This window comes from Bufo gargarizans, chromosome 5 (genome assembly GCF_014858855.1).
Source record: "Bufo gargarizans isolate SCDJY-AF-19 chromosome 5, ASM1485885v1, whole genome shotgun sequence".
Taxonomy (NCBI): domain Eukaryota; kingdom Metazoa; phylum Chordata; class Amphibia; order Anura; family Bufonidae; genus Bufo; species Bufo gargarizans.
Genome location: NC_058084.1, coordinates 21,695,545 through 21,983,902, shown reverse-complemented (window position 1 = coordinate 21,983,902; position 288,358 = coordinate 21,695,545). Strand labels below are relative to the sequence as shown.

Here is a 288,358-nt window from a genome sequence, read left to right as displayed (position 1 = left end):
GATAATCTTTCAGATTGCGACCCCTCCTATACATGACTGCAGGAGTAGGGCTGACCAAATGACCGACGTCAGAATCCATCTGTAAGAATATCCCAAATCACACTGTTAGCGCCGTCAAAATTACCAATAAGCCGAACCTGTCCCTGACCATTATCCCTTTATTGGGGGTTAAGAAGTGATTCACGGGTACAGGAAAGTGAATTCTGGTAAGCGGTGGAAAGGACCATTCAGGGGTAACCACGGTTGGTGAATCTATTGGTTAAATCATTGGCCTTAGTCTGAAAGTCAGAAAGAGGGATGAGCAGTTACAGTGTACCCAGAGAAATTGCCCCTTCGGTATTCCCTTTCTGAGGGGATACGGGTGGCAGCTGTCCCAATGCAGTAATGTATTCCTTGCCGTATTCTTACGATACAGACTCGTATGTATGCTGCCATCCTCAGCTTTAACAATGGTCAGGTCAAAGAACGGGATCTTAGTAGAGTTGATTTCAGAAGTGAAAAATAGTCCGTATTTGTTTACAGTCACGGCCTTCACAAAATCATTAAACTCTTATAGAATGTCTGTGAAGGTTCTCATTTATCCAGGTCATGGTCTATATCTGTAAAGAATAAATCAAGGCAACTGGACGTCCTGTAGATTTCTTGAAAACGTGTCACTCGTTCTTCCAACGAGCTTTCTCAATTCTGAGGGACTGTACAAGAATTCTGGGAATAAATGTGTAACCGAATCCACATCTGGTAATTATACCCAGCATGGGGTCAGAGGTGATTATACTTAGCATGGGGTCAGAGGTCATTATACCCAGCATGGGGTCAGAGGTGATTATACTTAGCATGGGGTCAGAGGTCATTATACCCAGCATGGGGTCAGAGGTGTTGATTCCATTATCCTAATTGGAGTCAGTGGGTGATAAAGACTTCCCAGAAAGAGGTGTCAAGACAGCATTGTATGTGGCAGACAATAGATGTCTAACACCCCTACCTATATTCCGAGTCTTGCCCAAGGGATTAGCGCCTCCTTTCACAGTGTATTATAGAGCAGGAGGAGCTGAGCAGATTATATATACAGAGAACCTGTCACCATGTAATCTGCAGGCAGCGTGTTATAGAGCAGGAGGAGCTGAACAGATTATATATACAGAGAACCTGTCACCATGTAATCTGCAGGCAGCGTGTTATAGAGCAGGAGGAGCTGAGCAGATTATATATACAGAGAACCTGTCACCGTGTAATCTGCAGGCAGTGTGTTATAGAGCAGGAGGAGCTGAGCAGATTATATATACAGAGAACCTGTCACCATGTAATCTGCAGGCAGTGTGTTATAGAGCAGGAGGAGCTGAGCAGATTATATATAAAGAGAACCTGTCACCATGTAATCTGCAGGCAGCCTGTTATAGAGCAGGAGGAGCTGAGCAGATTATATATACAGAGAACCTGTCACCATGTAATCTGCAGGCAGCGTGTTATAGAGCAGGAGGAGCTGAGCAGATTATATATAGAGGACCTGTCACCATGTAATCTGCAGGCAGCGTGTTATAGAGCAGGAGGAGCTGAGCAGATTATATATACAGAGAACCTGTCACCGTGTAATCTGCAGGCAGCGTGTTATAGAGCAGGAGGAGCTGAGCAGATTATATATACAGAGAACCTGTCACCGTGTAATCTGCAGGCAGCGTGTTATAGAGCAGGAGGAGCTGAGCAGATTATATATACAGAGAACCTGTCACCGTGTAATCTGCAGGCAGCGTGTTATAGAGCAGGAGGATCTGAGCAGATTATATATACAGAGAACCTGTCACCATGTAATCTGCAGGCAGCGTGTTATAGAGCAGGAGGAGCTGAGCAGAGTATATATACAGAGAACCTGTCACCATGTAATCTGCAGGCAGTGTGTTATAGAGCAGGAGGAGCTGAGCAGATTATATATACAGAGAACCTGTCACCGTGTAATCTGCAGGCAGTGTGTTATAGAGCAGGAGGAGCTGAGCAGATTATATATACAGAGAACCTGTCACCATGTAATCTGCAGGCAGTGTGTTATAGAGCAGGAGGAGCTGAGCAGATTATATATATACAGAGAACCTGTCACCATGTAATCTGCAGGCAGTGTGTTATAGAGCAGGAGGAGCTGAGCAGATTATATATACAGAGAACCTGTCACCGTGTAATCTGCAGGCAGCGTGTTATAGAGCAGGAGGAGCTGAGCAGATTATATATACAGAGAACCTGTCACCGTGTAATCTGCAGGCAGCGTGTTATAGAGCAGGAGGATCTGAGCAAATTATATATACAGAGAACCTGTCACCATGTAATCTGCAGGCAGCGTGTTATAGAGCAGGAGGAGCTGAGCAGATTATATATACAGAGAACCTGTCACCGTGTAATCTGCAGGCAGTGTGTTATAGAGCAGAAGGAGCTGAGCAGATTATATATACAGAGAACCTGTCTCCATGTAATCTGCAGGCAGCGTGTTATAGAGCAGGAGGAGCTGAGCAGATTATATATACAGAGAACCTGTCACTGTGTAATCTGCAGGCAGTGTGTTATAGAGCAGGAGGAGCTGAGCAGATTATATATAAAGAGAACCTGTCACCATGTAATCTGCAGGCAGCGTGTTATAGAGCAGGAGGAGCTGAGCAGATTATATATACAGAGAACCTGTCACTGTGTAATCTGCAGGCAGTGCGTTATAGAGCAGGAGGAGCTGAGCATATTATATATAAATAGAACCTGTCACCATGTAATCTGCAGGCAGCGTGTTATAGAGCAGGAGGAGCTGAGCAGATTATATATAAAGAGAACCTGTCACCATGTAATCTGCAGGCAGCGTGTTATAGAGCAGAAGGAGCTGAGCAGATTATATATACAGAGAACCTGTCTCCATGTAATCTGCAGGCAGCGTGTTATAGAGCAGGAGGAGCTGAGCAGATTATATATACAGAGAACCTGTCACATGTAATCTGCAGGCAGTGTGTTATAGAGCAGGAGGAGCTGATGCAGATTGTATATACAGAGAACCTGTCACCATGTAATCTGCAGGCAGCGTGTTATAGAGCAGGAGGAGCTGAGCAGATTATATATACAGAGAACCTGTCACCATGTAATCTGCAGGCAGCGTGTTATAGAGCAGGAGGAGCTGAGCAGATTATATATACAGAGAACCTGTCACCATGTAATCTGCAGGCAGCGTGTTATAGAGCAGGAGGAGCTGAGCAGATTATATATACAGAGAACCTGTCACCATGTAATCTGCAGGCAGCGTGTTATAGAGCAGGAGGAGCTGAGCAGATTATATATACAGAGAACCTGTCACCATGTAATCTGCAGGCAGCGTGTTATAGAGCAGGAGGAGCTGAGCAGATTATATATAAAGAGAACCTGTCACCATGTAATCTGCAGGCAGCGTGTTATAGAGCAGGAGGAGCTGAGCAGATTATATATACAGAGAACCTGTCACCATGTAATCTGCAGGCAGCGTGTTATAGAGCAGGAGGAGCTGAGCAGATTATATATACAGAGAACCCTTCACCGTGTAATCTGCAGGCAGCGTGTTATAGAGCAGGAGGAGCTGAGCAGATTATATATAAAGAGAACCTGTCACCGTGTAATCTGCAGGCAGCGTGTTATAGAGCAGGAGGAGCTGAGCAGATTATATATACAGAGAACCTGTCACCATGTAATCTGCAGGCAGCGTGTTATAGAGCAGGAGGAGCTGAGCAGATTATATATAAAGAGAACCTGTCACCATGTAATCTGCAGGCAGCGTGTTATAGAGCAGGAGGAGCTGAGCAGATTATATATAAAGAGAACCTGTCACCATGTAATCTGCAGGCAGTGTGTTATAGAGCAGGAGGAGCTGAGCCACATTTTTACCTGTTTTCGCATGCGTAGACCGGAGGGACGGATCCGGAAATTGTGGTATTTTAAATTCATTCAATGTAAATTAATGCCAGATCCGGCATTCTGGCAACTGATCCGGAATTTTGGACGGAGATAATACCGCAGCATGCTGCTGTATTTTCTCCGTCCAACACGCAGTTCAGTGACTGAAGACGTCCTGATGCATCCTGGACGGATTTCTCTCCATTCAGAATGCATGGGGATAAAACTGATCAGTTCTATTCCAGTATTGAGCCCCTAGGACGGAACTCAGTACCGGAAAAAAAACCCTAGCGTGAAAGTAGCCTAAAACTTGTAATAGGCCTCATGCACAGGGCCGCAGTTTTGGGCGGCTCGGATGCAGACCCATTCACTTCAATGGGACCGCAAAAGATGCGTACAGCATCCGTTGCTCCGTTCCGTGGTCCGAAAAAAAAATATAACCTGTCCTATTCTTGTCCACGTTTTGCAGACAAGAACAGGCAGTTATATTAATGGCTGTCCGTGCCATTCCGCAAATTTCGAAACGCACACGGATGCCATCCGTGTTTTGAGGATCCGCAGTTTGCGGACTGCAAAACACACAACGGTCGTGTGCATGAGGCCATATACACGTGTAAATCCCTGCTTATTTGGGGCTTTGAGGTCCAGGAGTCGGTCCTATCAGGGAGTTACTTTCTGCCCTCGATCTGCACACAGAAGTAGCCGTCATCGGACTCATTGAGGAACATTTGCTCAGGGATGTGTGACTTGTTTAGGCCTCATGCACACGGCCGTGGTGTGTTCTGTTGTCCGCAAAACACGGATAGCGTCCATGTGCGTTTTCGCAATTTGCGGAACGGCACGGACAGCCTTCAATATAAATGCCTATTCTTATCCACAAAGCGCGGACAAGAATAGGACAGGTTATATTTCTTTGCGGGGCCACGGAACAGAGCAACGGAGTGCTGTCCACATCTTTTGCGGGCCCATTGAAGTGAATGGGTCCACATCCGAGCCGCGAAAGCGGTGGCTCGGATGCGGACCCAAACAACAGCCGTGTGCTTGAGGCCTTAGTCGAATAAAAAGGTCGCAAGTCCCTTCGCACGGCCAATTTTCAACAGTTGGACGGGATTGGGCTGGAGCAGAGGCGTCAGGGGAAGTGCTTGGCCGGAATTTCGGGCTTACAAATTAACTAATTATACTTCTGGAAAGAGGTGTCAATGCTGGAGTCGTTTTTTGGCAGATGCATATACTTCCACCCGCCTCTTCATAAATGACCAGTCTACCATGGTCTTTATAAATGTGCCTCCTTCACTTCATAACCCAGAATGAGCAGGAATTTAAAGGGGTTGTCCGGGTTCAGAGCTGAACCCGGACATAACCTTATTTTCACCCAGATAGCCCCCCCTGAGCCTAGCATCGGAGTATCTCAGGCTCCGATGCGCTCCCTTGCCCTGCGCTATATCACGCAGGGCACGGGCTCTTTTGTTTTCAATAACACACTGCCGGCGGAAACATCCGCCCGGCAGTGTGTTCAGTGACGTCACCGGCTCTGAGGGGCGGGCTTTAGCTCTGCCCTAGCCGTTTTACTAAGTGACGGTGACGTCACTGGGCTTCCTGGCAGCCCCATGGAGAGCCCCGGCACGTTATCGGATCTCCAAAAAATGCCTTTTCCCTGCGCAATTTAGCGCAGGGCAAAGGAGAGCATCGGAGCATAAACTGCTCCGATGCTCATGTCAGGGGGGCTGCCGGGGTAAAAATGGAGGGATGTCCGGGTTCAGCTCTGTACCAGGACAACCTCTTTGAAGAGCTTTTCCAACATTTTTTAACTGATGACCTCAGGATAGGTCATCAGTATCTGATCAAGAACCCCGACGATCAGCTGTTCGAGAAGGCATCGGCGCTAACAGTAGGGCTTTGTCCTTTGCCTAGGCTGTGTGACGTCACATTCATCGGCCACGTGGCCTAGGAGCAGCTCAGCCCCATTGAAGTGAATGGGGCTGAGCTGCAATATCAAGTACAGCCACTATACAATGTAGGGCGCTGTTCTCGGTGAGCTCAAGAGGGGCCTGGATGTATTTCTGGAGCGTAATAATATTACAGGCTATAGCTACTAGAGAGGGGTCGCTGATCCAGGGAGTTATTCTGATGCCTGATTGGCGTCGGGAAGGAATTTTTTCCCCTAAAGTGAGGAAAATTGGCTTCTACCTCACAGCTTTTTTTTTTGCCTTCCTCTGGATCAACTTGCAGGATAACAAGCTGATCTTTATGGTCAGCCTTAGATACTATGTTACTAGCTGTGAGAAGGCTGCGACGCTCACGGGATCCCTGGTGCCTTCTCAAACTGCTGACCGAATACCGAGGAACTTTCCAGAGGATAGGTCATCAGTTAAAAATTCCCATAAAACCCCTTCAAATGTATTAAAGACACTTACTGAATCTTTTCCCATAAAACTATATTTTAACCTGCTCAGCTCCGCCAACTCTATAACTTGCTGCTTGTAGCGTGCAATGCATTTTCCTGACGGGGGCCCTTTAAGGGGTAAAACTTCAACATGTGAACCCCCTCAAGGTGGATAAACTCTTAGGCCTCCTTCACACGGATTTGGGCCGGATGCATCCCGGGTGCACTGTGGCAAACCCGCGTGAGTAGGTACGCAATTTCAGTCAGTTTTGACTGCGATTGCGTTCCGTTGTTCAGTTTTTATTGCGCATGCATGATAAAAAACTAAATGTGGTACCCAGCCCCGAAGTTCTTCACTGAAGTTTAGTTTTGGGTTCAAGGTTGTGTAGATTTTATTATTTTCCCTTATAACATGGTTATAAGGGAAAATAATAGCAATCTTAATACAGAATGCATAGTAAAATAGGGCTCATGTGATGGACCATGTGATGAGCGCAGTGATGTCACCACAGGTCCTTTTCCTTACAGATCAGCAAAGAAGAAGACAGAAGAGAAGCCGGGCTGCGCGAACAAGCGGATGAGGTGAGTTTAATTATTTTATTTTACTTTTTTTAACCCCTCCAGCCCTATTTTACTAAGCATTCTGTATTCAGAATGCTATTATTTTCCCTTATAACCATATTATAAGGGAAAATAATAATGATCAGGTCTCTATCCCGATCGTCTCCTAGCAACCGTGCGTGAAAATCACAAGTGATGCGTGAAAATCACCGCTCATGTGCACAGCCCCATAGAAATAAATGGATCCGGATTCAGTGCAGGTGCAATGCGTTCACCTCACACATTGCACCCGCGTAGAAATCTCGCCCGTCTGAAAGAGGCCTTAGGATTAGAGTTGAGCGAACACCTGGATGTTCGGGTTCGAGAAGTTCGGCCGAACATCCCGGAAATGTTCGGGTTCGGGATCCGAACCCGATCCGAACTTCGTCCCGAACCCGAACCCCATTGAAGTCAATGGGGACCCGAACTTTTCGGCACTAAAAAGGCTGTAAAACAGCCCAGGAAAGAGCTAGAGGGCTGCAAAAGGCAGCAACATGTAGGTAAATCCCCTGCAAACAAATGTGGATAGGGAAATTAATTAAAATAAAAATTAAATAAATAAAAATTAACCAAAATCAATTGGAGAGAGGTTCCATAGCAGAGAATCTGGCTTCCCGTCACCCACCACTGGAACAGTCCATTCTCAGATATTTAGGCCCCGGCACCCAGGCAGAGGAGAGAGGTCCCGTAACAGAGAATCTGTCTTCATGTCAGCAGAGAATCAGTCTGCATGTCATAGCAGAGAATGAGGCTTCACGTCAGCCACCACTGGAACAGTCCATTGGCATATATTTAGGCCCAGCACCCAGGCAGAGGAGGGAGGTCCCGTAACAGAGAATCTGTCTTCATGTCAGCAGAGAATTAGTCTGCATGTCATAGCAGAGAATGAGGCTTCACGTCAGCCACCACTGCAACAGTCCATTGGCATATATTTAGGCCCAGCACACACACAGGCAGAGGAGAGAGGTCCCGTAACAGAGAATCTGGCTTCATGTCAGCAGAGAATCAGTCTGCATGTCATAGCAGAGAATGAGGCTTCACGTCACCCACCACTGCAACAGTCCATTGGCATATATTTAGGCCTAGCACACAGGCAGAGGAGAGAGGTCCCGTAACAGACAATCTGGCTTCATGACAGCAGAGAATCAGTCTGCATGTCATAGCAGAGAATCAGGCTTCACGTCACCCACCACTGCAACAGTCCATTGGCATATATTTAGGCCTAGCACACAGGCAGAGCAGAGAGGTCCCGTAACAGACAATCTGGCTTCATGACAGCAGAGAATCAGTCTGCATGTCATAGCAGAGAATGAGGCTTCACGTCACCCACCACTGCAACAGTCCATTGGCATATATTTAGGCCTAGCACACAGGCAGAGCAGAGAGGTCCCGTAACAGACAATCTGGCTTCATGTCAGCAGAGAATCAGTCTGCATGTCATAGCAGAGAATGAGGCTTCACGTCACCCACCACTGCAACAGTCCATTGGCATATATTTAGGCCTAGCACACAGGCAGAGCAGAGAGGTCCCGTAACAGACGATCTGGCTTCATGTCAGCAGAGAATCAGTCTGCATGTCATAGCAGAGAATCAGGCTTCACGTCAGCCACCACTGCAACAGTCCATGGTCATAAATTTAGGCCCAGCACCCAGGCAGAGGAGAGAGGTCCCGTAACAGACAATCTGGCTTCATGTCAGCAGAGAATTAGTCTGCATGTCATAGCAGAGAATCAGGCTTCATGTCAGCCACCACTGCAACAGTCCATTGGCATATATTTAGGCCTAGCACACAGGCAGAGGAGAGGTTCATTCAACTTTGGGTAGCATCGCAATATAATGGTAAAATGAAAATAAAAATAGGATTGAATGAGGAAGTGCCCTGGAGTCCAATAATATATGGTTATGGGGAGGTAGTTAATGTCTAATCTGGACAAGGGACGGACAGGTCCTGTGGGATCCATGCCTGGTTCATTTTTATGAACGTCAGCTTGTCCACATTGGCTGTAGACAGGCGGCTGCGTTTGTCTGTAATGACGCCCCCTGCCGTGCTGAATACACGTTCAGACAAAACGCTGGCTGCCGGGCAGGCCAGCACCTCCAAGGCATAAAAGGCTAGCTCTGGCCACGTGGACAATTTAGAGACCCAGAAGTTGAATGGGGCCGAACCATCAGTCAGTACGTGGAGGGGTGTGCACACGTACTGTTCCACCATGTTAGTGAAATGTTGCCTCCTGCTAACACGTTGCGTATCAGGTGGTGGTGCAGTTAGCTGTGGCGTGTTGACAAAAGTTTTCCACATCTCTGCCATGCTAACCCTGCCCTCAGAGGAGCTGGCCGTGACACAGCTGCCTTGGCGACCTCTTGCTCCTCCTCTGCCTTGGCCTTGGGCTTCCACTTGTTCCCCTGTGACATTTGGGAATGCTCTCAGTAGCGCGTCTACCAACGTGCGCTTGTACTCGCGCATCTTCCTATCACGCTCCAGTGCAGGAAGTAAGGTGGGCACATTGTCTTTGTAGCGTGGATCCAGCAGGGTGGCAACCCAGTAGTCCGCACAGGTTAAAATGTGGGCAACTCTGCTGTCGTTGCGCAGGCACTGCAGCATGTAGTCGCTCATGTGTGCCAGGCTGCCCAGGGGTAAGGACAAGCTGTCCTCTGTGGGAGGCGTATCGTCATCGTCCTGCCTTTCCCCCCAGCCACGCACCAGTGATGGACCCGAGCTGCGTTGGGTGCCACCCCGCTGTGACCATGCTTCATCCTCATCCTCCTCCACCTCCTCCTCATCCTCGTCCTCCTCGTCCTCCAGTAGTGGGCCCTGGCTGGCCACATTTGTACCTGGCCTCTGCTGTTGCAAAAAACCTCCCTCTGAGTCACTTCGAAGAGACTGGCCTGAAAGTGCTAAAAATGACCCCTCTTCCTCATCCTCCTCCTCCTCCTCCTGGGCCACCTCCTGTTCCATCATCGCCCTAAGTGTTTTCTCAAGGAGACATAGAAGTGGTATTGTAACGCTGATAACGGTGTCATCGCCACTGGCCATGTTGGTGGAGTACTCGAAACAGCGCAACAGGGCACACAGGTCTCGCATGGAGGCCCAGTCATTGGTGGTGAAGTGGTGCTGTTCTGTAGTGCGACTGACCCGTGCGTGCTGCAGCTGAAACTCCACTATGGCCTGCTGCTGCTCGCACAGTCTGTCCAGCATGTGCAAGGTGGAGTTCCACCTGGTGGGCACGTCGCATATGAGGCGGTGAGCGGGAAGGCCGAAGTTACGCTGTAGCGCAGACAGGCGAGCAGCGGCAGGATGTGAACGCCGGAAGCGCGAACAGACGGCCCGCACTTTATGCAGCAGCTCTGACATGTCGGGGTAGTTGTGAATGAACTTCTGCACCACCAAATTCAGCACATGCGCCAAGCAAGGGATGTGCGTCAAATTGGCTAGTCCCAGAGCTGCAACGAGATTTCGCCCATTATCACACACCACCAGGCCGGGCTTGAGGCTCACCGGCAGCAACCACTCGTCGGTCTGTTGTTCAATACCCCGCCACAACTCCTGTGCGGTGTGGGGCCTGTCCCCCAAACATATGAGTTTCAGAATGGCCTGCTGACGTTTACCCCGGGCTGTGCTGAAGTTGGTGGTGAAGGTGTGTGGCTGACTGGATGAGCAGGTGGAAGAAGAGGAGGAGGAAGCCGAGAAGGAGGAGGTGGCAACAGGAGGCAAAGAATGTTGCCCTGCGATCCTTGGCGGCGGCAGGACGTGCGCCAAACAGCTCTCCGCCTGGGGCCCAGCTGCCACTACATTTACCCAGTGTGCAGTTAGGGAGATATAGCGTCCCTGGCCGTGCTTACTGGTCCACGTATCTGTGGTTAGGTGGACCTTGCTACAGATGGCGTTGCGCAGTGCACACTTGATTTTATCGGATACTTGGTTGTGCAGGGAAGGCACGGCTCTCTTGGAGAAGTAGTGCCGGCTGGGAACAACATACTGTGGGACAGCAAGCGACATGAGCTGTTTGAAGCTGTCTGTGTCCACCAGCCTAAATGACAGCATTTCATAGGCCAGTAGTTTAGAAATGCTGGCATTCAGGGCCAGGGATCGAGGGTGGCTAGGTGGGAATTTACGCTTTCTATCAAATGTTTGTGAGATGGAGAGCTGAACGCTGGCGTGTGACATGGTTGAGACGCTTGGTGACGGAGGTGGTGGTGGTGGTGTTGGTGGTACATCCCCTGTTTGCTGGGCGGCAGGTGCCAACGTTCCTCCAGAGGCGGAGGAAGAGGCCGAGGCGGCAGCAGCAGAATAGGCCGAGGCGGCAGCAGCAGAAGAGGTAGCAGGGGGAGCCTGAGTGACTTCCTTGGTTTTAAGGTGTTTACTCCACTGCAGTTCATGCTTTGCATGCAGGTGCCTGGTCATGCAGGTTGTGCTCAGGTTCAGAACGTTAATGCCTCGCTTCAGGCTCTGATGGCACAGCGTGCAAACCACTCGGGTCTTGTCGTCAGCACATTGTTTGAAGAAGTGCCATGCCAGGGAACTCCTTGAAGCTGCCTTTGGGGTGCTCGGTCCCAGATGGCGGCGGTCAGTAGCAGGCGGAGTCTCTTGGCGGCGGGTGTTCTGCTTTTGCCCACTGCTCCCTCTTTTGCTACGCTGTTGGCTCGGTCTCACCACTGCCTCTTCCTCCGAACTGTGAAAGTCAGTGGCACGACCTTCATTCCATGTGGGGTCTAGGACCTCATCGTCCCCTGCATCGTCTTCCACCCAGTCTTGATCCCTGACCTCCTGTTCAGTCTGCACACTGCAGAAAGACGCAGCAGTTGGCACCTGTGTTTCGTCATCATCAGAGACATGCTGAGGTGGTATTCCCATGTCCTCATCATCAGGAAACATAAGTGGTTGTGCGTCAGTGCATTCTATGTCTTTCACCGCTGGGGAAGGGCTAGGTGGATGCCCTTGGGAAACCCTGCCAGCGGAGTCTTCAAACAGCATAAGAGACTGCTGCATAACTTGAGGCTGAGACAGTTTCCCTGGTATGCATGGGGGTGATGTGACAGACTGATGGGGTTGGTTTTCAGGCGCCATCTGTGCGCTTTCTGCAGAAGACTGGGTGGGAGATAATGTGAACGTGCTGGATCCACTGTCGGCCACCCAATTGACTAATGCCTGTACCTGCTCAGGCCTTACCATCCTTAGAACGGCATTGGGCCCCACCATATATCGCTGTAAATTCTGGCGGCTACTGGGACCTGAGGTAGTTGGTACACTAGGACGTGTGGATGTGGCAGAACGGCCACGTCCTCTCCCAGCACCAGAGGGTCCACTAACACCACCACGACCATGTCCACGTCCGCGTCCCTTACTAGATGTTTTTCTCATTGTTATGGTTCACCACAACAACAAATATATTATTTGGCCCAATGTATTGTATTCAAAATCAGCGGGATATAAATTTGAGGCCTAGTATTTAGGCGCTGGGTCACCGGTATGGATTTAGTGACAGAATTAGACTTGGAAATGCACAGAAGCGTGTGTGTGTGAAGTTATTCTGAATGACCCTATGTGCACCTTCAATATTATATACCCTTTTAGGGATAGATTTCAAATAGCTCTGATATAGCAGAAACCACTAAATTATGAAATTGCTAAATTGGGAATTGTACTTCAACCCAGAACAAAAAATGTGCTTTGACGGACACTAAATATCTTGCCCAGCAACAACAGTACAGCGGTGGGTAACGAGAGATTTAGAGGGATTTAAATTTGAGGCCTAGTATTTAGGCGCTGGGTCACCGGTATGGATTTAGTGACAGAATTAGACTTGGAAATGCACAGAAGCGTGTGTGTGAAGTTATTCTGAATGACCCTATGTGCACCTTCAATATTATATACCCTTTTAGGGATAGATTTCAAATAGCTCTGATATAGCAGAAACCACTAAATTATGAAATTGCTAAATTGGGAATTGTACTTCAACCCAGAACAAAAAATGTGCTTTGACGGACACTAAATATCTTGCCCAGCAACAACAGTACACCGGTGGGTAACGAGAGATTTAGAGGGAATTAAATTTGAGGCCTAGTATTTAGGCGCTGGGTCACCGGTATGGATTTAGTGACAGAATTAGACTTGGAAATACACAGTAGCGGGTGTGTGTGAAGTTATTCTGAATGACCCTATGTGCACCTTCAATATTATATACCCTTTTAGGGATAGATTTCAAATAGCTCTGATATAGCAGAAACCACTAAATTATGAAATTGCTAAATTGGGAATTGTACTTCAACCCAGAACAAAAAATGTGCTTTGACGGACACTAAATATCTTGCCCAGCAACAACAGTACAGCGGTGGGTAACGAGAGATTTAGAGGGAATTAAATTTGAGGCCTAGTATTTAGGCGCTGGGTCACCGGTATGGATTTAGTGACAGAATTAGACTTGGAAATGCACAGAAGCGGGTGTGTGTGAAGTTACTCTGAATGACCCAATGTGCACCTTCAATATTATATACCCTTTTAGGGATAGATTTCAAATAGCTCTGATATAGCAGAAACCACTAAATTATGAAATTGCTAAATTGGGAATTGTACTTCAACCCAGAACAAAAAATGTGCTTTGACGGACACTAAATATCTTGCCCAGCAACAACAGTACACCGGTGGGTAACGAGAGATTTAGAGGGAATTAAATTTGAGGCCTAGTATTTAGGCGCTGGGTCACCGGTATGGATTTAGTGACAGAATTAGACTTGGAAATACACAGTAGCGGGTGTGTGTGAAGTTATTCTGAATGACCCTATGTGCACCTTCAATATTATATACCCTTTTAGGGATAGATTTCAAATAGCTCTGATATAGCAGAAACCACTAAATTATGAAATTGCTAAATTGGGAATTGTACTTCAACCCAGAACAAAAAATGTGCTTTGACGGACACTAAATATCTTGCCCAGCAACAACAGTACAGCGGTGGGTAACGAGAGATTTAGAGGGAATTAAATTTGAGGCCTAGTATTTAGGCGCTGGGTCACCGGTATGGATTTAGTGACAGAATTAGACTTGGAAATACACAGTAGCGGGTGTGTGTGAAGTTATTCTGAATGACCCTATGTGCACCTTCAATATTATATACCCTTTTAGGGATAGATTTCAAATAGCTCTGATATAGCAGAAACCACTAAATTATGAAATTGCTAAATTGGGAATTGTACTTCAACCCAGAACAAAAAATGTGCTTTGACGGACACTAAATATCTTGCCCAGCAACAACAGTACAGCGGTGGGTAACGAGAGATTTAGAGGGAATTAAATTTGAGGCCTAGTATTTAGGCGCTGGGTCACCGGTATGGATTTAGTGACAGAATTAGACTTGGAAATACACAGTAGCGGGTGTGTGTGAAGTTATTCTGAATGACCCTATGTGCACCTTCAATATTATATACCCTTTTTGGGATAGATTTCAAATAGCTCTGATATAGCAGGAACCACTAAATTATGAAATTGCTAAATTGGGAATTGTACTTCAACCCAGAACAAAAAATGTGCTTTGACGGGCACTAAATAACTTTCCCAGCTACAACAGGACAACGGTAACGAGAGATTTAGAGGGATTTAAATTTGAGGCCTAGTATTTAGGCGCTGGGTGACAGGTATGGGTTTAGTGACAGAATTAGACTTGGAAATACACAGTAGCGGGTGTGTGTGAAGTTATTCTGAATGACCCTATGTGCACCTTCAATATTATATACCCTTTTTGGGATAGATTTCAAATAGCTCTGATATAGCAGAAACCACTAAATTATGAAATTGCTAAATTGGGAATTGTACTTCAACCCAGAACAAAAAATGTGCTTTGACGGACACTAAATATCTTGCCCAGCAACAACAGTACAGCGGTGGGTAACGAGAGATTTAGAGGGAATTAAATTTGAGGCCTAGTATTTAGGCGCTGGGTCACCGGTATGGATTTAGTGACAGAATTAGACTTGGAAATACACAGTAGCGGGTGTGTGTGAAGTTACTCTGAATGACCCTATGTGCACCTTCAATATTATATACCCTTTTTGGGATAGATTTCAAAGAGCTCTGATATAGCAGGAACCACTAAATTATGAAATTGCTAAATTGAGAATTGTATTTCAACCCAGAACAAGAAATGTGCTTGAACGGACACTAAATAACTCGCCCAGCTACAGCACTAGGGACAGATTTAGCTGGATATAAATTTGAGGCCTAGTATTTAGGCGCTGGGTGACCGGTATGGATTTAGTGACAGAATTAGACTGGGATATGGCCAAAAAATGAACAGACTATTGCTGGTTAAATGCACTTGGTGTGACAGCTTCACCCTGATGTAGGCTTTAGCCAAATAACAACCACACCATTGAGGGTTAAATGCACTTGGTGACAGGCGCAGCTTGCCCCTGATTTTGTATATGGCCAAAAAATGAACAGACTATTGCTGGTTAAATGCACTTGGTGTGACAGCTTCACCCTGATGTAGGCTTTAGCCAAATAACAACCACACCATTGAGGGTTAAATGCACTTGGTGACAGGCGCAGCTTGCCCCTGATTTTGTATATGGCCAAAAAATGAACAGACTATTGCTGGTTAAATGCACTTGGTGTGACAGCTTCACCCTGATGTAGGCTTTAGCCAAATAACAACCACACCATTGAGGGTTAAATGCACTTGGTGACAGGCGCAGCTTGCCCCTGATTTTGTATATGGCCAAAAAATGAACAGACTATTGCTGGTTAAATGCACTTGGTGTGACAGCTTCACCCTGATGTAGGCTTTAGCCAAAAAACAACCACACCATTGAGGGTTAAATGCACTTGGTGACAGGCGCAGCTTGCCCCTGATTTTGTATATGGCCAAAAAATGAACAGACTATTGCTGGTTAAATGCACTTGGTGTGACAGCTTCACCCTGATGTAGGCTTTAGCCAAAAAACAACCACACCATTGAGGGTTAAATGCACTTGGTCGCAGCTTGTGCTGGCGCACCACAAGACACAAAATGGCCGCCGATCACCCCAGAAAAATGAGACTGACAAACGGTCTGTGCAGCCTAAAAACAGTGAGCAATTGAGGATCAGCAGCTCAATGATCCACAGCTGCAGATCGATCAGTTAATCAAGTCCTTTGGAGGAGTTAATCTGCCTAATCTCGCCCTACTGTCGCAGCCGCAACCTCTCCCTACGCTAATCAGAGCAGAGTGACGGGCGGCGCTATGTGACTCCAGCTTAAATAGAGGCTGGGTCACATGGTGCTCTGGCCAATCACAGCCATGCCAATAGTAGGCATGGCTGTGATGGCCTCTTGGGGCAAGTAGTATGACGCTTGTTGATTGGCTGCTTTGCAGCCTTTCAAAAAGCGCCAAGAAAGCGTCACAAAAGCGCCAAGAAAGCGACGAACACCGAACCCGAACCCGGACTTTTACGAAAATGTCCGGGTTCGGGTCCGTGTCACGGACACCCCAAAATTCGGTACGAACCCGAACTATACAGTTCGAGTTCGCTCATCCCTACTTAGGATCCATTCACACGTCCGCATGTGCTAAACACGGATACACGTCCTAAACACGGATACCAGCAATGTGCTTTCCGCATTTTGCGGACCGCACATAGTCGGCACTCTCATAGAAAATGCCTTCTCTTGTCTGCAATTGCGAACAAGAATAGGACATGTTCTATGTTTTTGCGGAACGAAAGTGCGGATATGGACAGCAAATTCCGGTCCCATTGAAAATTAATGGGTCCGCACCTGTTTTGCAAAATTGCGTAACAGATGTGGACCCATTTTGAGGACGTGTGAATGGACCCTTAAGGGATCTTTGTGCGTCAGTAGTCTGTGTACACACGGTACATGTGATGACTGGGTGATGTTTGCTTTTTGTGTTCTTTTCCACAGTTTATCTTGTTCCTCCACATGTGATGATCAGGAGAAGTTCTTCATATGTTGACTATCTGCTATAAGTAAGAGTTCCGCCCAGAAAATATATAACTCTCTTTCATCTTACAGACTTTTCATGTCGTGGACCAACACACAATAAGCTGAAGATTCTTATTATTGCGGAGCTGAAGGCCCCAGTTTGTCTTTGATATTTGGATCTAGATTCTGGTCCAGGGAGCTAGACGTGGACACAGATCAGGGTGAGCTGGTCATTCTTCTTTGTATACATGGGGTTATGTTGGAGAGGTCAGGTGCTGTCTGGTTATCACTGGAGACATCTCCGGTAGACTCAGGGGCTGATTGGCCATAGACCCTACAGAAATTTCCCAGTAGGCCGGAGGGCCACCCAAGTCCTCTTCACGGATGCCAGCCGGGCACATAATGATTCCTGAATTCAACAGTTTTGACGTCCACAGGACATTTTTACAGTTGAATGCTGTAACGCAGGTGGCAGTATATTGTGCTGCACGATGGTATTTGGTTCATCTGGGGCAGTATATTGCTCTGAACTATAGTATTGCTGTCCCTGCCTAATTATGATGCCCCTGCCCTCTGTCAATTTGGACCCATCTGCAACATGGGGACACTTTTACCATTTTTTCAAGGGCCACTCTTAGTTCCCAGTCCGCACTTTGCTTTTTTTTTTTACAATTCTAGATTAGTGTGTGTATATGCAGCAGACCGGACCGCAGGGGCAGTATGTGAGTGCATGGTGGGCTGATGGGAGTGGTAGTCATACTCACGGTTTTACAGCTACCTGGGGTACTCTCTATTGCAGGGAACACCAGCCAGATGGAAGTTGAGGTGCCCTTGATGGTAATGGATACGCTTAGGGTGCTTTGGTGGCTGGGTCCCTGTGTTCGTGATGCCAGCACCATTGGGTGCAATTAGAAGATGGAGTAGAAGGATGAGAGAGGCAGTAGTTGAACCAAACAGGAACTTTGCTTGTAAATTGTAATCTTGCAAATAGTGTTGATCACGAATATTCGAATTGCGAATTTTTATCGCGAATATCGGCACTTCGAGAATTCACGAATATTTTGAATATAGTGATATATATTCGTAATTTTGAATATTCAAGATTTTTTTTAAATCAGTTCACATGATCCCTCCCTGCTTCTCGCTTGAGCGCCAATTAGAAGGCTGCAATATCTTTGACATTAGGAGTAGTGTTGATTGCGAATTTTTATCGCAAATTTTTCGATTGTTGATTTCCGCAATCAAGAAAATAGTGACGGGAGATAACGAATTCGCACTAAGTGTCATCCCATAGCAGCACTTTGTCGTACATCAAGATGGTAGAAATGCAAATCCCAATCGCAGGCTCAGTGAGGTGGTGGAGGTAGGTTTCCAGCTCAACTGTCTAGGAGTGATGATCTTACTATACTTGGTTCCTGATCTTGCTCTGGTTACTCAGCCTTTCAATATAGTGTGGATCCTCTGTAACTAAATATTAAGCACCTAGCAATTCAGCAATAGTCAGTGCTTTATTGATTCAGCAAAAACAAGGGCGGTCTCCCTCATGGCAGGAAAACCCTTCGCTCCATTCTTTGAAAAGGTTGCACAAGATACAGCAATTATTCTCTTAATCCCTGGAAGGGATATTACAGTAAAGGATCAATGAATCCTAGTCTTGGACTACAAACGTTCCAGTAGTATGGTCCCCTGGGGTAGGCCCAGGAGAACAGAGCCAAGTCTGTCTCCTCTCCTCCTAACTCCTCACCACTGATCTCTCACTAACTTCCTGTGGATGACATATGTAAATGATGTTACAGAGACCTCTAGTGTTGGATGTATGTAATGCATTCACCAGCCTAAAATAGGAATTTAGCAGTTGTGACAAAGGAAATGCATAAAATGGCATGAAATGACATATAGCAATTTGGAGTGTTCCCATCCACCTGGAGTGGGACGCTAAATATACACAGTAATTACTTTTTTTTTATTAATCACAAGAAAACTAATAAAAAATATTAAATAATTAACCTTTTCAACACTGAGCAATTTCAGTTTTTGTGTTTCCATTTTTTTACTTTTATGCCTTCCCAAAATCATAACTTTTTTATTTGTTTTCTTCATAACTTTTCTTTTAAAGTTGTACTTCCTAATAGCGCCATTTAGGATATGGCTAAAAAGCGACAGGATAGCAGAGTAGCAGTGATCCCAAAGAAATGAATAGGATCACTGGATGAGTCTAAAATTTTTTGGATATTTTGATTTCTTTGATTTCTATGAGTTCACTGCTACTCTGCTACACTGGCCGCGACACATGTCCTGTGACCAATGTAGTAAATAGGTGTGTAGGGTGATATTCTACAGTGTTGAAAAGTCAATCACTTGTAGTATAGATCCCTAAGGCAAAAATAAAGGAAAAAGAGCGCCAGACCCCGTATCAGTTGGAAATAGGAGTAGAAAACACCACTAAACAGTGATGAATGCTATATCGCACAGAAATGTGTCGTGAAGCGATAGTGTGGAGACAAGATGGTGGGTGCTCCGAGTAGAAGACCCTGAGTATACACAGCTATGCAAAAAGGACCATCTAGAACCTAGTAGTCAAATGATGGTGTGGTTAACGAAGATAGAATTGATAAAATGATAAGAATAATATAATATAAATGGTAAGTAGTAAAAGTGTGAGATGCCCAACACAGGACAATATCACACGATTAAATAACACTCACTTCACTGGGGGGTAGTCATCAGGATAAGCATAAAACACCTGTGACTTGAACCCCCCCGGCCAGGATTGCATGTAGAGTCGTAGTGATGGAAGGCAGAAAAAAGTCCAGTGCTTCTGATCAATCACCTTTAATGTGTATATGTGGCTCGACGCGTTTCGGGGACAATAAATCCCCTTCTTCAGGAGCATTACATAACCAAATGACAGTAAAATCAAACAATTTATACCCTAATAGCCCTAAAAAGGCGCGTTTTTCAAAGAACCGGAAGTGGTATGACCGCACTTCCGGTATTTGGAACGCATATGCGTTCCACAATGTGATTGCAAACAAATAAATAGATAAATTAATTAAAAATATAAATATAAATATAACATCTTGAATAGTGATAGTATGACAATATGACATTAGGTAATACGGACTGGATGCATGCATACAGCAGGAGAGCCACATCGCACATATCAGACCGGAAGTGACCCCGACTTCCGCTCCGTGGAACGCAAATTAATGCGTCCCACCACGGGCGAGAGTCAGGGGGGGTCCGGTGAGTGGTATTGACTTCATAAAAACCTAACCGATCGTCTGCCAGGGTCCTTGAGGTGCTGCTGGTAATTGCACCATACCGCGACGTCCTGGGCCGGAAGTATGACTAACTTCCGCTCAGTGGAACGCACCTCATGCGTTCCAACAGAGACAAGAGCCGGGGTTTCCGGTCTACGGCATCGAGGCCCTGGTGGAACGCACAGTGCGGGTCAGCAGGAGCCCGTGATGATCTGCAAATAGTGCCCAAAGAGCATACTTGAAGACCAGTGTTGCGAACACAAAACTGGTTATTATAATATAATATGCTAAAAATGAACATAAAAATGTATATATATAAGGAAGGGTATGAGGACCTAATAAAAGCACAAATATATACATGTGTACACACACACATTAATGCACACATATATACATATATATGAATAAAATGCATACGTACAAAACGGAAGCAGTAGGAATACTGCTAATAATGATTAAATACATTATAATTCATATTCCTATCAAAAAATATTATTCATAATGGATGGATAATAAATAGTAAATAGTATATAATATATAATAATATAATATATAAAGCTACATATAAGAAGACTGCATATAAAAATTGACGAATGGCACTCTGCCTCGGGCATTTGTCCCCTACTGGAGGTAGTAAATCTAGGTAACGGACATAGTGCATTGATAGAGTATACTAGATGCATAATTCAAAGGAGTTATATTCCTGATTTTGATGTTGATATTTGGGTTTTGGATATTTATGGAGAATTAGGTTATCCGAATGGCACGAAATCTTGATGGTTGGACTTTAGTAATTGGAATGTTCTAGAGTTTCATTCAGCCCGAACGGGGTCAGGGTATTTAATTTGAAAATCCAAAACATCTCCTTACGGCAGAGGATTTGGTAGGAGTGCGGTACCCACTCCAAAGGCGTGACACGAAGTGAACTCGAGTCCCCGTCGTGATGGATTGAGAAATGCCGGGAAACTCTGTGGGTGACCACTTTGCGATGGATATTCGAACGATGTTCGTTCATCCGTTCGCGTAGAGATTGTGTGGTGCGACCTACGTAGTACATATGGCAAGAGCAATACAGTAAATATATAACAATTGATGTACCACAATTCATCTCTTGTCGCAAGGGAATCAACCTTCCAACTTGGTGAGGGATAGCACTTTGGTGTTATGAGAAATCATGGCGCAACATTTGCACCGGGCCTTCCCACATCTAAAAGACCCTACCCTGGTAGGGTGGGCTGTGTTTCCCAAGAATTTCTCCATGGTAGTTGGTTTTACTGTATCACCAATTTTAGGGCATGAGGGGGCCAGAATTTCTTTCAATGTTTTGGCTCTCCGAAATGTTAGTACAGGGGCCTGAGGGATACTTTGGCCAATGATCGGATCTTTCAACAAAATCGGCCAATGTTTAATAAAGGTGTTTTTGATGGCGAGATGTTGTGAATTATATTGAGTAATGAAGTTTAAAGGGAATTGTTTGGATTTCTTTCCACCATCTACATTTGTTATGGGGACGGGCTCTTTTTTAGTTTCAATGGTCCTTCTTTTGGAGTCTGCAATAAGGCCTTTAGGGTAGCTAGTGGCATCGCTAGAGGGGGGCGAGGGGGGGCAATTGCCCCCCCCGATGTTGTTCCTTGCCCCCCCGGGTGCCCCCCCGCTGATTCCCCCGAGTGAATACTAATGAGCGCTTCCATTATGGAAGCGCTCATTAGAACCGAAGAACCAGGAAGTGGTGAACGCTCTGTACTCACCACTTCCTGGTCCTCAGCTGTCGGCTGTGCAGGACTGCGCACAGCGTGAGGTCGCTCTGTGACCTCACGCTGTGCGCGCCAGTTTAGAGCACAGTCGACTGAGGAGGGAGAAAATGGCAGGCGGCGTCCGTCCAGGAGCAGGAGAGGTAAGTGTTTTTTTTATTTTATTTTATAAAAAATGTGGCTGCTGGGGGCACTATGGAGGCTAATAGGAGGCATATGGGGCTAATAGGAGGCATATGGGGGCTAATAGGAGGCATATGGGGGCATTTGGAGGCATATGGGGGCATTTGGAGGCATATGGGGGCATTTGGAGGCATATGGGGCTAATTGGAGGCATATTTGGGGGCTAATTGGAGGCATATTTGGGGGCTAATTGGAGGCATATTTGGGGGCTAATTGGAGGCATATTTGGGGGCTAATAGGAGGCATATGGGGCTAATAGGAGGCATATGGGGGCTAATAGGAGGCATATGGGGGCTAATAGGAGGCATATGGGGGCTAATAGGAGGCATATGGGGGCTAATTGGAGGCATATGGGGGCTAATTGGAGGCATATGGGGTCTATGGGGCTAATTGGAGGCATATGGGGGCTAATTGGGGGCTAATTGGAGGCATATGGGGGCTAATTGGAGGCATATGGGGGCTAATTGGAGGCATATGGAGCTAATTGGAGGCATATGGGGGCTAATAAGAGGCATAATGGGGGCTAATTAGAGGCATAATGTGGGCTAATGAGGCATAATGTGGGCTAATGAGGCATAATGGGGCTAATGGGGCTAATAAGATGAATAATGGGGGCTAATGAGGCATAAGGGCTGATATGGGGGCTAATGAGAGGCATAATGAGGGCTAATGAGAGGCATAATGTGTCATCCACAGATGCCCCCATAACAGTGTGTCTTCCACAGATCCACCATAACAGTGCGCCTGTGCACTGACGAGAGACAGAAAGAAGGGGAAAGAATCCGCGGAAGCAAGCAGAGGACGGCACAGCAGACGACTGAATAGCTTCTTTTGTAAGTAAATTGTTTTATTATAAATGTATCCCTGCATATCGCAACTCTCTCGTATTTTGTAATCTTATTTCTATATACTTATTTTGTTTTTGCCCCCCCATTTTTGACTGTGGTATTTTTGTGCCCCCCCCCCTATATATTGTTCCTAGAGTAGCCACTGAGGGTAGCCTTTTTCCAGAAATCTCTTTCCTATCGTCTCTAGTTGTCCCTGTAGTATTTTCTTGTCAGAGCAATTCCTCTCTAACCTATGCATTTGACCGTATGGGATATTGTTTTTCCAACGGTAGTTATGACAGCTCTTATAGTCAAGATAGCTGTTAGTATCCACCTGCTTAAAATGGGTTCTGGTAGTGATGCAATTATCCTTTATGCTTAGATGAAGATCCAAGAAGGTTATTTCTCTCTGGCTGTACTCAGACGAGAATGAGAGATTCCAACTATTTTTATTTAGTGTTTCCACAAAAGTGCATAGATCTCCTACATCGCCATCCCAGATGAAAATAATGTCATCTATGTATCGTTTGTATAATCGGATATTGGGATGTGAGAGTAGGCCCATCTTTTCTTCAAAATAACCCATAAAAAGGTTAGCATACGATGGGGCAAATTTCGTCCCCATCGCAGTACCCTTTTGCTGGAGATAAATTTTGTCTAGAAACGAGAAGTAATTGTGTTGCAAAATGACGTTGATAGATTTGAGTAAAAAATGACATTGTGATGATGGCATTTTGGGGTCGGAACTGAGAGATACACTGATGGCTTCAAGGCCTAAGGAATGTGTGATATTGCTGTATAAAGCGGCAACATCCAAGGTGACCCACTGATAGTTGTCTTCCCACTTCACCGACTCTAAGGTGTGTAGTAAATGGGATGTGTCCTTCAGATATGATGGTAGTTGGATAACATAATTTTGTAATATACCATCAATATATTCGGAAAGGTTGGTAGTTAGAGAGCCCATACCCGAGATGATAGGTCTACCCGGGGGGTTCACCAGGGACTTTTTTTTCTCTCTCTTTATCCCAATCACCCCTGTCGGTGCCCAAATTTTCATTCCTTTGGGATACATTGTGATCTCTACGGGTCTGAATTAACTTCCACTTTTTTTTTCTCTCTGTTCTGTGACCAATGTAGCCATACTCTTAAAGAGGTTATCTGTGACAAAAAAAAATTGCCCCCCATACAGGTTTGCCCGGGCCCCTCACACTGAATCCACTTACCTGGCTCCCCGCTCTTCCTCCGCCGCTCCTGGTCCCTGCACAGCCGCAGCTGCTTTTCCTCAAGCACTCATCTAGTGTTGTGGGGGAGCAGCCAATGGCAGGTGGCGACGGGAACACTATCACCGCCTGCCATTGGCTGCTCCCAGGGGCGAAGCTAAAGGCTCATGGGCCCTGGTGCAAGAGTTCAGCTTGGGCCCGCCTTACCTCAGTGCTCTGTGGCCAGGGGCAGGGAATCACATAGGCTTCGTGCTGCCTGAGGCAAAAATTTAAATGCCCCCCCCCCATGCCAAATTCTTGACCTAACCCCTTTCTTCCAGTCAGAGGTGTAACCTGACCAGCATGCACTTTCTATAATACTGGTGTCTTCTTATGTGGCACAAGTCTTTTTGGGCCCCCTCAGGCTCCTGGGCCCGGTAGCGACTGCTACCTCTGCACCCCCTATAGCTACGCCCCTGGCTGCTCCCTCCCGACACCGGATGTTTTCTTCCGTGCATGGGGAGAAGCAGCTGCGGCCATGCGGGGACCAGGAGGGGCGCAGAGAGTGGGGAGCCCGGTAAGTAGATTCAGTGTGAGAGGCCTGGGCATATGGGGGGTATTTTTTTAGTCGCGGATAACCCCTTTAATATTGCATACAATGTAGTGAGAAGCTGAAAAAAAAATTCCATACCAGTTGGAATTGGGAAAAAAACACACAATGCTGCCAGAGTTTTATACGTTTTGTTTTTACGGCATTCCCTATGTGATAAAACTGACCTGTTACTTTTATTCTCCAAATCAGTATGATTACAGTAATAACACATTTATATAGTTTCCTGTGTATTAATACTGGAAAAAAAAAATTGACATTTTTTTATTTTCACTGCCATATTCTGACCCCATACATTTTTTTATGTTTCCATCTACGGAGCTGTGTGAGTGCTCATTTTTTGCAAGGTGATCGGTAGTTTATATCTAATTTTTTTAATGATCTTTTTATTCAAATTTTTAGGAAGGTGAAGTGACAAAAAATTTGTGAAATCAGCTTTCACAAAATTACCTGTCCGGTCTCCAGTGCTGTGGTCTCTGGCCTCGGCGCAGCTGTGCCAGATGAGACGTGCTGCCGGGCCATGCCCTCCGTGATGCGGACACGTCTCTAGCAACAGAATGCGGATCTATTTCTCCCTGCAGTGTGTGTGTGTGCTGGGGTAGATGATTGTAACTGCAGTTATTTAAGCTGAATCATGTGCACTTTGTGTTTCTGACCTAAGGAGCGCTGAGATCATGGATCTATCAGGTTCTGATCCAGGGACTGCTCTATTTAAATTCCCATCTGGCATTACATTTTGCCAGTAATAGTCATTGACTCCCTAGCTGTGCTCCCGGTTCCGGTTCTGTGTGCATTTGGATTGCATTGTTTTTGACCTTGGCTTGCCTCTGAGCACTCTCTGACTCGTGTATTGGTACAGTGTTTCCCGTCTGGTTCTGACTTCGGATTGAATTTTTTACTAAAATCTGTATTGCGATTTTGTACTCTATTGTCCACCCGGTTCTGACCCATTCCCTTATGTCTCTGTGTTGTTTGGCCTCTGTGAGTGGCTGTCTCACACCTTAGCAGAGTGTCGACCAGCTGCGGACTTGCACTGCAAGTACAGTAGGCATGGATAGCGTGCTGGGTTCTAGTTGGGGCTCACTGTCTGAGTATTGCTGCCTATGTGCTTACATTAGCCATGTTTTTTTCTTTCCTCTGTTATGGCATTCACCATATGGTATTTATACAGTACATATATACTTTAACAGTTTCGGCATTAACATTTTTATTATGAGAAAAGGGGGTAATTTTGAATTTTTATATTTTTTATCTTTAAAAACATTTTTAACTTTTTTTACTTTAATTACTCTTTACAGGGCTTTATAAGAACTATTGATTTAAAAGCCCTGGTTCCTTTAGGGAGACCAGGGCTTTTACATACAACAAACGTCTCCCCCATCGCAACACAGAGGAGTAGGAATGAGCGAACCCGAACATTTTCGTAAAAGTCCGGGTTCGGGTTCGGTGTTCGTCGCTTTCTTGGCGCTTTTTGAAAGGCTGCAAAGCAGCCAATCAACAAGCGTCATACTACTTGTCCCAAGAGGCCGTCACAGCCATGCCTACTATTGGGAAGGCTGTGATTGGCCAGAGCACCATGTGACCCAGCCTCTATTTAAGCTGGAGTCACATAGCGCCGCCCGTCACTCTGCTCTGATTAGTGTAGGGAGAGGTTGCAGCTGCGACGTTAGGGCGAGATTAGGCAGATTAACTCCTCCAAAAGACTTCATTCAGAGATCGATCTACAGCTGTGGATCATTGAACTGCTGATATTCAATTGCTCACTGTTTTTAGGCTGCCCAGAGCGTTTTTCATTCACTTTTTTCTGGGGTGATCTGCGGCCATTTTGTGTCTTGTGGTGCGCCAGCGCAAGCTGCCACCAAGTGCATTTAACCGTCAATAGTGTGTGTTTTTTTTTTTTGCTATATCCTACATCAGGGGCTTGGCCGTGCTTGCTATTTTATTGAGGGGTGAAATACAATTGCCAAAATAGCAGTACCCTAAATCTGGTGTTTCAGCTGTGGCCAGCCAATTGTAATACTGTCTGCTGTCTGGCAAAGGATATATTTTTGTTCTGGGTTGAAATACAATTCCCAAATTAGCAATTCCCTAAATCAGTGGTTTCTGCTGTATCAGGCCAAGTTTAAATCGATCCGTAAAAGGGAATATTAGATTGAAGGTGCAGATAGGGTCATCCTCAATAACTTCACACACTACTGTGCATTTCCAAGTCTAATTCTGTGTGTAAACGTATACCTGTCATCCAGCGCCTAAATACTAGGCCTCAAATTTATATTCAGCTAAATCTGTGGTTACTGCCAGGGGCGTAACGATCGCGGTCGCAGAGAGTGCGACTGCGACCGGGCCCGGCGGGAGGGGGGCCCGCTGCAGGCCAGCAAGTGCTTGCGGCGGCAGGCGGGCCCTGCGAAACTAATCTGTGTCACTGCTTGATTCACCTGCGCTCACGCTGCCTGTGTGTACCGTCCACTCCTCCCTCACTCAGCTGGTGCTGCCGCTCCTCCGCCGGGCCCTCCCTCAAGCTACACACGCCCACAATACACCCACATGACCACGGCCGCGTGACCCGTCCCTCCGCTCACGCGAGATGAGAGTCTCTGAGACTCTGACGTCACGACTCAGGACAGGAGAGTAGACTCTAGGCGCACAGGCGCAGCAAAAGCCCGCCAGAGAGCAGATTTAAAAGAGGCAGAGCCCCGCCCCCCAGCAGTGTGTGCCTGTGCCAGCACAGATTAGAGGGCTCAGGGCACGATTCTCCGAGGAAGAAAGAAGAGGACGACCGACAGACAGACACCAAGGGCGAGCGCTGGGCATTGCAGCAGAAGTACTGCACTCCAGGACCATCTTCTCCTGCCTCACTGCCTGCTGGACTGGTCTATAGACTGGTAGGTAGTATTAGTAATGCAATGATTCATCCATGTTGTCCCCTGATCATCCATCCACATCCGCCACACCCCCTGAATTCAGACATTATTATCGTCTGAAATCAGGGCTGGAGTGGGGCCGATGGATGGATCATCAGTGGACGGTAATAAATTATTGCTGTTCACTCATCATGATCCATCCATGATCCGCCCCACCCGCATCCTGATTTTAGACATTATTACCACCCACTGATCATCCATCCATCCGCCCCACCCACGCCCTGATTTCAGACATCATTACCGTCCACTGATCATCCATCCATCCGCCCCACCCCCTGAATTCAGACATTATTATTGTCTGAAATCAGGGCCGGGGTGGAGCCGATGGATGGATCATCAGTGGATGGACGGTAGTAATGTCTGAAATCAGGGCCGGAGTGGGGCCGATGGATGGATCATCAGTGGGCGGTAATAAATTAGTGCTGTTCACTCATGATCCATCCATGATCCACCCCACCCGCATCCTGATTTCAGACATTATTATTACCGCCCAGGCGCCCACTGATCATCCATCTATCCATCCGTCCCACCCACACCCTGATTTCAGACATCATTACCGTCCACTGATCATCCATTCGCCCCATGGATGGATCATCAGTGGCCGGACGGTAGTAATGTCTGAAATCAGGGCCGGGGTGGGGCCGATGGATGGATCATCAGTGGATGGTAATAAATTATTGCTGTTCACTCATGATCCATCCATGATCCGCCCCACCCGCATCCTGATTTCAGACATTATTATTACCGCCCACAGATCATCCGTCCATCCGCCCCACCCCCTGAATTCAGACATTATTATTGTCTCAAATCAGGGCCGGAGTGGGGCCGATGGATGGATCATCAGTGGACGGACGGTAGTAATGTCTGAAATCAGGGCCGGGGTGGGGCCGATGGATGGATCATCAGTGGATGGTAATAAATTATTGCTGTTCACTCATGATCCATCCATGATCCGCCCCACCCACACCCTGATTTCAGACATCATTACCGTCCACTGATCATCCATCCATCCGCCCCACCCCCTGAATTCAGACATTATTATTGTCTCAAATCAGGGCCGGGGTGGGGCCGATGGATGGAACATCAGTGGACGGACGGTAGTAATGTCTGAAATCAGGGCCGGAGTGGGGCCGATGGATGGATCATCAGTGGGCGGTAATAAATTATTGCTGTTCACTCATGATCCATCCATGATCCGCCCCACCCGCATCCTGATTTTAGACATTATTACCACCCACTGATCATCCATCCATCCGCCCCACCCACACCCTGATTTCAGACATCATTACCGTCCACTGATCATCCATCCATCCGCCCCACCCCCTGAATTCAGACATTATTATTGTCTCAAATCAGGGCCGGGGTGGGGCCGATGGATGGAACATCAGTGGACGGACGGTAGTAATGTCTGAAATCAGGGCCGGAGTGGGGCCGATGGATGGATCATCAGTGGGCGGTAATAAATTATTGCTGTTCACTCATGATCCATCCATGATCCGCCCCACCCGCATCCTGATTTTAGACATTATTACCACCCACTGATCATCCATCCATCCGCCCCACCCACACCCTGATTTCAGACATCATTACCGTCCACTGATCATCCATCCATCCGCCCCACCCCCTGAATTCAGACATTATTATTGTCTCAAATCAGGGCCGGGGTGGGGCCGATGGATGGAACATCAGTGGACGGACGGTAGTAATGTCTGAAATCAGGGCCGGAGTGGGGCCGATGGATGGATCATCAGTGGGCGGTAATAAATTATTGCTGTTCACTCATGATCCATCCATGATCCGCCCCACCCGCATCCTGATTTTAGACATTATTACCACCCACTGATCATCCATCCATCCGCCCCACCCACACCCTGATTTCAGACATCATTACCGTCCACTGATCATCCATCCATCCGCCCCACCCCCTGAATTCAGACATTATTATTGTCTCAAATCAGGGCCGGGGTGGGGCCGATGGATGGAACATCAGTGGACGGACGGTAGTAATGTCTGAAATCAGGGCCGGAGTGGGGCCGATGGATGGATCATCAGTGGGCGGTAATAAATTATTGCTGTTCACTCATGATCCATCCATGATCCGCCCCACCCGCATCCTGATTTTAGACATTATTACCACCCACTGATCATCCATCCATCCGCCCCACCCACACCCTGATTTCAGACATCATTACCGTCCACTGATCATCCATCCATCCGCCCCACCCCCTGAATTCAGACATTATTATTGTCTCAAATCAGGGCCGGGGTGGGGCCGATGGATGGAACATCAGTGGACGGACGGTAGTAATGTCTGAAATCAGGGCCGGAGTGGGGCCGATGGATGGATCATCAGTGGGCGGTAATAAATTATTGCTGTTCACTCATGATCCATCCATGATCCGCCCCACCCGCATCCTGATTTTAGACATTATTACCACCCACTGATCATCCATCCATCCGCCCCACCCACACCCTGATTTCAGACATCATTACCGTCCACTGATCATCCATCCATCCGCCCCACCCCCTGAATTCAGACATTATTATTGTCTCAAATCAGGGCCGGGGTGGGGCCGATGGATGGAACATCAGTGGACGGACGGTAGTAATGTCTGAAATCAGGGCCGGAGTGGGGCCGATGGATGGATCATCAGTGGGCGGTAATAAATTATTGCTGTTCACTCATGATCCATCCATGATCCGCCCCACCCGCATCCTGATTTTAGACATTATTACCACCCACTGATCATCCATCCATCCGCCCCACCCACACCCTGATTTCAGACATCATTACCGTCCACTGATCATCCATCCATCCGCCCCACCCCCTGAATTCAGACATTATTATTGTCTCAAATCAGGGCCGGGGTGGGGCCGATGGATGGAACATCAGTGGACGGACGGTAGTAATGTCTGAAATCAGGGCCGGAGTGGGGCCGATGGATGGATCATCAGTGGGCGGTAATAAATTATTGCTGTTCACTCATGATCCATCCATGATCCGCCCCACCCGCATCCTGATTTTAGACATTATTACCACCCACTGATCATCCATCCATCCGCCCCACCCACACCCTGATTTCAGACATCATTACCGTCCACTGATCATCCATCCATCCGCCCCACCCCCTGAATTCAGACATTATTATTGCCATTGTCTGCAATCAGGGTGGGGGTGGGGCAGATGGATGGCTCATCAGTGGACGTTAATAATGTCTGGAAAAAAAAAATTGGCATCACTGGAGGTAGTCCATGGATACACAAAAAACCTGCAACTGATTTTTTTTTTTTTTTTTTTTTTTAAACTTAACTGAGCCGAACAGAGCCTACGGGTGTTAGGTTTCCCCTAAGGTTTTTTTAAGCTGAGACAAAAGTCCTTCATGTAGGAAACCTAACGGAATGCTTTATAGTTTATGGGGTCGTGACGGTCCTGTCACTGTGTGCTTCACTGTGATTGGGTTGCCACGTAGGCAGGCTGTTTGAGGCTGCGCACTGGATGCGGTATCCATTGTGAACAGCTTGTGTATGGTTTTTCTCTACCTGTTCATGTTTTCGGTTTGTTTCCGTGTTGGCTGCCATGGGCAACGTCCGGTGCTTTTGCTTTGTATCCTGGGGTTTGTTACTCCTGGCCTGATACGGTTAATCTCCCTTTTCTGTTCCTGGTTGTATCCATTCAGGTGCGCTTGTTAGGCACCTAAGGTATTATATCCTACATCCGGTCTTTTCTGAGGTCGGCCTGTCTTATGTCTTGCTGGGTGGTTCACCCTTCTGCTCTGTCAGTCCGCCTATGTTTTGCCTTGCTATGCATAGCCCCCTGCTGCTGACCCTAGGGGTCCTGCCATCTACACCTCGGTGTGGTGCCTCCTGGTTCTGTATATTTGTCCTGTTCCTGTCCTGTAGGGAGTCGCCTAGCAGTGCTCTAAACTAGGGTATTCCCACGATAACTTTATTAAGAAGTTCATAGCAATAATGATGTACAGTGGGTACGGAAGTATTCAGACCCCCTTAAATTTTTTACTTTTTGTTATATTGCAGCCATTTGCTAAAATCATTTAAGTTCATTTTTTTCCTCATTAATGTACACACAGCACCCCCCCCCCCCCATATTGACAGAAAAATACTAAATTGTTGACATATTTGCAGATTTATTAAAAAAGAAAAACTGAAATATCACATGGTCCTAAGTATTCAGACCCTTTGCTGTGACACTCATATATGTAACTCAGGTGCGGTCCCTTTCTTCAGATCATCCTTGAGATGGTTCTACGCCTTCATTTGAGTCCAGCTGTGTTTGATTATACTGTTTGGACTTGATTAGGAAAGCCACACACCTGTCTATATAAGACCCTACAGCTCACACTGCATGTCAGAGCAAATGAGAATCATGAGGTCAAAGGAACTGCCTGAAGAGCTCAGAGACAGAATTGTGGCAAGGCACAGATCTGGCCAAGGTTACAAAAAGATTTCTGCTGCACTTAAAGTTCTTAAGAGCACAGTGGCCTCCATAATCCTTAAATGGAAGACGTTTGGGACGACCAGAACCCTTCCTAGAACTGTCCGGCCAAACTGAGCTATCGGGGGAGAAGAGCCTTGGTGAGAGAGGTAAAGAAGAAGCCAAAGATCACTGTGGCTGAGCTCCAGAGATGCAGTCGGGAGATGGGAGAAAGTTGTAGAAAGTCAACCATCACTGCAGCCCTCCACCAGTTGGGGCTTTATGGCAGAGTGGCCAGACTGAAGCCTCTCCTCAGTGCAAGACACATGAAAGCCCGCATGGAGTTTGCTAAAAACACCTGAAGGACTCCAAGATGGTGAGAAATAAGATTCTCTGGTCTGATGAGACCAATAACTTTTTGGCCTTAATTCTAAGCGGTATGTGTGGAGAGAACCAGGCACTGCTCATCACCTGTCTAATACAGTCCCAACAGTGAAGCATGGTGGTGGCAGCATCATGCTGTGGGGGGGGGGGGGGGGGTTCAGCTGCAGGGACAGGACGACTGGTTGCAATCAAGGTAAAGATGAATGCAGTCAAGTACAGGGATATCCTGGAGGAAAACCTTCTCCAGAGTGCTCAGGACCTCAGACTGGGCCGAAGGTTTACCTTCCCACAAGACAATGACCCTAAGCACACAGCTAAAATAACGAAGGAGTGGCTTCACAACAACTCCATGACTGTTCTGGAATGGCCCGGCCAGAGCCCTGACTTAAACCCAATTGAGCATCTCTGGAGAGACCTAAAAATGGCTGTCCACCAACGTTTACCATCCAACCTGACAGAACTGGAGAGGATCTGCCAGGAGGAATGGCAGAGGATCCCAAAATCCAGGGGTGAAAAACTTGTTGCTTCTTTCCCAAAAAGACTCATGGCTGTATTAGATCAAAAGGTGCTTCTACTAAATACTGAGCAAAAGGTCTGAATACTTAGGACCATGTGATATTTCAGTTTTTCTTTTTTAATCAATCTGCAAAAATGTCAACAATTCTGTGTTTTTCTGTCAATATGGGGTGCTGTGTCTACAATATGGGGTGCTGTGTCTACAATATGGGGTGCTGTGTCTACAATATGGGGCGCTGTGTGTACAATATGGGGCGCTGTGTGTACATTAATGAGGAAAAAAAAATGAACTTAAATGATTTTAGCAAATGGCTGCAATATAACAGAGTGAAAATTTTAAGGGGTCTGAATATTATCCGTACCCACTGTATATCATGAAAAATACCCATTTAAAAGAAATGGGTATTTTGACACTTGAGGCCACAAGGAGACACGTTATACTGTATGAATGCTGCCACTGACTCGGGGACTGCTCTGGAGTGGCACCTGGCAACTACCTGCAGCCAAGCCTATCCTCACCATCAGAGGCTCTAGTGAAGACCAGGTAGTTGCTTAGTCACGCCCCTCCAGAGTATAGCCAGTCAGTGGCGCAGTGGGTCCACACCCGCTGATCTGTAACAGTAACTGAGGCACTCCTGTTATTGTCTTGTACGTCTGTTACCTTGTATTAAAATTCCCTGGCCCTTGATCCATTTCGCCTGTTTTCTTTATGCCTGATGTCACAAAGGTGCGCTTAGGTCTCCGGCATGTGACGGGTCTGTAGGCTCAGTTCGGCTCAGGTTTGTAACAAATCTGTCCTTTTCGTTCTTCTGTACCAATAATGGAGTAGTGTCTCCCCAACAATTGGGGTGTGCCTCACTAGTGAGTTCTGTATTTCAGTTGGAAAAGAACTGTTTTATGCCATTGTTGCCGTTTTTTCAATCTCAAAGTCTTTGAAACTCAGGCAATTTTCATATTTAATTTGCAGATTAAATACATTTGTGTCGCAGCAACTAACCTAATCCACCATAATGTCGTCTTACCATCATATGAGTGGCTCACAAAAACGCAAAAGAAAAAGGGAAGATGAGAAAAAAACTCAGAAACTCCCAAAAATAAGCAGCTATTTTTCACAGGCTGCTGGTGCTTCTGGTGGTTCTGCAACTACTGAGACCATAACTGGTCAGTGTGAGGACATAAGTGAGAGACCTTCTACTAGTACAGTTATTGAAAGCTCTCAATCGTTGATGGAGGAGGATAGTATCCACAGTGAAACATGTAGCTTCAGTCCTAGCATTGAAGAAGTGGAGCCGCATACAAGTGCCAGTATATCTGAAGTACAAGAAAGTTTAGAAAGTGAAGATGCTGGCACTGTCTGTATAGAACGTACTTTACTTGGAGAAAAGTATGTTACAGATAGGGGACATTTTCCCATTACAATAAAAGACCCCAACATAAAAAAATTTATTCTTTCTAATGGCCCCTGCAGACCTAACGGGCCATTTCCCAGAGATAACGATAACAGGTGTTTCTCTGAGAAGTACTATGACAGAATTACAAAAGCAGGCCATAAGATTCCTGTCATGTGGTTATGCTACTCTCCAAAGCTAAACGTTGCTTATTGCGAGCCATGCTGGTTATTTGGTGATCGTAAAAGATTAGGCTTTGAACCTGCATGGGCTAAAGGAATAAAAAAATGGCAAAGGCTCTCAGCAAAAATACAGATTCATGAAGCTTCCCAAGCTCACATGGACGCTTGTATTGTGTATGATCAATGGAGGAGAAAAAAAAACATAGATGCAGAGACTGAAAGACAAATTTTAAAAGAGAAAAACTTTTGGCGACAAGTCCTTCATCGAATAACCAATGTGACCTTAACCATGGCAATGTCTAATCTAGCTTTCCGTGGTCATGTCGAAAAAATAGGCGAGAGTAATAATGGCAACTTTCTCTCTATTGTAGAGCTGCTCGCAGAATATGACCATGTTTTGAAGGAGCTACTCCAGTTACCGCAGGGGACAGCTAAATACCTAAGCCCCAAAATACAAAATGAAATAATAGATATCCTTTCAAAAAAAGTAGAAGAAGGCATTGTGAGTGAAATTAAAGCCTCCAATTTTTATTCAATAATTATGGACACAACACAAGATGTTTCTAAAGTTGACCAATTAAGTCAAATATTCCGATATGTGACTGTAAGCAGAGACAAAACCCAAAGGGCAACTGCTATAGCTATACAAGAAGCATTTTTAGGTTTTCATGTCGTAGAAGACCCTAGTGCTGCAGGACTTGAAAATGACATTATAAAATGTATAGAAAGTAGAGGTTTACAGCTATCAAAATGTCGGGGGCAGGGTTATGATGGTGCTGCCACCATGAGTGGAGTATACTCGGGTGTTCAAACTCGCATTCAAAAGAAAGAAAGAAATGCCTTGTACATTCACTGTGCAGCCCACAACCTTAATTTAGTTCTACAAGATGCCGTGAGCCACGTACCTGAGGTGTCAAGATTTTTTGAGGTGATACAGAGTTTGTATGTTTTTTTTGGAGAAAGTATCACCCGATGGTCTGTTCTTCAGTCACTAACCACTGAATCCTCTGTGACCCTAAAAAGACTGTGCCCAACACGATGGTCATCCCGTTATGACTCGCTGCTTGCCCTACGCTTTCGGTTTGTTGATGTCCTTAAAGCACTGTCTAAATTAATATTGACTTCGACCAAAAGTAAAGAGAGGGAAGAGGCCAGGGTCCTTAGGAATAAAATTGAATCTTTTGAGTTTGTCTTCCTACTTGTTCTACAGAGTAAAGTTCTGGAGCATATAAATGCAATATCAAAGGTTCTGCAGTCAGAACATATGGATCTGTGCAATGCAGCCCATTTAATTCATAATGCCATTGAAGCTCTTAGCAGCTACAGGAAGCAATTTGAAGATGCTAAAACAACAGCTATCAAACTTGCTGAGAAGTGGGGAATTCCTGCAATGTTTGTAATTAAAAGAGTGCCCAAAGTAAAGCGCCATAGTGGGGAGCTATGTTTGGACGAAAGACTGCAAGACCCAGAGAAGAGATTTAAAACTACAATTTTTTATGCTACTTTAGATGTAATAACATCCCAGTTATCAAGCAGATTTGGTAGCATGAACACTGTAGTTGAAAGATTTCGGATCATTCAGCCACGTGTGCTGGCGACTGAATCAGAGGATAACTTGTTTCAAGCTGCACTGCAATTTCAGCATTATTACCAAGATGACATATCTTCCGATTTCGCAGGGCAATTGGTTAGTTTTCGGAGCGCACTGCAAAATGAGATCTCTGAGCTCCACACAGTTAAAGATTTGGCACACCTGCTTATAATTGACAATGCTGCTTTGTCATCTACCCTACCGGATGTATGTACAGCTTTAATACTTTTCCTCACATTACCAGTGACGGTGGCATCTGCAGAAAGATCATTTTCCAAATTATCTCTGATTAAAAATTACTTGAGAAACAGCATGTCACAACAACGGCTTTCTGGCCTTGCCCTTCTAAGCATTGAGAATGAAAGAGCAAGAAAACTGGACATTCCAGCTATTGTTGACAAATTTGCTGAGTCTAAAGCGAGACGGCGCAACTTCTAGTAATATGTATTTTGCGTAAGTGAGCAGTTTGTTGGGTACAGGGAGTTATATTATCAAAGTTCATACTAACCCAGTTCAATTTATTCAACTTTGGTTGTACTAAACAGTTAACTAGTTTGGTTCTATTTTAGCTGCCTTCTTTTTGGTAACAATGATGCAGATTAATAAACAATTCTGATGTTGTTACACTCTAAAACACAACGACCGCCTTTGAACTATTTGAATACAGCACTGGTTTCTGCACAACAAAAGCTTAATATCAAAAAGAAGGCAGATGTTACCAACATCAAAAATACTTAACATAATTACTAAATGCTACCATCTCCTTTCCTACAGTGAGAACAAATTGGTTCCTTTCTACTTGATGCCTCCTCGTTGGACCTGGCTGGTTAATTTTGATGTTTCATTTGGATTTCTGTTTTGGTTGAGAAGCACAACTCGTGCTTATTCACAATCAAATTTTGGTAAGTAAAAAATTTATATAATTTTATATTTAACATATCTAATTATGCAACTTAATAAATGCTACCATCTCCTTTCCTACAGTGAGAACAAATTGGTTCCTTTCTACTTGATGCCTCCTCGTTGGACCTGGCTGGTTAATTTTGATGTTTCATTTGGATTTCTGTTCTGGTTAAGAAGCATGACTCGTTCCTTTTCACATTCAAATTTTGGTAAGTAAAAAAATGTATATAATTTTATATTTAACATATCTAATTATGTCACTTAATAAATGCTACCATCTCCTTTCTTACAGTGAGAACAAATTGGTTCCTTTCTACTTGATGCCTCCTCGTTGGACCTGGCTGGTTAATTTTGATGTTTTATTTGGATTTCTGTTCTGGTTAAGAAGCATGACTCGTTCCTTTTCACATTCAAATTTTGGTAAGTAAAAAAATGTATATAATTTTATATTTAACATATCTAATTATGTCACTTAATAAATGCTACCATCTCCTTTCTTACAGTGAGAACAAATTGGTTCCTTTCTACTTGATGCCTCCTCGTTGGACCTGGCTGGTTAATTTTGATGTTTTATTTGGATTTCTGTTCTTGTTAAGAAGCACAACTCGTACTTATTCACAATCAAATTTCAGTAAGTAAAAAAAATGTATTATATTTGAAATTCTTATCTAATTAGGCACCAAACTGACAGCCAATATTCTGTGATTATTATATTTTTTAATTGTAGGTGATTTACCAAGATATGGGTCAAGAAGCTTTATGCCTTATGTGGAGAATCTTTGTTCTGGAACGCTTTTAACATTTTTTTCTATATTTTATATGGTAACATTAAAAAAAAAAAATTAAAACCCCTATCTCCTTCTATTTAATATTCAACTACAACACTTTCAAACCGGGAGGGGGTGGAGTCTTGGCGGGGGTGGAGTCTTGGCGGGGGTGGAGTCTTGGCGGGGGTGGAGTCTTGGCGGGGGTGGAGTCTTGGCGGGGGGGCCCCAATTTAAAGTTTGCCCTGGGGCCCATAGAACTCTAGTTACGCCACTGGTTACTGCTGTGCCTGTATTAGTGTAATACGGTACCTAAATAGATAGCCAGATAGTGTTAGGTGCCTGTAAAAAAAGGCCTGAATTTGAATACGATACATTGGGCCAAATATTTTTTTTCTTATTGTGGTGAACAGTAACAATGAGGAAAACATCTAGTAAGGGACGCGGACGTGGACATGGTCGTGATGGTGTTAGTGGACCCTCTGGTGCTGGGAGAGGACGTGGCCGTTCTGCCACAGCCACACGTCCTAGTGTACCAACTACCTCAGGTCCCAGTAGACGCCAGAATTTACAGCGATATTTGGTGGGGCCCAATGCCGTTCTAAGGATGGTAAGGCCTGAGCAGGTACAGGCATTAGTCAATTGGGTGGCCGACAGTGGATCCAGCACGTTCACATTATCTCCCACCCAGTCTTCTGTAGAAAGCGCACAGATGGCGCCTGAAAACCAAGCCCATCAGTCTGTCACATCACCCCCATGCATACCAGGGAAACTGTCTGAGCCTCAAGTTATGCAGCAGTCTCTTATGCTGTTTGAAGACTCCGCTGGCAGGGTTTCCCAAGGGCATCCACCTAGCCCTTCCCCAGCGGTGGAAGACATAGAATGCACTGACGCACAACCACTTATGTTTCCTGATGATGAGGACATGGGAATACCACCTCAGCACGTCTCTGATGATGATACACAGGTGCCAACTGCTGCGTCTTTCTGCAGTGTGCAGACTGAACAGGAGGTCAGGGATCAAGACTGGGTGGAAGACGATGCAGGGGACGATGAGGTCCTAGACCCCACATGGAATGAAGGTCGTGCCACTGACTTTCACAGTTCGGAGGAAGAGGCAGTGGTGAGACCGAGCCAACAGCGTAGCAAAAGAGGGAGCAGTGGGCAAAAGCAGAACACCTGCCACCAAGAGACTCCGCCTGCTACTGACCGCCGCCATCTGGGACCGAGCACCCTAAAGGCAGCTTCAAGGAGTTCCCTGGCATTGTCACTTCTTCAAACATTGTGCTGATGACAAGACCCGAGTGGTTAGCACGCTGTGCCATCAGAGCCTGAAGCGAGGCATTAACGTTCTGAACCTTAGCACAACCTGCATGACCAGGCACCTGCATGCAAAGCATGAACTGCAGTGGAATAAACACCTTAAAACCAAGGAAGTCACTCAGGCTCCTCCTCCTACCTCTTCTGCTGCTGCCGCCTCGGCCTCTTCCTCCGCCTCTGGAGGAACGTTGGCACCTGCCGCCCAGCAAACAGGGGATGTACCACCAACACCACCACCTCCGTCACCAAGCATCTCCACCATGTCACACGGCAGCGTTCAGCTCTCCATCTCACAAACATTTGAGAGAAAGCGTAAATTCCCACCTAGCCACCCTCGATCCCTGGCCCTGGATGCCAGCATTTCTAAACTACTGGCCTATGAAATGCTGTCATTTAGGCTGGTGGACACAGACAGCTTCAAACAGCTCATGTCGCTTGCTGTCCCACAGTACGTTGTTCCCAGCCGGCACTACTTCTCCAAGAGAGCCGTGCCTTCCCTGCACAACCAAGTATCGGATAAAATCAAGTGTGCACTGCGCAACGCCATCTGTGGCAAGGTCCACCTAACCACAGATACGTGGACCAGTAAGCACGGCCAGGGACGCTATATCTCCCTAACTGCACACTGGGTAAATGTAGTGGCAGCTGGGCCCCAGGCGGAGAGCTGTTTGGCGCACGTCCTTCCGCCGCCAAGGATGGCAGGGCAACATTCTTTGCCTCCTGTTGCCTCCTCCTCCTACTCGGCATCCTCCTCCTCTTCTTCTACCTGCTCATCCAGTCAGCCGCACACCTTCACCACCAACTTCAGCACAGCCCGGGGTAAACGTCAGCAGGCCATTCTGAAACTCATATGTTTTGGGGGACAGGTCCCACACCGCACAGGAGTTGTGGCGGGGTATTGAACAACAGACCGACGAGTGGTTGCTGCCGGTGAGCCTCAAGCCCGGCCTGGTGGTGTGCGATAATGGGCGAAATCTCGTTGCAGCTCTGGGACTAGCCGGTTTGACGCACATCCCTTGCCTGGCGCATGTGCTGAATTTGGTGGTGCCGAAGTTCATTCACAACTACCCTGACATGTCAGAGCTGCTGCATAATATGCGGGCCGTCTGTTCGCGCTTCCGGCGTTCACATCCTGCCGCTGCACGCCTGTCTGCGCTACAGAGTAACTTCGGCCTTCCCGCTCACCGCCTCATATGCGACGTGCCCACCAGGTGGAACTCCACCTTGCATATGCTGGACAGACTGTGCGAGCAGCAGCAGGCCATACTGGAGTTTCAGCTGCAGCACGCACACGGGTCAGTCGCACTACAGAACAGCACCACTTCACCACCAATGACTGGGCCTCCATGCGAGACCTGTGTGCCCTGTTGCGCTGTTTCGAGTACTCCACCAACATGGCCAGTGGCGATGACGCCGTTATCAGCGTTACAATACCACTTCTATGTCTCCTTGAGAAAACACTTAGGGAGATGATGGAAGAGGAGGTGGCCCAGGAGGAGGAGGAGGAGGAGGAGGAAGAGGGGTCATTTTTAGCACTTTCAGGCCAGTCTCTTCGAAGTGACTCAGAGGGAGGTTTTTTGCAACAGCAGAGGCCAGGTACAAATGTGGGGGAGGTTAGCAACCTCGAAACGCGTATAGCGGGAGTGGATGAGATCCTTAAAGTAATGAGACGTCTTATATTACTATAACCAGCAACAAACTTGTGCGGAAAAGCAACAAGAATATCGCCAGAAAGCTGTAAAAACGGAGGTTGGTACCGCCTCCGGAACTTGAACTAACCCAACCACATTGGATTCAGGTTATGTGACGTGTTGAAACTCCGATCACGTGACAAACGCTCTGAAGCTCCGATCACGTGACAAACCATCTACACGTGGGACGCTGAACAGAGACCAAGAGGAAACCTCGCGGACATCGCAATATTACCGCTAAATGGAAGCGCAGCCTATGCACAGCATATAAGAAGAGGGGTGAGTGATCTGACCAGTAGTGGGACGCCACGAAAGTCAGAAAAACCAACCAACATCAAGCAGTGAGTTAAACCTAATTACTATACTGCATATAACTAACCCCTGAATAGCCACCATTATAATCCTTCATAGAAGTGAGACCTACAGATTTGAACTTATAAGCAGATAGAACATTGCCAAAACTCAGGATATCTATTATATCAATCGCACAAAATATTGCGGAAGATTTTAAAGGGACTTTTATGAATGTGAATATTTATATATATATATCTATATCATTAACCTCTAGGAGCAATATATTGTTATACTATTTTTTATTTTTTATATTTTTAGGAATATCTTATGACTTTTTATAAATTGTACTGTCATACAATTGGGAACATTCTGCAAGTTTTATTTTATTTTATGTATGTAGTAGATTGATAATATTGTTTATCTAAATAAATCTGTTGTACCCAATATTTAGTGCCGGATATTGAGTGCCCACTATACTTCTATTTTTACAGGTACAAATGTGGCCAGCCAGGGCTCACTACTGGAGGACGAGGAGGACGAGGATGAGGAGGAGGTGGAGGAGGATGAGGATGAAGCATGGTCACAGCTGGGTGGCACCCAACGCAGCTCGGGCCCATCACTGGTGCGTGGCTGGGGGGAAACGCAGGACGATGACGATACGCCTCCCACAGAGGACAGCTTGTCCTTACCCCTGGGCAGCCTGGCACACATGAGCGACTACATGCTGCAGTGCCTGCGCAACGACAGCAGAGTTGCCCAAATTTTAACGTGTGCGGACTACTGGGTTGCCACCCTGCTGGATCCCCGGTACAAAGACAATGTGCCCACCTTACTTCCTGCACTGGAGCGTGATAGGAAGATGCGCGAGTACAAGCGCACATTGGTAGACGCGCTACTGAGAGCATTCCCAAATATCACAGGGGAACAAGTGGAAGCCCAAGGAGGAGGAGGAGCAAGAGGTCGCCAAGGCAGCTGTGTCACGGCCAGCTCCTCTGAGGGCAGGGTTAGCATGGCAGAGATGTGGAAAAGTTTTGTCAACACGCCACAGCTAACTGCACCACCACCTGATACGCAACGTGTTAGCAGGAGGCAACATTTCACTAACATGGTGGAACAGTACGTGTGCACACCCCTCCACGTACTGACTGATGGTTCGGCCCCATTCAACTTCTGGGTATCCAAATTGTCCACGTGGCCAGAGCTAGCCTTTTATGCCTTGGAGGTGCTGGCCTGCCCGGCGGCCAGCGTTTTGTCTGAACGTGTATTCAGCACGGCAGGAGGCGTCATTACAGACAAACGCAGCCGCCTGTCTACAGCTAATGTGGACAAGCTGACGTTCATAAAAATGAACCAGGCATGGATCCCACAGGACCTGTCCATCCCTTGTGCAGATTAGTTATTCATAACTACCTCCCCTTAACCATATATTATTGTACTCCAGGGCACTTCTTTATTCAATCCTCTTTTTTTTATCTTTACCATTATATTGCGGGGCAACCCAAAGTTGAATGAACCTCTCCTCTGTCTGGGTGCCTAAAAATATCTGACAGTGGCCTGTTCCAGTGCTGGGTGACATGAAGCCTGATTCTCTGCTATGACATGAAGCCTGATTCTCTGCTATGGGACCTCTCTCAAATTGATATTTGTTAATTTGTTTCTATTTTTTTTTAAATTCATTTCCCTATCCACATTTGTTTGCAGGGGATTTGCCAACATTTTGCTGCCTTTTTCAGCCCTCTAGCACTTTCCTGGGCTATTTTACAGCCTTTTTAGTGCCGAAAAGTTCGGGTCCCCATTGACTTCAATGGGGTTCGGGGCGAAGTTCGGGGCGAAGTTCGGATCCCGAACCCGAACATTTTCGGAAAGTTCGGCCGAACTTCTCGAACACAAACATCCAGTGTTCGCTTAACTCTATTAGAGTCCTATTTCAGTACAAAAAGGAAAAAAATATAAGCAATTCAATGTTGCATTTATTTGTGGTGTAAGAGTTTAGTGGCCTATTTCAGTACAAAAAGGAAAAATATATAAGCACTTCACTTCTGCAGTTATATGTGGTGAAAGCGTTCAGTGTCCTATTTCAGTACCAAAAGGGAAAAAAATAGCACTTCACTGTTGCATTAGTGGTGAAAGACTTTATAGTCCTACTGTATTTCAGTAAATCAGTGTTTCTCAACCAGTGTGCCTCCAGCTGTTGCAAAACTACATCTCCCAGCATACCCGCACAGCTAAAGGCTGTCCAGGCATGCTGGGAGTTGTAGTTTTGCAACAGCTGGAGGCACACTGGTTGGGAAACACTGCAGTAAATTACGAAAAAAATATACACATTTCACTTCTGCAGTTGTATGTGGTGAAAGCATTCAGTGTCCTATTTGAGTACAAAAAAATGAAGAAAATATAGGCACTACACCATTTATTTATGGTGAAAGAGTTTAGTGGCCTATTTCAGTACAAAAAGGAAAAATATATACTCATTTCCCTTCTTTAGTTATATGTGGTGAAAGCGTTCAGTGTCCTATTCCAGTTATATGTGGTAAAGCCTTTAGTTGCATATTTCAGTAGAAAACGAAAAATGTATTCTTATAAAAATGTATCCTTATTAAAGAGGGGTCCACTGGTTCACGGAAGCAGCGGCGGTAGCAGTCAGTCAGTGCATAGTGTTGTCAGTAAAATCACCTACTTTGCAGTGTGGCAGTTTTTTGTACAGCCTCCGGAGGACCATATGTAGAATCTGTGGGCAGAAGGTGAAGTGTGGCCAGTGTGCCAATGTTGGCATCACGGCCCTGCGTCAACATATGCAGCGTGACCATAAAATGGCCTGGGAGAACCGTGGCTCCGATGTGGTGGTCCAGCCTGCCGCAGCAACTACTGCATCTCCCAGTAGCACGCCGCAACTGATTTCAGGCAGTCAAGGCTCCACCACCTCAGGCAAAGGGAGCTGTTTATCATTCCCATCGTCTGCTTGTCCTAATGCTCCTGCTCCTTCTACTCTTCGTCAGTCATTCCGTCAGCAATCAATTACCGAAGCGATTGCCAAGAGACAACAGTAAGTGTGCACCCATCCAATGGTGCAGAAGCTAAATGTGCTCCTGTCCAAATTGCTGGTGCTTCAGTCCCTCCCTTTCCAAGTGGTGGACTCTGCACCTTTCAGAGAACTGATAGCTTGTGTCAAGCCGAGGTGGAGAGTCCCAAGCCTTTAGTGACAAATTTCGGTAGCAAAAAAAAAAGTATTCAGCGTCATTTCTTTGCCAAAAAGGCAGTACCAGCCCTGCACAAACATGTAGAACAGAAGGTGGGCCAGTCCTTGAGCCTGTCGGTGTGCTGCTGTTCAAGTTGATTGTGCTGCAGTCCCTCCCTTTCCAAGTGGTGGACTCTGCACCTTTCAGAGATCTGATAGCTTGTAGCGAGCCAAAGTGGAGAGTCCCTTTAGTGATGTTCAACACTGCAGTAATATGTGGCAAAACCTTTTGTGACCTATTTCGGTCAAAAAACTAAATGTATTCAGCGTTTAGCGCTGCATTTATATGTGGTAAAATCTTTATTGACGTATTTCGGTTGAAAAACAAAATTCATTCAGCCTTCACTGTTGCCGTTATATGTGATAAAATCAGCGGTTAGCGCTGTAGTTATATGTGGTAAAATCTCCATGATGTCTCCATGATAAATCTGCATCGTGTGGGTCCCTGTGTGGCTTCTACACACTTTTAAAAGAATCCTTAAGCGTGGCAAATAAAGGCCAGATGACCGAGACGCTCCATGATGTTCCCAGGAGATGCTGTCGGGAGCAGTGGTTTATTTCTGAGACGTCCGTATATTGCGGGGGAATCTGAAGACCCTCTCTATCTCTGTGCACCACAGGATGTCCTCCTTCCCATCCATGATGACTGGGAACTCGTGACCATCTCCCTGACGAAGAGACCAGGGGCTGGTAGGTATGGTTTCAATCTAGATGAACTTCCAGGCTTCAAGCTATCTTAAAGCTTTGTCTTCTAATTGTCTGTAGCTACTAGAGATGAGCAGCCGATACCACACTTGCATCAATCTTGACAGGATTTGTCTGCAGGTGGAGAGAAATAGTTTTTTGGAATGCTTTCTCCATCGCAACCACATTGTCAAATAAACAGAAGACTGGTGGATTCTCTACTGTCTTAGGCAACACTTAAATATTTAATAAATTTAACACAAAAAATTATTATTAAATTGAACCAAAACTAAATTAAAATTATAAGAAAGTAAACTTAAATTCGCCAAAGTTTTATCCAAATCTTCGAGTGAAATTCACAGACAATCAATTTGACAAGCCTTTTGTGCCAGAGAATGTGTATTATTAAATAGTCTTTTAAGCAGCACTTTAAAAAGTTGAGAAATTTTAATCTTCTGTTCTGTCCCATATTCACTATAAATGAATAGATGAAGCGGCCACTCTGTAGCCTCCTCATGCTTCTGACACCTCTGCAATCTCTCGTCGTCTTGCTACACTGTGGCCTCCGGATGCTGCCACCTCCACACTATGTCACCTTGCCACTCTGTGGCCTCCTGATGCTGCCACCACCTCCACACTCGGTCATTGTGCCACCCTGTGGCCTCCTTCTGATGCTGCTGCTGCCGCCACCTCCGGAATCTGTCATTGTTCAACTCGGTTGCCTTCTCCTCATGCTGCTACTGCTGCTGCCGCCACCTCCAGACTTGTACATTGTGCCACTCGGTGGCCTCCTCTTACTGCTGCCAGCTCCAGACTCGGTCATTGTGCTACTCTGTGGCCTTTTCCTGATGCTACCAACTCCATACTCTGTCACTGGGCCACTCGGTGGCCTTCTCCTGATGCTGGTGCTGCTGCCCGCCACCTCCAGACTAGGTCATTGTGCCACTCAGTGGTATCCTCATACTGCTGCCAACTCCAGACTCGGTCATTGTGCCACTCAGTGGCCTTCTCCTGATGCTGCGGCTGCCGCCTCCAGGCTCCATCATTGTGCCACTCGGTGGCCCCCTCATACTGCTGCTAACTCCAGACTAGGTCAATATGCCACTCGGTGGCCTTCTCCTGATGCTGCCAACTCCATACGCTGTCATTGTGCCCCTCGGTGTCCTTCTCTTGATGCTGCTGCCGCCACCTCCAGACTAGGTCATTGTGACACTCGGTGGTATCCTCATACTGCTGCCAACTCCAGACTCGGTCATGGTCTTCTCCTGATACTGCTGCCACCTCCAGACTCGGCACTACTCCTGATGCTGCCAACTCCAGACTCTGTTATTCTGCCACTCGGTGGCATCCTCATACTGCTGCCAAATTCAGACTCTGTCATTGAGCCACTCTGTTGTCTCCTCATTAGTGATGGACATCGGCCGGGATGATTCGCAAACGCGTTCAAATGTTCGGGAACCACAAGTTCGCGGTGGGCCCCATTCACTTTAATGCCAGGCGAACCTGAAAAACCTTCAGGTCATATTTGCAGCCACCAAATACTTACTAGAAGTGCACAAATCGTCCGACAACATGGACAGTGATATACCAGAGGGGGGTCAATGGCAAAAATTCCTACAAAAAACATGCGTCTTAAAGGGAAAAATTTGCCCTGTTGGAGCCTAGAAAATTTTTATTTTAGACCACGGGAGTAGAAGCCCCAAACATTAGACATTCACCGGACAGAAAACATCAAGTGATTATGTGGCTAGAGGTATATTAGACGTTCAATGGATATTAATTTTACTGCAGGCCAGTGGACTACAGGGCCCAAAAATTATTCATTCACCGTACAGAAAAGAACAATTGATAATGTGGATGGAGGTACATTAGGCGGTCACCATATAATAATTTTACTGTTGGCCAGTTAGATTACAGGCCCCAAAAATTATGCATTCACAGTACAGGAAAGATCAAATGATTATGTGGCTGGAGGTATATTAGACGGTCATTAAATATCAATTTTACTTTAGGCCATTGGAGTACAGGCCCCAAACATTAGGCATTCACCGGACAGAAAACATCAAGTGATTATGTGGCTGGAGGTATATTAGACGGTCATTGGATAACAATTTTACTTCAGGCCAGTACAAATACATGTCAAATACACATGTTTAAAAGAACTAAAAATATAAAATTGGATTAAAAACATGTCTAACGAAATCCCCCATCTTGAAAAAAAAACTAATGATAATAGTTGAAATTCGATAACACGTGGTAGTCACAGGTGTTGAATTCCTCCGTGGCCCCAAACATTAGGCATTCACCAGAGAGAAAATGCCTTTTATACATAAGACAGGGACCATTATTTGTTCTGGGTCATGGCGAATATGTGTGGGCTGGTATGAGGAAATTCAATTAAACGTGTTCATCACAGGTGTTGAATTCCTCTGAGATCCATGCCTAATTAATTTTTAGAAATGTGAGGTAGTCCACACTGTTGTGAGCTAGGCGAGTGCGCTTATTGGTCAAGATCCCCCCTGCTACGCTAAACGTCCTTTCGGACAGGACACTCGGCGAGGGGCAAGCCAAGAGTTCCATGGCAAATTGTACCAGCTCTGGCCACAAGTTATGCCTACACACCCTGTAGTCAGGGGGTTCCTCGCTTCTCAGAGCATCCACATCGGCCGTTAACTCGATATAGTCAGACACCTGTTGGTCTAGGCGTTCCCTGAGGCTGGATCTGGAGGGCGGCTGTCGATGGGTTGGCTGCGAGAATGATCTCATATCCAAAGTGATTAACACATCTTCAAACCGCCCTCTTCTTGCATGCGCTGTAGGAGTGTGTCATGGAACCATGAACCAGACGTGCAACAAGAGATAAGTGGAAATAAGAAGGCTTTATTGAAAATCAAGCTGTAAGCAAAAGTCCAAACGGATGGCTAAACCGAAGCAGGGTCTTGCGTAGACAGAGGTCAGGAACCAGAAGGGTAGTCAGACGAAGCCTGGATCAGGAACCAGCAGGGTATTCAGACGAAGCCTGGATCAGGAACCAGCAGGGTAGTCAGACGAAGCCAGGATCAGGAACCAACGGGGTAGTCAGACGAGTCCAGGATCAGGAGCCAGAAGCAGCAGCAGTCTTAGAAGCATGTGAACACAGGAGGACCAAGCAAGGAACTGAAGCCACAGACCTCCTATATATATGAGCTAGGCATCCAGCTCCTCCCAGTGGGAAGGAGAAGCCGCAGGGTGGGAGGCTACAAGAAACCCAGAAACCAAGATGGCCACCAGCACATGTCAAACAAAGGAGAACAGTAAGAAGGTAAGACCATGACAGTACCTCCCCCTCAAGGGCCCCTCCTCCGCGGAGTACGGAACGGTTTCTGAGGGAAGCGTGCGTGGAAGGCTCGGAGCAAAGCAGGAGCATGGACATCTGCGGAGGGAACCCAGGAATGCTCCTCTGGACCATAACCACGCCAATGGACCAAAAACTGCAACCGACCGCGGACCAGGCGTGAGTCCAGGATATTGCTCACCTCATATTCCTCACGATTGCCCACTTGGACCGGACGGGGCCGAGGAACCGAGGAAGTGAAACGATTACACACCAATGGCTTCAACAGGGAGACATGAAACACGTTGGAGATCCGCATGCCAGGAGGAAGCGCAAGGGCATAGGCTACCGGGTTTACCCTGCAAAGCACTCGGAAGGGACCAACAAAGCGAGGCGCCAGCTTGGGAGTGGGCACTCGAAGGTTGAGGTTGCGGGTGGACAACCATACACGGTCTCCGACCTGGTAGGAAGGAGCGGGCGCTCGTCTGCGATCAGCCTGGAGTCTCTGGCGCTGCGCAGAGACCTCAAGGGACCTCTGGATCTGTACCCAAGAAGCACGTAGGACGGAAAGGTGATCCTCCACAGCCGCAATATCCTGGGGAGAGAATACCTCCGGTAACACGGCAGGTTGGAACCCATAATTGGCCATGAAGGGAGACGTCCCAGAGGAAGAGTTCACCGCCGTGTTCCTGGCAAACTCAACCCAAGGCAGGAGGTCAACCCAATTGTCTTGGTGATCGGAGACATAGCAACGAAGGAATTGCTCCAAGGCCTGATTGGATCGTTCTGCGGCCCCATTGGACTGAGGGTGGTAGGCCGAGGAGAAAGAGAGATGAATCCCCAACTGGGAGCAAAAGGCGCGCCAGAACCTGGACACAAACTGACTCCCCCGATCCGACACAATCTCCTTGGGCAAACCGTGCAACCGGAAGACCTCCCTGGCGAAAATTGTGGCCAACTCTTGTGCAGAGGGTAACTTCTTGAGAGGAACACAGTGGCACATTTTGGAAAACCGATCCACAATCATGAGAATGACCGTATGGCCTCGGGATGCAGGGAGGTCCACAATGAAATCCATCCCCAGGTGTGACCATGGGCGCTCCCCGGTGGCTATGGGTTGCAAAAGGCCCAACGGAAGGTGCCGAGGGGACTTACTCTGGGCACAAATGGAGCATGCCGCTACATATGCGGCGATGTCGGAACGTAGAGAAGGCCACCAGAACAGACGTGAAACAGCCCAGGACAGCTGATTCTTTCCAGGATGCCCCGCGGCCTTGGAGTTATGGTAGGTTCGCAACAACCGAGTGCGCAACTCCTCAGGCACAAAACACCTGCCATTGGGTCTCCCAGAGGGAGCACCAGATTGAGCCGCCAAAATCTGCTCACCCAGGGGAGAGGTCAGGCTGGTGCGAATGGCGGCCAGGATCTGATTCGGAGGTATGACCGAAGTCGGAATCGACTCCTCCCCGGACAGCTCGGAGTACTGCCGTGATAAGGCATCCGCTCTGATGTTCTTGGAACCGGGTAGGTAGGAGACCACGTAATTAAAACGTGACAAGAACAGAGCCCATCTGGCCTGACGTGGTGTCAATCTCTTGGCCTCAGAAAGGTAGGTCAGATTCTTGTGGTCCGTCAGGATGAGAACCGGAACCACCGAACCCTCAAGCAAGTGCCTCCATTCTTTAAGGGCCTGCACGATGGCCAATAACTCCCTGTCACCAATCTGATAGTTGCACTCCGCGGAAGACAGTTTCCGGGAGTAAAGCCCACAAGGAAGCAGAGGACCCTCTGGTGTTCTACGCTGAGACAGAAGGGCGCCTACTCCCGTCTCAGACGCGTCCACCTCGAGGACAAAGGGCAACCCAGGGTTGGGATGCGACAGAATCGGAGCCGACACAAAGGCGGACTTTAGAGCCTCAAAAGCTCGGATGGCCTCGAGCAGCCAGACCTGGAAATTACTGCCCTTCCTGGTCAGATCCGTGAGAGGCTTGGCTAGCATGGAAAAGTCCCTGATGAACTTCCGATAATAATTGGCGAAGCCCAAAAAGCGCTGCAGGGCACGGAGACCACTGGGCTGGGGCCACTGTAAGACAGCCGAAACCTTCTCAGGATCCATGGAGAACCCCTCAGCGGAAATGATGTAACCTAAGAAGGTTACCTGGGATCGGTGAAATTCGCATTTCTCAAGCTTACCGAACAGCCTGTTCTCTCGTAACCGTTGCAACACTCGTCTGACATTCATAATGTGGGCCTCCATGGATTCAGAATATACCAAGATGTCATCCAAATAGACCACCACACACTGCTGCAACAGGTCACGGAAAACATCGTTGATGAATTCCTGGAAGACTGCGGGCGCATTGCACAACCCAAAGGGCATAACCAAGGATTCATAATGACCGGTCCTGGTGTTAAACGCGGTCTTCCACTCATCGCCCGCCTTGATCCTTACCAGGTTATATGCCGCCCTCAGGTCGAGTTTGGTAAAGACCGTGGCCCCTTTGAGGCGATCAAACAGCTCGGAAATCAAGGGTATCGGGTAAGCGTTCTTGATCGTGATGCGATTGAGACCCCTGTAATCGATGCAAGGCCTCAACTCACCGCCCCTCTTTTTCACAAAGAAAAATCCAGCCCCTGCCGGGGACGAGGATTTGCAAATGTGTCCCCGTGAAAGCGCCTCCATCACGTACTCCTCCATGGCCGCATTCTCGGCTACCAACAGTGGATAGACTTTGCCACGAGGAGGAACGGCACCAGATTGTAACTCTATGGCACAATCGTATGGGCGGTGCGGAGGTAGGGCAACCGCGCGCACCTTATCGAATACATCCCGGTACTCTTCGTATTCAGGAGGCAACAGAGAGTCCGAGGAAGTACACAGCAACTTGACAGGCCCATGGATGCAACTAGCCCCACACTGCGGTGACCACGAGAGGATCTCGGCCGATCTCCAATCGAAAGTCGGATTATGCTTCTGGAGCCAGGGGTACCCCAAGACCACCGAGTAGTGTGGAGACGAAATCATCTGGAGACAGACCGACTCTCTGTGAACGGCACCAATGGCTATCCCCACTGGAAGGGTCTCATGAGTCACGTGTGGCGGCAGAAGGGGTCTGCCGTCTATCCCTCAAGAGCCAGTGGGGAACCTCGAGGCTGCAGAGGAATGGAATTGGCGGCAGCGAACACACTATCAATGAACAAACCACCAGCACCAGAGTCCACCAACGCCTGGGTCGTCACCGAGCCCCCGACCCAGGAGAGGACAACAGTGATCAGTGGTTTGTCAACACGGGAAACCGGGGACGAGGAGACTCCACCCAAGATCTGCCCCCGACAGGATCTCAGGTGCGAGCGTTTCCCGGACGGTTCGGACATGCCAACCGAAAATGCCCACCGAGACCACAGTACATGCATCGGCCCTCGCGTCTCCGGAGTACCCTCTCCCCCTCGGACAGGCGAGCAAACCCGAGCTGCATGGGTTCACCCCCAGACAAGTCATCCCCAGGAGGCGTGGGAGGAGAGGGAGGCACGGGTGGGACAGCAAACGTAGGCGCCAATCTGTTAGAAGACCTCCGCAGACTCTCCTTAAAGGAAGGTCTCTCCCTGAGTCTGGTGTCAATCAAAATCAGGAAAGAAATAAGAGACTCGAGCTCCACTGGTAGGTCCTTAGCTGCAACCTCATCCTTCAAGGCATCCGAGAGACCATGAGAGAAAGCAGCGACCAGAGCCTCATTATTCCAGCCCACCTCTGCTGCCAGGGTACGAAACTCAATGGCGTATTCAGCTACGGATCGTGAACCCTGTCTGATGGACATAAGGAGCTCCGCAGCAGAGGCAGCACGAGCCGGCACATCGAATACCTTCCGAAGAGAAGCAACAAAACCGGGAAAACTCGGCAACCACCGGATTGTTGTTCTCCCATAAAGGGCTGGCCCAGGCCAAGGCCTTGTCCGAGAGCAGCGAGATCAAGAAGCCCACCTTTGATCTCTCAGTAGGAAAGGCATGTGGCAGCAACTCGAAATAAATGCCCACCTGGTTAAGGAAACCTCGGCACTGAGTTGGCTCTCCCCCAAAGCGCTGTGGAAGGGGGGCAGAACCGGTCATACCCCGAGACACTGCAGGCGCAGCAACAGGTGTCGGGGTAGACTCTGGCGCAACAACCGGAGCGGCAGTAGGAGCGGGCCCAGGAGCGACAACCGACCCATCGGCAACGGAAGCGAAATGAGCCGTGCGTTCAAGCAGGGTTTGCAACGCCACAGCGAACCGACCCAACAGGTGATCCTGCTGATCAAGTCTGGCAACCAGCGTAGTTAGCGAGGATTGCCCTGTACCGTCAGAATTCATGGCTTGGTCCTAATGTCATGGAACCATGAACCAGACGTACAACAAGAGATAAGTGGAAATAAGAAGGCTTTATTGAAAATCAAGCTGTAAGCAAAAGTCCAAACGGATGGCTAAACCGAAGCAGGGTCTTGCGTAGACAGAGGTCAGGAACCAGAAGGGTAGTCAGACGAAGCCTGGATCAGGAACCAGCAGGGTAGTCAGACGAAGCCTGGATCAGGAACCAGCAGGGTAGTCAGACGAAGCCAGGATCAGGAACCAACGGGGTAGTCAGACGAGGCCAGGATCAGGAACCAGAAGCAGCAGCAGTCTTAGAAGCATGTGAACACAGGAGGACCAAGCAAGGAACTGAAGCCACAGACCTCCTATATATATGAGCTAGGCATCCAGCTCCTCCCAGTGGGAAGGAGAAGCCGCAGGGTGGGAGGCTACAAGAAACCCAGAAACCAAGATGGCCGCCAGCACATGTCAAACAAAGGAGAACAGTAAGAAGGTAAGACCATGACAGAGTGGTACATGCAAATGTTTCTCTGTGGGTGTAAATTCCTCTGCCAGCGCCCGCAACAGCAGAATGCAGCATCTCTCGAAGCAAGGCCTGGAAATGCTGAATTCTGACACCCAATTGTGATGCTGGTAACATGTCCGCCATTTTGTGTTTGTACCGGGAGTCTAAGTACGTTGCCACCCAGTACTATGTTACTATGTTACTACTATGTTACTGACCCTTGCCATTTATGCTTTATATACAGGGGTCCCTCTTTATTTTTATTTTTTTTAAAGCATAATTTTTATTAGGCTCATTGAAGTAGCAAAATCAGTACAATTTTCGCAGATTTGGGTTTTGTCCAATCTTAAGAGTATCCTATCAGTTCAGGCATGATGAAGATGAATGTTTTCTTGAAGGTTAGCACTAGTCGTTTACATTTATTGGTTGTGGGTGGGGATGGTGATCTACCATATCCCATCACTTCAAAGAATAAAAAATATCTAATGGGATACAGTGATCAAGCATCTGCATCTAGGCAGAGAGTGAATGAAGAGGTGGCTGCCCAGCTGTTTTTGCAACTGTTCTAGAAGTGAATGGGGAGAGCCATGAACTAGGCATCCACATTGGAATATTCTGTGGATATGCCACAAATATCTATGATGAAAATACTCCATTAAGGTATTTGGCAAACAGTTTTGCATTTTGCATTAATATCACCTGGATCTGGCATTCATTATGTGATAGGGAACTGAAATAACCAGTTCTTTTTCTGTCACCATGTGACAATTTATCCTTCATTTAAAAGGCTAGTTCAAAATGGCCACCACAAGTGGACAGAAAATGTCCATGTCTCTGGGCTCTAACTTTTTTTTTTTTATTTAAACTTTTTATTAGTTTTCAATAAAGAACAAGGAGTAAAAGGGTTACAGGTACAGGTACACAGGCCATGTAAGTACATACAAAGATTCCAAATACAGTCAAGTACATGGCATTTTTAGGCATGGATATTGATGATAGCCAGATAAACCGGTATTTCGTGAGTAAGAGTAACGGCCTATGAGTTAAAGACAAATTAAGAAAGAGGGGGTGGTAGGTAAAGGTCCCACCTTAGGCTACAAGTTACTAATCACTGTATAGTGAACGAGTGGTGTGGGGGGGTGTTAAGTAAGAGGTCCAAAGTTGAGTTGAAGGGGGTGGCAAAAAGGTGGGGTAGTAGTCTCTGTGAGAGAGCCAGGACGAGTGTGGTTAATGGCCAGATGAGTCTTGCCCAAAAGTCAGGGATGTTGGACTTGAGGGGATGACCCTGTTGGGAGATCTATAGATCGACCATGGGAGCCACTTTTTGAGAAATATAGTATGTGTACGTGTTTCCCACGTCCCTCTTTAAATACTGGAGCATGAAGGCCCCTATTTGCACTAAATTGGAAGCGGTGGAGCAGCCTGGCTCCTGCTCATCGTCCAGGAGAATGTCGTCCTCTGTCTCCTACCCCCAGCCACGGACAACACCAGGGATCCCAGAAAAGTTTAAAGGCTGTTCTTCTTGCTCCTCCTCCCCCAGGCACCATCCTCCTCTGACTCCTCTTCAGACTCCTGGTGACTTGTCTCAGATGGAGTAGCCCCCCCCCTTGGAATTCATTCAGCATTGCGACTTCCTCATCTTCCTCCTCCTCGACTGCTTTATCAATGACACGACACAATGCACACTCCAGAAAGAAGGCGTAAGTTCCGATATCACTGATGGTGCCCTGGCTGCGACTGACCAGTTTGGTGATCTCATCAAATGGCCGCAGAATTCTGCATGCGTCGCTCATGAGCAGCCACTGGCACTGTGAAAAAAAAACAAGCTCCGGAGAACCTGTCCTGCCGCAGAGTTCATACAGGTAGTAGTTAACAGCAAGTTTCTGCTGGAGCAGCCTATCAAGCATATACAAGGTAGAGTTCCAGCGCATCAGGCAGTCACAAATCAGACTTCTGACGGGCAAGTGGTGTCGCCGCTGAATGTCAGCAAGGCGAGCCATGGGCATGTAAGATCTTCTAAAATGGGCAGAGATTTTCCTGGCCTGCCGCAAGACGTCCTGGACCCCGGGGTATTTGGCAACGAATTGCTTCACGACTAAGTTCAGGACGTGTGCCATGCATGGTACGTGTGTCATTTGGCACCGTTGTCGCACACCACTTTACCAACTGTCAAATTGAGAGGAGTTAGCCACTGATCGGCCTGTGACCGCAGAGCTGAAAGCAGTGCAGGACCGGTGTGTCTCTTGGCTTCCAGTCACAATAGCCGCAGCACAGCATGGCAACGTCTCACCTGGCACGTCGAATAAGTTCGGTGAAGCTGGGGGCCTGCAGCAGAAGAGGCAGTAGCATTGGAGTCAGCCGAAGAGGAGACGGACGATGGAATAGGAGGAAGAGAAGAAGAGTCAGGCCTGCATGCAATCCGTGGCGGTAACACCAAATCCACACGGTGCCACGGGTTGCATGCTTGACGGCCGTCAGAAGGTTCACCCAGTGGGCAGTAAAATGTATGCAATCCGTGTTTGCTAGACCACGTGTCTGTGATCAGATGTATGTTGGCACCGACACTGTGCCAGAGATACATTCACTTGCCGCTGAACATGGCCATATAGATCCGTGTTGCCCTTCTGGGAGAAATATTTCCTTCCGGGGACCTTTCATTGCAGTGTGCCAATGGCCACAAATTGTATAAAGGCCTCTGAGTCCACCAGTTTATATGGCAGTAGTTGGCGGGCTAGCAGTAACGACAATCAACTTTTTACGCTCGAACATTTGGGCCACGGAAGCCTGCCTTTTACCAGATGAATGCAACAATGGCATGGTAGAAGGTGGAGTGGAGGACAAATGGGAGGAGAGAGGAGAAGGAGAAGGAAAAGAGGCAGGACGTGGAGCTCCCGGAGTGTGGCTTTGTGGGTTCTGACCAGGGCTGTAGCTATAGGGGGTGCAGAGGTAGCAGTCGCTACCGTGCCCAGGAGCCTGAGGGGGCCCAAAGACCCTGGTGCCACATAAGAAGACACCAGTATTATAGAAAGTGCATGCTGGTCAAGTTACACCTCTGGCTGGAGGGAAGGGATTAGATCAAGAATTTGGCATGGGGAGGGTTGTTTCAATGTTTGCTTCAGGCAGCACCAAGTATGTGCTTCCCTGCCCCTGGCCACAAAGCACTGAGAGAAGGGGGGCCCAAGCTGAACTCTTGTACCAGGGCCCACAAGCCTTTAGTTACGCCCCTGCTTCTGACGGTGTTGCTCCCACTGGGCTCGGTGATGGGAGGCCAGGTGCCTTCTAAAGGCGGTCCTCCCTAGGTGAGTGTTGGGCTTACTGCGACTTATGCGTTGACAGCACAGGCTGCAGATGGCAACACTATTGTTAGCAGCTGACACATAAAAAAATGTCCACACTGCAGAGCCATGTGCCGGCGTCCTGGGAGCGCGAGATGTGACTGTGCATAGTGGATGGCTCTCTCCAGATACAGTTTGCTTTTTGCCTCCTGTGCACTGCGAGTTCTGCCTGCTTCTCCTCCTTCTCCCCCTATCTGCTGCTCCATCCCTTCCTCTGAACTCCCCTCCTCTTTCTTATGGGCACCCACGTGACGTCCATCGACACGTCATCATCGTCACCTTTATCAACACTGACATTAGAGATCTCGGAGTAGGCAGCAACAGCAGGGACCACATTCTTTGGGCTGATCTGGGTACTGTCATCAGACTTCTGGATGGCGGCCGTGGCTACCTCCTCTTGTTCATCCGATGCCAAGAATGGCTGTGCATCTGTAAGGTCTGGAAATGGATGGGAAAATAATTCCTCTGACTCGAGTTAAGGGTCTATGGTGGTGGTGGTGGTGGTGGTGGTGTCTTTGGGGGTGCACACAGCAGAGAGTGAGGAGGGTGCTGATGCAGAAAATGAGGAGGGTGCAGAAGCGGAAGGCTGAGTGAGCCACTCAACCAACTCTGGTACGTCCTTTGACGTGACGTAATCGCACGCACCTTCTCCAACTTCCCACTTAGGCTCCGGCCTGGTGCACTTGCCCTACCCATGTGTCATGGAACCATGAACCAGACGTACAACAGAGATGAGTGGAAATAAGAAGGCTTTATTGGAAATCAAGCCGTAGCAAAAGTCCAAACGGATGGCTAAACCGAAGCAGGGTCTTGCGTAGACAGAGGTCAGGAACCAGGAGGGTGGTCAGACGAAGCCAGGATCAGGAACCAACAGGGTAGTCAGACGAAGCCAGGATCAGGAACCAACGGGGTAGTCAGACGAAAGCCAGGATCAGGAACCAACGGGGTAGTCAGACGAGGCCAGGATCAGGAACCAGAAGCAGCAGCAGTCTTAGAAGCATGTGAACACAGGAGGACCAAGCAAGGAACTGAAGCCACAGACCTTCTATATATATGAGCTAGGCATCCAGCTCCTCCCAGTGGGAAGGAGAAGCCGCAGGGTGGGAGGCTACAAGAAACCCAGAAACCAAGATGGCCGCCAGCACATGTCAAACGAAGGTAAGACCATGACAGTACCTCCCCCTCAAGGGCCCCTCCTCCGCGGAGTAAGGAACGGTTTCTGAGGGAAGCGTGCGTGGAAGGCTCGGAGCAAAGCAGGAGCATGGACATCTGCGGAGGGAACCCAGGAACGCTCCTCTGGACCATAACCACGCCAATGGACCAAAAACTGCAACCGACCGCGGACCAGGCGTGAGTCCAGGATATTGCTCACCTCATATTCCTCATGATTGCCCACTTGGACCGGACGGGGCCGAGGAACCGAGGAAGTGAAACGATTACACACCAACGGCTTCAACAGGGAGACATGAAACACGTTGGAGATCCGCATGCCAGGAGGAAGCGCAAGGGCATAGGCTACCGGGTTTACCCTGCGAAGCCCTCGGAAGGGACCAACAAAGCGAGGCGCCAGCTTGGGAGTGGGCACTCGAAGGTTGAGGTTGCGGGTGGACAACCATACACGGTCTCCGACCTGGTAGGAAGGAGCGGGCGCTCGTCTGCGATCAGCCTGGAGTCTCTGGCGCTGCGCAGAGACCTCAAGGGACCTCTGGATCTGTACCCAAGAAGCACGTAGGACGGAAAGGTGATCCTCCACAGCCGGAGTATCCTGGGGAGAGAATACCTCCGGTAACACGGCAGGTTGGAACCCATAATTGGCCATGATGGGAGACGTCCCAGAGGAAGAGTTCACCGCCGTGTTCCTGGCAAACTCAGCCCAAGGCAGGAGGTCAACCCAATTGTCTTGGTGATCGGAGACATAGCAACGAAGGAATTGCTCCAAGGCCTGATTAGATCGTTCTGCGGCCCCATTGGACTGAGGGTGGTAGGCCGAGGAGAAAGAGAGATGAATCCCCAACTGGGAGCAAAAGGCTCCCCCGATCCGACACAATCTCCTTGGGCAAACCGTGCAACCGGAAGACCTCCCTGGCGAAAATCGTGGCCAACTCTTGTGCAGAGGGTAACTTCTTGAGAGGAACACAGTGGCACATTTTGGAAAACCGGTCCACAATCATGAGAATGACCGTATGGCCTCGGGATGCAGGGAGGTCCACAATGAAATCTATCCCCAGGTGTGACCATGGGCGCTCCCCGGTGGCTATGGGTTGCAAAAGGCCCAACGGAAGGTGCCGAGGGGACTTACTCTGGGCACAAACGGAGCATGCCGCTACATATGCGGCGATGTCGGAACGTAGAGAAGGCCACCAGAACAGACGTGAAACAGCCCAGGACAGCTGGTTCTTTCCAGGATGCCCCGCGGCCTTGGAGTTATGGTAGGTTCGCAACAACAGAGTGCGCAACTCCTCAGGCACAAAACACCTGCCGTTGGGTCTCCCAGAGGGAGCACCAGATTGAGCCGCCAAAATCTGCTCACCCAGGGGAGAGGTCAGGCTGGTGCGAATGGCGGCCAGGATCTGATTCGGAGGTATGACCGAAGTCGGAATCGACTCCTCCCCGGACAGCTCGGAGTACTGCCGTGATAAGGCATCCGCTCTGATGTTCTTGGAACCGGGTAGGTAGGAGACCACGTAATTAAAACGTGACAAGAACAGAGCCCATCTGGCCTGACGTGGTGTCAATCTCTTGGCCTCAGAAAGGTAGGTCAGATTCTTGTGGTCCGTCAGGATGAGAACCGGAACCACCGAGCCCTCGAGCAAGTGCCTCCATTCTTTAAGGGCCTGCACGATGGCCAATAACTCCCTGTCACCAATCAATAGATGCACTCCGCGGAAGACAGTTTCCGGGAGTAAAACCCACAGGGAAGCAGAGGACCCTCTGGTGTTCTACGCTGAGACAGAAGGGCGCCTACTCCCGTCTCAGACGCGTCCACCTCGAGGACAAAGGGCAACCCAGGGTTGGGATGCGACAGAATCGGAGCCGACACAAAGGCGGACTTTAGAGCCTCAAAAGCTCGGATGGCCTCGAGCGGCCAGACCTGGAAATTACTGCCCTTCCTGGTCAGATCCGTGAGAGGCTTGGCTAGCATGGAAAAGTCTGTGATGAACTTCCGATAATAATTGGCGAAGCCCAAAAAGTGCTGTAGGGCACGGAGACCACTGGGCTGGGGCCACTGTAAGACAGCCGAAACCTTCTCAGGATCCATGGAGAACCCCTCAGCGGAAATGATGTAACCTAAGAAGGTTACCTGGGATCGGTGAAATTCGCATTTCTCAAGCTTACCGAACAGCCTGTTCTCTCGTAACCGTTGCAACACTCGTCTGACATCCATAATGTGGGCCTCCATGGATTCAGAATATACCAAGATGTCATCCAAATAGACCACCACACACTGCTGCAACAGGTCACGGAAAACATCGTTGATGAATTCCTGGAAGACTGCGGGCGCATTGCACAACCCAAAGGGCATAACCAAGGATTCATAATGACCGGTCCTGGTGTTAAACGCGGTCTTCCACTCATCGCCCGCCTTGATCCTTACCAGGTTATATGCCGCCCTCAGGTCGAGTTTGGTAAAGACCGTGGCCCCTTTGAGGCGATCGAACAGCTCGGAAATCAAGGGTATCGGGTAAGCGTTCTTGATCGTGATGCGATTGAGACCCCTGTAATCGATGCAAGGCCTCAACTCACCGCCCTTCTTTTTCACAAAGAAAATTCCAGCCCCTGCCGGGGACGAGGATTTGCGAATGTGTCCACGTGAAAGCGCCTCCCTCACGTACTCCTCCATGGCCTCATTCTCCGCTACCGACAGTGGATAGACTTTGCCACGAGGAGGAACGGCACCGGATTGTAACTCTATGGCACAATCGTATGGGCGGTGCGGAGGTAGGGCAACCGCGCGCACCTTATCGAATACATCCCGGTACTCTTCGTATTCAGGAGGCAACAGAGAGTCCGAGGAAGTACACAGCAACTTGACAGGCCCATGGATGCAACTAACCCCACACTGCGGTGACCACGAGAGGATCTCGACCGATCTCCAATCGAAAGTCGGATTATGCTTCTGGAGCCAGGGGTACCCCAAGACCACCGAGTAGTGTGGAGACGAAATAACCTGGAGACAGACCGACTTTCTGTGAACGGCACCAATGGCTATCCCCACTGGAAGGGTCTCATGAGTCACGTGTGGCGGCAGAAGGGGTCTGCCGTCTATCGCCTCAAGAGCCAGTGGGGAACCTCGAGGCTGCAGAGGAATGGAATTGGCGGCAACGAACACTCTATCAATGAACAAACCACCAGCACCAGAGTCCACCAACGCCTGGGTCGTCACCGAGCCCCCGACCCAGGAGAGGACAACCGTGATCAGTGGTTTGTCAACACGGGAAACCGGGGACGAGGAGACTCCACCCAAGATCTGCCCCCGACAGGACCTCAGGTGCGAGCGTTCTCCCGGACGGTTCGGACATGCCAACCGAAAATGCCCACCGAGACCACAGTACATGCATCGGCCCTCGCGTCTCCGGAGTGCCCTCTCCCCCTCGGACAGGCGAGCAAACCCCCGCTGCATGGGTTCACCCCCAGACAAGTCATCCCCAGGAGGCGTGGAAGGAGAGGGAGGCACGGGTGGGACAGCAAACGTAGGCGCCAATCTGTTAGGAGACCTCCGCAGGCTCTCCTTAAAGGAAGGTCTCTCCCTGAGTCTGGTGTCAATCAAAATCAGGAAAGAAATAAGAGACTCGAGCTCCACTGGTAGGTCCTTAGCTGCAACCTCATCCTTCAAGGCATCCGAGAGACCATGAGAGAAAGCAGCGACCAGAGCCTCATTATTCCAGCCCACCTCTGCTGCCAGGGTACGAAACTCAATGGCGTATTCAGCTACGGATCGTGAACCCTGTCTTATGGACATAAGGAGCTTCGCAGCAGAGGCAGCACGAGCCGGCACATCGAATACCTTCCGAAGAGAAGCAACAAAACCGGAAAACTCGGCAACCACCGGATTGTTGTTCTCCCATAAAGGGCTGGCCCAGGCCAAGGCCTTGTCCGAGAGCAGCGAGATCAAGAAGCCCACCTTTGATCTCTCAGTAGAAAAGGCATGTGGCAGCAACTCGAAATAAATGCCCACCTGGTTAAGGAAACCTCGGCACTGAGTTGGCTCTCCCCCAAAGCGCTGTGGAAGGGGGGCAGAACCGGTCATACCCCGAGACACCGCAGGCGCAGCAACAGGTGTCGGGGTAGACTCTGGCGCAACAACCGGGGCGGCAGTAGGAGCGGCCCCAGGAGCGACAACCGACCCATCGGCAACGGAAGCGAAATGAGGCGTGCGTTCAAGCAGGGTTTGCAACGCCACAGCGAACCGACCCAACAGGTGATCCTGCTGATCAAGTCTGGCAACCAGCGTAGGTAGCGAGGATGGCCCTGTACCGTCAGAATTCATGGCTTGGTCCTAATGTCATGGAACCATGAACCAGACGTACAACAGAGATGAGTGGAAATAAGAAGGCTTTATTGGAAATCAAGCCGTAGCAAAAGTCCAAACGGATGGCTAAACCGAAGCAGGGTCTTGCGTAGACAGAGGTCAGGAACCAGGAGGGTGGTCAGACGAAGCCAGGATCAGGAACCAACAGGGTAGTCAGACGAAGCCAGGATCAGGAACCAACGGGGTAGTCAGACGAAGCCAGGATCAGGAACCAACGGGGTAGTCAGACGAGGCCAGGATCAGGAACCAGAAGCAGCAGCAGTCTTAGAAGCATGTGAACACAGGAGGACCAAGCAAGGAACTGAAGCCACAGACCTTCTATATATATATGAGCTAGGCATCCAGCTCCTCCCAGTGGGAAGGAGAAGCCGCAGGGTGGGAGGCTACAAGAAACCCAGAAACCAAGATGGCCGCCAGCACATGTCAAACGAAGGTAAGACCATGACACCATGCTACCCCTGGGTAATGGCCTGCCTCTTTTTCTGCCTTTATTTTCAAAATGACCCTGTGACAAAGTCCCTATAGAAGAGCAGTATTTGTGGAAGCAGGTATATTGCAGGCCTCAATCAATATTTTGTGGACGCCGGTATATCAAACCCCCACTATCAGTATTTGAGGAAACAGGTATATAGAACCCAATAATGAGTATTTGCTGGAAGCTGATAAATCAAACCCCTTAATCATTATTTGTGGTAAGCTGGTGTATCGCAGGCATCATTCAATATTTGGCGGAACCCGGTGTATCACAACTCATAATCAATATTTTGTGAAAGCTGGTGTATCACACCCCTCAATCAGTATTTTGTGGAATCAGGTATTTTGCACCCCTTAATCAGTTTTTTGGGGGGCAACTGGTATATCACACCAGTTTCTATTAGTTATTCCAATAGTGCTTGTCCCTCTGTATAGCTGCGGTATCTCAGCAGAACCACACACAACTGCTGCACAATACAAATGCACTATAATATACCATCTATGTTAGAAAGTATATTATAAGTATATTACACCCCTCAGTATGTCACACCTATCGATAGCATACCTATACCAGTCCTTAAAAGGACTTTTGTGGCCCTATTAGCTAGCGTTTGGTGTCCCTAACTGTCCCTGCTCCACACAGCAACCTCTCCCTACACCGGCAAAACACTGAATGTAAAATGGCGGCCAGATTGGGTTCTGTTATAGGGTAGGGGTTATGTCCATGTGCTGAAACGTCTCAATTGGCTGTCCTGTCCCACCTGATGGATGTGTCATGGGTCAAAGTTCTGCACAATGCAAAGAATATGGTGCCGGCGGACATCGCTATATGTTCGCCTGTTTGGCGAACAGCAAACGAGCAAAGTTTGCTGCAAAACGACCGCTGGGCAAACAGCAAGGCCATCTCTACTCCTCATGCTGCTTGAACCTCACCACTATTTCATAGGTCCACTCTATGGTCTTCTCATGCTGTTCCCACCCTCCCCACTTCATGACTGGTCCACTATTTTGGCTTTCGGCCTGGATGACATCATCATTTATTTGACCTTTTTTTATGATCTGTCAGAAGGAAGGAAAAATGAGACGCACAACGGATCCTGTCTGTGTAGCAGCTGTAAGGCCTGTATGGTCCCATAAGAATTGGCTTATGATTTGGTAGCCAAAAGCAGGAGTGGGTACAAAACACAGAATACATGCAAATATTCCATTCCCGTGTCATCTCTGTTTTAGATCCACTCCTGTTTTTTTTGGCATTAGCAATACTGATGGATTACTGACCAAATGCTGACCGAGTGAAGGCAGATGCTCCACAGACGGAGCAAAATTAATAAGTGACGTCAACACAAACTTACTGCTGACCCCCTCTTCACTCTGTCGGGGGCTCTACTTGCATCAACGTTTAATAGAACAGGTTCTGTAGACATCTATGTGGAATCAGCTGACGGCGGGGTAAAAGGAGTGCGCTTCTTCTTGGTGCCAACATCGACCTGTAAGGCTGAGTGGATAATTGAGTTATTTGGTCAGTTTTGGCCCCGTGACTGCCAAATAAGTGAAGTGTTCAGTGATTCTCAGAGCGACTCCTGTCACCTGCATGTCATACGGACTTACAGTATTATTTCACTACCACGGCAGACTCCCTATGCGTGTTACTGCAAGGCATAGTGTTCTACACCCCAATAAAGGCTCTCTGCAGCCCAGAAATAGCCATTTTTTAACATAATTCAGCGCAAATAAATTTGGATTTCTTTGAAAAATTAGGCGAACCGGCCAAATCAAATTTTTGAGAAATTCGCTCATCTCTAGATCATCAATTTTTTGGTTCCCTGGTGAACTATTTATTGGCATTCTCAAAGAATTGGTGATCAAGCATTGGATGCAACATCATTCATCTGAAGTATTTATAGTGACCTCTCCAGTCATCTGTCATTTCCACCTATGATCTACAGTATCGTGAGTAACCGCATAGCGGTAATCCTTTTCCTATTGCCTTAGTCCATTTAGTATGAAGTTCCAGTGGGTTATCTGTCCCAAAAATACACTTTTTATCATATATATATATATATATATATATATATATATATAAAGATGAAACACGGACAGCACTCCAGATAAAAGATAGTGGTGTTTATTCACCCATGTAGATGGCAACGTTTCGGCTCATGCACGAGCCTTTTTCAAGCTGCTACATCCCTGGACTTAGCACCCTTCCTGTTTTTTTCTGGTGCCGCCATCATTTTTACTTTTCTATATACAGGTCCTTCTCAAAAAATTAGCATATTGTGATAAAGTTCATTATTTTCTGTAATGTACTGATAAACATTAGACTTTCATATATTTTAGATTCATTACACACCGACTGAAGTAGTTCAAGCCTTTTATTGTTTTAATATTGATGATTTTGGCATACAGCTCATGAAAACACAAATTTCCTATCTCAAAAAATTAGCATATTTCATCCGACCAATAAAAGAAAAGTGTTTTTAATACAAAAAAAGTCAACCTTCAAATAATTATGTTCAGTTATGCACTCAATACTTGGTCGGGAATCCTTTTGCAGAAATGACTGCTTCAATACGGCGTGGCATGGAGGCAATCAGCCTGTGGCACTGCTGAGGTGTTATGGAGGCCCAGGATGCTTCGATAGCGGCCTTAAGCTCATCCAGAGTGTTGGGTCTTGCGTCTCTCAACTTTCTCTTCCCAATATCCCACAGATTCTCTATGGGGTTCAGGTTAGGAGAGTTGGCAGGCCAATTGAGCACAGTAATACCATGGTCAGTAAACCATTTACCAGTGGTTTTGGCACTGTGAGCAGGTGCCAGGTCATGTTGAAAAATGAAATCTTCATCTCCATAAAGCTTTTCAGCAGATGGAAGCATGAAGTGCTCCAAAATCTCCTGATAGCTAGCTGCATTGACCCTGCCCTTGATAAAACACAGTGGACCAACACCAGCAGCTAACATGGCACCCCAGACCATCACTGACTGTGGGTACTTGACACTGGACTTCAGGCATTTTGGCATTTCCCTCTCCCCAGACTTCCTCCAGACTCTGGCACCTTGATTTCCGAATGACATGCAACAGTCCAGTGCTGCTTCTCTGTAGCCCAGGTCAGGCGCTTCTGCCGCTGTTTCTGGTTCAAAAGTGGCTTGACCTGGGGAATGCGGCACCTGTAGCCCATTTCCTGCACACGCCTGTACACGGTGGCTCTGGATGTTTCTACTCCAGACTCAGTCCACTGCTTCCGCAGGTCCCCCAAGGTCTGGAATCGGTCCTTCTCCACAATCTTCCTCAGGGTCCGGTCACCTCTTCTCGTTGTGCAGCGTTTTCTGCCACACTTTTTTCTTCCCACAGACTTCCCACTGAGGTGCCTTGATACAGCACTCTGGGAACAGCCTATTCGTTCAGAAATTTCTTTCTGTGTCTTACCCTCTTGCTTGAGGGTGTCAATGATGGCCTTCTGGACAGCAGTCAGGTCGGCAGTCTTACCCATGATTGCGGTTTTGAGTAATGAACCAGGCTGGGAGTTTTTAAAAGCCTCAGGAATCTTTTGCAGGTGTTTAGAGTTAATTAGTTGATTCAGATGATTAGGTTAATAGCTTGTTTAGAGAACCTTTACATGATATGCTAATTTTTTGAGATAGGAATTTTGTGTTTTCATGAGCTGTATGCCAAAATCATCAATATTAAAACAATAAAAGGCTTGAACTACTTCAGTTGGTGTGTAATGAATCTAAAATATATGAAAGTCTAATGTTCATCAGTACATTACAGAAAATAATGAACTTTATCACAGTATGCTAATTTTTTGAGAAGGACCTGTATATATATATATATTTGTTTGATATATTTTTGTGGGTCTTATTTTAAATGTTATATTAAAAGTGACATTTTAAAGGGTACATTGACTAGCTTGAGTGATTAAAATTGCTAATGAGTGGATCCAAAATAGAGATGACACGTGATTGGAAAATTTTCATGTCTTCTGTGTTTTGTACCCGCTCCTGCTTTTGTCATGACCATGTCCTGATGAAAAATAGGGACTGTATGAACCAGGCCTTACAGCTCTAAAGAGAGGATCCGTTGTGTTTTTTTATTTTTACGTCCTTCTGACAGATCAGAAGAAGGGTAAAATAAATGGTGATGTCAACAAGGCCAAACAGGACACTAGTGGCCAAGTCACAGAGTGGTGAGTTGGCAACCACATGAGAAGTCAACATAGTGGTCAGTCACAGAGTGGTGAGTTGGCAACCACATGAAGAGTCAACACAGTGGTCAGTCACAGAGTAGTGAGGTGGCAAATGCATGATAAGTCAACATAGTGGTCAGTCACAGAGTGGTGAGGTGGCAAATGCACGAAAAAGGCAAAATAAAGGCCCAGTCACACAGTGGGGGTCAACAGCTGTGGCAGTAACAGCACAAAATGGTAGGTGGCAGTAGGAGAACATGGCAGACTATTGGGCAGACTAGATGGGCCAAAAAGTTCTTATCTGCCAACACATTCTATGTTTCTATGGCAGCAGATGTGTGGCAGCAGGCGGGTGGCAGCATCAGAATAGTGGCTGAAGCAGTTGACCAGAAGAAACGGTTCTCTTTTCACAAAGTTTGGGTGTGGCACCCAGAATAATCTAGTCTGATTAGTCAAGCACTGGCATGTGGAAATCCTGGCTGATCCATGCCTGATTCATCTTCACAAAGGTCATTCTCTCCACATTTTGGGGTAACTATGCCCCTCGCAACATTAAACACCCACTCTGATGCCACACTACTAGCTGGGCAGGAAAGCTTGTCCACTTGTAACTCGTCCAGTTGCGTGGTGGAGAGCCAGGTGGAGAGCCAGTAGTCATCCCTCTGCTGAATGTTGATAATACAGCTGTCATTAAGCAAGCAACTCAGCATGCATCTGGACATTTGAGCAAGGAACTCCCTGCCTCCATCTCCACTGCATACTGCCACGGTGCGTCTGGATCATTTGCCTGGTCTTCCTCATCACCCTCTAGCTCCTCCTGCTCCTCTCTTGTTACTTGTCCAGAAAAAACACCCATTTATTTATACATTGCTTGTGCGTGAATGTCCTCTTTCTCCTCCTCCAGTTCAGTCCCCACGGGTCTCAGGTGGACGGGCGATGTAGGCACCACATCTACTTTCCCATGGCCAGCCAGTTTTATCAGCATCTGCTCCAGGATGTTAAGAATGGAATGACGTCATTCATCCTGAAGTCCTGGCGACTGACAAATGAAGTGGCCTCCTCAAAGGGCTTGAGCTATTACAGTAAGACAGATGCAATGGTGCACTTGCAAGCCCCCAAAAATTCATTCATGTCACAGACTCAATTAACAGACTGCTTTACTCAATGGTGGACTTTGCACCCCAGTAAATGGCTTTATTTCACTGACACATTAAACAGACTAACTCTCCTATAACTGTAAGTCAGATGCAATGGTGGACTTTGTGTTGCAGAGTATGATTGCTGGGTGCAGCGGAATCAATTCAGATCAGACATTGTGGAGTGACCGGAACTGGGTTTATTGGAACATGCATGCAATACCAGAAGGTCACCTTACATGGTGACTGGCACAGACAGGATAAAAATAAAAAATCTTTGAGTTCACCTCAATGTACAGGAAATACAAATCATAGAAATGCATAGAGAGACTAAAGTGAGCATTAGTAACAGCGACATCTAGTGTTATAGCTATAAACTGCAGTCAATCCAGCAATAGACTAAGCTGAAGGTTGTTGTATCTCCTATTACTGTAAGATGGCTGCAACGTAGGACTTTGGAACCCCCAAAAATAGCTTCATGTCACCGACACAATTAACAGACTGATTAACTCTTTTAATTTAGTAAGATGGATGCAAAGTCAGACTTTGGAACACCGAAAAATTGCTTTATGTCACCGACACAATAAACAGACTAATCAATTCTCCTATTACTGTAAGTCGGATGCAACAATGGACTTTGAAACCCCCAAAAATGGCTTTATGTCACCAACACAATAAACAACTGATTAACTCTCCTATTACAGTAAGACAGATGCAACAGTGGTCTTTGGAACTAGTGTTGAGCGAGAATATTTGTCTTACGAATTTTTATCACGAATATCGGCAGTTCGAGAATTCGCGAACATTTCGAATATAGTGCTATATATTCATAATGACGAATATTCGTTTATTTTTTTCCTTAAGACAGTACACATCAGGTGATCATCCCTCCCTTCTTCTAGCTTGTGGGCCAATGAGAAGGCTTTGTCAAAGCTCAGCTACATCCCCAGCAACCAATAGGAAGGTTACCTACAAGTTTACTATATATAACAGGCATTTTGTGGAGTTTCATGTGAGAGAGCGAGGAGCTTGAATACTGTGCTGTGCTTTATCAAATTACATTCCAAATCGCATATAAATAATCCCGATAGTGTTAGATGGTAATAGGGAATTGTGTAGCTGAACAGCTGATAGGGTCCAGTGCAGGGAGTAGTGTAGGTTATAGAGATAGTTAGCTGAAATATATAATCCATATAGTTAGTAGTGATGAGCGGCAGGGGCTATATTCAAATTTGCAATATTTCACAAATATTTTGTGGAATATTTGTCATATATTCGCAAATTCAAGATTATTTTATTGAATGCGAAAAATCAGCAATGTAAAAATCATGTAATGCAAATTCCTAACGCGAAATACAGGCGTGGGTCACTTTGGCTGCATTTTTCAAGCTGCTAGAAGTTTCACAAGTTCTCCTGAGACTGGAGAAAATGGTCGGCACGGCAGAACATTACAATAGCTTTATATGCAGATAGAGGGCTCCAATATATTCGCGATTGCGCTAATCGGCAGTGACTAGGAATACTTTTTCACTACGTGCAGCTTCACATTTTAGCAGGTCTGACTACAGATTACTGATTGGTGCAGTATTGTTGTGAACTTGACATTGTTTCCTTCTCATTGGCCACAAGCAAGAAGCAGAGAGGAATCATGTGTTCAGATGGAAAAAATGCTGAATATTCGATATAACGAATGCTTAGCACTATATTCTAAATATTAGCGAATTCTCGAAGTGGCGATATTCACGATTAAAATTCGCTATTCGAATATTCGCGCTCCACACTATTAGATAGTATAGGTTATAGTGTGTGGCAATGTGCATGTGAGAGAGATGTCTCTGCTGTCCATACATACATGCTACAGACATAGCGCTGTGATGTCACAACAATACTAAGTGCACCAATCAGTATTATGTTGTCAGACCTGATTAAAGGTGAAGTTGTATGTATTGCGCTAACATATTCAAATCAATAGTGGCGATTTGTGCGATCTCGAATACTTTGAAAAACTCTATCTGCATATAAAGCTATTGTTATGACATGCATGGAATTTTAATCTAAAACAGTGCTGTAATGTGCAATTGCTTACAATGATCGGGAGTTCTTCCTCACTATCTCGAAAGTTGCTGCCAACCATTTTCATCACTTATGTAGCTAATAGTGCGCACGCGCACATAATAGCACAATCGAAGAGAATATAACGAATATTTATCAAATATTTGCCTAAATATTCGTGATATATCGCGAGTTTGAATATTGCCCCTGCCGATCATCACTATTTGGAACATCAAAAACTGGCTTTATGTCACCAACACAATTAAAAGACTGATTAACTCTACTATTAGATGGATGCACCGCTGGTCTTTGGAACCCCTAAAAAATTGCATTATGTCATCGTCACAATTAAAAGACTTATTAACTTTCCTATTACAGTAAGACGGATGCAACGTCGGACTTTGGAACCCAAAAAAATTGATTTATGTCACCGGTGCAATTAACAGACTGACTAACTCTCCTATTACAGTAAGACAGATGTAACGGTGGATTTTGTAACCCATAAAATTGGCTTTATGTCACCTACATAACTGACTGATTAACTCTCCTATTACAGTAAGACAGATGCAACGTAGGACTTCGGAACTCCAAAAAATTGATTTATGTCACCGACACAAATAACAGACTGTTTACCTTTACTAGTAGATGGATGCAATGGTGGACTTTGGGACCCCTACAAATGGCTTTAAGTCACCGACACAAAAAACAGACTGATTAACTCTCCTATTACAGTAAGACTGATGCAATGGTGGACTTTGGAAGCTCTAAAAATGACTTTATGTCACCAATGCAATTACCAGAATTATTAACTCTCCTAATACAGTACGATGGGTGCAATGGTTGATTTCAGAACCCCTAAAAATGGCCTTATATCACCAACACAATTAGTAGACTGATTAACTCTCCTATTTCTGTTAGACGGATGCAATGGTGGACTTTGGAACCCCTACAAATGACTTTGTTACTGACACAATTAACAGACTGATTAACTCTCCTATTACAGTAAGACAGATGCAGGTATGGACTTTAGAACCCCCCAAAATGGCTTTATATCACTGACACAAAAAGTAGACTTATTAACTCTCCTATGACTGTAAGTTGGTTGCAACGATGGACTTTGTGAACTCTAAAATAAGGCTTTATGTTAAAGACACAATTAAACTGATTAACTCTCTAATTACAGTAAGATGGATGCAACTTCAGACTTTGTTACACCAAAAAACGGCTTTATGTCACAATAACACAGATGCAACAGTGGATTTTGAAACTCACAAAAATTGCTTTATGTCATCAACACATTAACTTATTACAGTAAGACCGATGCAACAGTGGACTTTGGAAACACAAAAAATGGGTTTATATCACCGACACAAGTACCTCTCCTATTCCAGTAAGATGGATGCAACAGTGGATTTTGAAACTCCTAAAATTTTATTTATGCCACCAAAACAATTACCAGACTTATTAACTCTCCTATTAGAGTAAGACAGAGGCAACGATCCACTTTGGAGACCTAAAAAATGGCTTTATGTCACCGACACAATTAACAGACTGAATAACTCTCCTATCACAGTAACACGGATGTAATGGTGGACTTCAGAACCCCCAAAAATTGCTCTGTCATCAACACAATTAACAGACTGATTAACTCTCTTATTACAGTAAGACGAATGAAATGGTGGACAAAACATGCCTTTATGTCACTGACACAATTAACAGACTGATTAACTATTCTATAACAGTGAGACAGGTGCAAATGTGGACTTTGGATCCCCTAAAAATGGCTTTATGTCACATACACAAATACTAGACTTATTGACTCTCCTATCACAGTAAGACAGATGCAATGGTGCACTTTCAATCCCCAAAAAATAGATTTATGTCAGTGACACAATTAACAGACTGCTTGTCATGGCCATGGTCATGGTCGTGACTCTTGAACTGCTTGCGGTTTGTATGTAGGTGTTCAACCACAGGTGAGGGCCGCTAGTGTGGTGCCTCACTTGTGGTTGCCGCGGGCAACAAGTTATGTTGTACTGTTGCAGCATAGCAGCCTGAGCTGTTGTTAGGCAGCTTGCCTTAAGTGCATGCGGTTGTACTTGGCAACTTGGTTTGTATGTGTGCACTTTCCTTGTTTGGTGCGCACGGGGTTTATTTGTGTGTATTCCCCTTTTAGTTGCTGTCTTCCCTTCCCTGGTGTTGAAAGGGTTAATTCCCTTCTGTGTGTGTGTGAACACTGGGTGTGTCTCTATGTTGGGTGTGGCCACTTGGGCCTATAAAGCCTCTGTGTTTATCTCCAGTCTGAGGGGTACTTCAGCCATGATTTGCTGGAGACACCCTCCTTGTATTTACATCTGCCAGTGGGGGCCACCCTTGTGGTCATAAACAAACTGTGACTCTTAGGTTTATGTTGATGTCCACTTTATGTTTTCCTTTGTTATGTTATGCACCTATGGATCTGGGTTCCTGTGTGTTTGTGTGTGTGCTGTGTCCACTGGTGTTTGGGTGTGGACACTTGCTGTATTGCACGGGATCCAGTCTGTGTGTCTGTGGCAGGTAGGTGTGGAAGTGCTTTTCATCCTCCTGCCATATCCATAGGCCGTTTATGTTCTCTTCCCTTTGCAGCTTGGCTAGTGAGACTCCTGTTCCTCCGTGCCTTGGAAGAACAGGTCGTCTTACCCTGCTCCTTGTTCCAGGGCAATCCTGAGGGCTAGCAGGGACCCCAAGGCATACGGTGTATGAGTCCTCCCACCTTCAGGGTTGACTCATATGGTTAGGAGTCAGGGTCAGTTTAGGGACGCGATAAGAGGTGACCTGCTCCCTAATACTGTCGTCCTGGCCAAGCAGCGCTTAACATCTCCGGGCATCGCACGGCTGAGGGTTTTCCCCATCCTCAGCCGTGACACTGCTTTACTCTCCTATTACAGAAAGACGGATGAAATGGTGGACTTTGGAGCCCATATAAATGGCTAATACCCAGACTGCAGAAATAAGATAATAATGCACTTATTAAAGCAAGCACTATATATATAGTGCTTGCATCTGCTTTAATAAGTGCATTATTATCTTATTTCTGTGGTTTTCTTCAATAATATGGCCAGGGACATCCGCAAATTTGTATCATATCGTGCAGGATGTTTTTATCTTAGTTTTTTCTGTTTTTTTTTTTTTTTTTTTTTTTTAATACCCAGACTGACTAAGTCTCTTATAACTGTAATTCGGATGCAACTGTGGACTTTGGAACCCCCAAAAATAGCTTTATGTCACCAACACAATCAGCAGAGTGATTAACTCTCCTATTACAGTAAGACAGATGAAACAGAGGACTATGGAATCCCTAGTGTTATGTCAGCGACACAATTCCGTTTGTGAAGTCCATTTCAGGGATCTCACAAACGGTTCAAAACGGATCAGTTCAGCCCCAATGCATTCTGAATGGATAAGGATCCGTTCAGAATGCATCAGTTTGGCTCCGTTCCTCCTCCATTCCGCTCTGGATGCGGACACCAAAACGCTGCTTGCAGCGTATCGGTGTCCGCCTGGCGATGCGGAGCCAAATTGATCCGTCCTGACTTACAATGTAACTCAATGGGGACGGATCCATTTTCACTGACACAGTATGGTGGAATTGAAAATGGATCCGCCCCCCATTGACTTTCAATGTAAGTCAGGACTAGGGATGAGCGAACTTTCGTAAAAGTCCGGGTTCGGGTTCGGTGTTCGTCGCTTTCTTGGCGCTTTTGTGACGCTTTCTTGGCGCTTTTTGAAAGGCTGCAAAGCAGCCAATCAACAAGCGTCATACTACTTGCCCCAAGAGGACATCACAGCCATGCCTACTATTGGCATGGCTGTGATTGGCCAGAGCACCATGTGACCCAGCCTCTATTTAAGCTGGAGTCACATAGCGCCGCCCGTCACTCTGCTCTGATTAGCGTAGGGAGAGGTTGCGGCTGCGACAGTAGGGCGAGATTAGGCAGATTAACTCCTCCAAAGGACTTGATTAATCGATCGATCTGCAGCTGTGGATCATTAAGCTGCTGATCCTCAATTGCTCACTGTTTTTAGGCTGCCCAGACCGTTTGTCAGTCACATTTTTCTGGGGTGATCGGCGGCCATTTTGTGTCTTGTGGTGCGCCAGCACAAGCTGCGACCAAGTGCATTTAACCCTCAATGGTGTGGTTGTTTTTTGGCTAAAGCCTACATCAGGGTGAAGCTGTCACACCAAGTGCATTTAACCAGCAATAGTCTGTTCATTTTTTGGCCATATACTACATCAGGGGCAAGCTGCGCCCGTCACCAAGTGCATTTAACCCTCAGTAGTGTGGTTGGTCAAGCTGTCACACCAAGTGCATTTAACCAGCAATAGTGTGGTTATTTTTTGGCCATATCCCAGTCTAATTCTGTCACTAAATCCATACCGGTCACCCAGCGCCTAAATACTAGGCCTCAAATTTATATCCCGCTAAATCTCTCGTTACCGCTGTCCTGTTGTGGCTGGGCAAGTTATTTAGTGTCCGTCAAAGCACATTTTTTGTTCTGGGTTGAAATACAATTCCCAATTTAGCAATTTCATAATTTAGTGGTTTCTGCTGTATCAGAGCTATTTGAAATCTATCCCTAAAAGGGTATATAATATTCAAGGTGCACATAGGGTCATTCAGAATAACTTCACACACACGCTAATGTGCATTTCCAAGTCTAATTCCGTCAGTAAATCCATACCAGTCACCCAGCGCCTAAATACTAGGCCTCAAATTTATATCCAGCTGAATTTGAATACAATACATTGGGCCAAATAATATTTTTGTTGTTGTGGTGAACCATAATAATGAGGAAAACATCTAGTAAGGGACGCGGACGTGGACATGGTCGTGGTGGTGTTAGTGGACCCTCTGGTGCTGGGAGAGGACGTGGCCGTTCTGCCACATCCACACGTCCTAGTGTACCAACTACCTCAGGTCCCAGTAGCCGCCAGAATTTACAGCGATATATGGTGGGGCCCAATGCCGTTCTAAGGATGGTAAGGCCTGAGCAGGTACAGGCATTAGTCAATTGGGTGGCCGACAGTGGATCCAGCACGTTCACATTATCTCCCACCCAGTCTTCTGCAGAAAGCGCACAGATGGCGCCTGAAAACCAACCCCATCAGTCTGTCACATCACCCCCATGCATACCAGGGAAACTGTCTCAGCCTCAAGTTATGCAGCAGTCTCTTATGCTGTTTGAAGACTCCGCTGGCAGGGTTTCCCAAGGGCATCCACCTAGCCCTTCCCCAGCGGTGAAAGACATAGAATGCACTGACGCACAACCACTTATGTTTCCTGATGATGAGGACATGGGAATACCACCTCAGCATGTCTCTGATGATGACGAAACACAGGTGCCAACTGCTGCGTCTTTCTGCAGTGTGCAGACTGAACAGGAGGTCAGGGATAAGACTGGGTGGAAGACGATGCAGGGGACGATGAGGTCCTAGACCCCACATGGAATGAAGGTCGTGCCACTGACTTTCACAGTTCGGAGGAAGAGGCAGTGGTGAGACCGAGCCAACAGCGTAGCAAAAGAGGGAGCAGTGGGCAAAAGCAGAACACCCGCCGCCAAGAGACTCCGCCTGCTACTGACCGCCGCCATCTGTGACCGAACACCCCAAAGGCAGCTTCAAGGAGTTCCCTGGCATGGCACTTCTTCAAACAATGTGCTGACGACAAGACCCGAGTGGTTTGCACGCTGTGCCATCAGAGCCTGAAGCGAGGCATTAACGTTCTGAACCTGAGCACAACCTGCATGACCAGGCACCTGCATGCAAAGCATGAACTGCAGTGGAGTAAACACCTTAAAACCAAGGAAGTCACTCAGGCTCCCCCTGCTACCTCTTCTGCTGCTGCCGCCTCGGCCTCTTCTGCTGCTGCCACCTCGGCCTCTTCCTCCGCCTCTGGAGGAACGTTGGCACCTGCCGCCCAGCAAACAGGGGATGTACCACCAACACCACCACCACCACCTCCGTCACCAAGCGTCTCAACCATGTCACACGCCAGCGTTCAGCTCTCCATCTCACAAACATTTGAGAGAAAGCGTAAATTCCCTGGCCCTGAATGCCAGCATTTCTAAACGACTGGCCTATGAAATGCTGTCATTTAGGCTGGTGGACACAGACAGCTTCAAACAGCTCATGTCGCTTGCTGTCCCACAGTATGTTGTTCCCAGCCGGCACTACTTCTCCAAGAGAGCCGTGCCTTCCCTGCACAACCAAGTATCCGATAAAATCAAGTGTGCACTGCGCAACGCCATCTGTAGCAAGGTCCACCTAACCACAGATACGTGGACCAGTAAGCACGGCCAGGGACGCTATATCTCCCTAACTGCACACTGGGTAAATGTAGTGGCAGCTGGGCCCCAGGCGGAGAGCTGTTTGGTGCACGTCCTTCCGCCGCCAAGGATCGCAGGGCAACATTCTTTGCCTCCTGTTGCCTCCTCCTCCTACTCGACTTCCTCCTCCTCTTCTTCCACCTGCTCATCTAGTCAGCCACAAACCTTCACCACCAACTTCAGCACAGCCCGGGGTAAACGTCAGCAGGCCATTCTGAAAATCATATGTTTGGGGGACAGGCCCCACACCGCACAGGAGTTGTGGCGGGGTATAGAACAACAGACCGACGAGTGGTTGCTGCCGGTGAGCCTCAAGCCCGGCCTGGTGGTGTGTGATAATGGGCGAAATCTCGTTGCAGCTCTGGGACTAGCCAATTTGACGCACATCCCTTGCTTGGCGCATGTGCTGAATTTGGTGGTGCAGAAGTTCATACACAACTACCCCGACATGTCAGAGCTGCTGCATAAAGTGCGGGCCGTCTGTTCGCGCTTCCGGCGTTCACATCCTGCCGCTGCTCGCCTGTCTGCGCTACAGCATAACTTCGGCCTTCCCGCTCACCGCCTCATATGCGACGTGCCCACCAGGTGGAACTCCACCTTGCACATGCTGGACAGACTGTGCGAGCAGCAGCAGGCCATAGTGGAGTTTCAGCTGCAGCACGCACGGGTCAGTCGCACTACAGAACAGCACCACTTCACCACCAATGACTGGGCCTCCATGCGAGACCTGTGTGCCCTGTTGCGCTGTTTCGAGTACTCCACCAACATGGCCAGTGGCGATGACACCGTTATCAGCGTTACAATACCACTTCTATGTCTCCTTGAGAAAACACTTAGGGCGATGATGGAAGAGGAGGTGGCCCAGGAGGAGGAGGAGGAGGAGGAAGAGGGGTCATTTTTAGCACTTTCAGGCCAGTCTCTTCGAAGTGACTCAGAGGGAGGTTTTTGGCAACAGCAGAGGCCAGGTACAAATGTGGCCAGCCAGGGCCCACTACTGGAGGACGAGGAGGACGAGGATGAGGAGGAGGTGGAGGAGGATGAGGATGAAGCATGGTCACAGCGGGGTGGCACCCAACGCAGCTCGGGTCCATCACTGGTGCGTGGCTGGGGGAAAGGCAGGACGATGACGATACGCCTCCCACAGAGGACAGCTTGTCCTTACCCCTGGGCAGCCTGGCACACATGAGCGACTACATGCTGCAGTGCCTGCGCAACGACAGCAGAGTTGCCCACATTTTAACCTGTGCGGACTACTGGGTTGCCACCCTGCTGGATCCACGCTACAAAGACAATGTGCCCACCTTACTTCCTGCACTGGAGCGTGATAGGAAGATGCGCGAGTACAAGCGCACGTTGGTAGACGCGCTACTGAGAGCATTCCCAAATGTCACAGGGGAACAAGTGGAAGCCCAAGGCCAAGGCAGAGGAGGAGCAAGAGGTCGCCAAGGCAGCTGTGTCACGGCCAGCTCCTCTGAGGGCAGGGTTAGCATAGCAGAGATGTGGAAAACTTTTGTCAACACGCCACAGCTAACTGCACCACCACCTGATACGCAACGTGTTAGCAGGAGGCAACATTTCACTAACATGGTGGAACAGTACATGTGCACACCCCTCCACGTACTGACTGATGGTTCGGCCCCATTCAACTTCTGGGTCTCTAAATTGTCCACGTGGCCAGAGCTAGCCTTTTATGCCTTGGAGGTGCTGGCCTGCCCGGCGGCAGTTTTGTCTGAACGTGTATTTAGCACGGCAGGGGGCGTCATTACAGACAAACGCAGCCGCCTGTCTACAGCCAATGTGGACAAGCTGACGTTCATAAAAATGAACCAGGCATGGATCCCACAGGACCTGTCCGTCCCTTGTGCAGATTAGACATTAACTACCTCCCCTTAACCATATATTATTGTACTCCAGGGCACTTCCTCATTCAATCCTATTTTTTATTTTCATTTTACCATTATATTGCGAGGCTACCCAAAGTTGAATGAACCTCTCCTCCTCCTCTGTCTGGGTGCCGGGGCCTAAATATATGCCAATGGACTGTTCCAATGTTGGGTGACGTGAAGCCTGATTCTCTGCTATGATATGAAGACTGATTCTCTGCTGACATGAAGCCAGATTGTCTGTTACGGGACCTCTCTCCTCTGCCTGGGTGTGTGCTGGGCCTAAATATATGCCAATGGACTGTTGCAGTGGTGGCTGACGTGAAGCCTCATTCTCTGCTATGACATGCAGACTGATTCTCTGCTGACATGAAGCCAGATCCTCTGTTACGGGACCTCTCTCCTCTGCCTGGGTGCTGGGCCTAAATATATGCCAATGGACTGTTGCAGTGGTGGCTGACGTGAAGCCTGATTCTCTGCTATGACATGCAGACTGATTCTCTGCTGACATGAAGACAGATTCTCTGTTATGGGACCTCTCTCCTCTGCCTGGGTGCTGGGCCTAAATATCTGAGAATGGACTGTTCCAGTGGTGGGTGACGTGAAGCCAGATTCTCTGCTATGGGACCTCTCTCCAATTGATTTTGGTTAATTTTTATTTATTTAATTTTTATTTTAATTCATTTCCCTATCCACATTTGTTTGCAGGGGATTTACCTACATGTTGCTGCCTTTTGCAGCCCTCTAGCCCTTTCCTGGGCTGTTTTACAGCCGTTTTAGTGCCGAAAAGTTCGGGTCCCCATTGACTTCAATGGGGTTCGGGTTCAGGACGAAGTTCGGATCGGGTTCGGATCCCGAACCCGAACATTTCCGGGAAGTTCGGCCGAACTTCTCGAACCCGAACATCCAGGTGTTCGCTCAACTCTAGTCAGGACGGATTCGTTTTGACGTAAACTTTTTTTAAAAAGAATAATGCAAACGGATCCGTTCTGAACAGATACAACCGTTTGCATTATAGGTGTGGATCCGTCTGTGCAGATACCAGATGGATCTGCAACTAATGCAGGTGTAAAAGTTGCCTAATAAGTAAAAAAATAAAATAAAATGAAAGTTTCAAGTAAGAAAAAAGAAATTAGTAGAATATAGGGAAACAAAGAAAAGACATATTAGGTATCACCTCGTCAGTATCGACCACCTCAATAAAAATATCACATGACTTAACCCCTCAGGTGAACACTGTCAAAAAAATAACCTAAAAACTGTGCAAATTTTTTTTTTGTCACCTTGAATCACTTAAAGTGCAACAACAAGTGAACAAAATGGCGTATTCCCCCCACAATAGTACCAATCTAACCGTCACCTCATCCTGCAAAAAATGAGCCCCTACCTAAGACAATCGCCCTAAAAATAAAAAATCTATGGCTCTCAGACTATGGAGACACTAAAACATGATTATTTTTTTTTGTTTCAAATATGGTTTTATTGTGTTAAATGTAAAGAAATAAAATTTAAGTAGACATACGTGTATAAGGTATCGCCACATCCATAGCAACCTGACTTAACCCCTCAGATGAACACCTTAAAAAATAAAAACAGTGTAAAAAAACCTATTTTTTGTCACCTTACATCACAAAAAGTGCAATAGCAAGTGATAAAAAAGTCATATGCACCCAAAATCATACCAATCAAACCATCATCTCATCCCACAAAAAAATTAGGCCCTATCTAAGACAATCGCCAAAAAAAAAAAAAAATATATGGCTCTCAGACTATGGAGAAACTAAAACATGATTTGTTTTGTTTTAAAAATGCTTTTATTGTGTTAAATATAGAGTTGAGCAGATACCTGGTTGTTCGGGTTCGACGGGTTTAGCCGAACTTCACAAAAAAATTTGGCCCCGAGCCCGAACCCCATTGAAGTCAATAGGGACCAGAACTTTTGAGCACTAAAATAGCTGTAAAAATGTCACGGAAAGAGCTAGAGGGCTGCAAATGGCATCAAAATGTGATTAAGAGCAAGGTAAGTGCTCTGCAAACAAATGTGGATAGGAAAATTACTTTAAATAACATAAAATACGGAAAAAGAAAAAATAATAATCTTGATCTAGGAGGACCAGGTCCATATGGAGTAGGAGGTTGAGGAGGTGATGGATGTGGCGGTGTAGGTGGAAGTGGCGGTGGAGGAGGAGGAGGTAGCATACACTGCTTTTTGTTTTAAAATTATTATTATTTTTTTTAATTAGGGTACACCCCAAAACATTGGGAAATATAACCCTCCAGTCGTGTTAAACACACGTTCAGACAATACACCGGCTGCAGGACAGGCCAGCACCTCCAAGGCGTAAAGGACAAGCTCAGGCCATGTGCCCAATTTGGAGACCCAGAAGTTGCATGGGCCGACCCCTGTCAGTTCGTGTAGGCGTGTGCACACTTACTGCCCCACCATGTCGCACGTCACCGTGATGTTCACGATCCAATTTGATATCTGCTCTATCAACTTTCGATGTTCTTTTATGCGCCTACCATGGTGATTACGGGTGGCGGGGAATCAGGGTTCCAGGCCAGAGAGGGAGCGTGAGAAAAAGAGACCAAATCTAGGGGAGATAAATATATTTAAAAAAATTGGGATTGAGAAGAAATAAATGTGGGAAAAGCTATTGAGGCGCAAATGTGGGACAAATTACAGAAACCCAAATGTGGCCCAAAAGAGTCAAGCAAAATTGTGGGGAAAGCTATTGAGGCGCAAATATTGGCCAAAAGAGTATAGCGGAAATGTAGGACAAAGTATTGAAGCTTAAATGTGGTACAACTTGTTTAAGTTTAAGCATTGAATCAAAGGAGGTGGCGCACATCAATTAAAGAAGCATTTCAAAATGTTATTCCCTGTCACCTACGCAGAGCAGGGGTTTATTCACCTCTAAAATTGTATAATGTCAACCAAAGAATGTAACAGAAAAATGACAGAAATGAATTAACCTGTCTACTTGGTAGAGCAGGGGTCTATGACAGAAAAAAATTGTTTATTGTCACCCGAAAATTTCAAATTATTGAAATTTATTAAGCTGTCAACTAGGTAGAGGAGGGGTATATTACACCCAAAAATTAGTGAATTCGACCATAAAATGTAACTAATAAAATGTTTATTTTTTTATTTATTTTTAAACGGCCTACTAGGTATAGCAGTGGTACATCACACCCAAAAACTGGTGAATTCCACCATAAAATGTAACAAACAAATTGTTTTTGTTTAACCTGTCTACTAGGTATAGCAGTGGTACTTCACACCCAAAAATTGTTGAATTTCAACTAAAAATGTAACTGACATACAGTTTTTTTTTTTTGTTAACCGGCCTACTAGGTATAGCAGTGGTACTATACACCCAAAAATTAGTGAATTTCACCCGAAAATGTAAATGACAAAGTAGTGAAATTATATAAAATAAAATACGTAAAAAAAAAAAATTGATTTATGAGGTGGAGTTCCATATGGAGTAGGAATTTGAGGAGGCGGTGGACGTAGCGGAGTAGGTGTAAGTGACGGTGGAGGAGGACAAGGTTTTTGGTTTTAATTTAATTTTGTAAAATTAAGATACACTCCAAAAGAGTGTGAAATATCCAAAATTCAGTTTTATGACCGCAAGGGAAGGATGGTAACTGGATACCAGTTCCTTACTGGAAGGATGGTAACAGGATACCAGGAGAACGACACCAGCAACATGCCTGGAGTACCCCTCAAACTTCTGCCATCCAGCAGGAAGCTAAATAGCCCAAGCGGCCACACCCACACACACACTCTAGGAAAGGAGTTAAAGGGAACCTGTCACCGGGAGTTTGTGTATAGAGCTGAGGACATGGGTTGCTAGATGGAGCTAGCACATACACAATACCCAGTCCCCATAGCTCTGTGTGCTTTTATTGTGTAAAAAAAAACTATTTGATACATATGCAAATTAACCGGAGATGAGTCCTGTCCCTGACTTATCTCACTTACAGGACTCATCTCAGGTTAATTTGCATATGTATCAAATCGTTTTTTTTACACAATAAAAGCACACAGAGCTATGGGGACTGGGTATTGTGGATATGCTAGTGGCCATCTAGTAACCCATGTCCTCAGCTCTCTACACAAAATCCTGGTGACAGGTGCCCTTTAACTGTTCGATCACCAAACCAGGTAAGTGTCACTTAAAGGGGAAGTGTACAGACATCAAACTCCCTTTCACCAAACAAAAAGAGTGAACACTAAAATCACACATAGCCAGAGGCAACTGCATGCCGTGACAGCGAGCGCCTAGCAACCGCTCAGGCCGCTCTACTGCCAACAACCTTATGTTGCCAGCGGCAACCACATGTGAGGCAAGATACAGAGCCCACACCTTTGGAAGACAACATAAGACAAACCGCTGACAACAGCATGCGAACCAAGGAGTCACGACCACAACCATGACACAGCAGCAGCATCCTCTCCCTACACTAAGCACAGCAGAGTGACGTGCAGCGCTACGTGACTCCAGCTTATATAGAGCCCGGGTCACATGCTGCACTGGCCAATCACAGCCACACCCTTTGATGGCTTCTAAGGGCACTCAGTTAAACGCTTGTTAATTGGCTGCTCTGCAGCCTTTCAAAAAGCGCTAAAAGAAAATCGCCGAACACCGAACCCGAACTTTTACAGAAATGTTCGGGTCTGGGGTCCAAAAATCCAAAAGTTCGGTACGAACCCCAACTTTACAGTTCGGGTTTGTTCAACCCTAGTTAAATATAAAAAACTTAAAAGTATACATATTAGGTATCGCCGCATCCGTAACAACCTGCTATATAAAAATACCACATGACCTAACCCTGCTCTTTAAAAATACCACATGACCTAACCTAAAAAAAGTCAAAAAAGCAATTTTTTGTCACCTTACATCACAAAAAAGTGTAATAGCAAGCGATAAAAAAGTCATATGCACCCCAAAATCATACCAATCAAACCATTATCTCATCCCACAAAAAATAAAAGACAATCGCCCCAAAAAATAAACTCTTAAACTATGGAGACACTAAAACATTTTTGTTTCAGAAATGCTGTTATTGTGTAAAACTTAAATAAAAAAAGTATGCATATTAGATATCACCACGTCCGAGAGAACCTGCTGTATAAAAATATCAAATGAAAGAACCCTTCAGGTGAACACCATTAAATTTTTTTTATTAAAACCGTGTAAAAAAAAGATTTTTTTTTGTCACCTTACATCACAAAAAGTGTAATAGCAAGCGATCAAAAAGTCATACACACCTTAAAATAGTGCCAATCAAACTGTCTTTTCATACGGGAATAAATTAGCCCTTACATAAGACAGTCGCCCAAAAAATTTAAAAAAAACTATGGCTTTCAGAATATGGAGACACTAAATTATTTTTTTCAAAGATGCTTGATTATGTAAAACTGAAACAAACAACGCAAAAAAGTAGTCAACTTTGGTATTGTCGCATCCGTAACAACCTGCTCTATAAAATACCCCATGATCTAACCTGTCAGATGAACACTGTAAATAACAAAAAATAAAAACGGTGCCAAAACAGATATTTTTTGTTACCTTGCCTCACAAAAAGTGTAATCATATGTACCCTAAAATAGTACCAACAAAACTGCCACCTTATCCCATAGTTTCCAAAATGGGGTCTTCAAATGTGACCTGGAAACGTAAAATTATCCCAGTTAGAGGGAATCTGTCACCTATTTTGACCATATAAAACCGTTTACATAGCAATGTGCAATAAAGTACCTTCTTACCTCCATGTGTCTTCTTTCTTTTATTCAACTTTTCATTCTTATAAAAAAGCGATTTGTCTGATGAGGTTCCAATATGAGGCGTTATTACTCTGCTCTAGTGCCCAGTAACGCCCCCCCCCCTGCAGTGTCTAGCCCGCCTCTCCAGAGGGCAACAGCCTCAATAGTGTCACTGGGCCCGGCGCATGCCCAGTGACACTATTGAGGCTGTTGCCCTCTGGAACAGGAGAATCGTGCAGGCGCAGGCACTCACCGATACTGCGCCTGCGCAGGATTTCGAAGGACAAGAGGGGAGGAAGGGAGTTCCGGTGCAATGAATAAAATAAATGACGTAATGGGGAGGGGCGGCGCTGTAGGCCAAGAGAGGAGGAAGCACGATGGGGCAATAAATACATTCAATGACGTAGTGGTGAGGGGGCGGCGCCGTAGGCCAAGAGAGGAATAAGGAACGCCCGATGAAGTGAATAAAATAAATGACGTAATCGGGAGGGGGCGGCGCCGTAGGCCAAGAGAGGAGGAAGCACGATGGGGCAATGAATAAATTCAATAACGTAGTGGTGAGGGGGCGGCGCCGTTCGGCAAGTATGTGGGAGGACATTTATTTCTTAGGAGGCCGGCTGGGCACTGCAGGGGGGAGTTACTGGGCACTAGAGCAGAGTAATAACGCCCCTTTGGGCACCTTGGAACCTCATTTGCATATCAGACAAATTGCTTTTTTATAAGAATGAAAAGTTGAATAAAAGAAAGAAGGCAAATGGAGGTAAGAAGGTACTTTATTGCACATTGCTATGTAAACGGTTTTATATGGTCAAAATAGGTGACAGATTCCCTTTAAATCTGCCCCCCAAAAAACGTATGGCATTCCTTTCCTTCTGCGCCCTGCCGTGTGCCCGTACAGCAGTTTATGACCACATATGGGGTGTTTCTGTAAACTACAGAATCAGGGTAATAAATATTGAGTTTTGTTTGGCTGTTATCCCTTGCTTTGTTACTGGAAAAAATGGATTAAAATGGAAAATCTTCCAAGAAAAGTGACATTCTGAAATGTCATCTACATTTTCCTTACATTTTTTTGGAACACCTAAAGGGTTACCAAAGTTTGTAATGTCAGTTTTGAATACCTTGAGGGGTGTAGTTTCCAAAATGGGGTCACTTTTTTGGAGTTTCTACTTTAGAGGTGGATCAGAGGGTCTTCAAATGTGACCTGGCAACTTAAAATTATCCCAGTAAAACCTGCCTTCCAAAAACCATATGACGTTCCTTTCCTTCTGCGCCCTGCCGTGTGCCCGTACAGCAGTTTACAACCACATATAGGGTGTTTCTGTAAACTGCAGAATCAGGGTAACAAATATTGAGCTTTGTTTGGCTGTTAACCCTTGCTTTGTTACTGGAAAAAATTTACCTTGAGGGGTGTAGTTTCTAAAATGGGGTCATTTTTGGGTGGTTTATTTTATGTAAGCCTCACAAAGTGACTTCAGACATGAACTGGTCGTTAAAAAGTGGGTTTTAGAAATGTTCTGAAATATTTCAAGATTTGCTTCTAAACTTTTAAGCCTTCTAACGTCCCAAAAAAAAAAAGTAATTTGCAAAATGATTCAAACATGAAGTAGACATAAAGTAATAATAATTTTAGGAGGTATCACTATCTGTTTTATAAGCAGAGAAATAGAAATTTTGAAAATTGTGAATTTTTCAAAATTTGGGGTAAATTTGGTATTTTTTTATAAATAAAAACGAAATGTTTTGATTCAAATTTACCACCGTCATGAAGTACAATATATGTCGAGAAAACAATCTCAGAATGGCTTGGATAAGTACAAGTGTGTTAAAGTTATTACCGCATAAAGTAAAATGAAGGCTTGCTAAATGTGGCTTGGTCCTGAAGGTAAAAACGAGCTTGGTCCTGAAGGGGTTAACAGCCCGTTTACGTGTCGTATTTCTGTGTCACTGGTGCATTGGAGGTGTACGTCACAGAGAAAACACGCCTTTAGGTCGCCCTCAGACTGAACCTCCACATTAAAGCCTAAGGCGTTTTGATGCGTTTTTCACACGCGTGATAAACACTGAATGTGTACAAACAACATCTCTTAGCAACCATGCGTGATAAACGCATCGCATCTGCACTTGCTTGCGGATGCGATTTTCACGCAGCTCCATTCACTTGTATGGGGTGAAATGAATGGGTCCGGGTCCCATGCGGGTGCAATGCGTTCATGTCACTGACCCTCTCCCTCACTGCAGCAGCTTCCTGTCCCATAGACTAGTTAGAGCAGAATGGCGGTGCAACACGTGACTCAGCATTTATGCATGCATGGTCAGGGCTTGCCCCGGCCAATCACAGCCATACCAATACTAGGCATGACTGCGATGGCTCCAAGTGCCCACAGCTTAAAAGCGCATTGATTGGCTGCGCTGCAGCCTTTCAACAAGCTTTATTTAATATCCAAACACCGAACATGGACTTTTTACGCCAATGTCGGTGTCCGAGTACTCGGACACAGTAATGTTCGTTAGATGCCCAAATATTCCGGTCTGGGTTCGCTCATCCCTATTTGTCACCACAAAGTGCAAGGAAATTCGGATTTGTGGATTTATTCTCCACTTTGTCATTATAATTTTCTATCATTTTTATATTTTCTATCGATAACCAGCAAATATTGTGAAACAGAGAGAAATGATTCCACTGTTACACTCCAGCACAATTCCCTGTGGTAATACTGTACTGAGATGTTTGACTTCAGAGATCGCTGAGCACAAAGATGGAATTACTAATCCCATTCTCTGTTTCTAATCACAGGAGCCATGGAGCTGACCACCATCCTCGCTCTTTCTATCGTCCTCATCCTCACTGTCTACATTCGTCTATCATGGTCCAGACTGAACAGATACAAGTCACTGCCTCCTGGACCTACCCCAATTCCTGTGCTGGGGACTCCCAACTACATGGATTTAAGACACTTTGCCGTGAAATTACGAAAGGTAAGTGTTTCCTAGGAGACATGAGGCAGCGCATGATGAGTAATGTGGCTACAGAGTTCACTCAACATGTGATAGTCATTGGTTCCTGCAGAACAACTGAATGTTGTGAGCTGTAGATGTTATGTTTGTGTTACAAATAACTCTATTGAAAACTATCTCTAAACCTCAAAATGTCACCACAGAAAAAGAAAAAATATCCCCTGTAATCTTCTGTACAGCGCTGTGACACGTGGTCGTTCAGCTGCCTCTTTGTTGGTGTAGAACCTGCTAATTATTATTTTTTTCCCGCAAAGTGACATGCACAAGATTGGCTATTGGCATGTGCAGTTCCCCAGAAGTACTACTGCAAATGGATAATTACTACTAACAGAGTTGATGCACAGTTATTAAGTTAAATGTGATTTATTGTGCCTTATGTGCAGTCGTGGCCAAAAGTTTTGAGAATGACACAAATATAAGTTTTCACAGAGTTTGCTGCTAAACTGCTGTTAGATCTTTGTGTCAGTTGTTTCTGTGATGTAGTGAAATATAATTACTCGCACTTCATACGTTTCAGAGGCTTTTATCGACAATTACATGACATTTATGCAAAGAGTCAGTATTTGCAGTGTTGGCCCTTCTTTTTCAGGACCTCTGTAATTCGACTGGGCATGCTCTCAATCACCTTCTGGGCCAATTCCTGACTGATACAACCCATTCTTTCATAATCACTTCTTGGAGTTTGTCAGAATTTGTGGGTTTTTGTTTGTCCACCCGCCTCTTGAGGATTGACCACAAGTTCTCAATGGGATTAAGATCTGGGGAGTTTCCAGGCCATGGACCCAAAATGTCAACGTTTTGGTCCCCGAGCCACTTAGTTATCACTTTTGCCTTATGGCACGGTGCTCCATCGTGCTGGAAAATGCATTGTTCTTCACCAAACTGTTGTTGGATTGTTGGAAGAAGTTGCTGTTGGAGGGTGTTTTGGTGCCATTCTTTATTCATGGCTGTGTTTTTGGGAAAAATTGTGAGTGAGCCCACTCCCTTGGATGAGAAGCAACCCCACACATGAATGGTCTCAGGAGGCTTTACTGTTGGCATGACACAGGACTGATGGTAGCGCTCACCTTTTCTTCTCCGGACAAGCCTTTCTCCTGATGCCCCAAACAATCGGAAAGAGGCTTCATCGGAGAATATGACTTTGCCCCAGTCCTCAGCAGTCCATTCACCATATTTTCTGCAGAAGATCAATCTGTCCCTGATTTTTTTTTGGAGAGAAGTGGCTTATTTGCTGCCCTTCTTGACACCAGGCCATCTTCCGAAAGTCTTCGCCTCACTGTGCGTGCAGATGCGCTCACACCTGCCTGCTGCCATTCCTGAGCAAGCTCTGCACTGGTGGCACTCCGATCCCGCAGCTAAATTCTCTTTAGGAGACGATCCTGGTGCTTGCTGGATTTTCTTGGACGCCCTGAAGCCTTCTTAACAAGAATTGAACCTCTTTCCTTGAAGTTCTTGATGATCCTATAAATTGTTGATTGAGGTGCAATCTTAGTAGCCACAATATCCTTGCCTGTGAAGCCATTTTTATACAACGCAATGATGGCTGCACGCATTTCTTTGCAGGTCACCATGGTTAACAATGGAAGAACAATGATTTCAAGCATCACCCTCCTTTTAACAGGTCAAGTCTGCCATTTTAACCCAATCAGCCTGACATAATGATCTCCAGCCTTGTGCTCGTCAACATTCTAACCCGAGTTAACAAGACGATTACTGAAATGATCTCAGCAGGTCCTTTAATGATAGCAATGAAATGCAGTGGAAAGGTTTTTTGGGATTAAGTTAAATTTCATGGCAAAGAAGGACTATGCAATTCATCTGATCACTCTTCATAACATTCTGGAGTATATGCAAATTGCTATTATGAAAACTTAAGCAGCAACTTTTCCAATTTCCAATATTTAGGTAATTCTCAAAACTTTTGGCCACGACTGTACTTAATAGAATTGTACAGGCAACCAAACAGTCAGAAAGCTGTTTAAGTTGCCAGGGTGATGGACCAAGTATGCCCCCATTTAGTTAGTGAGGAGTCTATTCTGAGCAGAGCAAGGTAGAAGATTTGTGTGTAAGCTCAAGCTCAGAGAACCTTCGGCTCTGGGAGGTCAGCTACCAAGGAAGCAACTCTACTACCAGAGTTCCCCCTGAGAGAAGACAATAAGAAGGTTGACAATAAGGATGAGCGTATTTCATAAAATTAATTTGGTGTCTGCAATAGGAAAACATACTCCAGGGTTAAAGTAACTTTGTTGTCGCAGATCTTCTGAATAGCATTCTCAACCCCTTTCTAAAAATCCCTAATTTTGGGACAGGATCCAAGTGTATGGCCCAAAGATCCCCTTTCTACTCCATACCTCCAGCAGGTGTCCTCAGTGATTATTGTTGTTTTGTACGACATCGTGTCATTGTTTTAAAAGAATTCTCCTGGATTCTGAAACATCTCCAAAATCCGAGAGAAAAACTTAAATCCAGCTCACCTCCCAGTTAGTATAATCCCGATTCTGAAACCCTAGGGGAGTGACACCGTCGCAGGCTGCAGGTAATTTGGAAGAAGGTCTCAGATTCAAGTAGGGTCCATATTAAAATCGCTTCTTTATTTGGACATCATACAGACATGACAGACTGCCACACAGTACAACAGATTGGCGTTGACGCGTTTCGGGTACTGAGACCCTTAGTCGTAACGTTGTTGCATAGTGAGATACCCCAATATAAAGGAAAAAGATAGCCATTCCCCCCTACAATCCATGGGAGGCGGCATTGATCCCATTGGTCGTCTCACTGTGCATCACACCCTAGTTGCCACCCATTCATTACCAAGTTAATGCATTACAGACTGTGCTGGGACTTAACAAAAGTTAACCCTTAAGGACTCTGGTCCAAATTCTGTGAACATTCACTAAAAAAGGGGGAAACAGGTGAGAGTCCAAAAAAAAACGCACAGTGTGAACACACCGACTCGTGTAACATATAAAAACATATATTGTACAAAACCAAAACAGCCTTCACATTAATAACAGTATTTTTTAACAGTATTTTTTCTGCTTAGGACATTGGTGCCACGCTTAGTAATCTTGTTATGCAGGAGAGAACCACTAATAATGATAATGGCACCAAGAACTGGGGACCAAATGGACAGACACAAGAAAAGGAATGGGGGGGAAGGGGAGACAGTGAGAAAGAATAGACACGCAGGAATGATACACATAAATGCACATATTGATATGTAAATGAACATATTTGTTATTGGTATATGTACATCAATTCCTTTTTCAGGTTAAGGCCATATGGAACTCTAGTGTTCAGCCTGAAGATCCAAAACGCCTCCCGTAGGAGGAGTTTCTTGCGGTGGTCACCACCTCTCTTAGGGGCAAATATCCTCTCTATCGCGAAGGCTTTAAAGCCCCTTACTTGACGATCATGTATTTGTATAAAATGTCTAGCTACATTCGAAATATTAAGTGCATTAGGGTTGCTTATATAATTTAAATGTTCCAGAAGGCGATTCCTGAATCTTCGGATCGTACTTCCAACATACATTAAGTCGCAATCCTTGCACTGTATAATGTATACCACTCCTGCAGTGTTGCAATTAATATAGCTTTGTATTGGAAAGCTGCAGGAGTGGTCAGATCTGTCAAAGGACTTGGAGGGGGTGGCATAGATGCAAGTCTTGCAGGGATTGCCCCCGCATTTGGAAAAGCCCTTGTATCTGAGCCAACTAGACTTCATGCTGGCTCCCATCCTATTGGCCGTGAAGAGGGATGGGGACAGCGAGCAGGACAATGTAGTGGCTTTTCTGGAAACAATTTTGAGACCTGATTTCAGGGCATTATATAATATTTCGTCATCATACAGAATAGGCAGACAGCCCTTAATGATGGAGCTGATTTTATTGAACTCCTTGCTATATGCCAGCGATAACGTTGGTACATTGTCCTGGTCACTGTTACCATACCTCTCCATCCTCCTGGATGGGGTATCCCGTTTGCCTCCTGCTGCTATTTTGCCAAAAAGCATAAGACACAAATATCATCCTTTCTTGAGGAATATTTCAGATTGAACAATACCCCTGATATATCCCCCCAGATCCTCTGGGATGCCCACAAGCCCTATATTAGAGGCAGGCTGATCAGCCTCTGTTCTTTTTTAAAGAGGGAGTCTGAGAAGCAGCTTAATGCATTACTGGCCAAAATCCATATATTGGAAAAAGCGCATAAGAGGTCCTTGCTAGACCACCAACTAACGGAACTCTCTTCTCTTAGGACGCAATTAAAGAATTTGCTAAACGAGCGCTCTGCCAAGTTTTACTTGTCGGCCCAGCAAAAAACTTTCGCTCATGGAAATAAAGCGTCGAAATTCATGATGCGTAGAATAAAACAGAGAAGAGACTCCCGTTATGTGCAAAGCATTAAATCTCCTCAAGGTACTCAGCTTTTCAAAGCTGAAGAAATTGCGGATCAGTTTAAACTGTTCTACGAGTCATTATATAACCTCCCTCCTTCTGCTCTTCCGAACTCCTCTTTAGATAGAGAAGCCAATATCAAGTCCTTTCTGGACACCCTCACTCTCCCGTCACTAAACATTACACAGCAAGAATCCCTTTCCAAGCCATTTACCCCTCTTGAATTAACATTGGCCATCAAATCTACCCCTAAAGGGAAAAGCCCCGGTCCCGATGGTCTCCCTATATCATACTATTCGGCCTTTGGGGAATTGTTACTCCCTTTTATGCTTCCCATTTGCAATCGTACACTAATGGGTCATCCTCTTTCTTCAGACATGACGAAAGCCACAATCACAATCATCCCTAAAGAGGGCAAAGACCTCACATCATGCTCCAACTACCGTCCCATATCCTTACTCAATGTAGACCTCAAACTCATCGCAAAAATGCTTGCCACAAGACTGCAAAATTTACTCCCCCAACCGATCCATCCTGATCAAGTGGGATTTGTCAAAGGCCGTGAAGGGAAGGATAATACCACAAAAATCCTCAATGCCCTGTCTTATGCCTCCCATAAAGCCATCCCTCTGGTCATGATTGGCACGGATGCCGAAAAGGCATTTGATAGAATAGACTAGACATACATCAGGATGATCCTCTCAAAATTCCATCTGCCTATACAATACATAAATGCTGTGTTTTCCATGTATGTGCATTCTTCGGCATCCGTGTCAGTCAATGGGCTTATGTCTTCTCAGTTCCCAATAAGAAATGGCACGAGGCAAGGCTGCCCACTATCCCCTCTTATATTCGTCCTAGTAATGGAATCCCTCCTACAAGTTCTCCGGCAAGACAAGGAAATCAAGGGTCTGTCGGTCGGGCGTCATGAGTTTAAATTAGCAGCCTTTGCAGATGACCTACTGATCCTAACTACCAATCCCCATACTTCCATGCCCAGAATTTTGTCAAAACTCTCCCTATTCGGCTCACTATCCAACTTCAAGGTCAACCCTTCGAAGTCTCAAATTCTCCATACGGGTTTATCTCCCCTAACCCTTGCATCCCTCCGGATAAACTCCCCATTTAATTGGCAAACCCAGCTATTAACGTACCTGGGAGTCAGGATCTCCCCTCACCTGTCTGAACTATTCAGCTTGAATTTTAAACCTCTTCTAGCTTCTATCCAAACCCAAATAGACTCACTAGATTTTCCATACCTTTCTTGGTTCGGAAGGAAAAACATTTTAATGTCCTTAATCATCCCCAGACTCACCTACTTAATGCAGGTACTCCCCATAGAAATCCCCAAATCTTTCTTTGCTTCTCTAAATAAGCTTATAAGAAAATTTATTTGGAGTGGTAAACACCCACGCATTTCATTCCTTACATTAACCAAGCCCAAAGCTAGGGGCGGCATTGGTCTTCCTGACCCAGAGACATACATGAAAGCTATACAGCTTTCTAGGGTTGTCGACTGGATTAGATATCCCCCTCATAAATCCTGGCTCATAATAGAAAATGCCTTCCTACCCTCCCCTATTAGGGCTCTTGTACTAGCCGACAAACTAACCCCCTCTCTTGGTTCTATTTCAAATCCTCTTATCCGAAATACATTAAAAGTTTGGAGAAGTTTCTCACCTTCGTCGAAGGTTTTAAATTTGCCCTCTCCCCTCCTCCGGTTAGGAGATCTTGTTAATTTAGCTCCTAAGGACTTGAGAGATAGCAGCCCTCTGGCTTTACGTTCCCTCGATATTCCTATATCTCGGCTCCTGGACCCAAATGGGTGTTTACTCTCAGACTTAGAAATTGGTAATGTCTTAGGCACACAGATCCACAACCCTGTCCTTATGAGCTTCATTAAAACCGAATCTCTCCTCCTCACAAAAAAGACCTCCTCTTCCGACACTATCTGTTGGTTCGAAGAATTGGTCAGTAATAAGAAATACCCTCCTAAAATCATTTCCACAATTTATAAGAACCTGTTGTCCCCCCCCTCTGTTCTCAAACCTGCGATAATTGGTCTGTGGGAAAAAGACCTCCAAAGAACCCTGACACCTCTTGAGATAGCCAAAGCTCTAATTGCCCCACATAAGATCTCCAGGTGTGTGCGTATCCAGGAAAACAGTTATAAGGTCCTTATGAGGTGGTACAGGACTCCAGATAAGACTTGCCTATACAGCCCTACTGCCTCAGATAGGTGCTGGCGATGCTGCAAAACTAAGGGTTCGTTCCTACACATCTGGTGGTCTTGCGAGCTGATCAACCCGTGGTGGCTTACCTTGATCGGATTGTGCAATCGGATCTGTCAGACTTCCTTCCCCTGCTCACCGGACATGGCCCTATTGTCTCTGGGATTGGGGGGGGTCAACTCACGTAAGCTCACTCTCTTTTCGCTTTTGATAGCTGCGGCCAGATTACTTTTACCAACTTTCTTCTGATGTTCCTAGTGTGGAACAATGGTCTAATAGAGTCGACCAGATTTACAGAATGGAGGAGATCTCCCATTGGGAATCTCGCACCAGACACACCTTCCTCCAGATCTGGTCCCCTTGGAAAGCCTATAGGAACTTCCCTTAACCCTCCTCCTCTGCCCCCTAGTGCCTGGTCCAATGGCTCAGTACAATGTCTTAGTGCACTGTCTCAATACCTTATCTCCACACTAATAGCTCTCGTGCCTACACCGTGTCAATACTACTGTCAATATTACTATCAATATTACTGTCAATGTTGCTGTCAATACTATTACCTCACCACCCTGTCACAAAGTTTGATCAACTTAATGTTTTTGTTTACCTTTATTTGACATCTGCTTTTATGCGGCCTCCCAGGCCTTTCTCCGTGTGTGCAAATGCACAATGTATTTTTTTTTTTTTGCCTTTCAAATGTCAATATCACATGTGTACAGCTTTTTGTATTGTATACTAGTCAATGCTCTCTGTTACTATTTTGGTTATGAAAATATAAAAACAATAAAAATTGTTAATTAAAAAAAAAAAAAAAGAACTGTTCGGCCTGCCTGGTCCATATATCAAGGCAGTATTCGCAATGTATGAGCAGGCCACAGCACGGGTCATGGTCAATGGTGACCTTTCCATTCCCTTTCAAATACATAACGGTACACGTCAGGGATGCCCTTTATCCCCCATCCTTTTCATCTTAGCTATGGAACCCCAGTTAATAAAACTTCAGGCAAACACTAGGATTGAGGGAATGTTTTTGGGAGGCAGGAGCCATAAACTAGCCGCCTTTGCAGACGAAGTCATGATCATGACCTCTAACCCTAGAGTTTCCCTCCCTTTAATTCAGGAGCATTTAAGAAACTATAGTGATGTCTCTGATTTTAAGATTAATGAAAGCAAATCTGTCATTATCAGCACGGGCCTATCTCCTCAACTCAAACGCTCCTTAATGGAAAACTCTCCATTTAACTGGTCTACCCCAACCGTAACTTACTTAGGAGTAAAGATTGGCTCAAACATTTCCGATCTCTTCTCACTCAATTTCACCCCATTGAAATTCTCCTTATTTGAAGCATTAGATAAACTCAATAAATCAGCCCCGACCCTTTCGTGGTTTGGCAGGAAAAATCTCCTCTCTTCCCTTGTCATCCCCCGTCTCACTTACCTTCAACAAGTCCTACCAATCCCTATCCCAAAATCCTATTACACCGCCCTCAGACAAAAATTTTGTGCATTTATATGGAACGGCCTAAGAGCTAGACTCTCTTATTCTTTCCTGTCCCGATCTAGAGCTACAGGTGGAATTGGTCTGCCAGATCCTGAACTTTATGGGAGGGCCATATCGATGACTAGAGTCATCGATTGGTTGAGAAATTCAAAAAACAAGTCCTGGGTCGCCCTAGAACAAGACATTATCGGCACGCCAGCCCGCGCTGTATGCTTAGGCTTTGACTCCCCCCCCCCTCCATTAGTCTACAGTCATACCCAATAATCAAAGCTACCATCGAAACTTGGAAATGGTGGAACCAATCTCATTGCTCAGTCCCTTTCCCCTCCCCTCTGACTACAATCAGTGACATTCTAGGTTCGGCTTCTTCTGGACCTCGCAACACCTTCTCAAATTCAGTTAGATCCTCAACAGTCCCTATACTGCATCTTCTAGAGCCTCAGGGCTTAATGCCCATGTCTGATACTATCAAATCATTGCTTAAACCTCAGCCCCGTGACCTTACACTTATCCCACTTATTAAGACATTCATTCGGAAAAACAATTCAAATGGTGAGCTCCAACGGCCTCTTACCTGGTTTGAAGCCTTAATAATAAATCCAAGTCCTCCAAAAAAAACAATCTCACTTATCTACAACAAACTGAGATCCCCTCCCCTAATTTCCAAACCGGCTTTCATTTATTATCGAGAGAAGGAGACGGGCTTGGATCTCCCTTTTCAAACCCTCCCTTTATTATTTGAAGCCCCTCATAAATTATCCAGGTGCGTCAGAGCTCAGGAAAATGGTTACAAGATATTGTCACAATGGTACATCACGCCTATTAAGTCAGCACGTTTCACCAGACCCTCCTCTAATAAATGCTGGAGATGTCAGGAAGACGTAGGCACCTTCCTCCATATATGGTGGTCGTGCCCTCCCATTAACAAATGGTGGAAAGAGATCTTTCAATTATGCAACCAAATTTGTTCCTCCGATGTGACCACTTCTCCATATGGAGCGCTGCTCACTCTTTTTGATAATAAGGCTTCTTCAGCTCCTTCTTACCTTTTTAAGCAGCTCCTGCTAGCGGCCCGCTTATTGATTCCCAAATTCTGGCTGCAAACAAACGTTCCCACAATGGAACAGTGGGGGCTCAAGGTTGACCAAATCCACCGATTTGAAGAACTAGCCTCTTGGGAATCATGAACGCACTTGATATTTATGAAAAGATGGGCCCTATGGACAAAATACAGGTTCCTTTCCTCCTCCTTAAACTTAGCTTAGATGAGAGAACCTAAACACACGAGGTCACATAAAATTTCCCCTCTATCCACCGGTCTTATATATACGAAAACCCAGGGCTTGAGACCTACACTATAACCCACTCCTTCATAAAGATCCATAGTGTTTATCCATATGGAATCCTGAACCTTTCTCTTGACTATGTATTGCTAGAGATATATAGAATAATTAGGCTGTGCTTTTTGCATCTTGAAATGTAACAGTCCTCTGTCCAAATCCTGCGCAGTCTACATTATTAATGCTTTGTTTGTGCTCGGTACCGTATTACACCACTGTTGGTGTTGTTCACATTGTATTTTCTTAATTTGAAAATAAAGCATTTTAAAACAAACAAAAAAAAAAACTGCCGGATTCAGCATCCACTCTCCCTGCCGTAACCTGTGTCGGCTCAAAAAAATAAAATGTTTTAGTGTCTCCATAGTCTGAGAGCCATAGCTTTTTTATTTTTTGACTGATTGTCTTAGGTAGGGTCTCATTTTTTTCCAGGATAAGGTGATAGTTTGATTGGTACTATTTTGGGGGGCATACGCCTTTTTGATCGCTTGGTGTTGCACTTTATCTGATGTGAGGTTTGTATTTATTTTTTTATAGTGTTCACCTGGGGGTTAGGCCATGTGATATTTTTTATAGAGCTGGTTGTTATGGACACGGCGATACCTAATATGTATACTTTTTTATTTATTTTACTTTAACACAATAATAGCATTTTTAAAAAAAAAAAGATGTTTTAATATCTCCATGTTCTGAGAGCTATAGTTTTTTAATTTTTTGAGCGAGTTTCTTATGTAGGGGCTAATTTTTTGCAGGATGAGGTGACGTTTTTATTGGTACCATTTTGTGGGCCTTTTTGATCACTTGGAGTTGCACTTTTTGCGATGTAAGGTGACAAAAATGTATTTTTTTTACACCGTTTTTATTTAGATTTTTTTATTGTGTTTATCAGACGGGGTGGATCATGTGATGTATTTATAGAGCCGGTATTTACAGATACCAAATATGTATATTTAATTTTTTATATTTAATTTTATTTATTTTATTTTACACTTTACACTTTTTTCACTATTGATTTCTCCTGTAACTGGGGCTGACATAGTAGCCTCAGTTACAAGGGAAATGCAGTCCCCAGAGAGGCTGTACAGCAGAAAACAACACTGTACAACACTGTACAGCCTAAGTGCAGGGCTATATGGAAGACCCGACAGCTCCTGCATTCTCCTGGCCCCAGGACCACCGGGCCGGGACAGGAAGCGCATAGTGCTTCCTGATCTGTATACACAGCACTGGTTGAGCGCTGTGTATACAGCAATCAAGAAGGCAGGGACACCTGGGAACTGTCCCTGCCTTCTCTCAGGGTTGCCCTGCGTTGACAGCGGGCCCCCCACTCTGCAGCTGCCATCTCTGAATAGTCCATTCTCAAATAAACATACACCCATAGGACGTTTATATCCTATGGGCGGATGTGAAGTGGTTAAAATAACATAAAAATAAAAAATAACAATCTTGAACCAAGAGGCGGATGTCCAAGTGGAGTCAGAAGTTGAGGAGGCTGTGGACATGGTGGTGTAGGTGGAAGAGCTGGAGGAAGAATCCAAGTCTTTCTGGGTTTTTTTTTTTGTTTGTTTTTTTAAATGTGTCTGTTAATTCTGTGTGAGATCTTTAGCCCTTTTTGGGGGGTTTGTCCGGTATATTTCTCTACTCTGCCAATATAAAACATAATGATCTTAAGCCAGGGGGTGGAGGTCTAAGTGGAGGAGGTGGCGGGGGAGGAATCCAACACTGTTTCTGTTTTGTTTTTGTTTTTTTCAGGTGTCTTGTCAATTCAGGTTGCTAAGGGCCACAGTGTGACAGTTTGGTGCTTGTAGGTCCTGGGTTAAAACTGAGTAAAAATTCTTGGTTATAGATCTCACATGTCCTCTATCTGAGCACTATATATTAAAAGAATTTTTCTTCTACTACAGAAAGATGGATGCCAAAGGTTATTCTAAATTTAAAAAAATTGCCAGACTCCACAGAAGAATTTCCTCTCCCACATTAGTTGTATGGATGCAAAATGGGTCATCTTATTACAATTCTTAATTTATCGATTTATTTTTGATGGGGGGGTTGGTAACTGTCAACCACCAAACATTGAAAAATAGAAAAGAGAACAGAGAGTATAACAATAGCTATGTGTGCCGGTACACTTCTCTACTCTGCCAATATAAAACATCATCTTGAGCCAGGAGGCAGAGGTCCCAGTGGAGAAGGAGGCAGTCGTGGCGGTGCAGAAGGAGGAGGTGGATGTGGCTGTGTAGGCCAAACAAGGCGGAGGAGGTCACCAATCCTTTTTTTTTTTCTAATGTTTTATTTTTCTTTGTGTTTTTGGTTTCTGGAGACCCCTAAATATTGCGAAACAGCAAAAGGAACGTACAAACTGTGCTGCACTATAACAATGGCTGGGTATGGCCAGTATACCTCTCTACTCGGTAGGTATGGAAAGGTCCTGTGGAATCCATACCTGGTTCATTTTAATGAATGTGAGCCTGTCCACGTTGGCTGTGGAGAGCCTGTCCGTGATTACCCCCCCTGCCGTGTTAAAGACACATTCGGACAATACACTTGCCGCAGGGCAGGCCAAACCTCCAAGGCGTAAAGGGCAAGCTCAGGCCATGTGCCCAATTTGGAGACGTAGAAGTTACATAAATGGGGCAGACCCATCAGTCAGTTTGTGCAGACGTGTGGACTCGCACTGTTCCACCATGTTGCTGAAATGCTGCCTCCTACTAAGACGTTCCGTATCAGATGGTGGTTCTGTATATTGTGGCTTGCAGACAAAGTTTTTACAAATTTTGGCCATGCTAATCCTCGCTTCTGAGGTACTGCCGGTGCCCCTGCACCCCCTCCTCGTGCTTCCGCTGAGCCCTGCTGTCAGGTGGAAACGCCATCAGTAGCGCTTCTAACAGCGTTCACTTGTACTCACGCATCTTCTGCTCACACTCCAGTGATGGAAGTAATGACGGCACGTTGTTCTTGTAATGGGGATCCAGCATTGTGGCCACCCAGTAATCAGCACCGGTTAGAATGTGGTAGGTATCACCCAGCCAATTAACAGGCTGATAAACTATTATATTTCCCTGTGACCGTGGCAAGTACAGTCTTTTATCCCCCCAAAAATAAAAAGGTCTCACCGACCCAATTTACTGGCTGATTAACTATTAAATATCGCTGTGATATATGTTAACATTATATATGCTGTGTGTTAACAGGCGTATTAACTCTCAAAATAATAGGTAGGCCGCCACTGCACAATTAACAGGTGGATTAACTATTATATTTCCCTGTCATTGGTGCAAAAGAGTAGGATTGCACTGAAAAAAATGCCAACAGGTCACCCTCAGATTGAACAGCAGGATTAAGTATGGTATTTCTGTCTCACTGGTGCAGAGGAGCTGTACTGCACACCTCAATAATGCCTACAGGTCACCAGGACACATTTTAAAAATAATAAAAGCCTAACACTGTCCCCCAGTGCAGCAGCGTTGTCATGTGCTGAGTGTCTCGATGGGAACCTCCGGGACGGCATATGAGCTGGACAAGGCAAACAGTCCAAGGACCACTGAACACATAACCATTACAAAGGAAACAAGACACATGACAATGACTATAATAGAAGACCTCAATGTACTGAACCGAATCAGTGGGTCTGAACCCACTGCGCCACTGACTAGCAATACTCTGGAGGGGCGTAACTAAGTAGCTACCTGGTTTTCACTAGAGCCGCTGGTGGTCGAGGATACGCTTAAGCTACGGTAGTTGCCTGGGGCGACTACAGAGCGTAAACCAAGTCAGTGGCCTCAGGAACAGGCGGCAAGGAGATACCAGACAAGGTACCAACAGTACATGAGCAAGGCATGGCATGATACAGAACATGGACAAGACATGAAAAGGTACAGGACAAGGACAAGACATGGCAGAGAAAGGGCATTCCCCCTCCGGGAAACACAGGAGCCCTCATGGATAGACAATGACAGAAGCAGACATGAACGGAACACCAGGAGCAGTAAGGACTACCAGACAGACAATAACAGAAACATGGAGCAGACGCAGAAAAGCATAAAAAGGCAAACATAATTCAAGACAGGAATAAGGCATGGCATGGCATGGAACTAGACATGGACAAGGCATGGTACAAGGCATGGTAAAGAACAAAGACAAGGCAAGATACAACGCATGGTACAAGACAGAAGACAACAATGCAGAACCAGGCGGCACATACCGAGACATAGATGGCCGGACCCCTTGGGTCAGTAGCAAAGGGAAAAACCTGGCAAAGCAAACATAGACAAACCTGACAGAGCAAAAGGGTGAAACACCCATAAGACAAGACAAAGACAGACTGACCAGCAAGAAGCTACACCTGGAACATCACAGGACAGCCTGAACTAACAATACTGACCACTGACTGCACACAGACTGACCACAAACGCTCCACACTCAAAGGCAGAAATAGCAGCCTAACGAGCGCACCTGAAAGGACACACCCAGGAAATAAACAGGGGAGGTTAACCCCAACAGAAACACCGCAGCCAGTAATCAAAAGGTGTGCAGCCAGCCAGCACGGTAATCCATGTCACGCTGAACCGCACTGTGACAAGCGTTCTGTCTCTACACTAGTCAGAGCAGAATGGCGGCGTCCCATGTGATTCAGCATTTATGTATGCATGGCCAGTGCGCTGGCCAATCATAGCCATGCCAAAACTAAGCATGACTGTGATGGGTTCCAAGTTCCCCCAGCTTAAACGCTTGTTGATTGGCTGTGCTGTAGCCTTTCAACAAGCTTTATTTAAAATACGAACCCGGACACAGACTTTGGCGCTAAAATCCGTGTTCGGATTCAGCATACAGACACCAAAATGTCCGGTACGATCCAGAATGTGGCGGTCTGGATTCGCTTATTACTAGTTACCATGAAGCTCGAGGAAATTCAACCTCGGGACGAATCAAATTTTTCCTAAAATTCGTATTGATTTCCAATTCGTCAACTTCATAGAAACATAGAGACTAGAGTTGAGCGAACACCTGGATGTTCGGGTTCGAGAAGTTCGGCCGAACTTCCCGGAAATGTTCGGGTTCGGGATCCGAACCCGATCCGAACTTCGTCCCGAACCCGAACCCCATTGAAGTCAATGGGGACCCGAACTTTTCGGCACTAAAAAGGCTGTAAAACAGCCCAGGAAAGGGCTAGAGGGCTGCAAAAGGCAGCAACATGTAGGTAAATCCCCTGCAAACAAATGTGGATAGGGAAATGAATTAAAATAAAAATTAAATAAATAAAAATTAACCAAAATCAATTTGAGAGAGGTCCAATAGCAGAGAATCTGGCTTCCCGTCACCCACCACTGGAACAGTCCATTCTCAGATATTTAGGCCCCGGAACCCAGGCAGAGGAGAGAGGTCCCGTAACAGAGAATCTGCCTTCATGTCAGCAGAGAATCAGTCTGCATGTCATAGCAGAGAATGAGGCTTCACGTCAGCCACCACTGCAACAGTCCATTGGCATATATTTAGGCCCAGCACCCAGGCAGAGGAGAGAGGTCCCGTAACAGACAATCTGGCTTCATGTCAGCAGAGAATCAGTCTTCATATCATAGCAGAGAATCAGGCTTCACGTCACCCACCACTGTAAGAGTCCATTTTCATAAATTTAGGCCCAGCACCCAGGCAGAGGAGAGAGGTCCCGTAACAGACAATCTGGCTTCATGTCAGCAGAGAATCAGTCTTCATATCATAGCAGAGAATCAGGCTTCACGTCACCCACCACTGTAAGAGTCCATTTTCATAAATTTAGGCCCAGCACCCAGGCAGAGGAGAGAGGTCCCGTAACAGACAATCTGGCTTCATGTCAGCAGAGAATTAGTCTGCATGTCATAGCAGAGAATGAGGCTTCACGTCAGCCACCACTGCAACAGTCCATTGGCATATATTTAGGCCCAGCACACAGGCAGAGGAGAGAGGTCCCGTAACAGACAATCTGTCTTCATGTCAGCAGAGAATCAGTCTGCATGTCATAGCAGAGAATGAGGCTTCACGTCAGCCACCACTGCAACAGTCCATTGGCATATATTTAGGCCCAGCACACAGGCAGAGGAGAGAGGTCCCGTAACAGACAATCTGGCTTCATGTCAGCAGAGAATTAGTCTGCATGTCATAGCAGAGAATCAGGCTTCACGTCACCCACCACTGTAAGAGTCCATTTTCATAAATTTAGGCCCAGCACCCAGGCAGAGGAGAGAGGTCCCGTAACAGACAATCTGGCTTCATGTCAGCAGAGAATTAGTCTGCATGTCATAGCAGAGAATCAGGCTTCACGTCACCCACCACTGTAAGAGTCCATTTTCATAAATTTAGGCCCAGCACCCAGGCAGAGGAGAGAGGTCCCGTAACAGACAATCTGGCTTCATGTCAGCAGAGAATCAGTCTGCATGTCATAGCAGAGAATCAGGCTTCACGTCACCCAACATTGGAACAGTCCATTGGCATATATTTAGGCCCCGGCACCCAGACAGAGGAGAGGTTCATTCAACTTTGGGTTGCCCCGCAATATAATGGTAAAATGAAAATAAAAATAGGATTGAATGAGGAAGTGCCCTGGAGTCCAATAATATATGGTTAAGGGGAGGTAGTTAATGTCTAATCTGGACAAGGGACGGACAGATCCTGTGGGATCCATGCCTGGTTCATTTTTATGAACGTCAGCTTGTCCACATTGGCTGTAGACAGGCGGCTGCGTTTGTCTGTAATGACGCCCCCTGCCGTGCTGAATACACGTTCAGACAAAACGCTGGCCGCCGGGCAGGCCAGCACCTCCAAGGCATAAAAGGCTAGCTCTGGCCACGTGGACAATTTGGAGACCCAGAAGTTGAATGGGGCCGAACCATCAGTCAGTACGTGGAGGGGTGTGCACATGTACTGTTCCACCATGTTAGTGAAATGTTGCCTCCTGCTAACACGTTGCGTATTAGGTGGTGATGCAGTTAGCTGTGGCGTGTTGACAAAAGTTTTCCACATCTCTGCCATGCTAACCCTGCCCTCAAAGGAGCTGGCATTGACACAGCTGCCTTGGCGACCTCTTGCTCCTCCTCTGCCTTGGCCTTGGGCTTCCACTTGTTCCCCTGTGACATTTGGGAATGCTCTCAGTAGCGCGTCTACCAACGTGCGCTTGTACTCGCGCATCTTCCTATCACGCTCCAGTGCAGGAAGTAAGGTGGGCACATTATCTTTGTAGCGTGGATCCAGCAGGGTGGCAACCCAGTAGTCCGCACAGGTTAAAATGTGGGCAACTCTGCTGTCATTGCGCAGGCACTGCAGCATGTAGTCGCTCATGTGTGCCAGGCTGCCCAGGGGTAAGGACAAGCTGTCCTCTGTGGGAGGCGTATCGTCATCGTCCTGCCTTTCCCCCCAGCCACGCACCAGTGATGGACCCGAGCTGCGTTGGGTGCCACCCCGCTGTGACCATGCTTCATCCTCATCCTCCTCCACCTCCTCCTCATCCTCGTCCTCCTCGTCCTCCAGTAGTGGGCCCTGGCCACATTTGTACCTGGCCTCTGCTGTTGCCAAAAACCTCCCTCTGAGTCACTTCGAAGAGACTGGCCTGAAAGTGCTAAAAATGACCCCTCTTCCTCCTCCTCCTCCTCCTCCTGGGCCACCTCCTCTTGCATCATCGCCCTAAGTGTTTTCTCAAGGAGACATAGAAGTGGTATTGTAACGCTGATAACGGCGTCATCGCCACTGGCCATGTTGGTGGAGTACTCGAAACAGCGCAACAGGGCACACAGGTCTCGCATGGAGGCCCAGTCATTGGTGGTGAAGTGGTGCTGTTCTGTAGTGCGACTGACCCGTGCGTGCTGCAGCTGAAACTCCACTATGGCCTGCTGCTGCTCGCACAGTCTGTCCAGCATGTGCAAGGTGGAGTTCCACCTGGTGGGCACGTCGCATATGAGGCGGTGAGCGGGAAGGCCGAAGTTACGCTGTAGCGCAGACAGGCGAGCAGCAGCAGGATGTGAACGCCGGAAGCGCGAACAGACGGCCCGCACTTTATGCAGCAGCTCTGACATGTCGGGGTAGTTGTGAATGAACTTCTGCACCACCAAATTCAGCACATGCGCCAAGCAAGGGATGTGCGTCAAACCGGCTAGTCCCAGAGCTGCAACGAGATTTAGCCCATTATCACACACCACCAGGCCGGGCTTGAGGCTCACCGGCAGCAACCACTCGTCGGTCTGTTGTTCTATACCCCGCCACAACCCCTGTGCGGTGTGGGGCCTGTCCCCCAAACATATGAGTTTCAGAATGGCCTGCTGACGTTTACCCCGGGCTGTGCTGAAGTTGGTGGTGAAGGTGTGTGGCTGACTGGATGAGCAGGTGGAAGAAGAGGAGGAGGAAGCCGAGAAGGAGGAGGTGGCAACAGGAGGCAAAGAATGTTGCCCTGCGATCCTTGGCGGCGGAAGGACGTGCGCCAAACAGCTCTCCGCCTGGGGCCCAGCTGCCACTACATTTACCCAGTGTGCAGTTAGGGAGATATAGCGTCCCTGGCCGTGCTTACCGGTCCACGTATCTGTGGTTAGGTGGACCTTGCCACAGATGGCGTTGCGCAGTGCACACTTGATTTTATCGGATACTTGGTTGTGCAGGGAAGGCACGGCTCTCTTGGAGAAGTAGTGGCGGCTGGGAACAACATACTGTGGGACAGCAAGCGACATGAGCTGTTTGAAGCTGTCTGTGTCCACCAGCCTAAATGACAGCATTTCATAGGCCAGTAGTTTAGAAATGCTGGCATTCAGGGCCAGGGATCGAGGGTGGCTAGGTGGGAATTTACGCTTTCTATCAAATGTTTGTGAGATGGAGAGCTGAACGCTGGCGTGTGACATGGTTGAGACGCTTGGTGACGGAGGTGGTGGTGGTGGTGTTGGTGGTACATCCCCTGTTTGCTGGGCGGCAGGTGCCAACGTTCCTCCAGAGGCGGAGGAAGAGGCCGAGGCGGCAGCAGCAGAAGAGGCCGAGGCGGCAGCAGCAGAAGAGGTAGCAGGGGGAGCCTGAGTGACTTCCTTGGTTTTAAGGTGTTTACTCCACTGCAGTTCATGCTTTGCATGCAGGTGCCTGGTCATGCAGGTTGTGCTCAGGTTCAGAACGTTAATGCCTCGCTTCAGGCTCTGATGGCACAGCGTGCAAACCACTCGGGTCTTGTCGTCAGCACATTGTTTGAAGAAGTGCCATGCCAGGGAACTCCTTGAAGCTGCCTTTGGGGTGCTCGGTCCCAGATGGCGGCGGTCAGTAGCAGGCGGAGTCTCTTGGCGGCGGGTGTTCTGCTTTTGCCCACTGCTCCCTCTTTTGCTACGCTGTTGGCTCGGTCTCACCACTGCCTCTTCCTCCAAACTGTGAAAGTCAGTGGCACGACCTTCATTCCATGTGGGGTCTAGGACCTCATCGTCCCCTGCATCGTCTTCCACCCAGTCTTGATCCCTGACCTCCTGTTCAGTCTGCACACTGCAGAAAGACGCAGCAGTTGGCACCTGTGTTTCGTCATCATCAGAGACATGCTGAGGTGGTATTCCCATGTCCTCATCATCAGGAAACATAAGTGGTTGTGCGTCAGTGCATTCTATGTCTTTCACCGCTGGGGAAGGGCTAGGTGGATGCCCTTGGGAAACCCTGCCAGCGGAGTCTTCAAACAGCATAAGAGACTGCTGCATAACTTGAGGCTGAGACAGTTTCCCTGGTATGCATGGGGGTGATGTGACAGACTGATGGGGTTGGTTTTCAGGCGCCATCTGTGCGCTTTCTGCAGAAGACTGGGTGGGAGATAATGTGAACGTGCTGGATCCACTGTCGGCCACCCAATTGACTAATGCCTGTACCTGCTCAGGCCTTACCATCCTTAGAACGGCATTGGGCCCCACCAAATATCGCTGTAAATTCTGGCGGCTACTGGGACCTGAGGTAGTTGGTACACTAGGACGTGTGGATGTGGCAGAACGGCCACGTCCTCTCCCAGCACCAGAGGGTCCACTAACACCACCACGACCATGTCCACGTCCGCGTCCCTTACTAGATGTTTTCCTCATTGTTATGGTTCACCACAACAACAAAAATATTATTTGGCCCAATGTATTGTATTCAAATTCAGCGGGATATAAATTTGAGGCCTAGTATTTAGGCGCTGGGTGACCGGTATGGATTTAGTGACAGAATTAGACTTGGAAATGCACAGTAGCGTGTGTGTGAAGTTATTCTGAATGACCCTATGTGCACCTTGAATATTATATACCCTTTTAGGGATAGATTTCAAATAGCTCTGATATAGCAGAAACCACTAAATTATGAAATTGCTAAATTGGGAATTGTATTTCAACCCAGAACAAAAAATGTGCTTTGACGGACACTAAATAACTTTCCCAGCCACAACAGGACAGCGGTAACGAGAGATTTAGCGGGATATAAATTTGAGGCCTAGTATTTAGGCGCTGGGTGACCGGTATGGATTTAGTGACAGAATTAGACTGGGATATGGCCAAAAAATAACCACACTATTGCTGGTTAAATGCACTTGGTGACGGGCGCAGCTTGCCCCTGATGTAGTATATGGCCAAAAAATAAACAGACTATTGCTGGTTAAATGCACTTGGTGTGACAGCTTCACCCTGATGTAGGCTTTAGCAAAAAAACAACCACACCATTGAGGGTTAAATGCACTTGGTCGCAGCTTGTGCTGGCGCACCACAAGACACAAAATGGCCGCCGATCACCCCAGAAAAATGTGACTGACAAACGGTCTGGGCAGCCTAAAAACAGTGAGCAATTGAGGATCAGCAGCTCAATGATCCACAGCTGCAGATCGATCAGTTAATCAAGTACTTTGGAGGAGTTAATCTGCCTAATCTCGCCCTACTGTCGCAGCTGCAACCTCTCCCTACGCTAATCAGAGCAGAGTGACGGGCGGCGCTATGTGACTCCAGCTTAAATAGAGGCTGGGTCACATGGTGCTCTGGCCAATCACAGCCATGCCAATAGTAGGCATGGCTGTGATGGCCTCTTGGGGCAAGTAGTATGACGCTTGTTGATTGGCTGCTTTGCAGCCTTTCAAAAAGCGCCAAGAAAGCGTCACAAAAGCGCCAAGAAAGCGACGAACACCGAACCCGAACCCGGACTTTTACGAAAATGTCCGGGTTCGGGTCCGTGTCACGGACACCCCAAAATTCGGTACGAACCCGAACTATACAGTTCGAGTTCGCTCATCCCTAATAGAGACATAGAAACATAGAATGTATCAGCAGATAAGAACCATTTGGCCCATCTAGTCTGCCCAATATACTGAATACTATGGATATCCCCTGGCCCTATCTTATATGAAGGATGGCCTTATGCCTATCCCATGCATGCTTAAACTCCTCCACTGTATTTGCAGCTACCACTTCTGCAGGAAGGCTATTCCATGCATCCACTACTCTCTCAGTAAAGTAATACTTCCTGATATTGCTTTTAAACCTTTGCCCCTCTAATTTAAAACTATGTCCTCTTGTAGCAGTTTTTCTTCTTTAAAATATTCTCTCCTCTTTTACCTTGTTGATTCCCTTTATGTATTTTAAAGTTTCTATCATATCCCCGGTGTCTCGTCTTTCTTCTAAGCTATACATGTTAAGGTCCTTTAACCTTTCCTGGTAAGTTTTATCCTGCAATCCATGGACCAGTTTAGTAGCTCTTCTCTGAACTCTCTCCAAAGTATCAATATCCTTCTGGAGATATGGTCTCCAGTACTGCGCACAATACTCCAAATGATGTCTCACTAGTGCTCTGGAGAGCGGCATGAGCGCCTCCCTCTGTCTACTGGTAATGCCTCTCCCTATACACCCCAGCATTCTGCTAGCATCTCCTGCTGCTCTATAACATGGTCTACCTACCTTTAAGTCTTCTGAAATAATGATCCCTAAATCCCTTTCCTCAGATACTGAGGTTAGGACTGTATCACTGATTTTATATTCTGCTCTTGGGTTTTTACGTCCCAGGTGCATTATCTTACACTTATCAACATTAAATTTTAGCTGCCAGATTTTTTACCATTCCTCTAGTTTTCCTAAATCCTTTTCCATTTGGTGTATCCCTCCAGGAACATCAACCCGGTTACAAATCTTTGTGTCATCAGAAAAAAGACACACCTTACCATCGAGGCCTTCTGGAATTTCGCTGATAAAGATATTAAACAATATGGATCCCAGAACAGATCCCTGAGGTACCCCACTGGTAACAAGGCCTTGGTCTGAATATACTCTATTGACCACAACCCTCTGTTGCCTGTCCCTCAGCCACTGCCTACTCCATTCAACAATATGGGAGTCCAAGCCCAATGACTGCAATTTATTGATAAGCCTTCTATGTGGGACAGTATCAAAAGCCTTAATAAAGTCTAGATAAGCGATGTCTACTGCACCTCTGCCATCTAATATTTTAGTCACCCAATCAAAAAAATCTTATACGATTAGTTTGACATGATATCCCTGAAGTAAACCCATGCTGTTTTTCATCTTTCAATCCATGGGATTTCAGATGTTCCACAATCCTCTCCTTAAGTATGGTTACCATTAATTTCTCCACTATTGATGTCAGGCTTACTGGCCTATAGTTGCCCGATTCCTCCCTACTACCTTTCTTGTGAATGGGCACAACATTTGCTAATTTCCAATCTTCTGGGACGACTCCTGTTACCAGTGATTGGTTAAATAAATCTGTTAATGGTTTTGCTAGTTCACCGCTGAGCTCTTTTAATAGCTTTGGGTGTATCCCATCAGGCACCTGTGACTTATTTGTATTAATTTTAGACAGCTGACTTAGAACCTCTTCCTCTGTAAAGACACATGCATCAAAAGAATCATTACTCTTCTTTCCTAACTGAGGTCCTTTTCCTTCATTTTACTTTGTAAAGACTGAACAGAAGTATTCATTGAGGCAGTCAGCTAGTTCTTGATCTTCTTCCATTTACCTTCCTTCTTTTGTTTTTAATTCGGTAATTCCTTGTTTTAGTTTCCCTTTTTCATTTATGTATCTGAAGAATGCCTTATCGCCTTTTTTCCCTGACTGAGCTAATTTCTCTTCTGCCTGTGCTTTAGAAGCTCTTATAACTTGTTTGGCCTCTCTCTGCCTAATCTTATTAATTTGTCTGTCATCCTTGTTTAGTTTTTTTTTTTTTAATTCCTAAATGCTATCTTTTTGTTTTTAATGATTTTATTATTATTATTATTATTATTATTATTTATTATTTAAGCGCCATTCATTCCATAGCGCTGTACATATGATAAGGGGTGCACATACATAATACAGACAATTGCACTAATCATAAACAAAATGAGTTACAAACTGGTACAGAAGGAGAGAGGGCCCTGCCCGTGAGGGCTTACAATCTACATGGTATGGGAGAAGGACACAGTAGGTGCGGGTGAAGCAGGTCGTGGCGGTATAGAGGCAGCAGGGTCACTGGTTGTAGGCTTGTCTGAAGAGGTGGGTTTTCAGGTTTCTTTTGAAGGATTCCACTGTAGGTGAGAGTCTGATATGTTGGGGTAGCGAGTTCCAGAGTATGGGGGATGCACGGGAGAAATCCTGGAGTCGATTGTGGGAAGAGGCAATAAGAGGAGAGGAGAGAAGGAGGTCTTGTGAGGATCGGAGAGTGCGTGTGGGGGTGTATCGGGAAATTAGCTCAGAGATGTAGGGAGGGGACAGGTTATGGACGGCCTTGTATGTATTTGTAAGTACTTTGAAGTGAATGCGTTGGGCAATGGGGAGCCAGTGAAGGGATTGGCAAAGGGGAGAGGCAGAGGAATAATAGGGTGAGAGGTGGATTAGTCGGGCAGCAGAGTTGAGGATAGATTGGAGGGGTGCGAGAGTGCTAGATGGAAGGCCACAGAGGAGAATGTTGCAGTAGTCTAGGCGGGAGATAATAAGGGCATGTACAAGTATTTTCGCAGATTCAAAGTTAAGGAAGGCGCGGATGCGGGAGATGTTTTTGAGTTGGAGACGGCAGGTGGTGGAAAGGGCTTGGATGTGCGGTCGGAAGGAAAGGGCAGAATCCAAGATCACTCCAAGGCAGCGGGCTTTGTTGACTGGGGATAGTGTGCAGCCATTGATCGTGATAGATAGGTCTGTAGGGGGGGTTGAACAAGATGGGGGAAAGATTATGAATTCTCTCTTATCCATGTTAAGTTTAAGAAAGCGAGAGGCGAAGAAGGATGATATAGAAGATAGACATTGTGGGATTCTAGATAGTAAGGTGGTGATGTCTGGACCAGAGAGGTAGATTTGTGTGTCATCAGCGTAGGAGTGATACTGAAAGCCATAGGACTCTATGAGCTGTCCCAGACCAAAAGTGTAGATAGAGAAGAGCAGGGGTCCTAGGACAGAGCCTTGCGGGACACCAACAGAGAGGGAATGAGACGAGGAGGTGGTGCGGGAGTGGGAGACGCTGAATGTCCGGTCTGTGAGGTATGATGTGATCCAGGAGAGGGCCAGGTCAGTGATGCCAAGAGATGAGAGCGTTTGCAACAGAAGGGAGTGGTCAACAGTGTCGAAGGCAGAGGACAGGTCAAGGAGAAGGAGGACAGAGTATTGTTTCTTGGTTTTGGCTGTGAGTAGGTCATTGGTGACTTTGGTAAGGGCAGTCTCGGTCGAGTGGTGGAGTCGGAAGCCAGATTGTAGGCGGTCAAAGAGGGAGCAGGAGGAGAGGTGGGAGGACAGTTCTGAATGGACATGTTGTTCAAGTAGCTTTGAGGCATACGGAAGAAGTGATATGGGGCGATAACTGGACAAGGAAGATGGGTCAAGTGAAGGTTTTTTGAGGATGGGTGTAATGGTAGCATGTTTAAAAGCAGAGGGGAAGACACCAGAGTTTAGTGATAGGTTGAAGAGATGAGTTAGGGCTGGGATAAACACTGCAGTGAGGTTAGGGATGAGGTGGGATGGGATTGGGTCAAGTGCACAGGTGGTCAGATGAGATTTGGAGAGTAGAGTGGAGAGTTTACCTTCTGTAATGGTAGAGAAGTGGGTTTTGGGAGAAGAGGACCGAGCAGTTGTGTAGAGGGTCTGTGGGGACTGTGTAGTAAAGCTTTCTTTGATGTGGACTATCTTTTGTTTGAAATATTTGGCAAAGTCCTCAGCTGAGAAGAGAGGAGAGGGTGGGGGCGCTGGGGGACGGAGAAGGGAATTAAAAGTGCTAAAAAGTTGTTTAGGGCTGTGGGACAGGGAAGATATGAGAGATGAGAAGTAAGCCTGTTTTGCATCAGCGAGTGAGGATTTGAGTATGAGGAGGGATTGCTTGTATGCGGTGAAATGATCTTTAGAATGGGATTTCTTCCATTGCCGCTCAGCAGCTCTGGAAGCTTGTCTGAGTTTTTTGGTCAGGTTGGTGTGCCAGGGTTGTCTGTTGATTTTCCGGATTTTGTTGTGTGTGAGGGGGGCAACAGTGTCCAGAGCTGTACTTAATGTGGTGTTATATAGGGTGGTAGCAGCTTCTGGGTCTTGGAGGCAACAGATGGTAGAGAGTGGGAGAAGAGAGTCAGAAAGCAAGCAAAAGTCAAGCTGTTTGAGGTTCCTGCGGGGGTGTGCTAGTGTGTGGACCGGGGGGGCTGCAGAAGAGACCAATGAAGAGAAGGTGAGTAGATTGTGGTCGGATAGGGGGAGAGGCAGATTAGAAAGGTTAGATAGGGAGCAGAGGCGGGAAAAGATCAGATCCAGAGTGTGACCATCTCTGTGGGTGGGAGCTGAAGACCACTGTGATAAGCCGAAGGAGGAAGAGAGCGACAGGAGTTTAGAGGCGGCCGAGTGGCAGGTGTCAATAGGGATGTTGAAGTCACCCATGATGATAGTGGGGATGTCGGCAGAAAGAAAGTGTAGTAGCCAGGTGTTAAAGTGGTCAAGAAATATGGTGGCTGGGCCTGGGGGGCGGTAAATGACAGCTACTTGAAGGTTGGAGGGAGAGTAGATGCGAACAGAGTGTACTTCAAATGAGGTGAGCGTAATGGAGGGTGGCAGTGGAGTTGGGCTGTAGGAGCAGGAGTCTGATAGGAGAAGACCAACTCCTCCACCATGTTTGCAGCCAGGGCGGGGGGTGTGAGTGAATTGAAATCCACTATAAGAGAGTGCAGCAGGGGAGGTGGTGTCTGAGGGTGTCAGCCATGTCTCTGTGAGACCCAGAAAGGAAAGGTTTTGAGAGATGAACAGTTCATGGATGTATGACAGTTTGTTACAGACGGAGCGCGCATTCCATAATGCTCCTGCAAGAGGAACTAAAGGCACAGGGGTCAGAGGAATGGTTATTAGGTTTAAGGGGTTGTAGAAATTTGTAGACGGAGATTTGTAGTGGGACATGGAGGTGATAATGGAGATTTGCTGAGGGGGTCCTGGATTTGGAGAGATATCACCAGCAGTAAGGAGAAGCAGAGAAAGTGTTAATAGATGAGAATAGGAGAGGGCATGAGGTGTCTGTGTGTGTTTGGGAAGGAAGTGTTTTATGTTGGCAAACAGGTTTGTGCAAGCGGTCAGATGAGAAGGTAAGATGGACGAAGAGATGAATAGTTCCTTGCTGGGTGAATGGATGTGGGGGTATTTCAGGAGGTTATGGATAAGTAGGAGGAGTACGAGGAAAAATTTAAACATTGTTTGCATTGACTATGTCTGTTAATACCTGTGGTCCCCTTCTGGTGCAATTCTGGTATAATTCAGTCTGTGCACTTAAAAAGTTGCACTTGAGAGATGTTGCATGTGGAAAGACCAAGGTCTGGAAGACCTAAGACCTTAGATTTATACCACTCAGTGATCAATCAGGTGTGACCAAGAGGGGAGGGGGCTACATATGGCCAAATCAAGATAGCACCAGACACAGGGGTGAAATAGTCAATGTAAACAAATACTCAATAAATCCAGCAGGATAAGAGACATTAATAGTTCAATGCATTCATACCAAGATTTAGAAGGAGAGATGAGAGGGGGTGGACAATATCAGACTGGAAAAGCTGGGTGTAGCAGTAAGCTTCAATGCAATCATACCAAGATTTAGAAGGAGAGATGAGAGGGGGTGGACAATATTTTGGCCACTTCTGCTGAGTACCACAGTGGTCTTTTCCTTTTTTTTGCTTTTACTGACAAGCCTAATGCAATTTTCTGTTGCCTTCAATAGTGCCACTTTTAAGTAGTCCCATTTCTCCTGGACTCCAATCAAACTGTTCCAATCTGATAGGGACTCGTATACCACTAATCTAAGTTTAGAAAAGTCAGTTTTTCTAAAATCTAAAACTTTTGTTTTTGTGTGGTGTGACTCAGTCACTGTACTTATAGTAAACCACACTGACTGGTGATCACTAGATCCCAAACTTTCCCCTACAGTAATATCAGATACCAAATTCCCATTTGTGAATACTAAATATAAAATGGCCTCCTTCCAGGTCGGCTCCTCAACTACTTTCTGTAGAGATAATCCCAGTAGGGAATTTAGAATATCTGTCCTCCTGGCAGGACTAGCTTTTTTGGTTTTCCAGTTTACATCAGGAACATTTAAGTCTCCCATAATGATAACTTCCCCCTTCAAGGTCATTTTAGCTATTCACTCAACTAGTAGATCATCTAATTATTTGACTTGGCTAGGTGGTCTATATATCACACCTACACGAGTTACCTTATGATTATCAAGCTGCAAGGTAACCCAAACTGACTCTAAATTGTTCTCGCTAACTTGTATCAAATTAGATTTTATGCTATCTTTCACATACAGGGCCACCCTCCCCCTTCTTGCCTTCTGTGTCTTTCCTGTATAGAGAGAACCCTGGTATTGTTATATCCCAGTCATTACTCCCCTTGAACCACGTCTCAGTAACAGCCACTACATCTATATTCTATATAACGGGGGAATAATGGTTCGATTCTGGAGAGGGAGCCTGAGAAACAGCTACGGCTACCACATCCAAGCAAGGCAGCATGCGTGCAAATTGCCTATTAGGTATAATTAGGTGAGGGCCTGTAGGTGAGCTGACCCTGTAAAAGATTTTAGGTGCAGGACTGAAGGTGAGATGACCCTGTAAACATTTCTAGGTGCGGGCCTGCAGGTGAGCTGACCGTCTAAAAGATTTTAGGTGCGGGCATGCTGGTGAGCTGACCCTGTAAAAAATTGTAGGTGAAGGCCTGCTAGTGAGCTGACCCTATTAAAAATTATATGCAAGGGCCTGATAGTGAGCTGACCTTGTAAAAGATTTTAGGTGTGGGCCTGCTGGTGAGCTACTCCTGTAAAACATTATATGCAAGGGCATGCAGGTGAGCTGACCCTCTAAAAAATGAAATGCAAGGACCTTCAGGTGAGCTGATCCTGTAAAAGATTTGAGCTGCGGATCTGCTGGTGAGCTGACCCTATAAAAGATTTGAGGTGCGAGCCTGCTGGTGAGCTGACCTTGTAAAAGATTGTAGGTGAAGGCCTGCTGATGAGCTGACCCTCTAAAAAATTATATGCGAGGGCGTGCTGGTGAGCTGACTCTGTAAATCATTATATGCGAGGGCCTGCTGGTGAGCTGACCCTTTAAAAAATTATATGCGAAGGGCATATATGCACGGGCATTATATGCATCAAACAAGCATGTGTTGATATGATAGAAGAGGATGAGAAAAGGGAGATTCAACCATATACCCTTGTTTGCGGTGGAATGGGTACATGGGAATACAGTGTATTGAGTACATTATAAACAACACAAGTAAAGTGCCTTTATGTTCAGCCGCTTTCCTCTGGTGGAGTCGAGAAGTCATGGTCAATCCAGGCATTGTTCATTTTTATGAGTCAACCTGTCAGCATTTTCAGTTGACAGATGGACACGCTTATCTGTTATAATGCCACCAGCAGCACTAAATATCCCCTCAGACAAAACGCTGGCAGCAGGGCAGGCCAGTGCCTCCAAGGCGTGGAGTGCCAATTTGTGCCACGTGTCCAGCTTGGACACCCAGTAGGTTTAAGGCAATGAGGGATCATTGAGGACGCTGACACGGTCTGCTATGTACTCCTTCACCATCTTCCAAAACTATTCCCTCCTTGTGACATTAGGCCGCGCATCAGGGTGAGGGTGCTGGTGGGGTGTTATGAGACTGTCCTAGGCTTTGGAGAATGTTGCCCTGCCTCTGTTGGAACTGCTGTGTGTTCCCCTTGTCTCCCCTCCTCGGTTGGCCAAGGAACTACGGACTCTGCCGCCAGCGTTGTCAGATGGAAATTTTGGGAGCAATTTTTCAACAAGGATCTTCTGGTATTGCACCGTTTTGCTCATCCTCTCCACCAGAGGAATGAGAGATGAGAAGTTCTCTTTGTAGCGGGAATCGAGAAGGGTGAACAACCAGTAATCCATGTTGACTAAAATGCGTATAAAGCGCGGTTCGCGGGAAAGGCAGCCTAACATTAAGTCAGCCATGTGTGCCAGAGTACCGACAGTTAAAACTTTGCTGTCGTCATCAGGAGCATCACTCTCAATCTCTTCATCCTCTTCCTCTTCTTCTGCCCACCCATGCTGAACAGATGGAATTAAACTTCCATGGGTACTAACCTCTGTAGCGGAGGCCACCGTCGCCTCCTCCTCTTCATTGTCCAATTTGCTCTGAGAAAACTAAGTGTGGTCTGGATATCACCCTGTGTAATGTCTTCCCCCATTTTCACCTCTTCCACATGCAAAGCGTCTTCCATAATTATGAGCAGCAAGTGTTTGACTAGACACTGAAGTGAGATGGTTACGCTGATAATAGCGCTATCGCTCCTCAAAATCTGTGTTAATTCCTCAAAGTTTCTCAAAACCTCACAGAGGTCAGACATCCATGCCCACTCATCGCTTATGAATAGCGGAAGCTGACTGGAAAGGCGATGACCATGTTACAGCTGGTATTCCACTACTGCCCTCTGCTGCTCACAAACCCTGGCAAACATGTGGAACGTAGAGTTCCAGGGCGTGCTCACATGGCACAACAGTCGGTGAGCTGACAATTTCAAGCGCTGCTGCATCGTTGACAGACCAGCTGAAGCTATTGGTGACTTGCAGAAATGTGAAAACACGCGGCACACCTTCACCAGTAGCTCAGACAAATTGGGGTAGGTTTTAATAAACTGCTGAACCACTAAGTTTAAGCTGTAGGTTAGGCATGGGATGTGTGTGAGCTTGCTGAGCTCCAAAGCCGCCAACAAGTTACGGCCATTATCAGACACAACCATACCTGGTTCTAGGTTTAGTGGCGAGAGGCAAAGTTTAGTCTGGTCTCTTATCCCCTGCCATAGTTCTGCGGCAGTGTGCTGTTTGTCCCCTAAGCATATCAGCTTCAGCAGGGCCTGTTGATGCTTTCCCACTGCAGTGCTACACTGCTTCCTGCTACCAACTGATGATTGACTGGGGCTGCACACGGATAATTCGGAGGTGGAAGTGGAGGAGGAGAAGTGGGTGTTGGAGCCACTAATGTTGCTGCTGGCAGAAATCCTGATCAATGTAGGGCCCGCAATCCTTGGCGTCGGTAGTACCTGTGTTATCCCGGGGTACGACATGCTCCTGGCCTCCACAACGTTCACCCAGTGTGCCATCAGGGAAATGAAGCGCCCCTGGCCGAATGCACTTCTCCATGTGTCCGTGGTTAAGTGGTCCTTTCCAGTAGCTGCGTTGGTCAGGGCACATATGATGTTATGGGACACATGTTGGTGTAAGGCGAGCATGGCACACCGTTAAAAATGGTGGTGGCTGGGGACTTCATAACGAGGGGCGGCCGCCGACATCAGGCTGTGGAAGGCCTCAGTGTCCACAAGCCTAAATGGCAACATATCCAGGGCTAGTAATTTGGAAGGTTGCGTATGTAGTGCTATGGCCTGTGGGTGGGTGGCTGGGTATTTGCGCTTGCGTTCAAATGCCTGGGGTAATGACATTCGTACGCTATGCTGGGACACGGAAGTGGATGTGGTCGTTGATGGTGCTTGCGAAGGTCCAGGTGCAGGGCGGGATGAATCCGGGCCTGCACCTTCGACAGGGGATTGGCCAGCACGTAACACAGGGGAAGAGGAGGCAGTGGTGTGACCCATAGACACAGATTGTGGACCCAGGAGTTCGTCCCACTTATTAGGGTGCTTGTATGCCATGTGGCAGATCTTGCTGAAGGTGGTGAGGTAGCTAGTGTTCTCGGCCCGGCTAATTTTCATATGGCACTGTCACGGATGGTGTTACAGAAAACTAGAAGACACAAATGAAGATCTGACTGACTTGATCCAAAACTAAGGAACAAAAGGGTAAGCCCTGTAACAGCCCTAGCTCTCTCCCTTACTGCTCAGCCTATGCAAAAATCTCAATGGTAGAAAATTGCATACCCTCGTTCCTCGACTGTATGACACCTGAACACCCTATAATAGTGAGGGGACACAACCACCGGCTCCCTACACTTAATACGGAGGGAGTCAAGGTCACCTAGGATCAAGCCCACAGGAAAACAGAAATAAAGAAACAGACTTATCTTGTGGATGCAGCAGTAACAGCTTCTAGTATCAGCACACTCCAGGAAGTTGTATAAACTGCAGTATGGGGAGGAGATATATAGGGAAGCAATCAATGCTAATAGATGACAGCTGGGAGAGGGAGGAGAGATGTCAAAACGAAAGCAAAATAAAAGAAGATCATGCAGAAGGTACTGAAAAACGTCTAACAGAACTTATCAAAGATCTGGTGGTGACAGGCACAGGTTGCAAACTACTATTCTATTGTCGTCTGCACTTTCCTCAAAAAAGCACCATACTGCGGAACATCTACCCCTTGTTAAGGGAGATTTCCGCAAAGGGTTGCTCTATGGAACAGTTGCAGGCCTGCCTTCTCCCTTTTGCCATCCCACTGCCTCTTCCAGCCTGTTGCGAGGCTGCAGATCCCTCCACCTCTGTACTGCTGTCCTTGCTCGGCTTTCCACCTTCCCAGGTTGGGTCAGTGACCTCATTGTCCACCACCTCCTCTTCCTCACTCTGATTATCCTCCTGATTTTGTTGACCTAACCACAACCTCAGTAATTGACAACTGTGTCTCATCCTCTTCATCAACCTCTTGAGACAGTAATTGTGGTTGACTCATTGGCAACTGTGTCTCATCATCATTCACCTCATTAAACACTAATTGCCGATCCCACCATCATGTTCTTGTGACTGTGGATGTTTTAGAGGTTGGGAATCAGGGCACAAGATCTCATGTCCCTCTCCAAGCGGGCTTGGCAAGAGGACCAAATCAAGTAATGGCAATGAAAAGAGGTCCTCTGAATATCCAAGTGTGGGATCACTTGTTTGACCAGACTGTAAATGGTGGGAGGAAGGAGGATCAGGGTGAGGATTATGTTGACCAGATTGCAAACTGAGACATGAAGCTAGGTATCGTGGATGATTGTTTTTCTTGTGCTCTGGCAGCAGGCACTTTTTATCCATGCCCAGGGCCACAGCCTTTCCGTGCACAATCAGCATCACGGTCACTTCCCCGTCCCTTACTGCTCGCCTTCTTTATTTTAAATGTGATTTACAAAGGTATTTGTCATGAGGAATTGTTATACAGGACAGGTACCACACGTAATGTCACAGTTCGCAGTGTCTACAGAAAAAGTGTACTGGTTGTTACTGATATTTTAGGGATGTGCGCACACTTTTACCAGGAGATGTGGCGAGGATAATTTAACTGTCCGCAGGGGACACTATCTACGGAAAAACTGCACTGGATGTCACTGATATTTTAGGGATTCGCACACTTTAAACAGGAGATGTGGTGCGGATAATTTAACTGCCCGCAGCTGCCTATTACACAGTATTTTGTGCAGGATGACCTAAAAATATATAATGTTGCTGTCAGACACATTTGTCCATAAATGGACTTTTGGGTCTCTGAAATGTTATTTGTATAAAAATCTTCCTATTACACTCCCTACACTGTCTGTCCCTTCCTATGCACAGCTCTCCCTAACACTGAGCAATTTAGCGCAGGTTGGGCTACAAACATATATTGCTGCTGTCACACACATTAGTCCTTACAAAAATTTTTGGGTCTATGAAACGCTTTTGTAGAAAAATGTAATTCAATGACACTCCCTACAGTGTCTGTCCTTTCCTATGCTAAGCTCTCCCTGACTTAGAATGAGCCAAACACGCGTCATTGGGTCCTATATAGCACCCGATGAAGCGTTCCGGTTAGCGAATCACTGTATTGCCATGGCTACTGGCATTACAGTGAGGGCAGTACTTACCTGCACGTTTATTGGCTGCTTAGCAGCCGCAGGTAGGAGACTCGAGCATGGTGCTCAAGCACATGCGGTATTCGGCCGAGTACCGCCATGTGCCGAGCATAGCGATGCTCGAGCCGAACTTGTATTCGGCCGAGCATGCTCGCTCAATACTACCAATGACCATATGGGATATGAGTTTACCGAAAAAAATGTGCGATCATTTGCTACCGCAAGTACCCTTATATCTGGGCTGATGAACTCTGATTATTTGCTGACCATGGAACCCTGAGTAAAGCATGGTAAGAGAGAGAAAAAAACAAAACGACATGGAGAGGGTGTGTGGGTGAAAATATATGTACTGGTTATTTCTTCATAATATTTTACATTAAATTCAATAAATCACTGTATATTGTATATTTATCTTCATTTCCTAAATTTTTGTTTCCTCCATCAGCTCAGCAAGGAGTACGGCTCAGTATTCACCATCTGGAAAATGTCAGAACCTGTGATTGTTCTGTGTGGTTTTGAGACGATTAATGACACCCTGATAAAACAAGCCGAGCAGTTCAGTGCACGACCGATAATCCCGGTATTGGAGAACTATAGCAAGGGATACGGTGAGATTAACACATAATTCATTTTACAACAGTTATTAGGGTTGAAAAAAAGACACAAACCATCAGGCAGAATCTCTGAAAATGTTCATAAACCTCAGTGACAGAAAAATCAGTCTACAAGAAAGCAGTAAATGCTAGATAGGGAGGAGGAGGAGGATGAAGCTGCAGTTTATCTCTTAGATGAGAGAGGAAGGAGAGCAACATTGGAGACAGGAAGGAGAGCAGCATTGGAAAGAGGAAGGAGAGCAGCAGCATTGGAGAGAGGCAGGAGAGAAGCAGTATCGGAGAAAGAAAGGAGAGCGGCAGCGGAGAGAGGAAGGAGAGCAACAGTGTAGAGAGGAAGGAGAGCAGTGGAGACATCTCATTAGTCCCAGCACACCCAGAAAAGACAGTCCACTCAGCTGGAATTGGAGAAAAGATAACATTTTGAAGGCTACACACTGATTAAGGGAATTTATGCTTTTTGGGACTTGGAGATTTATCTCTCTCCATCTTGTTTCCCTTTTATTCTGTTCTTGAGCTGTTGTCTTTGTTTCTTATATAACCCACTTATTCTGTGTATTATATACACCCCCTCCAGTCCTTCATACACCCCAGGAGTAACATACAACCCTTGCAGATACTTATATACAGATATATATATATATATATATATATATATATATAAATACTTTACTGGTAACATACAGGTGACAAAGCAATGGACATTACATGGAGATACAAATACGGTACTACAACTACAACACATTAAATGTAATATAGCACCAGACACAGCTGCTTCCTTTCCTGCCCTCCCTAGAAACAAAGAGAAAAAAAAAACAATTGGTGTCGGATGCGGGCAAACGCAGTGAGGCAGGCCTGAAGGCCGAAAAGTTTTATTTGTTTTTCCCACGGCACAAGTGCATGTCCTATATTAAACCGGCAAGGTTACGACTCATGTCCCCTGACAAAATGGAGGCGGTCGTGAAAGCTCACATGGAGGCTAATTTGCAGCAGCAGGAGGCTAACAAGCAGCAGCAGGAAACTAACCAGCTGCTATTACAACATGTAATGGCGTTGCAAGTGGCTGGAGCGGCCTAGAACGTTCACGATGCCTAGAAAGCTGTCCATGCGGCGATCCCTAAGATGTCCCCCTCGGATGATGTCGAGACCTATCTGGCAATGTTCGAAAAGGTGGCCATGAGGGAGAAGTTACCCCGAGACCAGTGGGCTGAGGTCGTCGCTCCGTTCCCCAGCAAGTGTTTTTTGTTCTCTCTGATGATCGAGCAGCCGACGACCCGACCGTGAAAGGTGAGATCCTGGCGAGACTGGAGGTGAATGTATTAGTCCGGGCTCAGTGGGTGCACCAGTGGCAATTTAACTCTGCTGAACCTGCCAGACCCCAATATTATGACCTGCTATGTGAGATTGTGGATAAACTCTGCCTTTAAATTGTATTGGAGCTGTCATTTGGCATTCCGGGCACTAAAGGCCACTGTTTTGCAGCACAGTCAGCACACTCTGGGATCTGCATATGCAAAACAGATGATGACTCATGCTAGCTGCTTCTGAAAAACCAGGAAATGCTGATCTGACATGGTGGAAGCAATGTTCTTTGAGAGACTGAATCCGATTCCATCCTGGCTTGCGAATATCTGGGAGTGAATGGACACGCAGAGGAAGAAGATTAGCTGTTGTCCCCTTACTGGATCCGGCTCTTTGAAAGAGAGATTGTTCCAGGAAGACAGTGTCCAGCGTGTGGGCAGAAGTCTTATCATCAAGCAAGGCCACACGGTTGCTGAGAGGCTGGTGGCCATCCCGGGTAAGGGGCATCCTCGGGCCCAGAACGGACGCAGGTCAGTACACCTGGTTACTGATTGTATTCTACTGTGTGGTGCCTGAAGTAACAGAGACTAGCCTAGGCCTTATAGCAGTTAGATAGTTAGGGTTATATGTTTTGCTAGGCCTTACTGTACTGGAATGCGGCACAGTATTTGACTTGCAGGCTCTGCTGCATCCGCCACTGGCTAGGTGTGACCTCTTTAGAGGCACAGCGCGACTTGCAGGCTCTGCTGTGCGCGCCATCGGGCTAGGCCTGTCCCTCGGACAGGGACGTTGACTGTGGGCCTGGGGTATAACTTAGTCTATGTATACTTATATTGTTGTGTTTTCACTATTGTTAAAGTAAAGTTTCTGTTCTTGCATATAAAGATGGTGTCAGTGTCGCATTTCTTGTCTGTGACTTTGCTGTATCCTGGGGAGCTCATCCCGGTACACTGCTTACAACTTGGCGTAGTCAGCAGGATACAGTGACCGTTATGGACGGGAACACGATGGGATATCGTCCTCCAGCGCCATTGGTGCCGGATCAGGACCCAGCCCAGGGTGCACAGGCGCAAGTCCAGCTTGCCCCTAACAATATGGCTACCCCAGTAGGATACATCCCTGTAGGGGCACTGCTGCGTCATCTGCCAAAGTATGACGGTAGAAACATTACATTTTAAGGACTGGACTGAAAGGGTGCAAAGTGCGGTTAAAATCTGTAACCTGACCCCTAAACTGTGGGTCGAGGTTGCATTGGGAGCCCTAGAGGGTGACGTCAGGTGGACAGTGATGGAAAGGCCTGACTCCGAGAGAGATACCCTAGAGAAGATATTCTCCCTGCTAGAGATAGCCCAAGCGAGTCGGGCCAAAGAGGTACAGTTACGGAGTCACTTCTTTAACTGACCCCAGCGAGAGGGCGAGCCCCTGATGCAATATTCCAATGCTCTACAGGAGACGCTGAATGAGATACAATGAGACCCTGAGGCCATGGGTGCCTTCCGGGAGGTGGAACGGCTTCTACGAGATTAGTTCATAGTGGGGCTCTCCAATAAATTCCTACAAGATAAATTACAAGAGATGACCCGAACAATGGCCGATATAACATTCTACAGTGTCTACTTACCCGCCATAGAGAGAGAGGAAGAGCCCATACCTGCGGCAGCAAGTTACAACGGACCGGCCGGGGTCTGAAGAATCGGAGTCCTTAAAGGATGTGGTCCAGGCCCTGCGGGCGGAATTGAAAGAGCTCCGGCTGGAAGTGCCCCAGATGAAGGCAAAACCATCCCAGCATCCGGAAACGGTCCCCGCACCTCGTGCCACTCCACCCAGAACAACCCCAGTGAGGGAGCCAGTCAGAAGAGGGCCCCTCTGTTGGGCTTGCCGAAAGTACGACCATATGGCCAGAGAGTGCCCAGAACAGGTAGTGTCTGAGCCGACGTTAAACTTCCTGCGGCGGTGCACCAAAGGTTAAGCCCTCTGCGTGAAGAACGTGACTTGTATGCCAGCAGCCCCGTATTAGAAGCCGAGTTGGAAGGCCAAAAGGTCTGCTACCTAGTTGATACAGGGTCAGAGTGTACCCTAATGCCTCTGGAGTTCTTCGAGAGGCACTTCGGGCATATGATGAAGCCTGAAGACGGGAGCGTCATCAGGCTGACGGCTGCCGATAATAGAGAGATGGATGTCCGAGGGAAAGTATGGATGCAGGTCCGACTGTTTGGGCAAGACATCGGCAAGAAAGGGGTCGTGCTCGTGAACCATTCGTCCCGGAAAAGGAATGGCAGTGACCCTGAACATGAATATACTGAGAGACCTAGACCATCAACTCTATGCCAAGGAAGGGCCGAAATACTGGCAACGGGCCACTGCACACCGGCCTACCCAGAAGGTCTTACAACAAATGGTGAGGAGCTGTAGCCTTCAAAAGAGTAACCTGTCTAGACGGGCCATTGGAGACGTGAGGGTGCTACGGAGGACTCTGTTGAAGATCCCACCTCGACAGGAGTGAATATTGATGCTGCCAGTGTGGGCTGGACGACGACTGAATGGACTGGAGGTCCTGATCGAGCCAGCTTATCAAGAAGAAACACAGATTTGCCCACTGGTAGCCATTGTGAAGGACGGATGTGTGTCTATACGCTGCTGATATGTCGAGGACTGCAAGTTAACCGTCCCCGCAAACACTCTGCTGGCCAAAGTTTATGTGTCCGAAGGGGGTATCGCTCGACGAAGGGGCATCACGCTGCAGCCGGATAGGAGATCAGCCTGGACCTATGCTGTAGAGAACCATTCAAGGAAAACCCAGACAGCGGAGTGGAATAGTCGAGTGATCATGGCCCGTATAGGGGTGGACTGCAGAACCCTAACCCCGGGGGAACAAAAGCTGCTGGAAGACACCCTCTGGGAATTTCAGGAGGCCTTCTCAAGACATGATGAAGATTTTGGGTGTGCTACTGCTATCAAACAGGAAATCCCAACCGGCGATGCTGCGCCAATCAGGGAACGTTACCGGCAGATCCCACCTAAGATGTATCAGGAGTAGGGATGAGCGAACTCGAACTGTATAGTTCGGGTTCGTACCGAATTTTGGGGTGTCCGTGACACGGACCCGAACCCGGACATTTTCGTAAAAGTCCGGGTTCGGGTTCGGTGTTCGTCGCTTTCTTCGCGCTTTTGTGACGCTTTCTTGGCGCTTTTTGAAAGGCTGCAAAGCAGCCAATCAACAAGCGTCATACTACTTGCCCCAAGAGGCCATCACAGCCATGCCTACTATTGGCATGGCTGTGATTGGCCAGAGCACCATGTGACCCAGCCTCTATTTAAGCTGGAGTCACATAGCGCCGCCCGTCACTCTGCTCTGATTAGCGTAGGGAGAGGTTGCGGCTGCGACAGTAGGGCGAGATTAGGCAGATTAACTCCTCCAAAGGACTTGATTAACTGATCGATCTGCAGCTGTGGATCATTGAGCTGCTGATCCTCAATTGCTCACTGTTTTTAGGCTGCCCAGACCGTTTGTCAGTCACATTTTTCTGGGGTGATCGGCGGCCATTTTGTGTCTTGTGGTGCGCCAGCACAAGCTGCGACCAAGTGCATTTAACCCTCAATGGTGTGGTTGTTTTTTGGCTAAAGCCTACATCAGGGTGAAGCTGTCACACCAAGTGCATTTAACCAGCAATAGTCTGTTCATTTTTTGGCCATATACAAAATCAGGGGCAAGCTGCGCCTGTCACCAAGTGCATTTAACCCTCAATGGTGTGGTTGTTTTTTGGCTAAAGACTACATCAGGGTGAAGCTGTCACACCAAGTGCATTTAACCAGCAATAGTCTGTTCATTTTTTGGCCATATACTAAATCAGGGGCAAGCTGCGCCTGTCACCAAGTGCATTTAACCCTCAATGGTGTGGTTGTTTTTTGGCTAAAGCCTACATCAGGGTGAAGCTGTCACACCAAGTGCATTTAACCAGCAATAGTCTGTTTATTTTTTGGCCATATCCCAGTCTAATTCTGTCACTAAATCCATACCGGTCACCCAGCGCCTAAATACTAGGCCTCAAATTTATATCCCGCTAAATCTGTCCTTAGTGCTGTAGCTGGGCGAGTTATTTAGTGTCCGTTCAAGCACATTTCTTGTTCTGGGTTGAAATACAATTCCCAATTTAGCAATTTCATAATTTAGTGGTTTCTGCTATATCAGAGCTATTTGAAATCTATCCCTAAAAGGGTATATAATATTCAAGGTGCACATTGGGTCATTCAGAATAACTTCACACACACCCGCTACTGTGTATTTCCAAGTCTAATTCTGGCACTAAACCCATACCTGTCACCCAGCGCCTAAATACTAGGCCTCAAATTTATATCCAGCTAAATCTGTCCCTAGTGCTGTAGCTGGGCGAGTTATTTAGTGTCCGTTCAAGCACATTTCTTGTTCTGGGTTGAAATACAATTCCCAATTTAGCAATTTCATAATTTAGTGGTTTCTGCTATATCAGAGCTATTTGAAATCTATCCCTAAAAGGGTATATAATATTCAAGGTGCACATTGGGTCATTCAGAATAACTTCACACACACCCGCTACTGTGTATTTCCAAGTCTAATTCTGTCACTAAACCCATACCTGTCACCCAGCGCCTAAATACTAGGCCTCAAATTTATATCCCGCTAAATCTGTCCCTAGTGCTGTAGCTGGGCGAGTTATTTAGTGTCCGTTCAAGCACATTTCTTGTTCTGGGTTGAAATACAATTCCCAATTTAGCAATTTCATAATTTAGTGGTTTCTGCTATATCAGAGCTATTTGAAATCTATCCCTAAAAGGGTATATAATATTCAAGGTGCACATTGGGTCATTCAGAATAACTTCACACACACCCGCTACTGTGTATTTCCAAGTCTAATTCTGGCACTAAACCCATACCTGTCACCCAGCGCCTAAATACTAGGCCTCAAATTTATATCCCGCTAAATCTGTCCTTAGTGCTGTAGCTGGGCGAGTTATTTAGTGTCCGTTCAAGCACATTTCTTGTTCTGGGTTGAAATACAATTCCCAATTTAGCAATTTCATAATTTAGTGGTTTCTGCTATATCAGAGCTATTTGAAATCTATCCCTAAAAGGGTATATAATATTCAAGGTGCACATAGGGACATTCAGAATAACTTCACACACACCCGCTACTGTGCATTTCCAAATCTAATTCTGTCACTAAACCCATACCTGTCACCCAGCGCCTAAATACTAGGCCTCAAATTTATATCCCGCTAAATCTGTCCCTAGTGCTGTAGCTGGGCGAGTTATTTAGTGTCCGTTCAAGCACATTTCTTGTTCTGGGTTGAAATACAATTCCCAATTTAGCAATTTCATAATTTAGTGGTTTCTGCTATATCAGAGCTATTTGAAATCTATCCCTAAAAGGGTATATAATATTCAAGGTGCACATTGGGTCATTCAGAATAACTTCACACACACCCGCTACTGTGTATTTCCAAGTCTAATTCTGTCACTAAACCCATACCTGTCACCCAGCGCCTAAATACTAGGCCTCAAATTTATATCCAGCTAAATCTGTCCCTAGTGCTGTAGCTGGGAGAGTTATTTAGTGTCCGTTCAAGCACATTTCTTGTTCTGGGTTGAAATACAATTCCCAATTTAGCAATTTCATAATTTAGTGGTTTCTGCTATATCAGAGCTATTTGAAATCTATCCCTAAAAGGGTATATAATATTCAAGGTGCACATAGGGTCATTCAGAATAACTTCACACACCCGCTACTGTGCATTTCCAAATCTAATTCTGTCACTAAACCCATACCTGTCACCCAGCGCCTAAATACTAGGCCTCAAATTTATATCCCGCTAAATCTCTCGTTACCGCTGTCCTGTTGTGGCTGGGAAAGTTATTTAGTGTCCGTCAAAGCACATTTTTTGTTCTGGGTTGAAATACAATTCCCAATTTAGCAATTTCATAATTTAGTCGTTTCTGCTATATCAGAGCTATTTGAAATCTATCCCTAAAAGGGTAGATCATATTGAAGGTGCACATAGGGTCATTCAGAATAACTTCACACACACGCTTCTGTGCATTTCCAAGTCTAATTCTGTCACTAAATCCATACCGGTCACCCAGCGCCTAAATACTAGGCCTCAAATTTATATCCCGCTGAATTTGAATACAATACATTGGGCCAAATAATATATTTGTTGTTGTGGTGAACCATAACAATGAGAAAAACATCTAGTAAGGGACGCGGACGTGGACATGGTCGTGGTGGTGTTAGTGGACCCTCTGGTGCTGGGAGAGGACGTGGCCGTTCTGCCACATCCACACGTCCTAGTGTACCAACTACCTCAGGTCCCAGTAGCCGCCAGAATTTACAGCGATATATGGTGGGGCCCAATGCCGTTCTAAGGATGGTAAGGCCTGAGCAGGTACAGGCATTAGTCAATTGGGTGGCCGACAGTGGATCCAGCACGTTCACATTATCTCCCACCCAGTCTTCTGCAGAAAGCGCACAGATGGCGCCTGAAAACCAACCCCATCAGTCTGTCACATCACCCCCATGCATACCAGGGAAACTGTCTCAGCCTCAAGTTATGCAGCAGTCTCTTATGCTGTTTGAAGACTCCGCTGGCAGGGTTTCCCAAGGGCATCCACCTAGCCCTTCCCCAGCGGTGAAAGACATAGAATGCACTGACGCACAACCACTTATGTTTCCTGATGATGAGGACATGGGAATACCACCTCAGCATGTCTCTGATGATGACGAAACACAGGTGCCAACTGCTGCGTCTTTCTGCAGTGTGCAGACTGAACAGGAGGTCAGGGATCAAGACTGGGTGGAAGACGATGCAGGGGACGATGAGGTCCTAGACCCCACATGGAATGAAGGTCGTGCCACTGACTTTCACAGTTCGGAGGAAGAGGCAGTGGTGAGACCGAGCCAACAGCGTAGCAAAAGAGGGAGCAGTGGGCAAAAGCAGAACACCCGCCGCCAAGAGACTCCGCCTGCTACTGACCGCCGCCATCTGGGACCGAGCACCCCAAAGGCAGCTTCAAGGAGTTCCCTGGCATGGCACTTCTTCAAACAATGTGCTGACGACAAGACCCGAGTGGTTTGCACGCTGTGCCATCAGAGCCTGAAGCGAGGCATTAACGTTCTGAACCTGAGCACAACCTGCATGACCAGGCACCTGCATGCAAAGCATGAACTGCAGTGGAGTAAACACCTTAAAACCAAGGAAGTCACTCAGGCTCCCCCTGCTACCTCTTCTGCTGCTGCCGCCTCGGCCTATTCTGCTGCTGCCGCCTCGGCCTCTTCCTCCGCCTCTGGAGGAACGTTGGCACCTGCCGCCCAGCAAACAGGGGATGTACCACCAACACCACCACCACCACCTCCGTCACCAAGCGTCTCAACCATGTCACACGCCAGCGTTCAGCTCTCCATCTCACAAACATTTGATAGAAAGCGTAAATTCCCACCTAGCCACCCTCGATCCCTGGCCCTGAATGCCAGCATTTCTAAACTACTGGCCTATGAAATGCTGTCATTTAGGCTGGTGGACACAGACAGCTTCAAACAGCTCATGTCGCTTGCTGTCCCACAGTATGTTGTTCCCAGCCGGCACTACTTCTCCAAGAGAGCCGTGCCTTCCCTGCACAACCAAGTATCCGATAAAATCAAGTGTGCACTGCGCAACGCCATCTGTGGCAAGGTCCACCTAACCACAGATACGTGGACCAGTAAGCACGGCCAGGGACACTATATCTCCCTAACTGCACACTGGGTAAATGTAGTGGCAGCTGGGCCCCAGGCGGAGAGCTGTTTGGCGCACGTCCTTCCGCCGCCAAGGATCGCAGGGCAACATTCTTTGCCTCCTGTTGCCACCTCCTCCTTCTCGGCTTCCTCCTCCTCTTCTTCCACCTGCTCATCCAGTCAGCCACACACCTTCACCACCAACTTCAGCACAGCCCGGGGTAAACGTCAGCAGGCCATTCTGAAACTCATATGTTTGGGGGACAGGCCCCACACCGCACAGGAGTTGTGGCGGGGTATAGAACAACAGACCGACGAGTGGTTGCTGCCGGTGAGCCTCAAGCCCGGCCTGGTGGTGTGTGATAATGGGCGAAATCTCGTTGCAGCTCTGGGACTAGCCAATTTGACGCACATCCCTTGCTTGGCGCATGTGCTGAATTTGGTGGTGCAGAAGTTCATTCACAACTACCCCGACATGTCAGAGCTGCTGCATAAAGTGCGGGCCGTCTGTTCGCGCTTCCGGCGTTCACATCCTGCTGCTGCTCGCCTGTCTGCGCTACAGCGTAACTTCGGCCTTCCCGCTCACCGCCTCATATGCGACGTGCCCACCAGGTGGAACTCCACCTTGCACATGCTGGACAGACTGTGCGAGCAGCAGCAGGCCATAGTGGAGTTTCAGCTGCAGCACGCACGGGTCAGTCGCACTACAGAACAGCACCACTTCACCACCAATGACTGGGCCTCCATGCGAGACCTGTGTGCCCTGTTGCACTGTTTCGAGTACTCCACCAACATGGCCAGTGGCGATGACACCGTTATCAGCGTTACAATACCACTTCTATGTCTCCTTGAGAAAACACTTAGGGCGATGATGGAAGAGGAGGTGGCCCAGGAGGAGGAGGAGGAGGAGGAAGAGGGGTCATTTTTAGCACTTTCAGGCCAGTCTCTTCGAAGTGACTCAGAGGGAGGTTTTTGGCAACAGCAGAGGCCAGGTACAAATGTGGCCAGCCAGGGCCCACTACTGGAGGACGAGGAGGACGAGGATGAGGAGGAGGTGGAGGAGGATGAGGATGAAGCATGGTCACAGCGGGGTGGCACCCAACGCAGCTCGGGTCCATCACTGGTGCGTGGCTGGGGGGAAAGGCAGGACGATGACGATACGCCTCCCACAGAGGACAGCTTGTCCTTACCCCTGGGCAGCCTGGCACACATGAGCGACTACATGCTGCAGTGCCTGCGCAACGACAGCAGAGTTGCCCACATTTTAACCTGTGCGGACTACTGGGTTGCCACCCTGCTGGATCCACGCTACAAAGACAATGTGCCCACCTTACTTCCTGCACTGGAGCGTGATAGGAAGATGCGCGAGTACAAGCGCACGTTGGTAGACGCGCTACTGAGAGCATTCCCAAATGTCACAGGGGAACAAGTGGAAGCCCAAGGCCAAGGCAGAGGAGGAGCAAGAGGTCGCCAAGGCAGCTGTGTCACGGCCAGCTCCTCTGAGGGCAGGGTTAGCATGGCAGAGATGTGGAAAACTTTTGTCAACACGCCACAGCTAACTGCACCACCACCTGATACGCAACGTGTTAGCAGGAGGCAACATTTCACTAACATGGTGGAACAGTACGTGTGCACACCCCTCCACGTACTGACTGATGGTTCGGCCCCATTCAACTTCTGGGTCTCTAAATTGTCCACGTGGCCAGAGCTAGCCTTTTATGCCTTGGAGGTGCTGGCCTGCCCGGCAGCCAGCGTTTTGTCTGAACGTGTATTCAGCACGGCAGGGGGCGTCATTACAGACAAACGCAGCCGCCTGTCTACAGCCAATGTGGACAAGCTGACGTTCATAAAAATGAACCAGGCATGGATCCCACAGGACCTGTCCGTCCCTTGTCCAGATTAGACATTAACTACCTCCCCATAACCATATATTATTGGACTCCAGGGCACTTCCTCATTCAATCCTATTTTTATTTTCATTTTACCATTATATTGCGAGGCTACCCAAAGTTGAATGAACCTCTCCTCTGCCTGTGTGCTAGGCCTAAATATATGCCAATGGACTGTTGCAGTGGTGGCTGACGTGAAGCCTCATTCTCTGCTATGACATACAGACTGATTCTCTGCTGACATGAAGACAGATTCTCTGTTACGGGACCTCCCTCCTCTGCCTGGGTGCTGGGCCTAAATATATGCCAATGGACTGTTGCAGTGGTGGCTGACATGAAGCCTGATTCTCTGCTATGACATGCAGACTAATTCTCTGCTGACATGAAGCCAGATTGTCTGTTACGGGACCTCTCTCCTCTGCCTGGGTGCTGGGCCTAAATTTATGACAATGGACTGTTGCAGTGGTGGCTGACGTGAAGCCTGATTCTCTGCTATGACATGCAGACTGATTCTCTGCTGACATGAAGCCAGATTGTCTGTTACGGGACCTCTCTGCTCTGCCTGTGTGCTAGGCCTAAATATATGCCAATGGACTGTTGCAGTGGTGGCTGACGTGAAGCCTCATTCTCTGCTATGACATGCAGACTGATTCTCTGCTGACATGAAGCCAGATTGTCTGTTACGGGACCTCTCTGCTCTGCCTGTGTGCTAGGCCTAAATATATGCCAATGGACTGTTGCAGTGGTGGGTGACGTGAAGCCTCATTCTCTGCTATGACATGCAGACTGATTCTCTGCTGACATGAAGCCAGATTCTCTGTTACGGGACCTCTCTCCTCTGTCTGTGTGTGTGCTGGGCCTAAATATATGCCAATGGACTGTTGCAGTGGTGGCTGACGTGAAGCCTGATTCTCTGCTATGACATGCAGACTGATTCTCTGCTGACATGAAGCCAGATTGTCTGTTACGGGACCTCTCTCCTCTGCCTGTGTGTGTGCTGGGCCTAAATATATGCCAATGGACTGTTGCAGTGGTGGCTGACGTGAAGCCTCATTCTCTGCTATGACATGCAGACTAATTCTCTGCTGACATGAAGACAGATTCTCTGTTACGGGACCTCTCTCCTCTGCCTGGGTGCCGGGGCCTAAATATCTGAGAATGGACTGTTCCAGTGGTGGGTGACGGGAAGCCAGATTCTCTGCTATGGAACCTCTCTCCAATTGATTTTGGTTAATTTTTATTTATTTAATTTTTATTTTAATTCATTTCCCTATCCACATTTGTTTGCAGGGGATTTACCTACATGTTGCTGCCTTTTGCAGCCCTCTAGCTCTTTCCTGGGCTGTTTTACAGCCTTTTTAGTGCCGAAAAGTTCGGGTCCCCATTGACTTCAATGGGGTTCGGGTTCGGGACGAAGTTCGGATCGGGTTCGGATCCCGAACCCGAACATTTCCGGGATGTTCGGCCGAACTTCTCGAACCCGAACATCCAGGTGTTCGCTCAACTCTAATCAGGAGGTGAAAAGATATGGTGGCCAGCATGTTGGAGAACCGGGTGAGCCAGGAGAGTCAAAGTCCGTGGGCTGCTCCGGTAGTCTTGGTGTGGAAGAAAGATGGGAGTCTTCCGTTCTGCGTGGATTATCGAAAGCTGAATGCTCAGACCATCCAGGATGCCTACCCCCTTCCACGGATTGAGGAGTCATTATCAGCCCTAAGCCAAGCAAAGTTCTTCTCAACTCCTGACCTGGCTAGTGGGTACTGACAGGTGCCGGTGGCCAAGAAGGACAAAGCCAAGACGGCCTTCATTCTACCTATGGGACTCTATGAGTTTAACCGGATGCCTTTTGGCCTCTCCAATGTTCCGGGGACATTCCAGCGATTAATGGAACATTGTCTGGGGGACCTCAACTTCAAATCAGTATTAATATACCTGGATGACATAGTAGTGTTCGGGGCTTCCTTTGAAGATCACCTCCAGAAGCTGTGACAAGTCTTGGGACGGCTACGAGACCATGGGCTCAAGATCAAGCCCAAAAAATTCCAGCTGTTCCAACAGCAGATAGAGTACTTAGGACATGTGGTCACCCAGGAGGGGGTAAAACCGGCCACCAACAAGGTGGAGGCCATTCAGAAGTGGCCCCGGCCAAGTACGCTATGTGAGGTACGGGCATTCGTGGGACTGGCCGGCTACTACAGGAGGTTTATACCCAAATTCGCTTATCTAGTGGGCCCGTTAAATGAGTTGCTAAGAGGCACGGCTGGGGGCTCGAAGAAATGCCCTGTCAACTGGGGGCCCCGGCAACAAGAGGCCTTTGAAGCGGTGAAAGAGGCGCTGATCAATGCCCCGATCCTGGCTTACGCACGGTTTGATACCCCATTCCTGCTGTATACTGATGGAAGCCTATATGGTCTGGGGGCCATATTGTCCCAAGTCCAGGATGGACGGGAGAGAGTCATCGCCTATGGGAGCTGGTCCCTAAGAAAGTCAGAACGCAACCCTGATAACTATAGCTCCTTTAAACTGGAACTACTGGCACTGGTGTGGGCCATGCCCAAAAGGTTTGCAGAATACCTGACTGGTGCAGAAGTGACCGTGATGACGGACAACAACCCGTTGGCACACCTGGAGAATGCCAAGCTCGGTGCACTTGAGCAAAGATGGTTGGCCCGCCTCTCTAAGTACCAATAACGTATCAAGTTCCGGTCCACTAGGGAGAGCGGCAACGCCGATGCACTCTCTCGAGTTCCAGTAGAACAGTTGACTCAGAGAGCCGATAAGAAGTTAGAGGATACTGAAACTCCTGATCTTGGTCACTTACCTCTGTTCCCGAATGTGGCACATTCAAGTGGGGTGGCGTCTGGAATGACGTTAGTGCTGGGGAAAACGTTGACTGATTGTGAGAGAGTCCAGAATAGTTGCCGGGATTTGTGGAAAGTGAAAGAATGGGTTCTGAGCAAGATCTGGCCTCGGCCAGAAGAACGATCCCGCCTGACACCAGAGGGTCAGAAGTTGTTAAGGCAGTGGGACAAGCTGACAATTACCCAGGGCCTCCTGTGCCAGATCATATACTTACAGACAGAGCTTCAGTACCGGCATGTCTCAAGTGTCGATCTTGTGGGTTGAGTAAGAGTACTGAAAAGCGGGCTCCTGTGCAGACCATCCACACCTCAGCGCTGTCAAGGAACCATGAACCAGACGTACAACAAGAGATACGTGGAAATAAGAAGGCTTTATTGCAAATCAAGCTGTAAGCAAAAGTCCAAACGGATGGCTAAACCGGAGCAGGGTCTTGCAAAGCCAGAGGTCAGGAACCAGAGGGGTAGTCAGACGAAGCCAGGATCAGGAACCAGAAGGGTAGTCAGACGAAGCCAGGATCAGGAACCAGCGGGGTAGTCAGACGAGGCCAGGATCAGGAACCAGAAGCAGCAGCAGTCTTAGAAGCATGTGCACACAGGAGGACCAAGCAAGGAACTGAAGCCACAGACCTCCTATATATATGAGCTAGGCATCCAGCTCCTCCCAGTGGGAAGGAGAAGCCGCAGGGTGGGAGGCTACAAGAAACCCAGAAACCAAGATGGCCGCCAGCACATGTCAAACGAAGGAGAACAGCAGAAGGTAAGACCATGACAGTACCTCCCCCTCAAGGGCCCCTCCTCCGCGGAGTAAGGAACGGTTTCTGAGGGAAGCGTGCGTGGAAGGCTCGGAGCAAGGCAGGAGCATGGACATCTGCGGAGGGAACCCAGGAACGCTCCTCTGGACCATAACCACGCCAATGGACCAAAAACTGCAACCGACCGCGGACCAGGCGTGAGTCCATGATATTGCTCACCTCATACTCCTCACGATTGCCCACTTGGACCGGACGAGGCCGGGGAACCGAGGAAGTGAAACGATTACACACCAATGGCTTCAACAGGGAGACATGAAACACGTTGGAGATCCGCATGCCAGGAGGAAGCGCAAGGGCATAGGCTACTGGGTTTACCCTGCGAAGCACTCGGAAGGGACCAACAAAGCGAGGCGCCAGCTTGGGAGTGGGCACTCGAAGGTTGAGGTTGCGGGTGGACAACCATACACGGTCTCCGAACTGGTAGGAAGGAGCGGGCGCTCGTCTGCGATCAGCCTGGAGTCTCTGGCGCTGCGCAGAGACCTCAAGGGACCTCTGGATCTGTACCCAAGAAGCACGTAGGACGGAAAGGTGATCCTCCACAGCCGGAATATCCTGGGGAGAGAATACCTCCGGTAACACGGCAGGTTGGAACCCATAATTGGCCATGAAGGGAGACGTCCCAGAGGAAGAGTTCACCGCCGTGTTCCTGGCAAACTCAGCCCAAGGCAGGAGGTCAACCCAATTGTCTTGGTGATCGGAGACATAGCAACGAAGGAATTGCTCCAAGGCCTGATTGGATCGTTCTGCGGCCCCATTGGACTGAGGGTGGTAGGCCGAGGAGAAAGAGAGATGAATCCCCAACTGGGAGCAAAAGGCGCGCCAGAACCTGGACACAAACTGACTCCCCCGATCCGACACAATCTCCTTGGGCAAACCGTGCAACCGGAAGACCTCCCTGGCGAAAATCGTGGCCAACTCTTGTGCAGAGGGTAACCTCTTGAGAGGAACACAGTGGCACATTTTGGAAAACCGATCCACAATCATGAGAATGACCGTATGGCCTCGGGATGCAGGGAGGTCCACAATGAAATCCATCCCCAGGTGTGACCATGGGCGCTCCCCGGTGGCTATGGGTTGCAAAAGGCCCAACGGAAGGTGCCGAGGGGACTTACTCTGGGCACAAACGGAGCATGCCGCTACATATGCGGCGATGTCGGAACGTAGAGAAGGCCACCAGAACAGACGTGAAACAGCCCAGGACAGCTGATTCTTTCCAGGATGCCCCGCGGCCTTGGAGTTATGGTAGGTTCGCAACAACCGAGTGCGCAACTCCTCAGGCACAAAACATCTGCCGTTGGGTCTCCCAGAGGGAGCACCAGATTGAGCCGCCAAAATCTGCTCACCCAGGGGAGAGGTCAGGCTGGTGCGAATGGCGGCCAGGATCTGATTCGGAGGTATGACCGAAGTCGGAATCGACTCCTCCCCGGACAGCTCGGAGTACTGCCGTGATAAGGCATCCGCTCTTATGTTCTTGGAATCGGGTAGGTAGGAGACCACGTAATTAAAACGTGACAAGAACAGAGCCCATCTGGCCTGACGTGGTGTCAATCTCTTGGCCTCAGAAAGGTAGGTCAGATTCTTGTGGTCCGTCAGGATGAGAACCGGAACCACCGAACCCTCGAGCAAGTGCCTCCATTCTTTAAGGGCCTGCACGATGGCCAATAACTCCCTGTCACCAATCTGATAGTTGCACTCCACGGAAGACAGTTTCCGGGAGTAAAACCCACAAGGAAGCAGAGGACCCTCTGGTGTTCTACGCTGAGACAGAAGGGCGCCTACTCCCGTCTCAGACGCGTCCACCTCGAGGACAAAGGGCAACCCAGGGTTGGGATGCGACAGAATCGGAGCCGACACAAAGGCGGACTTTAGAGCCTCAAAAGCTCGGATGGCCTTGAGCGGCCAGACCTGGAAATTACTGCCCTTCCTGGTCAGATCCGTGAGAGGCTTGGCTAGCATAGAAAAGTCCCTGATGAACTTCCGATAATAATTGGCGAAGCCCAAAAAGCGCTGCAGGGCACGAAGACCACTGGGCTGGGGCCACTGTAAGACAGCCGAAACCTTCTCAGGATCCATGGAGAACCCCTCAGCGGAAATGATGTAACCTAAGAAGGTTACCTGGGATCGGTGAAATTCGCATTTCTCAAGCTTACCGAACAGCCTGTTCTCTCGTAACCGTTGCAACACCCGTCTGACATCCATAATGTGGGCCTCCATGGATTCAGAATATACCAAGATGTCATCCAAATAGACCACCACACACTGCTGCAACAGGTCACGGAAAACATCGTTGATGAATTCCTGGAAGACTGCGGGCGCATTGCACAACCCAAAGGGCATAACCAAGGATTCATAATGACCGGTCCTGGTGTTAAACGCGGTCTTCCACTCATCGCCCGCCTTGATCCTTACCAGGTTATATGCCGCCCTCAGGTCGAGTTTGGTAAAGACCGTGGCCCCTTTGAGGCGATCAAACAGCTCGGAAATCAAGGGTATCGGGTAAGCGTTCTTGATCGTGATGCGATTGAGACCCCTGTAATCGATGCAAGGCCTCAACTCACCGCCCTTCTTTTTCACAAAGAAAAATCCAGCCCCTGCCGGGGACGAGGATTTGCGGATGTGTCCGCGTGAAAGCGCCTCCCTCACGTACTCCTCCATGGCCTCATTCTCCGCTACCAACAGTGGATAGACCTTGCCACGAGGAGGAACGGCACCAGATTGTAACTCTATGGCACAATCGTATGGGCGGTGCGGAGGTAGGGCAACCGCGCGCACCTTATCGAATACATCCCGGTACTCTTCGTATTCAGGAGGCAACAGAGAGTCCGAGGAAGTACACAGCAACTTGACAGGCCCATGGATGCAACTAGCCCCACACTGCGGTGACCACGAGAGGATCTCGGCCGATCTCCAATCGAAAGTCGGATTATGCTTCTGGAGCCAGGGGTACCCCAAGACCACCGAGTAGTGTGGAGACGAAATAACCTGGAGACAGACCGACTCTCTGTGAACGGCACCAATGGCTATCCCCACTGGAAGGGTCTCATGAGTCACGTGTGGCGGCAGAAGAGGTCTGCCGTCTATCGCCTCAAGAGCCAGTGGGGAACCTCGAGGCTGCAGAGGAATGGAATTGGCGCCAGCGAACACACTATCAATGAACAAACCACCAGCACCAGAGTCCACCAACGCCTGGGTCGTCACCGAGCCCCCGACCCAGGAGAGGACAACAGTGATCAGTGGTTTGTCAACACGGGAAACCGGGGACGAGGAGACTCCACCCAAGATCTGCCCCCGACAGGATCTCAGGTGCGAGCGTTTCCCGGACGGTTCGGACATGCCAACCGAAAATGCCCACCGAGACCACAGTACATGCATCGGCCCTCGCGTCTCCGGAGTACCCTCTCCCCCTCGGACAGGCGAGCAAACCCCAGCTGCATGGGTTCACCCCCAGACAAGTCATCCCCAGGAGGCGTGGGAGGAGAGGGAGGCACGGGTGGGACAGCAAACGTAGGCGCCAATCTGTTAGAAGACCTCCGCAGGCTCTCCTTAAAGGAAGGTCTCTCCCTGAGTCTGGTGTCAATCAAAATCAGGAAAGAAATAAGAGACTCGAGCTCCACTGGTAGGTCCTTAGCTGCAACCTCATCCTTCAAGGCATCCGAGAGACCATGAGAGAAAGCAGCGACCAGAGCCTCATTATTCCAGCCCACCTCTGCTGCCAGGGTAAGAAACTCAATGGCGTATTCAGCTACGGATCGTGAACCCTGTCTGATGGACATAAGGAGCTTCGCAGCAGAGGCAGCACGAGCCGGCACATCGAATACCTTCCGAAGAGAAGCAACAAAACCGGAAAACTCGGCAACCACCGGATTGTTGTTCTCCCATAAAGGGCTGGCCCAGGCCAAGGCCTTGTCCGAGAGCAGCGAGATCAAGAAGCCCACCTTTGATCTCTCAGTAGGAAAGGCATGTGGCAGCAACTCGAAATAAATGCCCACCTGGTTAAGGAAACCTCGGCACTGAGTTGGCTCTCCCCCAAAGCGCTGTGGAAGGGGGGCAGAACCGGTCATACCCCGAGACACCGCAGGCGCAGCAACAGGTGTCGGGGTAGACTCTGGCGCAACAACCGGAGCGGCAGTAGGAGCGGGCTTAGGAGCGACAACCGACCCATCGGCAACGGAAGCGAAATGAGCCGTGCGTTCAAGCAGGGTTTGCAACGCCACAGCGAACCGACCCAACAGGTGATCCTGCTGATCAAGTCTGGCAACCAGCGTAGGTAGCGAGGATGGCCCTGTACCGTCAGAATTCATGGCTTGGTCCTAATGTCAAGGAACCATGAACCAGACGTACAACAAGAGATACGTGGAAATAAGAAGGCTTTATTGCAAATCAAGCTGTAAGCAAAAGTCCAAACGGATGGCTAAACCGGAGCAGGGTCTTGCGAAGCCAGAGGTCAGGAACCAGAGGGGTAGTCAGACGAAGCCAGGATCAGGAACCAGAAGGGTAGTCAGACGAAGCCAGGATCAGGAACCAGCGGGGTAGTCAGAAGAGGCCAGGATCAGGAACCAGAAGCAGCAGCAGTCTTAGAAGCATGTGCACACAGGAGGACCAAGCAAGGAACTGAAGCCACAGACCTCCTATATATATGAGCTAGGCATCCAGCTCCTCCCAGTGGGAAGGAGAAGCCGCAGGGTGGGAGGCTACAAGAAACCCAGAAACCAAGATGGCCGCCAGCACATGTCAAACGAAGGAGAACAGCAGAAGGTAAGACCATGACAAGCGCCCCTAGAACTTCTGATGATCGATTATGTACAGATTGGGTACTCTGCCTCGGGACACTCGTACTGTCTAGTCATGACAGATTACTTTACCAAGTATGCGGTGGCTGTACCCACCAGAGACCAAACCGCAGAGTCGGCCACCTAAGCTGTGTGTAAACACTTTATACAGGTGTTCGGGTGTCCATGGAGGATACATTCTGACCAGGTAGCATGCTTTCAGGGTACTCTAATGAATGAACTGTACCAACTGTATTGGATTGAATGCTCCCGCACCACTCTGTATCACCCACAAGGAAACGGGGCGTGTGAACGCTTCAATTGCACCTTGCTTAAGATGCTGCGGACTCTGGAAGACAGTCAAAAAGCCTAGTGGCCCACGTACCTATCTGAGTTGATGTGGGCCTATAACAACAGAGTACACAGTACCACCGGATACTCTCCACATATGCTCATGTTTAGACGAGCCGGACGGGAGATTGAAGATCTCCACATGCCCAACCCGATGGAGCCCCCACCGAGAAGTACCACCGCATGGGTGCAGGAGCACCGCCGCCGGCTGAGAGCGGTCCACAAGGTTGTGGGGGAGCGCCTGGGACAGGTGGTACACCCTAACCCAAGACCAATGCAGAAAGATGGGTATGTCCCAGGTTATCGGGTGATGGTCAAAGCCAAACGGCCGTCTGGGAAGTTGGATGGGCGGTGGGAGGCAGTCCCATACATGGTAAAGAGAAGGGTAGACCCCGCTATTCCGGTCTATGAGGTAGAGCCAGTAGGGACAGGGGGACCCTCATGGAACTTACACCATAATATGTTGAGACTTTGCAATTTTGCTGAGCCGGTGTGCGTGGACGGCGTGCCCCCTCATGCTCAGGGTATGGAGGAAAGTCCATCAGATGAGGAAGAGGAGGAATGGTGGATCATCCCTGCCCAAGTGTCCACAGAGGTTCTGGCCATGACAGGTTTGCCACCCAGATGCAATGCTGAGCAATCAACAGCTCCTCTTGTCAAATATGCCTGATGTCCCCAGTATTTCTGAAACCCCTAATCTGAGAATGTCAACGAGGACCAATGCTGGTGTGCCTCCACCAGGATGAGTTTGTATGCAAAGCAGAAGATGACTCATGCTAGCTGCTTCTGAAAAACCAGGAAATGCTGATCTGACATGGTGGAAGCAATGTTCTTTGAGAGACTGAATCTGATTCCATCCTGGCTTGTGGATGTCTGGGAGTGAATGGATACGCAGAGGAAGAAGATTAGCTGTTGTCCCCTTACTGTATCCAGCTGTTTGAAAGAGAGATTGTTTCAGGAAGACAGTGTCCAGTGTGTGGGCAGAAGTCTTATCATCAAGCAAGGCCGCACGGTTGCTGAGAGGCTGGTGTAATGACCGGCAACACGCACAGGGAGGAAAACAGGGAAAGCCCTGCCCAAGGGAGAGGGAAAGGTGGTGACCCCTAACTCACCTTGCAGCTGGCACCTGACTGCCCTGACGTCCCTAGACGGGTTCCTCACCCGTGCGGCGATCACGTGCCTAAACCCTGGCTTTCCCTGAAATGAGCCCTAGATAATGAACGGGCCGGTGGGATCGCTAGTCCTCACCACTGCACTAAGAGGGAAACATCAGGGAGAGGACAGACAAACACAGACAAACACAAACACCCAGGTGGACGGCAACAATTGTCCACAAAGGTCCAACAGGGATCCGGAGGGTAGCGTTCTAAGGCAACACTCAGAGAACGCAGCAACACAGCTCCAGTGGGTCAGAATAGATGTCCAGGCAGGAAGCTCTATATCTGGCAACCAGAGAAGTGTGAGAGGGGAATATAAGGAGGATTGGGAGTGCTGGACAAGGAACAGCTGAGAGAAGGAGCTACGGATCCCTGAGTGAGCCAAAAGGGTTTGTAAAGCAAACCCAGAAAGCTACAATAAGGAAACTTCCCTATCTGACATAGAGCGTGCAGCCAAGCGCTGCGACCTCTTGACCCCGGGTACAATGGAGTCAGGCGTGGCTCTTGACACCCTCGTGACAGCTGGTGGCCATCCCGGGTAAGGGGCATCCTCGGGCCCAGAACGGACGCAGGTCAGTACACCTGGTTACTGATTGTATTCTACTGTGTGGCGCCTGAAGTAGCAGAGACTAGCCTAGGCCTTATAGCAGTTAGATAGTTAGGGTTATATGTTTTGCTAGGCCTTACTGTACTGGACTGCGGCGCAGTATTTGACTTGCAGGCTCTGCTGCATACGCCACCGGCTAGGTGTGAGCTCTTTAGCGGCACAGCATGACTTGCAGGCTCTGCTGTGTGCGCCATCGGGCTAGGCCTGTCCCTCGGACAGGGACGGTGACTGTGGGCCTGGGGTATAACTTAGTCTATGTATACTTATATTGTTGTGTTTTCACTATTGTTAAAGTAAAGTTTCTGTACTTGCATATAAAGCTGGTGTCAGTGTCACTTTTCTTGTCTGTGACTTCGCTGTATCATGGGGAGCCCACCCCGGTACACGGCTTACAGCTACACCGGTTGCAGAAATGGCTGCAGCCTGACATATTGACTCCCACTGCTATGCTGGACCGTCTGTTGGCAGATGTGTTTTGGAGGGCTTTGCTGTACCCTCTCCAGCACTGGATCGGCCAGGTGTCTCCTGGTAATGCCTTAGAGATGGTCGACCTGGTGGATTGCTACAGGGCCACCAGAAATCTGCAGGGGGTTCTTTTGGGAGGGGGCCAATCTAACCCCGGAAATCTCCTTCCCAGACCCAGTGTCCGGTGACAGCCAAACCCACCCAGGACATATCCCCTGCAGACCCAGCCCCGGTGGCTTGCTGGCAGGGTCACAAGCCTGGACACATATGGGCCGACTGTCCCCATTGGGATGAGCCCATGGATACCAACTATGGCTACCGCCACTCAGTGTATGCCAGGAAGCTTTGTGCCACAGGTACCTCAGAGACTGTAGACAATAGCCACCTGTGCCAGGTGGAAGTGGAGGACACTCTGGCGGTGGCACTGCTGGATACAGAGAGCCTGGTATTCCTCGTAAGAGCTGCCCTGGTGTGATCTGTCGAGTATACTAGACGAAAGGTTGACGTTGTGTGCATTCATGGGGACTTAAAAGACTATCCCACCGCCCTGGTCTCTCTATCAACGATGGCTGGCAGGTGGACTCAAGGTATGTGGCCCAGCTCAGGGGGGAGACCATAACCCTGGGAACCTGAGTTCGAAGAGCCAGCGGTAGGGGTGACCGCCACCTTGGTGGAAGAGGGGAGACAACCCCGCTAAGTGTGATGGTGGAAAACAGGGAGGACTTGCCGCCAGGTCCAGAGCTAGCCGACCTCAATGTCTCCAGGGATAATTTTGATACTGTACAACACCGAGACCCAACACTATCCCGAGCCTGGGAAAATGTATTAATAATAGATGGGGAACCACAACAACCGGGGGCAGAGTCAGTGTTTCCCCGTTTTGTGGTTCATCAAGAAATGTATTGAGTAAACCAGCTGTGAGGTGAATCCATTGAACAGTCGGTGGTGCCCCAGGCTTGTCTCAAACTCGTGTTAGAGTTAGCCCACCAGCATGTTCTCGGGGGTCATCTGGTAATGCAAAAAATGCAGGATAGGATTCTACAGCGGTTTTACTGGCCCAGTGTGTTCAGAGAGGTAGAAGAATATTGTATGTCTTGCCGAACCTGCCAGATAACGAGCCCCCAGCCACATTTCCGTAGTCCCCTGGTACCCCTCCCGATTATCAAGGTTCCGTTCGAGCGAATTGCTATGGATCTCATAGGCCTGGCACCGAAGTCTGCTAGAGGACACCAACATATCTTGGTCGTCCTCGACTACGCCACCTGGTACACAGAGTACAAACTCATAGCTAAGGAGTTAATGGAGAGGTTTTCTCGCGTGGGTCTGCCTAAGGAGGTTCTGACTGACCAAGGAAACCCGTTTATGTCCAAGGTCATGAGAGAACTCTGTAAGTTGCTCCACATAAAACAGCTACGGACGTCCGTGTATCTTCCGCAAACGGATGGCCTGGTAGAGAGGTTTAATCAAACATTAAAAAATATGCTAAAAAGAGTGGTCTCTAAGGATGGGAGGGACTGGGACCTTCTTCTGCCCTATCTCTGCCCTATCTCATGTTCGCAGTTCGCAGAGAGGTTCCCAGGCCTCTACTGAGTTCTTACCCTTTGAACTGCTATACGGCAGACACCGTCGCAGTCTGTTGGACGTGGCAAAAGAGGCGTGGGAACAACGACCCCACACCGCACAGAAGCGTTGTTGAGTACGTCACCCAGATGCAAGGATGGATTTAAACAGTTTTACCTCTGGTTAGGGAGCATATGGAGGCAGCGCAGCGAGCCCAGAGTAGGATCTATTATTGGCAGGCTCGGGTATGGACCTTTAACCTGGGTGATCGGGTATTGGTTCTGGTACCAACCGTAGACAGTAAGTTCCTAGCTAGGTGGCAGGGGCCCTACGAGGTGCTTGAAAAAATTGGAAAGGTAGATTACAAGGTACACCAGCCAGGGAGGCAAAAGCCAGAGCAGGTGTACCATGTGAATCTGCTCAAACCCTGGAAAGATAGGGAAATCTGTACGGAAGACAGCCCATGACCAGGGTTCCTAGGGGAAGTGGTCTGGGCCCCTCTGTCTGAAGCAAGGGATGCAGCTGCCACAGTGAAAATTGCTGACAGCCTCTCCTCTAAACAGGCTCAGGAAGCCAAGGAGTTCATTAGTCGGAACACGGATGTGTTCTCAAACCTTCCTGGAAGCACTTCCATAGTCCAACATGACATTATCACTGAACCTCAGGCAAAAGTCCGGTTAAAACCATACCAGGTACCCGAGGCTCGGCGACAAGCCATCACGGAGGAAGTGCAGCTAATGCTCCAGCTAGTTGTCATTGAGGAGTTAAAAAGTGAATGGGCCAGCCCGATAGTCTAAATACCCAAGCCGGACGGGACATTGCGGTTCTGTAACGACTTTTGCAAACTGAATGAGGTGTCCAAATTTGACACATATCCCATGTCCTGAGGGGATGAGCTTATTAAGAAGTTGGGCCAAGCCCTGTATTTTTCTGTTTTGGACCACACCAAAGGGTACTGGAAGGGGCCCTTAATGGAGGCTCCCAAGGAAAAAATGTCTTTCATCACGCCAGAGGGGCTGTATCAGTACAAGGTCTACATGTCGCTCCTGCCACGTTTCAAAGGCTAATGGACATTGTACTCCGTCCACATCGTCGGTACACTTTGGCTTACCTGGAACATATTGTTATCCACAGCACCGACTGGGAACGTCACTTACCTAAAGTACAGGCTGTAGTGGACTTCCTTAGGAAGGCTGTCTTAACCTCTAACCCCAAATAGTGTGCGATACGTTTAGAAGAGATCAAGTACCTGGGGTATGTAATTGGGGCGCGGAATTATCAAACCTCAGGTGAACAAAATTGAGGCAATTAGAAATTGGCCCCGACCTGACACTACTTGACAAGTAAAATCTTTCCTGGGTATGGTGGGGTACTGTATGAGGTTTGTCCCCAATTTTGCTACAGTCGCCGCACCATTGACAGGCCTATTGAAGGGACGTAAGTCAGTGACGTCTCAGTGGAATGAGCAGGCGGAAAAGGCTTTCTTCGCTTTGAAGTCTGACCTGTGTGCGTCCCCGATATTGGTCACGCCAGACTTAAAGAGGGAGTTTTTGGTACAGACCGATGCCTCTGAAATAGGCCTCGGAGCTGTACTCTCTCAGGATATTAATGGTGAAGAACATCCTGTTGTTTTTCTGAGCTGCAAACTCACCCCAGCTGAGACTAGGTACAGTATAGTGGAGAGAGAGTGCCTGGCCATGAAATGGTCACTTGATTCTCTCCGCTATTATCTGTTGGGGAGAAAGTTGCGTCTGATGACCGACCACTCCCCTCTCAAGTGGATGAGCCAGGCAAAAGAGAGGAATGCTCGGGTCGCCAGGTGGTTCTTGTCATTACGAAACTTAAAATTTTCCGTGGAACATAGGGCAGGCAGGTTACAGGGAAACGCAGATGCCCTCTCCCGGGTACACTGTCTGGCGGGTGTTCACCCCCTCAGGGTTGAACAAAGGGGGGAGGTATGTAGGAAGGCGCAGGGGGGCGTCATTGATAGAAGGTATGTGTCACCGAGATTTCTGGCCTCAGTGAGGTAAGAGCCAGTAGTTTTAAGTGTCAGTGGCAGCTAGAGCTGGTTGACACTAATTGTTGTTAGTATGGCTCTAAAGCCGATCCAGGCCGGGTCTTACTGGGAGTAGCCAAAGTGCCACTTCTCCAGGCTGGGTCTTTATTGGCCTATATAAAACCCAATCTCAGCTGGGTGTGGATGATCCTTCATCTCACAAGGAATTTGTGGAGAATCTGTTTTGGGATCTGTGAATTGGTGCCATGCTAAATGCTTGAAAGCCACATGCTGGATCACAGACACCTAAAGCCTGCTGTGGAGGAAAGACTGCTAACCAGGTGAAGATTTTGTTCTATGGACATTGCATGGTGTGAACAAACACCAAGGCGGTGAACGGTCATTTTGTGTTTCCTTTTGTGTGAATCAACACCAAACTGTTTAAGTTAAAGACTTTGTGATAGCCTCTATACTGCGTCTGCTAGCCTGTCTACCAGAGCAAAACCCCAGAGTATATATTATCCAGATTCCACCAATATATTATATTCAATAACGTTTCTATACTGTTTTGTCATGTAAACTAATTTGCATAAACTTGAGCATATGGGATAGACGTGCAAATTAGCAGGATCTGCCATGTTTTTCAGCTGAAACACTATTTGCATGTTTTTCCCCAATATGATCAAGTTTATGCAAATGAGTTTACATGACAAAACGGTATAGAAAGGTTATCGGATATAATATTAGGACAATTAGAAAACTGAAAATATTATGCAGCCCTCCTAAGCAGTGAGAGAAGAGTAAGCTGGCATCCCAAAAAAAAATATTAAAATTTTTGTCATCCTAATGATAATGATCTAGGTGCGCAGGTCCCCCAAGCTATCCAACTCAAATCAGGCAACTTTGAGGATTGCTGGCTTTTTAATAAGTAGAGAGTTGATTTTAAATGTCTCATAGTGCACAACATTGCCATTATAAGGTATGCTGTACTGTACCTGTCTCATGGATAGGTTGTTGGCTTGCACATATCTGGCTTTTAGCATACAGCCTTTGTGTGATTGTCTGTTATATGTTTTTTTTTGCCTTCCTCTGGATCAACTTGCAGGATGACAGGCCGAACTGGATGGACAGATGTCTTTTTTCAGCCTTATGTACTATGTTACTATGTTGTTTATTGTGTGTTATAGGTAATGATTTATTTTAAAAATAATATAGTATCAGCAATAAAATTGATGATAGGTAAGTAAATACTTATAATAAGGTTTATTAATTATAGAAAAAGTAATAACTATAAATAATAAAGAGGTATGGATGATAGATAGCCTAATAAGGATTAGGAGAAGCTATATACAATAAATAAGAAAAGATTATAGGTTTGTTTAATGATAAAAAAAATCTTGAATATTCGGTATTACGAAGATAAAGCATTATATTCTAGATCTTTGCGAATTCTCGAAGTGCTGATATTCGCGATAAAAATGTTTGATTATACAGTTGCAAGGAAAAGTATGTGAACATTTTGGAATGATATGGATTTCTGCACAAAGTGGTCATAAAATGTGATCTGATCTTCATCTAAGTCACAACAATAGACAATCACAGTCTGCTTAACCTAATAACACACAAAGAGTTAAATGTTACCATGTTTTTATTGAACACACCATGTAAACATTCACAGTGCAGGTGGAAAAAGTATGTGTACCCCTAGACTAATGACATCTCCAAGAGCTAATTGGAGTGAGGTGTCAGCCAACTGGAGTCCAATCAATGAGATGAGATTGGATGTGTTGGTTACAGCTGCTCTGCCCTATAAAAAACACACATCAGTTCTGGGTTTGCTTTTCACTAGTAGCATTGTCTGATGTGAGTGATGCCTCACCCAAAAGAGGGTTATAAAAGTAGCTCCAAAAGCCTTGCTGTTCATCAGTCCAAATTGTCTATAAATGGAGAAAGTTTAGCACTGCTGCTACTCTCCCTGGGAGTGGCCGTCCTGTAAAGATGACTGTAAGAGCACAGCACAGACTGCTCAATGAGGTGAAGCAGAGTCCTAGAGTGTCAGCTAAAGACTTACAAAAGTCTCTGGCATATGCTAACATCCCTGTTAGCGAATCTACGATACGTAAAACACTAAACAAGAATGGATTTCATGGGAGGATACCACAGAGGAAGCCACTGCTGTCCAAAAAAAACATTGCTACACATTTACAGTTTGCACAAGAGCCCCTGGATGTTCCACAGCAGTACTGGCAAAATATTCTGTAGACCAGGCATCCTCAAACTGCGGCCCTCCAGCTGTTGTGAAACTACAACTCCCACAATGCCCTGCTGTAGTCTGATACCTGTAGGCTGTTCGGGCATGCTGGGAGTTGTAGTTTTGCAACAGCTGGAGGGCCGCAATTTGAGGATGCCTGCTGTAGACAGATGAAACCAAAGTTGAGTTATCATTAAATGAAAAATGAATTCCCAAGTTTATCAAGACATTTTGCAGGAGAACTTAAGGTCATCTGTCCACCAGCTGAAGCTCAACAGAAGATGGGTGCTGCAACAGGACAACAACCCAAAGCATAGAAGTAAATCAACAACAGAATGGCTTAATGGCTGTCACCTCCATATGGCCATATACAGTGCTTACATGGCTCTGTAGCACACCTATACAGGATTGTAATGGTACCTTTGTTCTTTTCTTTAGACTTCCACCAGCAGGAAAAATTTAGTTTAATTCATATGCAAATGAGCACTCGCAAGTGCCCAGGGGCAGCGTTCAGTGTGTAGGTGCCCAGGCTGCTCTGCCTTCTTTTCACTTTACTCCTCCCCAGTCTCTGCCTTTGCCCGCCCTCCAAGTCTCTTGCCTCATCGATAGGTCGGGACTTGGAGGGCGGGCAAAGGAAGATACTAGGGAGGAGTAAAGTGAAAAGAAGGCAGAGCAGCCTGGGCTCCTACACACTGAACTCCTCCCCTGGGCAGTATTGCAAAGGCCAAAAAAAAGAAAAGGAGTGGATCCAAAACAGAGATATCACTTGATTGGAAAGTTTGCATGTCTTCTGTGTTTTGTACCCACTCCTGCTTTTGGCTCCCAAATCATAAGCACATCCTGCTACAAAATAGGAACTGTGTGATACAGGCCTTATGGATGCTCCAAAGACAAGATCCGTTGTGTTTATTATTTTTCCGTCCTTCTGACAGATCAGAAGAAGGGTAAAATAAATGGTGATCTCAACAAGGCCAAACAGGGACAATAGTGGCCCCGTCATATAGTGGGGAGGGGGGCAACTGCATGAGAAGTCAACATAGTGACCCTGTCACAGAATGGTGAGGGTGCAACAGCATGAGGAGTCAACACAGTGGCCCTGTGGTAGGGTGGTGAGATGGCAACAGCATGAGGGGTCAATACAGTGGCCCAGTAACTGAGTGGTGAGGTGGCAACAGCATGAGGCTATGACATCACAGGGGCTGGCTAGCTGCTGATTGGCTGGCTGCATGCATGGCATTATGGGTGTTCCCAGGTTTCTTACTTCCTTGTTCTAACATGTGCAGCAGCCATTTTAATTTGTTACCACAAAGCGAGAGGAAATGCGACCTCGGGACAAATCAAATTTTTCTTGAAATTTGAATCAAATTCCACTTCATGAACTTTAATTTGCTCATCTCTATCAGCCAGTCTAATTTGGAGCTGACCTTGGAACCAATAGCCAGAATATCAGATATCCTATTAAAGCTTATTGATGAGTTCCGCATGATTAAAAACAAGTACTTTACAGTGGACGTCCGTATCTCCTGTATGCACAGAGCCTGGGCTCTCAGAATTGTTTCCTCTGATCTACCTAACGGACTTCAGTCAGATACTGGGTGCAGCAATTCTAAGGCACATAAACAAAGGGTCAGTTAAATTACACTATTGTCTGGGAGGTGCAGGTGAAAGCTCTCATTACCTCGTGTGAGAGAGGTCACAGAACTAAAACCACACTAGAAGAAGAGAAATGTGACCCTAAGTTGTGGGAGGAACAATCCTCTAATCATCATACAAGAATATTGTACTCTATTAAGCATTAATATTTTCATGTTCTTATCTCCTTAGATTTTCATGGACTACGATGGCGTCCATTCCGCCGCTTCACCTTGGCATTACTTAGGGAATTGGGAATGGGGAAGAGGACCTTGGAGTTGAGAGTATTGGAAGAGACCAAGTATCTCAACCAGGCTGTATCAGAGACTGAAGGTAGGTGCACTCCCCACCACTATCACATCACACATAACACCTTCAAGAAAAAGTAACTGTTGCAGTACCTCACAGCAGGGGTACTTGCAATTTTTTTGCTGTTTAATGCTTATTATGTTATTAAATGTTATGTTCTGTATCCCCAGTTTGTATCCCCAGTTTGGTAATGTATGGAAGCGAAAGAGTTAATCAACTCTGGTAAAGCCCCTACAGAAACCTTAGGTGTGGATCCTGGTTTCACCCCTTGCTCAGTCTTGAGAGTTCTAGATTAGAGTTAGCTGAGGGAGGGAGCAACTCCATGAGCTCCGTATCACAGCATTGTACTGAAGCTACAGAGAATTACCTTCTCTGAGGATTATCTACGGAAAAGAAAACCTCACCTTTTCTACAGTACTCAAGAAGGAAAGACAAGAAGGATAAAATGGACACAGGAGCAGTAAAGTATTTTGCTGTCTAAAGCTAAAGACTTTACTGCAGTGAGGGTAATACTGCTAAGACACCCTTCTCACTTGGGCATGACCTAGACAGTCATAGCTGAAAACCTGTAGAAAACTACTTCCAATTTTCAAAAATAATATTGGAACCCATAGCTTCTGCAAAAAGAGACTTTGGGAAAATGGGGAGGAGAGAATACTTTAACCCCCATTTTTTTCAGATCCATACAAAACCATCTGGGAAAGATTTGCACTGTGCATTGTTGGAACCATGTTATACTACAACCTTCATTTTGCACTACAGTAAAGAGAGACATTTATTCTGTTAATGCTGGCCTGGTTACTGATTCTAACACCATATTCCGGCCATTGCATACCCTACATGCCCTGCCTTGCACCCATACAAACTTTAACACCAAGGGCACCGCAAACTAACATGAGGCAGGATCCCTAACACCAGGGAGTGCCACAAGGGAAAAAAGGGTGAGATACCGCAGCTGTACAGACAGACAAATGCCTTTGGAACAACTAATTGCAACTGGTGTGATATAACAGTTGCCCCCCAAAAAAATCGGATTGAGGCAGGGGTGTGATATACCTAAATTATAATTTCTATATAGTGCATTTGTATAGTGCAGCATTTGTGTGCCGTTCTGCTGAGATACCGCAGCTATACAGACAGACAAACGCTATCAGAACAACTTATTGCAACTAGTGAGATATACCAGTTGCCCCTAAAAAAATTGATTAAGGGGTTCTATATATCTGCTTCCAAAAATACTGCTCTTCTCTAGGGACTTTAATACAGGGTCATTTTGAAAATGACAGGCAGAGGAAGAGGCAAGCCATTCCGCAGGGGTGGTAGGGATCGGGCAGGTGCACCAGGCTGGAGCCTAAGTGGGAAGTTGGAGAAGGTGCATGTGATTACGTCAAAGGATGCACCAGAGTTGGTTGAGTGGCTCACTCATCCTTCCGATTCTGCACCCTCCTCATCTTCTGTATCAGCACCCTCCTCATGCTCTGCTGTGTGCACCACCAAAGACACCACCAACATAGCCTCTCCACTCGAGTCAGAGGAATTATTTTCCCATCAATTCCCAGACCTTACTGTTGCGCTGCCATTCTTTGCATTGGATGAGGAAGAGGAGGTAGCAATGGCCGCCACCCAGTGGTCTGACGACAGTACCCAGATTACCCCAAGGAGGGTGGTCCCCGCTGTTGCTGCCTACTCCGAGATCTCTAATGTCAGTGTTGGTGAAGGTGAAGATGATGACGTGTCAATGGACGTCACGTGGCTGCCCACAAGAGAGGAAGAGGAGGGGAGTTCAGAGGGAGAGACAGAGCAGCAGATAGGGAGGAGAAGGAGGAGAAGCAGGCAAAACTCGCAGTGCACAGGAGGCAAAAAGCAGACTGCAAATGTATCTGGAGCGAGCCATCCACCATGCACGGTCGTATCTTGCGCTCCCAGGAGGCCAGCACATGGCTCCGCAATGTGGGCTTTTTTTTTTACTTGTCAGCTGCTGATAATAGTGTTGCCATCTGCAGCCTGGGCTGTCAACGCATAAGTTGCGGTAAACCCAACACTCACCTATGGACGACCGGCTTAAGAAGGCACCTGGTTTCCCATCACCGAGCCCACTGGGAGCAATGCCATCAGAACCCAGAAAGACACACTCGCGCCGCTCCACGTCCTGCCTCTTCTCCTTCTCCTATTTCCTCCCATTTGTTCTCCAATCCTCCCATGCTGTTGTCGCATTCATCTGGCACAAGGCCGGCCCAAATGTTTGAGCTTAAAAAAATGATGACGCCGGATAATCCTCTTGCCCAAGGCTGACCGCTGGCTTGTCGGTATTGCTAGCCAACCAACTACTGCCATATAAATTGGTGGACTCAGACTCCTTTAGAAAATTTGTGGCCACTGGCACACCACAATGGAAGGTCCCTGGAAGGAAATATTTCTCCCAGAAGGGCGTCCCTGAACTATATTGCCATGTTCAGCGGCAAGTTAATATATCTCTACCACATAGTGTCTGTGCCAAGATACATCTGACCACAGACACGTGGTCTATCAAACACGGGCAGGGAAGGTACATAACTTTTACTGCCTACTGGATGAACCTTCTGACGGCCATCAAGCATGTAACCCTTGACACTCATGTGAATTTGGTGTTACCGCCATGGATTGAATACAGGCCTACCTCTTCTTCTCCTCCTCCGACTCCATCCTCTGTCTCCTCCTTGGCTGACTCCTCCTTTTCCACTGCTACCGCCTCTTCCACTGCACCCCCCAAGCTCCCCAGAACCTCTTCAACGTGCCAGGTGAGACGTTGCCATGCTGTGCTGCGGTTGTTGTGCCTGGAAGCCAAGATCCACACCGGTCCTGCACTGCTTTCAGCTCTGCGGTCACAGGCCGATCAGTGGCTAACCCTACTCAATTTGACAGTTGGTAAAGTGGTGTTTGACAACGGTGCCAATCTGCTGAGCGTGCTAAAACAGGGCAAAATGATACACTTGCCATGCATGGCACACGTCCTGAACTTAGTCGTGCAGTGATTCGTTGCCAAATACCCCGGAGTCCAGACGTCTTGTCGTAGGCCAGGAAAATCTCTGCCCATTTAAGAATATCTGCTTCTGCGTAGTGATGGAGCTCCGCACACTAAATTAACTGGTGCCAGCAAGGACTTGGTAGTCATACTTGTAGAAGAGAAAATAGTGGCACACAGGAATATATTTGCAATTGTGTATCATTTATTGATTAAGCATCATAATTTTTTGACTCATGATCCAGGTACTTCATGCATTATTATAGCCACTTTTAGTAAACATATCGACCGGACGTTTCGATTCTAGTTGGACCTTCTTCAGCAGTCTAGTTATCTGTGATACAATGACAATATGGATCCCATTAAATGCCCGTTGTACATGGTCAAAATATGGTGTAAAACACTATAGAAATCAAGGCTTAAAATAAATTATAGAGCAAGTTCTTTGGAGAATAGGGCTGTCTATAGTAGGAGGAGTACAGACCCCTATTGCAGGAAAGTGGGAATGAGAGGATGAAAGTAAAGAGGTAGATGATTAGTTAGAAAACATGATGGAGGCATGTCCTGAAGGGTAACAAGGCGATACAAGGCTAACCGGAAATATAAGGGGGGAAAAAAAAAACCAAGAAATATGGGCAGCACCGAGGCTGAATGGCTAAACCATTAGTGTGTTGTTATGCGCATTGGAACAGTGCTATATGTATCTAACAGTTTTATGAGCAAGGGTTTCTATACTACATAGGGCAAGGGCCAATATTCTACTCATATGCGATCACCTTATTACAAATACACATTACATAGGAAATGGAGAATTTAGGATAGATAAGATAAGATAAGATGCCTTTATTGTCACTGTACAATACAATATAATACCACGTACAATACAATGAAATGTTGTTTGGAGCAATCCTAGATGCCATGGAGAGAGGAACAAGAACTGACATTTAAACTAAAGCATTACACTAGAAAAAAAAAAAACATTGCACTAGAAGGCATTACTATTCACAGTTCACAGCATATATATAGCAAGAGCAAAGTAGGAAGTGCTTGTGAGTACATATATATATATATATATATATATATATATATATATATATATATACATATATACACTGATTCAGACACCACTGCAGACAAGAGGTCATCATGGGTTCATGATATATGGGTAGAAGTGGTTAATGAAGGATAAATGGGGGGGGGGGGATATGAAGGATAAATAGTGCAAAAGAAAAGATTATCCTATAGAGAGTGAAAAATCATTGTTATACATAATTAATAAGCATCATTGTCCTCAAAGGCACCTGATTTTAGAGGGTAGGGAAAAGGAGGGGAAAAGGAGGGGAAAAGGGGGGAAAAAGGAGGAAAAAAGGAGGAAAAAAGGAACGGGGAAAAGGGAAGGGGAGAAAGGTGGGGGAGTAAGGAACAGGTGGGGGGGGGGGGTCTCACCCTCACCAGATTGCGACTAGAGATTCAACGGGTCTGAAAGAAAATAGAATTCATATTACACTTCAAGAATATGGAAACAACAACCAAAATATGTAAATAAAATTCATACATTAATGAAAAAATTGCATTCACGGTTTAGTCCATTGGGCGACAGGGTTCCAAGCTTGTGAATCCATTGGGCCGCTCTCTGTTTTAGAATCAATGTCCCGATGGCATTCAAAGAAGATCACGTATATACCCATCCCCTATTTTGTAAATTTGCAATCATCTGGCTTTGATTTATCAATAAAATCTTTTGCATGTGGAGGGGCCCCGAACCCACTAATTTGTCCAGGATCTGAACCAGGTATATACTGAGTTGAGCTTCACCAGTCACACAGGTAGGGACCAGATTAGTTTACTGGACACCATGGTCAAGATTGACCAGAGTGGTAACATCACAGTGGACCTATACAACAAACCCACGGACCAAAGTAGCTTACTCCACTACAAAAGTTGTCACCCTAAAGCAACTAAGAAATCCCTACCCCAATCACAGTACTCACGTGTTAACCGAATAGTGTCTGATCAAGACATAAAAAAAAGAGAGACTTAAAGGGAACCTGTCACCAGTTATATGGTGTCCTAACTAAGGGCAACATAAATAAGTGACTGATTCTCTTAGCAAAATGCTGGGTCACTTTCTTTAATTGACCCAGTCAATCTGCCAACATCTTGTATTGAAAATCTCCAGCTGATAATGATGAGTCATGAATATTCATGAGCTCCTGACTCTCCCCGCCCACCTGCTGCTGAATGACAGTTTGTTTCCATATGAATCAGCAGCAGGTGGGCAGGGGAGTGGCTATAGCTCTGAATTAAATATACGCTGGACTCAAATCAACTCATTCACATACGGCATGCGGCATCTTTGTGTGTATATTATGAGGTAACCATCTGTCACACCAGTAAGGGAATACATCTAAGGTACTTTTTAGTAGTTAATGATTGTATATAATTAGTTAGATTATAATCAAATATCAACATGGTATGTTCCCTTTAACCCCTTCCCGACCTATGACGAGTATACACGTCATGGCATTAAACTGTCACCATGTCTGCAGACATGGTGACAGCGCTGAGTGCCGGCTGTTACACACAGCCAGGCACCCAGGGTCAATGCCGAGGGGGGTCCTGTGACCCCCCCGTATTGGCGATCGCTGCGCTTTCTGTAGTTTCTGATCCCTGCGGGGATCAGAAACTTTAAAATTACCAAAATAAAGGTTTTTTTACCCCCCCTGCACCCCTGAATGATTTCATGGCGGTGAGAGGTGCAGGAGGGGTGTTGCGGGCGGTGCGGGAGGCGGGCGGTGCGGCAGGCGGGATCGCGATCCCCGCCCACCTCCCCTTGAATAATCGTTGGTGGTTAGTGGGTATACCAGGGTGTCAGTACATTGCTGACACCCTGGTATAAACGGCTGACATCGCTGCGTTCGTACGGACCGCTGTATGTAAAAGGTTAACAGTCAGGGAGCTCCCTCCCTCTCTCATCGGGGGGCTGCTGTGCCTTTGCAGCCCCCCGATGGGATGAGGGAGAGAGCCCCCAGACAGCCCCCCGACACCCCAGTCCTCACCCTTCCCCGTCTGCACAGTTGTGGTGGCGGTGGTGGTGTTTGCTGGGTGGCAGGTGCCACTGTCACTCTACAAGGGGGGAGGAAGAGGCTGAGACTGCAGCAGAAGAGGGGGCAAGAGAAGCCTGAGATCTTTTGTGGTTTTTGAAGTGTCTACTTCACTGCAGCTCATGCTTTACACTTAGATGCCTGGTCATGCAGGTGCCTGGTCATGCAGGTTGTGCTCAGGTTTAGAACATTTATGCCTCCCTTCAGGCTCTGATTGCACAGCGTGCAAACCACTTGCGTCTTGTTGTCAGCACATTGTCTGAAGAACTGCCATGCCAGGGAACTCCTTGGAGCTGGCTTTGGTGTGCTCAGTCCCTGGGTGCGGTGGGCAGTAGCAGGCGTACTGTCTATGGGATGTCCGCTCTGCTTTTGCACCCTGCTTCCTCTTTTGCTGTGCTGTGTGACCACCCGCTCTTCCTCCGAACTGCACACGTCACTTGTATGACCTTGATTCCATGTGGGGTCTAGGACCTCATCATCCTCCAGATCATCTTCCATTCAATCCTCAACCCTGCCCTCCTTGCCAGTCTGCACACTGTGGAAAGCCGCAGCAGTTGGCACCTGTGTTTCGTCATCATCAGAGACATGCTGCGGTGGTCCTCCCATGTACTCATCCTGAAACATAAGTGTGCAGCCAGCCAGTCGCAGGGGGAACATGTGAGGTTCACGGTAGACCGATGAGGGGTCAAATGGTATAACACACAGTTCATCAGTTTACTCACGGTTAGCAGAAAGCCTCCCTGGGCCGGCAGCACAGTGTTGAGGTGGACAGCACGAAATCCTCTGGGGCACGCTCTGTGGTAGGAAGCATCAGCCAAGATGGTGGTTGAGGTGCCCTTGATGTTAAGGGTGCTTAAGGTGCTTGTTGCGGCTGAGTCCTTTGATGTTTTTTGTCGTGACACCAGTACCGTTAATGGTGCTACAACCATAGGTAGTAATAATGAGGTAGACAGTGGTAAGATGCAACTCACAACTTTTACTTTAGATGTCTTTCAGTTGCAGTAGTACAAAAATGCAGCCTTTAGATGGTACAGAGACAATTATGCAAATCCACAGTTTAAGGCATGTCAGGTTTTTGGTTGGTTTTGGAGCAGTAAGTTAGGTGTACCTGGTTCCTTTAGATGCTTTGGATCCTATTCCTTGACTTTCCCTACAAGCTGAATATTTGTAGACCGGAAAACTCAACTGTCCCTCAGAAGGTTGGTGTGGCTGCCAGAAGCTATAAACCTCCACCATGCAAAGGTGTCTGTGGACCTAAATAATGGCTCTTATCACCGATGAATTACTAGGAATGCTAGTTTCTTTTCCAGGGAGGCAAACTATTCTCCTACTGGTCAGGGATGCAAGTCTATAGTCCAGCTACAGAAGGAAAACGCTCTTCTGCGCCTAACATCTGAGTAAACACCTCCTAGCGAAGTTGGCTCCACTCACTAATCTGTGTTGCAAAGTCTTCACTCTATCTTTCCTCCCACTAACTTGATCTGACTACCTCAGATCTACCCACTTCTGAACTACATCCTAGTTTCAACTCCTCTCTACTCCCTCCTGGTCTCAACTGAACTGACTAACTAGGCCTAACCTAGGTACATATAAGACAGATGTCAGATGACCTAATTGTTACCCAGGGCCTCTTGTGTTTGCCGCCCAGGAAGCCCATGAGAGGGGTCCCCATTTCTGGAGCGACAAAACATTAAAATGGCTCCAACAGCTGGAATACTGTCCAGATTTGGCAGACATGGTGGCTGAGGCATGTCTTAGGTGTCGGCCCTGTGGGCTGAGTAAGAGTACTGAACAGCGGGCTCCTGTCTAAGCCATCTGGACCCCGGCCCCCCTAGAGCTCCTCATGCTCAATTATGTAAAGTTTGGGTACTCTACCTCGGGACACTCGTACTGGCTAGTCATGATAGATCATTTCACAAAGTATGTGGTGGCTGTAGCCACCAGACACCGGACGGCACAGTCGGCCGCTAAAGCGGTCTGCAAACACTTTATACAAGTGTTCAGGTGTCCATAGAGGAGACATTCGTACCAGTGGCATATTTTCAGCGTACTCTAATGAATGATCTGTACCAACTGTATGGGCTCTAACGTTTCCGCACCACCCCATATCACCCCAGGGAAAGAGGGCGTGCAAGCAGTTCAACAGCACCTTGCTCCAGATGTTTCAGACTGTGAAGAACAGCCAAAAGGCTTAGTGGCCCGGGTATCTACCTGAACTGATGTGGGCCTATAACAACAGGGTACGCATTACCAATGGATATTCCCCACATATGCTCATGTTTGGGAGAGCCGGACAGGAGATTAAAGATCTCCACATGCCCAATCCTATGGAGCCACCACAGTGAAATACCACCGCATGGGTGCAAGAGCACCACCACCGGCTGAGAGCCATCCACAAGGTTGCGGGCGAGCGCCTGAGACAAGTGGTACACCCTAACCCAAGACCAGTGGAGAGGGATGGGTATGCCCCAGGTGATCGAGTGATGGTCAGAGCCAAGCGGCTGGGAAGCTGGATGGGTGGTGGGAGATGGTCCCATACACTGTGAAAAGGAGGGTAGACCCTGCCATCCCGGTCTATGCGGTAGAGCCAATAGGGACAGGGGGGCCCTCACGACACTTGGACTGTAACATGTTGAGAAGTTGTAATTTTTATGAGCCCGTGTGCATGGAGGAGATGTTTCCTCCTGCTCAGTGTACAGAGGAAATCCCTTTAGAGGAGAAGGAATGGTGGGTTGTCCCTGCCCCAGTACCCACAGAGTCTTTGGCCGTGGCAAGTTTGCCATCCAGGGAAAGTGTTGAGTAGTCAGCAGCTCCTCCCCCATTAGATGTGCCTGACGTCCCCAGTGCTTCTGAGCCAATTACTCTGCAAAGGTCAACCAGGCCCAATGCTGGTGTGCCCCCACAGCACTATGCCCAGGATAAGTTAGTATAGGGAGAGTTGCCAAGGACAACAACCTCTAGTTGGCTGGCATGTGAGATGGGGGAAACAGCTCTCATTGTCTGAACACTGTTTGTGTAAATTGTTAAATATCTGGACTGACATTCTGCTGTTTGGCCACAAGATGCTGTTGTTTCCTGAAGACGGCTAACAGATGGCATATTTTTCCATATTAATGAGAGGTGGGCTTACAAAGCCTAGAGAGGAAGAGATAGAGCAGCCTTCTTGGGGAGAGCTTGGAAGAGGATCCAGGATCTATGTGTGAGGAGGACCCATTGACATCCAGGTGTGGGAGCACACTTCGGTGAACAGAGCTGCAGCCCAGTGAAGCTGAGTGTGTCAAAGGCCCTGATACTGTCCAGAGAAATGAGGATTGCTTCCAGGAACGCTGATGAGAGCTGAGGAGCAAATCAACATACATTGTGGCACTGCATGATTGTTGGAGAAGCTTTTGGTCAGTTCAAAGCCACCAGCGGATGCAGAGAAGACCCGGGTCGGTAAGACTGACCGTGCACGCACCTCACCACAGTGTTGGCACCTAGAATGCTAGAGACTGAGAACAGGCCTGTAGTCAGTTAGATAGGATTTCTCTCAGGTATTGATGTCTGTTCATTGCAAGGACTCCACAATTTAAAGTGACATTTAACACTGGAGAGCTGATAAACTTCCCCACAAACTTAAGCCAGGCTGTGTTTTTCTCAGAAGGAATATGCTGGCATGTGCTACAAGACCAGTTATGGTAGGGGGAAAACTGTAGAGCACTGTACGTTTGGGAGCAGTTGCGCTGCACCGCAGGCAATCCCATACCACATACCCATACAGTTGTTCTTGATTTTTAGGGTAATAACAGGTAAGGCGTGGCTGTTTAGTTGTGCCTGCCAGTAGGTAAATTACCGCACTTTTCTCCGGCTTCCCTTGGAGGGCGCTGCTCTGTGCAGCACAAGGGTCTCAGCCTTTGGCTGAGTGTATGTAAATTTATTGTGTGTTCAAAGCATTTGTGGTCGTGCTCATTGTCACGTTTAAGTAAAATACTGTTTTGACAAAAGCTGGTGGTGGAGTTGCTCTCCTCATTTGTGAGTTTGCTGTATCCTGGGGAGCCCACCCTGGCACATGGCTTACATAGCAGCCCCAGCTATCCGGCCAGTAGTGGTAGCAGCAGGCTTCACACATATATTCCACAGTGGGTATATAAGGAGTGTGATAGGCTGTCTGCACACATATCCCTTGTTGAATATATAAGGTATGTTATAGTCTGTCTGCATTCATATCCCTCGGTGGGTATATAAGGTGTGTCATCTGTTTTCTGCACATATCCCTCAGTGGGTATATTAGGTGTAATAGGCTGTCTGCACACATATCCCTCAGTGGGTATATAAGTTGTGTGATAGGCTGTGTGCACACATATCCCTCAGTGGGTATATTAGATGTAATAGGCTGTCTCCACACATATCCCTCGGTGGGTATATAAGGGGTGTGATAGGCTGTCTGCACACATATCCCTCAGTGGGTATATATGGTATGTTATAGGCTGTCTCCACACATATCCCTCAGTGGGTATATAAGGGGTGTGATAGGCTGTCTGCACACATATACATCGGTGGGTATACAGTATATGGTATGTGATAGGCTGTCATTACAGTACGTTGCATACATTTACTTTCAATAATATGGGCAGAACACTCCCTGTCTGGCAAAATGTATTATGACACTACCTATATAACTACTGCAATGCAGAATAAACACATAAACAGGAAAATGGAAACCTAGCTAGTCTGAGACTAAAACTATAATGTCAGTTATAGGTCTGAGATAAATTCTGGCGGTCTCATTTATTATAATCTTGACCACCACCTTTCTAACCTTGCCATCTTTGCTTGGTAGTGCATTGACAACAAGTCCTACAGGCCACTCATTCCTGCCCTCTTGGCTATCCTTCAACAGAACAACATCACCCACATTTGGGCGATCCTCAGTCCACATACTACGGCGCTGCAAAGTTGACAGATACTCTCTCCTCCATCTTTTCCAAAAGGTGTCTGTCAAGCATTGCACTTGCTTCCATTGTTTCGCATGAACATGTGTTGTACTTATGTTTCCAGATGGAGCAGACAAAGAGTTCACCTTTTGAGTCAACCACATTGCTGCGGTAAGGTACATAGGTGTTTCTGGGTCTGAGGACCCAGGGACTACAGGCAGGGCATTAATAATAGCTGTAACCTCTGCCATAAAGGTGCTTAAAGTCTCATGGGTCAAGTGAGCAGGTTTAGTTTGTAGCAACATAGCGTCCAAGATTTGCCTGGCTATACCTATAAGTCTTTCCCAGACACCACCCCTGTGTGAGGAGTGTTGAGGGTTAAAGACCCATGTACAGCCTCTGTCTTGGAGAAAGTCTTGCAATTGTGAGTCGCTGGCACAAATGCTAAGTTCCTTGCAAGCTCCCACAAAGTGAGTTCCTCTGTCAGAACGGAGTAGTTTTGCTATGCCACAAATCGAGAAGAATCTCCTCAAGGCATTAATAAAGCTTGATGTTGACATGGCTTCAGTTAGGTCTAGTAGACAAGCAAGTGAAAAGGACTACCCATTGTTTGCTGTCAGCACTGCCTCCTCTAGTGCGATGGGTTAAAACTGACAACGGACCAAACACATCTAAGCCCACATTGGTGAAAGATGGTTGATAGTGTTGAGCGAGCATGCTCGGCCAAATACCTGTTCGGCTTGAGCATTTTTATGCTCAGCACATGGTGGTACTTGGCCAAGTACCGCATATGCTCGAGCGCCATGCTTGAGTCTCCTTCCTGCACGTTTCGCGGCTGCTAAGCAGGTAAGTACTGCCATCACTGTAATGTCAGTAGCCATGTTGGCTACTGGCATTACAGTGATTGGCTGGCTGGAATGTATCATCGGGTGCTATATAGCACCCGATGACGCGGGTTCGGCTCATTGTGAGTCAGGGAGAGCTGCACTTATTAAGGGGCAGATAGTGTAGGGAGTGTGATCACAATATATTCGATAGAAAACCTTTCAAAGACCCAAAAGTCCTTTTAAGGACTATTGTGTGTGGTGGCAGCAATACAATTTAGCCAGCAATTTTTTTCCCCATACTTTGCAATACTTTTTCGATAGAGGGTGTCTGCAGTGACTTGTGACATCTGTGCTGCAATACCTTCTGTGTGTCAGGGCCAGATAAAATGAAAAAAATATTGCTGACAACAAATATATATATATATTTTTTCCATAATTTATTCACATTGTCACATCTGCACTGCAATAGCGTGTGTGTGTCAGGGCCAGAGAGTGGGGAAAATATTGAAGAAAGCAATTATATTTTTCCATAATTTATCCACACTTTGCCTATAAACGGTGTCTGCAGTGAATTGTCACATCTGTGCTGCAATAGCGTCGGTCAGGGCCAGATATTGCGAAAACTATTATATTTTTTCCATAAGTTATCCACATTTTTCCTATAAACGGTCCCTTATAACATGATATAACTTTTAATATGTGTGAGCAGGGGCAAATAACAACTTGCAGGATGACAGGCCGAACTGGATGGACAAATGTCTTTTTTCGGCCTTATATACTATGTTACTATGTTTATGTTAATATGAAGAAGTCGAGCATTCAGGGACGGTGAAGTAGCCGTGATGCTGATGGTTCACGCAGAGGCGGTGGCCCTGGGCGCGGTGAAACTGTGTCTGCTGCCAGAGCACAAGGAAAACAATCATCCTAGATACCTAGCTTCATGTTCCAGTTTGCAGGGTGTCGCAGGACACCACTCTTGAAGTCAGACCAGTGCGGTTGGATTGCAGCAGATAATGCTTCCAGTCGGTTAAGCACCACTCTGTCTTCCACCAAGTCCAGTCTCAGTGGCCAAGAGTCTGATCCACACAATCCTCACCCTGATCCTCCTTTCTCCCACCATTTATAGTCTGGCCAAACAAGTGATCCCGCACTTTGATATTCCAAGGACCTCTTTGCATTGCCATTAATTGATTTGGCCCTCTCACAAGAACATGATGCTGGGGAACAGCAATTAGTGTTTAATGAGGTGGATGATGATGAGACACAGTTGCCATTGACTCAACAGCAAATACTGTATCAAGAGGTTGATGAAGAGGATGACACACAGTTGTCAATCACTGAGGTTGTGGTTAGGTCAACAAATCAGGAGGATAATCAGAGTGAAGAGGTGGAAGAGGAGGTGCTGGAAGACGAGGTCACTGACCCGACCTGGGAAGGTCGCAACAAGCTGAGCGAGGAGAGCAGTACAGAGAGGGAGGGATCTGAAGCACAGCAACAGGCTGAAAGAGGCAGTGGGGTGGCAAAAGGTAGAAGGCGGGCACCACTGAACAGGCCCGCAACTGTTCTAAGGAGCACCCCCTTGCGTAAATTTCCCTTGCCAAGGGGTAGGTGTTTGGCAGTATAGCGCTTTTTTGAGGAAAGTGCGGACGACAAATGAATAGTAGTTTACAACCTGTGCCACACCAAAATGAGCCGGAGCATGAACACAAGCAACCTCACCAGCATGATCCACCACATGCACCTAATAGGTGGGCCGAACGCCTGGGTCCACCATCTGTGTCTGCGGGTCACACCACTGCCTGCTCTTCCCCTGTGTTACGTGCTGCCCAATCCCCTGTCCAAGACGCAGGCCCAAATGCCTTCCGCCCTGCACCTGGACCTTTGCAAGCATCATTAGCGACCACATCACTTTCCTGTCCCAGCACAGCGTCCAAATGTCATTACTCCAGGCATTTGAACGCAAGCGCAAATCCCCAGCCATCCACCTACAGGCCATAGCACTAAATATGCAGCTTTCCAAATTACTGGCCCTGGAGATGTTGCCATTTAGGCTTGTGGACACTGAGGCTTTTCACAGCCAGATGGAGGCGGCTGTATCATGGATGGTACTCTGTCCCCAGCTGAGTGTCAGGCATTTGGCAGCCTGATGTCGGTGGCTGTCCCTCGTTAAACAGTCCCCAGCCACCACTATTTTTCAAGGTGTGCTGTGCCAGTCTTACACCAACATGTGTCCCTTAACATCACACGTGCCCTGACCAACACAGTTACTGGGAACTGGACACATGAACAAGTGCTTTCGGCCAGGGACGCTACATTTTCCTGAAAGCACACTGGGTGAATGTTGTGAAGGCCGGGAGCGACTTGTACCCTGGAATGGCACAGGTGCTACCAATGCCAAGGATTGTGGGCCCCAATTCCATCAGGATTTCCACCACCACCTACATTAGTTGCTCCAATCCCCACTTCTCCTCCTCCGCCTCCTCCTCCACTTCAACCTCCGAAGTATCCATGTGCAGCACCAGTCTGCCATCAGTCGGTACCTGGAAGCATTGTAGCACTGCAGTGGGGAAGTGGCAACAGGTCGTGCTGAAGATGATCTGCCTAGGTGACAAACAGCACACCGCCACAGAGCTATGGCAGGGGATAAGAGACCAGACTGAGCTGTGGCTCTTGCCACTCAACCTAGAACCAGGCATGGTTGTGTCTGATAATGGCCGTAACTTGGTAGCGACTTTGGGGATGTGGGCAACCTTAGACACATCCCATGCCTTGCCAACATATTCAACCTTGTGGTTCAGCGGTTTCTAAACACATACTCCAATTTATCAGAGCTACTGTGAAGGTGCGCCGCATGTGTCACCTACAGTTTCAGCCGGTCTGTCAACACTTCAGCAGCTCTAAAAAATTGCCAGCTCACCAGCTGTTGTGCAACGTGAACACGCGCTGGAACTCCGCGTTCCACATGTTTGCCAGGCTTTGCGAGCAGCAGAGGGCAGTTGTGGAATGCCAGCTGCAACATGGTCGTCACCTCTTCAGTCAGCTTCCGCTATTCACAAGCGAGGAGTGGGCATGGATGTCTGAACTCTGTGAGGTTTTACGCAACTTTAAGGAATCAACACAGATGTAGAGATGTCGCGAACATAAAATTTTCCGGTCGCGAACGGCGAACGCGAATTTCCATGAATGTTCGCGAATGGGCGAACCGCCATAGACTTCAATAGGCAGGCGAATTTTAAAACCCACAGGGACTGTTTCTAGCCACAATAGTGATGGAAAAGTTGTTTCAAGGGGACTAACACCTGGACTGTGGCATGCCGGAGGGGGATCCATGTCAAAACTCCCATGGAAAATTACGTAGTTGATGCAGAGTCAGGTTTTAATCCATAAAGGGCATAAATCACTTAACATTCCTAAATTGTTTGGAATAACGTGCTTTAAAACATCAGGTATGATGTTGTATCGATCAGGTAGTGTAAGGGTTACGCACCGCAAACAGTCCATTTGCAAAACCGCAAACTCCCCATTTGCACAAGGTTGGATACCAAGCTAGCCATGTCCCGTTCCTTGCCCTCACTGACGTCATTGAAGGTCTATTCCTCCACCCAGCCACGTACAACACCAAGGGTCCCTGAAAAGTGACAACAAGCCCCCTGGGACGCCTGCTGTGGTTGGTTTTCCACCTCCTCAAAGCCACCTTCCTCCTCTGACTCCTCTTCTTCAGACTCCTCTCTCTGCGTTGCCGCAGGTCCAGCAATCGAAAACAAAAGGCTGCTTCTGATGGTGATGGTGACCACAACTCTTCCTCTTCATGCTCATCTATGGCCTGATCCAGCACTCTTCGCAGGGCACCCTCCAGAAAAAACGCATATGGGATGAGGTCGATGATGTTGCCTTTGGTTTGACTGACCAGGTTTGTCACCTCCGCAAAAGGACGCATGAGCCTACAGCCATTGTGCATGAGCGTTCAGTAATGCAACCAAAAAGTACCCCCCCTACCCAACCGCGATCCCTGTCCCTGAAAGCCAGCATTTCAAAATTACTGGCCTTTGAAATGCTGTCATTCCATCTGTTGGAGACGGAGAGTTTTAAAGGCCTGTCCCACAGTATGTCGTGCCCAGCCGCCACAACTTTTCAGGCGTGCCATTTCTTCATGCACAACCAAGTGGGGGACAAAATCAGGTGTGCACTGCATAACTCCATCTGTGGCAAGGTCCACCTAACTACAGATACGTTGACCAGTAAGCATGGTCAGGGACGTTATATCTCCATAACAGCACACTGGGTAAATGCAGTGGCGGCTGGGCCTGAGGCGGATAGCAGTTTGGCGCATGTCCTTCCACCACCGAGGACTGCAGGGAGCTTAATTTTGCTTCCTGTTGCTTCCTCCTCCTACTCCGCTTCCTCATCCTCTACCGCCTCCTCATCAATTCAGCGTAACACCTTTACCACCAACTTCAGCACAGCCAGGGGTAAACGACAGCAGGCAGTTTTAAAACTTATCTGTTTGGGGGACCCAAACCCCACACCGTGCAGGAGCTGTGGACGGGCCTTGAACAACAGAACAATGAGTAGTTGGTGCCATAGAAAAACACATGTTTGGTGCCAGTGAGCCTCAAGCCCGGCCTGGTGGTGTGTGATAATGGGCGAAATCTCGTGGCAGCTCTGGGACTAGCCGGTTTGACGCACATCCCTTGCCTGGCGCATGTGCTGAATTTGGAGGTCCCTTAAAAATTACCCAGATATGTCAGAGCTGCTGAATAAAGTGCGGGCCGTCTGTGCGGGCTTTCGGCGTTCTCACCATGCTGCTGCTCGTATGTCAGTGCTGCAGCATAACTTCGGCCTTTCCGCTCACCGCCTCATATGTAACGTTCCCACAACTCCACCTTGCACATGCAGGCCAGACTGTGCGAGCAGACGATAGTGGAGTTTCAGCTGCAGGACGCACAGGTAAATTGCTCTGCGGAACAGCACCACTTCACCACCAATGACTGGGCCTTCATGTGAGACCTGTGTTCCTTGTTGAACTGTTTTGAGTACTCCACCAACATGGCCAGTGCCGATAATGCCGTTCTCAGCGTTACTATCCCACTTCTATGCCTCCTTGAAAAAACGCTGTTGGCAATAATGGAAGAGGATGTGGCACAGGAGGAGGAGATGGAAGAGGGATCACTTCATAGGGTTTCCGGCCAGTCATTCACAAGTGGCTCCGAGAGTGGGTTCCTGCACCCACAAACGCCAGGTACACAATTTTCCAGCCAGGGCACAGTTCTGGAGGATGACGAGGTGGAGGATGAGGAGGAGGAGATGGAGGAGGAGGAACCATGTTCACAGCAGAGTGGCACCCAGACCAGCTCATGGCCATCACTGGCGCGTGGCTGGGGGGATACAGAGGACACAGACGATACACCTCCCAAAGAGGACAGCTTTTCGTTGCCTCAGCGCAGCCTGGCACACATGAGCGATTACATGCTGCAGTGTCTCTGCAATGACCGCCGAGTTGCCCACATTCTAACTTGTGCCAATTACTGGGTAGCCATACAGCTGGATCCCCTTTCCAAGGACTATGTACTGTCCTTAATTCCGTCACTGGAGCGTGATCGTAAGTTGCACGAATACAAGCGCACGCTGGTAGACGCGATGCTGGTGGCATTCCCACCTGACAGCGGGGGCACAGTGGAAGCACAAGGTGAAGGCAGAGGAGTAGGAAGAGGTTGCCAACGCAGCTGGGGCACCGCCAGCACCTCAGAAGGCAGGGTTAGCATGGCCGAAATGTGGAAAAGCTTTGTCAGCACGCCACAACAACCAGCACCACCAGCTAATATGGAACGTCTTAGCAGGAGGCAGCATTTCAGCAACATGGTGGAGCAGTATGTGTGCACACGCATACAAGTACTGAATGACGGGTCTGCGCCCTTCAACTTCTGGGTCTCCAAATTGGGCACATGGCCTGAGCTTGCCCTTTACGCCTTGGAGGTGCTGGCCTGTCCTGCAGCCAGTGTATAATCTGAACGTGTGTTTAGCACGGCATGGGGCGTTATCACAGACAATGTGGATTAGCTCACATTAATTAAAATGAACCAGGCATGGATCTCACAGGACTTGTTCGTACCTTGTGCAGAATAGACATGTATACCGGCATTAACCAGCCATCGTTATACAACAGAGCAATTGCTCATTGTTGTATTTTGGATATTTCACACTCTTTTGGAGTATACTCTAATTAAAACAAAAAACAATTAAAACAAAAAAAAATGTGTTGGCTACCTCGTCCTCCTCCACCGCCGCTTCCACCTACACCGCTACGTCCACCGCCTCCTCAAACTCTTACTCCATATGGACCTCCACCTCATAATCAAGTTTATTTTTTTTACATTTGTACGTATTTTATTTTATGTCATTTCACTAATTTGACTGTTAAATTTTCTGGTGAAATTCACCAATTTTTGGGTGTGATATACCCCTGCTCTACCTAGTTGACAGATAAAACATTTTTACTACTTTGTTACATATTCGGGTGAAATTCACAAATTTGTGGGTGTGATATACCCCGGCTGTACCTAGTAGACTGGTAAAAACATTTCACTAATTTGTCTGTTACATTTTCGGGTGAAATTCACCACTTTTTGGGTGTGATATACCCCGGCTGTACCTAGTAAACAGGTAAAAACATTTCACTAATTTGTCCGTTACATTTTCGGGTGATATTCACCAATTTTTGGGTGTGATATACCACTGCTATACCTAGTAGACAGATAACATTTCACTAATTTGTCTGTTATATATTCGGGTGAATATCACCACTTTTTGGGTGTGATATATCCCGGCTGTACCTATTAGACAGGTAAAAACATTTCACTAATTTGTCTGTTACATATTTTGGTGAAATTCACAGATTTTTGGGTGTGATATACCCCTGCTCTACCTAGTAGACAGGTAACATTTTATTAATTTGTCTGTTACATATTCGGGTGAAATTCACCAATTTTTGGGTGTGATATATCCCGGCTGTACCTAGTAGACAGGTAAAAACATTTCACTAATTTGTCTGTTACATTTTCAGGTGAAATTCACCAATTTTTGGGTGTGATATACCACTGCTATACCTAGTAGACAGGTTAAAAAAAATATTAATTTGTCTGTTACATTTTCGGGTGAAATTCACCCATTTTTGGCTGTGATATACCCCTGCTCAACCTAGTAGATAGGTTAATAAATTTCACAAATTTTTCTGTTACATTCTTGGGTGACATTTTACCATTTTTGCCTTGAATAAACCTCTGCTCTGCATAGGTGACAGGGACCGAAATTTATATTTCCGAAAGTTTTGGGGTGTACCCTAATTTAATAAAATAAATTTAAAACCAAAAAGCAGTGTATGCTACCTCCTTCTCCTCCACCGCCGCTTCCACCTACCCCGCTACATCCACCGCCTCCTCAACCTCCTACTCCATATGGACCTCGTCCTCCTAGATTAAAATTATAATTTTGTATTTTATGTTATTTAAAGTCATTTCCCTATCCACATTTGTTTGCAGAACACTTGCCATGCTCTTAACCACATCTTTACGACATTTGCAGCCTCTCTAGCCCTTTCCATGACATTTTTAGAGCCATTTCAGTGCTCAAATGTTCTGGTCTCCATTGACTTCAATGGGGTTCGGGGTCAAGTTCGGGTCAAGTTCGGGTCAAGTTCGGGTCCCGAACTCGAACTTTTTTGTGAAGTTCGGCTGAACCAGTTGAACCTGAACATCTAGGTGCCCGCTCAACTCTAATTACTATCTATTATACAAATAAATTAAAATTTGGAAACTTGCAAATTTTTCCAAATTTTTGGTAAATTTGGTATTTTTTTATAATTAAAAATGATTTTTTTTTTACTTAGTTTTACCACTGTTATGAAGTACAATATGTGATGAGAAAACATCTCAGAATGGCTTGGATAAGTAAAAGTGTTTTAAAGTTAATACCACATAAAGTGACCCATGTCAGATTTGCAAAAAAATGGCTCTGTCAGGAAGGGGGAAATGGCCCGGATGTGAAGTGGTTAAGGTCTGTCTCTCTATGTGAAAACTACAACTTCCTGTCAAGTCCTGATTTAAAGGGAACCTGTAACTGGGATTTTGTGTATAGAGCTGAGGACATGGACTGCTAGATGGCCGCTAGCATATCCGCAATACCCAGTTCCCATAGCTCTGTGTGCTTTTATTGTGTCACAAAAACGATTTGATACTTATGCAAATTAACCTGAGATGTGTCCTGTATGTGAAAGGACTCATCTCAGGTTAATTTGCATAAGTATCAAATCGTTTTTTTGACACAATAAAAGCACACAGAGCTATGGGAACTGGGTATTGCGGATGTGCTAGCGGCCATCTAGCAGTCCATGTCCTCAGCTCTGTACCCAAAATCCCGGTGACAGGTTCCCTTTAACTAGGCATAATAATAACTAACTCTGACCACTAGATGGCAGCAACATTGCAGTATAATTCCATTGCATACATTTACTTTCAACAATACGGGCAGAACAAGGTTTGATAGCCTATCTGCTCACACATCCCTCGATGGGTATATAAGGGGTGAGATAGGCTGTCTGCACACATATTTCTCTGTGGGTATATAAGGTAGGTGATAGGATTTCTGAACACACATCTCTCGGTGGGTAGATAAGGTTTTTGATAGGTTGAGATTAGTGTTGATCTAGCACAGGCATCCTCAAACTGCGGCCCTCCAACTGTTGTAAAACTACAACTCCCACAATGCCCTGCTGTAGGCTGATACCTGTAGGCTGTTCAGGCATGCTGGGAGTTGTAGTTTTGCAACAGCTGGAGGGCCACAGTTTGAGGATGCCTGATCTAGCACCAAACTGCTCAGGTGCTCTACTGAGCACCCATACACAATGGAAGTCATTGGGAGAACCCCAGGCACCCCCATCTCTGAAGAGGGCAGAGTGTCAGGTCTCTAGTTTAGCTTAGGAGTCCCTGCTCTGAATCCATATATAGCTATAGCCATATATGGAGTCAGTACTTGGGAACACTCCAGTGTATTTACATCTCATTTCTGAAAAGTTTCTGCCAGGATTCAAACTCCCAACCTTGTTTATTACAGGCAATGACCTTATAAACTCAGCTATAAAGCTGAATGTTAAACTGTGTCAGAAAAACCTCACAGTAGTTTCTGATGTAGTGAGTGAAATTCATTACATCAGAAACTACTATGAGGTATTTATGACACAGTTTTGCATTCAGCTTTATAGCTGAGTGGATAAGGTCCTTGCCTCTAATGTATAAGGGGTTGGGAGTTCAAATCCCACCAGAAACTTTTCAGAAATAGATATTAAATTACATTTAAATACACTAACTTGAGCAATGCACTCGAGCACACGCGGTGCCAAGCATAGTGATGCTCGAGCCGAACTGGTGTTCAGTTGAGCATACTCGATCAACACTATTAGAGATGAGAGAATTTCTTAAAAGTTAGATTTGGCTTATTCATCGAATTTCCCAATAAAATTTGTTTTGTGACGAATTACTTAGTCACGAAGCACATTTTTTTTGTAAGTAGCAGGTGCAATGACAGGGAGCTGCGATAGCGCTGCCCCCATTATTGTACCCCTCAGATGCCTCGTCCATACATGATGGTGTCATCTGAGTGTAAAATTAACAATAAAAAAATTAAATCAAACTTGCTGCCTCCATTTGCCCGCGACAGGCCGGACGCCGCCATCTTGCTTAAAAATCTCGGCCAAAATCCTGTGCGGCGCTAGATTACCTCATCACGCTGGCTGGTATGGTGTAATCTTGCGCCGCATGGGATTTCAGCTAAGATCTTCAAGCAAGATGGAGGCTGGGGGCCCGTCGTGAGCAAATGGAGGAGGAAATTTTGAAATGTTTTATACTATTTCAGGTTAAATCTATTCAATGACACGAAGCACGAGGAAATTCGGCTTCTAGGCGAATTGAATTTATCCTGAAATTCGGGACGAATTCCACTTTGTGGGATTCTATTTGCTCATCTCTAGTGATAGGGTCACATATCACACATATCCTTCAGTGGGTATATAAGTAGTGTTAAATATTCTAATATTTAGCTTCTCTTAATCCTTATTATGCTATCAGCCATACCTTCTTATTCATTAATATAGTTTTCTTATAAATACTTTTCTACCTATTATTAATATCTTATTTTTAAAATAAATCATTACCTATAACATACAATAAACAACATATAACAGACAGTCGCACAATGGCTGTATGCCAAAAGCCAGATATGTGCAAGACAACAACCTATCCATGAGACAGGCACAGTCAGCATACCTTACAATGGCAACCTTGTGCATTGTGAAACATTCAAAAGCAGCTCTTATTGACCAAGAGCCAGTAAGCCTCAAGGTTGCCTGAGTTGAATTGGATGGCTTGGGGGACCTGCGCACCTAAATCATTATCATTAGGGTGACAAAAATTTACTTTTTTTTGGGGGGGGGGGGGGTGGCTTATGAGGGCTGTATAAAAATATTCAGTTTTCGAATTGTCCTAAATTTATTCAATAACCTTTCTATACTGTTTTGTCATGTAAATCATTTGCAGAAACGTGTGCATATGGGAAAGACATGCAACTAGTGTTTTAGCTGAAAAACAAGGAAGATTCTGCTAATTTGCATGTCTTTCCCATATGCCCAAGTTTATTCAAATTAGTTAACATAACAAAACAGTATAGAAAGGTTATTGAATATAATATTTGGACAATTAGAAAGCAGAAAATGTTTACGTAGCAGTGAGAGAAGAGTTAGCTGGCATAATTTTTACCATTTTTGTCACCCTAATGATAATTATCTAGGTGCGCAGGTCCCCCAAGCCATAGAACTCAAATCAGGCAACTTTGAGGCTCACTGTTTTTAAGTCAGATGAGAGCCTGTTTTGAATGTCTCATAGTGTGCAAGACTGTATCTGTCTCATGAATAGGTTGTTAACTGTGGAGCCCCAGTTATGGGTTTTCAACACAGAGAAAGCCAGATATCCTTTAAAGGAAGGAAAACCAAGCAAAGCGGTGTCTGGAGATCTAAGACTAGCTCTACTGTGTTTGCTTCCACCTGCTGGTGAACCAGGTACATTACATGAACATTATTACAACATTATGAACAACGTTACATAACATTATTATAAAAGCACAGTGTTGAGGGACCTGGAAATAAATATATAGGCAACATACAGGTTAGACTATAAAAGATAGTAGCAAGGTGCAGAATTGGTAACACCACTCTGGGGTGTTACAAATGTGACATGTCACACTATGCTAGAAATGTCCAACATTGGCTTGAAGAGCATGATCAAAACTTCCAAGAACCACCCTGGCCGCCTCAATGGAGCATCTGAGGGGCTACCTCAATGGTCCTGTTCTCCGTATGGATCCTCCTCCATGCACTTTCTAGCAGCTGTGGGGTGCACTGCCGTCAGCATTGCTCCAGATATCTGTGACAACCTACCAAGACCTTATTAAGCCAGTCCCAGCCGTCTAGTTCTGCCCATACTGCACACGGTAGTTACTCTGGATATTAGCTCCTGGTCAGAATAATGGGACTCGACTATGTATATGCCCAAGCATAAAAACTCAGCCCCACCTAGTGGAAGAGGACCCAACTTCATATATGGAATATGAGAGGGATCTAAAAAAGCTTGTTGGTTGTTTTCCCTGTACCCAGTTCATTCTCACATACACACTCCTACAGTATAATGTGTGCAGCAGAGACTGTTGGTGACCGGAGGTCTCATTATATAACGCTCTTTCTCTCTCTACAGGAAAACCCTTCAACCCGAGCATGCTCCTGTCTTGCGCTGTGGGAAACATCATCAGTTCCTTGCTGTTTGGGGAGAAGTTTGATTACCAGGATGAGAAGCTGCAGGAAATTATCTTGGGTTCAGCCAGATATATGACAAATCTCTCTTCTCCACTCACCACGGTAGGCTCATTTTATGCTATTATCTTCCACTTTCTCCAGGTCATCAGGATAATTTTTAGTTAAAAGGGACCTGTAACTTTAAATCTTTTTATAATGTCGGCATATTGTAAGATGTTACAAAGCTTCCATGTATTACTATTTATGAGCGACCTCGAACAATCAGTCCTATAAACAGTTTCCAATAATGGAAAGACAGCAGCTCTCCGAAGTAACAGAGAGCGTCTCTGTATTCACTCCTATCGAGCTGGAGATAGACAGCTGGTGAATTATGAGACACATTGTGGATTCTTGCTATATAAGGAATGGATCCAGATTGGGCTTAGAAAATAGACGTGTCGTAAATGACTAATTATCACCGAGCAAAAAGACCAACACGAGGAACCAAGTAATCATAGTATCAGATCACATCTTTATTATACAGTCAATGTGGATAAAACATGCAATGCAAATATAGATGAAGGTAGACGCACATCTACGACACTGGGGTCTAGTAAGGTGAGACCACCCTCCAGAGGAAAAAGTCAATGTCTAAAAGCAGACATCTAACCACATCCTCAGGTACTAAATAATAGTATAGCACTAAGTAAATATACATAGGTTCAAATGATAGCAGAGGTATGGGGGTCGTGTGTATGTTGTTTGGTCAGTATACCTCCACTTCATTTGAACCTAAGCCCCAAGTATGGTCATAATCATGGTGTCACGAGAACCTCCTGTAACATAGGAAAAAAGCAGGTTGGCCAAATCAGACGTGACAGTTACAGCAGCACAGTCCTCTCTGCTCCCTCCCTGCTCTCATCACTGGGGTCAGTACTCAGGACAGGACACTGAATGGTCAGTAAAAGGACTCCTGTTACAGCCAGAAGCCTGGAGGACAGAGTGACCAGTGGGAACCGGGCATCAAAAATTAACCCCTACACTTCCCCAGACAACCAAGGATCCTGGCATTAACCCTTTAACTGCTCTAGGGTGATATTAACCATGAACCCTCGTTTTGCTCTTGTCTACCAGAGATGCAAACATTAACCCTTTCACTGACCTATACCTCCACAGATTGCATCATTAGCATCCCAACTGTCCTTGACCACCAGGAAGGAATCTGCTGCCCTAAGGGAAACAAACTATTGACTGATTATCTTACCAACATGTTGGATAACTTTCTTCAGCACTGGAGCTGATCGATACACAACGCGAGCTGATGAGTCCTCGTAATCATGAGGCCCCGGCTCTTAGCGTCTCCGCCATACTCCTTACTGCTGATTGTTGTGCAAACCGGATTCCAAAAAAGTTGGGACACTATACAAATCGTGAATAAATACTGAATGCAATGATGTGGAGGCGCCAACTTCTAATATTTTATTCAGAATAGAACATAAATCACAGAACAAAAGTTTAAACTGAGAAAATGTACCATTTTAAGGGAAAAATATGTTGAATCAGGATTTCATGGTGTCAACAAATCCCCCAAAAGTTGGGACAAGGCCATTTTCCCCACTGTGTGGCATCTCCCCTTCTTCTTACAACACTCAACAGACGTCTGGGGACCGAGGAGACCAGTTTCTCAAGTTTAGAAATAGGAATGCTCTCCCATTCTTGTCTAATACAGGCCTCTAACTGTTCCATCGTCTTGGGCCTTCTTTGTTGCACCTTCCTCTTTATGATGCACCAAATGTTCTCTATAGGTGAAAGATCTGGACTGCAGACCGGCCATTTCAGTGCCCGGATCCTTCTCCTACGCAGCCATGATGTTGTGATTGATGCAGAATGTGGTCTGGCATTATCTTGTTGAAAAATGCAGGATCTTCCCTGAAAGAGATGACGTCTGGATGGGAGCAGATGTTGTTCTAGAACCTGAATATATTTTTCTGCATTGATGGTGCCTTTCCAGACATGCAAGCTGCCCATGCCACACGCACTCATGCAACCCCATACCATCAGAGATGCAGGCTTCCAAACTGAGCGTTGATAACAACTTGGGTTGTCCTTGTCCTCTTTGGTCTGGATGACATGGCGTCCCAGATTTCCAAAAATAACTTCGAATCGTGACTCGTCTGACCACAGAACAGTCTTCCATTTTGCCACACTATATTTTAAATGATCCCTGGCCCAGTGAAAACGCCTGAGCTTGTGGATCTTGCTTAGAAATGGCTTCTTCTTTGCACTGTAGAGTTTCAGCTGGCAGCGGCGGATGGCGCGGTGGATTGTGTTCACTGACAATGGTTTCTGGAAGTATTCCTGAGCCCATTCTGTGATTTCCTTTACAGTAGCATTCCTGTTTGTGGTGCAGTGTCGTTTAAGGGCCCGGAGATCACGGGCATCCAGTATGGTTTTACGGCCTTGACCCTTACGCACAGAGATTGTTCCAGATTCTCTGAATCTTCGGATGATGTTATGCACAGTTGATGATGATAGATGCAAAGTCTTTGCAATTTTTCGCTGGGTAACACCTTTCTGATATTGCTCCACTATCTTTCTGCGCAACATTGTGGGAATTGGTGATCCTCTACCATCTTGGCTTCTGAGAGACACTGCCACTCTGAGAAGCTCTTTTTATACCCAATCATGTTGCCAATTGACCTAATTAGTGTTAATTGGTCTTCCAGCTCTTCGTTATGCTCAAATTTACTTTTTCCAGCCTCTTATTGCTACTTGTCCCAACTTTTTGGGGATTTGTTGACACCGTGAAAATTTGAATCAACGTATTTTTCCTTTAAAATGATACATTTACTCGGAATAAACGTTTGATCTGTCATCTACGTTCTATTACAAATAAAATATTGACATTTGCCATCTCCACATCATTGCATTCAGTTTTTATTCACAATTTGTTTAGTGTCCCAACTTTTTTGGAATCCGGTTTGTAAAAAAAAATATGGAAACTAGTGCCAGGATGGTGGAGAAACCTGGGACCTCACAAGCTTTTCAATGCAATAATTTACCTAAACGGCTGAGTTAAAAAATGGGGCCGAGCAGTTTATGCAGCCCTTAGTTATGGCAGCACCAGTGGTGACAGATCCCAGTCAGTCATTAACTCTTTCCCTGTTCTAGATCACCAGGGTCACAGCCATTAACCACTTATCATAGACTTCTGGGATCTTTCTATGAACTCATTAACTACTATAGCTAACTATGGCTAATTATTGGATGTTATACAATAATATTTACCACTGGTTTGGGTTGCCCAGTTTAGAGGGAACAGTGTCAAGAGACCTCACTGTCCACTGAGGACCTACGACACCTTAGAGGGAATATTGCTCCTGAAGGGCTTTCATGTCTTCTCGATTTCTTGGACTCTTGATTTTTATATGTAATCCTCATGTTGATCTTTTCTTCTTGGCTTCTCTACAGCTCTGCAATATTGTCCCAGTTCTTCTGAAGATCCCGTTTATCAGAAATAAAGTCTCTAAAGACTTTAAAGCTATAGAGAGGCTTGTGACCAAATCGGTGGAGCATCACAAAGAGACTTTGAATCCAAAATCACCACGGGATTACATAGACCATTTCCTACTGAAGATAAAGGAGGTAACAGGATTCATCATGGTCTACTAAGAGGATACAGCTTATATGACCTCAAACTGTTGCTTAATTCATTTTCCTGCAATTGTATATTCATTTACAGCCCGTGTTGCTCTTCTGAGGTGCATTTACAATTGTAAAGGCCTCACAGCTGAAAATCCTCAGTATTCCCTGCTTGTTCAGTAAGAGGTAAACACCAAAGAGGGTTGTCTGAGTTAATTATAATTTTTTTTTTTTTTAAAAAGGCAGAGATACTATTATAATAACAAGAAAAAAAAATATGCTCACCCCTTGCATTCCAGCTCTGCCACTCCTATCCTTCCCATCACTCCAAACATGAGATTATGTCTTGGCTGCAGTGATGATCTTGTAATGATGCCTTTAGTATTTGCTCATACCAATCACTGTTTCCAAGTCCTAACAATGGCCCTTGGTAATGTGGCAGTGAAGCAGTGGCATATTGGTGCCACTAAGATAATGAGTCTCACCCAAGGAAAGCTGGGTGAGAAAAAAATAGTCTAAGGAAGTTGGGTTTTTCCTCTGTTCCTCAGACGGCTGGGTTGCTAATGTGGCTTAGTTAGCAGTCATCTGAAGAGCTCAGCTAAATATGGACTAAACCCTTCCAACACAGCTCCCAGTCTAAGAAAGACCCAGGCAGTGCTGAGGTCTGTGGGAGCTGAAGCAGCACCAGACATATAGTATCAACTCTGAAATGCAATTTGGGGACACTGGGTGGTAGACTCAGGTCCTGGTAGTTAGGGAGAACTACTGTCTAGTAAGTAGTCAGACGCCCTAGGATTTGTTTTGTACCCTGTGTTAAAAATGTACACTAGGCTGCATGGACTTGGGTGCTAGGAACTTCGGTTATGTCGGTAGAGTAAGGTAGCAGAAATCTGGTGCGACCCATTCATTTGAATGGGTCGGCAATCTGTGAGATGCGGTGTGGAATGGAGGCACGGATCCGAAACCCACAGAAACACTATGGAGTGCTTCAGTGGGTTTTCATTCCGAGCCTCCACACTGCCTGGGTCTTTCTTAGACTGGGAGCTGTGTTGGAAGGGTTTAGTCCATATTTAGCTGAGCTCTTCAGATGACTGCTAACTAAGCCACATTAGCAACCCAGCCGTTTGAGGAACAGAGGAAAAACCCAACTTCCTTAGACTATTTTTTTCTCACCCAGCTTTCCTTGGGTGAGACTCATTATCTTAGTGGCACCAATATGCCACTGCTTCACTGCCACAGTACCAAGGGCCATTGTTAGGACTTGGAAACACTGATTGGTATGAGCAAATACTAAAGGCACCATTACAAGATCATCACTGCAGCAAAGACATAATGCCGGAGTGGTGACTAGAAGTAGACCTACCAGAATGACCAGGGTGCAAAGAGTATTAGGCAAGCCGGATCAGGACCAGGAGAGATGAATAGCGCTAAAATAGCAGACAAGGGGTTAATCCAGAAACTAGCCACAGTAAAAATACCAGGAAGATCAGTAGAAGTTAATCCTGAAACAAGCCAAGATCAATACAGTGTGTTAACAAGCAGGTCTTAAAGGCTATTTACACCTTTGGGGGCCTTTTTTGTGTTCATTTTGAACTAAAAATAATTTTTTCAATTGGTCTTTTAAAAAAAATATGGAAACCTTTTTTCTGTACATAGCTGAGATGCTCTAGAAGCAGCCTCTGGATTTTCTCTCTTTTCCCTAAGTTGGAGAGCTGATGGACTCCTTATCTCTGCTCTCTGACAAACACTCATTATAACTCAAGCCTTATCTTACTGATAAGAATGTGGCTTACATAAGTGTTTATGGCCTCTTAGTAGTTTAGAGATAAGGTTTATTAGATGACCCACAATAGCGGACAAGAATAGGCATTTTCTAATAAAGTGCTGACCATGTGCACATGGCCGGTGTCAGTGTTATGAGAATCCGCAATTTTCGGATCCGCAAAACACTTACGGACGTGTGAATGGACCCTAAAAGTGAACGTACCAGTCACATAGTTAGGAAAACAGTTAACCCTTTGCAACAGAACGGTTTAATATTTTTAAAAAATGCCAATTGAAAATATGATTTTTGGACAAAAATGAGTACAATGAAATCATAAACAACGATTGCCTCCGAAGGTGTACATAGACCTTAAGTTCTAGTACAAAGTACAGACTATGTGTAGCTGAGCCAGGATACTATATATGCAAGACTGAGTAGAAGATTGGAATCCCCTGCCTAACTCTAGAATTAGATGCTCAGCTGGGAACCAGTTTTGCTCGACTTCTATTTGACTAGCTAGGGTTTGACTGGTTGGCCTTGCAACCCTCCCAGCACAGCCATGACAGAATTGTGTCTAATCTCCTGACAATAAGACAGTGGCCCTCAAATTCCAAGATGGGAATAAAGTCAATGGACTCAGAGACATAATGATAGGGATTGTGCGCGCCCACTGGAGACCATGATGACAAAATCTCTAAAGTGCTACTGCATGTGTTGGAGCTATCTAAGCAAGAGAAATAAAAATAATATTAATTAGTCAAGACTCTGGAAACAAAATGCTCAGAGCTAATGCTACACCTGGCGAAGAGGCACAGAAACTGAAAGTGTTTTAAGGCATAATAACTAAAACCCTCCCAACAAACACCAGACTAAGCAAACTGATTATAGAACCAGACATAGTGCTGGATCAAACAAAGTCATCGAGAACCTGGGAAGAGATCCCTGTTGTTCATAATAGGCTTGTCCATGTATTGCACATGATCACTGTCTGAGTATTATACGGCACAAAAGACTGATACCTGTGATTGGCTGCAGTTGTCACGTGTAGTATAGGTACACATCACTGCTGTAGTCTACAAAATATATCCTAGAGGAAAGAGCTGCAGTGCTGGAATAGATGGGGTCCTGGTAGGTCCATGTCCTTAAAGGGAGTCTGTCAGCAGATTTACCCCTTTTTAACAGTTGCCATACCGCTGTAGCCGCAAAACAGACGATTAACACGGTACCTTTATATGCTTTGGTGGACTTTTAAATATGCCAAAAACGAACTTTGATGAGGGCTCGCAAGTGCCCAGGGCGGAGTCCACCGTGTTGGAGCCCAGGCAGCTCTGCCTCTTCGGCTCTTATCCCCGCCCAGCATCCTCCTCTGCTCGCCTATCTGTTGTCTCTCCCCCTCAGCGAGATCCCGCGCCGACGCGATGACTTGCTTGGTCGGGGCATGCGCATAAGCTACTGCGATGCCGTGTCAGCAATGGGCATGGCAGTGCGCATGCCCCGACCAAGCAAGTCATCGCGTCGGCGCGGGATCTCGCTGAGGGGGAGAGACAACAGATAGGCGAGCAGAGGAGGAGGTATGGCAACTGTTAAAAAGGGGTAAATCTGCTGACAGACTCCCTTTAATATTCTGCTGGTTGACCTCTTGAGCTTTCTGACAACAGCTTAGCTGAGCTCCTAAGGCCTCTTTCACACTTGCGTTGTCCGGATCCGGCGTGTACTTCACTTGCCAGAATTACACGCCGGATCCGGAAAAACGCAAGTGAACTGAAAGCATTTGAAGACGGATCCGTCTTAGCTTAAGGCCGGATCCGGATCAATGCCTTTCAATGGGCATTCATTCCGGATCCGGCCTTGCGGCAAGTGTTCAGGATTTTGGGCCGGAGCAAAAAGCGCAGCATGCTGCGGTATTTTCTCCTTCCAAAAAACGTTCCGGTCCTGAACAGAAGACATCCTGATGCATCCTGAACGGATTTCTCTCCATTCAGAATGCATTAGGATAAAACTGATTCTTCCGGCATAGAGCCCCGACGACGGAACTCTATGCCGGAAGAAAAGAACGCAAGTGTGAAAGAGCCCTAAGATGCATAATATGACTGTATCTCGAAAAAAGTTTCCCCAAGCTCCACATTTTGTCCTGGCCGGGCCCATGCTGCAAACCGCAAAATACTGTCCGCAATGAACAGGCACCGACCGTGGGGCAGCCGAATGGGGTCTGCGATCCGCATCCGATGGTTCGCACCGCCAAAAAGTAGTGCATGCACTACTTTTTGCGGTGCGGAGGCTGGGAAAGAAAACCCACTGAAGCACTCCGTAGTGTTTCTGTGGGTTTCGGATCTGTGCCTCCATTCCACACCGCATCTCACGGATTGCCGACCCATTCAAATGAATGGGTCCGCATCCGTGATGCAGGATCCACATGGCCGGGGCCCGTGTATTGTGGACCCGCCGTATGCAGGCAAAAATACACCACGGCCAGGCAATGGCCGTGTGCATGAGCACTAACAGACACACCCGGCTTCATGCTGCAGACTTTTAAATGCAATCGTGGACATGGGCCACATGCAAACCCCGGAGTGGATCGTGGGGAGTAAGCACCCACCCAGCTCTTTGCTTACTCCCAGTAAAAGCCAGGCCCGGAATAGCTGAAACCAGAGCGTCCATTATCTATCCTAGTGGACGCACAAACTTATGGTTTTTACTCCACAAGGCCGGGTACCTTGGTGGCATGTCTCAGGTGCACCACAGCAAACCACAATATGCATCTCCTTAGCAGGTTTCCTGCACCTTTCTCGGAGATACATATCCTCCTTCATATATGGTCACTGTCACTGCCTTACAGTATATACAGGTGTCCAGCATGAAATCAACAGATGGACAAATGATTTCTATTAGGCTACAGGAACACGACCACGCGTATTTTGCAGTTTGCAAATTGGGGATCTGCAGAACACGGAACTGGTCGCCCATTGTAGAAATGCCTATTCTTGTCCGCAAAACGGAAAAGAGTAGGACATGTTCTATTTTTTTTTGCCGGACCATGGACCAGGACAATGGATGCATCTTTTGTGGCCCCATTGAAGTGAATGGAATGGGTCGCATCTTGGGGGGGGGGGGGGGTGGACCTAAACAACGATTGTGTATTATACTGTAGTAATGATAACCTACAAGCCCTCGGATTACCCTACCTTCTGTCAGACGAGGTCAGCGGGTCCTGGTACTTGGTTTGCCTGGCGCTGACACTGCTCCTGAAGAAGAGCATATTTATAATGTCAATTATACCATAATAAAGGCATGTCTAGTATAATAATCATATTCCTGACTGGATGTTTTTTGCCTCCTCAGGTGAAACATGAGATGGATCCAGATTTTTGTGACACCAGTCTCGTCATGGTGGTTGTAGGACTTTTGACATCAGCAACTGAAACATTGGGTTCCACCCTAAAATTCATGATAATGCTAATAGCCCATTATCCAGATGTGCAAGGTATGGACATCACTGACCCTGTGCTTAGACCTTCTTAGGGCTGTATACACCAACAGATTATGTGAACAATATCTGGCCAATTAGACCAATAGCTGGTGTGTATAACAAAAGATCTGTGTGTGAAATTGGTCATCTGACCAATGATTGGTCAGAAAATCTGTCAGGTTATCTGAGTTCACATCTGTTTAATTTTACGCTATTCCTTTCGATCAGAAAAACTGAAAAATGTATCAGTTTTAATCCCCAGATATTTGAGAATTCGGCCATTTTGAGCATCATTTGAGAATTCGGCCATTTTGAGCATCATTTGTGCACAGTCTATGTCAGTTCCTTCAGGTTTCCGTTATTATAAAAAGCCCAAAATAAAAAAAAAACACCTTTCAGCCATGTTTCTAAGTCAATTAATAATGAATCGAAATGGAAGGTTTCTTATTCTATTTTACTATTCCTTTGCTGGAAAAAAAATAACGGAAGGAACAGTCAAAGCTGATGTGAACTCATTCTTAGTGCATGAACCAAATAAAAATGATGCAGGATAATAGAGAAATCAAGACACCCTCAGAACTTTGCAAATCAAAAAAAGATGTCTAGACCCTAGATAAATTGGATCTTTACAGCCATGAACCCCATGAGGCTTGAACTGTGGCTGGCACAGTGTCGCCACCAGATCTTTGAGAAGTTCTGATAGACGTTCTTCAGTACCTCCTGCATGATTTTCTTTTGTTTTGCTTTCATTTTGACATCTCTCCTTCCTCTCCCAGCTGTCATCTATTAGCAGTGATTGCCTCCCTATATATCTCCTACCCATACTGCCTCACCTTGCAGTTTATATTGCATCCTGGATTGTGTTCTCTGCTGGAAGTTGCTACAGCTGGGTTTTCAGATAAGTCTATTTCTGTATTTGTTGTTTTCCTGTTGGCTTGGTTCTAGGTGACCCTGACTCCCTCCGTATTAAGTGCAGGGAGCTGGTGGTCGTGTCCCCTCACTATTATAGGGTTTGCAGGTGTCATTCAGTCTAGGTACGTGGACATGCAACCTTCTATCACTGAGATCTTTGCATGGGCTGAAAAGACAAGGAGAGCTTCAGGGCTTTAATAGGGGTCACCCTTTTGTTCCTTAGTTTTGGATCAAGCCAGTCGGATCCTTATTTGTAACTTATTGTTTTCTGTTACACCATACGTGACACACAAATGGGGTAGTAATTATTCACAGTAGTGCTCTCCGGGCCATGCAGTGATGGGAGGGGAGCATCCTTTAATCTCTCTAGGGCAGTGATGGCTAACCTCCGGCACTCCAGCTGTGTTGAAACTACAACTCCCAGCATGCTCCATTCATTTCTATAGAGTTCTGAGAACAGCCAAGCAAGTGTTCATCCTGGAAGTTGTACCACAGCTTGAGTGCCGAAGTTTAGCCATTACAGCATGGGGCACCGTCTTGTTCTGGGGGTGCTCTACCTAGTGGTAGTGGAGGAGCCCTTGGTGTTAGGTTTTAGGGGAACAAAGCAGTGGTCCCATGTATAGGCTGTGTAATGCATTCTATTTTGCTGCAGACCGTGTTGCAATGCAGAGATGAGACTGGTTTTATTCCGACAAGTTTGCTTTACTTTACTGCCGCAGTTGGTAGACGGTTCACACAAGCTCTGTTCATATTGAAATCAATCTTTACAGTTTGCATATGCTAGTTCCCAAGGTTGTGTATAGGATACAGCAGGCCAAGTAATAGTTCTGAGTCGTTGTCTATATAGCCTGTACACTCTTCTTAAATCCGGCAAAGGGGTGCAGCTTCTCTCTCACACAAGAATTATGTCTCTCTAAATATGGGCACTACAATGCCCAGCTCTACTATCTCTTATTCAATATTACTGCAGTTCTCACTGTGGGGACAGTTTTGTGTAGCAGGAGGCCTGAAGTATATCTCCCCCACCATTATGCAGTGAAATCCACAGGGCTGGCATCTCCCTGTTTACTGCTGCTTCTGAGCTCTCCTCAGACACAGCCTAAAGCTACAATACATATTCACTCCCATGAATTGCTCTCCCATCTCACTCCTGGCTATCCCATACACATACATGTTTGGCTCAGACAAATGTTTCTGTGTGCTATGGGGAGATAGTAGAAGGCCGCTGCCAGACACTTCTTGTGGCGGCTTATCTCCCAGGAGAACAAAAAAGAAAATTTTAATTTATGATAAATTATAAGACTGACAATACAAATGTATTTCTGACATTAAGGATGGGCGAGCCACTTGCTGTTTTTCAGACAGCAGACAAACCAGAATGTAGGACATGTAGCACCATTTTAGATGTACATGTTGGTGGGGGAAAAGCACTAGGGAGGAAGGAAAAAGGGTCTCACATGACCTTGAGTTGAAGGACTTACCCTGATTGACTCCCAGGCTGACAGACGGCCTGGATGAGCCAATCAGTGCTACAGCAGGCAGGAAGGTGCTTCAGCAGAACGTCATTCTGTGCTGGGCTGTGAACGAGGGTGGTTGGGCGTTACAGTATCTGCCAGAAAAGAAATCTTAGGGAGTGGATTTAATTAAGCAGCATATATACGTGATTACTGCATTAATACACAAGGAGTAGCAGCAATCTGACTGTCAGTGTTAACGTGAAATTAAGTATCACGCCTCAATCATCCATGTCCGTCTATTTAGTTTCCACGCGGTTGGAAAGGAAAGTATGCTTCGGGTTGTTGTCCTGCTGAAACACTATGTCATCCTTTTCATACCCATAGTACTTGTGTACAAAGTAACTCGTCTTGTAGTATACTCACATTTCGCTCAGCCATGAAATCACTATCGATCCTGGTCAAGTATCCAACTCGAGCTCATGCTTGTTATGACAATATTGAAGTCAAGGCTTCTTCACCATTTTTCAGGCCTCCATTCGAGACTTGTGTTTCATGGTGGTTGCATGGACATCTGTGATCTCACTATTATAAAAAACATATGAGCCACCTCCACTGCCGTGTTTGTCGCACCAGAACTGATAGACCTTATGATGAGCTGACTTGTTAACTCCGATAATTTGCCTGGACATCAACCTCTTGGCTTTGGAATGCATGGACTGCATTTTGTTTTCTTCCAACTGTCATGTAGTTTGGCTATTTTCTTGGCTGAGATACTGCTATCGATGAGCTGGATGATGCTGTTTCTCTTTTCTTGGGAAATCTTCTTCATGGCATCAAACCAGTGACCTTTCATTTTAGAAACAACCTAAAAACACACTGAGCTATTAGGGGATGTGAGAACATGTTTTAATTTGTAGTATACAAGAAGATAAAGATTGTTCCACCAAAAGGTGCAAAACAGTAACAATGCAGTTACATAACAAGAATCTGCATAACTAATCATATGCTTAATAGTTACTAGTCCAATTTTTGTATGAGATAGCTAAGATGATGGTAGTCCAGTGTTTAAAGCTGTAGTGGATGGTGAGATATGGAGCCTGAAAGTCAAAAGTTCAAAACAATGTTACCCTTTTGCACATCAGTGTATACATGATTACTACATCAATACACAAGGTGAAGCAGCAATCTACTTGTGAGTGTTAAAGTGAAACTGAGTGTGAGATCTGGCCTTTAGTCTTCCATTAATGTTCATTAATTTCTCCATGCGGTTACAATATATTTTTTTTTTAGGGGTTTCATTTAATTAAGCCGCATATATACATGACTACTGCAGTAATACACAGGGTAGTGCACAACATTACCTGAAAGGCCCCAAAATTTCCAGGCTCCGGAATAGTTCCAAATGAAAGATGCAGAGCCAGAATGTGGGTTGGAGCAGCAACAACAATCTGTCCAGTAGTAGTAGTAGGCCGCAGTTGTCCCTGTTGGCTTCAGAAAGGCGCAACATTATAGTTGAGGAGATAGAGAATGAGATTATGGATCTCTTTGGCAGACCGCAAAGTGAGGCAGTATGGGAGGGAATATAAAAGAAGACGATTAGTCTAAATAAGGGACACCTGGCAGAAGGAAAGGAGATGAAAGTGAAACCAAAACAAAGAACGTCATACAAGAGGTAGAGAAAAACATCTGCCAGACCTTCTCACAGAACTGGCGGTGACAGTTGGCTACCTCGTCCTCCTCCACCGCCAGTTCCACCTACACCGCTACGTCCACCAGCTCCTTAAACTCCTACTCCATATGGAACTACACCTCATAAATCAATTATTTTTTGTATTTTTGGGTGTGATATACCCCGGCTGTACCTAGTAGACAGGTAAAAACATTTCCCTAATTTATCTGTTACATTTTTGGGTGAAATTCACAAATTTTTGGGTGTGAAGTACCACAGCTATACCTAGTAGACAGGTTAAAAAAAAATATAGTTTGTCTGTTACATTTTCAGGTGAAATTCACCAATTCCTGGGTGTAATATACACTCCTCTACCTAGTTGACAGCTTAATAAATTTCAATAAATTTTCAGTTACATTCTTGGGTTGACATTTTACAATTTTGGACGTGAATAAACCCCTGCTCTGCAGAGGTGACAGGGAATAACATTTTAGAAATTCTTCTTTAACCCCTTAATGACCCAGGACGAGAATGCTCCGATCAGCAGCAGAGATCCGGCTGCATCCACAAGCATCGGCGATAACGCCAATGCCGGTGGATTAACCCCTCATATGCCGCAGTCAGCGCTGACCGCGGCATATGGGAGGTTTGCGCTCCCCCACCTGATGCATCGGGTCCCTGCGCTGCTGTGGCGGGGACTCGATGGATGCCATGGCAGCCCCAAGCCATTCCAAGGCTTGGGGCCTGTCATGTACTGAAGCCTAAGAGGCCCAACCCCCAGGCTGGGTCACCTAGGCAACTGTTAGCGTCTTACAGTATAAGACACTAACAGTTCAATACAGCACAATACAGATGTATTGTGCTGTATTGAAACAAGGATCAGACCCTGTCCCATAGTAGGACAAAAAAAAGGGAAAAAAATAAAAGTTTTACAAAAAAATTTAGTTTCAAGTAAAAAAAATAATATTAAAGTGTTCTTTCAAAAAATAAAGTAAAAAAAATTGCAAAAAAATAAGGAAAAAAATATAGACATATTAGGTATCGTCGCGTCCATATCAACCAGCTCTATGAAAATATCACATGACCTAACCCCTCAGATGAACACCGTAAAAAATAAATAATAAAAACTGTGCTAAATAAACAATTTTTTTGTCACCTTACATCACAAAAAGTACAACAGCACGATCAAAAAGGCGTACGCCCACCAAAATAGTACCAATCTAACCGTCACCTCATCCTACAAAAAATGAGCCCCTACCTGAGACAATCGCCCAAAAAAAAAAAAAAACTATGGCTCAGAATATGGAGACACTAAAACATCATTTATTTTTTTTAAAAGCTGTTATTGTGTAAAACGTACATAAATAAAAAAAAAGTATACATATTAGGTATCTCCGCGTCCATATCGACCGGCTCTATAAAAATATGACATGACCTAATCCCTCAGGTGAACACCGTAAAAAATAAAAAAAATAAAGTGTGCTAAATAAACCATTTTTTGTCACCTTAGATGACAAAAAGTGTAATAGCAAGCGATCAAAAAGTCATATGCACCCCAAAATAGTGCCAATCATACCGTCATCTCATGCCACAAAAATCTTCCCCTACCAAACATAATCGCCCAAAAACTGAAAAAACTATGGCTCTTAGACTATGGAAACACTAAAACATGTTTTTTTTGTTTCAAAAATGAAATCATTGTGTAAAATTTACATAAATAAAAAAATTGTATACATATTAGGTATCGCTGTGTCCGTGACAACCTGCTCTATTAAAATATCACATGATCTAACCTGTCAGATGAATGTTGCAAATAACAAAAAAAAAACTGTGCCAAAAAAGCTATTTCTTGTTACCTTGCCCTACAAAAAGTGTAATATAGAGAAACCAAAAATCATATGTACCCTAAACTATTACCAACAAACTTCCACCCTATCCCGTAGTTTCTAAAATGGGTTCACTTTTTTGGAGTTTCTACTCTAGGGGTGCATCAGAGGGGCTTCAAATGGGGGCTTCAAATGGGGGCTTCAAATGGGACATGGTGTGCATGTACAGCAGTTTACGACCACATATGGGGTGTTTCTGTAAACTACAGAATCAGGGCCATAAATAATGAGTTTTTGTTTGGCTGTTAACCCTTGCTTTGTTACTGGGAAAAAAATATAAAAATGGAAAGTCTGCCAAAAAAGTGAAATTTTGAAATTTTATCTCTATTTTCCATTAATTCTTGTGGAACACCTAAAGGGTTAACGATGTTTGTAAAAATCAGTTTTGAATACCTTGAGGGGTGTAGTTTCTAGAATGGGGTCATTTTTGGGTGGTTTATATCATGTAAGCTTCACAAAGTGACTTCAGACCTGAACTGGTCCTTAAAAAGTTTGTTTTTGAAAATTTCTGAGAAATTTCTAAACTTCTAAACCTTGTAACGTCCCCCAAAAATAAAATGTCATTCCCAAAATGATCCTAACATGAAGTAGACATATGGTAAATGTAAAGTAATAACTATTTTTATAGGTATTAATATGTATTATAGAAGTAGAGAAATTGAAACTTGGAAATTTTCCAAATTTTGGGCAAATTTTGTATTTTTTTAAAATACAAATGATTTTTATTACCCCATTTTACCAGTGTCATGAAGTACAATATGTGACGAAAAACAATCTCAGAATGGCCTGGAGAAGTCAAAGCGTTTTAAAGTTATCACCACATAAAGTGACACTGGTCAGATTTGCAAAAAATGGCCTGGTCCTGAAAGTGAAAATGAGCCCGGGCCTTAAGGGGTTAATTGAGGCGCGCCACCTCCGTTCATTCAATACTTAAACTTTAACAAGTTGTCCCACATTTGCGCTTCAATAATTTGTCCCACATTTCCGCTCGATCACATTTCAGCCATTGACCTCCCTTGGATGTGGTCTCTCTTTCTCGCGCTCCCTCTCTGGTGTGGAACCCTGATTCGCCGATAACCGTGATCACCATGGAAGGCTCAGAAAAGAACATCGAAAGTTGATAGAGAAGATATCCAAATGGATGGTGGACATCACAGGGACGTGCGATCAGGCAGAAGTTAGCTAGAGTCAACAAAGTGGCAGCAGGGCCTCTCCTGTCTAACGTTTCCAAATCAAAAATACCACAGTGACATTCCCTGTAATTTTTTATTAATTATTCCAATAACAGGGCATCTTAAGAGTCCTGTATTGTTATTTATCGTCACTACCTCCCCGAGTCGGGAGTGGGTAATTGCCGCGCGCCCCCTACTTTCCTTCAATTCTTCCGTTTCAAAAGATTCTCCCACATTTCCGCTGGATCACAATTAAATTTCATCCATTGATCTCCCTTGGATGTGGTCTCTCTTTCTCACGCTCCCTCTCCGGGGTGGAACCATGATTCGCCGATAACCGTGATCAACATGGTAGGCGCAGAAAAGAACATCGAAAGTTGATAGAGCAGTTATCCAATTGGATCGTGAACATCACAGGGACGTGCGACATGGTGGGACAGTATGTGAGAACACGCCTACATGAACTGACTGACAGGGGTCAGCCCCTACAACTTCTGGGTCTCCAAATTGGGCACATGGCCTAAGCTTGCCCTTAACGCCTTGGAGGTGCTGGTCTGCCCTACAGCCAGTGTATTGTCTGAACGTGTGTTTAGCACGACTGGAGTGGGTTATCACAGGTTATATTTTGGGGTGTACCCTAATTAAAAAAAATAAAAAGAAATTTAAAACCAAAAAACTGTGTAGGCTACCTCCTCCACCGCCGCTTCCACCTACACTGCCATATCCACCGCCTCCTCAACCTCCTACTCCATATGGACCTCGTCCTCCTAGATCACAATTTTTTATTTTTATTTTACGTATTTTATGTTATTTAAAGTCATTTCCCTATCCACTTTTGTTTGCAGAGCACTTGCCATGCTCTTAACCACATTTTGCTGCCATTTGCAGCCCATTTTTACAGCCATTTTGGTGCTCAAAAGTTCGGGTCCCCATTGACTTCAATGGGGTTCGGGTTCGGGGTCAAGTTCGGGTTAAGTTCGGGTCCCAAACTTAAACTTTTTTGTGAAGTTCGGCCGAACCCATCGAACCCAAACATCCAGGTGTCCGCTCAACTCTAATCAGTAGTAAATAAAAAATAAAAAAAAAACATCCACAAATATCCCATCACTCTTCACAATAACTGGATGACACACAGTATCAGGAAGAGATTACTGTTTAATGCCACATACCCTGCTTTTATGCCACTCTCCCAAGCAAGGGAGACACCCACAGAAAATTAAACATTCTTCAATCAAAAACTGGTTACAGCCCACACATCCCTTCCCCTCAGCCTGAGAAGTAATCCAATCAACAGTACAGTTGAAACATACATTGTAGCCATTGTGTTTTTTCCGAACAACGAGACGAATGCTCAGCAGGTCACTGATTACTTTTTGTCTTACAAGTAGCGAACCATAGAGAATTGAACATAATATTGCAAATCCAATCAACAGTACAGTTGAAACATCCATTGTAGCTAATGTGTTTCTACCGAACAACCAGATGAATGCTTAGCAGGTCGCTGAATACTTTTTGTCTTACAAGTAACAAACCATAGGGAATTGAACATAATATTGCAACAATAAACGTTATGGACAGCCAAGATTAAGGATGGTGCAAAGTAGCCAAAGGCAATCTGCTACAGTGGTAGTTCTGTAAGTGTCCATGTTTTAGTGTCCTGCATGGATTTTATCTCTGCCTCATCAGCTTTTATCCATTTACTGGCTTCCCGTTCTGAAAGCTGAGAGATGTCTTCCCAGGTTGCAGGTTCATTGGCATTGGCAGTGCTTGCCTTGTATGATAGACGTACAGGTCGTTTATCTTTGTTTTCTCTCGTTGAGCGTCTCGGTCGTGTGTCTGAGCTTGCTCGTGTCTGCTCTTCAGTACTGGTAGAGTCTGCACTCACTTCAACTGTTTGTTCAGAAGTTACAGAGATGAGCTGGTCAGTGTCAGTTTTCTCTTCCGTTCTTGCTTCTTCTGTGGTCATTACATTGTCTCTCAGATCTTCAACAAAAGTTATGCTGTTGCTAATGGTGACCTTGTCTGTTTTGGGATTTAGGATTCTGTAACCCTTGACATTGTCACTATATCCAACAAAGACACCTTCAAATGCTCTGTTTTGGAGTTTGGTGTGTTTTTCTTCAGGAATGTAGATGAACGCTTTGCATCCAAAAACTCTTCTCATTGTGCCACAATTCATATAAACTTTTCTCCCCTGTTCTGGAAAGAAGTCTGTTCTGCAAATATGTGGCTGTTAGTGATGAGCAAGCAACAAAAAGTGTTTGTGTATTCGGGTGTTCGGTCCGAACACATCGCGATATTCGTGCGCTCGGCTGAGCACCCGAGTGTAATGGAAGTCACTGGGAGGAGACTAGACACCCCCTGCTCGGATGAGGGGAGGGTGCCTGGATCATAGGAAAAGGTCTGAAAGTGATGGAAACACCGCTGAAATCGATCAGGAACAGCAGGGGGACCATGTTTGGATGCATCTTGGACACCAATGTCACTGCTGGGAACCATGTTGTCCGAGTTGTACGCCACTTTTACAGAATGACAAAAAAAGCCCAAAACCCGCCCCCACAAAAAAAAAAAATCATTTTTAGATGAAAGATTGTTAGGAAACATTCTTTCCTGTAGATTCAATTGTATATACAGTGTAAGTGCTGCCAAAAATTTTAAGACCTTGATCTGAATATACTCCATTGACTACAACCCTCTGTTGTCTGTCCCTCAGCCACTGCCTAATCTATTCAACAATATGGGAGTCCAAGCCCAAAGACTGCAATTTATTGATAAGCCTTCTATGTGGGACAGTATCAAAAGCCTTACTAAAGTCTAGATAAGCGATGTCTACTGCCCCTCCTTCATCTATTATTTTAGTCACCCAATCGAAAAAATCAACAAGATTAGTTTGACATGATCTCCCTGAAGTAAACCCATGCTGTTTTTCATCTTTCAATCCATGGGATTTTAGATGTTCCAAAATCCTCTCCTTAAGTATGGTTTCCATTAATTTCCCCACTATTGATGTCAGGCTTACTGGCCTATAGTTGCCCGATTCCTCCCTACTACCTTTTTTGTGAATGGGCACAACATTTGCTAATTTCCAATCTTCTGGGACGACTCCTGTTGCCAGTGATTGGTTAAATAAATCTGTTAATTGTTTTGCTAGTTCACCGCTGAGCTCTTTTATTAGCTTTGGGTGTATCCCATCAGGCCCCTGTGACTTATTTGTATTAATTTTAGACAGCTGACTTAGAACCTCTTCCTCTGTAAAGACACATGCATCAAAAGATTCATTTATCTTCTTTCCTAACTGAGGTCCTTTTCCTTCATTTTCCTTTGTAAAAACTGAACAGAAGTATTCATTGTGGCAGTCAGCTAGTTATTTATCTTCTTCCATATACCTTCCTTCTTTGGTTTTTAATTTGGTAATTCCTTGTTTTAGTTTCCTTTTTTCATTTATGTATCTGAAGAATGCCTTATCGCCTTTTTTCCCTGACTGAGCTAATTTCAATTCTGCCTGTGCTTTAGAAGCTCTTATAACTTGTTTGGCCTCTCTCTGCCTAATCTTATAAATTTGCCTGTCATCCTCGTTTAGTTTTTTTTTATAATTCCTAAATGCTATTTTTTTGTTTTTAATGATTTTGGCCACTTCTGCTGAGTACCACAGTGGTCTCTTCCGTTTTTTGCTTTTACTGACAAGCCTTATGCAATTTTCTGTTGCCTTTAATAATGCCACTTTTAAGTAGTGCCATTTCTCCTGGACTCCAATGAAACTGTTCCAATCTGATAGGGACTCATATACCACTAATCTAATTTTAGAAAAGTCAGTTTTTCTCAAATCTAAAACGTTTGTTTTTGTGTGGTGTACTTATAGTAAACCACACTGACTGGTGATCACTAGATCCCAAGCTTTCCCCTACAGTAATATCATATACCAAATTCCCATTTGTGAATACTAAATCTAAAATGGCCTCCTTCCGGGTTGGCTCCTCAACTACTTGCTGTAGAGATAATCCCAGTAGGGAATTTAGAATATCTGTACTCCTGGCAGAACTAGCTATTTTGGTTTTCCAGTTTGCATCTGGAAGATTGAAGTCAACCATAATGATAACTTCCCCCTTCAATGTCATTTTAGCTTTTTCCTCAACTAGTAGATCATCTAATTCTTTGACTTGGCTAGGTGGTCTATGTATAACACCTACATGAGTTACCTTTTGATTATCAAGCTGCAAGGTAACCCAAACTGACTCTAAATTGTTCTCGCTAATTTGTATCAAATTTGATTTTATGTTATCTTTCACATACAGGGCCACCCCTCCCCCTTCTTGCCTTCTCTGTCTTTCCTGTATAGAGAGAACCCTAGTATTTATATATCCCAGTCATTACTCCCCTTGAACCACGTCTCAGTAACAGCCACTACATCTATATTCTCAGATGCCATTATAGCCTCAAGTTCATTGATCTTATTCCTTAAACTGCGAGCATTTGTAGACAAGCTTGTCATTGTAGACTCTGCATTTGTAGACTCTGAGCTTGTCGTTTCTTAACCTTTGTGCTACTGGCATCTTCTTGCATTGTTCCGGGGGGCAGTTGGACTGCTGGATTGTCACTCTTTTGCCCCCCTTTCCTAGTTTAAATGCTCCTTAGCAAATACTTGGAACTGTTCACCGAGGACATTCGTTCCCTTGAGAGAAAGATGCAAACCATCTTTCTTGTACAGTTCTTTTCCATTCAAACAAGAGCTAACATGAGACACAAAGCCAAACCCTTGGTTCAGACACCATTCACCAAGCCATACATTGCATTTCTTAATACGCATCTTCCTGTCATGCTGAACGTTATGCACGGGCAAAACTGCAGAAAATGAAACAGTTGATGCAACCTCCCGTATATCCTTTCCAAGTGTGTGAAAAGCTTCTTTCACCTTTGAAACCTCATTGCAAGCCAGATCGTTTGTCCCAAGATGGACAATAACATCCACTTCCCTTTCCTGCTTTGCTTGCCTAACAATATTAAGGATCCGTCGTCTATCCCTGCTAGCGGTAGCACCAGGGAAACATCTCACAACACCATTCTCCTCAAACTTCACACCTCTTATGATGGAATCGCCCACCAACAGCTGCTTACTATCAGTCCTCGCCTTCTCCTTTTTGTCTTCGGCTGCAGTCTTGCATACTTTAGGCATGGGAGATGATTTTTCCTCACCCTCTGTGCTTGAGCCATCCTCCATGTTGCTCTTGCACTCTGAAAGTGCTGCAAATGAATTATGGAGATCCACAGACTGTGGGACATGTCTTCTATCCACAACTCTCAGTCTACCAGAACCTACAGTAACCCATCTTCCATTTCTAGGGGGCCCCTGTGGCAGTGGCATTGCAATGTTCTCAGCCTGAGTTTGTTTAATGGTTAACTTACAAATCTCATATTTCAAAAAGGTAATTTCCTGCTGCATTATGGAGAGCTGTCTACAGATCAGACAGTATCCAAACCTCTGAAGAGTGGAACCTGAAATAAAAGCACAATTCCTGCACAGAACCAGGTCTGCCATTGTAAAGAGGGGAAAGTTTTTAAACAAACAACTCTTACTTGCTTAGATTGTATCCACCTCCAGATTACCTCATGAGTATCTCCTGAATATCTCCAATGCACTTATTTAAATCAGCACTTGGTAAAAACAGCAAGCTAATAAAACTCATAAAGCCTAAAGTGAAAGGGCTGCCAAAAATTACAAGGAACTGGCACTACAATGCACCCTTTATTATACATAAAGGAGGGCATCATACACACTCTTTCAAAATTATCATTGATTATACAATTGAATACAATTGTAATTCCTCCAGGCCCCAAATGTGAAAGGGTCTAATATCTCCTGAAAAGGCATCTACAAAGGAGAGAGGAGACATTGGAGTCATGCATGACATATTTAAAAAAAATATGACATTTTTACCCCTGTGCCACTATATAAAAAACATAATTCTGTAAAAAAACACAAGATTCGCCACTGAAGGAAACCAAATTATGTTTCCTTCCAAGTCTGAAACATAGAAAATAATATACCACGTCAGCTGACCCCCAAAACATTGTAGGTGAGGGCCTACAGCTGAGCAGACCGTATGAAACATTGGAGGTGAGAGCCTACTGGTGAGCGAACCCCATAAAACATTGTACTGAGGGCCTACAGCTGAGCAGGCCGTATGAAACATTGTAGTGAGGGCCTACAGCTGAGCAGACCATATGAAACACTGTAGTGAGGTCCTACAGGTGAGCAGAATATATGAAACACTGGAGTGAAGGCCTACAGCTGAGCAGACCGTATGAAACATTGGAGGTGAGGGTCTACAGGTGAGCGAACCTCATAAAACATTGTAGTGTGGGCCTACAGCTGAGCAGACCATATAAAACATTGTAGTGAGGGCCTACAGCTGAGAATACCGTATGAAACATTGTAGTGAGGGCCTACAGCTGAGCAGACTGTATGAAACATTGGAGGTGAGGGCCTACAGCTGAGCAGACCGTATGAAACATTGTAGTGAGGGCCTACAGCTGAGCGAACCCCATAAAACATTGGAGGTGAGGGCCTACAGCTGAGCAGACCGTATGAAACATTGTAGTGAGGGCCTACAGCTGAGCATAACGTATGAAACATTGTAGTGAGGGTCTACAGCTGAGCAGACCGTATGAAACATTGTACTGAGGGCATATATACTGTATAGAACAGGAAGAGGAGGATGCATAAACAAGATTCAAACATATACCCTTTTTGGGAGGTGAAAAGGGTGCATCTGAATTTTGTGGATTGAGTACATTGTAAAGTATACATTAATATTGTGTGTTTGTTCCTAATTAGCTCAGCGTTCCTCTGGTGGAGTGGAGAAGTCAGGGGCAATCCAGGCTTTGTTAATTTTTATCTGAATCAACCTGTCAGCATTGCCAGTGGACAAGCGGATACGCTTATCTATTATGATGCCACCAGCAGCACTAAATACACGTTCAGACAAAATGCTGGCGGCAGGGCGGGCCAACACCTCCAAGGCGTAAGTTCATGCCATGTGTCCAGCTTGGACACCCAGTAGTTGTAAGGCACTGAGGGATCATTTAGGAAGCTGACACGGTCTGCTACGTATTCCTTCACCATTTTCCCAAACTTTTCCCTCCTTGTTCCACTAGGCCATGCTTCAGGGTGAGGTTGCTGGTGGGGTGTCATGAAAGTGTCCCATGCCTTGGAGAGTGTTGCCCTGCCTTTGTTGGAACTGCTGTGTGTTCCCATTGTCTCCCTTCCCCGGTTGCCTAAGGAAGTACGGACTCTTCCGCCAGCGTTGTCAGATGGAAAATTCCAGAGCAATCTCTCAACAAGTACCTTCTGGTATTGCACCATTTTACCCATCCTCTCCACCACAGGAATGAGAGATGAGAAGTTCTCTTTGTAGCGGGGGTCGGGAATGGTGAACACCCAGTAATCCGTGTTATCTAAAATGCTTATAACGCGAGGGTCCCGGGTAAGGCAGCCTAACATGAAGTCAGCCATGTGTGCCAGAGTAGGCAACATGTTGACATCAGGATGACTTCCTCCTCCTACTCTTGGGCCCATCCATGCTGAACAGATGGAATTAAAGTTCCATGGGTAATAGCCTCAGTAGCATAGGCAACAGTCTCCATCTCCTCCTCCTCTTCACGGTCCAATTTGTGCTGAGAAGATGAAATGTGGGTGGTCTTGCTATTACCCTGTGAGATGTCCTCCCCCAGTTCCTCATTTGCCACATTCAGAGCATTGTCTTTAATTGTGAGCAGCGATCGTTTGAGTAGACACAGCAGTGGGATGGTTACGCTGATAATAGCGTTATCGCCACTAACCATCTGTGTGGATTCTTCAAATTTTTTTAAAACCTCACACAGGTCTGACATCAATGCCCACTTCTTGCTTGTGAATAGTGGCAGTTGACTTGAAAGGCAAGACCATGTTGCAGCTGGTATTCCACAACTGCCCTCTGCTGCTCACAAAGCCTGCCCAACATATAGAACGTAGAGTTCCAGCGTGTGCTCATGTCACACAACAGTCGGTGAGCTGGAAGCCACAAGCGTTAACAGGCCGGCTGAAGCATTATCCCTGCTCACCATCTGTGTTAATGCCCACTCCTCGCTTCTGATTAGTGGAAGCTGACTGGAAAGGCGACGACCATGTTCCAGAGAAATGTGCACACACGTGGCGCACCTTCACCAGTAGCTCAGGCAAATTGGGGTAAGTTTTGAGAAACCGCTGAACCACTAAGTTTAATATGTGGGCTAGGCATGGGATGTGTGTGAGTTTGCCGCGCTCCAAAGCCGCCACCAAGTTACCGACATTATCATACACAACCATGCCTGGTTGTAGCTTGAGTGGCGAGAACCACAGCTCAGTCTGGTCTCTTATCCCCTGCAACAGCTCTGTGACAGTGTGCTGTTTGTTCCCTAAGCATATCAGCTTCAGCATGGCCTGTTGACACTTCCCCACTGCCGTTGCTACACTGCTTCCAGCTACCGGCTGATGGCTGACTGGTGCTGCATGTGGATAATTCAGAGGTGGAGGAGGAGGCGGAGGAGGAGAAGTGGGGGTTGGAACCACTAACGTAGGTGCTGGCGGAAACCCTGATGAAATTAGGGCCCGCAATCCTTGGCGTCAGTAGCACCTGTGCCATCCCAGGGTACGACTCACTCCCAGCCTCCACAATGTTCACCCAGTTTGCCATCAGGGAAATGTAGCGTCCCTGGCCAAATGCACTTGTCTATGTGTCCATGGTTAAGTGGACCTTCCCAGTAACTGCGTTGGTCAGGGCACGTGTGACATTTCGGGACACATGTTGGTGAAAGGTGGGCACGGCACACCTTGAAAAATAGTGGCGGCTGGGGACAGAGTACAGCGGGATGGCCACCGACATCAGACTGCAGAAGGCCTCAGTATCCACAGGCCTAAATGGCAACATATTCAGGGCCAGTAATTTGAGAGGTGTGCATTTAGTGCTATGGCCTGTGGATGGGTGACTGGGTATTTGCACTTGCGTTCAAATGCCTGGGGTAATGACATTTGGACACTGCGCTGGGACAGGTAAGTGAATGTGGTCGCTGATGGTGCTTGCGAAGGTCCAGGTGCAGGGCAGGAGGCATCCTAGGATAAAATATAGTAATCTTCACCTATATTTTTCCTATCTCTGGCCCTGACACACAGAAGTTATTGGACAGATGTCACAAGTCACTGCAGACACCCTCTATAGAAAAAGTACTGAAAATTATGGGGGAAAAATTGCTAGCTATATTATATTGCTGCCACCACACACAATAGTCATTAAAAGGGCTTTTGGGTCTTTGAAACGTTTTTCTACTAAATATATTGCGATCACACTCCCTACACTCTCTGTCCCTTCTGAAGCGCAGCCCTCCCTGACTACAAATGAGCCGAACATGCGTCATCGGGTGCTATATAGCACCCGATGACGTGTTCTGGACAGCCAATCACTGTAATGCCAGTAGCCAACATGGCTACTGGCATTACAGTGAGGGCAGTACTTACCTGCACGTTTATTGGCTGCATTGGATCCGCAAAACGTGCGGGAAGGAGACTCGAGCATGGCGCTCAAGCACATGCAGTACTCGGCCGAGTACCGCCATGTGCCGAGCATAGCCATGCTCAAGCCGAACAGCAGTTTGGCCGAGCATGCTCGCTCAACACTAGTAATAACCCTGGGAGTTACATCTTATGCTCTATTAACCAATAGCATTTTTACATATGCTGGACCTATATGTCTTCACAGCATACCATCTGGGAGCAATTTGTCACACTGGACAGGATACACAGAATACAACAAAAGAAGCTGGGGATAAAGGTCACCTCCTGACAACTCCCTACCAGCTCTCCCTAGACTTCTATGCCCACATTCAGAACCTAAAGACGGGAATAAACGTGTCCTCGTGTCTAGGCTGAAGATTTCCTAAAATCCCTAAGATGGTGAAAGGGGGAAAGAGGCAGCCTGCTCCCTTAGGACCTGGAGGGGGAAGGCGTCTCTCTAACAGCCTAGACAGACAATCACTAGAAAACAAAACCAACTTATCTTGTACTGAGCGGGAACAGCAATCCTTCCCTCCTTCCTTCCTCTGAACAAGACAGAAGCTATAACCCGCACAGGACACTGGGAGTGGGCGTAATTTAAGCTCATACTAATGACCCCACCCAGTGCACCTGAAGGAAGGCGGATACAGCTCAACTCCAAAACAATAACAAAAGGCTACACATGTGCTGCTAACCTAGCAGACCTCCGCACATGACCTGAGCAGGGCATGACACAATTAGTGTAAAGTGCAGGACATTAAGAATTCCTTGTTCCTTGACCTCCACAGTGCCCTACCCCCTTAAACGTGATCTTTACATCATCCCGTCCCTTTAATTGTCCCTTCCACAGCACCCTGTCCCTTTGACAGTGACTTCCACAGCACCCCACCCTCTTAACAATGACCTCTACAGCATTCCACCCCTTAACAATGACCTCCACAGCATTCCACCCCTTAACAGTGACCTTCACTGCACCCGCACCCTTACCAGTAACTTCCACAGTGCCATGACCCTTAACAGTAACCTCCAAAGTGCTCTGTCCCCTTAACAATGCACTATAACAGAAGAAAAGTGGCTGAGTTGTTATGTAAGCCTAGTGTAAAACTGTGTGTATGTCACAACTGGACCTGCAAGCTTCTATTGGCTAATAATGGTCATGTGACTGTGTGCATGGCAGTTACAATATGAGTGAAGGACCTACAAGCTTCTTTTGGCTAATAAGCATCATATGACCATGTGTATTGCACTTTCAATATGAGTGAAGGACCCGCAAGCTTCTATTGGGAAATAAAGGTCATGTGACCATGTGTATGGCATTGGCAGATACAATATGAGTGAAGGACCTGCAAGCTTCCATTGTCTAATAAGGGTCATGTGACTTTTTTATGGCAGTTACGAGTGAAGCTATGAGTGAAAAACCTGTGAGCTCTTATTGGCTAATACGTTTTTTGAGAACAGCTCAAAAACTGTTTGTCCTAAAGAGCTGAGACATCCATAAAAACCTTCCCAAACACCCCATATACCTATGTGCCAAATGTGGTGTCCAACGGTTCCGGTGTCTTAATGGACAGGCACACAAAAAGACATTGATTTTTATAATATAGATTGATATATACTACTCACTCTTCAGTAAACAGCACTGAGGCCCACTGGTCCCTCGTCCAGTGTAGATGCTCCCTGGCCCATGCAAGACGATGACGCCTGTGCTCAGGTGCCCTTGCAGGTGGTCTAGCATGCAGACCATGCTGATGTAAATAGTTTCGAATGGTCTGACATGACACTTGGGTGCCTCTCATCTTCCTTAAATGTGCCTAGAGTTTTGTGGCATTCATCATCAGTTTCCGCAGGGCATTCTTCACAATGAAGCTGTCATCAGTGTGGGATGTGGCCAAAGCACGTCCACTTCTATGCTTCTCTGGGACTCTTCCAGTCTCTCTGTATCTCTCATAGAAAATGCTGATGACACTCTAAGCTCAGTGTTCAATTCCGTTTGAGAACATCCTGCTTGAAGCCTCACAATGGCGAGGTACTGTTGATCAATTGTTAGGTATCATCTTAGACTCATAATTAGGGATAAGCGAACCCGAACTGTATAGTTCGGGTTCATACCGAATTTTGGGGTGTCCGTGACACGGACCCGAACCCGAACATTTTAGTAAAAGTCCGGGTTCGGTGTTCGTCATTTTCTTGGCGCTTTTTGAAAGGCTGCAAAGCAGCCAATCAACAAGCGTCATACTACTTGCCCCAAGAGGCTGTCACAGCCATGCCTACTATTGGCATGGCTGTGATTGACCAGTGCAGCATGTGACCTAGCCTCTATTTAAGCTGGAGTCACGTAGCGCCGCACGTCACTCTGCTCTGATAAGTGTAAGGAGAGGTTGCAGCTGTGACTGTTAGGGCGAGATTAGGCAGTGGTTAACTCCTCCAAAAGACTTAATTCAGTGATCGATCTACAGCTGTGGATCATTGAACTGCTGCTATTCAATTGCTAACTGTTTTTAGGCTGCCCAGAGCGTTTTTCATTCACTTTTTTCTGGGGTGATCGGCGGCCATTTTGTGCCTTGTGGTGCGCCAGCCAAGTACATTTAACCATCAATAGTGTGGTTATTTTTTGTCTATATCCTACATCAGGGGCAAGCTGTCACCAAGTGCATTTAACCATCAATAGTGTGGTTATTTTTTGGCTATATCCTACATATGGGGCAAGCTGTCACCAAGTGCATTTAACCATCAATAGTGTGGTTATTTTTTGGCTATATCCTACATATGGGTCAAGTTGTCACCAAGTGCATTTAACCATCAATAGTGTGGTTATTTTTTGGCTATATCCTACATCAGGGTCAAGCTGTCACCAAGTGCATTTAACCATCAATAGTGTGGTTATTTTTTGGCTATATCCTACATCAGGGGCAAACTGTCACCAAGTGCATTTAACCATCAATAGAGTGGTTATTTTTTGGCTATATCCTACATCAGGGCTTTGGCTGTGCTTGCTATTTTATTGAGGGGTGAAATACAATTGCCAAAATAGCAGTACCCTAAATCTGGTGTTTCAGCTGTGGCCATCCAATTGTAATACTGTCTGCTGTCTGGCAAAGGATATATTTTTGTTCAGGGTTGAAATACAATTCCCAACTTAGCAATTTTCTAAATTAGTGGTTTCTGCTGTATCAGGGCTACTTTAAATCTATTCATTAAAAGGGTATATAAGATTCAAGGTGCTGATAGGGTCATCCTCAATAACTTCACACACACGCTACTGTGCAATTCCAAGTCTAATTCTGTCAGTAAACGTATACCTGTCACCCAGCGCCTAAATACTAGGCCTCAAATTTATATTCAGCTAAATCTGTGGTTACTGCTGTGCCTGTATTAGTGTAATACGGTACCTAAATAGATAGCCAGATAGTGTTAGGTGTCTGTAAAAAATGCCTGAATTTGAATTCAATTCATCGGGCCAAATAATATTTTTGTTATTGTGGTGAACGGTAACAATGAGGAAAACATCTAGTAAGGGACGCGGACGCAGACATGGTCGTGGTGGTGTTAGTGGACCCCCTGGTGCTGGGAGAGGACGTGGCCGTTCTGCCACAGCCACACATCCTAGTGTACCTACTACCTCAGGTCCCAGTAGCCGCCAGAATTTGCAGCGATATTTGGTGGGGCCCAATGCCGTTCTAAGGATGGTAAGGCCTGAGCAGGTACAGGCATTAGTCAATTGGGTGGCCGACAGTGGATCCAGAACATTCACATTATCTCCCACCCAGTCTTCTGCAGAAAGCGCACAGATGGCGTCTGAAAACCAAGCCCATCAGTCTGTCACATCACCCCCATGCATACCAGGGAAACTGTCAGAGCCTTAAGTTATGCAGCAGTCTCTTATGCTGTTTGAAGACTCCGCTGGCAGGGTTTCCCAAGGGCATCCACCTAGCCCTTCCCCAGCGGTGGAAGACATAGAATACACTGACGCACAACCACTTATGTTTCCTGATGATGAGGACATGGGAATACCACCTCAGCACGTCTCTGATGATGACGAAACACAGGTGCCAACTGCTGCGTCTTTCTGCAGTGTGCAGACTGAACAGGAGGTCAGGGATCAAGACTGGGTGGAAGACGATGCAGGGGACGATGAGGTCCTAGACCTCACATGGAATGAAGGTCGTGCCACTGACTTTCACAGTTCGGAGGAAGAGGCAGTGGTGAGACCGAGCCAACAGCGTAGGGAGGGAGCAGTGGGAAAAAGCAGAACAGCCGCCGCCAAGAGACTCCGCCTGCTACTGACCGCCGCCATCTGGGACCGAGCACCCCAAAGGCAGCTTCAAGGAGTTCCCTGGCATGGCACTTCTTCAAACAATGTGCTGACGACAAGACCCGAGTGGTTTGCACTCTGTGCCATCAGAGCCTGAAGCGAGGCATTAACGTTCTGAACCTTAGCACAACCTGCATGACCAGGCACCTGCATGCAAAGCATGAACTGCAGTGGAGTGAACACCTTAAAACCAAGGAAGTCACTAAGGCTCCCCCTGCTACCTCTTCTGCTGCTGCCGCCTCGGCCTCTTCTGCTGCTGCCGCCTCGGCCTCTTCCTCCGCCTCTGGAGGAACGTTGGCACCTGCCACCCGGCAAACAGGGGATGTACCACCAACACTACCACCTCCGTCACCAAGCATCTCAACCATGTCACACGGCAACGTTCAGCTCTCCATCTCACAAACATTTGAGAGAAAGCGTAAATTCCCACCTAGCCACCCTCGATCGCTGGCCCTGAATGCCAGCATTTCTAAACTACTGGCCTATGAAATGCTGTCATTTAGGCTGGTGGACACAGACAGCTTCAAACAGCTCATGTCGCTTGCTGTCCCACAGTATGTTGTTCCCAGCCGCCACTACTTCTCCAAGAGAGCCGTGCCTTCCCTGCACAACCAAGTATCCGATAAAATCAAGTGTGCACTGCGCAACACCATCTGTGGCAAGGTCCACCTAACCACAGATACGTGGACCAGTAAGCACGGCCAGGGACGCTATATCTCCCTAACTGCACACTGGGTAAATGTAGTGGCAGCTGGGCCCCAGGCGGAGAGCTGTTTGGCGCACGTCCTTCCGCCGCCAAGGATCGCAGGGCAACATTCTTTGCCTCCTGTTGCCACCTCCTCCTTCTCGGCTTCCTCCTCCTCTTCTTCCACCTGCTCATCCAGTCAGCCACACACCTTCACCACCAACTTCAGCACAGCCCGGGGTAAACGTCAGCAGGCCATTCTGAAACTCATATGTTTGGGGGACAGGCCCCACACCGCACAGGAGTTGTGGCGGGGTATAGAACAACAGACCGACGAGTGGTTGCTGCCGGTGAGCCTCAAGGTCCCAGATGTAAGACCCCCACCGATCAGATACTGATGACCTATCCAAAGGATATGTCACCATTAAAAGAATGTCTGAAAACCGTTTTATAGAAGACACCCGCTGGTTTTTTAACAGCAATGGACCAGAGTTAATGAATGTAGTTGGCAGTAATTCCGATCGCAGCCATTTGACCCCTCAGGTGCCATGGTCAAATGTGACCACGGCATCTTTGAATAAGAAAACCAGGAGCCACATGTTTTCCAGCCTGGAATGCCTTCCCCTTGCCGAGATCGGGGAAAGTGGCCCATAGTAGTAATAGTTCTGAGCCCGTACAAGGATCTCAGGCTAAATACTAGTATATTCCACTGCAGGTGGCAGCACACCATTGGAATATACTGAATCCTGTATTCCAGGGATCAGCAACCTTCGGCACTCCAGCTGTTGTGAAACTACAACTCCCAGCATGCTGCTTTCACTTCTGTGGGAGTTCAGAGAACAGTCAAGCAAGTGTAAATGATGGGAGATGTAGTTTCACAACGCCTGGAGTGCCGGAGATTGCTGACCCCTGCTGTATTCTGTAGCATAGATATGCATTGAAGAATACAAGTTGCAATCTAAGTTATATTCAATTATGGTAACTTAAAAGTAAAAAAAAAGTAATTTAATAATAAAAAAGTATAAAAGTTCAAAACACCCCCCTTTAGCCAAAATAAAATAAAGAATTAAAAAGAAAAAAATCACATAATAAAATATAAAAATATTTATCCCACACTAGCGGCGTGATGGGAAAAAAATACAAATATTTTTCCGTCATTTCCGCCCCTTCAAAATTTGAATACAAGTGGTCAAAAAGAAAATGAAATCACTGAAAAGTACATTTCACCCCACAAAAAATGAGCCCCCACATAGCTCCATAGACACAAATATAAAAAGGTCATGGGGGCAGAATATGGCCTTAAAAAGAAAAAAAGTCAACGTTTTTAATTATTTTTAGTATTAAAACACAAGAAAAACTATATAAATCTCTGCAATCACACTGACCCAAACAATGAAGGGAACAGGCAGAATGTTTTTTTCCCCATTCCACCCCCTTTTTTCCAGATTTCCACTACATCATATGCAATATTAAATGGTGCCATTAGAAAGTGCAACTTGTCCTGCAAAAAACAAGCCCTCATACGGTGAGGTGAACGAAAAAGTAAAACTAGGGCTCTGGGAAGGCAGGGAGTATAAAATTAAAACAGCATCTTGAAGGGGTTAATAAAACTAAGGGAAATAGATGAAGATTGAAATTATGTTTAATTAATCTAAGGCTACCGTACTTTCACACTAGCGTTTTAGTTTTCGGGTACTGAGATCCGTCATAGGGGCTCAATACTGGAAAGAAACGCTTTAGTTGTGTCCCGATTCAGTGTCAATGGAGACAAAACTGAACTGAACAGAGGGGAGAGCTCCGAAATGCATTCCGTTCCATTTAGTTGCGTTCCCATACCGGAGAGAAGACCGCAACATGTAGTATTTTGCTTTCCGTCCTGTGATGCAGAGCAAGACGGATCTGGCATTACCCCCAATGCAAGTCAATGGGGACAGATCCGTTTTCTCTGACACAATCAGTCACAATAGAAAACGGATCCGTCCTCCATTGACTTTCATGATGGATCCGTCTTGGCAATGTTAAAGATAATACTACCAGATCCATTCATAACAGATGCAGATGGTTCTATTATCAGTAACGGAAGCGTTTTTGCTGAACCCTGCCGGATCCACTAAAAACGCTAGTGTGAAAGTCGCCTTAGTATATAACTTCTTTGTGTCACCCCTTGGGAATAAGCAAATAGCAAAACATGATGTGGGGTACAGGAGTCTTGTTGGTTGGTGTCCACACTGTGGTTACTGTGCTACGTGCTAGATTAGACAAATTCTAACCCCAGACTAAATTATTTCAGAGACTAGACCCCTAAATAATGATAGACCTCAGACCCAATACTGTAATAGTACAGACCCCCTACTTTAATGTGTGCTACATCTGTAGATTGCAGACCAGACGCCCCCCCAAAAAAAGGCCCCTTAAACTATTACATACCCAATACACTTACTTACCCATACACACTTGCAGCTTTGTCCTCTAGTTTCAGGACCTGTACACATCATGTGACTATATCTCTGCAGGTCCTTTAACACAAACAAGTTCTGCATTTTTAGTTTAGATTTCTTGGAAAAACACAACTATAATGTGGATATTTGGGCACTTTTGGTGGCTGTCCCCCATGCGGCCATCCAAACTACCCACATATAAATTATTGGTGGTGACTATTCATCTGGATGATTTAATTTTTGTCTTGTAGCTAAAGTTCAGCAGGAAATAGACGAGGTAACCAAGTTCTTGCGTCCACCCGAGATCATGGACAAGCCCCAGATGCCGTATACAAATGCTGTTATCCATGAGGTACAGAGAGTTTTTGACCTTTTACCAGCTGCACATTTTCATGCCGTCACTGAAGACATCAAGTTCAGAGATTACACCATCCCAAAGGTACCTTCTACTATGTTCTACATTACACTGAAATGTGAATTTAACTCCAAGGTTTTGCCCTATTGCCCTAACTTTTTTGTTTCTACATTCAAAGAGTGAAAACTTGTTCTAACCTAGTCCTGCTTACACAACTGATGGGCTTGTTACAATGTATCGGTGTAGCAGATCTTCTGCGAGCTAGACACAACAGAATCACAAATGTATTGCTTCAAAAAGAGATAACAAGTTTTCCTAACAATTCCGAGTCCTAGGAGGCTAGAGGGGGTTATGTACAAATTTTCTGTGCAATTGGAGCCACTTCGGTCTGGACAGAACTTTTTAAAAAATCTGGCGAACCGGACACGAAACAAAGCTCGACTGGTTCACTCATATCTAAATCAGATATTTTAGGAAAACGTTATCTCTTTTCATAATTTTTTTTATGCATTTTTGCTCCCCCCCCCCCCAAGCTGTTGAACGCAATGACATCAATAAAAAATCATATCTGGGTGACACTGATATTAATAGCTGTGTGTAAATGCACGGTTGACGGTGTCATCATACAGCGTGTTTAATATCACGCCAGCACATGTATTAGGCTACTTTCACATTAGCGTTAATCTTTTCCGGTATTGATATCCATCATAGGATCTCAATTCCGGAAAAAAAATGCTTCCGTTTTGTCCCCATTCATTGTCAATGGGGTCAAAACGCAACTGAACAGAATGGAGAGAGCTCCAAAATGCATTCCATTCCTTTCTCATCCGGGGAGCAAACCGCAGCATGCTGCAGTTTACTTTCTGTCCTGGGATGCGGACCTATGACATAGTGGTGAGGTAGAACCAGCATGAGGAGACCACAGAGTGGCCCAATGACAGGGTCTGGAGGTGGCAGCAGTATGAGGAGGCCACTGAGTGGCACAATGACCGAGTCTGGAGGTGGCGGCAGCAGCATCTGGAGAAGGCCACCGAGTGGCACAATGACAGAGTATGGAGTTGGCAGCATCAGGAGAAGGCCACTGAGTGGTACAGTGACCGAGTATGGAGTTGGCAGCATCAGGAGAAGGCCACCAAGTGGCACAATGACCAAGTCTGGACTTGGCCGCAGCTTTAGGAGAAGGCCAACGAGTGGCACAATGACAGAGTATAGAGTTGGCAGCAGAATAAGGAGGCCAAAGAGTGGCACAATGACCGAGTATGGAATTGGCAGCAGTACAAGGAGGCCACCGAGTGGCACAATGACCAAGTGTGGAATTGGCAGCATCAGGAGAAGGTTGCTGAGTGGCACAATGACCAAGTCTGGAGGCGATGGCAGCAGCATTATCAGGAGACCACAAAGTGGCTCGATGACATAGTGGGGCGGTGGGTGGCAATACCTGTACCCACTTACAAAGGTGGGTGAAAGAAGGAGCACTTGATATCAGATTTGTGTGGCATCAGGCGAGTGGCAGCATCAGAGTAGTAGCTGAGGCAGGCAGCCAAAAGAAACCATACCTTTTTGCCAAGGTTTGGGTGAGGCGGCATGGATGATCTAATCAGATGCATCAGGCATTGATGGGTGGAAATCCTGGCTGATCCACGCCTGATTCATCTTGACAAAGGTCAGTCTCTCCACATTTTGGGTGGACAGGCAAGTTCTCCTTGGGGTAACTATGGCCCCACTAAACACCCGCTCTGATGCCACACTACTGGCCGGGCAGGACAGCTTTTCCAGGGCAAACTCTGCCAGTTGCAGCCACAAATCCAGTTTGGCTGCCCATTAGTCCAGCAGATCTTCAATGTGAGTTGGCAGGGTGCTGTCCAAGTTTGCCACCACCTGCTGGTTAAGGTCCTGCTCTAGGTCTACCTGCTGTTGCTGGTGAGTATTTTCTTCACTATGTGGGTGAAGAAAGCTACTCATCAGCGACTGTAGACTCAGGCTGCTGCTGATGAAGCTGGTACTGCTCCTTACACCCTACCCCTCCCCAGCAGCCATGGCAGTTGAACGTGAGCACAGAGTTCCCCCCTGGTCCCACCTTCGAGAAGATGGACGATGGTGCAGATAGGCAGCGGCCAACTGACTACATAGGATTTATCTGTAGCAGTTCAGTTTGTCCTCCCTCTCAGTGGGTGTAAAAAAAGGCCCCCATTATTAACCGGTAGCGAGGGTCCAACAAGGTGGAGAGCCAGAAATCATCCCTCTGCCGAATGGTGCCGAATGGTGACGGCTTTCACTACGCAAGCAAGTGAGCATGCATCGGGCCATTTGTGCAAGTGACTTGGAGGGACTCACTGCCTCCATCTCCACTGCATACTGCCACTGTGTGTCTGGGTCCTCTGTCTTATCTTCCTCATCACCCTGTAGCTCCTCTGGCTGCTCCTGATCTTCTTGTCCTGTCAGCTGATTAGAAAAACCACCCATTTCTCTACACATAGCCTGTGCTCCAGTGTCCTCCTCCCCCTACTCCTCCTCTTACAGTTCATCCCCCACAGGGCTCATGTGGCCGTGAGATCTCGTCTCCTGTCCCCTGACCAGCCATTGTTACCAGCATCTGTTCCAGGACATGAAGCAATGGAATGACGTTGTTTATCCTGTACTCCTGGTGACTGACAAATAACATGGCATTCTCAAAGGGCCTGAGCAAAAGGCAGGTGTCACACATAAGCTGCCACTGGCTGACATCGAAGTTACACAGGGGAGTACTCCTACCTGCTTGCATCATCAAGAAATCGTTGATGGCCTTTTTCTGTTCGTATAGTCAGTCCAACATATGGAGGGTGGAATTCCAATGGGTGGAAATGTTGCATATCAGCCTATTTTGGGGGATGACGTTCTGCGCTGCACAGAGGGTGTGCTTTGCGGTGTACAAGTGGCTGAAGTGCATGCAAAGTTTCCTGACCATTTTTAGGATGTCTTGGAGATGGGTGGAAGACTTCAGGAACCGCTTTACAACCAGATTGAACACGTGTGCCTTGCAGGGCACATGGCTCAGCCTTCCTTGACGCAGCGCCGACACCATGTTCTTCCCATTGTCGGTCACTATGGTTCTGATTTTAAGTTTTCTGGGAGAAAGCCAGGATTTGATTTCCTGATGCATCACACGGAGCAGTTCCTCCCCTGTGTGACTCCGTTCACCAAGGCAAACTAGGTGCAGAAACAGCGTGACACCGCCGAGCTCTGCACATTTGGTATGCAGGAGGCGCACTGTGACTTGTCCCTGCAGTGGAGGCTAAAGACATGTTGGAGGATGAGGAGGCAGAGGTGGACATTGTCTCTGGACCAACAGCGTGAGAACGTGGAGGTAGAAGTGGCATAACCTGGCCAAGTTGATGTTGTGGCTGTGCAGGAACCACATTCACCCAGTGGGCCATAAAGCACATGTATTGTCCCTAACCGTAGTTATAGCTCCACACATCGGCACTGCTGTGCACTTTGGCAGACAATGACAAGCTCAAGGACTGGGCCACCTTCTGTTCTACATACATGTGCAGGGCTGGTACTGCCTTTTTGGCAAAGAAATGACGGCTTGGGACTCTCCGCCTCAGCTCGGCACAAGCCATCAGTTCTCTGAAAGGTGCAGAGTCCACCACTTGGAAAGGGAGGGACTGCAGCACCAGCAACTTGGCTTGGAGCACATTCAGCATCTGCACTGTTGGATTAATGCACGCATACTGCTGTCTCTTGGCAATTGCTTCGTTGATCGATTGCTGAGCATATGACTGACGAGGAGGAGCAGGAGCATCAGGACCAGCAGATGATGGGAAGGACAGACAGCTCCCTTCAGCTAAGGTGGTGGAGCCTTGACTGCCTTAAATCGGGTGCATGCCATTGGGTGATGCAGTGGTGGCTGCAGCAGGCTGGACCACCACATTGGAGCCAAGGTTCTCCCAGGCCAATTTATGGTGACGCTGCATATGTTGACGTAGGGTCGAGGTGCCAACATTGGCACCCTTGCCACGCTTTATCTAATGCCCACAGATTCTACAAATGGCCATGTTGACCTCTTCTGGCAGCTTAACAAAAAGCTGCCATACTGCCGAGTAGGTGTCACGTCCCTCCCAGTGGCTGAGGGACAGACAGCAGAGGGTTGTAGTCAATGGAGTATATTCAGACCATGGTATTGTTACCAGTGGGGTACCTCAGGGATCTGTTCTGGGACCCATATTGTTTAATATCTTTATCAGCAAAATTGCAGAAGGCCTCAGTGGTAAGGTGTGTCTTTTTGCTGATGACACAAAGATTTGTAACAGGGTTGATGTTCCTGGAGGGATACACCAAATGGAAAAGGATTTAGGAAAACTAGAGGAATGGTCAAAAATCTGGCAACTAAAATTTAATGTTGATAAGTGCAAGATAATGCACCTGGGGCGTAAAAACCCAAGAGCAGAATATACAATCAGTGATACAGTCCTAACCTCAGTATCTGAGGAAAGGGATTTAGGGGTCATTATTTCAGAAGACTTAAAGGTAGGCAGACCATGTCGTAGAGCAGCAGGAAATGCTAGCAGAATGCTGGGGTGTATAGGGAGAGGCATTACCAGAAGACAGAGGGAGGTGCTCATGCCACTCTACAGAGCACTAGTGAGACCTCATCTGGAGTATTGTGCTCAGTACTGGAGACCATATCTCCAGAAGGATATTGATTCTTTGGAGAGAGTTCAGAGAAGAGGTACTAAACTGGTACATGGATTGCAGGATAAAACTTACCAGGAAAGATTAGAGGACCTTAACATGTATAGCTTGGAAGAAAGACGAGACAGAGGGGATATGAGAGAAACTGCTAAATACATAAAGGGAATCAACAAGGAAAAAGAGGAGAGAAGATTTAAAAGAAGAAAAACTGCTACAAGAGGACATAGTTTAAAATTAGAGGGGCAAAGGTTTAAAAGTAATATCAGGAAGTATTACTTTACTGAGAGAGTAGTGGATGCATGGAATAGCCTTCCTGCAGAAGTGGTAGCTGCAAATACAGTGAAGGAGTTTAAGCATGCATGGGATAGGCATAAGGCCATCCTTCATATAAGATGGGGCCAGGGGCTATCCATAGTATTCAGTATATTGGACAGACTAGATAGGCCAAATGGTTCTTATCTGCCGACACATTCTATGTTTCTATAACAGAGGTGAAAATATTCTGAGAGATTGGCTGCACGTGAGGGTATCTGACAGTCTCTTTGATTCTCACCTTGCAGTGTTGTCGTTGAGCGAACACCTGGATGTTCGGGTTCGAGAAGTTCGGCCGAACTTCCCGGAAATGTTCGGGTTCGGGTTCCGAACCCGTCCCGAACTTCGTCCCGAACCCGAACCCCATTTAAGTCAATGGGGACCCGAACTTTTCGGCACTAAAAAGGCTGTAAAACAGCCCAGGAAAGGGCTAGAGGGCTGCAAAAGGCAGCAACATGTAGGTTAATCCCCTGCAAACAAATGTGGATAGGGAAAGGAATAAAAATAAAAATAAAATAAATAAAAATTAACCAATATCAATTGGAGAGAGGTCCCATAGCAGAGAATCTGGCTACACGTCACCCACCACTGGAACAGTCCATTGTCAAATATTTAGGCCCAGGGACCCAGGCAGAGGAGAGAGGTCCCGTAACAGAGAATCTGGCTTCATGTCATAGCAGAGAAACAGTCTTCATGTCATAGCAGAGAATCAGGCTTCACGTCACCCAACATTGGAACAGTCCATTGTCATATATTTAGGCCCCGGCACCCAGACAGAGGAGAGGTTCATTCAACTTTGGGTTGCCCCGCAATATAATGGTAAAATGAAAATAAAAATAGGATTAAATGAGGAAGTGCCCTGGAGTACAATAATATATGGTTAAGGAGAGGTAGTTAATGTCTAATCTGCACAAGGGATGGACAGGTCCTGTGGGATCCATGCCTGGTTCATTTTTATGAACGTCAGCTTGTCCACATTGGCTGTAGACAGGCGGCTGCGTTTGTCTGTAATGATGCCCCCTGCCGTGCTGAATACACGTTCAGACAAAACGCTGGCCGCCGGGCAGGCCAGCACCTCCAAGGCATAAAAGGCTAGCTCTGGCCACGTGGACAATTTAGAGACCCAGAAGTTGAATGGGCCGAACCATCAGTCAGTACGTGGGGGGTGTGCACACGTACTGTTCCACCATGTTAGTGAAATGTTGCCTCCTGCTAACACGTTGCGTATCAGGTGGTGGTGCAGTTAGCTGTGGCGTGTTGACAAAACTTTTCCACATCTCTGCCATGCTAACCCTGCCCTCAGAGGAGCTGGCCGTGACACAGCTGCCTTGGCGACCTCTTGCTCCTCCTCTGCCTTGGCCTTGGGCTTGCACTTGTTCCCCTGTGACAATTGGGATTGCTCTCAGTAGCGCGTCTACCAACGTGCGCTTGTACTCGCGCATCTTCCTATCACGCTCCAGTGCAGGAAGTAAGGTGGGCACATTGTCTTTGTACCGTGGATCCAGCACGGTGGCAACCCAGTAGTCCGCACACGTTAAAATGTGGGCACCTCTGCTGTCTTCTATAAAACGGTTTTCAGACATTCTTTTAATGGTGACATATCCTTTGGATAGGTCATCAGTATCTGATCGGTGGGGGTCTTACATCTGGGACCTTGAGGCTCACCGGCAGCAACCACTCGTCGGTCTGTTGTTCTATACCCCGCCACAACTCCTGTGCGGTGAGGTGAACGAAAAAGTAAAACTAGGGCTCTGGGAAGGCAGGGAGTATAAAATTAAAACAGCATCTTGAAGGGGTTAATAAAACTAAGGGAAATAGATGAAGATTGAAATTATGTTTAATTAATCTAAGGCTACCGTACTTTCACACTAGCGTTTTAGTTTTCGGGTACTGAGATCCGTCATAGGGGCTCAATACTGGAAAGAAACGCTTTAGTTGTGTCCCGATTCAGTGTCAATGGAGACAAAACTGAACTGAACAGAGGGGAGAGCTCCGAAATGCATTCCGTTCCATTTAGTTGCGTTCCCATACCGGAGAGAAGACCGCAACATGTAGTATTTTGCTTTCCGTCCTGTGATGCAGAGCAAGACGGATCTGGCATTACCCCCAATGCAAGTCAATGGGGACAGATCCGTTTTCTCTGACACAATCAGTCACAATAGAAAACGGATCCGTCCTCCATTGACTTTCATGATGGATCCGTCTTGGCAATGTTAAAGATAATACTACCAGATCCATTCATAACAGATGCAGATGGTTCTATTATCAGTAACGGAAGCGTTTTTGCTGAACCCTGCCGGATCCACTAAAAACGCTAGTGTGAAAGTCGCCTTAGTATATAACTTCTTTGTGTCACCCCTTGGGAATAAGCAAATAGCAAAACATGATGTGGGGTACAGGAGTCTTGTTGGTTGGTGTCCACACTGTGGTTACTGTGCTACGTGCTAGATTAGACAAATTCTAACCCCAGACTAAATTATTTCAGAGACTAGACCCCTAAATAATGATAGACCTCAGACCCAATACTGTAATAGTACAGACCCCCTACTTTAATGTGTGCTACATCTGTAGATTGCAGACCAGACGCCCCCCCAAAAAAAGGCCCCTTAAACTATTACATACCCAATACACTTACTTACCCATACACACTTGCAGCTTTGTCCTCTAGTTTCAGGACCTGTACACATCATGTGACTATATCTCTGCAGGTCCTTTAACACAAACAAGTTCTGCATTTTTAGTTTAGATTTCTTGGAAAAACACAACTATAATGTGGATATTTGGGCACTTTTGGTGGCTGTCCCCCATGCGGCCATCCAAACTACCCACATATAAATTATTGGTGGTGACTATTCATCTGGATGATTTAATTTTTGTCTTGTAGCTAAAGTTCAGCAGGAAATAGACGAGGTAACCAAGTTCTTGCGTCCACCCGAGATCATGGACAAGCCCCAGATGCCGTATACAAATGCTGTTATCCATGAGGTACAGAGAGTTTTTGACCTTTTACCAGCTGCACATTTTCATGCCGTCACTGAAGACATCAAGTTCAGAGATTACACCATCCCAAAGGTACCTTCTACTATGTTCTACATTACACTGAAATGTGAATTTAACTCCAAGGTTTTGCCCTATTGCCCTAACTTTTTTGTTTCTACATTCAAAGAGTGAAAACTTGTTCTAACCTAGTCCTGCTTACACAACTGATGGGCTTGTTACAATGTATCGGTGTAGCAGATCTTCTGCGAGCTAGACACAACAGAATCACAAATGTATTGCTTCAAAAAGAGATAACAAGTTTTCCTAACAATTCCGAGTCCTAGGAGGCTAGAGGGGGTTATGTACAAATTTTCTGTGCAATTGGAGCCACTTCGGTCTGGACAGAACTTTTTAAAAAATCTGGCGAACCGGACACGAAACAAAGCTCGACTGGTTCACTCATATCTAAATCAGATATTTTAGGAAAACGTTATCTCTTTTCATAATTTTTTTTATGCATTTTTGCTCCCCCCCCCCCCAAGCTGTTGAACGCAATGACATCAATAAAAAATCATATCTGGGTGACACTGATATTAATAGCTGTGTGTAAATGCACGGTTGACGGTGTCATCATACAGCGTGTTTAATATCACGCCAGCACATGTATTAGGCTACTTTCACATTAGCGTTAATCTTTTCCGGTATTGATATCCATCATAGGATCTCAATTCCGGAAAAAAAATGCTTCCGTTTTGTCCCCATTCATTGTCAATGGGGTCAAAACGCAACTGAACAGAATGGAGAGAGCTCCAAAATGCATTCCATTCCTTTCTCATCCGGGGAGCAAACCGCAGCATGCTGCAGTTTACTTTCTGTCCTGGGATGCGGACCTATGACATAGTGGTGAGGTAGAACCAGCATGAGGAGACCACAGAGTGGCCCAATGACAGGGTCTGGAGGTGGCAGCAGTATGAGGAGGCCACTGAGTGGCACAATGACCGAGTCTGGAGGTGGCGGCAGCAGCATCTGGAGAAGGCCACCGAGTGGCACAATGACAGAGTATGGAGTTGGCAGCATCAGGAGAAGGCCACTGAGTGGTACAGTGACCGAGTATGGAGTTGGCAGCATCAGGAGAAGGCCACCAAGTGGCACAATGACCAAGTCTGGACTTGGCCGCAGCTTTAGGAGAAGGCCAACGAGTGGCACAATGACAGAGTATAGAGTTGGCAGCAGAATAAGGAGGCCAAAGAGTGGCACAATGACCGAGTATGGAATTGGCAGCAGTACAAGGAGGCCACCGAGTGGCACAATGACCAAGTGTGGAATTGGCAGCATCAGGAGAAGGTTGCTGAGTGGCACAATGACCAAGTCTGGAGGCGATGGCAGCAGCATTATCAGGAGACCACAAAGTGGCTCGATGACATAGTGGGGCGGTGGGTGGCAATACCTGTACCCACTTACAAAGGTGGGTGAAAGAAGGAGCACTTGATATCAGATTTGTGTGGCATCAGGCGAGTGGCAGCATCAGAGTAGTAGCTGAGGCAGGCAGCCAAAAGAAACCATACCTTTTTGCCAAGGTTTGGGTGAGGCGGCATGGATGATCTAATCAGATGCATCAGGCATTGATGGGTGGAAATCCTGGCTGATCCACGCCTGATTCATCTTGACAAAGGTCAGTCTCTCCACATTTTGGGTGGACAGGCAAGTTCTCCTTGGGGTAACTATGGCCCCACTAAACACCCGCTCTGATGCCACACTACTGGCCGGGCAGGACAGCTTTTCCAGGGCAAACTCTGCCAGTTGCAGCCACAAATCCAGTTTGGCTGCCCATTAGTCCAGCAGATCTTCAATGTGAGTTGGCAGGGTGCTGTCCAAGTTTGCCACCACCTGCTGGTTAAGGTCCTGCTCTAGGTCTACCTGCTGTTGCTGGTGAGTATTTTCTTCACTATGTGGGTGAAGAAAGCTACTCATCAGCGACTGTAGACTCAGGCTGCTGCTGATGAAGCTGGTACTGCTCCTTACACCCTACCCCTCCCCAGCAGCCATGGCAGTTGAACGTGAGCACAGAGTTCCCCCCTGGTCCCACCTTCGAGAAGATGGACGATGGTGCAGATAGGCAGCGGCCAACTGACTACATAGGATTTATCTGTAGCAGTTCAGTTTGTCCTCCCTCTCAGTGGGTGTAAAAAAAGGCCCCCATTATTAACCGGTAGCGAGGGTCCAACAAGGTGGAGAGCCAGAAATCATCCCTCTGCCGAATGGTGCCGAATGGTGACGGCTTTCACTACGCAAGCAAGTGAGCATGCATCGGGCCATTTGTGCAAGTGACTTGGAGGGACTCACTGCCTCCATCTCCACTGCATACTGCCACTGTGTGTCTGGGTCCTCTGTCTTATCTTCCTCATCACCCTGTAGCTCCTCTGGCTGCTCCTGATCTTCTTGTCCTGTCAGCTGATTAGAAAAACCACCCATTTCTCTACACATAGCCTGTGCTCCAGTGTCCTCCTCCCCCTACTCCTCCTCTTACAGTTCATCCCCCACAGGGCTCATGTGGCCGTGAGATCTCGTCTCCTGTCCCCTGACCAGCCATTGTTACCAGCATCTGTTCCAGGACATGAAGCAATGGAATGACGTTGTTTATCCTGTACTCCTGGTGACTGAAAAATAACATGGCATTCTCAAAGGGCCTGAGCAAAAGGCAGGTGTCACACATAAGCTGCCACTGGCTGACATCGAAGTTACACAGGGGAGTACTCCTACCTGCTTGCATCATCAAGAAATCGTTGATGGCCTTTTTCTGTTCGTATAGTCAGTCCAACATATGGAGGGTGGAATTCCAATGGGTGGAAATGTTGCATATCAGCCTATTTTGGGGGATGACGTTCTGCGCTGCACAGAGGGTGTGCTTTGCGGTGTACAAGTGGCTGAAGTGCATGCAAAGTTTCCTGACCATTTTTAGGATGTCTTGGAGATGGGTGGAAGACTTCAGGAACCGCTTTACAACCAGATTGAACACGTGTGCCTTGCAGGGCACATGGCTCAGCCTTCCTTGACGCAGCGCCGACACCATGTTCTTCCCATTGTCGGTCACTATGGTTCTGATTTTAAGTTTTCTGGGAGAAAGCCAGGATTTGATTTCCTGATGCATCACACGGAGCAGTTCCTCCCCTGTGTGACTCCGTTCACCAAGGCAAACTAGGTGCAGAAACAGCGTGACACCGCCGAGCTCTGCACATTTGGTATGCAGGAGGCGCACTGTGACTTGTCCCTGCAGTGGAGGCTAAAGACATGTTGGAGGATGAGGAGGCAGAGGTGGACATTGTCTCTGGACCAACAGCGTGAGAACGTGGAGGTAGAAGTGGCATAACCTGGCCAAGTTGATGTTGTGGCTGTGCAGGAACCACATTCACCCAGTGGGCCATAAAGCACATGTATTGTCCCTAACCGTAGTTATAGCTCCACACATCGGCACTGCTGTGCACTTTGGCAGACAATGACAAGCTCAAGGACTGGGCCACCTTCTGTTCTACATACATGTGCAGGGCTGGTACTGCCTTTTTGGCAAAGAAATGACGGCTTGGGACTCTCCGCCTCAGCTCGGCACAAGCCATCAGTTCTCTGAAAGGTGCAGAGTCCACCACTTGGAAAGGGAGGGACTGCAGCACCAGCAACTTGGCTTGGAGCACATTCAGCATCTGCACTGTTGGATTAATGCACGCATACTGCTGTCTCTTGGCAATTGCTTCGTTGATCGATTGCTGAGCATATGACTGACGAGGAGGAGCAGGAGCATCAGGACCAGCAGATGATGGGAAGGACAGACAGCTCCCTTCAGCTAAGGTGGTGGAGCCTTGACTGCCTTAAATCGGGTGCATGCCATTGGGTGATGCAGTGGTGGCTGCAGCAGGCTGGACCACCACATTGGAGCCAAGGTTCTCCCAGGCCAATTTATGGTGACGCTGCATATGTTGACGTAGGGTCGAGGTGCCAACATTGGCACCCTTGCCACGCTTTATCTAATGCCCACAGATTCTACAAATGGCCATGTTGACCTCTTCTGGCAGCTTAACAAAAAGCTGCCATACTGCCGAGTAGGTGTCACGTCCCTCCCAGTGGCTGAGGGACAGACAGCAGAGGGTTGTAGTCAATGGAGTATATTCAGACCATGGTATTGTTACCAGTGGGGTACCTCAGGGATCTGTTCTGGGACCCATATTGTTTAATATCTTTATCAGCAAAATTGCAGAAGGCTTCAGTGGTAAGGTGTGTCTTTTTGCTGATGACACAAAGATTTGTAACAGGGTTGATGTTCCTGGAGGGATACACCAAATGGAAAAGGATTTAGGAAAACTAGAGGAATGGTCAAAAATCTGGCAACTAAAATTTAATGTTGATAAGTGCAAGATAATGCACCTGGGGCGTAAAAACCCAAGAGCAGAATATACAATCAGTGATACAGTCCTAACCTCAGTATCTGAGGAAAGGGATTTAGGGGTCATTATTTCAGAAGACTTAAAGGTAGGCAGACCATGTCGTAGAGCAGCAGGAAATGCTAGCAGAATGCTGGGGTGTATAGGGAGAGGCATTACCAGAAGACAGAGGGAGGTGCTCATGCCACTCTACAGAGCACTAGTGAGACCTCATCTGGAGTATTGTGCTCAGTACTGGAGACCATATCTCCAGAAGGATATTGATTCTTTGGAGAGAGTTCAGAGAAGAGGTACTAAACTGGTACATGGATTGCAGGATAAAACTTACCAGGAAAGATTAGAGGACCTTAACATGTATAGCTTGGAAGAAAGACGAGACAGAGGGGATATGAGAGAAACTGCTAAATACATAAAGGGAATCAACAAGGAAAAAGAGGAGAGAAGATTTAAAAGAAGAAAAACTGCTACAAGAGGACATAGTTTAAAATTAGAGGGGCAAAGGTTTAAAAGTAATATCAGGAAGTATTACTTTACTGAGAGAGTAGTGGATGCATGGAATAGCCTTCCTGCAGAAGTGGTAGCTGCAAATACAGTGAAGGAGTTTAAGCATGCATGGGATAGGCATAAGGCCATCCTTCATATAAGATGGGGCCAGGGGCTATCCATAGTATTCAGTATATTGGACAGACTAGATGGGCCAAATGGTTCTTATCTGCCGACACATTCTATGTTTCTATAACAGAGGTGAAAATATTCTGAGAGATTGGCTGCACGTGAGGGTATCTGACAGTCTCTTTGATTCTCACCTTGCAGTGTTGTCGTTGAGCGAACACCTGGATGTTCGGGTTCGAGAAGTTCGGCCGAACTTCCCGGAAATGTTCGGGTTCGGGTTCCGAACCCGTCCCGAACTTCGTCCCGAAACCGAACCCCATTTAAGTCAATGGGGACCCGAACTTTTCGGCACTAAAAAGGCTGTAAAACAGCCCAGGAAAGGGCTAGAGGGCTGCAAAAGGCAGCAACATGTAGGTTAATCCCCTGCAAACAAATGTGGATAGGGAAAGGAATAAAAATAAAAATAAAATAAATAAAAATTAACCAATATCAATTGGAGAGAGGTCCCATAGCAGAGAATCTGGCTACACGTCACCCACCACTGGAACAGTCCATTGTCAAATATTTAGGCCCAGGGACCCAGGCAGAGGAGAGAGGTCCCGTAACAGAGAATCTGGCTTCATGTCATAGCAGAGAAACAGTCTTCATGTCATAGCAGAGAATCAGGCTTCACGTCACCCAACATTGGAACAGTCCATTGTCATATATTTAGGCCCCGGCACCCAGACAGAGGAGAGGTTCATTCAACTTTGGGTTGCCCCGCAATATAATGGTAAAATGAAAATAAAAATAGGATTAAATGAGGAAGTGCCCTGGAGTACAATAATATATGGTTAAGGAGAGGTAGTTAATGTCTAATCTGCACAAGGGATGGACAGGTCCTGTGGGATCCATGCCTGGTTCATTTTTATGAACGTCAGCTTGTCCACATTGGCTGTAGACAGGCGGCTGCGTTTGTCTGTAATGATGCCCCCTGCCGTGCTGAATACACGTTCAGACAAAACGCTGGCCGCCGGGCAGGCCAGCACCTCCAAGGCATAAAAGGCTAGCTCTGGCCACGTGGACAATTTAGAGACCCAGAAGTTGAATGGGCCGAACCATCAGTCAGTACGTGGGGGGTGTGCACACGTACTGTTCCACCATGTTAGTGAAATGTTGCCTCCTGCTAACACGTTGCGTATCAGGTGGTGGTGCAGTTAGCTGTGGCGTGTTGACAAAACTTTTCCACATCTCTGCCATGCTAACCCTGCCCTCAGAGGAGCTGGCCGTGACACAGCTGCCTTGGCGACCTCTTGCTCCTCCTCTGCCTTGGCCTTGGGCTTGCACTTGTTCCCCTGTGACAATTGGGATTGCTCTCAGTAGCGCGTCTACCAACGTGCGCTTGTACTCGCGCATCTTCCTATCACGCTCCAGTGCAGGAAGTAAGGTGGGCACATTGTCTTTGTACCGTGGATCCAGCACGGTGGCAACCCAGTAGTCCGCACACGTTAAAATGTGGGCACCTCTGCTGTCGTTGCGCAGGCACTGCAGCATGTAGTCGCTTATGTGTGCCAGGCTGCCCAGAGATTAGGACAAGCTGTCCTCTGTGGGAGGCGTATCATCATCGTCCTGCGTTTCCCCCCAGCCACGCACCAGTGATGGGCCCGAGCTGCGTTGGGTGCCACCCCGCTGTGACCATGCTTCATCCTCCTCCGCCTCCTCCTCGTCCTCCTCATCTTCCAGTAGTGGGCCCTGGCTGGCCACATTTGTACCTGGCTTCTGCTTTTGCAAAAAACCTCCCTCTGAGTCACTTCGAAGAGACTGGCCTGAAAGTGCTAAAAATGACCCCTCTTCCTCCTCCTCCTCCTCCTGGGCCACCTCCTCTTTCATCATCGCCCTAAGTGTTTTCTCAAGGAGACATAGAAGTGGTATTGTAATGCTGATAACGGCGTCATCGCCACTGGCCATGTTGGTGGAGTACTCGAAACAGCGCAACAGGCCACACAGGTCTCGCATGGAGGCCCAGTCATTGGTGGTGAAGTGGTGCTGTTCCGCAGTGCGACTGACCCGTGCGTGCTGCAGCTAAAACTCCACTATGGCCTGCTGCTGCTCGCACAGTCTGTCCAGCATGTGCAAGGTGGAGTTCCACCTGGTGGGCACGTCGCATATGAGGCGGTGAGCGGGAAGGCCGAAGTTAAGCTGTAGCGCAGACAGGCGAGCAGCGGCAGGATGTGAACGCCGGAAGCGCGAACAGATGGCCCGCACTTTATGCAGCAGCTCTGACATGTCGGGGTAGTAGTGAATGAACTTCTGCATCACCAAATTCAGCACATGCGCCAGGCAAGGGATGTGCGTCAAACCGGCTATTCCCAGAGCTGCAATGAGATTTCGCCCATTATCGCACACCACCAGGCCGGGCTTGAGGCTCACCGGCAGCAACCACTCGTCGGTCTGTTGTTCTATACCCCGCCACAACTCCTGTGCGGTGTGGGGCCTGTCCCCCAAACATATGAGTTTCAGAATGGCCTGCTGACGTTTACCCTGGGCTGTGCTGAAGTTGGTGGTGAAGGTGTGTGGCTGACTGGATGAGCAGGTGGAAGAAGAGAAGGAGGAAGCCGAGAAGGAGGAGGTGGCAACAGGAGGCAAAGAATGTTGCCCCGCGATCCTTGGCGGCGGAAGGACGTGCGCCAAATAGCTCTCCGCCTGGGGCCCAGCCGCCACTACATTTACCCAGTGTGCAGTTAGGGAGATATAGCGTCCCTGGCCATGCTTACTGGTCCACGTATCTGTGGTTAGGTGGACCTTGCTACAGATGGCGTTGCGCATTGCACACTTGATTTTATCGGATACTTGGTTGTGCAGGAAAGGCACGGCTCTCTTGGAGAAGTAGTGCCTGCTGGGAACAACATACTGTGGGACAGCAAGCGACATGAGCTGTTTGAAGCTGTCTGTGTCCACCAGCCTAAATGACAGCATTTCATAGGCCAGTAGTTTAGAAATGCTGGCATTCAGGGCCAGGGATCGAGGGTGGCTAGGTGGGAATTTACGCTTTCTCTCAAATGTTTGTGAGATGGAGAGCTGAACGCTGCCGTGCGAAATGGTTGAGATGCTTGGTGATGGAGGTGGTGGTGGTGTTGGTGGTACATCCCCTGTTTGCTGGGTGGCAGGTGCCAACGGTCCTCCAGAGGCGGAGGAAGAGGCCGAGGCGGCAGCAGCAGAAGAGGCCGAGGCGGCAGCAGCAGAAGAGGTAACAGGGGGAGCCTGAGTGAGTTCCTTGTTTTTAAAGGTGTTTACTCCACTGCAGTTCATGCTTTGCATGCAGGTGCCTGGTCATGCAGGTTGTGCTAAGGTTCAGAACGTCATGCCTCGCTTCAGGCACTGATGGCACAGCGTGCAAACCACTCGGGTCTTGTCGTCAGCACATTGTTTGAAGAAGTGCCATGCCAGGGAACTCTTTGAAGCTGCCTTTGGGGTGCTCGGTCCCAGATGGCGGCGGTCAGTAGCAGGCGGAGTCTCTTGGCGGCGGGTGTTCTGCTTTTGCCCACTGCTCCCTCTTTTGCTACGCTGTTGGCTCGGTCTCACCACTGCCTCTTCCTCTGAACTGTGAAAGTCAGTGGCACGACCTTCATTCCATGTGGGGTCTAGGACCTCATCGTCCCCTGCATCGTCTTCCACCCAGTATTCCTCCCTGACCTCCTGTTCAGTCTGCACACTGCAGAAAGACGCAGCAGTTGGCACCTGTGTTTCGTCATCATCAGAGACGTGCTGAGGTGGTATTTCCATGTCCTCATCATCAGGAAACATAAGTGGTTGTGCGTCAGTGCATTCTATGTCTTCCACCGCTGGGGAAGGGCTAGGTGGATGCCCTTAGGAAACCCTGCCAGCGGAGTCTTCAAACAGCATAAGAGACTGCTGCATAACTTAAGGCTCAGACAGTTTCCCTGGTATGCATGGGGGTGATGTGACAGACTGATGGGCTTGGTTTTCAGGCGCCATCTGTGCGCTTTCTGCAGAAGACTGGGTGGGAGATAATGTGAACGTGCTGGATCCACTGTCCGTCACCCAATTGACTAATGCCTGTTCCTGCTCAGGCCTTACCATCCTTAGAACAGCATTGGGCCCCCACCAAATATCGCTGTAAATTATGGCGGCTACTGGGACCTGAGGTAGTTGGTACACTAGGACGTGTGGCTGTGGCAGAACGGCCACGTCCTCTCCCAGCACCAGAGGGTCCACTAACACCACCACAACCATGTCCGCTTCCCTTACTAGATGTTTTCCTCATTGTTACCGTTCACCACAATAACAAAAATATTATTTGGCCCAATGTATTGAAATCAAATTCAGGCATTTTTTTATAGACACCTAACACTATCTGGCTATCTATTTAGGTACCGTATTACACTAATACAGGCACAGCAGTAACGACAGATTTAGCCTGATATAAATTGTAGGCCTAGTATTTAGGCGCTGGATGACAGGGATACGTTTACGGACAGAAATAGACTTGGAATTGCACAGTAGCGTGTGTGTGAAGTTATTGAGAATGACCCTATCTGCACCTTGAATCTAATATACCATTTTAGGAATAGATTTAAAGTAGGCCTGATACAGCAGAAACCACTAATTTATAGAATTGCTAAATTGGGAATTGTATTTCAACCCAGAACAAAACTGTGCTTTGACGGACACTAAATAACTTGCCCAGCCACAGCAATAACCACAGATTTAGCTGAATATAAATTTGAGGCCTAGTATTTAGGTGCTGGGTGACCGGTATACGTTTACAGACAGAATTAGACTTGGAATTGCACAGTAGCGTGTGTGTGAAGTTATTGAGAATGACCCTATCAGCACCTTGAATCTAATATACCCTTTTAATGAATAGATTTAAAGTTGGCCTGATACAGCAGAAACCACTAATTTAGGAAATTGCTAAGTTGGGAATTTTATTTCAACCCTGAACAAAAATATATCCTTTGCCAGACAGCAGACAGTATTACAATTGGCTGGCCACAGCTGAAACACCAGATTTAGGGTACTGCTATTTTGGCAATTGTATTTCACCCCTCAATAAAATAGCAAGCACAGCCAAGCCCCTGATGTAGGATATAGCCAAAAAATAACCACACTATTGATGGTTAAATGCACTTGGTGACAGCTTGACCCTGATGTAGGATACAGCCAAAAAATAACCACACTATTGATGGTTACATGCACTTGGTGACAGCTTGACCCTGATGTAGGATATATCCAAAAAATAACCACACTATTGATGGTTAAATGCACTTGGTGACAGCTTGTCCCTGATGTAGGATATAGCCAAAAAATAACCACACTATTGATGGTTAAATGCACTTGGTGACAGCTTGACCCTGATGTAGGATATAGGAAAAAAAATAACCACACTATTGATGGTTAAATGCACTTGGTGATACCTTGCCCCATATGTAGGATTTAGCCATAAAATAACCACACTATTGATGGTTAAATGCACTTGGTGACAGCTTGCCCCATATGTAGGATATAGCCAAAAAATAACCACACTATTGATGGTTAAATGCACTTGGTGACAGCTTGAACCTGATGTAGGATATAGCAAAAAAATAACCACACTATTGATGGTTAAATGCACTTGGTGACAGCTTGACCCTGATGTAGGATACAGCCAAAAAATAACCACACTATTGATGGTTACATGCACTTGGTGACAGCTTGACCCTGATGTAGGATATAGCCAAAAAATAACCACACTATTGATGGTTAAATGCACTTGGTGACAGCTTGCCCCTGATGTAGGATATAGCCAAAAAATAACCACACTATTGATGGTTAAATGCACTTGGTGACAGCTTGACCCTGATGTAGGATATAGTAAAAAAAATAACCACACTATTGATGGTTAAATGCACTTGGTGATACCTTGCCCCATATGTAGGATTTAGCCATAAAATAACCACACTATTGATGGTTAAATGCACTTGGTGACAGCTTGCCCCATATGTAGGATATAGCCAAAAAATAACCACACTATTGATGGTTAAATGCACTTGGTGACAGCTTGACCCTGATGTAGGATATAGCCAAAAAATAATCACACTATTGATGGTTAAATGCACTTGGTGACAGCTTGACCCTGATGTAGGATATAGTCAAAAAATAACCACACTATTGATGGTTAAATGCACTTGGTGACAGATTGCCCCATATGTAGGATTTAGCCATAAAATAACCACACTATTGATGGTTAAATGCACTTGGTGACAGCTTGCCCCATATGTAGGATATAGCCAAAAAATAACCACACAATTGATGGTTAAATGCACTTGGTTACAGCTTGACCCTGATGTAGTATATAACCAAAAAATAACCAGACTATTGATGGTTAAATGCACTTGGTGACAGCTTGCCCCTGATGTAGGATATAGCCAAAAAATAACCACACTATTTATAGTTAAATGTACTTGGTGGCAGCTTGTGCTGGCGCACCACAAGACACAAAATGGCCGCCGATCACCCCAGAAAAAAGTGAATGAAAAACGCTCTGGGTAGCCTAAAAACAGTGAGCAATTGAATAGCAGCAGTTCAATGATCCACAGCTGTAGATCGATCACTGACTTAAGTCTTTTGGAGGAGTTAATCACTGCCTAATCTCGCCCTAACAGTCGCAGCTGCAACCTCTCCCTACACTGATCAGAGCAGATTGACGTGCGGCGCTACGTGACTCCAGCTTAAATAGAGGCTGGGTCACATGCTGCACTGGCCAATCACCGCCATGCCAATAGTAGGCATGGCTGTGAAGGCCTCTTGGGGCAAGTACCGCTTGTATGACGCTTGTTGATTGGCTGCTTTGCAGCCTTTCAAAAAGCGCCAAGAAAACTACGAACACCGAACCCGAAGCCAGACTTTTACTAAAATGTTCGGGTTAGGTTCCGTGTCACGGGCACCCCAAAATTCGGAAAATTTGAATCGTGAATTTTAATTGTGAATATCGCCACTTCAAGAATTTGCGATATTTAGAATATAGTGCTATATATTTGTATTTGCGAATAGTGTTGGTTGTGAATATTCTAAATGCGAATTTATCATGAATTTATCGTGAATATCGGCACTTAGCGACATCCTTAGCAACCAATAGGAAAGTTGCCTACCCCTTAATGTTGATCGTGAATCTTCTAAACGCAAATTTTTATCGAGAATATATTACATTGCCGATTTCCGCAATCATGTGAATAATGACTGGAGATCACGAATTCTCAAAATTTATGGTGAATATTCGGCAAAAAATTCGCAAAATATCACAAATTCAAATATTGCCTATGCCGCTCATCACTAGTTCTGACCCACACTGCTTACCATGCGGCTGATATTTCCTGCTTGGTGTTGGTTGAGCTAGTGTGCTGCTCCTGCTCCTCCATACTTCTTTACGATAAGTGCATTTTGTTGTTCGCTTATGTGTTTTGTAGTTTAGGTCTCATGGAGTCGCTGGTTCCTTCATCGGGGAAGGAACCAGTAGTCTCATTCTGCCACCGTGCCTAGGGCTTCAAGGGTCTCCAGGGCTTAGGTTATGGTGTATGAGTTTTTACACCTTCAGGGTCTACTCATACTGGCAGGAGTCAGGGAGAGGTCTAGGGATTCCTAGGAGGTCACCATCCCTCTTCCTTAGCTTTGAGGCCAAGACTCTGGTCTATTTCCTTCTGTGTGTGTTCTGGTGTTATCCCCTCCCCATTACGTCTGACAGTAGGTGATTTTACCCCCAACACTCCGGACTGACTGAATGCTACCACCGCTGCTTCCGTAAACCCCTGCACCACTACTTTCTGGGCAGGTAGGCTCCTGGTAGGCTCCTGCGAAACGGGTGGTCTACTCCAGGCACGTTTGGCTCCCGACCTCCCACTGCTGCCACCCTGCTGACTCTTGGCCATGCTAACGACTTGCTGGCTCCGCTGCTGCCTCACGGGCAAGCTGCCACCCACTTCTTCCAATGATAAAGCCCCTAATTCACCCAGCTCCCAAGTGCGATCAGCTTCATCATCATCATTGAGTAGTGTCTGCACCTCACTGATGTCCTCCTCAATAGTCTCTGGGTCAGGAGCCTGACTGCTCGTAACACCAGCTCCCACGCCACTCTCCTCATCACTACTTGCCCGCCTAGCGGAGGAGGCGGCAGATTTCTCCTCCACATCTTGGCTGGCCAGTAGCTGCTGACTGTCCTCTAGTAGCTCGTCCTCACTGTATAGTGGAGCTGAGCCCACAGCATATAATACTTGTCTGACTGAGGGAACAGAAAAGCAGAACAGGACAGTGGCAGGTTGAGGACAGGTGAGGGCACAGGGCTTGCTCCTGGGCCATGCCAACTAAGGGGTGTGTCTGAAAAACCCACCGACTCTTAGCTGGGGGTGTCTTATGTCACTTGGGACAAAGCGGATGACCGAGTCAACTATTCAAGAACCGCTGGGTTGCTGGTCAATACACGACCGCTAGATGACACCAGGAGCTCAGGCCTCTTACTGGGACTCCTGCTGCCACAAAAATAAGCCCTTTTTTGGCCACTTATACACGCCACAAACAGTGGCGTTGCTAGGGCTGGTGTCACCTGGTGTGGTAGATAATGGTGTTACCCCCCCCCCAAGCCCCCCTCATTCCCGAAGCAATAATTTTTTTGCCATAAATGGGGGCTATGGGGGTGCTACTGCCGTAGGGGGACATCTGTTAGCTCAGCAGACCCCCCAAAGCTTAGAGCCCCAGAACCCCCTTTCCCCCCTGTTGGCAGCAGCTACCCTTGGTCAGGTGCACCCTACTTTCGCTGGCTGGCTGACCGAGACACCAAATGCTGTTGAATTTCTTCTGGTGACCGCATCTTCGTGTGGTCATCGTGTTCTGCTGAAGTGGGCGGACGGCTAAGCAGACAGATCACCTACGGGGGGGGGGGGTTGGATGTGCTAGCAGACAGATCGCCCATGGGGAGGGGGTGCTAACAGTCCTAACAGTCAGATCGCTTACCGGGCAGTGGCGGATCCAGAGCCTGGTCTCGGAAGAGGCACTTCCAGATTATTTTCTGTCCGCCGCCACAAAACAATGGTGCTTATAGAATAGACTACACAGTGTAGAGGTATAATGTATATTGTGTGGCACAGTGTAGAGGTATACTGTATATTGTGTGGCACAGTGTAGGCTATATGTGTATAACAAACATATTTCATATGAAAACTTACAATTACTTGGCCATTGGGGATCTCAGACACCACTTCACCACTTCGGCTGGGGGGCTCGGTGGAGCTGATGTTGTGTTTTATCCTAATAAGAAAGATTTCATAATAAGGGATAGAGGGATAGTAGAGCAGGGAGAGGCTGGTGCTGCTACTAGGGGGCTCATACCATGGGGGAGTAATAAAGCCCACCATAATGCCCCCCCCCAGTAGAAATAATTCTCCTTATAATGTGACAGTGCAAAAAATACCCCCTTGTAATGTCCCCAGTTGAGCTAATGTCCCCATAGTGCCCCCATAATGTGCCTCCTCTCCCCCCTTCCCCATAGTACCCACCATAATGTATCCCAGTGTAGCGGTCAGAGGAGGGAGAGACCGCAAAGCAGGATTCAAGTACAGTACAGCAGACAAGGAGATTGAAGATAAACCGGCTTTATTAAAGAACAAGATGTAACTGCCGGAAAATCGGATTAACAGTATAAACAGGTTTACACAGAATACTTGAACAAGAGCTAGAATAAATGCATTCTACAGCAAACACATCAGAGTCCAGGCTACACTCAGGTGATATACTCCTATCTAGCCCTGCTACCCAGAGGACGCTTTTACAGCGCACTGACTAAGTCCCTGACTCTATAACCTATCACAGATAAGCACCGGTGCCGCTCACAGTTCTGCAGATTCTCCTTGATCCAATAAGGAAGCAGTCTGGCTCCAGGTCCGGTCGCTGGCTTGTCTGTCTTTCTCTCTCTGGTTACAGCAGATGCAGATCTTCTTCAGCTCTGGCAGGAAGGATCCAGCTTGTACTGGTCTCTGACACATGGTCCCACTCCTCTGGAACATATGGTACAGTCCTCTTTCTCTGGGTCACAGCTTCAGCCCTTCAGTTCAGAGTCTATCTTGGCCTGTCTCCAGCACAGCCAGCTTCTCATGACTCCATCAGTCAGGGTCCATGTCCCATCACTAGCCTTAACTTGGCTCCTAACATGGCAACCATCCTCTCACAGCTCTCAGGGCCCTCCCATCTCTAGCCAGGACTCAAACCCTGGGAATTTTTGGCTCCTCCTACCTCTTGTGTATCTCAGAAACAGTTCAGCTTCCTCTTTCTCAGAGCCACAGTGGCCTCTAGTGGCTGAAATAAGTCATTACAGTCTATGTAGCCCAATATTGCAGATATCTGTGAAAAACAGTATTCTAGGGGCTGACTCTTACACCAGTATAAAATGCTACTGTACAGAGCCCCCCATATAAAATGCCCCTTCTTTGTGGCCTCAGTAGATGCCTCTATAGTGCCCCCAATAATGTGCCAGTAAGAAGTGCCCCCAATAATGTGCCAGTAAAATGTGCCCCCATAGATGCCCCCAATCATGTGTCAGTAACAAGACCACCCCTCCATCATGTGCCGGTAAAAAGAGCTCCCCCCATCATGTACCAGTAATAAGAGCACCACCGATCATGTGCCAGAAATAAAAGGCTCAGCACCCCCATCATGTGCCAGTAACAAGAGCCCCCCCATCATATGCCAGGAACATGCCTCTCCCTCCCCTGCCCTGCAGCAGCATCTATCTGTATCGCTGTCCTGAGGATGGCAATACAGATGACTATGGAGATAAATGAGTGCTTCCACAATGGAAGCGCTCATCTCCCTGTGCCCTGCCGCCGCTGCCATCAGTCTGGTGTCACCCGATGCGGCCCGCACCCGCTGCACCCCCCTCGCAACACCACTGGCCACAATAGGCTTTAGAACATATAACTGCACCGCTGAATAGCAAATAATATTATCTAATACACGCCAAAAAGGGCTGCAATTTTTTCACTTCACCACACAATGGCTAATAAGCCCTTTTTTCCTCACTAATACAAGCCAAAAAGTGCTTTAGAACATATAACTGCACCGCACAAGGGCAAATAAGACGTAGAAATATTTCCTTGTAATAACCCCTGTTAATGGCGGTATCACACAGCACTTGCACCCCAATAATAAGAACAGTTTGCTGGAATTACAGAGCTGTATAAGGGCAATGTGGATCCGCAGTCAGTGCAGCAAGGTGTAATAGGATTGTTCCTATATACCCAGACTGTCACCTCCCCAACTGAACCCTGTTCTACATAAATACTGTGGAATGATTTCTAGCACTGTCCCTAGCGCCTGCTGACGCCTCTCCCTGCACTAAGTACACTGGCTGAATCCAAGTTTGCTGAGGCTATTTATTGGGCTGTGACATCACAAGGCTGATTGGCTGCATGCATGGCATTGTGGGTGATCCCTCATTACCAGAGTTCCTTGCTCCATGTCCTAACACGTGCAGCAGCCATTTTAGGAAAAAATGCGATTCGTTACCACGAAGCGTGAGGAAATTCGGAATTGGTGCAAATCGAATTTTTCCTGAAATTCAGATTGAATTTAACTTTGTATAGTATAATAGATATGGAATTCATCTACTCTACAATCCTCACAACCACGATACATTTATATAACACATGTCCTTTGCTATTATCAGGGAGCGACCGTGATTCCCTTCCTCTCATCCGTCATGACCGACCCATCTCAGTGGGAGACTCCGGAAGTATTCAACCCCGGGCATTTCTTGGATGAGGATGGGCAGTTCCGCAACAAGCCAGCCTTCATGCCTTTCTCAGCAGGTAAGTGACTAAAGACACTAAGATTTAGATAGAAGCAAAGAGAAACAGAGCGAACATCTGGGATGAGTGCTTTAGAGATGCAGAAGCTTTGGAGACATGAAGGTCTCCCCCTCATGCATTGTACGTGGTTTTTTAATATATTTATTAAAGGGACACTGTCGCCTGGATTATACTTGCTGAGCTAATAACTTCACCACATTAGTCTCCACAATTTACATTAAAATATACTAGTAATACTGCCCTGTGTCTATTATTTGGTCTGTAAAATTGGTTTTATTAATAAACAAAGTACCTCAATAAGGAGCCCAAGGGGACGTCCCTCCGGCAGTTGGAGCCCAGCCGCACCCATTACTTTGGAGTCCAGCACCGCCCCAATTCTAATTTATTCACTGCTCATCACAACGTAATATTTGTGTAGCTGGCGCATGCGCAATGAGTTCTGTGAGGCCGATGCCAGGACACCGCGCGGGCGCTGACATGTGTATGCAGGATGCATGCATGAGATTACGGGCGCTGCACAAGCATTACGGTGCGTCACTGGATCTCTGGAAAATGCCTTTGCCCTGCACAATTAAGCGCAGGGCAGAGTACTGGAGCTGGGGTTGCCACCTTTTCAAAAAGCCAAACCCGAACAGAAGGTGGGCGAAGTCAGCGCTGCCCTGGGCTAGCATCGCATCACTCCCAGTTGATCGCTGTGCCCGGGTCTGAAAAAGGCTTGTATCCGGGCACAGGATTACAAACACAGACTGTCCGGGTCATTCCTATACGGGTGGCAACCCTAATTGGAGCATGAACTTCTCTGATGCTCATATCAGCTCTGAACCGGAACAACTAGTGTTGGGTGATCATGCTCGGCCAAACACCACGTGTGCTCGATTGCAATGCTCGAGTCTCCTCCCCGCATGTTTGTTGGCTGCCACGCAGTCAATAAACATGCGCAAAGGTACTGGCACTCACTGTAATGCCATAGCCATGCTGGTGAAACCTATATAGCACCCAATGACTAGTGATGAGCGGCAGGTGCCATATTCGATTTCGACGAAATTCGCGAATATTCGATAGAATATTCATTTTATATTCGTCGAAATCGAATATTCGTCATTATTCTTGTTATCGCGATTAATATGCGATTTAAATAATCGAATTTCGATTTTAACTTAAAGGCTACTCTCCTATTGAAATCTCAATTCGATTATGTCAAGTTATAATAATCGAATTTCGATTTTAACTTAGCACTGCTATATGCCATATTAGGCTAACTAATATGGCATATAGCAGTGCTAAGTTAAAATCGAAATTCGATTATTATAACTTGAAAAAATCGAATTGCGATTTCAACGTAATTCTCAAATCCGACAGTACATTCTAGTATATGGAGTCGTTCCCATGGTGATGGGGACGCTCCATAAGCATGGAATATGGCTTCAATGGCTTGGTAGAATTAGCGAATTGACGAATATATTCGTTATATTCCACAAAACGAATATAACGAATGTATTCGTCATATTCCACAAAAGGAATATAACGAATGTATTCGTCATATTCCACAAAACGAAGATAACAAAGTATTCTGCATCTTCATTTTAGCTACCTATTCATCAACTTCACTAATTCTAGCAATGATATAGGAAAGTTGACTATAGAGACAGCTAAGTATAATTCGCTATGCGATTATATTACTGCTTTTTTTTTAAATAAATAGAATAATTATAATACCTGATAATTATTATAATTATACTATTTATAAAAAAAGCAGTCATATAATCGCATAGCGAATTAAACTTAGCTGTCTCTATAGTCAACTTTCCTATATCATTGCTAGAATTAGCGAAATTGATGAATAGGTAGCTAAAGTGGAATATGACGAATACATTCGTTATATTCCTTTTGTGGAATATGACGAATACATTCGTTATATTCGTTTTGTGGAATATAACGAATATATTCGTCAATTCGCTAATTCTACCAAGCCATTGAAGCCAACCATATAGTAAACCAGGTCCAAGTTGGAATCGCAATTCGATTATTTCAAGTTATAATAATCGAATTTCGATTTTAACTTAGCACTGCTATATGCCATATTAGTTAGCCTAATATGGCATATAGCAGTGCTAAGTTAAAATCGAAATTCGATTATTATAACTTGAAAAAATCGAATTGCGATTTCAACGTAATTCTCAAATCCGACAGTACATTCTAGTATATGGAGATGTTCCCATGGTGATGGGGACGCTCCATGAGCATGGAAGTCGGAAGAAGCGGCAACGGGCACTGACTGGAGCAGCCAGGAAGCCAGGAATCCAAAGGACAGGTAAGAACAACTTTAGGGAAGTGGGAAAGAAAAAAATATAACAATAAAAAAAAAACAAAAAAAACGAATATTCGAAATATCGAATTTATATCACTATATTCGAAATATTCGCGAATTAGCGAAGTGCCGATATTCTCGAAAAAAATTCGATATTCGAATATTCGCGCTCAACACTACCAATGACACGTTCGGATCAGTCTTAGTCAGGGAGAGCTGCAGCACAACGGACAGATAGTGTAGGGACAGGAATTGGTTTGTTTTTTAGGCAGGGTTTACTGGTGAAAGGAGTTAGAGACCCAAAAGTCCTTTTAAGGACTATTGCTTTATCTGGCTGCCATATATATTATTAGCGCAACCTGCGCTAATGTCACCACCAGACATCTGAGAAGCTCTGACAGATGCCTTTCAGAACCTCCTCCTTGAGCTTCCTTTGTTTTGGTTTTCAGTTCCTCATCTCGTTTGCCTCTCTCAGCTGTCATGTAGTTGGACTGATTGCATACCTTTAAATTCCTCCCCATAATGCATTAGTGTGCGGTTTATACAACTTCCTGGAGTGTGTGTGCATGCTGATCCTATTTCCCAGTCTTCTACAAGTAAGTGTTGTACATTCATTTGTGATTTTCTGTTTGCTGGATCCCAGGGGACCCTGACTCCCTCCGTGTCTAGTGTAGGGAGCCGGTGGTCGTGTCCCCTCACTATTATAGGGTGTTCAGGTGTTATACAGTCGAGGTACGAGGATATGCGATCATCTACCATTGGAATTTTCGCATAGGCTGAGCAGTCAGGGAGAGTGCCAGGTCTGATGCAGGGGTCTCCCTTTTTGTTCCTTAGTTTTGGATCCAGTGAGTCATATATTCATTGTGTGTTGTCTTGTTTCCTGTACACCTTCCGTGACATTATAAACCGCCAAAACCGTCTCAAGCATGGATCCGGTTTCACTTTTGACTGAACGCTTGCAAGGTCTTTCATTGGAGGTAGCAGATCTCCGTAAGACTCTTTCTCAGTTTCAAGTGACCGGTTCAGTTTGCGTTCATGGAGTTTGTTCTGAGCCTAAGATCTCGCTCCCGGATATGTTCTCCGGGGGTAGTGAGAATTTTGTGCGTTTTAGAGAGGCTTGCAAACTCCATTTTCGCCTTCTTCCCCATTCCTCTGGTAATGAGGAACGGAGGGTGGGGATCATTATATCGCTGCTCAGGGGTAACGCTCAGTCATGGGCCTTCTCGCTGCCGGTGGGGGCATGGCCCCCCCGTTCAGTGGATGAATTATTTTTAGCCCTGGGTCAGATATATGATGATCCGGATCGTATTGCTTTGGCTGAGTCTAGACTACGTCTGTTATGCCAGGGTAAACAATCCGCAGAGATATACTGCTCAGAATTTTGGAGATGGGCAGCTGATACTGGTTGGAATGATGCTGCACTCCGAAGTCAATTTTGCCATGGTCTTTCAGAGGGATTGAAAGATGCATTTGCCTTTCATGAGAGGCCTATGTCCTTGGACTCTGCTATGTCTCAGGTCGTTTGTATTGACATGCGTCTTAGAGAGAAAGGAGAGATCACTCCTTCCTGTCATACTCAATCCCAGGACAGTGCAGCGGTCTCATTCTGTGCGCAGGGGTCTCAGTCGCTGTCAACCCCTTCTGAGCAGGAGCCCATGCAGCTGGGGTTGATTGCCTCTGACAATAGAAGATTCAGTCCGCATGGGAAGGTTTGTTTTTGTTGTGGAGGTATAAATCATTTGGCAAATGTTTGTCCCTCTATGAGATTCAGGCAGTTTTTTGGGAGTAATAAAGAAACAAAAAGGAAAAAAAACCTTTAAAATGTTCCATCTCTTACTATTGGCAGGGTTGAGGCGGAAATTGAAGGTTTTCCGTTTGCTTGTAGTTCCCATTTTGTCCTGCCTGCCAGGGTGGCGCTAGAGAGCAAGATTTTTTTTTTGTGAGATTTTTGTAGATAGTGGAGCAGCTGTCAATCTCATTGATAATCAATTTGCGATAACTCATGGTTTCCAGGTATGCACTTTGGGAAAGGATATTCCTGTTTTTGCTATTGATTCGGCTCCACTTTCTCAGAAATCATTAAAGGGCATAGTTCAAAATATCCGTTTAATTGTGAGTGATGCTCATGTTGAGGATGTGTCATGTTTTGTCCTTAGCGGATTGCCTACTCCTCTAGTGTTGGGGCTACCCTGGCTCACTAGACATAACCCCACCATTGATTGGCAAGCGAGGCAAATAAATGGTTGGAGTGACTTTTGCAGAGAGAATTGCCTCACGACATCTGTTTCTGAGGTTTCTACTAAGACTGTACCATCTTTTCTCTCTGAATTTTCGGATGTCTTCTCTGAGAGTGGAGTTCAGGATTTGCCCCCGCACAGGGAGTATGATTGCCCTATTAATCTCATCCCAGGCGCCAAGCAGCCTAAATCTCGTTTATACAATCTCTCCCAACCTGAAAGGGTCGCTATGCGTGCTTATATCTCTGAGAGTCTGAGAAAAGGACACATACGAACCTCGAAGTCACCTGTTGCCGCTGGTTTTTTCTTTGTTAAGAAAAAAGATGGTTCTTTAAGACCTTGTCTGGATTTCAGGGAGCTGAACAGTATCACTATTCGTGACCCTTATCCGCTTCCTCTGATCCCGGACCTTTTTAACCAGCTTGTTGGGGCTGAAGTTTTTTCCAAATTAGATCTAAGAGGGGCATACAACCTGGTCAGGGTCAGAGAAGGAGACAAATGGAAGACGGCCTTCAATACCCCTGAGGGCCATTTTGAGAATTTGGTTATGCCTTTTGGTTTGATGAATGCCCCAGCCGTTTTTCAGCATTTCGTGAACAGCATTTTTTATCATTTAATGGGAAAATTTGTATTAGTGTATTTGGATGACATTTTTATTTTTTCTCCTGATTTCAAAACTCATAAGGAATAGTTACGTCAAGTCTTGCTCATCCTGTGGGAGAATAAATTATACGCGAAACTGGAAAAATGTGTGTTTGCGGTTCCAGAAATTCAATTTCTGGGGTTTCTTCTCTCCGCTTCTGGTTTTCGCATGGACCCCGAGAAGGTCCCCGCTGTGCTTGAGTGGGAGCTTCCTGAGAATCAGAAGGCGCTGATGCGTTTTTTGGGCTTTGCCAATTATTACAGGAAGTTCATTTTGAATTATTCCTCTGTTGTTAAACCACTCACTGATATGACCAGAAAGGGGGTAGATTTTTCTTCCTGGTCAGTAGAGGCACGTAAGGCCTTTTCTAATATCAAGAAGAGTTTTGCTTCCGCTCCCATCTTGGCACAACCTGATATTTCTCTACCCTTTATAGTTGAGGTTGATGCTTCTGAGGTGGGTGTGGGTGCGGTCTTGTCTCAGGGTTCCTCTCCTGCCAAATGGCAACCGTGTGCCTTTTTCTCGAAGAAACTCTCCTCCGCAGAGAGAAATTACGATGTGGGAGATAGGGAGTTGTTGGCCATCAAGTTGGCTTTTGAGGAATGGCGCCATTGGCTAGAGGGAGCCAGACACCCTATTACCGCGTTTATTGACCATAAAAATCTGGCCTACTTGGAGTCAGCCAAGCGTCTGAACCCGAGACAGGCCAGATGGTCTTTGTTCTTTTCAAGGTTTAATTTTGTTGTCACATTCCGCCCTGGGGTCAAGAATGTGAAGGCAGATGCCCTGTCACGTTGTTTTCCGGGAGGTGGGAATTTTGAAGACCCGGGTCCCATTTTGGCTGAAGGTGTGGTGGTCTCTGCTCTTTATCCTGAATTGGAGGCCGAGGTGCAGTTAGCCCAGTCAGAGGCTCCTGATCTTTGTCCTCCTGGGAGGTCGTTTGTGCCTCTCGCTTTAAGACACAAGATTTTTAAGGAACACCACGATACGGTCCTTGCTGGGCACCCGGGGGGCAAGAGCCACAGTGGATCTCATCGCTCGGAGATTCTGGTGGCCGGCGCTTCGTAAGTCGGTTGAGGGTTTTGTGGCAGCCTGCGAGACTTGCGCTCGTGCCAAAGTCCCTCATTCACGGCCATCAGGTCCTCTCCTTCCCTTACCCATTCCTTCCCGTCCTTGGACACATCTGTCCATGGACTTCATAACGGACCTGCCTCGTTCCTCGGGGAAGACTGTGATTCTGGTGGTGGTGGACCGTTTTAGCAAAATGGTGCATTTCATCCCTTTTCCTGGCTTGCCCAATGCTAGGACGCTGGCTCAGGCATTTATTGATCACATTGTCAAATTGCATGGTATTCCTTCAAAAATAGTCTCTGATAGGGGCACGCAGTTTGTTTCCAGATTCTGGAAGGCTTTCTGTTCTCGCTCTGGGGTTCGGTTGTCATTCTCTTCTGCTTTCCACCCGCAGACGAATGGCCAGACAGAGCGCGTCAATCAGAATCTGGAGACATATCTGCGCTGTTTTGTGGCGGAGAATCAGGAGGTTTGGTGTTCTTTTCTGTCCCTTGCTGAGTTTGCTTTAAATAACCGTCGTCAGGAGTCCTCTGATAAGTCACCATTTTTTGGTGCATATGGGTTTCATCCGCAGTTTGGGACATTCTCGGGAGAGGGGTCTTCTGGTTTACCTGATGAGGACAGATTCTCCTCGTCTTTGTCATCTATTTGGCAAAAGATTCAGGATAATCTAAAGAGCATGAGTGAGAGATATAAGCGTGTGGCAGATAAGAGACGTGTGCCTGGTCCGGACCTGAATGTTGGTGATCTGGTGTGGTTGTCTACCAAGAATATCAAATTGAAGGTTCCCTCCTGGAAGTTGGGTCCTAAGTTTATTGGGCCTTACAAAATCCTGTCTGTCATCAATCCTGTTGCCTACCGTCTTGATCTTCCTCAGACTTGGAAGATCCATAATGTTTTTCATAAGTCCTTATTAAAACCTTATGTTCAACCCATTGTACCCTCGTCTTTGCCTCCTCCTCCGATTATGGTTGATAGTAATCTTGAATTTCAGGTCTCTAGGATTGTGGATTCTCGTGTTGTCCGCGGTTCTCTCCAGTACCTCGTTCATTGGGAGGGTTATGGTCCTGAGGAGAGGATGTGGGTCCATGTGATGGACATTAAGGCCACTCGTCTCATCAGGGCTTTCCATAGGTCCCATCCTGAGAAGGTGGGCTCTGAGTGTCTGGAGTCCACTCGAAGAGGGAGGGGTACTGTCACCACCAGACATCTGAGAAGCTCTGACAGATGCCTTTCAGAACCTCCTCCTTGAGCTTCCTTTGTTTTGGTTTTAAGTTCCTCATCTCGTTAGCCTCTCTCAGCTGTCATGTAGTTGGACTGATTGCATCCCTTTAAATTCCTCCCCATAATGCATTAGTGTGCGGTTTATACTACTTCCTGGAGTGTGTGCATGCTGATTCTATTTCACAGTCTTCTACAAGATAAGTGTTGTACATTCATTTGTGATTTTCTGTTTGCTGGATCCCAGGTGACCCTGACTCCCTCCGTGTCTAGTGTAGGGAGCCGGTGGTCGTGTCCCCTCACTATTATAGGGTGTTCAGGTGTTATACAGTCGAGGTACGAGGATATGCGATCATCTACCATTGGGATTTTCGCATAGGCTGAGCAGTCAGGGAGAGTGCCAGGTCTGATGCAGGGGTCTCCCTTTTTGTTCCTTAGTTTTGGATCCAGTGAGTCATATATTCATTGTGTGTTGTCTTGTTTCCTGTACACCTTCCGTGACAGCTAAATTGCGTGCAATTGTTTGGCCACTGCTGACGGTGACACAACCTCTGCTACATCTGTTGTGTTACATTTGTGCTGTGAAATTCAGTGCAATTGTTTGACCACTGGTGGCAGCAACAATACCTGTGCTACATCTCCTGTATTAAGTTTTAGCATCCTAAAAATCTGTGACATTAATTGTTAATTTTTTCATAGCCGCTGGTGACAGCAACATTACCTGCGCTACATCTCCAGTATAACATTTGCGCATCCAAAATATCAGTAACATTCATTTTTTTTTATTTGCGCATACACTTACAAAACCTGTGCTACTGTACGCGTGACATACTTTCAATCATATATACAATTTAATATGCAGAAGGCGAGCAGTAAGGGACGGGGAAGTGGCCGTGATGCTGATGGTGCACGCAGAGGCCGTGCCCATGGGCGCAGTGAAAATGTGCCTGCTGCCAGAGCACAAGAAACACACTCATCCACGATACCTAGCTTCATGTCCCAGTTTGCAAGGCGGTGCAGGGCACCACTCTCGACGTCACACCAGTGTGACCAGGTGGTCGGTTGGATAATGCTTCCAGTCCGTTAAGCACCATCCTGTCTTCCACAAAGTCCAGTCTCAGTAGCCAAGAGTCTGGTCAACAGAATCCTCACCCTGATACTCCTTCCTCCCACCATGATGGAGAGTCTTGGCAAACAAGTGATCCCACACTCGGATATTCAGAGAAGCTGTTTTCATTGCCATTCCTTGATTTAGGCTTCTCGCCAAGCACGCTTGAAGAGGGACATGAGGAGATCTTGTGCACTGATTCACAAACTCTTGAGCATCCACAGCCAGAAGAAGATAATGGTCGGGAACGGCAATAAGTGTTTCACGAGGTGAATGATGATGATGAGTCACAGTTGCCAATAAATCAACGGCAATTAGTGTATTAAGAAGTTGATGAAGAGGATGAGACACAGTTGTCAATAAGTGAGGTTCTTGTTAGGTCAACAAGTCAATAGGATGACCAGAGTGAGGAAGTGGAAAAGGAGGTGGTGGACGATGAAATTACTGGCCCAACTTGGGAAGGTGGCAAGCCGAGCGAGGACAGCATTACAGAGTGGGAAGTATCCGCAGCACCACAACAGGCTGGAAGAGGCAGTGGGGTGGCAAAAGGGAGAACGCGGGCCACACCAAACAGGCCTTCAACTGTTCCTCGGAGCACCCCCTTGCGGCAACCTCCCTTGCCAAGGGGTAGGTGTTCCGCATTCTGGTGCTTTTTTGAGGAAAGTGCGAACGATAAAAGAATTGTCATTTGCAACCTGAGCAGTGGGGTGAACACTAGCAACCTCACCACCACCAGCATGATCCGCCACATGGCATCAAAGCACCCTAATAGGTGGGCCAAACACCTAGGTCCACAATCAGTGTCTGCGGGTCACACCACTGCCTCCTCTTCCCCTGTGTTATGTGCTGGCTAATCCCCTGTCCAAGACGCAGGCCCAGATGCCTCCCACCCTGCACCTGGACCTTCGCAAGCACCATCAGCGACCACATCCACTTCCGTGTCCCAGCGCAGCGTACAGATGTCCATACCCCAGGCCTCTGAACAAAAGCACAAATACCCAGCCACCCACCCACAGGCCATAGCACTAAATGCGCACCTTTTCAAATTGCTGGCCCTGGAAATGTTGCCATTTAGGCTTGTGGACACTGAGGCTTTCCGCAGCCTGATCGCGGCGGCAGTCCCTTGTCGCCAGCACACACTATTTTTCCCGGTGTCGCATACCCGCCTAACCAACACAGTTATTGGGAAGGTCCACTTAACGACTACATTTCCCTGACAGCACGCCGGGTGAACGTTGTGGAGGCTGGGAGCAAGTCGTAGCCTGGGATGACACAGGTGCTACTGATGCCAAGGATTGCAGGCCCTACTTCCTTCAGGATTTCCGCCACCTTCTACATTAGTGGCTGCAAGCCCCCCTTCGCCTGCTCCACTTGCTCCTCCACCTCTGAATTCTCATCTTGCAGCACCAGTCACCCATCAGTCAGTAGCTGGAAGCAGTGTAGCACTGCAGTGGGGAATCGGTAACAGGCTGTGCTGAAACGTATTTGCTTAGGTGACAAACAGCACACCGCCGCAGAGCTGTGGCAGGGTATAAGGGACCAGACTGAGCTGTGGCTCTCGCCACTCAACCTACAACCAGGCATGGTTGTGTCTGATAATGGCCGTAACTTGGTGGCAGCTTTGGAGCTCACACACATACAATGCCTAGCCTACGTGTTCAACTTAGCGGTTCAGCGGTTTCTCAAAAACCTACTCCAATTTGCCTGAGCTACTGGTGAAGGTGCGTCGCCTGTGGGCCCATTTGCAAAAGTTATCTGCAGCTGCCTCCGGTCTGGCGATTGCAATTGCCAGCTCACCGACTGTTGTGCAACGTGAGCACGCGCTGGAACTCCACTTTCCACATGTTGGCCAGGCTTTATGAGCAGCAGAGGGAAGTAATGGAATACCAGCTGCAACATGGTCATCACTCGGCGCCTTTCCAGTGAACTTCTGCTGTTCACAAGCGACGAGTGGGCATTGATGTCTGACCTATGTGAGGTTTTATGTAACTTTGAGAAATCAACATAGAAGGTGAGCGGTGATGCCGCTATTATCAGCATCACCATCACACTTCTGTGTCTACTCAAACGCTCGCTGCTCACAATGAAGGTGGACGCTTTGCATGTGGGAGAGGTGAAAATGGGGGAAGACAGTACACAGGGTGATAGCCAGACCACCCTCTGTTCTTCTTCTCAGCACACATTGGATGATGAGGAGGAGCAGGAAACGTTTGCCTCCGCTACAGAGGGTAGTACCCATAGTAGGTTTATTCCATCTGTTCAGCGTGGATGGGCCGAAGAGGAGGAAGAGGATGAGGAGATTGAGAGTCATCCTCCTGACGAGGACAGCAATGTCTTGTCTGTTTGAACTCTGGCACACATGGCTGACTTTATGTTATTCTGCCTTTCCCATGACCCTTGCGTTATACGCATTTTTGCCAACACCGATTACTAGTTGTTCACCCTTCCCGACCCCCGCTACAAAGAAAACTTCTCATCTCTCATTCCTCTGGTGGCGAGGACGAGCAAAATGGTGTAATACCAGAAGGTCCTTGTTGAAAAATTGCTCCAAAAATTTCCAGCTGACAACGCTGGCGGCAGAGTACGTAGTGCCTTGGGCAACCGAGGAGAGGAGACAAGGGGAACACACAGCACAGCAGTTCCAACAGAGGCAGGGCAACACTCTCCAAGGCCTGGGACAGTTTCATAACACCCCGCCAGCACCCTCACCCTGATGCGCGGCCTAGTGTCACAAGAAGAGAAAAGTTTTGGAAGATGGTGAAGGAGTACGTAGCAGACCGTGTCAGAGTCCTCAGTGATCCCTCAGTGCCTTACAACTACTGGGTGTCCAAGCTGGACATGTGGCACGAACTGGCGCTCTACGCCTTGGAGGTGCTGGCCTGCCCTGCCGCCAGTGTTCAGTGTTTTGTCAGAGCGGGTATTTAGTGCTGCTGGGGACATAATAACTGATAAGCGCATCCGCCTGTCAACTGCAAATGCTGACAGGTTGACTAATATAAAAATGAACAAGACCTGGATTGCCCCAGATTTCTCTACTCCACCAGAGGAAAGCGGCTGAACATAAAGGCACTTTAAATGTGGCTTTGATGGTGTATTGAATACACTGTATTCTCATGCACCCCTTCCACCACAAAAAGGTTATATGGTTCAATCTTCCTTTTCTCGTCCTCCTCCATCATATCAACATGCTTATTAGGCTGCCCTCGCTACTAATCTTTTAGAGAGTCAGCTCAGCAGCAGATCCTCACGCCTAATGTTTTAGAGGGTCACCAGCAGGCCCTCGCTCCTAATTTTTTTAGATGGTCAGCTCAGCAGCAGACCCTCACCCCTAATTTTTTTGATGTTTAGATCAGCAGCAGACCCTCACCCCTAATGTTTTAGATGGTCATATCAGCAGCAGACCCTCACCCCTAATGTTTTAGATGGTCATATCAGCAGCAGGCCATCACCCCTAATGTTTTAGATTGTCAGCTCAGCAGCAGACCCTCACCCCTAATTTTTTAGATGTTTAGATCAGCAGCAGACCCTCACCCCTAATGTTTTAGATGGTCATTTCAGCAGCAGACCCTCGCCCTTAATGTTTTAGATGGCCAGCTCAGCAGCAAACCCTTACACCTAATGTTTTAGATGGTCAGATCAGGGAACTAAGACATATTCCGAAATGTGTCAAATCAATTCCGTACCTCATTGTAACGTCACATAGGAATGCTTCTAGTAACCATCCATAAGCTTCCCCCGCGTGCGCTAGCTGCCGGCCGGAGCTGCACAATAGCAGGGGGTTGAAGCAGAAGACGCCAAGGAGAAACACTATCTTCAGAGAAGAAACAAAAACTCCATTAGAAATATAAATACACGCTCGCTACATCCAAATATGGACAATGGACATATCATTTTTTTTCTGGTGAATTTCGCATACTTTAAATTAATGTTGTTTAATCTTATGTTTTTATAAAGTAATAACTATTTTTGGAGTTATTACTGTCTATTATAGAAGTAGAGAAATTGAAATTTGCTAATTTGCTAATTTTTCCACATTTTTTGTCAATTTGGTATTTTTTTATAAATATAAATAAAATATTTGACTTAATTTTACTGTCATGAAGTATAATATATGACAAGAATACAGTCTCAGAATGGCCTGGATAAGTAAAAGCCTTTTAAAGTTATTACCACATAAAGTGACACTGGTCAGATTTGCAATAAATGGCCTGGGCACAAAGGTGAAAACTGGCCCAGGGTTAAAAGGGTTAAGCAACAAAGAGGCTGCGTCCTATTAGAGCAATCCTTACACATAACTGCCCCTTGTACTGATCACAATTGTGTGTACAGTCATATTAACCCAATGCGAGGAAATAACTTCACAACAGAAAATTGGTAATGAAGGCTCAGGTCCAGTCTCTTGTTTCGGCCATCAGGTTGTCTGGTCTGTAACATAAACTACTAGGAAGCTTCACGGTTTAGAAGCTTTTTCACATGCCCCCTACCTCGGTAGGCCTAGTAACACTTTAAATCTCTCAAAATCTAAAACCAGATGGTTCTCCATCATGGACATTTTAAAAATGCTGGGACAAAGAAGAGTGTTTAGATGCCCCTATGCCCTCTCTGAGATCACACTGGAGCCTGGACAAGACTGTACCCTGACAGCAAACTGGGTCCGTTCCAGCCACTGTTCCAATCTGCTTGCCAAGAAGTCCATTGACTTAGGGAGCAGGGTATGTGCCAGAGAAGGCCACAGTCCAGGCAGGTCTGGACCTGTTTGTTCACCAAGGATGCCTCCTTTTGTTGATCTGCATCAACCTTATCAGGTACATGAAAAAAACTGCTCCATCATGTTCATGAGACTGAACTGGCTGCTGAAACGGCTTCATCTACTTGTGGTCACTGTGACAGCGAGAGCTGCGTGACTGGGTGGGGAGTTGTAGTACCCTGGATCAGGAGTACTTTGTCTGGACATTTGCTGTTTCCTCTTGCATTCCCTTATACTGTTTAATACTGTGTAACTGCATTTTATATGTATGTTATGATACATGTGGCCCATCCAAAAGTAGCCCTCCTGCAGTGATAGTATGACAAGATGAACAAGCAAGTGGATTGTTTTTTTTTTATTAACCACAAGTCACAGAAGATGCTGAAAGCGGTCGCCATTCAGGTCTCTGCACCTTTGGGCAGGTCGAATTCTGTCAGCTGATACTGCTGGCAGCTCTTCAGTAGAAATGCTACAAATGGTGTTTGTGATGTTCTCCCGGAGTTCATCCAGCGGATGTGAGTTGTTAGCGGACACTTTGTGGTTTAAATTTCCCCACAGATAAAAATTGCACGTGGACAAGTCTGGGGAACATGGTGGCTAGAGATGATAGAGATGAGCGAATTGCTAAAAATTCGATTTGGTTAGGTTGCCGAATTTTCCGAAAAGATTCAATTTGATCAGAATTTATTTGTTGCGAATCATGTTAAAAAACAGCTATTTCCTGGCTGCAGAGAGCCTTTATAGTGGTGTGCAGCACTGTGCCTGTATAGCGGTGTAGAACACTGTGCCTGTATAGGGGTGTAGAACACTGTGCCTGTATAGCGGTGTAGAACACTGTGCCTGTATAGCGGTGTAGAACACTGTGCCTGTATAGCGGTGTAGAACACTGTGCCTGTATAGCGGTGTAGAACACTGTGCCTGTATAGCGGTGTAGAACACTGTGCCTGTATAGCGGTGTAGAACACTGTGCCTGTATAGCGGTGTAGAACACTGTGCCTGTATAGGGGTGTAGAACACTGTGCCTGTATAGAGGTGTAGAACACTGTGCCTGTATAGCGGTGTAGAGCACTGTGCCTGTATAGTGGTGTAGAACACTGTGCCTGTATAGCGGTGTAGTACACTGAGCCTGTATAGTGGTGTAGAACACTGTGCCTGTATAGGGGTGTAGAACACTGTGCCTGTATAGGGGTGTAGAACACTGTGCCTGTATAGCGGTGTAGAACACTGTGCCTGTATAGCGGTGTAGAACACTGTGCCTGTATACAGGTGTAGAACACTGTGCCTGTATAGCGGTGTAGAACACTGTGCCTGTATAGTGGTGTAAAACACTGTGCCTGTATAGTGGTGTAGAACACTGTGCCTGTATAGCGGTGTAGAACACTGTGCCTGTATAGGGGTGTAGAACACTGTGCCTGTATAGCGGTGTAGAACACTGTGCCTGTATAGCGGTGTAGAACACTGTGCCTGTATAGCGGTGTAGAACACTGTGCCTGTATAGCGGTGTAGAACACTGTGCCTGTATAGCGGTGTAAAACACTGTGCCTGAATAGCGGTGTAGAACACTGTGCCTGTATAGTGGTGTAGAACACTGTGCCTGTATAGCGGTGTAGAACACTGTGCCTGTATAGTGGTGTAGAACACTGTGCCTGTATAGCGGTGTAGAACACTGTGCCTGTATAGCGGTGTAGAACACTGTGCCTGTATAGCGGTGTAGAACACTGTGCCTGTATAGCGGTGTAGAACACTGTGCCTGTATAGCGGTGTAGAACACTGTGCCTGTATAGTGGTGTAGAACACTGTGCCTGTATAGTGGTGTAGAACACTGTGCCTGTATAGTGGTGTAGAACACTGTGCCTGTATAGTGGTGTAGAACACTGTGCCTGTATAGGGGTGTAGAACACTGTGCCTGTATAGCGGTGTAGAACACTGTGCCTGTATAGCGGTGTAGAACACTGTGCCTGTATAGCGGTGTAGAACACTGTGCCTGTATAGTGGTGTAGAACACTGTGCCTGTATAGCGGTGTAGAACACTGTGCCTGTATAGTGGTGTAGAACACTGTGCCTGTATAGCGGTGTAGAACACTGTGCCTGTATAGTGGTGTAGAATACTGTGCCTGTATAGCGGTGTAGAACACTGTGCCTGTATAGTGGTGTAGAACACTGTGCCTGTATAGGGGTGTAGAATACTGTGCCTGTATAGCGGTGTAGAACACTGTGCCTGTATAGTGGTGTAGAACACTGTGCCTGTATAGCGGTGTAGAACACTGTGCCTGTATAGTGGTGTAGAACACTGTGCCTGTATAGGGGTGTAGAACACTGTGCCTGTATAGAGGTGTATAACACTGCGCCTGTATAGCGGTGTAGAACACTGTGCCTGTATAGTGGTGTAGAGCACTGTGCCTGTATAGTGGTGTAGAACACTGTGCCTGTATAGCGGTGTAGAACACTGTGCCTGTATAGTGGTGTAGAACACTGTGCCTGTATAGAGGTGTAGAACACTGTGCCTGTATAGCGGTGTAGAACACTGTACCTGTATAGCGGTGTAGAACACTGTGCCTTTATAGTGGTGTGCAACACTGTGCCTTGCAGTTACACACATAGGGAGTCTGCTGTGGTAGTGAAACAATACTGTGAGTCAGTATGACATGCAGATGACAGGCGTCGCTCTTAAAATCACTGCACACTTCACTTATTTGGGCAGTTATGGGGCCAAAACTGACCAAATAACTCGTGTGAACTCAGCCTTACAGGTCGATGTTAGCGCCAAGAAGAAGAGCACTCCTTTTACACCTTCATCAACTAATTCCAAATAGATATCTACACGATTAAGGCATTGGTTGATATCCCGGGTCTTCCACTCTTCCTTTACCTACCATGTTCCACCTGTCCTCACTCCTCCCGGATCCCCTCACCATTAACCCTGAAATAACCACATAACTCCACCAATGGATTTAATTGGCCACAGCAGCCATTTATTATAAACATAAATACATAACATTATATATATATAACATAACCACAGACGAAGGAGGTCCTGGAAGCCCCTAAATTGTCCACCTGCACAACCACACGGCAAATCCACCTTGCCTCCAGCCGCAGTATAATAGCTCGGAGACACCCAGTGGTGGACGCCTCACCAAACCAAACAGGTAAGTCCCACCATGAGAGTCCAGCCCCCACCATAAAGGGGCCCTCTCATCTCAAATCCCGATCCGTACTCCCAGCTTCCAGTACCTCCTGCCGCCAACAACGCGCAACTTGACCCCTTACCCCCCTCAAGCTTGCGCGTTCCGCCACACAATCAGGGCTCGTTCGATACTATCCTGCAACCCCAGTGACCACAAATCAATGCCCACTGTGTTCAAGTGAACTCCATCCCTCCTCTAAAATTCCCCAACACCATCCTCCAACTCCCTATGCCTCACTGCCACCGCCCCATGCCTCGCCATAAACTTCCCGATAGCCCTATTCACCTTTATACGAGCCTTGATTCTATCAACCGACCGCGCCTCCCTCCACTTTTTACGCGGAACAATGTTCGACCACACCACCAAAATTCCTGGAAACAGCGACCAAATCCTCAGCATATCAAATTTCACATCCCGAATCAAGTCACGCACCGGCGTAACCCCTAAATCATTACCCCCGCAATGCACCACCAACACATCCGGGGCCCTGTCCAACCGCGCAAATCAACACTCCCCCCATAACATACCCCGAAACCCTAACCACCTAACCACCGCCACTTCCTCCGCCATCCCCAACTGTCAACCCTGCTTTCTAACATCAGTCCTAAGCGCACCCCACCACACAAAGGAGTGTCCGAGAATCCAAACCAGAGCTGCCGATGAACCTGAAACAACAAAAAAACATATTAAACCACCTGCCCTACGTTGACCCCTCTCACACCAAACTATTCAACCTGACATATGATCTAAACCTCGCAGATTCCCACCTACCTATCTTCATAATCTGCTCATCACCCCCCCCCAACCTAGCCGCTTCAGTTGCAGCCCCTATCCTAAAGGAATGCCCCGTATACCTCGACGAATCCACCCCCATACCTGTCAAACACCTTTCTAACACCGCAACAAATTGAAACCTAGATAAAAACGATCCGTCCTCATGCCTGAGCAATGGGCCTTCACCAAAACTATCACCCCTCCTAAAATCCCCCAAGACGGCCACCAGACACATCCTGCACACAGGCACTGCAAACAAAGTGATCTTACAACCCCTACCTTCGATGTCCGTCTTGGACCTTCGCAACTGAATGATCACCCTGTCCCAACCCACATCCACGTCCTCCACCAACAATCCTCCCGCACACCTCACACTCCCGCTCACCAATTCGCCCAACCTAAAAGGTCCAAAAAACACCAACGAGAAAGCCAATTTGAACAGCCGTCGTTCCCATACTGAAACACAAACCCCCTCCACCTGCCTCCCAATACCCAACAGTAACTCAAACGATATGGGCCTCCTGCCATCCTGATACTGCCTACCACGCCTCCAACCCTTCAAAACCTGTCTAACCAAAAACGACTTAGACCAATCCACTAAACCTCTGAACTTGAACCCAAATGGCTAATCCCGCTATGCACCTGTTAACCTGCGCCACCAACCACCCCTCCTCCTTCATTTGCCCCAAAAATAACAACAAAGGAACCTCCCCCATCAACCCCTACCCCTAATCCTGTACACCACCGCTCCCAACCAGCCCAAGCCCTCTCATATGCTGCACATGTCCCCTCGCTCAAGGATGCCCTAAACAATCCTGCTACAGTACCTCCAAGATCTCCCACATTGACACCGGACAAACAAACCTTCCAGGTCCGCCTCCGGTGCCAACTGCCGAAACCGCTCCCACTGCGAACGAGAAAGAGCATCAGCTAATTAATTAGACACCCCCGGGACATGACACACCACCACCCATGCATTAATAGACAGACACTGTAACACCATATGCTGCAACAACCTCACCACCGGAGGGGAAGAAGCCGTCAATGAATTAATCGCTTGCATCACCCCCAAGTTGTCACAATGAAATCGTATCTTCCTATCTCTAAACTCGTCCCCCCACAACACCACCGCCAACACTATCGGGAAAAGCTTAAACAACGCCAAGTTCCGCACCCATCCCCTACTCACCCATGACTCCGGCCACCTGCCCGCACACCAATGCCCTTGGCAATACACCCCAAACCCCACCCCCCCACCCGCCGCGTCCGAAAATAGCTCAAAATCAAAACTATCCCTCACCTCCGGCATGACCAGTGCCCTGCAATTAAACTGTTGCAAAAACCCGCCCCACACCTCCAAATCAGTCTTCAATTCCTTCCCTAACCTAATAAAATGGTGCGGAGCCGTCACCTCCGCTGTTGCCGCCGCCAACCGCCTACAGAAAATTCTACCCATCGGCATAATGCGACAGACGAAATTCAACTTCCCCAACAGCGTTTGAAGGTCCTTCAACCGAATCTTTCTTGCCCTCCCTGCCCTTTCCACCGCTACCTGAAAATCCCGTACCTTATCATCCGGCAATCTACATTCCATGGTAACCGCATTAATCGTGATCCCTAAAAAACTCAGTTTGGTCGTAGGACCAACCGTTTTACCCACCGCTAAAGGGACCCCGAACGATGAAAAAACCGCCTGCACTCGCCGGACCGAAACACAAAAAATCGTCTAAATAGTTAATGATGGATGAACAACCCGCTACATCCACCACAACCCATTCCAAAAACTAACTGAACCTCTCAAAAAACGCGCAAGACATCGAACACCCCATAGGCAAACAACGATCCACGAAAAACTTCCCTTCCCAACAACATTCTAACAAATGCAGGCTATCTGGACTAACCAGCATCAGGCGAAACGCTGCCTCAATGTCCGTTTTAGCCAATAGCGTCCCAGGACCCAACTTCCGCACAAAGCCTACAGCCACATCAAATGACGTATAAACCACCGAACAAATGTTGGGATCAATACCGTCATTGACCGACGCCCCTTTCGGAAAGGAAAGATGGTGAATCAACCGAAATGTATTCGGCTCCTTCCTTGGTACCACCCCCAACGGTGAAACCCTCAAATTCTCAAACGGAGATGCATCAAAAGGCCCATCCATCCTTCCCAACCGAACCTCCCCCACCAATTTATCCGCCACCACGTGAGCATGCTCCAACGCCGAACGCAAATTTTTACCCCCCAAACTCCCGGCTAAGGATCTGACGGAATTATAAACCCCACCGTAAACCCCACCCGCAACCACTCCGCCACCTCCCGGTTAGGATATCTATCTAAGAACGGACCCATCCTTTCCACCCGCATCGGCGTCCGACCCTTTTCCTCCGCCCTCTGCACCCCCCCTCTGTCTACCCCCCTTAAAACACCTGTTAGCCCCATGATTGCACCCGCAATTGGCACATTCATGTTTGAATCTACACTTTGCGCCAAACTTACATTCCCCCTCGTTAAACAGAAAGCACTGTCCCTTTGCGGACGCGAACGCTAAGGTAAACTGCCTAGACCCCCCTGCCTCCCCCCGAAAGGGCTGCACCTGCTTCCCCGGCGCCGTCACCCTCACCCTCATCCATAATCCAATATCCTTATGGTCCCACTGCATATTTTGGCGGACCGCCTTCCTCTGCCGAAACTGCTTGTCGTACCGTAACCATCCTACCCCCCCATAAACACGGTAAGCTTCCCCTATCGCATCCATGTAACAGAACAACGCCAAGCAGCACTCCGGATTCTTCTCCCCTATCACGCTCGCCAAGATTGCAAACGCCTGCAACCAATTCCCAAAAGTACGCGGTATCAACCTGTACCGCCGCTTCTCATCCTCATCCTTCCTCTTCTCGTCCTTCTGCTCCCTATCCAGATTAAACCACTCTAGCGGAAGGAGAGAAAAAATCTCCACGTACTCCCCCTTCCAGATCCTATCCTTCACCTCCTGCTTCAAATGCGCCCCCAACGGCCCTTCGAAACACACATACACCTCCCCCTGAGCCCTATCCCCCACCTTCTCCCCCACCTCATCACCCCCAGCCTGCATCTGTACAGAAACCGCCCCACCATCCCGCGATGCCACTTCACCCGCCCCACCGACGCTCCCTGCCCCGACCCCCCCCTCCCTGAAACAGGGGCCTACCCGCATTACCCAACCCCACCTCCAACCCTGCCAGGCTACCCAGCAACTGTCCCAAACCACCCACCAACTCTCCTTGACCCCCCCCCAACCCCGCTCCCCCCTTGGGCACTAAACAGCGAATTCAGGGATCCCCACAGGTTCTCACCTTGCTGCCCGGGCGCTGTGAACCCCGCAGCGTAAAGTCCTGCTTCCTGACGTCCGACATCCATCTGGGCCACCGCACTCCGTCCAGGAACTTGACAGGCGCTGACACTCTGCACCCCAGCAGGCTCCATGCTGGGTGCACTCCTTTCCTCTCTTCTGTCCACCAGAGGGCGCTGGAGAGACACAGATCTTCCCTGCACCACTGCTTCCTGAGGCCTGCGCTCCCCACCAGCTTCCTGCTGCGCAACCTCGTGTGCCTCATGCTGCTGATCCATCCCTCGCTGAGCTGGCCTCCTGACCCCACTAGCAGGTGAGGATCCCGCCGTTCCCGCTCCAGATCCCTCGATGCTCGCCGGAGAGGGCAGGGAGAGGGCCCTCCTGCCCTGCGCTGGGTGCCGCTTGCCACACAGATTCCTCCCACGCTGGGAGGACGAGGCTGTAGATTGCCCTGCATCCCCCCGAGGCGGAGGGTCCCCGGAGGGGCTCCTGACCCGGCGCCGCACCCAGGGGGTCTGACTGGGACTCAGGCGCGCTGGCGGCCATACCCGCCGCGACCGTCTTGCTTCCGGCGGCGAGGTAACGGGTCCCGCCGCCTCCCCCCTCAGTATGTCGGCCATCTGGGAGCTTAACCATTCATGGCCCCGCTCCGCCGCTGCCTCCCTGAGCCTGGCCAGCATATCGTCCATGGACAAAGCCTGAGACATCTTGTCAGTTTAAGATAAGCGTATTGATCAAAAATTCAATTCGGTAAGTTTGACAAATTTTCTGAAAAGATTTGATTCAATTCAAATTTATTTGTGGCAAACGGCATTAAAAAACTGCTATTTCCTAGCTGCAGAGAGACTGTATAGTGGTGTAGAACACTATGCCTTACAGTAACACGCATAGGGAGTCTGCTGTGGAAGTAAAACAGTACTGTGAGTCAGTATGACAGGCTTTACTCTTAGAATCACTGCACATTTCACTTATTTGGGCAGTTATGGGGCCAAAACTGGCCAAATAACGGAAGTATGAACATAGCCTTACAGGTCAATGTTAGCGTCAAGAAGAAGCGCACTCCTTTTACATGGTCTTCCACATAGATGTCTACAGAACCTGTTCTATTAAACGCTTATGCAAGTAGAGCCCCCCGGACAGAGTGGAGAGGGTGTCAGCAGTAAGTTTGTGTTGACGTCACTAATAATTTTGCCCTTCCTCTGATCCATCAAAACAATAAACCCCAAAAAATGGATCCTGTCTGTGGAGCATCCGTCTTCACTCGGTCAGCATTTGGTCAGTAATCCATCGGTATTGCTAAAGCAAAAAAAAAAAAAAAAAACAAGAGTGGATCCAAAACAGAGAAGTGAGTAGAATCATTACATGTCTTCTGTGTTTTGTACCCACTGCTGCTTTTGACTACCAAATTATAAGCTAATTCTGATGGAGAGGTGAACATTGTCGCAGGACCAATGGCGTGAGAACATGGAGGCGGAAGCAGCGTCACCTGGCAACTGTTGTGGGAAATACTGTCCCAAATAGGATCTCGAATGGTATCAGTTTGTGTGGAGGCCTTGGTGTGTGCCTAACTGAAAAGAGTGCTATAGGCAAGCACTGAACCCAATTGAGCCCTGTCTCCCTGATCATCTTCAACATTTTTTACTTCAATATCCCATTCAATCTTTCAACTTTGCTGCTGCTTTGGGGCCTGTAGGGGGTGTGATACGCCAGCTGCGACCCTACCATTTCCCAGACTTCTTGGGCTAATCTGGCAGTGAATGCTGGGCCCTGATCACTCTCAATGACCTCAGGTACTCCGAACCTACAGACAAGCTCCTGCATCCGTTTTTTAGCAGTAGTAGTTGCTGTCTGATTTCGGACGGGGTAGGCTTCTTGCCACGCAGAGAACAAGTCTATCACTACCAGCACATATTTAAACCCTTGGCACATTGGCATCTGGATATGGTCGATTTGTATCCTCTCAAAGGGATATAAGGCCTTTGGGAGACATTTCCGGGGTGTGGGCTTGGTTCTACCTGGATTACACTCTGCGCAGATGAGACACGCTTGAGTATGTCTCACCAGGACGGGGGTGATCCCTGGGGCCACCCATATTTTATCAATTAGCTCTTTTATGATGGTTTTGGATTGGTGGGTGGGCCCATGAGCTATTGTGGCTATTAGGGGATAGAGAGTTCTGGGTAGGCATACTCTCTTTCCCTATTTCCAGAGTCTGGATTCTTATTCGAGGACTGACTCTTTCAACCAGGTTTCCTTTTCCCTGGGAGTGGCCTGTTTCTGCATTTGTTTCAGTAGGTCCAATGTGACTTCCTCTTGCTCCAGATCTTCTTGTACTGTCAGGATTTGTTCTGTCTGGGCTCATTCCTCTTCCATTGCTGCTCTCTTCACTGTTTGATCTGCTAGGGCATTTCCTCTGGCCTCAGGAGTGTCAGTTTGTGTATGGGCATTTACCTTGATCACTGCCACTTGATTGGGCAGGAGTACTGCTGCCATAAGGGCCTTCCATATTAGTCCAAAGTCATGAACCACTCCAAAGGCATATCTGGAATCCTGTAGATATTAGCGTGGAATCTTTTGCCATGAGACAGGCTTCAGTAAGGGGAAATAAGTTCAGCCTCCTGTGCTGACTGGTCTGGGCGCAATTGTCTTGCACACAGCACTTCATGCTCACTAGTGACTGCCATGCCTGTATGGAGTTTCCCTTTGTCATCGGCGTACCTTGAGCCGTCCACAAAAATAATCCAATGAGGGTTTGCCAGAGGAGCGTCTTGGACCAATGGTGGTGTTCCTACCTCAGCTTCCATCATTGTGATGCAATCATGAACCTGTTCCTGGTAAAGAGAGTCAGTTGAGGTCCATAGTTCTTCTTCCTGAAGATCTTCTTCAGCATGCAGATCAATAAAATCTTCAGAAGCTTCTCTTGAATACCTAGTATACTCCCCCCTTGGAAGAGGAAGGAGTGCAGCAGGGTTAAGGATGTGACATTTCAAAATGGTGACATTATCTGGCAGGAGCAGACTACACTGCAGCTGGAGGTGGCGTTGTGCAGTGAGGTGTCTGGGTTGTGTCTGCTGGAGGATGGCAGAGATGTCATGAGGAGCCAAAATAGTGAGGGGGTGCCCAAGCACTCACATCAGATGTGGCATCCAGAAGAGAGCTGGCAGCATGGACAGCTCTGACACAGGAAGGGGCAGCTCTGGCTACAGGGTCAAGGTACTTAGAGTAGTAGCCCAGCGGTCTGTTGCGTCCACCATGAGTTTGGCTAAGAACTTCAGTAGCGTGATCTTGACGTTTCATGACATACAGCCTGAAGGGAAGGCTATAGTTAGGAATCCCAAGGGCTGGAGCGGTTGCATTTTCTGTCGTCAAAGGACTCATTAGCCTCCCTTGTTAACTGGAACGCAGAGGTTGCATTCCGGGGAATACAGTTATATAGAGGCTGCATCAGTACTGAGGCACCCGGGATCCAGGGTTGGCAGTAGAAAATGGGGCCTAAGAAGGTCTGCAATTGGTGTGGAGTGCCTGGTATCCGTTTGTTTGAAACCGCCTTTTTCCTGGAATCCGTCAAGTGTTTACTACCTTGGGCAATACAGTGTCCAAGAAAGACTACCTTGGGTAAACACAATTGGAGTTTGGTTTGAGATACTTTGCAGCCCGATTCAGCCAGGAACTGTAGGAGAGTGATTGAGCAGGACAGACATTCCTGAAAGCTTGAAGCACAAAGGAGGACGTCATCCATGTATTGTAGGAGTTCAACCTCCGGGTTGTCTGCCTGCCATGGTTGGAGAACTGAGGACATGGCTTTGCTAAAGCATGAGGGGCTATTCTGTGCTCCCTGAGGCATCACAGTACAAGTGTATTGCTTGCCTGTATGTGTGAATGCGACAATCTTTTTATAATTTTATCTTTGGCCTTGCAGACAGTGTTCTCGCTTATCACACATGCCAATGTCATGACGTCACCCCCCCCTTCCAGCTATGATGGCCCCCTGTCTCTCACTCTATATTCACTGATCAACAGAGACACGTATGGTGCGGGGCACACAGGTACACAATGCTTTTTGAGTTTCTCCAGAAAGAGAGCTGAGTATCCTCCAGTTTTGTTCTTTACTATACTTTGTAGATCTGACCACATACACCCATATGTCTTGTATATTTGATCTAATTTACGGTAAAACGGCATGGGGTGGGTCTCGGGTCCGGCAACTGACTGACAATTGAATACAGCTGATTTGGTGCGAATGACACATATCTAGGTGGCCCCCTGGATATTGCTTTGGATAAAATGGTCTCATTTGCATATCTCAAAAATTCAGACTGTTCTCCTGCCACATTCTTCATCTGTTCTTTTATCTCATGTAACTCATACTGTACCCGCTGCTCCTCCTTGGTCAAGTCTGACCGCCATTTTGGAGTGCTAATATCTGCAGGAGAGGGGAAAGTTGTGTGTACGGGGGGTGGTTCTGCTGGGTTCTCGTCCTCACCATCCTCCTCCTCCTTCCCAACCATCACTTGAAAAACGTGCTGTGGCAGACTGAATGTGCCATCAGGATTTATCATGGGATAGAGTGCTTGAACTTGTGGGCTTACAGGCAGGACAGAGGAATCTGGGTTAATGGGGGTTAACAGTCCAGCCGTGGGCGTCGGCTGGGAATATGAAGGTGTCTCATATAGAGCTGTGGGTAGGAGGTGCCGGGGAGCTACAGGAATGTGGCTATGTGGGCGTGAAGAAACACATACGAGGCACGTAACACTGGGGGGAGGATTCTGTTGCCCACATACGGCACAGGTCCACTTCCCCTTCTTCTTGATGACACCATAATAATAAGTTGGCTGCTGCCCAGGCATACAGTAATATCTTCCTGTCTTTTCATTATATTTCTGTTCTCCCCCCGTCCGTTCAAACTCCTTGCTGCAGTCAAGCCACACTTCCACTGCATCTTTTCATCAGCAAGCTTGCCTTTTTTTTCCTTTAACAGTGCTCTCCATGTATCAACACAAAGAGTGCCACCTTTACACATCTCATAATGTTTCTCCAACCTGGGTAAACACTTTACCAAGCGTTTCCCTCTCTTGTCCGCCACGTACTGCTCCGGTGATCAGCATCCCTTCGGGACAATTTCAAAATTTCCCATAATGTAATATCTCCTAGAGCCGTCTAGTCCGTACCCTGTGCTTGCACCCTGTGTTCCTGAACTACCTGAGTTTTTCTGTGAGTCAGACACGTATTACACCTTACGGTTCTGACCGCCTTCTCCCCTTCTACTATCCGGATAGACGCCTCTGGCTGTACCGCGATGTAGGCTAATGAGGTAGGCTTCCTTGTAACTTAACTCGGTAGTTTATACACAGGTGCTCAAGGTCATAACGACGTCAGAACAACATAACACACAGTGTATCAAAATCTCATCAATTACTGTGGGGTTCTTACTTGTGTGCCCTCAAAGGCGGCCCAACTGCTGCCGCACCCCTTCCTCAGACAGATGACAAGAAGCTACACCAGAGGACACATTATAGGTAGAGTTGAGCGAACACCTGGATGTTCGGGTTCGAGAAGTTCGGCCGAACTTCCCGAAAATGTTCGGGTTCGGGATCCGAACCCGATCCGAACTTCGTCCCGAACCCGAACCCCATTGAAGTCAATGGGGACCCGAACTTTTCGGCACTAAAAAGGCTGTAAAACAGCCCAGGAAAGGGCTAGAGGGCTGCAAAAGGCAGCAACATGTAGGTAAATCCCCTGCAAACAAATGTGGATAGGGAAATGAATTAAAATAAAAATTAAATAAATAAAAATTAACCAAAATCAATTGGAGAGAGGTCCCATAGCAGAGAATCTGGCTTCCCGTCACCCACCACTGGAACAGTCCATTCTTAGATATTTAGGCCCCTTAACCCAGGCAGAGGAGAGAGGTCCCGTAACAGAGAATCTGGCTTCATGTCAGCAGAGAATTAGTCTGCATGTCATAGCAGAGAATCAGGCTTCACGTCACCCAACATTGGAACAGTCCATTGGCATATATTTAGGCCCAGCACCCAGGCAGAGGAGAGAGGTCCCGTAACAGACAATCTGGCTTCATGTCAGCAGAGAATCAGTCTTCATGTCACCCACCACTGTAAGAGTCCATTTTCATAAATTTAGGCCCAGCACCCAGGCAGAGGAGAGAGGTCCCGTAACAGAGGATCTGGCTTCATGTCAGCAGAGAATTAGTCTGCATGTCATAGCAGAGAATGAGGCTTCACGTCAGCCACCACTGCAACAGTCCATTGGCATATATTTAGGCCCAGCACACAGGCAGAGGAGAGAGGTCCCGTAACAGACAATCTGGCTTCATGTCAGCAGAGAATCAGTCTGCATGTCATAGCAGAGAATCAGGATTCACGTCACCCACCACTGCAACAGTCCATTGTCATAAATTTAGGCCCAGCACCCAGGCAGAGGAGAGAGGTCCCGTAACAGACAATCTGGCTTCATGTCAGAAGAGAATTAGTCTGCATGTCATAGCAGAGAATGAGGCTTCACGTCACCCACCACTGTAAGAGTCCATTTTCATAAGTTTAGGCCCAGCACCCAGGCAGAGGAGAGAGGTCCCGTAACAGACAATCTGGCTTCATGTCAGCAGAGAATTAGTCTGCATGTCATAGCAGAGAATGAGGCTTCACGTCAGCCACCACTGCAACAGTCCATTGGCATATATTTAGGCCCAGCACACAGGCAGAGGAGAGAGGTCCCGTAACAGACAATCTGGCTTCATGTCAGTAGAGAATCAGTCTGCATGTCATAGCAGAGAATCAGGCTTCACGTCACCCACCACTGCAACAGTCCATTGTCATAAATTTAGGCCCAGCACCCAGGCAGAGGAGAGAGGTCCCGTAACAGACAATCTGGCTTCATGTCAGCAGAGAATTAGTCTGCATGTCATAGCAGAGAATGAGGCTTCACGTCACCCACCACTGTAAGAGTCCATTTTCATAAGTTTAGGCCCAGCACCCAGGCAGAGGAGAGAGGTCCCGTAACAGAGGATCTGACTTCATGTCAGCAGAGAATTAGTCTGCATGTCATAGCAAAGAATGAGGCTTCACGTCAGCCACCACTGCAACAGTCCATTGGCATATATTTAGGCCCAGCACACAGGCAGAGGAGAGAGGTCCCATAACAGACAATCTGGCTTCATGTCAGTAGAGAATCAGTCTGCATGTCATAGCAGAGAATCAGGCTTCACGTCACCCACCACTGCAACAGTCCATTGTCATAAATTTAGGCCCAGCACCCAGGCAGAGGAGAGAGGTCCCGTAACAGACAATCTGGCTTCATGTCAGCAGAGAATTAGTCTGCATGTCATAGCAGAGAATGAGGCTTCACGTCACCCACCACTGTAAGAGTCCATTTTCATAAGTTTAGGCCCAGCACCCAGGCAGAGGAGAGAGGTCCCGTAACAGAGGATCTGACTTCATGTCAGCAGAGAATTAGTCTGCATGTCATAGCAGAGAATGAGGCTTCACGTCAGCCACCACTGCAACAGTCCATTGTCAGATATTTAGGCCCAGCACCCAGGCAGAGGAGAGAGGTCCCGTAACAGAGGATCTGGCTTCATGTCAGCAGAGAATCATTCTGCATGTCATAGCAGAGAATCAGGCTTCACGTCACCCAACATTGGAACAGTCCATTGGCATATATTTAGGCCCCGGCACCCAGACAGAGGAGAGGTTCATTCAACTTTGGGTAGCCTCGCAATATAATGGTAAAATGAAAATAAAAATAGGATTGAATGAGGAAGTGCCCTGGAGTCCAATAATATATGGTTAAGGGGAGGTAGTTAATGTCTAATCTGGACAAGGGACGGACAGATCCTGTGGGATCCATGCCTGGTTCATTTTTATGAACGTCAGCTTGTGCACATTGGCTGTAGACAGGCGGCTGCGTTTGTCTGTAATGACGCCCCCTGCCGTGCTGAATACACGTTCAGACAAAACGCTGGCCGCCGGGCAGGCCAGCACCTCCAAGGCATAAAAGGCTAACTCTGGCCACGTGGACAATTTAGAGACCCAGAAGTTGAATGGGGCCGAACCATCAGTCAGTACGTGGAGGGGTGTGCACATGTACTGTTCCACCATGTTAGTGAAATGTTGCCTCCTGCTAACACGTTGCGTATCAGGTGGTGGTGCAGTTAGCTGTGGCGTGTTGACAAAAGTTTTCCACATCTCTGCCATGCTAACCCTGCCCTCAAAGGAGCTGGCATTGACACAGCTGCCTTGGCGACCTCTTGCTCCTCCTCTGCCTTGGCCTTGGGCTTCCACTTGTTCCCCTGTGACATTTGGGAATGCTCTCAGTAGCGCGTCTACCAACGTGCGCTTGTACTCGCGCATCTTCCTATCACGCTCCAGTGCAGGAAGTAAGGTGGGCACATTGTCTTTGTAGCGTGGATCCAGCAGGGTGGCAACCCAGTAGTCCGCACAGGTTAAAATGTGGGCAACTCTGCTGTCGTTGCGCAGGCACTGCAGCATGTAGTCGCTCATGTGTGCCAGGCTGCCCAGGGGTAAGGACAAGCTGTCCTCTGTGGGAGGCGTATCGTCATCGTCCTGCCTTTCCCCCCAGCCACGCACCAGTGATGGACCCGAGCTGCGTTGGGTGCCACCCCGCTGTGACCATGCTTCATCCTCATCCTCCTCCACCTCCTCCTCATCCTCGTCCTCCTCGTCCTCCAGTAGTGGGCCCTGGCTGGCCACATTTGTACCTGGCCTCTGCTGTTGCCAAAAACCTCCCTCTGAGTCACTTCGAAGACACTGGCCTGAAAGTGCTAAAAATGACCCCTCTTCCTCCTCCTCCTCCTCCTCCTCCTCCTGGGCCACCTCCTCTTCCATCATCGCCCTAAGTGTTTTCTCAAGGAGACATAGAAGTGGTATTGTAACGCTGATAACGGCGTCATCGCCACTGGCCATGTTGGTGGAGTACTCGAAACAGCGCAACAGGGCACACAGGTCTCGCATGGAGGCCCAGTCATTGGTGGTGAAGTGGTGCTGTTCTGTAGTGCGACTGACCCGTGCGTGCTGCAGCTGAAACTCCACTATGGCCTGCTGCTGCTCGCACAGTCTGTCCAGCATGTGCAAGGTGGAGTTCCACCTGGTGGGCACGTCGCATATGAGGCGGTGAGCGGGAAGGCCGAAGTTACGCTGTAGCGCAGACAGGCGAGCAGCAGCAGGATGTGAACGCCGGAAGCGCGAACAGACGGCCCGCACTTTATGCAGCAGCTCTGACATGTCGGGGTAGTTGTGTATGAACTTCTGCACCACCAAATTCAGCACATGCGCCAAGCAAGGGATGTGCGTCAAATTGGCTAGTCCCAGAGCTGCAACGAGATTTCGCCCATTATCACACACAACCAGGCCGGGCTTGAGGCTCACCGGCAGCAACCACTCGTCGGTCTGTTGTTCTATACCCCGCCACAACTCCTGTGCGGTGTGGGGCCTGTCCCCCAAACATATGAGTTTCAGAATGGCCTGCTGACGTTTACGCCGGGCTGTGCTGAAGTTGGTGGTGAAGGTGTGTGGCTGACTGGATGAGCAGGTGGAAGAAGAGGAGGAGGAAGCCGAGAAGGAGGAGGTGGCAACAGGAGGCAAAGAATGTTGCCCTGCGATCCTTGGCGGCGGAAGGACGTGCGCCAAACAGCTCTCCGCCTGGGGCCCAGCTGCCACTACATTTACCCAGTGTGCAGTTAGGGAGATATAGCGTCCCTGGCCGTGCTTACTGGTCCACGTATCTGTGGTTAGGTGGACCTTGCTACAGATGGCGTTGCGCAGTGCACACTTGATTTTATCGGATACTTGGTTGTGCAGGGAAGGCACGGCTCTCTTGGAGAAGTAGTGGCGGCTGGGAACAACATACTGTGGGACAGCAAGCGACATGAGCTGTTTGAAGCTGTCTGTGTCCACCAGCCTAAATGACAGCATTTCATAGGCCAGTAGTTTAGAAATGCTGGCATTCAGGGCCAGGGATCGAGGGTGGCTAGGTGGGAATTTACGCTTTCTCTCAAATGTTTGTGAGATGGAGAGCTGAACGCTGCCGTGTGACATGGTTGAGACGCTTGGTGACGGAGGTGGTGGTGTTGGTGGTACATCCCCTGTTTGCTGGGCGGCAGGTGCCAACGTTCCTCCAGAGGCGGAGGAAGAGGCCGAGGCGGCAGCAGCAGAAGAGGCCGAGGCGGCAGCAGCAGAAGAGGTAGCAGGGGGAGCCTGAGTGACTTCCTTGGTTTTAAGGTGTTTACTCCACTGCAGTTCATGCTTTGCATGCAGGTGCCTGGTCATGCAGGTTGTGCTCAGGTTCAGAACGTTAATGCCTCGCTTCAGGCTCTGATGGCACAGCGTGCAAACCACTCGGGTCTTGTCGTCAGCACATTGTTTGAAGAAGTGCCATGCCAGGGAACTCCTTGAAGCTGCCTTTGGGGTGCTCGGTCCCAGATGGCGGCGGTCAGTAGCAGGCGGAGTCTCTTGGCGGCGGGTGTTCTGCTTTTGCCCACTGCTCCCTCTTTTGCTACGCTGTTGGCTCGGTCTCACCACTGCCTCTTCCTCCGAACTGTGAAAGTCAGTGGCACGACCTTCATTCCATGTGGGGTCTAGGACCTCATCGTCCCCTGCATCGTCTTCCACTCAGTCTTGATCCCTGACCTCCTGTTCAGTCTGCACACTGCAGAAAGACACAGCAGTTGGCACCTGTGTTTCGTCATCATCAGAGACATGCTGAGGTGGTATTCCCATGTCCTCATAATCAGGAAACATAAGTGGTTGTGCGTCAGTGCATTCTATGTCTTTCACCGCTGGGGAAGGGCTAGGTGGATGCCCTTGGGAAACCCTGCCAGCGGAGTCTTCAAACAGCATAAGAGACTGCTGCATAACTTGAGGCTGAGACAGTTTCCCTGGTATGCATGGGGGTGATGTGACAGACTGATGGGGTTGGTTTTCAGGCGCCATCTGTGCGCTTTCTGCAGAAGACTGGGTGGGAGATAATGTGAACATGCTGGATCCACTGTCGGCCACCCAATTGACTAATGCCTGTACCTGCTCAGGCCTTACCATCCTTAGAACGGCATTGGGCCCCACCATATATCGCTGTAAATTCTGGCGGCTACTGGGACCTGAGGTAGTTGGTACACTAGGACGTGTGGATGTGGCAGAACGACCACGTCCTCTCCCAGCACCAGAGGGTCCACTAACACCACCACGACCATGTCCACGTCCGCGTCCCTTACTAGATGTTTTCCTCATTGTTATGGTTCACCACAACAACAAAAATATTATTTGGCCCAATGTATTGTATTCAAATTCAGCGGGATATAAATTTGAGGCCTAGTATTTAGGCGCTGGGTGACCGGTATGGATTTACTGACAGAATTAGACTTGGAAATGCACAGTAGCGTGTGTGTGAAGTTATTCTAAATGACCCTATGTGCACCTTGAATATTATATACCCTTTTAGGGATAGATTTCAAATAGCTCTGATACAGCAGAAACCACTAAATTAGGAAATTGCTAAATTGGGAATTGTATTTCAACCCAGAACAAAAAATGTGCTTTAACGGACACTAAATAACTTTCCCAGCCACAACAGGACAGCGGTAACGAGAGATTTAGCGGGATATAAATTTGAGGCCTAGTATTTAGGCGCTGGGTGACCGGTATGGATTTACTGACAGAATTAGACTGGGATATGGCCAAAAAATAACCACACTATTGCTGGTTAAATGCACTTGGTGACGGGCGCAGCTTGCCCCTGATTTAGTATATGGCCAAAAAATGAACAGACTATTGCTGGTTAAATGCACTTGGTGTCACAGCTTGACCAACCACACCATTGAGGGTTAAATGCACTTGGTGACGGGCGCAGCTTGCCCCTGATGTAGTATATGGCCAAAAAATAAACAGACTATTGCTGGTTAAATGCACTTGGTGTGACAGCTTCACCCTGATGTAGGCTTTAGCCAAAAAACAACCACACCATTGAGGGTTAAATGCACTTGGTCGCAGCTTGTGCTGGCGCACCACAAGACACAAAATGGCCGCCGATCACCCCAGAAAAATGTGACTGACAAACGGTCTGGGCAGCCTAAAAACAGTGAGCAATTGAGTATCAGCAGCTCAATGATCCACAGCTGCAGATCGATCAATAATCAAGTCCTTTGGAGGAGTTAATCAGCCTAATCTCGCCCTACTGTCGCAGCCTGCAACCTTCTCCCTACGCTAATCAGAGCAGAGTGACGGGCGGCGCTATGTGACTCCAGCTTAAATAGAGGCTGGGTCACATGGTGCTCTGGCCAATCACAGCCATGCCAATAGTAGGCATGGCTGTGATGGCCTCTTGGGGCAAGTAGTATGACGCTTGTTGATTGGCTGCTTTGCAGCCTTTCAAAAAGCGCCAAGAAAGCGTCACAAAAGCGCCAAGAAAGCGACGAACACCGAACCCGAACCCGGACTTTTACGAAAATGTCCGGGTTCGGGTCCGTGTCACGGACACCCCAAAATTCGGTACGAACCCGAACTATACAGTTCGAGTTCGCTCATCCCTAATTATAGGCAAGATTACTCTGTTCTTACCTCATATCACGGGTGGCGATCCCCTCCTATGTCTGATCTCCGGGGGTACGGGAACAGGGGGGTCCAACCTTCGAGCCCCACGATGGGTGCCAAAAATGTTCTGGTTCTGATCAATGGTCAGGTAGGTTGATACACTGCTCGATAGATACGTGCATGCACGGCGAGAGAAATAACACTGATGCTCTATATAAGGTCAAAGCATAACGCTAATTTATTAGGTGGGGGCTTCACATTATTTACCCTTCATATTAGTGGGAGGAGTGGGCTCACGTGGTTGGTCTTTTAGCAAGAAGGAATGTAAACAGGAAATAAGTTTAAGGCAGATGTATGAAAGAGGAATTCCTGACAGTTTCAAGTTTTTTTCAATCATAGAAAATGCATACTGGCGGTTGTCTCTCTGCATACTGGGGGTTGTCTCTCTGCATACTGGGGGTTGTCTCTCTGCATACTGGGGGTTGTCTCTCTGCATACTGGGGGTTGTCTCTCTGCATACTGGGGGTTGTCTCTCTGCAAACTGGGGGTTGTCTCTCTGCAAACTGGGGGTTGTCTCTCTGCATACTGGCGGTTGTCTCTCTGCATACTGGCGGTTGTCTCTCTGCATACTGGGGGTTGTCTCTCTGCATACTGGGGGTTGTCTCTCTGCAAACTGGGGGTTGTCTCTCTGCAAACTGGGGGTTGTCTCTCTGCATACTGGCGGTTGTCTCTCTGCATACTGGCGGTTGTCTCTCTGCATACTGGGGGTTGTCTCTCTGCATACTGGGGGTTGTCTCTCTGCATACTGGCGGTTGTCTCTCTGCATACTGGCGGTTGTCTCTCTGCATACTGGCGGTTGTCTCTCTGCATACTGGGGGTTGTCTCTCGGACAAACACCATTTTGTAAGTGACAAGCAAGTGTCCATTCTATTCCATAACACGAATATGTATCCTTTTTATACACCACGTAAGTGGCTGCAGTACAATGTGACTTCACAGCTGAACGCCAATTATGACATTTTTTTTCTCTTTTTTTTCTATTTCTACACCCTGAGAAAAGAAATATAACAATCACAATTCACCGCAGAACGGCTAATGGGACATACGTATATTTTATTTTTATACACCCTGTAAATGGCTGTAGTACCATGTTACTTCACCGCCGAATGGCAATTAAGACATATATTATTTCTGATTAAAGGGATTCTGTCACCTCCCCTGACCCAAAATCGGATTTTAAAGGGTTTCTACCACTTTGTTTTCACATAATTAGGTGTCAGACACTAGTGATCCGCTAGTGTCTGCTCTGCCAAACAATCCTAATATAATAGCTTTTGGGGCAGCCGTTTCGCTAAAAAAAGAACTTATATTGATATGCTAATGAGCCTCTAGGTGCTATGGGGGCGTCATTAGTACCTAGAGGATCGGTCTACCTTCACAAAATGCCGCTGCCCAGCGCGTCCCTCCAGCCCGCCCATCTCCTCCGGAATGCGATCAAGCGGACGAATTCTTGCGCATGCGCCGTGCGCGTCTGTATTCGGCGCATGCGCAGTGGATGTCCGACCGCTTCCCTGCTCAGACATCTCCACTGCGCCTGTTCCTCGGAGCACTATGACGTCATCGGCGCAGGCGCAGTGGATGACTGCTTTAAAATCCGATTTTGGGTTAGGGGAGGTGACAGAATCCCTTTAATAAACTCCCCCCCAAAAACGACTACAGAACGACTAATGGGACGTACATATATTTCCTATTAATACACCCCGTAAATGGCTGTAGTACAATGTACCTACACCGCTGAACAGCAATTTCCTTTTTCTTTTTCCTATTAAGTAAAACAATGTAAAATCAACGCAGAACGGCTAATAGGACGCACGTATCTTTGCTATTAATACACCCCGTAAATGGCTGTATCACACAGAACTTGCACCCCAATCACCAGCAAGGTTTGCTGGAATTAGTGATTTATCATATTATTGCAAACAACCTAAAAGCAACAGTATACACTGCAATTTGGATCCCTAATTATTGCAGCAAGGTGTAATAGAATCGCTCCTATTCCCCAGGCTGTACATTCCCCGATTGCACCCGGTTCTGCTTTTATAGTGTAGATCAGGGGCGTAGCTATCAGGGAAGCAGGTGAAGCGACTGCTTCGGGGCCCGAGCTTAGAAGGGGCCCCGAGGCAGTACTGAATGTTTTTATTAGATCTATAGGCTTCCCCTACCTACTGCTGTGCTGTACTTTACAGAAGCAGGTACTACACACAGCAGCAGCGCTGGAGCTCCTCCCACTGAAGGTAGAACTGCTGTCTCCTCCTCCTATGCCCGTTCTCGCTCTGGGATCCGCAGTACTGGCACAGCACTTGTCAGTACTGCTTTTTGTTTTCTATTGGCTGGCAGCTTATTATGATACTTGCTGCCAGCCAATAGCAGAGCATCATGGGATCAAGCCCCACCCCAGCACGAAGCTAATGTAGAGCAGGGTGGCAGCTCCTGCACACAGAACTCTATAATGCCTGCCGCCCCCCCCCCCCCCCAATGTGTCCTGTTCTCTGACCACCCCCCTGGTTCTCTAACCCCTCCACTGCTGTCCCTGGATGGCACAGAAGGGTGATGGCACCTACTTCTCCATGCTGCCTGTGAGCACCAGACATCAGCTGTCTACAGGAAAGGTACCATATTTTACGCCCCATAAGACGCACAAATCCCCCATAACAGTGCCATCCACAGCTCCCCCCATAATAGTGCCATCCACAGATCCCCCCATAACAATGCCATCCACAGATCCCCCATAACAGTGCCATCCACAGATCCCCATAACAGTACGTCATCCACAGATCCCCTATAACAGTGTGTCATCCACAGATCCCCCATAACAGTGGGTCATCCACAGAGCCCCCATAACAGTGTCATCCACAGATCCCCCATAACAGTGTGTCATCCACAGATCCCCTATAACAGTGTGTCATCCACAGAGCCCCCATAACAGTGTCATCCACAGATCCCCCCATAACAGTGTCATCCACAGATCCCCCATAACAGCGTCATCCACAGATCCCCCATAACAGCGTCATCCACAGATCCCCCCATAACAGTGTCATCCACAGATCCCCCATAACAGCGTCATCCACAGATTCCCCATAACAGTGTCATCCATAGATCCCCCACATAACAGTGTGTCATCCACAGATCCCCCATAACAGTGCGTCATCCACAGATCCCCATAACAGTGTGTCATCCACAGATCCCCATAACAGTGTGTCATCCACAGATCCCCATAACAGTGTGTCATCCACAGATCCCCCATAACAGTGCGTCATCCACAGATCCCCCATAACAGTGTGTCATCCACAGATCCCCCATAACAGTGTGTCATCCACAGATCCCCCATAACAGTGTGTCATCCACAGATCCCCCATAACAGTGTGTTATCCACAGATCCCCCATAACAGTGTGTTATCCACAGATCCCCCATAACAGTGTCAGCCACAGATCCCCCATAACAGTGTGTTATCCACAGATCCCCCATAACAGTGTGTTATCCACAGATCCCCCATAACAGTGCCATCAGCAGACTCCCATAACAGTGTCAGCCACAGATCCCCCATAACAGTGCGTCATCCACAGATCCCCCATAACAGTACGTCATCCACAGATCCCCCATAACAGTGTGTCATCCACAGATGCCCATTAGTTCAAAACCCCAAAAAGCACACCTTTTGGTTCAATTTTTTTTTCTTGTTTTCCTCCTCAAAAACCCTAGTGCGTCTTATAGGGCAAAAAATATGGTAAGTGTCTGTGTGTAGAAATAGGTGTATAACTATGTTTATGTGTGTGTGTGTATAAATATATATTGTAAGGGGTTACACTCTCAGGTAGGGCGGCGATGACAGATTCTCTTGCAGACCGCAGGGTTAAAGTCCAAATGTTGCTTTATTTCTCACAATCCGGCAATACAGGCAACCCCAGATATAATTCACTGGGTAAGCTGAAGGTCCAGCACCACAAAACATAAACCAAAATAAACACCTGCCCGTCTGGGCTCTGGCTAATACAGTGAAGTTCCTAACTCACCTATTGAACACAGGTCACACAGAGAACTTGGATTCTCTAGCCAGCAGGGCAGCCAGCTTCCCAGGCTTTCTCCAGGCATTCCTCTCCCCAGACTAACAGCCTGGACTATGCTTTATTTCCCCTTGATGATCCCAGCTGGCTTCAGCTGGGGATCCCTCAGGCTAGGGGGAAACCTGTCCCGGAATGGGGTGGACTGGGGAGGTCCCTCTACCAATCCAATAAAATCCAGCCCATAAACTTAACAAAACTGTCTCAGCAGTTGCTGAGACCATTTTAACCTTCTGGATTTTATTTACCTCACCCAGTTGAGGAAGCTGAGTGGGATATACACCCCTTCCAGGACTCTACCATACACTTTTCTGTTCACCTTACCACAATATATATTTATTTATATATGTGATAAGCTCATGTATAAGTGCGTCCGTGTATGTGGTGACCGTGCATATGAGTGCTTCTATATATGTGGTGAGCATGTGTATGAATGCATTCATGTATGTGGTGACCGCGTGTATGAGTGCTTCTATGTATGTGGTGACCGCGTGTATGAGTGCATCTATGTATGTGGTGACCGCGTGTATGAGTGCATCTATGTATGTGGTGAGCATGTGTATGAGTGCATCTATGTATGTGGTGAGCACGTGTTTGAATGTATCCATGTATGTGGTGACCGTGTGTATGAGTGCGTCTATGTATGTGGTGAGCATGTGTATGAGTGCATCTATGTATGTGGTGAGCACGTGTTTGAATGTATCCATGTATGTGGTGACCGCGTGTATAAATGCATTCATGTATGTGGTGACTGTGTATGCGTGCGTCCATGTAAGTGGTGAGCGCATGTATGTATGTGGTGAATGGATGTATCAGTGCGTCCATGTATGTGGTGAGTGTATTTATAAGTGCGTCCATGTATGTGGTGAGCATGTGTATGAGTGCATCCATGTATGTGGTGAGCGCATGTATAGGTGCATCTATGTATGTAGTGAGCGTATGTATGAGTGTGTCCACGTATGTGGTGAGCACGTGTAGGAGTGCATCCATATATGTGGTGAGTGTGTTTATGAGTGTGTCTAAGTAAGTGGTGAGCGCATGTATGAGTGCGTCCATGTATGTTGTGACCGCGTGTATGAGTGCGTCCATGTATGTGTTGAGTGCACGTATGAGTGCATCCATGTATGTGGTGAGTATGTGTATGAGTGTGTACATTAAGTTGTGGGGGACCATACAAAAATTTGCTGTGGGGCCCAGTCAGTTCTAGCTATGGCCCTGGTGTAGATGATGCCTCCCTATCCTTTCCTTATACCTTGACTAATCCTTCCCTGAACTTGTAAATTGTTTCTTCAGCACAATGAAGTCTTTCCAGGCACTGTCCCTAGCGCCTGCTGACGTCTCTCCCTGCACTAAGCACATTGAAAATGCCAGAATTCAAAATGGCTGACGCTATTTATAGGGCTGTGACATCACAGGGGTTGGAAAAAAGAAGAGGAGTGAGCACTCACAACACTTGGACCATAGGATATAGGGATATATTTAATACAGTAGGACCTGCTGCGTCCAATAAATAAAACAATCCCAATCGCATATAATTCATACACTAAAATACGATAAAAAATAATTGGTACCAATACATAAAAAATATACTGGTGAGGGGTGGGAATCCTAATGCCACAATCCTTGGACAGTTGGTGTTCAGAATTGTCTCTTTAAAACACCTGATTCCCAGCAATAGAAAACACTTGCAATGAAAAGACCACTAGTGATACTTGTGGTGCCGCAAACCGCAATTCAAATGGAAGTGTCCCAAAGGTACCTGTGACAGGTCACTCCAAGTGAGGAAGGGGTGTAGACGCCCCGAAACGCGTCTGGTGACAGGAAGAAAAGCGCCCACCTAATCTACTGGACCTCTATTAAAAGTATTGCATGGCCATGCGATAATAATAAGAAAATCTCCAGTTACAAGCACCGCTCCAGCACACAGCCACGGACGCCACTGACAAGGTACTATCCCTGCCTGCCTAGTCCCGCAATATTGTGATGTTATCAACCTGAGACGTGCGACGCGAGACGCGAGGAACCCGGTAGGAACCTGAATTGCTAATTCTAGCACGGAGTGGCTTCAAATTTACTGTTCTGGGCGGTTAAACTAATAGCTGGAAGAAAACAACTTTGGAGAGACTTATTGTGCTACAGCATTAGAATCATTTATTATCTGTATGCACCAGGAGATAAAACATCACTTGGAGTGACCTGTCACAGGTACCTTTGGGACACTTCCATTTGAATTGCGGTTTGCGGCACCACAAGTATCAATAGTGGTCTTTTCATTGCAAGTGTTTTAACCACTTCAGCCCCGCTAGGTGAAACCCCCTTCATGACCAGAGCACTTTTTACACTTCGGCACTACACTCCTTTCACCGTTTATCGCTCGGTCATGCAACTTACCACCCAAATGAATGTTACCTCCTTTTCTTCTCACTAATGGAGCTTTCATTTGGTGGTATTTTATTGCTGCTGACATTTTTACTTTTTTTGTTATTAATCAAAATGTAACGATTTTTTTGCAAAAAAATGACATTTTTCACTTTCAGCTGTAAAATTTTGCAAAAAAAACGACATCCATATATAAATTTTTCGCCAAATTTATTGTTCTACATGTCTTTGATAAAAAAAAAATGTTTGGGCAAAAAAAAAATGGTTTGGGTAAAAGTTATAGCATTTACAAACTATGGTACAAAAATGTGAATTTCCGCTTTTTGAAACAGCTCTGACTTTCTGAGCACCTGTCATGTTTCCTGAGGTTCTACAATGCCCAAACAGTAGAAAACCCCCACAAATGACCCCATTTCGGAAAGTAGACACCCTAAGGTATTCGCTGATGGGCATAGTGAGTTCATAGAACTTTTTATTTTTTGTCACAAGTTAGCGGAAAATGATGATGATTTATTTTTTTTTTTTTTCCTTACAAAGTCTCATATTCCACTAACTTGTGACAAAAAATAAAAAATTCTAGGAACTCGCCATGCCCCTCACGGAATACCTTGGGGTGTCTTCTTTCCAAAATGGGGTCACTTGTGGGGTAGTTATACTGCCCTGGCAATTTAGGGGCCCAGATGTGTGAGAAGAACTTTGCAATCAAAATGTGTAAAAAATGACCGGTGAAATCCAAAAGGTGCACTTTGGAATATGTGCCCCTTTGCCCACCTTGGCAGCAAAAAAGTGTCACACATGTGGTATCGCCGTACTCAGGAGAAGTTGGGGAATGTGTTTTGGGGTGTCATTTTACATATACCCATGCTGGGTAAGAAAAATATCTTGGTCAAATGCCAACTTTGTATAAAAAAATGGGAAAAGTTGTCTTTTGCCAAGATATTTCTCTCATCCAGCATGGGTATATGTAAAATGACACCCCAAAACACATTCCCCAACTTCTCCTGAGTACGGCGATACCAGATGTGTGACACTTTTTTGCAGCCAAGGTGGGCAAAGGGGCACATATTCCAAAGTGCACCTTTCGGATTTCACCGGTCATTTTTTACACATTTTGATTGCAAGGTACTTCTCACACATTTGGGCCCCTAAATTGCCAGGGCAGTATAACTACCCCACAAGTGACCCCATTTTGGAAAGAAGACACCCCAAGGTATTCCGTGAGGGGCATGGCGAGTTCCTAGAATTTTTTATTTTTTGTCACAAGTTAGCGGAAAATTATGATGATTTTTTATTTTTATTTTTTTCTTACAAAGTCTCATATTCCACTAACTTGCGACAAAAAATAAAAAATCTAGTTACTCGCCATGCCCCTCACGGAATACCTTGGGGTGTCTTCTTTCCAAAATGGGGTCACTTGTGGGGTAGTTATACTGCCCTGGCAATTTAGGGGCCCAAATGTGTGAGAAGTACCTTGCAATCAAAATGTGTAAAAAATGACCGGTGAAATCCGAAAGGTGCACTTTGGAATATGTGCCCCTTTGCCCACCTTGGCTGCAAAAAAGTGTCACACATCTGGTATTGCCGTACTCAGGAGAAGTTGGGGAATGTGTTTTGGGGTGTCATTTTACATATACCCATGCTGGGTGAGAGAAATATCTTGGCAAAAGACAACTTTTCCAATTTTTTTATACAAAGTTGGCATTTGACCAAGATATTTTTCTCACCCAGCATGGGTATATGTAAAATGACACCCCAAAACACATTCCCCAACTTCTCCTGAGTACGGCGATACCAGATGTGTGACACTTTTTTGCAGCCTAGATGCGCAAAGGGGCCCAAATTCCTTTTAGGAGGGCATTTTTAGACATTTGGATCCCAGACTTCTTCTCACACTTTCGGGCCCCTAAAAAGCCAGGGCAGTATAAATACCCCACATGTGACCCCACTTTGGAAAGAAGACACCCCAAGGTATTCAATGAGGGGCCTGGCGAGTTCCTAGAAATTTTTTATTTTTTGCATAAGTTAGCGGAAATTGATTTTTTTGGTTTTTTTCTCACAAAGTCTCACTTTCCGCTAACTTAGGACAAAAATTTCAATCTTTCATGGACTCAATATGCCCCTCACGGAATACCTTGGAGTGTCTTCTTTCCGAAACGGGGTCACATGTGGGGTATTTATACTGCCCTGGCTTTTTAGGGGCCCTAAAGCGTGAGAAGTCTGGAATATAAATGTCTAAAAATGTTTACGCATTTGGATTCCGTGAGGGGTATGGTGCGTCCATGTGAGATTTTATTTTTTGACACAAGTTAGTGGAATATGAGACTTAGTAAGAAAAAACAAAAACAAACAAAAAATTTCCGCTAACTTGTGCCAAAAAAAATGTCTGAATGGAGCCTTACAGGGGGGGGTGATCAATGACAGGGGGGGTGATCAATGACAGGGGGGTGATCACCCATATAGACTCCCGGATCACCCCCCTGTCATTGATCACGCCCCTGGTAAGGCTCCATTCAGACGTCCGTATAATTTTTACGGATCCATGGATCGGATCCGCAAAACACATGCGGACGTCTGAATGGAGCCTTACAGGGGGGTTATCAATGACAGGGGGTGATCAGGGTGATCACCCCCCTGTCACTGATCCCCCCCCCCTGTAAGGCTCCATTCAGACATCCGCATGATTTTTTGCGGATACATGGATCGGATCCACAAAAGACATGCGGACGTCTGAATGGAGCCTTACAGGGGGGTTATCAATGACAGGGGGTGATCAGGGTGATCAGGGTGATCACCCCCCTGTCACTGATCACCCCCCCTGTAAGGCTCCATTCAGACATCCGCATTATTTTTTACGGATCCATGGATACATGGATCGGATCCACAAAAGACATGCGGACGTCTGAATGGAGCCTTACAGGGGGGTTATCAACGACAGGGGGTGATCAGGGTGATCACCCCCCTGTCACTGATCACCCCCCCTGTAAGGCTCCATTCAGACATCCGCATGATTTTTTACGGATCCATGGATACATGGATCGGATCCACAAAAGACATGCGGACGTCTGAATGGAGCCTTACAGGGGGGTTATCAATGACAGGGGGTGATCAGGGTGATCACCCCCCTGTCACTGATCACCCCCCCTGTAAGGCTCCATTCAGACATCCGCATGATTTTTTACGGATCCATGGATACATGGATCGGATCCACAAAACACATGCGGACGTCTGAATGGAGCCTTACAGGGGGTGGTGATCAGGGAGTGTATATGGGTGATCACCCGCCTGTCATTGATCACCCCCTGTAAGGCTCCATTCAGACGTCCGCATGTGTTTTGCGGATCCGATCCATGTATCCATGGATCCGTAAAAATCATGCGGACGTCTGAATGGAGCCTTACAGGGGGGTGATCAATGACAGGGGGGTGATCAATGACAGGGGGTGATCAGGGAGTGTATATGGGTGATCACCCGCCTGTCATTGATCACCCCCCTGTAAGGCTCCATTTAGACGTCCGTATGCGTTTTGCGGATCCGATCCATGTATCCGTGGATCCGTAAAAATCATACGGACGTCTGAACGGAGCCTGACAGGGGGGTGATCAATGACAGGGCGGTGATCAATGACAGGGGGGTGATCAGGGAGTTTATATGGGGTGATCATGGGTGATCAGGGGTTTATAAGGGGTTAATAAGTGACGGGGGGGGGGGGGTGTAGTGTAGTGTGGTGTTTGGTGCGACTGTACTGACCTACCTGAGTCCTCTGGTGGTCGATCCTAACAAAAGGGACCACCAGAGGACCAGGTAGGAGGTATATTAGACGCTGTTATGAAAACAGCGTCTAATATACCTGTTAGGGGTTAAAAAATTCGGATCTCCAGCCTGCCAGCGAACGATCGCCGCTGGCATGCTGGAGATCCACTCGCTTACCTTCCTTTCCTGTGAGCGCGCGCGCCTGTGTGCGCGCGTTCACAGGAAATCTCGCGTCTCGCGAGATGACGCGTATATGCGTGACTGTGCGCCAGCCTGCCACCTCCGGAACGCACTTGTGCGTTAGGCGGTCCGGAGGTGGTTAAAGAGACAATTCTGAACACCAACTGTCCAAGGATTGTGGCATTAGGATTCCCACCCCTCACCAGTATATTTTTTATGTATTGGTACCAATTATTTTTTATCGTATTTTAGTGTATGAATTATATGCGATTGGAATTGTTTCATTTATTGGACGCAGCAGGTCCTACTGTATTAAATATATCCCTATATCCTATGGTCCAAGTGTTGTGAGTGCTCACTCCTCTTCTTTTTTCCATTATTCATATTATTTTGGGGTCGGGCACCCAAGTTGTGAGTTAGCAGCCCCCGTCATAGCCACACGGTGAGAGCCAACCACCCAACTATTTTTACTACATCACAGGGGTTGTCTGCTGATTGGCTCCATGCATGGCATTGTGGGTGATCCCTCGTTCCCTGAGTTCTTTGCTCCATGTTCTAACACGTGCAGCAGCCAAAAATGGGATTCGTTACCACGAAGCGTGAGGAAATTCGGATTCGATGTGAATAGAATTTTTCCTAAAATTCATATCGAATTCCACTTCGTCAACTTTGATTCGCTCATCTCCAATGGTGGCCCTAAGTCCTTGTTCACAGTTCGCTCCTTCATTAACAGTTCATTAACCCGCCCATTGAAATTTGTGAGTTCCGTGAGGTGCGGAATGTTCCCCATCTTGTTGAAAATAAAATGATGAATGAAACCAAGCTTCGTCCGTCATGAAGTACAGCAATGGGTCCAAAGGTATTTCATTAATCATAGTCAGCAACCAAGTCCAGTAATTTGCGCTTTTAGTTTTGTCAGACTCAGTTCCTCTACACACGTTATTCGTTACGGTTTCAGGTTCAGAGATTTCTGCACTCACTGACTCACTGTCATATGTGATACACCAACTTGCTGAGACAGTCATCGAGTTGATTTTTGGGGCTACTTGCAATCCTCTGCTGAATTTCATGCCGTCCTGATTGAAGGAGGCCTTGGTTTCTTCATGTTTGCAACAGAGCCAGATTGATGCCATTTCCGAACCAGACTCCGAATACAACATTTAGATAATGTTTTTTTTCTTGGGTACATGTCGGCAAAGGTCTCCTGTATTTTCTTTAGTCGATCTGCTTAGCAAATAGCCTTCAACAATCACTATTTGCTGTTCCGGGGAGAACACCATCTTAGTTTCACATAGAAACCAATCAGAGCTTTGCTTACAGTTCCTACAGGGCTCTGAAAAAATGGAAGCTGAAATCTGAAATCTGATTTGGAGATATTGGAGGCGGGCTACTTTTTCTGTCAGGTTTAGCTATGCTGTTATATGAAAACCTGTATGTGTCTAGAAAAACTGCTGCGTCATTGCCACTGAGTATCATTGAAGCTCTAATGCAAGTCTATGAGAGACAGGAATTGTAACATTGCATTTGTTTGAGCTGAGTTTCTCCACTCCACCCCTACCACTAAAAGGTTCTAGTTCAGCTGGAAACTTTATATAATGAGAGCAGTCAGAGCCCTTAGTATTCTGAAGTTAGGGAACGGTGCTTAGAAGAGGAGACTCTGCCAGACTACTGAGTGACCAGAAGAAGATGCTGAGACAGGGATACTCTGCCACAGACCCTCGATCATCAGCGTTTGTCCAGGGTACCAGCCTTCTGAGAGAGAGAGAAAGAGGGACAACTGAGGCCTTTCCTCGGAATCAAACCCTTCTGCCCAGGCGGAGACTGGAGAAGCCAGCCCAATGTCTGGCCTGTAATGTTTTGCACCTGAATTCCTCCATAAAGAAGCACACTGGTTTTCTGCAGACCTTGACTCTCTGGATTTATATCCTATTGGGGTTCAACACACCTTACCATCCCTTCTGGAGAGCAGCAACATGTGGTGACACCTTGACGGGGACCCAGAGTAGCGTTGGGGCTACCCCAAACCTGCCCACTGCAAAGGCAAAAGCGGTCAGTTTGCTGACTGGCTTCAGCCTGGTGGGGCACATGGAAAGACTGCTCCATCATGGTGAGAAGACTGAACTGGCTGCTATTGCTGCTACTGCTGTTTAGTGTTCAGCACGAATATTCGAATAGCAAATTTTTATCGTGAATATCGCCACTTTGAGAATTTGCAAATATTTAGAATATAGTGCTATATATTCGTTATATCGAATATTCGCCATTTTATCCATCAGAACACATGATTCCTCTCTGCTTCTTCCTTGTGGGCCAATGAGAAGGAAGCAATGTCAAGTTCACAACAATGCTGCACCAATCAGTAATATGTAGTCAGACCTGCTAAAATGTGAAGTTGCCGATTAGCGCAATCGCAAATATATTGGAGCACTTGATTATATCTGCATATAAAGCCGTGCCGTGCCGTGCCAACCATTTTATCCAGTCTCAGGAAACTTATACCAGCTTGAAAAATGAAGCCAAAGTGACCCACGCCTGAATTTCATGTTACGAATTCGCATTATGCGATTTTTATCATTGCCGATTTTTCGAATTAAGTAAAATAATCTCAAATTCTCCAAATTCGTGAATATATGACGAATATTCTACAAAATATTAGTGAAATATTGCAAATCTGAATATAGCCCCTGCCACTTATCACTACTGCTGCTCATGGCAGCCGGGGGGGGGGGGAGACGACTCTGTGGGGGACTGTCACGGAAGGTGTACAGGAAACAAGACAACACAAAATGAATATATGACTCACTGGATCCAAAACTAAGGAACAAAAAGGGACCCCTGCATCAGACCTGGCACTCTCCCTGACTGCTCAGCCTATGCGAAAATCCCAATGGTTGATGGTCACATATCCTCGTACCTCGACTGTATAACACCTGAACACCCTATAATAGTGAGGGGACACGACCACCGGCTCCCTACACTAGACACGGAGGGAGTCAGGGTCACCTGGGATCCAGCAAACAGAAAAACACAAAAGAATGCACAACACTTATTTTGTAGAAGACTGGGAAATAGGATCAGCATGCACACACACTCCAGGAAGTTGTATAAACCGCACACTAATGCACTATGGGGAGGAATTTAAAGGGATGCAATCAGTCCAACTACATGACAGCTGAGAGAGGCTAACGAGATGAGGAACTGAAAGAAAAGCAAAGGAAGCTCAAGGAGGAGGTTCTGAAAGGCATCTGTCAGAGCTTCTCAGATGTCTGGTGGTGACAGTACCCCTCCCTCTACGAGTGGACTCCGGACAATCAGAGCCCACCTTCTCAGGATGGGACCTATGGAAAGCCCTGATGAGACGAGTGGCATTAATGTCCGTCACTGGGACCCACATCCTCTCCTCAGGACCATAACCCTCCCAATGAGTGAGGTACTGGAGAGAACCGCGGACAACACGAGAATCCACAATCCTAGAGACCTGAAATTCAAGATTACCATCAACCATAATCGGAGGAGGAGGCAAAGACGAGGATACAATGGGTTGAACATAAGGTTTTAATAAGGACTTGTGAAAAACATTATGGATCTTCCAAGTCTGAGGAAGATCAAGACGGTAGGCAACAGGATTGATGACAGACAAGATTTTGTAAGGCCCAATAAACTTAGGACCCAACTTCCAGGAAGGAACCTTCAATTTGATATTCTTGGTAGACAACCACACCAGATCACCAACATTCAGGTCCGGACCAGGCACACGTCTCTTATCTGCCACACGCTTATATCTCTCACTCATGCTCTTTAGATTATCCTGAATCTTTTGCCAAATAGATGACAAAGACGAGGAGAATCTGTCCTCATCAGGTAAACCAGAAGACCCCTCTCCCGAGAATGTCCCAAACTGCGGATGAAACCCATATGCACCAAAAAATGGTGACTTATCAGAGGACTCCTGACAATGGTTATTTAAAGCAAACTCAGCAAGGGACAAAAAAGAACACCAATTCTCCTAAATCTACGCCACAAAACAGCGCAGATATGTCTCCAGATTCTGATTGACGCGCTCTGTCTGGCCATTCGACTGCAGGTGGAAAGCAGAAGATAATGACAACCGAACCCCCAAGCGAGAACAGAAAGCCTTCCAGAATCTGGAAACAAACTGCGTGCCCCTATCAGAGACTATGTCTGAAGGAATACCATGCAATTTGACAATGTGATCAATAAATGCCTGCGCAAGCGTCTTAGCATTGGGAATGCCAGGAAAAGGGATGAAATGCACCATTTTGCTAAAACGGTCCACCACCACCAGAATCACAGTCTTCCCCGAGGAACGAGGCAGGTCCGTTATGAAGTCCATGGACAGTTGTGTCCAAGGACGGGAAGGAATGGGTAAGGGAAGGAGAGGACCTGATGGCCGTGAATGAGGGACTTTGGCACGAGCGCAAGTCTCACAGGCTGCCACAAAACCCTCAACCGACTTACGAAGCGCCGGCCACCAGAATCTCCGAGCGATGAGATCCACTGTGGCTCTTGCCCCCGGGTGCCCAGCAAGGACCGTATCGTGGTGTTCCTTAAAAATCTTGTGTCTTAAAGCGAGAGGCACAACCTCCCAGGAGGACAAAGATCAGGAGCCTCTGACTGGGCTACCTGCACCTCTGCGTCTAATTCAGGATAAAGAGCAGAGACCACCACACCTTCAGCCAAAATGGGACCCGGGTCTTCAAAATTCCCACCTCCCAGAAAACAACGTGACAGGGCATCTGCCTTCACATTCTTAACCCCAGGGCGGAACGTGACAACAAAATTAAACCTTGAAAAGAACAAAGACCATCTGGCCTGTCTCGGGTTCAGACGCTTGGCTGACTCCAAGTAGGCCAGATTTTTATGGTCAGTAAACACGGTAATAGAGTGTCTGGCTCCCTCTAGCCAATGGCGCCATTCCTCAAAAGCCAAATTGATGGCCAACAACTCCCTATCTCCCACATCGTAATTTCTCTCTGCGGAGTAGAGTTTCTTCGAGAAAAAGGCACACGGTCGCCATTTGGCAGAGAAGAAACCCCAGAAATGGAATTTCTGGAACCGCAAACACACATTTTTCTGTTTTGCGTATAATTTATTCTCCCGCAGGATGAGCAAGACCTGATGTAAGTGTTCCTTATGAGTTTTGAAATCAGGAGAAAAAATCAAAATGTCATCCAAATACACTAATACAAATTTTCCCATTAAATGATAAAAAATGCTGTTCACAAAATGCTGAAAAACGGCTGGGGCATTCATCAAACCAAAAGGCATAACCAAATTCTCAAAATGGCCCTCAGGGGTATTGAAGGCCGTCTTCCATTCGCCTCCTTCTCTGACACTGACCAGGTTGTATGCCCCTCTTAGATCTAATTTGGAAAAAACTTTAGCCCCAACAATCTGGTTAAACAGGTCCGGGATCAGAGGAAGCGGATAAGGGTCACGAATAGTGATACTGTTCAGCTCCCTGAAATCCAGACAAGGTCTTAAAGAAAAATCCTTTTTCTTAACAAAGAAAAAACCAGCGGCAACAGGTGACTTCGAGGGTTGTATGTGTCCTTTTCTCAGACTCTCAGAGATATAAGCACCCTGGCAGGCAGGACAAAACGGGAACTAAAAGCAAACGGAAAACCTTCAATTTCCGCCTCAACCCTGCCAAAAGTAACAGATGGAACATTTTTAAAGGATTTTTTCCTTTTTGTTTCTTTATTACTCCCCAAAAACTGCCTGAATCTCCTAGAGGGACAAACATTTGCCAAATGATTTATACCTCCACAACAAAAACAAACCTTCCCATGCGAACTGAATCTTCTATTGTCAGGGGCAATCAACCTCAGCTGCATGGGCTCCTGCTCAGAAAGGGTTGACAGCGACTGAGACCCCTGCGCACAGAATGAGACCGCTGCACTGTCCTGGGATTGAGTATGACAGGAAGGAGTGATCTCTCCTCTCTCTCTAAGACGCCTGTCAATGCGAACAGCCTGAGACATAGCAGAGTCCAAGGCGATAGGCCTCTCATGAAAGGCAAATGCATCTTTCAATCCCTCTGAAAGACCATGGCAAAATTGACTTCGGAGTGCAGCATCATTCCAACCAGTATCAGCTGCCCATCTCCGAAATTCTGAGCAGTATAACTCTGCGGATTGTTTACCCTGGCATAACAGACGTAGTCTAGACTCAGCCAAAGCAATACGATCCGGATCATCATATATCTGACCCAGGGCTAAAAAGAATTCATCCACTGAACGGAGGGGCCGTGGCCCCCACCGGCAGCGAAAAGGCCCAAGACTGAGCGTTATCCCTGAGCAGCGATATAATGATCCCCACCCTCCGTTCCTCATCACCAGAGGAATGGGGAAGAAGGCGAAAATGGAGTTTGCAAGCCTCTCTGAAACGCACAAAATTCTCACTACCCCCGGAGAACGTATCCGGGAGCGAGATGGTAGGCTCAGAACAAACTCCATGAACGCTAGCTGAACCGGTCACTTGAAACTGAGAAAGAGTCTTACGGAGATCTGCTACCTCCAATGAAAGACCCTGCAAGCGTTTAGTCAAAAGTGAAACCGGATCCATGCTTGAGACTGTTTTGGCGGTTTATAATGTCACGGAAGGTGTACAGGAAACAAGACAACACAAAATGAATATATGACTCACTGGATCCAAAACTAAGGAACAAAAAGGGAGACCCCTGCATCAGACCTGGCACTCTCCCTGACTGCTCAGCCTATGCGAAAATCCCAATGGTAGATGATCGCATATCCTCGTACCTCGACTGTATAACACCTGAACACCCTATAATAGTGAGGGGACACGACCACCTGCTCCCTACACTAGACACGGAGGGAGTCAGGGTCACCTGGGATCCAGCAAACAGAAAAACACAAAAGAATGCACAACACTTATCTTGTAGAAGACTGGGAAATAGGATCAGCATGCACACACACTCCAGGAAGTTGTATAAACCGCACACTAATGCACTATGGGGAGGAATTTAAAGGGATGCAATCAGTCCAACTACATGACAGCTGAGAGAGGCTAACGAGATGAGGAACTGAAAGCAAAACAAAGGAAGCTCAAGGAGGAGGTTCTGAAAGGCATCTGTCAGAGCTTCTCAGATGTCTGGTGGTGAAAGGGACAGATAGAGGCCTCCCTTTCAAAAGCTGTGGCAAGCTGCGTACACAGTGTTTCCTGGTAATAACTTTATTTGTCCTCCTTTTATGTGAGAGGAAACATTCCCCAATTTTGACCAGATAGCAAGGGTCTAAAGACATGGCTGTCCAGTAATCATCAGATTGCTTGATATCAGCAATATGCTTGTCACTATGCAAGCAAGCATACAGGTTACCATTCTGGAGCCAGTTCTTTTCAGCTCTGCGATTGAGACAATTGTCCTGACTTGTGCCTTCATCATCATTGTCTTCTTGCTCCTCCTCTTGCAGTGGTAGCTCCTCATCCTACTTCTCCATGGCAAATTCCCTTTGTGTGTCTCTAACAGCTACAGAGGGTGAAAGCAAGATGCGTTAGCGTTAGTTGTTCATCCTCCGCCATCTTCCCCGATGCATAAATGTCAGTCTCTGTTCTAAGATAAATATGAGGGGGATAACATGCTTTATTAAGCAGCTGTCCCTGCTTACAAACTTTGTGGCTAGGGATGAGCGAACCCGAACTGTAAAGTTCGGGTTCGTACCGAATTTTGGGGTGTTCATGACACGGACCCGAAACCGGACATTTTCGTAAAATCCAGGTTCCAGCCAATTAACAAGCGTCATACTACTTGCCCCAAGAGGCCATCACAGTCATGCCTACTATTGGCATGGCTGTGATTGGCCAGTGCAGCATGTGACCCAGCCTCTATTTAAGCTGGAGTCACGTAGTGCCGCACGTCACTCTGCTCTGATCAGTGTAGGGAGAGGATGCAGCTGCTGCTGTTAGGGTGAGATTAGACAGGGATTTACTCAGCAAAAACACTTAATTCAGTGATCGATCTACAGCTGTGAATCATTCAACTTCTGCTAGTTAATTGCTCACTGTTTTTAGGCTGCCCAGAGCGTTTTTCTGTCACTTTTTTCTGGTGTGATCGGCGGCCATTTTGTGTATTGTGGTGCGCCATCACAAGCTGCCACCAAGTACATTTAACCAATAAGGTTTTTTTTTTTTTTTTTGCTATATCCTACATCAGGGGCTTGGCTGTGCTTACTATTTTATTGAGGGGTGAAATTCAATTGCCAAAATAGCAGTACCCTAAATCTGGTGTTTCAGCTGTGGCTAGCCAATTGTAATACTGTCTGCTGTCTGGCAAAGGATATATTTATTTCTGGGTTGAAATACAATTCCCAAATTAGCAATTCCCTAAATCAGTGGTTTCCCGCTGTAGCAGGCCAAGTTTAAAACTATCCATAAAGGGTATATTACATTGAAGGTGCTGGTAGGGTCATCCTCAATAACTTCACACACACGCTACCGTGCATTTCCAAGTCTAATTCTGTCAGTAAACCTATACCTGTCACCCAGCGCCTAAATACTAGGCCTACAATTTATATTCAGCTAAATCTGTTGTTACTGCTGTGCCTGTATTAGTGTAATACGGTACCTAAATAGATAGCCAGATAGTGTTAGGTGTCTGCCACAGCCACACGTCCTAGTGTACCAACTACCTCAGGTCCCAGTCGACACCAGAATTTACAGCGATATTTGGTGGGGCCCAATGCCGTTCTAAGGATGGTACGGCCTGAGTAGGTACAGGCATTAGTCAATTGGGTGGCCGACAGTGGATCCAGCACGTTCACATTATCTCCCACCCAGTCTTCTGCAGAAAGCGCACAGATGGCGCCTGAAAACCAAGCCCATCAGTCTGTCACATCACCCCCATGCATATAAGGGAAACTGTCTGAGCCTCTACTTATGCAGCAGTCTCTTATGCTGTTTGAAGACTCCGCTGGCAGGGTTTCCCAAGGGCATCCACCCAGCCCTTCCCCAGCGGTGGAAGACATAGAATGCACTGACGCACAACCACTTATGTTTCCTGATTATGAGGACATGGGAATACCACCTCAGCATGTCTCTGATGATGAAACACAGGTGCCAACTGCTGCATCTTTCTGCAGTGTGCAGACTGAACAGGAGGTCAGGGAGGTAGACTGGGTGGAAAACGATGCAGGGGACGATGAGGTCCTAGACCCCACATGGAATGAAGGTCGTGCCACAGACTTTCAGAGTTCGTAGGAAGAGGCAGTGGTGAGACCGAGCCAACAACGTATCAAAAGAGGGAGCAGTGGGCAAAAGCAGAACACCCGCCGCCAAGAGAGTCCACCTGCTACTGCCCACCTCCATCTGGGACCGAGCACCCCAAAGGCAGCTTCAAGGAGTTCCCTGGTGTGGCAGTTCTTCAAACAATGTGCTGACGATAAGACCCGAGTGGTTTGCACGCTGTGCCATCAGAGCCTGAAGCGAGGCATTAACGTTCTGAACCTTAGCACAACCTGCATGACCAGGCACCTGCATGCAAAGCATGAACTGCAGTGGAGTAAACACCTTAAAAACAAGGAACTCACTCAGGCTCCCCCTGCAACCTCTTCTGCTGCTGCCTCGACCTCTTCATCCGCCTCTGGAGGAACATTGGCACCTGCCGCCCAGCAAACAGAGGATGTACCAGCAACACCACCACCTCCGTCACCAAGATTCTCCACCATGTCACACGGAAGCGTTAAACTCTCAATCTCACAAACCTTTGAGAGAAAGTGTAAATTCCCACCTAGCCACCCTCGATCCCTGGCCCTGAATGCCAGCATTTCTAAACTACTGGCCTATGAAATGCTGTCATTCAGGCTGGTGGACACAGACAGCTTCAAACAGCTCATGTCGCTTGCTGTCCCACAGTATGTTGTTCCCAGCCACCACTACTTCTCCAAGAGAGCCGTGCCTTCCCTGCACAACCAAGTATCCGATAAAATCAAGTGTGCACTGCGCAACGCCATCTGTGGCAAGGTCCACCTAACCACAGATACGTGGGCCAGTAAGCACGGCCAGGGACGCTATATCTCCCTAACTGCACACTGGGTAAATGTAGTGGCAGCTGGGCCCCAGGCGGAGAGCTGTTTGGTGCAAGTCCTTCCGCCGCCAATGATCGCAGGGCAACATTCTTTGCCTCCTGTAGCCTCCTCCTCCTACTCGGCTTCCTCCTCCTCTTCTTCCACCTGCTCATCCAGTCAGCCACACACCTTCACCACCAACTTCAGCACAGCCCGGGGTAAACGTCAGCAGGCCATTCTGAAACTCATATGTTTGGGGGACAGGTCCCACACCGCACAGGATTTGTGGCGGGGTATAGAACAACAGACCGACGAGTGGTTGCTGCCGGTGAGCCTCAAAATCTCAATGCAGCTCTGGGACTAGCCGGTTTGATGCACATCCCTTGCCTGGCGCATGTGCTGAATTTGGTGGTGCAGAAGTTCATTCACAACTACCCCGACATGTCAGAGCTGCTGCATAAAGTGCGTGCCGTCTGTGCGCGCTTCCGGCTTTCACATCCTGCCGCTGCTCGCCTGTCTGCGCTACAGCGTAACTTCGGCCTTCCCGCTCACCGCCTCATATGCGATGTGCCCACCAGGTGGAACTCCACCTTGCACATGCTGGACAGACTGTGCGAGCTGCAGCAGGCCATAGTGGAGTTTCAGCTGCAGCACACACGGGTCAGTCGCACTGTGGAACAGCACCACTTCACCACCAATGACTGGGCCTCCATGCGAGACCTGTGTGCCCTGTTGCGCTGTTTCGAGTACTCCACCAACATGGCCAGTGGCGATGACGCCGTTATCAGCGTTACAATACCACTTCTATGTCTCCTTGAGAAAACACTTAGGGCGATGATGGAAGAGGAGGTGGCCCAGAAGGAGGAGGAGAAGGAGGAAGAGGGGTCATTTTTAGCACTTTCAGGCCAGTCTCTTCGAAGTGACTCAGAGGGAGGTTTTTTGCAACAGCAGAGGCCAGGTACAAATGTGGCCAGCCTGGGCCCACTACCGGAGGACGAGGAGGACGAGGATGAGGAGGAGGTGGAGGAGGATGAGGATGACGCATGTTCACAGCGGGGTGGCACCCAACGCAGCTCGGGCCCATCACTGGTGCGTGGCTGGGGGGAAACGCAGGACGATGACGATACGCCTCCCACAGAGGACAGCTTGTCCTTACCTCTGGGCAGCCTGGCACACATGAGCGACTACATGCTGCAGTGCCTGCGCAACGACAGCAGAGTTGCCCACATTTTAACGTGTGCGGACTACTGGGTTGCCACCCTGCTGGATCCCCGGTACAAAGACAATGTGCCCACCTTACTTCCTGTAAACTGTGTCACGGCCAGCTCCTCTGAGGGCAGGGTTAGCATGGCAGAGATGTGGAAAAGTTTTGTCACCACGCCACAGCTAACTGCACCACCACCTGATACGCAACGTGTTAGCAGGAGGCAACATTTCACTAACATGGTGGAACAGTACGTGTGCACACCCCTCCACGTACTGACTGATGGTTCGGCCCCATTCAACTTCTGGGTCTCCAAATTGTCCACGTGGCCAGAGCTAGCCTTTTATGCCTTGGAGGTGCTGGCCTGCCCGACGGCCAGCGTTTTGTCTGAACGTGTATTCAGCACGGCAGGAGGCGTCATTACAGACAAACTGCATTACATGATGCCACTGCAGGAATGGCATTATCAGTTAAGTTTAGAGGCACGGTCAGATTGGAACTCGAAAAATTCCCCTGTCATACATTCATGTGAAACAAGGACTACAGAGGTTGAAGGTACTATATAAATAAAACTAAAAATGTCTTCTGTATAGTAGACCATTGAAGAAGCCGAGCTGAGGCCCCTTAGCAGAACTTGGAATAGGGTTTCATTCAGATATCAGGTATCATGAGCAGAAGAGCGAGCAGACAATGTAAAGTGTGTTGCAGAGTATGATTGCTGGGTGCAGAGGAGTATCAGATCAAACTTTGAGGAGTAACAGGAACTGGGTTTTAATGGAACATGCGTGCAATACCAGAAGGTTACCTTACATGGTGACTGGCAGAGACAGGTAAAAAAAATCAGCCAGTTCACCTCAATGTACAGGAAATACATCATAGAAATGCACAGAGAGACCAAAGTGAGAATTAGTAACAGCGACATCTAGTGTTATAACTATGAACTGCAGTCAATCCAGCAATAGACTAAGCTGTAAGTTGTTGTATCTCCTACAAAGCGTAATCATTGTATAATAAGATCTACAACTTTCTATTATATTTCTCACCATTCTCAGAATGTCTGATTTGCTGGTGAGGAATTGAAGCCCAAATGATCTGATTACTTAAATGCAGTTGTGTTATTCTTCTAGGAAAGCGAGTTTGTCTTGGAGAGAACCTGGTCCGCATGGAGCTCTTCCTGTTCTTCACCTCTCTGCTCCAGAAATTCACCCTCACTCTTCCTCCGGGGACAGAACCTCAGGACTCAAAATTGTTGAAGCTTAACAAGTATCAAATCATTGAAACAGGGGAGATCTGCGCCGAACCTCGTACCTTCTCCAAGTGACCCCCGGCTGTCCAGCAGCAGAAAAAAATTATAAAAATAACAGCTTTGAAAATGTGACAATTTACGGAATAAAACATGTTAAAATTAATGAGTGAATTTCTTAAAATGTATTTCATATTTGTGTAATAAATCATTTGGAAGATTCAAAACTGCTGTAATTGGCTTGAAAATTTTATTATGAAACTTCAAGGTCTCCTATAACTCAAACAGGTGCATCACAACAAACAACAACTCCCATCATGCACACTTACTCCACTATTCTTGTAACTCCCATAGAAGTGCAAGGAGGATTCTAGAAGACGTAGTTTCACAACAGCTGGAGTGTCGGAGGCTGCAGATCCCTGAACTAGAATATCATCGAAAAGTTCATTTATTTCAACATTTTAAAAAGGAAAGCTCATATTTTCTATAAACTTATTATACACAGTGATCTCTCATATATTCTATAGATTCATTATACAAAGTGATCTCTCATATAATCTATAGATTCATTATACACAGTGATCTGTCATATATTCTATAGATCC

General features: G+C 46.9%; 1 protein-coding gene and 1 long non-coding RNA gene across 2 annotated transcripts; both read left to right on the top strand.

Moving 5' to 3' along the window:
* The first annotated feature begins 36,891 nt into the window (after nt 1-36,891).
* On the top strand, nt 36,892-37,793 carry LOC122937789. The gene is made up of 5 exons (XR_006389920.1): nt 36,892-36,933; nt 37,016-37,143; nt 37,227-37,354; nt 37,438-37,565; nt 37,662-37,793. It is a non-coding gene; the product is annotated as an uncharacterized LOC122937789 (long non-coding RNA).
* Nucleotides 37,794-86,661: 48,868 nt separating this feature from the next.
* Nucleotides 86,662-287,919, top strand: LOC122938623 (cytochrome P450 2F2-like). The gene is made up of 9 exons (XM_044294272.1): nt 86,662-86,798; nt 119,950-120,112; nt 149,702-149,842; nt 173,456-173,616; nt 176,965-177,138; nt 182,240-182,381; nt 206,711-206,898; nt 231,511-231,652; nt 287,638-287,919. The coding sequence occupies exons 1-9, from the start codon at nt 86,763-86,765 to the stop codon at nt 287,829-287,831; spliced, it is 1,341 nt and encodes a 446-aa protein (XP_044150207.1). The 5' UTR covers nt 86,662-86,762; the 3' UTR covers nt 287,832-287,919.
* Nucleotides 287,920-288,358: the final 439 nt, after the last annotated feature.

Bases quoted from the DNA above. Each gene is read 5' to 3' on its own strand.
- LOC122938623 (XM_044294272.1), top strand. From the start codon at position 86,763: ATGGATTTAAGACACTTTGCCGTGAAATTACGAAAG. The intron at 86,799-119,949 runs GTAAGTGTTTCC...TTCCTCCATCAG, and splicing joins TTGCCGTGAAATTACGAAAG to CTCAGCAAGGAGTACGGCTC. The intron at 149,843-173,455 runs GTAGGTGCACTC...CTCTCTCTACAG, and splicing joins GGCTGTATCAGAGACTGAAG to GAAAACCCTTCAACCCGAGC.